Below are 250789 nucleotides of genomic sequence, written 5' to 3'. Positions count from 1 at the left end.
CTACTGCAAACACGGCCAAGGGAACAGAATTCCCTGTGTGGCAGATGTATGTTGAGGACTTGCGGCCTCCAGTGAAGAACATAGTGAAGGACACTCAGCTCCCTGGTGTGACAGGGTGAGATGGAGGTAGTGCACCCAGGGAATTAGCTCACTAGCCTTTGCAGTTCTCACTTCTGGGGTGCAAGGTAATCATTTTATAAGATAATGGTTAACAGTGTGAGAGACTCCTATTGAAGACCTTTGCACCAGGGAAAACACACCTGTATGACTGAACCATGTATCTCGCCAGGGGGAGAGAAGCTAATTCTGCCTACTGACTTAGAGAAGGTGCTAATTCTGCCTACTGACTTACCCACCCCATTCGGTTTCTTTGAGGACTGAAACAATCACAGCATGAGTGTGCTTTTATCCACAGTAAATCCCTCGAATTCACCCTTCTAATCCCTCCGGCCAGTGCTTTCAATCCTAAGGCCAGGATCCTGCAATTCCTTGCTAAGATTATCAGCAGAGGTTGCACCATGGATCCTTGTAACCACCCGCCATGAGTACCTTTTAGAAGCTGCAACCACTAGTTAAGAAAAGCCATTCCAATGTGCTCTTGCACACTGAAGCATGCAATTACAGTAGCATTACAGAGAGAAAGAAAATAAGGATGCACAGCCCACAGTTCTGCACTGTGATGGACACAATTTTACTCAAAATTTATGCAACCCCTTTTTGTCCCAGGCAGTGAATTATCTGTGGGATCAGTGCCCTTCCTGCTTCTTTCCAAACACTTGGTAGTGTGAGGCAGTTGTATTAATGTGTTTTCATTCCTAGATTAGATGCACATTTATTCCCTGAACAGAAAAGGGAACTCACAAAAAAAGAGAGAGAGAGTTTCAATCAAATTCAGGAGGCTAATCCACTTGGAAACACAACTTTTCAATTAATTTGGTGAATTAGAAGGGACATTGTGTTTGCTTAACTACTAAAGCATGATTTCTCTTCCAGCAGGCAGCCATGTAATAATGAGAGAGGGGTAGTGGTTCTGTGTTCGGTCCAGGTAAATTACCAGAGAGTTCAAAAAGCCCCCTAAGCATCCTTTCACATAACAGGTGAAGTGTGATTGCATGCAAACAAGCAGTCCAGAGAAACAAGGCTTGAGGGTCTCTCATGTATCCCCATTGGTCACCCAGTTCCATTAACTTTCAGTTCTCCTAATTTCATGTCATTACACGGTAGCTGGAGTCTGTCAGAATGCATTAAAATACAGAGAATGCCTGAGTCAGGCCAACAATGCATTTTTTTCCCTGTGTTAAAAAAATGCCCTCGCTTGAGTGTGCTAAAACATAAAACCTTACTCCCAGACTACAGCAGCTAAAATACATTTTGGTTTGTATCCATTGAAATTAGGTATGCCATGGGTGAACTTGACCTGGAGCCCCTAAGATACACATCTTACACATGATCTCCTTGTCTTAGGGCTCCTTTTCTCAGCCATTTCTTCCAGGTGGAAACTTAGCTTCACAAGATAAAAAAAGTGTAACTACTGATTTTGATAGTATGTTCTGCCTGCAAATAGGATAAATCCCCCACCTCCCAGGGAACATGTTCTCCCAGAGCTTGGTTTATTACAAGTTCCCCCATCAGTAATGTGCATTAAGACCAATATATTTGAAGGTGCCTTTGACTATCTTCATATATACACCAAATCCTTTCTGATCCAACAGTGATAAGGTAAGAGAATCAATAATTTCTACTACAAAATACCAGAAAACCAGTTCATTAGGATATAACACAAATATAGCTTATTAATCTAGCCTGATTATCTGAATAACTTGCAGCTGTGATCCAAACACCCCAAATATCATATATAAACTGAATGGCTTTTACAGTGTCAGTGCTGGGCATGAATCCAACAGCTCCTGGGGTAGTCAGCCTAAGGAAAGCATGCCTTTTATTCAGTCTTTCTTTCTAAAAGACATTACTTGTCCTGAAGTATGGAAGTGTCAGTTTCTAATGATGTACTTAAATGTATCTGTAGTGAGATGCCTGTATAATTACAGGCAATTACTAGAATATCCTTCCATCATAATGGAGATTTTCCTTAACACTTTAGCCATGTAAAAGTGGCATGCAGAATTAATAAACACAAGCATTTTTAACCTTCATTAATTTATTCAAATGAGCTCCTCTGTGACTTAAGAAAGAAGCAGAAATAATTCCTAGTATCTGCGTGTAGTAAAGAAAAAAAGTGAAATATTTAATATAATGAGCAGTATCATCCCAGGGCACACATAGTGTCATTGCTAAATGACATCTCAGTTCTCCCCAAATACGTGTTGGTAGAGCTGCCTTCAGTGACTCACAGTGATTATAGCACTGGCTCCTCTCTAATGCAATTAAACACCGCTGGAGTGACGGACTCTAATAACGAAACAGGCTCCAAGGAAAAAGTTTCACGTCATGGTGGTGACTTCAGCCAGCCCCATGATTACAGCAGGATTGCTCTGAGGCTCCAATTCCACCCTAAAACCAAGTCTCTTTTGATGGCTAAATTTGCCATTTATTTCAATAGAAAGTTATAAAAATTTTAATGTCTGTCTTGAATGTCTAGTACAGAAAAACTGCAGAAATCATTGTCTTCTTGATGACTCCCTTCCAAGGAGTTTCTGCATAAAATAACTGACAGGGAAAACTTGAAATTATTCTTCCCCTGCCTCTACATCTGACACTGTTGCATATCTGCTAGTGTAATGGGTTAGCATCAATTTACACAAATAGAAACCAAACCTAATCCCTTCTTTCCTCTCAAATATAAGCTCCCTCCTTCACATTTGTGTTTTTTCCCCCAAAGCTGTACAAACTGGAAACTCATAAGAATGAAAAGATTTAAATCATGACGTCCCATCCTCCATGCTGCAATGCTCCGTTTTGAAAGTGCAATTAAAGCCAGTATTTTTCAAAAAATCTGAAATTTCATTCTTTCAGTCTGGTTTCAGTGTGCTTCCAGGTGCAGACAAACATAAAAATTTAAGATGGGATCCTCTCAGCTCGGAAAGAGCCTTGTTTGGCAGCTGAAGACTCATCCCTTCCCATCGTTGAGTGGATAAGGAACAGAATCCTGTGCTGTGAGGATTAAATTAGATTATTAGCCAGCGCGTGTGCGTGTGTGCATGCGAACGTGCACAATGCTGGTGGGGGCAGGATGAAACTAAAGGGGAGGATACTAAAGGCTTATCCTTGTGCATCTGCAAAGCAAATCCTTCACGCAGTGAGTTATCCCAGCTAGCTTGTCCTGAACAATCCACTGCATGAAAGCGCTTTCCAGAGCCCCTGCAAACACAGCTGGATTGCTAATGGCTGCCAGCAAAGACACTGCGCAGGCAGCGGTGTGGTAACTGCTGCGAAACAAAGGGCACGTGGAGAACAAGATGGATGAGATTCTCCTTCTGCAGTAACGCCATCTGAAACAGCAGCAATCACTTGGTACTTACCACTTCTTCTTAAAACACTGGCTTTAACTTTTTTCCAAACGCTACTTGATACTCTTTTGCTGGGCTGTTTCTTTCCCCAAAGCAAATATACCTGACGTGATCTCTCTGGTCTTCTCCAGGAACCCAGGTGCGCTGGAGTTCAGTTGAGCCCAACTATTTCTATTTGTTTGAAAGAAAATCAGACCCTACACGGCAGATCGTCCTATAAAATGTAATAAACAAAAAATTTGTTGTAACAGATTTAACAACTAATCCAGAAAACTCTGCCAGAGTTGTTTCCAGTGCAGAAATTTGTCTGGGGCTTTTCAGTTACTTAGCAGTGGGAAATATTTCGCCTCTCGTGATACCAGGCTGAGCGGCCCTTGCATCACTGCCTGCAGAAATCCTTTGGCTAATCCACGGATTTAGAACTCGTGAAGCAATCCCAGACAAAAACACAGATTTTAGATGTAGGGAAAAAAAATTTAAATCTACCTCCCCAAAAAGTAAAATGTAAGAGCACATGTTTTTTGGTGCTGTTATTGCCTGTTTTCTGCCAGAGCCACGCGCAGAAATTCCTCTGCAGTTCGGCAGTGCTTGCCGGGTGACGCTCCCTACTCCTGCGGGCTGCAGCTGCCTCTGCCTGGTGACTGGGATCACGTTGCCCTCCAGTGGCTGAACTGAAAAACGGGAATAAAAGGCCACTGCGGTATTTTTTTCTTTTCTGCTTTAAAAATGCATCCAGAGAGGTCTACACACCATGAAATTGCAATGGAAATGCTAAGAAGTTATGTCATGCTAATTTTTAATATATGAATAAGTTATGTCATGCTAATTTTTAATATATGAATATAAAATTAATTCTTCCTTCTCTCCCTGTTCCTTGTAGGTATGCAATCTGGAACAATCCTCATCCACAGGAGTTCATGCTACTCTTTTTCTGGCTTGCCAGGCTTATATAGTGGGGCATTGGAGAATATTTAATGAGAAGCAAATACAGCATTTAGCTTGTCCTTATATTTGAAAGTGTAGTCAAACCCCATTTGCACAGGTTTTGCAAAGCAATCTCTCAAAAATACATGCCACTGTAACACGTAAGTTCTTCTCAAAAATACCTCTGGGGTTTTTTTTTTCCAATAGCATGTGACATAAATGCTGATAAACTAATCTGTGGCAACAAAGGCACAATATTTTAAAAGATACAAAAGCCTAAGAAAGCTCAGTGCCCTTCTGAGATGCCTTACAGCTGATTTCTTTTTGAACATTTAGCATAATGAGGCATTTTCTGTTTTGAAAGTGAAGCTCCATTCAAAAACAGCTGTGAGTGCTCAACACTTACACACATCTGAAGATCTGACTTATCTCAAACTGAGCACTAAGAAAATGTGATTCACACAACCAGTGCTTACTGGTGAGAGACTTGGTTCAAGTGATATGTAAATCAGATTACAAGCAACCTGTTGAACAAAACCACAGTTTAATTCTTAAAACACCATTTAGTTACCCTAATCATAAGAATTTGCTCTTTCACTCTCTTTCTCCCAATTTTTGTAACAAATGAGGCAAGAGTCTCATTACTCCTTTAGTGCACAGCCCTAACCTTATCCCAATATGTATTGAAATAGACTATGATACTGCAGGACAAAAAGTACCGGGTCCTGTTGTTGAACCTGTATCACAGCATAGAGAAATACTCAGTTAAGGTTGCAAAAGAAACTTTAATGTCAGAAATTCCTGTTATTTTGGAGCTGAACTTCTGTAACTTTAAGGTTCTCTTTCCTTCTTACAGGAGAACATATTAAATAAATAAAGAAAAATGAAATTACATTATATAGACTCCTCCTGACAGTTACATGAGATTCAGCTGGGATGAAACCTTTGGACCCACAGCATAAGCTTCTGCCTTTTGAGCTAATTAAATAATTGACAGCTGTGGAAGACTTATCAATTTACAAAGGTCATCTGCAATCAGGCAGCAGCACAATTAACATCAGCAGCAAGACCTGATTAGAGATAAAACAGGAAATGTCAGAGCGTGCTTAAACAGTGGAGATGTTTTTAAACCAGCTGAGCCAGGTGAATTCCATCCAAAGCAAATATAAAACTGTCCAAAGCAAGCTTTAATGATTTTCCTTGAAAATCATGTGTGTGATTACAAATATAGCCTCTACTTTGAAAAGGGATGAGAGAGGGCAAAGATGTCAGGGAGTTATAGACTCTGTGTTCCATATAGTAGAAAGCAGTATAGCAAATAATTAAACCTTTAATAAGAGCTCAGGAGATCGAGTAAGGAGAGTATATTGACTTGGGGTGTGTCCTGCCAGGCACGTTCCAGCTCAGGGGCTCCTGAATAGTGGCAAATGGGCAGATCACATCTGATAAACTACTTCAAAGCAGAACACTCAGAACTCTTATCCCATACCACTGCAGAGGAGAAATAGCTCCTCAAATCTTTCTGCATGGAGATGAGAGACAGAGGATCCATGTTTGCAGTTCCTCTTCTACAAGAGTGTCACTGTTGGTTTTCTTCCTCACTGTCCCCCACCCCAGCTGCTGAATTTACAGCTTCCTCTTTCCCGTCCCTTTCCCTTCTCCAGATTATGCAGTGATTACACATTTCTCAGGCAGAAAAAACTCCCCTTTCACTGGCTATCATACACCAGCAGAGGCCTTATCAAGTGCCACAGAAAGGGAAAGCATGAAATCACAGGCCAACTATGTTTACAGCCCCTTTCCTCCATGTGTTTTTCACCTTTTCCACACAATCATGGAGTCACATTTGAGAATCACACTCTTCTATAGCCTGCATGTACTGTCCTGAAGAATTGCTGCCCATCCAGTTGTTCTTCCACCTGCTGTTCGCTATTCCCAATTAACTGAATGGCACATTTGTCTAACAAGTTGAATCCTGGTTTCTTTCCTCCTTCCATCCATTTATGAAATTGCAAAGATAATTTTTTTTTAGCTCTAATCTTTTCAGCCATGGTGCTTGCCATCCCCCTCATTTTGGTGACATTTCCAGATTTCATAAGCACCATTTTGTCTTCAGTCAGGTAATGAAAGGCCCAAGGTGGCCAGTCCTGGGAATAATCACTAGACACAGCTCTAGATATATCACTCTACCTGCTTTTGCAGCTATTTTGTTATACACCAAAATACACAACACTTCCCAGCCTGCACAGAAGAATGTCATTTAAAACAGCATCAAAGCCTTACTAAAGAATAAAAAGAAAGTAAAGAAGGTGGGAAGATGATTTAACAACATTTGTCCTTAAACCCCCACCCTGGTTTTCCTTTTACTCTCGTTACCTCTCCTTCCTGTGTTTTTTCTTTTGTGTTTTCAGGCAAGGTTGGATGGTGTGGTATAATCATTCCTATTTTACTTTCTAATTTTCCTACTGCAGTAATTTCTTTGTTTCCTAAGAAGTTCATTTCTTTGCATTGCATGAACTAAACTGAATATGGACAGAGCAGATAGACCAACAGATGAAAACCGTTAAATCCCCCAAAGGATTTTTTAAAAGTTATTTTTCAGTTTATTAAAGGCACAGTTTTGTAATGTGCCAAGTATTTATGAATCACAGACAGAGAACAAGCCCTGTGGACTTAGAGCTGCACCTCAAAGCTAAAGACCATTTTTGCTTTAGAGAGTGGATCTTTAAGATCTTTTTCCTGCAGGTGTATTCCACAGAAGCAACTAAAAAAAAAGACTGTGAGTTAAGCTTGCATCCCTTGGGAGGGGCCATCAGAAATCACTAAACAGACATAATAAATACTAGTGTTAGTCTGCACCACAGTTTTGGCATGTGCTTCCAAGCAGGTGTTTGGAAAGACCTCTTGGGAGAAGACAACTGTGCACCTCACAAAGCCCAGCGTGGGAGGATGCTAACAGATGTGCTTCCAAGCTCTGCTTTGTTTTGGGTGCCAATTTCCCATCTACTTTGTCTTCCAGCTTGCTGCCAAGCTTGTAATGGTGGAAATACAAAGCTGATTGGTGTCACAGTGTGTTTGCCCTGCTTTGTTCATCTTTAGAAAATTCAGTTCATAATTCCTCAGTTCGCAGTTAGCTCCCACTTTTATGTATCAACCCAGGTAAAGAATAGGTAATGATTGCAAAGTTAATTCTGTTTTTCTGTAGGAAGTTCTGCTTCATGTATCCATTTCAATAAAACGATTGGGCTAGATCTCAGATGGCTACGGTATCCATCTTTCCACCAGGCATTTATCCAAAGTTTTACCCTGTGGGTGAAGAGGGAGAAAGGCCAAGTCATCTTGCTACTTTTATATTGAAGCCATTTACATTTTCTCAGAGATGCCATAAGCAGCTGGGTCTCAGCTGTAACTCTCTGGGTAATACATTCCTTCCTGTAAAAAAACAGGGAAGCCATTTTCCTTGCTGCCTTGTAAAAGCATTGAATGAAGTTAAGCACAAGGCAGACCATTCATTTCTACTTCCCAAGAGTGTGCTTATTTAATCCAGGCTTGGCTTTTGGGGGGAATTAACCAAAAAAGGAATGAGCAGAGCAATGAGTGAGAACCTCACTGACACTGAGGTGGGACTCACTTTGGTGTGAATGAGATTACAGTTGATCACCCTGGATCCTGAGTCCTCTGAGATGTCGCATATTTATTATTTATACCCAGAGACCGACATTCTGTAAAATAGAAATGGACAATTAATCACAGGCAGTTTTTTCCAAGCTTTTACAAGCGAAGATCATCAAATCTTCATCCAGGCTAACAAGGCCCCAGTGCCCCCAGATGGAGTTGATTAGCTAGATCTGATGATTGCCTATAAAGGAGCTCTGTTCAGACTTGCAAAGGAAAAAGGAAATGTGGATTAAGGAACGTGTTCCAGGAATGATAAGCCAGTTGTCCTTTGAAAGGTGGAAACACCTCTGAGGAAATCTAGCAGCATGAAGGTGCAAAGTGGAAATGTTTGGGTTTATTGTTTGTGTATTTTGCCAGAGAGCTAAAAGCCCCCATTTATGTCAGACTGAGAGCTGAAGGATAGGAATATCACAGATGGAGTTTCATGGTTATAGGTGTCTTTAGTTTTACTCAGACTTTGTAAGGAAATAGGGTGGGTAGTGCCTGGGCTGGGCATACAAACCTCCTGTAATCAGAGGTTCCCAGTCCCGGCCCAAATTTGGTTTTCCTGAGTAGTGTTTGCAATTACAGCTCTAGCTGCAAGAGCTTGGACCAAAGCCTGGGATTCAGCTTTCATGTAAAATCTAGGATTTAGAGAGAAGGGGTTTATGTCAATAAAACTGCTCTGTTCCAGCAGTCAGGGCTGGGGTTTTACTTTCCAACCCCAGCATAAAAATAAAATGTTCATTGATCATGATGCCTTGCAAAATGCTTTTCTGCTGGTGAGTGAAAAGCTATTGCTGATGAAATTGATGAGTTCTTGTCTCTCTGTTCTCTCATGTGTGTGCACATCTCCTGTCTTGTGCCTAGAACTCAAGCTATGTTGGAAATCAGCTGGAGTGGAGTTTGCCTGGCCATGAGCCCAAGGGGGGGCTTTTGGACTAAGAAAACATCAGGAATAATAATAATAGTAGTAAGCAGCCTGATTTCCTTGGCTGATTAATCTGAAATCTCCTTAGAGACATTCAGGAAGACAATGCAAGATTTTCTCTGGCAGTAGCTGACTGGGGTTTTTTGTCTACCGGTTTCCCCTAAAATGTTTGTCACATTGCCAAGCTGCTCTGTTCCTTTGATATGCAAAGTGCTGTGAAGAGAGAATCCCTCAATTATCAGTATTCCCAAAGCATGGCAATGTAGTAAGGAGGGAAAGGGGATTTTTGTCTTCAGACATCACTCAGTATAAAAAGGAAACACTTGTGTTTTTAGGGTCGTCTTCTGGTACGTGATTTTTCAAGTGTTTGTGTGAGATTTACTCTTTTGTAGCTATACTAGTATCGTCCCTTCGAGCTCTGTTTAGAGAATAATTATACATAATATGTGGGTTTTGAGATATAGCTAGAAGTGAAAGAACACTGGTAATGATATTTTCAAAGGATACAGGGAAGGAAGTGCAGAACAAGAAGTACTCAGTACATGTGATAAAATACCATTCTCAAAAATCTCTGGTTATTTAATATCCAATGGGCACTAAGATATACCTGATATAGCATCTATTTAACCTGGACTTTTTAAAATCAGCGGGTTCCAGTTTTATCAAACAGCCTAGATGTAGTGTGGTTCAGAAATTCTCTCTGTTGTTAATGGTGGGAGAAAGCTAGTGTTGTGCCAGTGTTTAATAAAACAATCCTGATCCACTGGCGATTCATGGGCAGAATGCAACTTACCAGATGCCTCAGACAGCCCAAATCCCTGTCCTAGTGGTGAAGGGGAATGGCTGCTCCCCAGCAAGCTGTATCCTGTGGGATTCTGGGGTGCCAGGAAAAGGAGGCTGGAGAGCCCTAGGGACAGGCCCTCTGGGGTGGTGCAGTGGGTTTGGGTGGGATAATTTTCTTCACAGCAGTTGGTATGGGGCTGTGTTTTGGGTTTGTGCTGAACACACAGCTGATAATATAGAGGTATTTTTGTTATTGGCTGAGCAGGGCTTACAGAGCAAGGCCTTTTCTGCTTTTGGTATGGCCATGTTGGCAAGAGAGTTGGGGGTGACACAGTCAGGACAGGTGACCCCAGCTGACCAAAGGGATATTCCAGACCATACAACATCACAGTATATAAAGTGGAGAGAAGGAGGAAGGGGGGGTATTTGGAGTGGTGGAGTTTGTCTTCCCAAGTCACCATTACACGTGATGGGGCTCTGCTCGCCAGGAGATGCAGAACACCTGCCTGCCCTGGGGAAGCAGCGAATGAATGCCTTGGTTTGCTTTGCTTGTGTGCATGGCTCTTGCTTTTCTTATTAACTGTCTTTATCTCAACCCACGAGTTTTCCAGTTTTTCCCCTTCTGATTGTCTCTGCAATCCCGCTGGTGGGGGATAAGTTGAGCAGCTGTGTGGGGCCTGGGCTGATGGCCGGGGTTACATCATGAGTGGGTGAGGGATGGGGGAACCAGGAGGTGCTCTAGGACAGGGCAGAAGAGCCTCTGACACTTGCCCTGCCACCGCCTCTCCTCAGGGACCCCAGTCCACTCACCCCAGGCTTGTCCTTGGCTACTCTCTGCTCGCACTATGGCCAAAATGACAGCCACGCCTGCGAGATGCGGCACTTTGACGTGGGGGGGAGACCTGAGGAAAAAGATGCGGGGGCCACCCGACATCTCCCTTGCCTCTCCATAGCCCGGCCGTAGCCAGCGCGGCTTTCCCCCCGCCGCCCGTCCCCGAAGCGGCCCCGGCCCAAGCGCGGGGCCCGGCCCCGGGGCAGAGCCGGCAGCGGCCCCGCCCGCGCCCCGCCCGCCGCTAGGGCGGCGCTGCCCCCGCCGCGGAACGCGAGGCGCCGCCGCCGTGTTCCCGGAGGGACGCGGGGCGGGAGGGGCGCGGTTGCCGGACGGAGCGCTGAGCGCGTGCGCACCGCGTCCCGGCACGAGCGCGATGGCGCCCAGCGGCAAGGTGAGGGCGGGGGGTGCGGGGGTCCCGCCGCCTCCGGGCACCCACATGCATCCATCCCTGACACCGGTAACTCCTCCCCGTGCTGGCCGGCGGGCCGCTGGTGGTACAAAGCTGCCTAGCTCAAAGGGAATCAGTGTTCCTGCTTTGGAGCACAGTGCAGCTCCCGCAGCAGTAATTGCCATTGCTCTTGCTAAAATAATGGTAGAACTGTTTTTGCTCTGTTGAAAATGCAGTTTGTATGTGTGGTGCGTTTAAGGAATCTTGTTGGTGAAAGCTGTGTTAGGTCTCTTGTGGTACAGGGTAGTTTGGGATCTGTTAGACACAGCTTTATCTGTGCTGCTGTAGCCATCTCTCCCTTTGCTTTATTACAGCTACTTCAGCACCGAGAGGTCAGCGATAAAGGCAGGCTTGTTCCATATCGCCCTTATCAGTACTTGAGCAGAGCAGGTTGGTTTAGCTCAGTGTGACAGTGCTGTCCTGCAGTCACACGTGCGGAGCATCGGGGAAGTGTCCCTTGGGACCCTGCACCTGCCAGCAGCAGCACTGGGTGAGATGCCCAGAGGTTAGGAACAGATGGAGAGATACAGAGAGGAAGGTTACCAAAAGAGGGACCTGCCCTCTTCCTGAAGGAGGATTCCACGTACCTGAACGGGCACCGAGCTTGGGTTTGCTGCCTTCCAGAGGAGCGTGTTGGCACCTGACACTCGATCGTGTGTTTTGTAAGGAAAACAGCAGCTCTTTGCTCCTGCACTTCTTCGGCTTCTCTAGTGTCATTCTCTAGTGTCACCTGTGAAGAGAGCTTTACTTCTTTTGGACAACAGGATGGATTTGGCTGCCAGCCATTGTGTGGTTTGAGGCAGGACAGCACCAAGCTGAGGAGGGTCTGCAGTTGCTGATGCTGGTAGAGTAATTCCTCAGGCTGGAGGTGGGCGCTGACAAGGCTCTTGAGAGAGCACTGTAACTGCCTCTGTTCTTCTCTAAGCTTCTGCAGACCTAGCTCACTGAGGCATTCATTCCCAGCTCCCAGGCAAGCTACTGGTGAAGGCAGAGTGAGGAATAGAGTGCTGAGACTGAGTATAACCTGCCAGACAACTTGTGAAGCTCTGCTGCTAAGCCTTTTTTCTTTTCTTCTCTCTTCCTCTCCTTGGAGGATGCAGGGGATTAAACCAGTGCTTGTTAAAATGACAGGGGAGGTGCACAATGTATTCTGGGAAAAGAAGGAGGATAAAAAAATAGCTTGAGAGCTGCTAATGCAGAGCGTTAGACTGCTAACTTGGGCAAGTTTTCCTTAACTTGGGTTTTAAGACTTGTGTATTTGGGTGACAAAAAGTGGTCAGGTTCTTTCAGCAGGTCTTTGGAAAGGTACTTGGAGTTGCTTGAAAGGCCTTATGCAGAGCTTAGACCAACACCTTTTCTCTCTGTTCATCCATTTTGCTTTGCAAAAGCAGACTCTGCATCTTGTGTCACTTGACAGATTTATGATTTATTGCCCACATCCTTTTGGCAGCTTCATTTCTTCTGGAATTGGATATATTTTTTATTTTAGAACAAGTCAGCTGGCTCCAACCTTCCTGTGTTCGGGCAAACAATAATTTTTTCAGCCTAGTGTAATTTAATCTACTGGCAGCCCATCAAGCAAGGTTTTTGTTGTATATTTAGGGAAACTTCGGTTTAATCCATGAGAATAAATTTGAGCTGGGCCTTGGACCATGCAGGGTATCATTTTGCTGAATTGCTCTTGCAACTACATTCATCTGTATGATGAATCAGGATAAGGGGGAGTCTGTGAAAAACTTTAGAGGAACTTAGAATCAAATGAGAAATTGCAAGAAACAATTTTATTTAATTCTAGCTTATAAATGGATTTATGGGCAGACTTGGGCATTGTTTCATATAGATCAGTTAAAGAGGTGATCAGAAATGCAAAAACATGGACTAACTTGAGGGATTTAAGCCCCTAAATTGAAACTGGAATTCATCCTTGCAACTGTCAACTAAAATATCTGTTTAATTTCCTAGTGCAGAAAAGCCCTTAGATCCCTAATACATTCAGGGGGTTGTGTAGAAATTGCATGCCCTTTACAGATTATTGTGTAACAGAGGATTTTTTTTGTATTTTCCGCTGAAATGTCTGCAACATGGTACAGGATTAAATTATTTTCTTTTCAGTGCAATTCTACCAGTTCTGTCTCCCACCATTATCTCTTATTAACAGTACTGTAAAAGAAACCAGTTGTAATGTAGTTTGATTTTTTGGTTTTGTGTGTACCCTTTTAACCTTTTAAGTAATTATACTTATATTTTATTTTTTATTCTTACTTATCTTTCCAGGTGGCGATAGTGCTGTGCCTGGATGTGGCTTTACAATGAGCAGCTCTTCTGGTGAAGAGTCCTTCACTTGACCAAGCCAAGAAGATCATGACAAAGTTTGTGCAGCGACAGTGTGTGGTGACTTCACAGGTGTTAAAAAGGGAGAGGAAACAATAACATCTGTGAAATATTTTCCTCATTTACTAATAATTGAAATAAACTGAGGAATGAGTGAGAATTGGTCTCTGTTTATGTGGGAGTGACAGTGTTCCTTGTTTCAGCTGTATTTTTTGTGCATGAGATGTGATAGTTGGGTTGGTCACCCTTTTTTCTGTCAGGGCAGTAGAAACTTTTAGGGAAAAGTTTCTTTCTCTAAAATATTTTCAACACTTAATAATTGCCACACAGAAGACTCATTTCGAGGACTGAATCAGCCAATTTATTTGTTTTGTCCCAGACAGCCTCTTGTCAATTTGTGAGTTTAATTATATCTAACTTTGTGAACATGCTGTAAGATTACATTTTGAGAGGATAGCACTGAATAAGTAAAAAACCAGTAAATCCATTGTAATTAATGTTTCAAAATGAGTTCAGCTTGCTGTAATCTGCCTAACATAGTTATGTATGAATCTACCTGTGTTTTTATACCTGTTTTGTGTTCTCTGTATCTGCAGGTTTTTGCTGAGAGTAAAGATGAAGTTGCTGTAGTTTTGTTTGGCACTAATGGCACTAGAAATGACCTTGCCAGTGAGGATCAATACCAAAACATTACTGTACATAGGTCACTAAAGCTGCCAGATTTTGATCTGCTGGAAGACATTCAAGATGTGATTAAAGCAGGCTCTGAACAGGCAGACTGTATCCTTTTGCTGCAGAGCACTTCTTGAACTGATTCAGCTATGTAGGAGACAGGAAGTCAGTGTTGTGAAATTGGGCTCAGCCTCCCAAGTTTTAACTGCTATTAGAGTTGAGCTAATTTGTGGTTGTAAGTTTGTCTGAAAGCTAATTTAGCTGCTTTTTGACATTCTTTTAGGCTAACAGAAATAGCCTTGGCCTTAAGGAATCATTGCTTTTATGAAGTGTTCTGTTAATGAAAGAGAACAAAGATAATAATATAATTTTAGGCCTCAAATAAGGCATGTATTTTTAAAAATAGCACTACAGAACTTGGTTTATGCTTTTTAACAAAATGAAAATATTGTTTATTAAATAAGTCAGCAGAAGTACCAGAAACCAGACTGTCGTGTTTAAGCCCAGCTGGCAACAGCCTCACAACAGCTACCTTGCTCACTCCCCAGCAGCTGGATGGGGAGAGACCTGAAAGGGCAAAAGGGAGAAAAACTCGTGGGTTGAGATAAAGACAGATTAATAGGGAAGTTAAAAGGCTGTGCACACAAGCAATGCAAAACAAGGAATTATTCACTGCTTCCCATGGACAGACAGGTGTTCAGCCATCCCAGGAAAGCAGGGGCTCCATCAGACTTAACAGTTACCTGGGAAGACAAACACCAGGACTCTGAATATCCCCCCTTCCTCCTTCTTTCTCCCAGCTCTACATGTTGAGTGTGATGCCAGGTGGTGTGGAATATCCCATTAGTCAGTTGAGGTCAGCTGTCCCTGCTGTGTCTCCTCCCAGCTTCTTGTGCCCCGCCAGCCTCCTCACTGGCAGGGTGGTACAAGAACCAGAAAAGGCCTTGGCTCTGTGCAAGCACTGTTCACCAACAACTACAACATCCCTATATCATCGTCACTGTTTCCAGCACAAATTCAAGACACAGCCCCATGCCAGCTACTTTGAAGAAAACTAGCTCCACCCCAGAGAGAGCAGAATAGAGGTTTATCAGATTTATTTATTTATAAAGTATTTCTAACATTGCCAAATATCTCTTCCTGGTTGAATGCCTGTTCATGTTTGAATGTATTCTGCTCTTAGTTACATATAAGGGGAAGAGTTTTAAAGGGTGATCCATATAGTGTTCCTTCATGTGTTTCATTTACATACAGTTCAATTTCCTGTGTTGTCTCTCTCTGGCCATAAAATGATTGCTGTGAGCTCTATCCAGGCAGTCAGAGCTGTTTCAGAGAAGTGTGCAGCCAGCCAGCTGGCTCACACATTCCAATGGAAACTGTGATGAGGAAGAAGTGATGAGATTGTCAGATGCAGGTGGTTAGAAGAAAAACTTGCATCAGAAAATGGTATCATATATTGAAATTTTATTGGTGGATTCAGAGTAACATTCTAAAGGTTAGATTGTCCTTTCATTGGACTTGAGTCTCTCATTGACAGTTAAGAGGCTGGGATCTGAAGCAGTCTTTTTAGTGTTCCATTGGGTAAGTGAGGCAGAGACATGATCACAATACAAACAAGTTATAGAGGAACCGCTTGCACATGAGTTATTTGCAAAGTATTTATCTCAAAAGAGTATTTCTTAACTAAAATGCGTGTTTGTCAGTCTTTGAGAGGGAGTGAAAACATAAAATTGTTTCCTAAGAAAAACACTTTTTGTTACTTGATTCATTGTTCTGAGGTTTTTCTTAATTTTGCTTAGTTTTGGATGCTATTATTGTGTGTATGGACTTGCTTCAGAAGGAAACAATGTGAGTATGTAACCCAAAGCCTTTTACAGAATTTTGACTTTGCACTGATCTGATTTCTTGTCAGTCTTCTATTTCTAGTATGTATAAACATGGGAAGTGCTTTCTTAAAAAAAAAAACCAAAAATAAAAAAATTAAATAAACGTTAAAGATAAACAGCACACTACAGAAGTTTGTCTCTGAAGAATCCTGAGACGTTTGACTTCTCCAAACAATCAGAGAGCTTTCTGAGGGAACTGGCAGCTTTGTAGTAGAGCCATGAGAGTATTAATGCCATTATAGAAGGCACAAAGGCTTCACTTTCTATCACATTGCTTGTGATCTGTTTTCAAAAAGTGTTAATCTGGATGTTAAAATGCTTAGAAAAGGGCTACTAAGTTTAAATGTGATGGTACATTTTAGGGGAAGAAAAAAAAGGCAAAACTAGAAAAGTGAACTTGTTCAGCCTAAAGATTTAAAGACTGTTGGAGATGAAGTGGCTGTTTGTAAAATTTGCAGGCTGTAGGAAACAAAGGTGCAGTAGGAAAAAACACTGTTTAAAGCTGAGAAAAAATGTTGACATCAGGTGTTACAAAGTTGCCAGTGAATGTATTTAGGCTGGCAAGGTGTTTCTAACACTCTCTGAACTAATGGTGCAGGGAAAGGAAAGTAACTGCACTTCCTCTCAAACCACAGCTTGAACATGTTTCTAAAAAGGTTATATGATCTAACTGTGAGTGCAGAAGACTAGACTTGGTGATGCAACTTGTGTTTTTATGAATAAGGTCTAATCAATGTGGAAAGCTGTATCCATTTAATGGTTAAAACTGAGTTGTGAATGAAAATTACTGTGTTTATGGCATTGTAGTCTTGAATAGCTATGGAGCAACTGGTTTTGTTGTTGCCTATATACACCAGCCGCTGTGATATGGAGTTTACCTTCATTTGAGAAAATACTGCTGAGTAAAAATTTAAGAAAATCACTTTTATGCTTGATTATCCAGATCAAAACTGTACCAATTCAACTGAATTTTGTTCTGTCATTGGCCAGCCTTCCTGATCTGTGTTGTTACTACTTCTTAGTGTATTAAGTTGTCTTGACAGTCCATCTTCTCCAATGAATCTACTGAATTAGGTTACTAAAATGGAACCCCCACCAGCAGCAGTAATTTAAAATACATTTCCACAAGAACAGACTTACAGCTGCAAAGGAAATAACCAGTGTAATCCACAAACAGCCTAACATATTTTATTAGCATTTTATCCACATTGGTGAAAATTGGCAGAATTCCATTCATTTAGATGTAGTTAGTGATTTATACAGTCACAGGGCTAGAGTCCTCAATTTTAGGGTAGGAGGGAGAATCATATAAACATGTAGGATAAATAAAATAACCTATGATAGAGCAACTTCTACCAAGTAGGTTTTTGTGCTTCTTTTCTTTTTGCGAGTATATTTCTTTGGTAAAAGTAATTACAACTATGTTACTTTTGTTGTTATTTTGTAAGGAAATAATTAAAAAATGGCCTTATAATATTTTCAATAAATGTAAATGTTTTTTCTATTTTAAGAGGAAAGAAATATGAGAAGAGACACATTGAACTGTTTACAGACCTTAGTAGTCCTGTCAGTGAGGATCAGCTGGGAATTATCATTGCTAACTTGAAGAAAACAGGAATTTCACTTCAGTTTTTGTAAGTATGTAAATGGCTGTTTTATACTATGCCATTTTTTAAAGTGAAATTATTCTTTCTTAATAATTATCTTGAAATAGCTGGTGATCTGCTGGTGTATGGTTTCTTTAGAGGTGTACCAGTAAGTAGTATGATTATTGTAAGTACTTCTATCAGTTATACATACCATGAATTCCAGTTATGAACCAGGTCCCCTTGGTTAAGTGATGTGCAAATAAATGTTAAGATGATGACTTCTTCTCCACTTAAGCTTATAGCTTAGAGCCAAAGTCTAAAATGGGAGACAAAAGAACAATATAAGCAGAGAATTGGGAAACAGCCAAAAATAGTCTCAGAAACAGTGGTTTTGTCACAGCAACAGCCTAGATCCTTTTAGGTAAGGAAGTTACTGGGAAGAAATAATGAGGTAGTATTGCAGATATGAATAGCTTGATTCTGGTGTCAGTAGAAGAGCAGGTCTGAAGAGAAGGGTTATATTCACAATGACAGGCTTGGAAAATGGAAACAGTGTCTTAAGTGTTACAACAGGAATCCCTTGACTGTCACGCTGTAGATATAGGTACTGATCTGAAGAACCAATGCTGGTGTTAAGGTCTGTATTAGCTGTTGCATGTGATGGCAACTGGAAGCTGTGAGCCTTCTAGAAGAGTTTATTTAAAAGTAAAACTTTGTGTGTTGCTGTTTATAATAAATACTTACACAGGAGAAAGTTAAAGCCCTAGTTTTACTGCTGACCATGTACTTTTACCTAGATCCAGCATTCTGTAATGAACAATGTTGTGAACTTAATAATAAATTCATCTAAACTATTTGCCAACCCATCTGGAAGATAAAAGAGGGGTTAGGTAGGAAAATGTGACTGAAAATCATGGACTGATCCTCCACAAAAAAATCTTTGCTTTGCTTTTGCTTAGGGGAGGCTGAATGCAAGAATGTCAGTTTCTGTCTACACAGCAAAAGCAGTTATGCTTCCAATGTGACATGCCCCTCCTGGCTTATTTGAGCTGTTGTTGGCATTGGAGGTGTGACACCATGAATCTGAGTACCTCTGCCAGTCAGAGTACATCCTTGGAGCTCTGGTATTTAGCTGCTGGTCCCTTGTCTATGAAGCACAAAGGAAACGTTGCTGTTGCAGCGTTGGCTGCAGATTTGCACCCTGTCTCCCAGCCACACGAGCAAAGGATTATTTGATTTTTACATGTACAAATGTAAAACGCTCATTTAAAAATAATTTCTTGCTATAACTTGTCCTTTTGTTGTAACCCATGCTTCCATCTCTTATGCCCTGTTTATAGATTAGGTTGTAACTTGCAGCAGATGGTTGGTTTTCCTCCCTGTTTTCAGGTGCCAAGCACATGCTGTAGTGTTGGGTATTATGTACTTCTAATCACAGCAGTCTCTGAGCATTGTAGAGTGAACGTAGCCTAACTTTTACCTATCAGAGGTTTGAAGCTTTTTGATGTTGCCATATCAACTTAAAAATACAGTTTCTGTATTTTATCAGTGGAATCTGCTTCCTAAAAAGGTACCAAACACTTTGCTGAAGCTTGATCTTTAATTTTGCTATATGTGACACTGTTGTGCATAGTGTTAACTCTGCTTATTATGTGTTGCTTCATGGATAAGTTTAGTGAGGACTAATGAGGTGAAAGTATGGCAGAGATCTGTAGGCTGCTTCTGAAAAACATAATACAATGCTAAACTTATTTCACTTTGTGGAAATGTGCTAAGAGGTATCATGTGGTTCTTTCAAAATTGGAAAAGATGAAAGACCTGAAAAATCTGCAGGTGTTTCCAGGGGCACAGGGTAGAGGATCTTACACATCTTTCTCTACTGTGTTTGTTATACTTAGTTAACTCTCTCTCCTATATTTTGAAGAGCAGCAAAATCATTTTATCTATAACCCCCGGCTAAACTTTAAAATCTGATTCATGAAGTGCAGGAAAAATGTGTCATCTTCAGTCAGAAATTCACCTAGTGTTCTAAGCTATTAAAATCTCAAAGAGTAACATTTGTTCCGGAAATACCTAATAGCTCCACAGCAGAGAATGTCCTGCTTGCTGGCATTTGGAGCCAATACAGAGTCACAGGCATGGATGGCCTTTAACAAGTCATCTAGAGCAATCCTCTACCTCAGACTGGGTCAGGTGTATGCCTGCCATTGCTGAGCAGTGTTTGTCTAATCTTCTGATAAAGATTTGCAGTGATGGAGATTCTTCTTTCTCCTCAGGCAGTTGGTTTTAGAGATTATAGTTGGAAATACCTTTATCAGGTTTTTGACTATCTGACCTGACTCCGTGATGTGATTGGAGTGCAGGCAGAATACAAAGAACTGATTTTTTCCTTCCTCCCTGCAACAGCTTTGTATATTTATGGCTGTCTTGCCCTCTAATTTCCTTCTCTACAGGCTTTATTTTTATTCAGTCTCTTTTAATGGATCTTACTTTCTAATCAGCATTGACTTTACTGTCTACTCTATTCCTGTACGTGGACGTCTTTATTGATGCACGTTACTCAGAACTGGTGCATCACTCTGGTCAAGACATTACCAATGCCAAGTAGACTTGAAATACTACTGAATTTGTTTTGCAAGTCCTGTGGCTCTTTATACATCTGACTGCAGCTAGATAGAAATCGTTGATCCTGAGAACATTTTTGTTTTGATTGGTTATTTTAATAAGGAAGAAAGTCAAACTTACTGCTTCTTCTTGTGTTCTTAGTCTGCCATTTTCAGTGGGTGTTGATGATGGAAGTGGAGATACAAGTGCCAGTGTACATGCCCATATGCACAGAAACTCTTTTCCAAGAAAGGATTTAACTGAACAACAGAAGCAAGGTATTGATGTGGTGAGGAAACTGATGTATACTTTGGATGAAGAAGGAGGGCTGGAAGAAATTTATACTTTCAGGTAAATTTGGCTAATCCTTTTTATTGTACTATAGATTTACTTTCTGATTTCTTCTCCAAAAGATGAAGTTAAATAATCAGTCGTATCATAGTGTCATTGAAGTCAGTGAATTTTATGACTTAATGTACACTCAGTCCATTTCATACAGCTTCTTCAGTGGCTTTAGAATAAGTAGAAGAGCTTACAGATTTCAGGGGAAAATGAATTTTCTGTATCTCCATTTAAAGAAAAAAATCAATTTTCTTCCATTTTTAGTGTTGGAGGATTTTGGAGGGAACATTTTTATAAATCTAATTTCAAAAACATGTTTTAGAAGGAGATGGAATTTGTGACATAGTGCAGCTTGAACATCTACATTTAATGGTAGCCTTTGTTCCTTGGTCACGGACTTCTTCTAGCTCACTAGTTTGATAAACTCCCACAAATGCTTTGAGTAAATGTTGTTTGTTGAATCCTGCTCTTTAATCACAGTTTGCTGTGCCACTGTGACAAACTATATATTTTTTCAGCAGCATTCTTAATACAAGAATTGAAAGATGATTTTTCACTTCTTGTGACTAATATATCCAAGACTTTTCCACATAGGTGTTGTCTCAGTTGGGAAACAGACAAAATGCATCTATGTGCCTTATCATGGTCTGATGTTACTGTCTCAGTAGTTCTGTTCTACAGTTATGAAAAGTGATCTTTTAGACAGTGTGGTTTTCAGGAAGCTTAGCAGACCATGGCTGTAACATGGTTATTAAAGGTAATTTTTAGATGAGGGTCGTCCCTGTAGGTTTGTATGCTGTAATTCATCAATTTCTTTGTGGGATTTTTTTCCCTCCCCCTGCTCAGGTGGTCAGCTTTGCACCTCAGCAGCCAGTGAAGCTGCTCCTTGAGCATTAGTGAAGAGACGTGTCACTGTCTCTGTAATAGTCAACAGAGCAGTCTGAGTCTCTAGAAAAAAGCAGGCTTTGTCACTGCTTAGAAGACTGCACAGAAAAGCAGAATCTTTCCTGGCCCGTTTATCCTTTAGGATAATCCATATGCATGAACCTACCATGTGGCTTGGCCTCTTTATACTTTTTTTATCACAGACTCTTTCTACTCTACAAGCTGTCTTTGTGCCATACTTTCAGGGGAAATCCAAAATCTCTGGATAAATAGGCATTTGGCTAGTAGATTAAAGCTTTAGTTGCAAAAGTTGTTTAAAAATATGTGAGGTTTTAGATGCAATTAAGTTGCTTATCAAGCTTTAAGAAGTCAGTTTTGCCAGTCTGTCATGATAATTGGCCAACTCAGATATACTCTCCATTTTCCCAGATTCATTATTCCTGCTGGTAAAAATATTTCAACTCTTGTAAAAATAAATTAGCCATGCCAGGAAAGTGAGTGAGGAGATTTTGTTGTGTTGTTTTAAGTCATGATACTCGGTCTGTTAGACAGGAGGTACTTCTGCTGCCTCTGGGTTTTGGGGGAAGGGTTGCAGAGTGGAGGAGAAAGGTTGTGTTTATAAAATACAAGTGGAAATGTACATTTGCAAGGGTTTTATTGACTGTGTCATCTTTGGTAACAGGCAACATTTTTCTTCTATACATATAAGAAATTAAAGAATAGAGATAATAAATTGAGCTTAAATTACATTTTTAGGCATTTGGCACTTATGTATTTGATCTTCGTACTCATCCTTGAATGTATGTGTTGCAGTATGATGTAGTAGAAGGTTCTTTTTAAAAATCCTGTATTGATGTCTTTATTGCTAGGAAAAAAATCCTTCTTTCCTTTCCCTAAGGAAAAAAAAATTAAAAATCCAATGTTTATCTCATTTAAAAATCCCAGTGCATTTTTGTCTTTCACTGTGCTTTTAGAATTTTGAAAAATCAACCCTGTTCATACTAGGAAACCTGAAAAGCAGAATGCCAAGTAGAAGTTTCTGCTGATGTTTTTAGGAGTTGATCTTGATTTCTGCCAGACAAGTGCTTTCATCAAGAGAGTGGTAGATTCCAGGTTTTATCACAATGTGAAAAAGATGAGTTCAGTATTGTTTTATCTTTGTTTTATCATGCAATGAAAGAAAAAAAATTGAGAGCTTTCTCTGTGTTGGGATTTTACAGCCAAATAGCCAAAATAGTTTGCATTAGCTGAAAGCTGTTCTGGGGGGCAAGCCTATTTGAATTCACAATGATATATTATAAATTACTGTGAATTTTAAATTTTGGACTCCATTGCTAAAAGTTGTGCAATTAAGTTTACACTTTTTAGTATAAACTCATTGCAGTTCCTTTTTTTGTGTTTTTTTGAACTTGTATATCTGCTGTTAGGCTAGAAATAGTTGAAGTAACTTCCTTCACTCTGACAGAATGCTCTTAAATTAATGAGTTCATTAGTACTGTATAAAATGAAGTGTCAAAAGTTAATTTCTACGTAAACAAAATCCTGTTAATTGCAACTGGATTCTTTATTTCTTCAGCTGCACTGCAGAAAGCATTTTACCACTTAGAGAGCCTTTTCTAATTTGTGTTGTTCAGATCACTACATGCCCTAATTGGGTGAGCACAGATAAATGTAAAATGCTTAAGAAGCAATTGTGTAGTTTTATCACTAGACCTAACACAGTGCCTTTAAGCCTTAATGTCACACCATCATAAAGGCTCAAGATGGGGATAATCTACTGTACCACCTCTTTTTTTCGTTATCTTTTCCGACAATGGTTAATGATAAGATTATTGATACAGTTTATTTTCTAATGCTTTATGCAATCTAATCGGAAACAGTTTGGACTCCTGCATTTCCTTAAGGAGAGTGTTTTGTCAATAATACTTTATTACAGTTTGCCAGAGTTCATTTCTGTTTTCCTGATTCCTTCATTTAGAGAGAGCCTGGAACGTCTTTCAATGTTTAAGAAAATAGAAAGGAAGTCTATCCCTTGGCCCTGCCAGCTCACTATTGGTCCTAATTTGTCTATAAGGATTGTGGCCTACAAATCAGTAAGTACGTAAAGTGATATGTTTTAGTGTCATTTGGCAGCAAGTTAGGTGCAGCTGCATGTTTTTTTTTCCTTGAAGCTAAGAAAATAAAAGATAAAACAACATCCAAATAATTAGGATAGAGATTTTTATTTGCTTAGAAGCCAGTGCATCTAAAATTGTGGTTTAGTACATCTAAAGCTGTGGTTCCCACAGCAACTTTAACTTAACTATACACTCGTTGAATAACTGAAATTCATAAGGTACAGAAGTAGGAGTAACTGCTGTCTAGTCTGGCACTTAATGGTATTGAAGTTGTTGACCCTGATTAAGGAATGCTGTGATTGAAGATTTACATTCAGCATCAGTGATATGTGAGACTTTATATGTATTTCTTAAGCCCTAGACACAAGAGGAATTTTGGACGTGTGTGTAAAATGGTGGATGTAAATGTTTTACCGGCCATTGTTTCAAATCACATCTGTTGTTATTTCAGACTTGGAATAAAAGGTCTGTTTTTTCAGCTTGTTTGTACTGTTTGGCAGAGCTTGGGGCCATTCTCTTTCTTAGGGTTTAGTTTAGCACTTTAATCAGTGCTAGGAAAAAGTAAGTGTATTTAAAGACATAAAATGTGCAAATTTCTAGTTAGAGAATAGTTAATAGGTAACTGTGTAGTGTGGCAGTATTGAGGGATCTGGTGAGATGGGGATTAATTATTTTGTTATTTTAACATGAAACTGAGTCTGATATTATGAAGGTGAAATGTATCTGAATTCTGAGAGATGGGTGTACTATCCTTGAAAGACATCAACTTTCGATATATAGTTATTAATAATTTTTATTAGGCTATTGTGCCAGACCTGTGCAAATAGACAGAAAGAGTCCCCTCCCAAAGACGTTTACACACAAAATAAAGTAAGTTTGGGAGAAGAAGCAACATGAACTGAGTGACTGGCCTGAGGTCATACAGCAGTCATACTGTCATAATATATTCTGTCTTTACTGTTTTCTGCTCAGCTCTACATTTTTCTTCTCATGTACTAACTATACAATCAATTTCACTTAAGCAGAGAGAAAAGAAAGCAATTTTATTTCCCTGTAGTTGGGAAACATTCACTCATTGTAAATACTTACTCCTCCTTTCCCTTCCCAGTCCCATAATGCAGCTGGGATTTTTTTTGCCTTTTGGGGAAGTTGCAGTAATATAAGGTATTTTTATCCTGTAGTGTAGTAAGCCTGATGGAAAACTTGGCCAAACAAGCTAAATGAACATTGAATCTTAGTGTATCTTTAATATATTTCTTAATGCTTTGTCAAAAGTATTTATACAGTTGGAAGTAGTAAATTGCATAGCAAGCAAGTTACACAGTATCCTGTGACCGAAAGACTTCCACAAATGGCTTAACCTACAGGTTTAATGAATAACCAGGACAAGTATGCTGTCAATATGCTACAGTTCACATTTTAGGTCTCATACAGATGAAGCAGTACTGAAAGCACTGTGGTGGCAGCCAGAGATGCGTCATTTGACACTGTCTTTATTAGGTCTTTATTAGCAAAACAATGCAGCACTCAGGCTAAGGATTTTTTTTGTGTGTTTTGGTAAGTACTCTGGATCCCACTGAAATGTTAAACATTCCTTTTCTTTGAATTCTGATATCAAGGTCACAGAAGAGAGGGTGAAAAAACTTTGGACAATTGTGGATGCTAAAACCCTCAGAAAAGAGGATGTGCAAAAAGAAACTGTTTACTGCTTGAATGATGATGATGAGACAGAGGTTCAGAAAGATGATACTATTCAAGGTATGACATCTTTATGTGCACCCTGAAGACAAGGGGAAGATAATGGCTGGACTCTTAGGTCACCCAAGGGCCCTTTAGTTCTATACCTTGAAGCCTAGCTGTGATCCTAGAATGTAAGCTCTGTAGGCTGATGGAACACAGAGACTGTTACATGAGAGTCTTTGTCTTCACATATTTTTAAAAGTCTGACTTTTCCAGTAGTAAGAATAACAATAATAGGAATAATAATAATGGGCTAATAACAACAAAAACAAAACAACAACAACAATAATAATAACAGCAGATGGAGCTTGGAAGGCACTACAGCTTCCTGAACTGTGCTCTGTGGAGAGCCGTAGCTCACTTCTGTAGTGAGTAGTTCTGCTACCACTATTCTGTTTTTAGATCTTCAGTTGTACTGATAACATGACTGCTTTCATAGTGCTGCTTTTTTTGTAGATGAGCAACTGCTCTAGTTATTCTGCAGCTGGAAAGATGAAGCCATCAAAGGAAGATTTAGTGTTCAAGAGTACTAGCTTTGCTGTACTGCAACAGGATCAATCTGAAGTAGTGGTATGCAGAATACTTTTTCTGACCTGCAGCTTCTTTCTGAGCAGATTAGTTTCCTTAGAAGACTACAGGCCCCAGAAAGAGCAGGAAATAGTGTACTTACTTGTAAAAATGGTGTTAAGCAAATCTGTTTCATTTTTTGTGATGGTATAGATATATTTTGTTACTAGTTTTTTTCCTTTCCTTTGCTGTTTCAATCCCACAGAAGTAGGGCAAGTATATTAACTATAAAGAGCAGAACTATTCAGTAACAGTATTCAGAGAGTGCTGTCAATTGAATAACATAAATTGAAAATTAGAAGAAGCTGTATTTTTTTATTTAATCTATTTCAATTCTAGCATTCATAGATTTTTCATAGGAGTATCAGATAAAGTCCCAACGACAATGGGACCTTTTCTTTAAGCAGAAATGATGGTTAAAAGATGGTCTAGTTATGTTTTACAACTTCAGAACTATGTGTAAAAAAAATCCACTTCTTACAGAGAATGCATTTTGAAGGATTTGTGACTATTGTCAGCTAATCTTCTGACTGGTTCAGTTAGTAAGTAGTTGTGGGATACTAGTAAAAAGAAGTGGTGAGCAGTTCAATGTGAACAAAAGAGATAAAAGATTTCCCTGACAATGATGTGATATTTCTTAAGCTAAAAGAGCTACTGATGCATCCTGGACTTAGATGAATCTTTTGAGAAATGTCACGATTAGGCAATATTTTGTATTTGCGGCACCAATACTGAAATTTCTTTCATTCTGCCTGTATGTTTGCTTTTCAGTTTGCAGGAAAATATATCTGCTTATAGATTTTTCATCCAGGGATTTATTTCTGTTCCTTCTACTTTCTTCACACCTGAGGATATCATCCTTAGTCTGTGGCAATATAATAAAGTGATGATGTTACAGGGAGGATATTGGAGGCTGAGATAGGAAATAAGCAGCTGGAACAGATGATACCTCTGAGAAATTACAGCTTCCTATTTTGTGGAGATATACCTGTAATGTATGGCATGGGAAGTAAAACACAGAAATATATAGAAAGACCAGTTCTGCATACAAGAGTGTTTTGGTTTTCCATTGTGTACCTTGCTTCCATTGTTAGCACATTTTATTCTCTGAGTCTCTTCTGGTGTCATCTCTTGTGCTATGATTTGTGGTATGTTTGAGGTTGCTTGTATTATGTTTGCAGAGGGTGTTGCAATCTGTTTGCTGAAATCTATTCTGATTTGCTTAAATCTATTCTGTGAGCATAACTTTGTTAGGCAAGATGTTCCCTTATTTTCTTTCCTGCTCTCTGAGGGTACTTGCGTTACATAAAATGATGTACAAGGAGTGCAACTGCTGTTCTTGAAGTACAAAATGTGTCCATGGGTGTGTGGTTTTTTTTTTGCTAACAGGGAAAGTAATTTGATGAGCATGTGTGGATCGTAGCTGTGGGGCACGAGTGCATTGTTAAAATATTCAGAGAGCTAATTTCGGTGTTAAAATTGTAGGCCCATATGCTTACCAGATGCTCTTCTCTTGTTCTCCAGGTTTTCGGTATGGGAGTGATATAGTTCCTTTTTCAAAGGAAGATGAAGAGCAAATGAAATACAAAACAGAAGGAAAGTGTTTTTCTGTTTTGGGATTCACTAGATCCTCTCAGGTGTGATACTAAATGTCTTCCTATTCAACTTCCTGGGTTATTCAAGACACTTGATCTTGGTTTGAATTCACTAGAGTGTTGTATTGGGTTTCAATACTGGGAATGGGGCATCTCCACTCAGGTATGCAGGGGTGACTTATTTGCTGATTCTAGTACATGTAAGCAATGTGTGGTCTTGCAAAGGAGAGAAGCTCATAAATGTGGCCATTGGACCCTCAAGTGAAGCCAGAGCCACTGAACTCAGATCTCTGCAAAGTGAAGACAGAGGTATTGTGGTCTCATTTAATCTCACAAACTTTAATAGTAGTGCCAGATCTGCAACAGAAGATGGTATGTCTTTTGTTCAGCTCAGGCAGCAGCCTTTCTGGGCTTTGTCCAGCCAAGAGTATGGCTGCTTCTTAACAGAAGCTTCTTCCTCAACATTACTTTAATGTTAAAGCAAGCCTGAAAACTGACTCCATTCATTCTCAATTCCGTAAGGATTAGTTTGTGAACCATGACTTGCTGCTTCTTTCTGTTGTGACAAAACATAAATTTAGAAATTTATGTTTTTATGAAATTTTAATGAAATTTATGAAAGCTTAGAACTTAGACAAATCATTCAAAAACTCTCCATATTTCTGTGAGGTGCTTGGTGTTTGTAATGCATTTATTTCTACTTGTGGTATTGACTTTGCTATTTGTTGTCCTTGATAGTTGTAAGAAACTTACTTTACGCAAGTACCTTAGTAAAAGTTATCCAGCACAAGGTGATTTCCTTCAGAAAATCCAAGACTTTAAGCATTAGCAAAGCCTTAGGCAAAGGCTTAACAAAACTGTTCTTGAAGCAGGACACACGAGGAGAGAGTACAGAGATGCAAGTGCCAATAATTGCTGTGTGTGTTAAGCTGCTCCCCATCTTTTTCTCCAGGATATTGCACAGGGTGGCTGAAACTTTACTCATCTTGGAGTTGTCCACATGCAGTCCTCTCTTCACCAGTCAAAACTGAAATGAAATCATAGGGCAGTTCTACACCTTCTGTTCTGACAGCTCCCAGCCCTCCTGCTCTTTGAAATCTCTCACTGCCTGAACAAAGTATATCCCTTGATAAAGGCTAAGGCATCGTCACCTTTACTGTGAAGGAAAGATGCTAATGAAATAGGAAGCGTCTGTGGGAGCTTGCTCCCAAATGGATGTAACTAAACATCTTTTTACTTTACAATACAGGTGTCACAGAGACCTTGTGCATGTTGCTAGATACATCATTAGATGCAATGCAGTGTTCCAAAACATAGTGACCGAGGAGCCGGGAAGTTATGTTGATTTACTGAAATGGGGAGCTAGCCTAACTGGAAACTGTAACCTGGTTGCTCCTCGAGGACTTTCAAAACTTAGTTGTTGAGTAATGTGGGAGCTTGTGCGCTGCAAGTGACTGATCAAGGAAACATGTCATGCTTGGGCTTATGTGCCCTAAATTGGCCAGGGCCAGAGAGGTGTTAGGGAGTGCTACCTCCTGTACCAGAAACTGGATCTAATAAGTGAAATGTGTCTGAAACCAGTGTTCCAATGAGACAATTTCTTGCATCTCTTCATGCATTATGAGCCTCCAGCTGAGTCTTACTATTGTAATTTAGCTCTGCAAGATGTATTTCACTGTGTGCAGAGTTTTCTCATGCTGGAGGTTGGCCTCCTGTTTTGACTTAGTCTGACTTTATTTGAAAATGGAAACTAAGAGGAAAACAGATGAGGAATATAGTGTTCTGTGAGCAAGCTGTTATTTCACATGGATTTTTATTTTCCCATCATTGGTCAGATAGTGTGGTAATACCTTCAAATACATAGTTAATAATTGTAGGGTTGGACTTAATTTTAGGAATATTTTTCGAGTCACAAGTATGCATAAAAGAATTAACAAGTTGTTTTTAAGCATTTTCAGTGTACTAAATACTGATTGCTTTTGACTAATTTTTATTATGTACTTCTCTTGTCTTTGGATTTCATAATAAAAAGAAATTACATCTTAAAGTGTGCTCTGGTCCTGTAGCCTCCTGGCTACAGGAGTAGTTATGCTGCGTAGTAGCTGCACATCCCCTCAGTGGAATAAATTACTCAGGCATGCTTGCAGGATTAAAATTAAAGTGTATAGTAATGATATCAGGAAGTTTTTAAACTGCAGCCGGAATTTTCAAGACCCATGCATTATCTTAAGTTTTTCCTCTTAAATTTTGTTATTTGGAATAATAAAACTGACACTATTAAAATGTATGTTTTATATTAAATTGTTTCTTTAAAAAACTTTGGTGGAAAGATAATTCAATATTGATTAGAAAAACTGGAACAGCTCCAAATACATAATTAAATAAGGACTAGAACCACCTTATATTATTTTCCTGAGTTGTTCACATCCCTCAGGAAAGAAGATCAGAGGCCGCTTAAACTTTGATTTTTAATTTATAAGCCATGCCATGTAAATCAAGAAATAGTACCTGAAAATATTACAAAGGGACAATTTCTTTTGCAAACAAAAAAAGGTGTAGTGATACACACATCTAGTTATTTATACTACACTGAAAGTAAAATTTCCTGAGCATTTAGAGACAGAACAGGAAAGAAGGATTGCAGGCATAATAATCTGATCTGAAGAATCGTGCTGTAGTACAGTAAACAGATGTGCTCTGGTGCAGGTTGTCATTGACTTCAGTGGCCTTATGGTAATTTGCTAAATAAAGAAGATAGAATAAAAAGATGAAATGAATGAAAGAAAAATTGAAGATACAATGAAGTTAGTTCTGAGACTGTAATTCAAAGAGGTTTTTTTTTTTAACAAAGGTTATTTTAACCAGTGTCTGTAGCAGTGTGTGATCTTTGTGACAGGTCTTCTACGATTGCAGGGTTTGTCTGTGTGTGTGTGCGTGTGTGTGTGTCAGCTGCTGTAGCTCCAACTATTCCAGTGATGCCCCTTGCTGAAACTATTTTTTCTGTTTGTTTTTGATTCAGCCATGTTTATGAACAGAATAAACCCTGCTGACAGAAGTGCTTCTTTGCCAGCACAACTGTATATACTCCGGGTTGCTGTTGAAGTAGCTTTATTAATTAAGGATGAGACCTTTTTCAGCTCCTTTTTGATGTATCGTCGCTAGAAAAATTTAATTGCATAGATGTGGTGTCAGGTTTAGGTCTTGTATTAACTACTGTAGTTTTCCACGCTGACTTTTGAATTACTGAAGTATTACTCAGACTGGTAACAGCTGCAAGTAGCACTGTCTTTCATTCCTGCCCATCAGTAGGAAGCTATGGGAATATCCTACCCAATATGACTGAATACCCATATTAAGTGATAAATGGAGAGGCACATATAGGGCTTCAACCTCTACGCACTGTAATTAAATTTGGTGGCTTCTGACTTGACTAATGTTAGTTGTTTTGTAATTTAATTGGTCCAGTTGCATTAGTGACCTTTTCTTTAGGTCAGGCTAACTCTTGGCCATTTGAATCTGTAGATCCAGAGGCATTACTACATGGGCAACCAGGCTCTGAAGGTCTTTGCTGCAAAAGATGATAAGGTAAGGTGAACTGAAGTTTAATGCTGAAGGTATTTTGCTGTGGAACAAAGAAGAATAGTAGTGACACTTGAAATTGTCCTGTCTTTCTGTGTTTATAATAAATACTTTTAATGCAGCTTGCAGAACTGTCCTATTTCGTTGCCCAGTAGGTTAAAAGAAGTTGGATTAAACTGCAAATGATACAGTATCTCATGAATAATGAAAACCTGGTAGGTACTATGTTTGAGCAGGTTATGAGGAACCTGAAATTTGTGCTTAAGTCCATTCTCATGCAGAGCAACAGTGTGCCCTGGTCACTGTGTTATTTAGAACAGACCTCCAAAGTATTGGAGGTAAAAAGCTCACTGTTGTGCTCTGATATGTTCCTTTAAGGGTCTGGCTTCCCTTCTTTTCTCTGTCTCTTGCAAAACCTCTGAGAGTTCTTCACACCTGGTGAAAAAGTTGGAACGTGCTGAATCTAAAGTTGGCTCAGCTTTGAATGGATCCACTATCGTGATGAGATTTGACTTTTCTGCTTCTTTGATTTACGAGCATGAAAAACTGCTTGTGTTAAAGTTATAGCTGAAATGGAAACTAGTCTTGACTAAATCAATGCTATTGAATTCCCTATGAAAGATGTATTTCATGATTAAGAACTTGCATGATTCTGTAGACTTCTTTTTTCCCTCCAGAATGCAGCAGTTGCTTTTTCTGCGCTTGTTCGTGCACTGGATGAGTTGAAAGTTGTGGCTATAGTGCGTTATGCTTATGATAGAAGATGCTACCCACAAGGTTGGAGTAGCTTTCCATATATAAGGATGCATATGAGGTAATTTTTCACTCTTACCCTTCTGCAGAGAGACCCAGAAGCAATACAGTATGTCAGAACTTTTGCAGCATATGTTTCCCCTGATCTTTCTTACGAGAGACTATTGAAAGAGCTAAATATGTATAGCATAGCTGAGCAGTGATGGAGGTGGGGGCGGACACAACAATCTTCAGACTTTTGAAGGGTATAAACATAGAGGATGGAAAGGAATTATTTGGGGTGGTATGAACTGGAGGAGGTATTTGAATAAAGAAAAAATGAGGCAGAGAAACGTTAAAAAAACCAAACCCAACTTTGACTTTGAAATACAGTAAGCTGTGATAAAATCTCCCAAAGTGCCAATATATTGGATATTTAAAGCTTGGATAATTGGAACTCTGCACAGGAAAAAGGAATCAGATGGCTGGGGAGGTCTTTATTCCACAAGCAGAAAAATGAGTGTAGCCATTACTATGTTATAAAATATAATGCTGTGTTTTATTCTGATTAAAATTGTGTTGCTCTGTGAATATTTTAAGTGTTTTGATGCACACAGACATTAGGCCTTCAGATTTTTCGTATGTTTTATGTAGCCCTGATACGGCACTCTGGGGATACAGATTTTTTTTTTCCTTCAGGCTCAGTTATTCTTTCTTTCCTCTTGCACAGTGTCTCATCTATGTGCAACTACCGTACATGGAAGACCTAAGACAATATGTATTTTCATCCTTGAAAAATAGTAAAAAATGCATTCCTACAGGTAAGATATGTGCTGGTCAGCTGGAAAAGTAACCTGCTTGTTGTATTCTAAGATGCTCTAAGAGAGTTAGAATATTTGGCTCTCCAATGAAGACTTGAGTTTTGTTGTTATTTTGGCTTAGGAGAAAACCCAGGTATTTGGGCATCCATTATGGTGATGTCATCTTGAAGTGTAAATGTGTATCAAAGCTTTGCCACTTCAGTTGCAGGCTGAGCAGACCTAAGTTTGAAGGCAGTATTTCAACTGTCCTGTTAAATGACTTCTGGCTCAGGTTACAGCATCATTAGTCTCACAGGATCCTGTGACAGAGAACTGAGATTAGTCCTCTGTATCCTTTGATCTTTGAACTCATCGTGGGAATTAAATGGCCAGAACCTGTGGGATCTACAGTGTGTGATTAGCTAGCTAGAATTAGAACAGACGCAGCTGCTCTGTTGGTGCAAAGCTGGTTCTGTAGCCGTTTGCAGCATGGCCTGTTAGTATAATGTACAAAGGCAAAGACAGTATTTTCTGTGGAGTGTTATTAAACTGTGCACTTATTGGTATCCAGATTGAGATGGATGGCATCTGCAGAGAACATGCAGCCGTACAAAGCTTGACTTGCTCTTCTGAGAGTTTTGCATAGCAATGAGTCTTAAGTGGATGTAGTTTAGAATCCACTCCCGCTTCTTTCATCTGTTATGAGATGCATTGAATGGGCACCTGCACGTCAGGGTATATATAGCGTGCTGGTTTTTCTAAAACAGTTTCTATTTTCTTGCCTGTAAGCAGTAGTTTGATAACCAATCTAAAACCTGTCTTGCCAAAGCAGTAGCTGGCTATTGTGAACTGTGTTAATTTGCAATCATAACTTTAAAAATTTATATTGTGCCATTTAGTTTTGCAAACCAACTGTTCTCCTTATTTACAAAGTGGCCTATAAACCTTCTGTTGCAAATGAAAACATCTTGAAAAAGAATAAAAGTGAAAGCAGTAAGGCAACAATAATTGAGGTCTTGGGGAAAAAGAAAAAGGCTTTATGACTTAGCTCTGTAGTCCTTAAATAAAGCAGGGGTTTATTATTGTGTCCATTATCCATATTTTTATTGGCCCATCTATAGCTGCAGTGTATTCTGTGGCATGCAATGACTTGGTGAAAATCTCACATTGTGAAGCAAATCTTCATTTATAAATTGTTTCAAGAAATGCATCCATCTACAAGGGTATTTAATCTTCCTTTGTATGTAATTGCTGCCTTAGCGGATCAGTTATCTGCTGTTGACTCACTGATTGATTCTATGAATTTGGTTCATGAAGATGGAGAAACTTTTGAGGACCTGTTTAAGCCCAGCAAAATCCCAAACCCTCATTTTCAGAGGTTTTATCAGGTGAGATGAATGATACGGTATTTTTTGAAAACTTTTTTTTTAAAGACTTTTCACTTTTCTGTCTTTCTCTGATTTACACTGGAAAGATCTGCATTGTGAAAATGCTGATATAAATCTCTGGCATTAAAGCATGGGGTAAACCAGTAATTTCTGTGTTGTCCCTGACATAGATTTATTTTTAAAATTTCCAGTTTCCAGGAAGCAAAGGAAATTATACCTGTGCTGAGGTGTCTGCAACAGCATCACTGATAGTTACAGGCACATAGATTAGGCAAGTAAAAACTTGCATCTCAACGCTCTATTGTGGACATAGATTCAGTCTTCGGCTTTTGGACAAAGAGAAAAAGTGTCTGAAAATCAGGGGTATCTTCAGCTTCTCATTCTGCATCCCATCACTTTTCTGTGCATTGTTGCATCTAGCAGTGTTCCAAACCAGGTCAGTCTGTGGTGAACTGGACCAGTAATAAATGGTTAACATTGTTGACGTTTAAAATGTTCTGCTGGGGTGTCTAAGCTGATGCACTTTACAAGCAAGCAGAACAGTTCACACTTCCTGCAGTTATTCTGTCAAGCTGTCTCCATTTTGATTTACATTCCTTTCGTATCACAAAGACTTCCATTGCAACTATGAGGATGAGAGACTTAATTATACATTGGAATTCAAGTGTTAAAAAAATGACACAGCAAATTCAAAAATAAGGAAAATTATGTTGCAGTTTAAGCAACTGCAGAATTGTACTGTATACAGAACCATGGAGACATATTGAATGTGTGACTCTGCTCTGAAAATTGACCAAAAATGGTATTATAGCAATCATGTTCATCATATCTCAGCAATTCCACATGATTTATTTCAGTTTACAAGTAGGAAGAGGATACTTTTTTAAATTAAGAAAACTTACCCTAGCTTCTCAAAGCCTTCCTCAGTGTTGTCAAAATAACCAAAGGATCTGAAGGTCAATGTGTGTTTCAGGATCACATGTAAACCCACTGTCTTCAAATCCTACTCTGATTGACACCCGAAGAATTCGGCGTTCTCTTCAAGTTCTGCCAGTCATATTGACAAGACAGTGTGTAACTGAATGCAAGATTTGATAAGTTGGAGGTTATTACAGGGCAAGAACTTAAAATAAACTGACCTCTGCACAACTCTTATTTTAGGAAGGATTGTTAAGCTTGGATATTACAAATATGGCTTTGCTTGTGAACAAAACACTTAGGGCATAGAATTTCCTCTGTTATATTGCTAGATGGAGTTTTACATTCTTTTGGTTTAGTGGATTTCACCTATCAGTGAAAGATGGTTTTTTAGGTGTGCTATTTGTCTTCTGAAACAATGCGATGGTGATGTTCTGGCACTTGACTCAATTGCTGCTGGAAGAGAGTAACTGAGCAACTTGCCAATTTCCTTAGAGGATAGTAGGATTTTGTAAGGGTGAATGCTACTGATAGAAAAAGTATTTGTTGACTGTTTGAATATGTGGGATAGGATACAGTTTCTGTCCTTGCTGTTTAGAAAACCCTAAACTGTGTCTTAGTGCTTTCTTTTGGCCACACACAGCCCCATTTGTTTACTGCAAAATTGCTATTAATCTGTGTAAGTTGTTCTCTGTTTTGCTGCAAAAATGTTCCAGATTCTTAGTATTTTGCTCTTAGGCCAAGTGGCACTGCTGGTTCCTTAAGAACTATGTAGAAAAATTCTGCATCATCTTTTGACTGTAGCCAGTAAGTGGATTGGGCTGAACAGAACCTATAAATGGTTTTGAAAATAACTCAGAAGAAAAGGATGAACTCCTACTTCATTTCCTTGCTTTGTTGACTCATGAAGATATTTGGAATGGTAAGTGACAAGAGCCAGAATTTAAACAAAAACATCAAGCTAAATTATATCTCTGGAAGTAGTGGTAGACATCAGGAAGTGACAGAGTGGGTGAAAAGTAGTAGTTAATGCTTGCTGGAGTGGAAGATGAGGAATATCCTATATCCAGACTTCCAACTTTTATTCCTTGCTTCCAGAAAAACCTAAGTGATCTTCTGTAGCTTTTGTAGTGGCAGACTTCCAACATTATTGTTTAAATTGTCCCTCTTAAATACAGGGATTTGAAGCACCTAAGACATTTGGGGAATGCAGTGCATTTTATTTGCTAGCCAAATAGACAAATTGCTCAACAGAGATGGACCTGTTGGTCTCTTGGTGTATATTTGTCATTGCTTCTCACAGAATTAGTGATATGAAGCCCACTTCATTTCATCCATTGACCAGTATCTTGGTGTGACCCCTGGTCCTGAAAGCTGGCTATGTCCCTGAAAGTGGAAATGTAAGGAAATCAGGAAGAGCAATCAGGAGCTAGTGCCTTGCTGACAATGTGCGTGAATAGAACAGTGAGTCTGGAAGGCAGTGACAGTGTGGGTTGCCTTTTAGCTGTGAAGGTAGGAGTGGTTCTTGCTGGATGCAGAAGGAAGGGGAAGCAAGGTTAAGAGGGACTGTTGGTTTAGAAACTCCAGGTTGTCTGTTTAACTTAGTCTCCATTTAGCACCTGAGTTTTGACAGTACCTGCCATCTCAGGTTTTGGAGGTTGTCATCAACTTTAAAAGCAAAAGTGGATGCTGTGGCCACTCAGTCTGCTCAGCTCCTTGGCTGCACACATGAAGAGTTCAGTTACAAAAGCCTGAAACATAGGCATAACAGGGGACTTCGGTTTTTTGCTTCGTCAGTTTTAATTCAATTACCTAATGTTGTTTTATATTGGGGGGTTTTTTTTGTATCAAAAGAGCCATTACTGCAGCTTCCAGCAATGCTTTTACTCTCTTTCAAAATAATTGTGCCTTAAATCATTACAAGTGTTTCCAAATCAGTAGCCTTGTACAACTGCCTCCTTTTGACAGTGTGTTCTAATATGGACTGGAATCTTAATGGCAGCCTGAAAACACATCAGTATTATGTGTCACATATTGTCTGGATTTTCTTTATTGGCAGCTTTCCAGTGTGAATAGGGGCTTTTATTTGCTTTGGTTTTGTTTTTTAAATTAATGTTATGTCTGACAGCCAACAGAGGAGCAAGTCTCTGCTGTATTCCTAGTTTACTGAGTAGTTACATTCACAGTGGTGTCTAATGCACCCAGTACAATGGACATGGAAAAAAATTTGTCTCCTGTGGACATCACATGTTTTGATGTGTTTGTGTGCATGCATTGGTATCTGTGTGTATATTTGTAAATGCGTATACCTCTCTACTGCCATCCTACACTTCACAAAATTGTAAAGATACTTACTTTGTTTTCAAAACCCTCCATGGAATTTCTATAGCCTGCCTCATTAACCTTGTCTCTCCCCCTCTGCTTGGCTCCCTGACTGTGTGCACTGACTCTACACTTGGGTGAAAAATCCTTCTCTGTAGCTCTCACCATCTGTTCCAGCTTTGTGCATCTGTCAGGCCCCTTCATTCCCTACTCCTTTCAAAGCTAAGTTCCAAACATACCTATATTCTGTGCCTCACCTGTGCACGTTTAGTATTCTCTTTCCATTTGCTCTTAAACTGGTGAACATTCCTCCTGTATGCATACTGAGTTTAATTGACCAGGAAGAAATATTTTCTTGGAGGCACATTAAACTGTTACAATAACTGGAATGTCTGGTTGGGATAGATCTCATTACTTAATTTTGAAATGTTTAGAAATCTCTCCTGTGTGACTGTTTTATAATAGAACTGCTTTTTAAAGGTAGAGTGAAGCTAAAAATATGAACAGTTGCAGATGACTGTTTCATTCCTGGGATTTTTCTGATAATTTTTATAGAACTCATTCCAGTGAGTGTGGGAAGACTCATCTGCATCAGTATTCTTGTTTGATATCATTAATAATCTCCTTAAACAGTTGATCATAGACTCTCAATCCACTGAGAGACAGAATATTTTTCAGCAATACAAAGATAGTATGTTTAATATGGAAGATATTTTGCACATACCATATGGTGTCAGGCGTACAGGCATTACATTAAAAGTTTTTAATATAATTGAAAGTTTTACTTTGGTCAGACTGTTTTGTTTCTTGCAGTGTTTGCAGCACAAGGCTTTTCACCCCAATAAGCCACTGCCGCCAATTGAACAGCACCTTTTAGAAATGCTGGAGATGCCTTGTGTGGTAAGAGAAAGGTGTCAGGCTCCTCTTGAAAGAGTAAAAGCACTTTTCCCCCTAAAGGAAGTTGGCAAGAAAAAAGAAGAGAAGACTGTACAAGACATCCTCAAAGACAAGTAAGTTGGAGAAGTATTACAGATGTTTTGGAAACTTTTTGGCTTTTTACACTTCAAGTTGTTTTTGCTGGATGAAGCAGGCTTAGAGTCGTTGAATGGAAAATCAGTGAATTCCACACTGGAAAAAATGCTGATGGATAGAGAATGTTGTGGTGTCACAGAATGTCTGGAGTATTTTGTGAATAGTGGTGGTAATTTCTTGCAGTGTAGGACACCCTAGGAACCAGTATGTAAGTTCCTCATGTCTGTATTTGCTGTCACAGAATCACAAAATCCATCAGGTTGGAGTGGACCACAGGAGGCTGCTTGGTCAACCTGCTGCTCAAAGCAGGACCATCAGTGAGATCTAAGTAGGGCTTCATCCAGTCTGGCCTTGAAAAACTTCAGGGTTTGAGCATCCTTTCTGGACAACCTGTTGCATTGCTGTTTCCTGGTCAGACAGTTTGTCCTAGAGCTGGTTGTAAAACAGTTCAAATATCAGTAAGAGAGTGTCTAATTTAGTTTAGAATAAATGCCATGGAACTTTCAATTAACCATGAAGTTGAGCCTTTCTTCTCAGCATGCTTGATTTAGGTAATTCTCTAGCTTTCATTTTGAATATCAGAAGAAAAGCAGTTTCATTATAATCTGCTGTGCAATTAATGTGGTTGTCTCAAAAAAATCAAGCTGTTATGGACTCTTCCTGGAACAGTTATTGTTTGAACAGTTTTAAGACAGGGTATTTTTGTTGTTATTGAATATGCTGTGCTTAGTTTATTTTTGCTGCAAATGGGAAGAATAAATGCTAAATTGCTACTGCAGTGGTACTGTCACCCTTGCCAAATCAATTTGCTCAAACAAAATCTGGTTCTTAGAAATTAATTTATTGAAATCTATAATATAACTAGTAGGTCCCTGAAATGTTGGAGTGTTCTCAGTTAGCTCCTTCTCCCTTTGTTCTGTCATTTTCGGTTCAGTCCTTTCAGCACTAGGAACGACATCTTTGAGGTGTTTTGAGCTCTTGCTTAGCTGAGCTGTTATACATCCTTTACTTTGGGTCAGGTAGAGCCTCCTCAGCATATTTGCTTTGGGAAGACATGACACAGGACTCCTCGTTTTGCTGCTTAAGACTAATGACTACATTTCTCTCTACAGACTGGGAAACACCTGGCTTTTTTTTGTTGTTGCTGCTGATTTCAGTGTGTTCCTGTTGCCTTGGTGTGTCTGTGAATTCCTACTGATTGAATTCTCTTTTCCTTACTCCGTGCCTCAGTTTCTCTGGGTTTATGTACATCTGTACATTTATATGTATATTTTAAAAAGTGATAGAGGCAGTTTAGAAATACAAGGTAAAAAATTTGGGCTCAAACAAGCTAGAGAGAGAATTTAAACAAAAAGCAGTGACCCATTACTGGTAGTTGTTTTAAAATATATCTTCCCAAAAGCATCTGGCAAGCAAGAAGGAAATCTATTTTGTTTAAAAACTGGTTTCCTTTACAGCTGCTTTTATCACCTCTCTAAAAGTAATTTAGATAGAAATCGATGTAGGGCATTAAAATGATTTTTAAAAAAAATATCTGTAAAGGAAGTGAAAGGATACAGACTCAACTATGCAAAGAAGAATGAATGATAGTAAGATTTTCAAAAAAATGCAGAAAAAATGGTATTGCTGTATCAATGAATGGAACTGGTAGTATTTTATCATTGCTACAACAGCAGTCTTAACTGTATGGTTTTGTTCTGTGTTTGGGGAAAAGCTGAGATGATTTAATTTATTCACTAGATAAAGAAAAGTACATCATTCTGCAACAGTGACTAAGGAAAATATTAAACAGCAGAGGCAGTGGCACAGGTTGCCCAGAGAAGCTGTGGATGCCCCCTTCCTGGCAGTGTTCAAGGCCAGGCTGGATGGGGCTTTAGGCAGCCTGGTTTAGTGGGAGGCGTCTCTGCCCATGGCAGGGGCGTTGGAAGTAGGTGATCTTAAGGGTTCCTTCCAACCTAAACCATTCTGTGATTATAAATGCTATGGTTCTGTGAGATTCAACTTATTAAAACTCAGGTATAGGTTGCACTGAAGTATTTGGGAAAAGTTGTCTAGAAGATGTGTTGACCATTATTTTTGTGTTCTAAAACTGATTTGTATCTCCTGTCATCATGTTGACCAGATTCTTCTGTTAATTTTTAAGGTCTGATGGGACTAAAGCAGCATAATTATAGGCATGATATCTTAATAGAGATTTTAAGTATTCATTTGTGTCGCTTTTGCTTAAGATCTGCTTAAAATAATTTAGTTTAAAAAAATTCCTGCAAAATAGAAGACATTTTACTTTTTCCTTCTTATGTTGGCTGTGGAGAGGCTGTTACCTTATCCATCTTTGTAGGATGTGAGAGGCTTCTATATTAATGTAGAAGTGGGTGTTTTAAATTAATCTTGTATTTTATTAATTTTTCCCAAATAGTAATTGCACGTTTTGCAGTTTAAAAATACTGCTAATCAGTGCATATTCTAAATGTCAGATCCTTGGCTGGTATAAATGGCTATGGATTCATTAGTTTCTGCTGTGCTGCACTGATTAATGACAACTGTAGATTTGGTCCTAGGATGTTAAATGCAGTATCATCATTTATTTTCTCCTTCCTCCAATCCCAAAGCATTTTGAATCAGTAAAAATAATGCAGGAAGAAAAAGAAGAAATTTGATTGCCATATACTTCTGGAGGAAAATAATCTAAAAGAGAATTTTTGTTGTTTTTTACAACCTTTCATCAAACCATGTCAATATACAAGATTTTTGGTTCCAGTAGAGGTTCTAAACTCTCTGGTGTTGATAAGTATCAGTTTCTCCTTTTACAGAGAGACACACTGGCTGTTCAAAACAATCAAGCAACTTGTTCAAGGTTAGCCAGAAAGTCAGCAGAGCTGAGAATGAAGCAAAAGTATCCTATCCTTGTCCTTAGGCATAACTAAAGTCATCATTTCTCCTAGAGTGATAAGTAAGGTTATGCTGAATGGCAGGAGTTGCTGAGGAGAAGGGATTTCATTTCGATAGTGACAGAATTAAGTAAAGGACAGAGAAGACTGCTGAAACAAAGTGAGATAGACAGTGATTGTAAAATAGGGGAGGAGTGTGCTACAGAAAGCAAAAAGGAAGACTCCACAAGTTCTTTCTAATAGCTGATTGCTTCTGTAACATGCAATGCCGTTTTTGCAATCAGTTCTAATCTTGTAGAATGAAAAATGGCTCCTGGTCCAGGATCTCTGGCTTTGCCCTTCATCATCAAGCAGTTTCTTCTTTTCACAACAGTAGAATTTTTCAGAAAAACTTGTTACTTTGTTTTGGGATTCCTTGAACGCAATCCTGCCCTTTGGGTTGCTGAGTAGCTTTCAGTTGTTCTTAAACCGAAATCAATTTGTCTGTGTCAGTAGCCTGACAGCATCTGATTTTCTTCCCCTTCTGTGATTGTCTGGATTTTCTTGTGTTGCTGAGATGTGCTCTAAAGTGTAGCATGTTAGATGTTAGAATTAAGTTCCTAGTTTGAATGTATACCTTGCTGTATGTTACCTCTAAGGACAAAGCAAGAAAGTAGTCCAAAATCACAATTAGCTTTTTAAAATAATAGATAGTCTTTTGAAAGATGTAGCTTAAATAATAAATAATAAATAGCTTAAATAAAATAATAAATAGTCTTTTGAGATGTAGCTTAAAATGTCCTAAGAGTTCTGATCTGCTTAGCTGGAATTTGTCTAGCAGGTTTTAACAAATATAAGTGGAAGTTTACAGAGCTCTCATGTACTGGTGGAGAATAGGGGTCATTAGACTCAAAAGCCACTGTGTAAACAGGTTTGTATTAGCTATAAATTCCAAGACAGGAGCTAGCAGTTAGTGATTGAACAGTAAATTAATGTCTTACTAAAATGGTAAATTTTCACTGACATTTCATTTTAGAAGAAAATCTAGTGAGAATACCAAATGCCACATTATATACTGGAAATTACCAAGGTTAACTCAACATAGAGGTTCCAAATAAAGTGAATGGAAATATTCTGTATTTAGAAAGGTGAAGAAGGTCTGTATAAGGAAATTCACACCTGAAATAAGCATGAATAATCTCATAGCTTCAACAGTGATACCTTTGCTTTATGCTAAGATAAAGTTTAATCTCTGTTTCTACTGTATGGTTTGTGCAGCCTGGGGGAAAAATGAGGCATGGTTAAGTGTTGATTTTGGAACAGTTATGTAATGAAGTTTAGTTCAGCGCATATTTCATTAGTTTACTGACTCCCTAGTTAGTAGGCAGGACAATTTACATTCATTTTTGTCCTTCTCATTTGCAGCGAAGATGAACCCAGCCTTAAGAAACCAAAAATTGAAGATGAGGAAGGGAGCTTTAGCATCATGAAACTTGCTGAAGGCAATATCACCTCTGTAAGCATGTTTTTACAAATCTGATTATTAAAGGGGAAGATTAATTCTCTAAGTCTATTATAGTGAATGTACAGAATTCCTGATAAAAGGAAGGTTTCTAGCTGAAACGTGACTGAAATACTGTCTACTTGCACATTTGAGACTCGCTGCTAGAGATTGTAAAGACAACTTTCTCTGCCCTTAGGCATGTGTTAGCACAAGTTTCTATCAGTTGTGGATATTTTAGGACAAAATTCTCTCCTGGTGTTTAGAACTCTAAAAGGAAAGCCTGAAGATCTGCAGAAAACAGAATTGGAGCTCAGTGGTTGTAAATTTTGTTCTTGCTGTCTTTCATATCTTCTGCAACATAGATGTTGCCTTTGTGTATTTAATCAAAGGTATTGCTGTGATTTTAGACATTGTTCTCTGCATTAATTGGGGGTCTAAATCAGAAATTTGGCTTAATCTTGCCACTAGATTAATGCCATGATGATTTTTTGCCTTTTCTTTTATACCCCTTTTATACCTTTTTATAACTTCCGTATTCTTGGTGGTTTTTAGCCTACGTTCTTGGACTTGTTTATTCAGCTAGGAGACTAAACATTTTAGAAGCTTTGTAGCTATGGATCAGTGTGCCCCAGACCCCAAAGTCCTCTCCAGAACACATTCTGTAAACTAAGATAGAGCCATCCAGGGGAAGGTTCCTTGGGGAGGGGGGCTCACTTGAGCCTCTCATTGGGGAATCTGTGATAGATATGCTAATTAGTAAAACCTTTAATGTTACACCCGATCTATTGGGGGTGTGCATTGTGGTGGGCATTAAGGTGCATTCAACCTGGACGTGATGCACCTAAAGATCCTTAAAATAAATACCAAGGTAAAATCCCTTTTTTCCTTCTAACTGTGTTTGATTCTTGATTTTAAGACCAGGAAAAGGCATCAACTTCTAACTTAATTCTGTGGGTAGATGAAACCTGTGTCATAACTGTGCACCTTCCTTTATTTGATGTTTTCTTATTATTAAAAAAATAATTAATATTGAGCTAACTTCATTTGTTTTCCAATGTGCTATTCTTTAAGGTTCATTTTGAAAAATGCATTATTGATACTTAGAAAAATATTTAAAATCTAAAAAGATTTCAATGTTCTGCACTCCTAATATAAATTTCTGATATTTCCTGAAAAGTGACGTTGCCAGATTTAAAAGAAACACGACAAGATCAAGCAAACTTAATGAAAGGTCCATGAGTTATTTTGACAACAAAGCATAAAAATTTTTCAAAAATTAGGAGAATTCCAATTGCTGATAGGAAATTTTAAGCAATGTAGGGTTGTTAGTTTTCTTCCCCTCAAGTTAATGCATCTATTTTTCAGTGTTTATTTATATTTGACCTGGTTTTAGTTCCTTTGAAAGGTTTCTACACTTTGCCCATTTAGAGCTTTGGCTTTAAGATGTCAGACTGTGCCAGAAAGCCTAGATGATTTAAGTGCAAGCTTTTAATTTTCAGGCTCCTATTGGGGTAGCAAACCACTGATTCTGTACCCATGTGCCTGGGAGCTCCTACTCCACACTAAGCATCTGGTGAGATTAGGGAGGTCTAAGAGGTCTGTGCTACAGAAGATCTCAAAACTGAGCTAGCAGATAACCTGAATTGTGCTTTTGTCCTCTCAGCACCAGAGAAGTGGTCAACTTGTAACAGTGCAGCGGAGTGAGTTCATCTTGCTCATGTCATAACCAACCATTTCCAGGTGTACTGTGCAGTACTTGCATTTGTGAATCTGAATGCAGAGAAGTGCAGAGCTTCTGTTTTCATATTAAAGATTCTAGTTGCCTGACAAGAAGAAAGAGATGAATATTGGCAGACAGTTGAATTGGTTTTTGTACTTTTTTTAGGTAGGCAGCGTTAACCCAGCAGAAGACTTCCGAGTTCTGGTGAGGAAGAAAAATGCTGACTTCAAAGATGGTAAATGACTTTTGTCTATCTTAATTATATTAGTAGCACCTTCAGGGTTCAGTAAATGCAATCCATTTATCTGAACATAAGTTTCTAGTGCAGTGTGAGTTGCTGTGGAATTTACAGGTTAGCTTGTAGTGCCACTCAGCCAAGGAAGGTGTCATTTGTAATTCCCTTGTCAATACTTTCTTTCCCCAATTAAAAGTCTTAGGTAGCTGTGTTTGGGTAAGAAGGCACTAGACAGCTACATTGAGGCACCAGAGCAACCCCTCAGGTGTTTGTGACAGAAGATCCCTTGGTATTCACTGGCTGCCTCATTCAGAATGAGCCCCAGCTTCTCATTGCTAGGATCTTTCTGGCCTGAAGTGGAGGGCTCTTGGCTGTGCACAGTTCCATGAACAAAAGAGAGACTCTCATGCCTGGGACTTAAATCTTTACATGGAAAGATCATTTCTTACTGCTTGTGAGTGAAAGAAAGCACAGGTGAATTCAGAGTGGAATAAGCAGTTAGTATGTGTAATCTGAAAGTTGAGAGGAGACTCTGTGTACGCTGACTCTTCTCAGAGATGAAGAAGAACACAAAGCACAGGTCAAGCAGTCTTGCATGGCCTAAGTCTGAAAATGCAATGGAATTATCATTTGTTTGTATGGTATTTCCCTCCTGGAGTAGCTATACAAAGATATATATAATCCAAAGGTGTCTTAAAAAGAATGCACAAGATGGATGGGCAATTTGAAGGTTGTGGCAGGGTAAACCTGATCTACCAAATAGCCACTAATGTCTCATTCCTTTTCAAAGAAAGATTTGCAGAGGTACTTAAGTGAGATGCTGGGTATTTCAACAAGGCCTTTGGTCCTTTTGGATGTAGTTTGAGGAGTGTGTTGAGCAGCATATTGAGTTGTGGTACCATCTGTTAAAACCTACGTAGCTATTTATCTCCAGAATTTCCAGACCTCTATGCCAGCTAGCTAGCTTTTTTTGCATGTATTTTTCATTCGATCCAGAAGAAATTAGTTATTTAAAAAATATTTAGAGTTGTGTTCTTAAATCTCAGATATATTAAGATGCAGTAAAAAAGCATTGTACAATACATTAGAATACAGAAACTGTGAAACAGTTGACTACTTTGTTATGGTGATAAATACTATCATGTAGGAAAGTTTTAAGGCAGAAATAAGTATAGTGATTACTCTTGAAGGTGGTTTAACTAGGAAGAGTGCTTAAATATGTCCACTTGGTAGTTGTGCTGGAGATAGCTGCAGTACATGTTTGGAAGGTTATGAAATTTTGAGCAATTTGCTTTTATTCTATGTAATCTGCTCTGTAATGATAAGGTGTAGTTAAACAGAATGTAGTGCAGTCACCCATTTAAGGGAGAGATAGAAGCCACTATAAATAAAAACATGGTTTGCATATTATCTCTTTCTTCTGGATAATCCTTTTTGTGCCTTAGAGCCTTTTAGGTAGCTTAACACATTCAACATTGCAGGCATGTTTTTAATGGCTTGCTGTATTGCACTTTGGTTGTGTAAATAGTAAACTCTGCCTTAAAACTATTCAGTGGTTCAAAAGAGTTTTTTTAGTATAATTTTATGTCATGTAATGATGAAACTTTTTTCCCCCTGCTAGAATGTAAGAAATATAAAATTTCTTTGCAGAAAAGATTAATCCGTGGCATTCAAATACTTCATTGTAAAAAAGGTAGCATTTTATGTGTCAGGATGCAGACAGGAGAACTACTAAGTTGCATTCTGTTTTTCTTTCTTGTATTAAAAAAACATCTACTATATCTTCCTAACTGAATAGAGCTTACATTCACCTTTTAAAGTAACAGCAGTCCTTCCACAGGGAGGAGAAGGACCTTTCAAATGTTTGATTGGAAGTGGGTTGTTTTTTAGTAGATAGAGAAGTTGTAGCAGTAGGAATAGCTGTACTTTAAACACTGACACTACACTAACTTTTTAATTAAGCTTCAGGTTAATGGCACACCCACACCAATATTATAAAGGTAGCAGTACCAGAGGATGGCAAGGGGATTATTTTTCTTTTTCTTCTGAACAAGCTTGTAGGAAGTCCTGATGGTATATTTATCATTGAAAATAGGTACCACTACATTTCCTGCAGTGCCTTCACTGGGATTTGTATCAGGGTTTATACTTTTCATAGCAGAAGTCTTAAGTGTAAGTTAGTCCATGTCTGATGCTGTGTGAGAACTGGGCCACTAATGCCTGAATATATGTCTCTAGAAAATCAAAGATTTTCAGATTGGTAAGGGTCTTAGAGATAGATTTTCTGGACTGGCAGCTCAATTCCTGAAACAATAACGAACTTTGGTTTTACCTGACGACTTTGTAATTTATTACAGTAGGGAGCTGCTTAAGGGTTACATGGTGAGTTATGTTTGATGGTATCAGCTTGCTGATTAACGTTGATGCTCATGAAACTAGAATTGTGTTCCCCTCTAGACATCCTTACTTTCTTATTTGCATTCCTGGCCAGAGAGATGTCATTTTATGCAGAATCTTATTTTGAGCAAGTCACAAGTGTACAGTCATCACAAAGAGATGTCTTCTCATAACAGCTTCTGACGTTTTTGTCAATGACTGCACATAAAATAGATTAGCTTACCTGAATAGAATCTAATCATTGCTCCCAATGAGTTTCTTCACTGTTGTAGCTTTAGAGAAGACTCTCAAATGCAGTCAGTGCTTGCCATCTTTGTAATGCCAAAGGAGTAGCTACGTGACTACCAGTTCATTCTTGTATTTGAAGGTTTGCATGTATTGCAAACCTTGCATTCTTGTATTTGAAGGAGATGCATGTCTGCATCTCTGGAGAGCACAACATGTCTGATGTGTTGGGTTGTATTTTCATAGGCTTCTGTAGAAGATAGAATCAGGGGAGTAGAAAAAGATATTGACACATGCATAGTATTTTCTTTGATTTGTAAATTTTCTATGTGAGTTTATAGGCCACATTTCATTGCATCTTACAGGACTCCTGTCTGAGAACATGATGTCTGAAATCCTGTGGCTGAAAAAGCTTTTTTATTTTACCGATTATCATCTGCTAGAGAAATCTGCAATGGCAGCTCAGCAGTTCATGGACTAAGAAAAAATGTCCAGAGACAAATTGCATTAAGTTCTCAGTTTTATATTTATAGTAAGTTTGTTAATATTTTTATTCCTAGGCATTTCTAGAAAAATGTAGTTAATGGAGTCAGTAACTGCATGTGAACAAGGATGATATTTTATTGCAAGATTTTCTGTTGAAATAAGTATAGTTAATTACCTTTCTGGACCTAAGATAGTTTTTAAAAAAGCTAATACTTAATTTCATTTTTTGTTGGCATGTTTTTGCGGTTTGTCTGCATTTTTATGTTACCGGATGTTTTTGTGTGTTTCAGAGACTATTCATACTCTACTGCTAGGCAGGCCAAATGCAATGACTGGTTTGATGAAAATGATTCAGTCATTAAAAGAGTTTTTGCAAACCAAATACTTGAGTATATAGAATCACTTTGAAGTTTTCTGTAGATCTTCACAGAGACGATGAAGCCAGGTTTGTCTTTGAAGAGCACAGTGATTGGTTGAGACTCAAAGCTCTGAGTTGCAACAAACAGAATTTGAATTAGAAGTTGTGGGGAAAAAGATAATAAAGATCACAATGATGGGATTCAAACACAGAAAAGGGGACTCCATCTTAGGAGCTACATGGAACTCAAGTCTGGAGCACTGAGCCACCTGTTTCACAGTGAACCCTGTATTTAGCAGGGATTTGGGTCATACGTCCTTCAGACATCCAGCCTAAATAATTCTGATCCATACCCACAGGACATTTAGAGACACCATTTCAAAACTGAACAGCGCCTCATAGGGTATTGGAGTAGTTTAACAGAACTTGATCTTAAAATTCTTATTTCTTGGCTTAAAGATGAAGGAGGTCCTTAAAAATTAGTACCATTTTCAGTTCAGAATTTCTTTCTTCTTTTCAGTTCTAGAAAGATGATACAGAGCAGTATTTTAAAATTAATTATCAGGTGTTTTAACTGATTTGTCAGTGAATCGTACTTTAAGCACTGTCCATGAATACAAATCATTGCCACGAGCAGCACGTAAATCAGAAGATTAACAACGGGAGTCTTTTGTCTAAAGGAAGAATTATTGTCTTAACCTGATTCATTTTTTTAAGGGGAAAAAAATCCCCAAGGAATTGAACTTGGACTGTAATAATAGACAGTTTTGGCTATTTTTATTGTGTCATCTGATTGGTATAGTAATCAAGACCAAGAGCTGAACTGAACAAACATGAAAATATAACTGCACTTTTGTACTGTAGCTTTTCAGAGATAACAAGTGAATATAATTGTTCGTGGCGTATTTCACAAAAAATGACAGCACTGGTGAATGTATTTTGGAGTAGCAAATGTATCTGAATGCCAGAGGGGAAGGGATTAAATTCTGCTAGAACTGGAAGATCTTAAATTCCATGGGTTTTTCTCCCCTGCAGTTCTCCAACCCCTAATAACTATATTTGTTATCTAACCAGTCAGGTACAGTAGAAGGAGGAAAGAGGAGATTAAAATTTCTTGGGATGTTCTGCAGAATGTGGTGGTTATTAGGAGTTCTAGAAATTCCAGTTAATGCAAAATGTAGAAGTCTGTTAGTTCACTTCCTTAAATGTGTGTGGAATGAGGAAGTTGGGAGAGAAGAAAAAAGTTATAATTACACAGAAGTGGCCTGAATATGTTGTCAGTTTGTGACTCAAGGGCCTGCTCTTCAAAACCTCAATGCCTGAGATTTGTCTGGGACACATCAGAGTTAATGCTTATCACAGCTTAGTTAAAAAGACATCTTTATGCAGAACATGCCTTGCTCCAAAAACAGGGACATATATTTTTTGCAGCATCCAGACCCAAAGATTCAGACTAATGAAAAGGCAGCAGGAAATCAGCGAAGTTCTCGGATTAGAAGTGTAAAGGAACAGCAACCACTTCAAGAATTTCCTTATCTACTGTCTTTAGTATAGCTTTTGGCCCCCTGAAGTAATTTGGTAGTCTAATCAGAACATAGGAATTTTTATCTATTTTAGATTCATCAGTCATTGGCCTATCATTTAAGGGAAACCCAATGGACAGAACAACTCTTTAGCCAAGCTATTTCAGGATGTTAGAGGAATCTGACTTTAAATACTGTTACCATGTAAGCTGTTTGCTGCGTGTGTTATGGACTCTCAGTGCCTGGTAAAACATTGCAGGTTTCCTTTGGTTCCTTACAACAGGTTTCAAAAGGAGGCACGTCACAGTCAGTAGCAAGAAAGTGGGTTTTTTTCTGATGGCTGCCAGGGCAATCAAATGGAAAGGGATTTAAAAAAATTAAATGCAAAAGAAGTAGTAGAGTATCTGATAATTTCAAACAGTATGCTGGAATCATTTTGACAATAAAGACTTTTATTGCACCCTCATAGTGCCTGGGGTTTTAATTTAACACATCAATGAGAAGGCAGTGTTTAAAAAAAACACCACCACCACTGAAAACACCAGCAGGACTTGCTTTTATTAGTGCAATTCATAAGAAATTAGAACATTTAATGAGAAAATCATTAACCATGAATAAAATGGACTAACTTTACTTGGGAAGCTTAAGTGGTGAGACTTCAATTTAGTTTGTCAGCTACTGATGAAATAAATACAGTGAGCTGATTACCTCTGGCACTGTAGTCACTTTAGCACTTTCTTGTGCAGCAGCTGCTGTTGGGCAGAACCATTATCTGCCTCCTTTTCTAGAAACCATTAAAAGCTCGTGGGAGAATATCAAACATGCCTTGTTTCACTCTATTCAGAGATGTTGTCCTTCAGATTCAGTTCAATTAGGCATTTAATAGAAAATAATATAACAGCCAGTGCTGTGCATGCTCACAGTGAGCAGAGTGGAACACAGTACTTAAACAATGTCTCCTTCTTGATGTTTTTACCTCTTGTTTCTTCCACCACTCTGGCAGGTGATTTTCTTTTTTGATGCTTCCATAGCTGGGATACTTGAAGTGACATCTATGCCCATAACATCTGGAGCTGGGAAGGGCTATAGGTCAGGGGAGAGGTTCTGCTAATCCACTAACTGGTCTTTAACAGTACAAGAACAGGACAGGCAGATGCTGTGACTTGTTCAGAAAGCTTTCCTGAATTTTTTCCTCAATGGCAACAATGCTGTTAATCTCCCTTGATAGACATCCTCACTGATTACCTCTACTTCTTTCTGTCAGGCACGCACAGTTTATAATCTCTGTAATCGTAACATCTTTGCCCTGATGAAAAATTATCAAACTGCCTGTACAAGAGACAAGACATACTGTGAGGTCAATAACAGCAACATCTTTTAACTGCAATCACCCTACACGTGCTGGTTTGACATTATTTTACCTTTTTCATAAATTTAATGCTTTTATTGAAATATGCATCTATTGCAAAGGATGTTTAGGGAATATGCTTGTGTTGTAGAACATTAACCTCCCTAAGCTTTAGAATCCCAAATTTTTATGAAACAAATCAGGCCACTGCATTTTTTCTAGGCTTTCAGGGAAAAGTATACCTTGGGCATGCTTGAGGTTCTTCCTAGTATATCTGGCTTTTCCAGAGAGGCTGAAATAATTGTCACTAGCTTAGATAACAATTATCAACTTGTGTAGCTTGAGGCAGTGTGGGTATGATTAACTATTTAGATGCCTGTGGAGTAGAAAAAGAGAGATGTAAAAGAAAAGGGTTTTTTTTTCCTTGAGAGTGTGCATTCTGTGATTGATTGATTGATTTCTCCTTGTCTTCCAGTGAGTCAGCAGTTGATAAACCGCATTGATCAGTTCCTGGAAAATAAAGGTTCACAGTACTACATGAAAGGGATTGACTGTATCAGAGTCTTTAGAGAGGAGGCCGTGAAGGTAATGTTATTGTGTGAATACTCTTGCCTCTTTCAAATTAAAGGCACAATGGGCCTGTTTTCTGTATTAGAAACTTGAAAATGTATTGCTGCAGCAAAAAGAATTTAACTTTAAATATGTTTCAAATTTTAGAAATAGAGTTGCATTTTATGGGGGTTTTTATTCTTACTGGAATGGGGACTAGCATCTCTGGTATTATTTGCTGTTGTTTGTTTTCTTTGAAACATAAAACAGAAGGCTTATGACCTGATGCTTGTGCAAGGAAAAGATGTAATCCTACAATTTTCTTCTTCAACAAAGCTAATTACAAGAAAGTCTTACTAGCTTTCTGAAAGGCAGTTTTTGTGGCTCACCTTTCCTTAGAACTCATGGTTTTAATAGAAATAAAAACCAAATTCTATAGACTTTTGTGTTCACTGTGTTAAATGACTTCATGAAGAGTTAAATTTGCAGTGCTCTTTAGTAGTTTTAGTATTTCTTGTTTACAGTTGCTGTTCTATTTTTTCAGCTGTCCAAGGTGCAGTGCTTTAATGACTTTCTGCAGGCCCTGAAATCAAAGTTGGAAGATAAAGCGTTAGCTGATTTCTGGGATATCATGATACAAGGTAGGATGGCATTTCAAAAAAATTAGACAATTTCTCGTTGTATTATGCATTTACCCATTAAGTAAGAAAACTTTGTTAGCAGTGGGGCACTTAGACTAACCCCACTGCAGCATTTTGATATGCTTCTTTCCTGCAGCCTATTTAAAAAAAAAAAACCCTAACAACTTCCATGTTGCAGCTTCCTTTTCTGCAGTAATAGTTTCATATCAGCATTATTCATAATGCACTGCCAAGTCTTGTTGAAATGGTAAATTAATTGTGGAAGAAGAAACACAAATTAAATGTTATGGGGTACGGAGAAGAAGACGCAATTTCAGCTGAATTTTCAGAATAAATGGGAAAAACTCATGCAGTAGAGCTATAAAAAGATTCTTGCAGTTTAAGCTTCCAAAACGTCATAGATAGCGTTGAAATGTGTCACTGATCATTTTGTATTTAAGTAACCTGAAGGGCAGAATATGTGGTGATATGGCACCTACCTATGATTAAACTGGGTGATACAAGGCAGTGCCATTCTAAAAGACATTCAGAGACTATGCAAGAGATAAAGGAACATTTTCACAAATACAAAACATAGTGGCCTAAAAAAAATTCTTTTACATCATGCTCTTGTTTTTATATGGAACCAATGCTAAGAAAATGTTAAATGCCCACCTGTATCTCTTAAGGGTGCATGCTATAAAATGCAGTGATGTGCTTTTGTATAGTACCATTCAAAGTGGTGAACTCCAGACGTGCTGTAATGTCTTCTTCATCCAACTCCTTTGAAATACAGGAGGGGAATTTGTTTAACAGTGTGAAAAAACTGGCACAGGACAACACTGACAAGAATATTATATTCAGTAGTGCTGTAGGGGACCTCCTCCATATAAATTTGGAAAAAGAAACCAATAAACTTTGAAAACAGCAAACTTGGGTCTTTTAAAAGCCATGAATAATTTTTAGTTAGTATAAATCAGACTTCTTGACAAACTGGAGTACATTTTTGAGGGAAAAATCAAACAAACACAAAGAGAGATGATATTTTCATACAGCATAGATTATCTTCCTTTAAGAACATGGTGAAATGAAATCTCGATGCTTTATGCATAATCTGGCTGCTCCAGTAGGCAGCTGAAATTGCTTTTTACTTGCTGCTACCAAGAGCAGAAGTCCTGTTTTCTCTCCTTCTTGCCACATCGCCCGTCACGTCTTTTCTACCAAATGTGGTGTGCGTTGGGCCTTGTCGTGAGTGACTGCAGTCACCAAAAGAGGATGGATGTAAGTTAATGAGTTAGTGGCTCAGAAGAAAGGGAGATCTGTCTGACAAGTTCCTTTGTTTCATGAAACCCCTGCCATGTGGCTCTCTGGGCACATGAAGGTGATAATATGCTTATGCTGCTGCTGAAATTTTTATGCGTCTCCTATTCTTTGCTCTCACACCCACAGCTGCTTTTTCAGGCACAAGCATTTGTGTGGCCAAGTGATGAGCTAGACTGGAAAAACCGTTGGGGTCAAAAGAAATAGAGATTTCTTCAATGTTTTTTTTGGGGGGGGGGGGGTGGGACATCACTGCACAGGGTGGTGCTGCTGGCACAAGCAAGGAGCAAAGTGGGGCAGGACCAGTACTTTGGTAGTCAGACTAGGTAATTACAGCACAAGTGTCTGAATGCTAGGAGTTAATATTTTCTGAGGACCTAAGAGCATGCTGTGAAAGACTAAAAGTGTAATTTCGAATAGATTGTCAGCATTTCATCTGTGATCTATGATTTTAGTGTCTCATTAGTTTGATTGTCACAATATTAGCAGTTTCCTAAATGGATACTTCCACAAGCTTATGAATATGCTCATTAATTTATTTTTATATCATATTTTATATCATAGTTGACTCATTTATGCAAGTCACATTTTCCTTTGAGCAATACTCTTTTTTTTGCTGGTGATGATGACACATTCAGAAGTTGGAACGTGAAACACTTTTTTCACTTCTAACATTAGGTGAGTTTTTGGGAAGCCTTCTAATGATATTTTTATATGTCTTTTTTTTTCAGACAGAATTTCTTTGATCACTAAAGATGAAGCAGAGGAAAGTTCGGTGACTGGTGAAGAGGCTGAAAAGGTACCTTTTTTTTAATGAGCATCTGTTTGTGTAGAGCCCTTGCTGTGGAACTGAAGAATTTCTTACGTGGATAAATCTTCAGCTGAATGAAATAAGATCCATATGAAGAAATAAGAATGTTCTTTTGCCACACAATTGAAACTTCCACATTTCAGAGCAAAAATACCTTAGCATGTACTACAATGTTTTACTTTAATTGGTCTTTAAAAAGTAGCATGTAGTGAAATTATCTGAAAATATCCTCTAGAAAGAATAGGAACTTCAGCAACGCAGTGTAGTGGAACAGCAGAGTACTGTTTACCTGTGTAAGATCACTATTTGAACTTCACAGAAAGAAATGTATTCTCACTGGTAGAATGAGTTCAAAAATCCAATACCTTTTTTTTGAAAGGTTTTGTGAACTCCAGCAATTCAAGTTGTTGTGTCTAGTTTTCACCATACATACAGTGATACCAGTATTTTCCACTTTATGCAGCTCTTGTGGATTGGTGGACATCATACATGATGCTGGGGGTATTATTGGTGACCATAATACTTTTGGAAATGGGGGTTTTGGACTATTTACAGGTATAATTTCTACACATACATAGCATTTCAGTAACTGCAGTGATGAATGAAAGATGTCCAGGTTACAAAGGACTGAATTCTAACAGGCAGAATGGTGCCTTGTCTTTGGAAGGAAGCAGAATTCAGATCTGCTGTCAAAAAATGTATTTGTGTTGAGAGGATAAGAGGGATGTTTTTGTATCAGGCTGCTAGTTTAGGTGAAAGGTCCTTGTATCACAGACCCCCAAAGGTAAACCTGTGGCTAAATCACTATTTTGCAGAGAAGTAGCTTTTATAAAAGATGCCCCATTGATTTTTGCAACTTCCAGGCCTTCCATTAGCAATAGCCAGAAGTGGGTAGAAGTAGGTTCTCTATGAGTTAGTTAATGAGCAGAAAAAGGTTGTATTTTAGAAACTGCTTTTTTCATCTGTAACAATTTACCTCAAGGTGAAGAAGGCAGAGAAATGTCATGAAAATGAAAAGCTAACAAACTAAGAGTCCAGAAAGCTGAGCACATGTGCAGGATACAAATGACTGAGTATGATGATTTTTCTAGACATGAAGGACCTACTGGTATTTCTCATTACACATGAATGTATAGAGCAACTTTTCCCTCAGTGGTGGTTTTAAAGAGTATCAGTCTTTATCTACTTCAAGTGCTATGAATTTACTTGAAAACTTCCTCAGACAATATTGTTCTTGAGAACTTTACTTTCTTGTCTGAAACTACCACTGATGCTCAAAAAATGTGCTAATGCTGTGTGAAATAGCCAGTGTTCCTTAAGGAAATCTCTACTAATCACAAAGACCTTGCAGCATACGATTGTCTTCACTGTGAGCTTGTGGTGGCTAAAAAATACTGTGCCTGCATAGGAATGCAGCACAAATTATAGTGTACCACGGACTAGATTCACAGCTGCCAGGCTAAGCTGGAGCAAAGCAGCTGTAGACTGACTGCAAATTTACATTTCTGTTTACCATCATCCTACAATCACCATATATTGTAATACAGGAAACTATTTTGTGATTGATTGAAGGTCATTTTGTGATTGATTGATTGAAGGTCATGCAATAACTGTATCTTCCCATTAAATTGGGAGAATAAGAGATATTGCATGAAATCAGGTCTGCTGCAGAGTTCTCTAACATGGCAGTTACCTTGACTTCCAGAGTAATTGGGTTGCATCCTTTGCTGACTAAGCAGTTGGCAATTCCAGGTATTCACTAGACGACCACTTCCCCACACACTGTCCAAATCCAAACCCAGAACCTGATTTCCCATGTCTGTTAAGGGCTCATGACTTTTTCATTAAGAAACTGGGAGACTGCATATTCTTGGAGTAAGATCTGCAGGGATAGAATATTTTATCTTGATGTTGTGGGGCTGGTATAAAATCTAGTCCTCTTTGGTCCAATTAAACCCTGCCACAGGTTTCGTGTGTGATACAAAGCCAGCATTCCTAGGTCTACAGCAGATTGCAAAAGTGGTTGATTTGTGTTCTGTACCGAAGGCAATACCTTTCACTAAAGGGTTATATTGGATTTTTTTCAAGTATCTCCCAACAGAGTAAGGTCCATGTTTTCTTCACCTCTGTAGAGGTTATGTTGAATCCTGTAGGTCATGGGCTTGTCTATCAGTGTAGTCCTGTGTGACACAAGAGCCCTTTCTCTTACGTGCTGTTTACTAGCTGCTAGTAGTTTCAGGACTGTTTTGTCTGTAAGATTACAGGTTTTATAGGGTTGCTGTCTGCAGGAAAAAGAAAGACTTACCAAGCTGCTTATTAGACAGGTCAAAGTTTCCTTTTTCTTTTTGCTTGATGTAGGTTATCCACGCGTATTTTCCTCTCACTGAGAAAAATGGGGGTTTTTTCCCCTGTAACAGTGGAGATACTCTTTTTAGAGCACAAGGATGGTAGGTTAAAAGAGCAGGAATGTCAAGTGCTTTTTCTGGTTGCTTTGGGGAAGATAATGGATTTCAGCACAGCTATTATATGTAATTTGTGTTTGCATAAATGTAAAACAGGTTTTCAGAAAAAAAACCCAACTTTGGATGTTCAGCATTTGATGGAAACTTCAGGTTTCAATTTACTGAAAATCTTCATTGTACATATCTCTAGCTTCTGGCTTCCTTTGTGTAATTCAGTGTGAGAAAGCTGACGGTAAAAATTTCGCAAAATATGCTACTTTCAGAAAAAACATTTGACTCTTAAATATGAAAAAAGGAAATATGAAAAAAGAGCTGACAAATGGCATTAGGTTTTAGTTTCAAGTATGTGCTTTATATTACTACTAGATTAAGATCTCTTCCAACAAAAAAGATACACAGACATAACGGCATCCTGAAATTCTAATTCCTTCTGGCCCTGTCACATTCCCTGCCTCTTTTTTTTTCAGCTACAGAATCTCTATGATAAGTTAAACTCAGCATGTTAAAACATGAATGTTGTCTGTGGAGTGAGATTTCTACATTCCTCTTGGATGTTGCTGTTTAGGATGTAGGAAAGGTCTGACCTTTGGTCGCTGAGACTACGGGGCAGAGGTTGCCTGTATCCTCTGTCTTTGGTGTTATCCAAACATGATGTATTTGCTTTTCATCCTAGAGGATGCAAAAGGAAAGTCACAGAGTTTTACCCCATGTCTAAAGCTGTTACTAGGGTTCTAGAGAAGGATCAGAATATTTTATTTATTTAAAATAATGTTTAAGCTTTTCACATTACAAGTGTATTGTCTCAGAGATTGGTGATGTTGATAGGGATCCCAGGGCCTCTTCCACAACCTCTCTGGCTGATGCAGTTGAAGTCCCCAGCTGAACAGCAGCTCCATTTTAGCACAAAAGAGTTATCTAAGCAGGTATTTATAGTCTGTTTAATGTGGCTGTTTTCTACTTAGCTGTTCTCTTTCATCATCTGGAGTTATACTGAAGTTGTTTCTGACTTAAGGGTGACAGAACTCAGTCTTGGAATGTGGCTTTTCCTCCTCAGCTTCACATCTATGTTTTATTGGGGGGCAGGATTGTTTCTGGCTCTGTATATTCGTTCTGGTGCATTTTAATAAGAAAAGAAAAAGATTTTATATTAAGGATATTGGTAAAAATGTAGTAACTAAGACTTGTAGACAACTGGATGCTTTTTAAAATAAGAGTTAAGTATTGCTATTTTTTTTCCTACGATTTTAGTTGGGGTATTTTTAGGCTAAGAGGAAAGTCTGTGAAATAATTTGGAGGTGGTTGTACTCCAGATATTGCCTGTATGTTTGATTTCAGTTTTTATAGTATCTGAGTAACTTACCTTTCTCTTCTGTTTATGAATGTCATGCTTTAAGTGAAGGGCATATGGTGAGTTGTATCAGCAGCTACGGCAATGCAATTTTACATAATGAATTTTCTGTTTTTAAGACTGGCATTCTAACAGTCTAGCATGTTAGAGGTTTGGGTTTTTTTAAAAATTCATGTCTTTGTTCATTTGGTAAGTGTTAATTGAATTAAATGGGGAAGCTTGTAAGTTCAACACAGAACTAGAATGCTGTGTGTAGGAAATGTCTTAAAGAAGCCATTGGTTAGCTCATGTGTGTATTCATATCGGGGGGGGGGCAGTTTGTTATCCTTGATCATTCTGTAGCTGCACACAATATTTTTAAGAACATAAAGCTGGTCAAATTGTAACAGATAAAATTTCCATCTAACCCAGAATCCCATGTCTGATGGTGGACAAAAAGGGATGGGCAGAGAAAAATGCATAGTTCCAGGCTCCAGCCATTGATGTCTCAAAAACTTTTTGTGCCTGAGGTTGTTTCTGTGGACTTAGTAGACTTCAAATGATTTCTCTTCTATGCACCTTGCTTATCTCCCCCTGAGACTGGGAATAATATTTGCAGCATCCTTATCACCGGGTGTTCTACAACCTTAACCATGTGTTGTCTCAAGAACCATATCCTTTTGTCTGGTTTTTGACACACTTCACCAAAAAACCCTTTAAAAGCAAGTCTTATGAAGTTTTGTTGTAGTTTAAGATGGTTTTGGAGGGGGGAAACCATAAAAATTTTCTTCCTGATTTTTAAGTACAGGCGGGTTTGTTTTGATATACAGAGGAGACATTCTGTTAATCTAACATTAAAGGTTTTCAGTTTTGTCAGTATCATATAAATACATTTGTATTTTTAGTTCTTGGCTCCAAAAGAACTGAAAAATGAAATTCTGCCTCCTACAGATGAAGGTGGTGATGTCGATGATCTGGTGAGTACCATAAAGATATGCTGTGGCTTTAGAATTAAGCTCTAAGTGAAAGGTACAATGAGAGAGCCAAATGCTTCTTAAAACAGTAGATATTAGAGTGCATGGCTTAAAAACACCTAAGGAATTGAATCAGAAGAGCCATGTGAAATTACTTACTTGCTATTGTAAGACTTAGCCAGGTGTGTAATTTCATGATGGCAAATACTACGTTATGTAGTAACATAGGTGTTTACATGGGTGAAATGTGTCCTCTAGATTGTTTCAAAAGGCCATGCATTTGATAGTGGATTGGTATAATTTACTATAATAGCATTTTTTAAAGTTTGTAGATCTTGAACAGTTGAAATGGGTTGAAAACTGAAATTCAAGGATATCAGGTATTTTAATAAATATTTTAGCCATCTTTTACGGGCTGACTCATTACAAATCTGTCTCCAAGGCTTAAGCTGATGATGTAGATGGTTTTAAAGAACCTTTGATAACAGACAGATTTCTACTTTTGGACTGTACTTTAAAAATCTATAAATTGCAGATATGATGATGTGAAGATGAGATTTTTAGGTTTGATTTTGTACTTTATAGCAGATTAGTATTAAATTCTGTGCAATCCATTTATGTTCCATGATAAGGATCTCCAAATTTGCTTTGTTTTCTCAGCACTAAACACATGTACGAAATAATTTCAATTCAATGCTGCTTCTTTCAAATCTGTTTCTTCTGTTTGCAGCTGGACATGATGTGACTGGTGATATATGGTGACAGTACAAGCAAAATTTTGGAAGGGCTCTCTCTTTGAGATGGGGCACAAAAGAAGATGCTAATGAGAAGACAGTACATTCATCTTTATTTTCTCAAATGAGAACAGAAATCCCAGAGACATTTCCAGCTGGTATAAATGTCATCTGACTTTTCAAAACCAGAACAGAAGATTGGAATTGTCTGAAATATTTGGGAAGTAATGATATCTTTAAGGCTTTTTTTTTTTTCTTTAGAACACTGAATTTAGCTTGTCCTTTGTATTGCTTTCAGCTAAACACTACTAGATTTGATGAGAACTGCTCTGGTGCCTGAAATTCTTGTTACATTTCCTGGGAAGGAAGGCAGAAATGTCACAGCAAGGTTATCAGGTAATACTGAGTATTTAGTGGAGGTAACCTTGTAGCTTTATTGTTACAGAAAGGAAAGCATCTCTATTTTCATGCTTTAAGAAAACCAACCAACTCAAAACAAATAAAAAAACAAGATAGTGGAAAAAAAACCAAGCCCAACAAAGCACCATAGAAATCACCACAGAGGCTTGTGGGAAAAAATTCTAGGCCGGGGACTCACAAGTTAATAGTTTGAAATACACAACAGAATCTAAAGCACACAGCAGAGCCAAGTGTGCTGATTTTGCCACACTGTCTGCAGATCAGTAATTATGGTCATGTCTGTACTGCAGGTGCTCTATCCAGTCAGCTCAGCAGCCACTCAAGGTCTCTGTCCCTTTCTGTTACACATTTTCCTGTTTTGTGAGCTGGGATTTTTGATTTTTTAGACTTTTAACTAGTACAGTTACTGTAGACTCCTGGTGCTGAAAGGAAGAGTGACTCAGTTCTATCTCCATTTCATACACTGCTGAGAACTGCTAACCCAGAGTGGAAGAAGCCATGACAGCTGTACACTGATAGCTGTGATAGATAAGTGATAATAGTTAATACTGGTAACCAGGATGGAGTAATGTCTACACAGAGCAATCCGAACTAGTCAAACACTGCTTAGAAAGAGACATTCAAATCTGATTACAGAGCTGAAGAGACAGTAATGACACCTTCACACATACTTGTCTGTTACAACCAGATTAATTCCTTTATAAGCTGTTCTTTCATTATTGTTAATGTATAAATATACTGTGCAAAATGGTATTAAGATCACATAGAAAGGAAAAAACATGATCTGTAGTTGCAAAATGTTGTGGAATATCTGCACTTTATACTGGCCAACAGCTCCTGTGTGGGAAACAGCAATTGCTTTTTGCCCCTCCTTCCTTACAAAGCACCCTATTCTGTCCTCTCTTGCATCCTATCCTGACTGAGTTGAAAGCATTTCTCAAGTGCAGATGGCAGGGAACAAGTGATCTTTGTAGATCTTTATAGCTTTTGTGTCACCAGAAGATATTTTTCTCAACTGTAAATAAGAATTATTTGATCAGTGTTTTGAATGTCTTTTAAGGTCAATATATGGTGTATACTGGCTGGGGGTTTCTTTTACACTTTTTTTTTTTGTTTGTTTGTTTAATAAAAGTATTTTAAAGGTTGGGTTTTGCCTTCAGAGCCATGTTTGCTAAAATCAGGTGACTACTTATGCAGTACCTAAAGGAAACTATCAGAAGCCCCTTTTCTGGGCCTACAACACAAACACTGAATATCAAAATCCCTTTACAGAAGCAGAGTATACTTATTCTGTTCTTTACAAACTCTAAACTTTGCAACACCCCAGTAAAGTAGTTTTTACTGTATTGCAGAGATGATGAGAAAATCTTGGTCAAGACCACATAGAATATGGAACCTGGGGACCAGAATATGGAATTACTTTGTTTCTTTTGATTTAGTTGACCACATTTCTAGAGTGTATTGCTTCTGTCAAGGAATAGACATGTAGTTTGTGGAGAATTGCTGCATAGATCTTGTTGCTACCTGTACAGCACAGTATGTACAGGTAGGCTCAGTGTGGTGATTGAGTTGCTAGTACTGAAAATAGGAATGAGAATTTATGACTCAAAAGTGAATTCTTGGAAGGCAAGAAAAGCATCTTTCATTGTACCCAGCCTTCTGAGTATCAGTCTTCAGAAGCTTCTGATCTTAGTGAGGGTCTGTCACATCAGCAGCCTGATTTTACATTTGTTCTTTGGCAAAGGGACAGCTTTCAGGTTCTTTTTCAATGACTGGAAGAGATCTTGCATTTAGTTCAAGCTCACGTTTTCAGTTACAAAGTCTGACATACTGTTTAGTAGGCTCACTGTTTACATTGAGAATTCTCATTTTCAGTTGCCACACTGACCAGTCCTCAGAAGCACTGGCGCAGTTAGCTGTCCACTTCAAAAGCAGCTATAAAGGAAACACAGTGTGCATTTGTTTTCTTGCAAGCAGCAGAACATCCCTTGTCAGGTACTTTATAGCCAGCGAAATTATCAGTGTCTACAAAAAAGAAGACTGATTTTTGTTATATATTACTGGTTTATTTTCTCTTTTCCCCTGGAAATAATGCCTCTCTGGAAAGCTCTTTGAATGCTAATGATATGGGGCAGTAACCTTACTTAGCTTTGTTTGCCAAGAGATCAAAGCTTATGATTGTTGTCTGTGTCTTTCAGTTAATCTGCTGCTCATTGGGCAGAATCAGCTTTGATGGAGTGGCAGTGATTTCAGCATTATGTTTTTAAAGTTTTTTGTAAAAGTTGATGCTGGGAAGAGGTGAAAGGAAAAGGAATGATGAGTTCAGCCTCAGGAGAGTTTCTCCCCTCTTCGTCTGGCCCAGCAGCTGAGAGTTCCAGCCAACAGCCTAATAACTGTGTCACATCAGCCTAGTCTGCAGGTCCTCTTCTTTCTTCTCTTCCTTAATTAGAAGAGGTGTGTGGACTAAAAGAATATATTTTGCAGTGTGGACTTTGGGAGGTGGAGAGTATACAAAGGTATTATACCAGGAAGTGTAAGTAATATGTGAGGGAGCTGGGATCGTAGCATGGAACTGAGAATACTCCACAGAAAAGGACGAAATACTGGGTTTGGGAGTCATAGAGGAAGACTAAGACTCTTCTGGTGACACTATATAGTGAATCTGTAAGTATCTAGGCTATATCAGTTCTGCAGGCAAAGCTTGTTGCTCTGTCACTGGGTAGTGGCGGTCTGCTAACTGGGTTATGCAGTTCTCAAGTTTGATCTCATTCCTTTTTGTACTCAGAAACCAAACTTGTCCTCTTGGACAGTTGTCAATATGCCACAGTAATAAAAAGTAACTTCTAGAGTGTTACGTAGTTGAAGACTTGTGATTTGGGTGATACTAACCAGGTTGAAATGAATGTCAGGTCACCAGTATGGTGTCAACATGTTTGGAGCATTCTGAAAGCAAGGCTTTGTCTCTGTCCTTAGAAAGTGGCACAGAAGTGTTACACGTACCATCAAAGCACTTCTAATGTGAAGAGACCTGTTCTGCTGCACTCTGGTCTCTTAATGCCTGGGTGGATTTGCATCTTGCTAACTTTCCTGGTATTTGGGTTTTGACAGAATTGTCTATTTGATGTTGGAGCAGGGTCTTTGGAATTAGAAAACGAGGAAGGAAAATCAGTTATCTCAGTTGTGAATTCTACAGACATAGGCCATTTTTATATTTTGCATTTGCACATGATGAAAGGCAAGGGAGGAATTCCCTTGTGATCTCAGTGGGGTTGGGGATAATCTGGAAAGAAGAGTTTTGTCTTGCATGTTGGTAAGCTGGCAAATACACTGGTGGATGTTGCTGCTGTGCTTGTAAGCAATAGGGTGGGTTTGGGTTTGTTCAGCCTCACCGCCATCAGTGTGAAATAAGCAGTTAACTTCTGCTGTTGGTTTGTGACAGTGGAAAACACATTTCCACTAAACTTTCAGCTTTGCTTCCTTTCCACTTCCATCTTCATTCTGCTCTTGGTACCTTTACGGTAATGGAGCCCAGTGCTAGGAGCACTTGTGAATGTCACATGTAGGAAACCTCCAAGTTTTCTTGTGTCTCTTTTGAGATGCAGGTTACAAAGATTTTTTTAAAAACCCAAAATGTTCTAGCAGGGGACTGGAGGTCCACCCAGGCTTGTGTTTCTAAAGGCTCTGAAGAACTATCACATAGAAAAAACAGTTCTTTCAGCAAGCCCTCACTGCTTAAAGGTGCTGGTAAAGGAAGGCAGCATTGACTTCTGCAAGAGATGATTTGCTTTTCTGGGGGGTGGAGTTCATGTATAGCATTTCTCTGCACTGTTTTGAAGGCAGCTCTAGGAGAAGTTCTGCACCAGTTTGGACTCTTCTCTTGTGATTACTGAACCTGAAAAGTTTAGAGGAATAGATTACCACATATTAAAGAAAATAAAGGAAACCAGAATAGATGAAGTTTTCTTTTGTAATACGGTCATAATCTGATATGAAGAACTAAAATAGATATATTTAAAAAGGAAAGTCTGTGTTTTAGTCTCTCTTACCTTTCCCAAAGGATCAAAAACCACACTGAACTCTGCATAAAAATTTGGCGTAGAGGCAGAGATACTCTTTACAAGAAAATTACTTGGAAAACATTTGAACAAATCTTAGCTTGATTGTATTTTTCCATGCAGCAAGTTTTGGTAAGTGGAAAGATTAGTGTCCTGTCTTCCCCCTTTTACTGTTTTGGAATAGCGTTTGCACTTATGAAAATAAAAGAACTAAACAGGAACTAGAAAACCTCTCTGTTTTGTTTTTACAAATCAGACATAACTTTAGTGCATCTGTGAGATGAGTGCCTTAAAATAGAGTCTTTGCTCATCTGACTCTGCGCATACTGCACTTTTATGACTTAAGCTGGATAGAAGTTAATCTGCTTCCTCCCAATAAACTTTGTGAAGACAGCATGACTAAGACATAGTAAAATTAATTCTGTTCCTTCTGATGCCTTGCCAGCACAAGTCTCAACAGTTGACCATCAAAAGCACCTCTTTTGCCAGCACACTGAAATACTTACAGTACTTTTTGCTGTTACGAAATAATGAATTATTCCACAGCACTAAAAAGTACTCAGATTTGGTCACATATATATATTTACTGGTACATTAATTCTTAGGACCCCTCTATATGCACCAAGTCAGCTATATGGACTGCTATGAAAGTTTGGGGAGCCTATAATGGAATTAGTAGGTTGACCATGGAAATATATTCATTGTTGCTTTAAATATATCAAACCAAAGGATTGTTTTTCTTCATGGTCTTACTGGGTTCCAACTCTGTCTCATCCTTTCTTCCTATTTTAACATGCAGTAATAGGCAGTAATAACTGTCATTTTCTTTTCCTCCAGAAGGGAGTGAATCTTGCAGCTTTCAAGATATTAACAAAAAGCAGAAATGCCTCCAGTGTAGCGTATAACTAGAAACATTTTCTATCTGTTGTCTGAGACAATGCATAAAGGGAGCACAAGCCCCTGAGGAGACCAACTGTGGTGCAGGTATTTTTGCCTGAAGCATGTGAATCAGACATAATGCTAGGTAAAGAAAGGTAAAATAGCTGTTAATACCTGATTGTTTGGGTTTTATCTGACTTGGATGTATGAGAATGCCTTCTCCAGCCTGCTAATGCAAGTAGTCAAATGGCAAAGGTTCTCTCCCCATGGAGTGAGTACACCTACAATGTGAAGAAACGCCCCCCTGTACTATGCTGACTTTTCACAAGAGTTCCAGGAGCTATATCAGAATGCTTAGGGACCCTTTGCTTACTCAGAAAGGAGAGAGTGGGGTGGAGAGAATTTTTCTGTGGTCCCAAGCAGGCAAGTACTGAAGGGCCTGATCTGAATGAGAGCCAGCCAAGAGCATTTCCCTGTGATGCCTTAGCACTGTGCATGTAAGTCCTGTGTGAATTTGATCTCCTAGTCCACAGCTGTCCTGAATGTTGAGAAGGTGTCACTTCTCTGCCTGCAAAGGATAATAAATGGATCAGCAAAGGTGCACTGAGAAATCATATGATTTTTGTCTAGTGATTGTGATGTAGATTCCTCCCTATTACTCCTTGAGATCTTTCAGTAGTTACCACCTGTAGGATCTCTACATTTCAGTTTAACACCAAGGTTTAGAAGGCCGAATCCTCTCCAAGAAGAGCACAGCATAAGTGATAGTAATCCACCTTTCACAGAACTGTGCTGGGCACTGTACAAATTTGTGTATCATCTGAATCCCACCTTTAACTAACATCTGATCTTCTAGCGGCTCAACTTGCTGATTCACTTCGTTTTCTTGGGCAGGCTGGGGGGAATTTATCAAAGCTAACATCAGCCAGCAAGTATATCCTTTTTGTCCCTGAGTAAGAGGAATAAAGATTTTGGGAAGGAAAATAGGTTTGGTGATAGGAAAATTGCATATATTTAATGAACTTGCTTTTGTTTTATGTGCTATCACTTAAAGTACCAGGACTATCAGTGTGTTTTGTAGCTATTAAGCCATTGCTTATCTGGTATGGGTTGTGCTTTGCAGACAGTAACATTATCTTTGGATAAATGCACTTACTGCAGAAATGCCTTGAAGAGACAGAGATAGGGAAGGTTTCTGTCTTTAGTACTTTTGCTGGCTAACAAACAAGGAAAACTTGGAGAGCACCTGCACTTACAGGGACCATAAGAATAGCTAAGGTTGGGTTTGGTGCACGTTGTTTGTAAGGGGTCTGTGGCTTTGTCACAAGGGGTGGTTCAAAACTCTGTGAGATCTGGTGTTCAGGCTTCTTGGGAGATAAAGGAGGTATTCTAGATGAAGTGTGTTCTATCAGAGGTGAATCCTCAATGATTCCATCTAAATCAGCCTGTAAATTAAACAGAGAAACAGGCTGTCCTCTGTAGCTGCATAAAATTTTTTCATTGTCTTATTTCCTAAGAATGTAAGAGAGCTAATATGGTTCACTAGAAGAGGATAGCAACAATAGGGTTTTATTCCTAGTTGTGTTGAAGGCTTATTAGGGGCCATTTATTCATAGTTCCACAGAATATCCTGAGTTGGAAGGGACCCACAAGAATGATTGAGTCCAACTTTTAAGTGAATGGCCCATACAGGGATTGAACCCACAGCCTTGGTGTTACTAGCACCATGCTCTGACCAAAAATTTCTCTGCCTCTTGATTATTCTCCCTCTGCAATTGTGTAAATTTGTTTAGTTATGATGTCTCCTAGGGAAGGCAATTTAAAGTTTTTTGGTGGACTTTGGTTGGATGAGACTTCATACCCAGAGGGTATGTCAGTGCAAAAGTTTTATGACAGAAGATTTGGCGGATGGGAAAAAATGAAGAAAAAAAAGTGAATTATTGTGATGTTCCCTGGGCATGAGAACATCATCATTAGTCTTGAGGAGAAATGGAACAGTAGGAGTTCCATTAAGTGTCCCACAGGCACCAGGAATATGTGAGAGGCAGACATTAAACAGACAAAGACTCAGGTATTCTGGAGAAATGGAGAAGTTGTTATTCCATTTAATGATTTTGAAAGGCAAGGAGAGGAAACAGATGAGGTTTCAAAGCTTATTATTGAAAAGAACAGCCTTTCTATATCTCTTTTCACATTCCAGAAAGAATGATCTGTTTTACATAATGATCATTTACTTACAGTTCTCCCAGACACACACATACTGACCTATTTAAAAATGCAAATGGTCGCAAAGTTCCCTTCAGGCAGCAGTGACAAAATCAATGTAGGAGGAAAAGGGTTAGTCCAGCAAGACAATCTGTAATTGGGTTGTAGCTTGTATGCAAGAGATTTCTCCACAGTCCTCAGGAAATGGGAGCAATATAGGCTTTAGCATTCGAATGACTCACAGCTCAAGGTTTACACATGAGATTGTGTATAACCCCTGTAAACCTAAAGCTGCTGATGATTCAGAAGTAAGAACTGTGATGAGACAGTGGACATGTGAAAAAGAACAAACAAACATGATGAGAGAAAAACACGCAGGAATGACTTTTTGCTACTAACAGGTCACTGTAACTTAAAATACAAGAATGACCCATACCCAAGGGGACCACTGGAAACCAAGGGAACCAGATTACAGGTGTATGTTACAGACTGTGTGCTGGAAGGCAGGACCAGCTTCACCTTCTAGACAGCTGTATACTCCTCAAGGAAAGATTATTCTGTAGAATCTAGTTCTTCACAGAAGAGCTGTGGGCAGTTTCAGAGATTTACTGAGCGGTAAAAAGAATTGAAATGCCAAGTTGCAACTACATAGAGAAACATAGAGAAACCTATGTTAGGTATCCAAAGCAAAGTATTTCCTTAAGTTTATCTGCTGGAGTTTTGTGCAGGAATTTCCTTGTGGTGGAATCTGGTCTTTAGGTTGCCAGTATCTGGTCTTGAAAAATTGCTCTAGGCCAGGCTGCAAATGATTTGTGACTGGTACAAAAACATCCTATGGGATGAGCACAACTGAAGAAAATGCAGTTCTATCACTCACTCAGTAGCTGCAGAATGGCAAGAATTGTTGGGATGTAATTCTATATTTTGTTAGGCTTTAAGTCATAGAATAGTTTGGGTTGGAAGGGGCCTTGAAAAATCTTCTAGTCCAGCCCCTCTGCAATGTTTCTTTAAAGAAACAATCAACCCCACTTTACAATTCCTAGTAGAGCAAATGCATCTGAAGATAATGTACCCTTGGCTGTAGTCTTTGTTGTACAAAAATTTCCTAAAGTCTCTGAGGATTTCCTGTGCTCTCAGAGACAGCACAAAACCAGGCAATGGGGCAGAAGTTGATGTCTTCATTGCACTACAGTTTTCCTCTGGATAGCAGTGACTGCACAGATGATACTGAGGTAAAATCCCCAGGTACGCCTAGAACTGGCAGCCTGGTTGCTCAGGTTCTACATGCTCTGGTGGCAGGGTGCAGGGAAGCTTGCATGACTTGGTGAATGCTCTTCCTCTACACTTCTGGGATTTGTTTGGTACCCAACAAACCAGGCATGTCTGTGGAGCACAAATTGTTCCCTGCATGAATTAAAGGCATCAAGGGAGCTGAGAGAGGAAGAGAAGGGAAAGGCAACTCAAAAAGCATATACAGTTTGAGATCAGATATTAGCTGAAAAAACAGTTCTGCTATGTTGCAGCTCCAGCCATGTAATTCCCCCTCCAGCCTGTTTTGCAGCTGTGCTTCATTCCCAGCTCTTACCTTCAGATAAAATCACCAATGTGTGCTACACTTCCAGGTTTGGGAGTCAAAACCCAAAATTCACCTCTCCAGAAAGGTACCAATGGGGTTCCAAGGCACCATTCTTTGGGGTCATAGCTATTTCTCCAATGCTGCATGGTAGACCTCCTGCCAATCTGTTGTGCTAGGCTGCTCCATTATAGTTTTTCTTGTTCTTGCTGTACAGCTAATCTCTGCTTTCTGAGGCCAGTGTCAACCTGATGACCTACAATTATCTCTCCTAGAGTTTTCTTGTGATGACTAGTTCCTGAAAGTCACTTTGGATGATAAGGGGAGAAAACTTGCATTATGGTTCTGCTATATGAGCAATTATGGTGTTAAGCATATGTATTCAATTCATGTCCAGAAACTTCTATGAGTAATGAACCAAGGATTCAGGTTTCCCTGCTGCTGAATTTCTAGCATGTACAGGTGGTAGGGCTTTTTCAGTGAGAATCTGCTAAAAAGATTTCAGGACGTTGTGTGTTTATTAATAACTTAGTGGCACAGAGAGTGCTGTAACAGCTTACTTTCATCCTGAGGTTTTCAAAAGAACATTAAGTGTTGCTCCTATTTTTCAGCTGAGTGGTTTATAATGTAGAGAGGCAGTATGCACATAGGTCAGTATTGGTAGAAATGCAGATGTAGGCAGGGCAAGATTGTTCCTGTGGAGGATTTTGAAGATGCCCATTTTGGGCTGGGGCACAGTCAGTGGCAAAGGCTGTGCTCTGCCTGCATATTCTTTGTGCATGTTACAGTGTCCCAAGGCTGCATTGATTTCCATGCAAAATTAACAAAGAAACTGTTCTTTACCCACAGGCCTCAAGGGTAGGTGTCCTCAGATGATGTCTGCAAAAATAGGTTAGATCTGAAAAAAATCTAGTGGAGGCAGGCTGGTTGTGCTGTTCCCTTACCATTTTCTGCCCTACTCAAGAGGCTAAAGCATTTTCTAGCAATAACAGAGCTTCAGATTGAAATCCTTCCTCTACCTGATTCCTCTTGGATGTTTATCTCTAATCTGTGTCTTTATCTCTAAAGATGTGCTCTTGTATAAGGGTGTATTGACAGGGTGATCAGCTGGAAGCTGCATCTATGAGGTGACTATGAAGTACCAACCTAGAGCTGCATTTTCTGGGACACTCTCAGCCTCCTTTGCAGGCCCCATCCCCTCTGTGCCACCAGCTGCTTAGAAAAGAGCCCCTTTGCTCTGAGGACAGTGTTTATTTGACCACACTATAAATAAACAAACGCTTTGTTTTGCATTGCAGGAGGGATGTGTAATAGGCAGGTGGAGGGAGGTGGACTAAATAAAACGGGACATCATTTTACAGTAAAGGAGAGCCAGACTCTGCTCTGGGTTCTGCCACAGATACTCTGCACCTTACATTCAATGTACTCCTCATTTTCTCCCTGTACCTGACTGCAGAGTGCCCATTTATCTGTGCAGTGGATAGATCCTCCATCTGAATCATGGTGGAAGTGCTGTGTTTACTTAGTGACAGCTCCTCTTGCAGTTGCTCTTTGGAGCTGAACTGTGCTCCCTGGGTTACAGCGAGTCATCCAGCTTGACAATTTTCATCATACAGTTTGTATGACAAAGGAGTGATTTTTTTAGCTCAGATAAGATCAAGCATAGATGATCTTTTAATGAAGTGATCTTTGTGCCTGATTGTATTAACATCACAGGGAGACAAATGAACCTGAGCTGCAAAGACCCCCCCTGCAGCTATAATTAGATGAATAAAGAGGTTCATATTGATCTATACATCGGCATGAGGAAGGAAAGAGCATCACCCATATATGCTTTCAAGACCAAAAGCTGGTGCAGGCTGCAGAGATGTCAACTTAAAATCGTGATCCTAAAGCAAAAGCTTCAGCCTGCTTGTATGACACTGCTCCACCTATTCTGCAAAAGAAACGGCCTGGAGCAGAGTCCATGCCACTGGAGCTTTTGGGGTCACTGTTGCCTGGGGGGAGCTGGGTCTGAGTTTGTGTAGTGTGACTAAGAGAGCAGCTGCACTTGGTTCATCTAGCAGAGTGCGGTGGGGGTCTGGTATCCTAAGAAAACTCATTGTAGGACTTTCCTGCTTTGTTGGCACTGAGTTGGCTTGTGCACTACTCAGTGCCCAGTAGTTCCTGACCACTGATCAGCGCCTTCTGGCCAATTCCCCCAGTTTATATACTGAGCATGAGGTTCTGTGGTATGGAATATCCCTTCTGTCAGTTTGGGTCAGCTGTTCTGGCCATGCTTTCTCCTGGCTTCTTGTGCACCTGCTCACTGGCAGAGCATCAGAAACTTAGAAGTCCTTGATTTAGGGTAAGCGCTACTTAGCAACAACTAAGACATCAGTGTGCTGTAAACATTATTCTTATAGTAAATCCAAAACACAGCCATGTGCCAGCTACTAAGAAAAAAGTTAACTCTCTCCCAGCCAAAACCAGGACACTGCTGTAGCCCAGTGTGTAGGCGTTTGCTGTCTCATGCAGCTGCCTGAGATCCTTGCTCCAAAGGGAACATAATCCCTTTAAACTAGGCCTTCACTCCCTTGATTGCTTTTCAAAATGTCTCAAAAAACATTTTCAAAGCTATCAAAGGAAGCTAATCATCTGTTTATGCTTAATTCCGTAAGAGTTTGCAAGAGGGCTCCAGACACAATTGCTTCAATTCAAGGGGTTGTTCATGCGCTCTTTGCTGTCAGCTGCAGCTTGGCTGATGGAGGAGACAATGCAAGAATGTGTCATTGGAGTTGGTGTTGCTCTCTGCTTGGCAAAACAAAGCATATAAAGGCATTTCAAAGATCTTACGTGCTAGCAAACATCTTTATGTGCTGGTGGCTAATTGGTGATACTTGTGATTAGGGCTTATGGGATTTACTTGTAATTTTGCTGATTTTAACCCTCAGGGGAGGTGGTTTAGGTCAATTCTCTGAGCAGAGCTTTGAGCAGGACTTTAACCTCAGTTTTCAGTGCTGCTTATCACATAAACTCGTCTTTCAGTGCTGGTACACCCTTGGCTGTGCTCAGTTTTCATGCTGGAGGGACAGTGCCCTTTCAGTGCAGCTTTGTTTGAGATCAACTTACTGGGCAGGTTTTGAACCCTTTGGTAGATTCAAAGCATCTTTTACAGTTTCTTGGACAGCCATCCTTTCCCTTTCTGTACCTCAGAAGGAATACCTGGCTCAGAGGCCACCTGTGAAGGAACTGTGAAAATGCAGTGTTAAGTACATGAGATGGAAAGGCCTGAGAAAAGTATGATAATTTTATTGGAGAGGAACATATTAAAAAATATTTCCCCTCACATGAATGAAGGGAAAATCAGGTCAAGTTAGAGTTGAGCTTGAATAAAAAATTATCTCTAATTCCTTCAAACCTAAATGGTATTTTTGTCTCTTGAACCAATTTTTTATCAGCTGAACCAGACCAAACTGCTCAACTCCAGCCATATGTGAATGGTCTGAGACATCAGTTGTAACTGCAGATCTCAGATCAAGATAAAAATGCTAGAAGCAGTGTGTTGCGTTTTGATTTTATTTCTGCTGGTTTGCATACCAATACAGTTTCACTGACTTCATAAGAGAGATGCTTATTTTGTATATTCTTGTGGATAAAATAAGTTCCTGTGCATATCCAGATGCATACATGGGTCTATGACAAAAATAAGGCAGCTACACTGCAGTAACGAGTTAGTCAAGAACTATACTTCATCAGAGGAGTTGGTTTTGCTTTCCCCTCTTCCTTCTCACACAGTTTCTAAAGGTACAAATGAGGCATTCTCCTGACACTGAGAACTGAGAATGTAATTAACAAGTGTCTATTGTGCCAGTCTAATTAGCGCTTCTCTTGACTGTCCATGACAATAATGCTATGTAACTGAAGGTATTAGCTGATTTATAAAATAGGAGTTAGAATGAGATTTTTTTTTTTATTACACTTCTACTACATGCCTGCTTGTGGAAGAACAGGACAGAAGTGTAGTAGAGAATCACTAATTCAATATGACACCTGTTTTGCAGTGTTACACCAAGTTCTTCTGTAGCACCTGATCTATACAGTGGATAAAAATAACATTGGGGCTTACCTTGAACTGACAGTGGTAAGAAAGAAATTTGAAGCTAATGTTATACCCACATTCCCATCTTACCTTGTAATGGCCAAATGCTGCAGGGAGCCTGGAACGATGGTTCTGTTTTCAGTGTGCAGTAAGGTTTTAATGTTGTTATGAGAAGTGTTTCTTCTAACTTGATTTTTTGGAGGGAGCTAAGACTTTTAATGTTAAAGTCAATATGTGAAATGGGCTTAAACCTAAAACTGGGACAAAGGAAAAAGAATCCCTGCCCTTGGAGCATGGAGCATGGAGCATTTGCAGTCTTTAGGGGCTGGACAACAAGGGAAGGGCTCTTGGAGAGTTCGATGAGTTAAATATGTGATACTTGGAAGGGGTAGAAAGCAAAAAGATGTGAAAAACCCAAATCCCCACCCCTTCCTTGCTCTCTGGTTTTTTGAGTGGTCTTTAGTTGAGTTGCAGGTGGAGTCAGAAAATCTGACCCAAATCTTAGGCTGAGTAATGGATTCAGTCCACAGTGGATGCACATGTCTGTACCTATCTGTCACGTCAGCTGATCTGCAGAGACATGCCACATTATCTGCTTCCTGAAGATGGCTTAAAATGCACCGGTGGAAGATTAACCTCCTCTTGCCCTTTGGGCTCAGGGGAGCACAGTGTTCTGAGGAGATACTTACATGGCTCTGACCTAGCTGGCTTTTCTGAGATGCCTAGGGCACTTCTGCATGCTTCTGTTCTGCATGATACAGACATACCTTGAGGCAGCTGGGGCTCACCTGAGCAATAACAGCTCCTTGTGTGTTTCAGTTACTCTTCAAAATTTTTAATCCTTGAACATCTGGTCTGTCCTAATTTCTCTTCCATTCTTCTCCTGAGAAATACAGGTATGCATGTGGCATCTGTTGCTCACCCTCCTTTGTTTAGATGGAGATAGAGTGTTATTACTATTTGCAAATGGCCATGGCATCTGTTGGAAAGTGCATTCCCCCTTTCAGATCTATTTCTTTCCTTGACTATTTTCCTCTTTTTCTGTAACTGGAAAAGGGGCCTGTTGTTACTTTACTTGTATGTTAGAAGTTCCTTTCTGTAGCGAAACCTTTTGAAACACTATAAGAACCAGGTACTGTAATTTGAAACAAGAGCCCTGTGAGTAAACCTGCTTTGTTCTCCTCTGCTAACTGGATCATGTCTTACCCCTTGATATGTGGTTCCTTTTCAATTACTGAGCTAAAGACCCAGCAATAAGCAAGAGCCATGCACCCTGGATATAACCACCCTCTCTCTAATGTGGGGGTGGCAAGTCACTGGAACAAGTTGCCTGTTGTGGATGCCCCATCCCCAAAAATGTTCAAAGCCAGGTTGGATGGGGCCTGGAAGGCAAAGAGGTTGAAATGAGATGATCTTTAAAGTCCCTTCCAACTCAAACTGTTCTATGATCATAAAGCAGTGGTCTCTGTGTTTACTTCAGCATGTCTAAACTCACTGTTTCCTGTCCCATCCAGCCTGGGAAGCTATGGAAAGTTGCAGCTGCATCATGCTGAGCTGAGCTGGGGTGCTGCAGAGGACTGTTCTCTTGTCCCTCAGAGACTGCAGAGGACTGTTCTCTTGTGTGCCTCAGGAGTGAGGCAGTGTTTAATGAGAGCAGCTGTCATGATCCAATGCACTGATGCCTCCAATTGACTGACAGGCAGTGGGATTGTTGTATTTTTATGGCCATATTAACTAATCACTGCTGATAATTGTTATTCATCATTGTCTTAGATCTGTAGTATGAAGAAGCTTTAGTTCCTCAATTATTACTGTTTGAGGTGAAATGCAAGAACTGCTTAACAATGTGTAAGTAGGATAAAAATGAAAGGAAAGGCTCTTTGTCCCCATCTCTCTGAAAAAGCAGCACCTTTTGCAAGGTCTCCAAACCACATGTGTGAACTGCACTGGCTTTGGAGATTATCTGGTATCCTCTAGCTCTGTTTGTTGCACAAGAAAGTGGTCTTTTGTGGGGTTCCCTCAAAATCCCATTGTGTGTAGTTGTGCTTAGTCTGTAAAACTTCTGTGCAGACAGAAGACAAAAAGTGAAAAGCACTAATTCCTCCCCTCTGGCTGTGGGCATTTTCTCTGCAGTACAGTGACAACATTTTTTGTGTTTAAATGATTGTGCACTAGGACTCTCCTCTTTTCCCTTCTTCAGAAAGTGGTTCTGGAGTCTAGGATTTCTCACAGTAGAGAGTGCCTTGATCAGCTTCATCTTGTTGGACTTGATGATCTTTGTGGGTCCCTTCCAGCACAGAATATTCTATGGTTCTGTCATGCCATCTTTGCTCTGATGGAATCACGACACATGGTTTGTGTCTGGTTTCTCAGAGTCTTTCCATGATCTGCCCACAGGTGCTCAATTTGCCACCACTTTCTGAGCAACTGCTGCTGATTGTTGTCATTCTTTGATTGGCCAACACAGGAAGCATTGGAAGAGTTTGGCTTCTCACTGCATTTCCAAAATCCCTCTTTGTCAGGACTGGTTACAACAAGTCCAAGGAGAACAGACACTCAAGAGCAAAAATGTAACCCATTCATTACAGCTTGGAGAATCTGGACAAAGGACAAAAAGAGCCAAAACCTCCTTAATTTCCTCAGCAATTCATCTCCTTTACTTAGACTACCCCTTCTGATGTTGAGAAGAAAGAAATGGGGAGAGAGGTGATTAAACAATAAGTTAAAATTACTAGGTCCCAACTCCCAGTGACACAAAAAGATTAATGCATCATGTTGGGGATGCTTCAAACTCCATGCTATGCTCTGCTGCCTCTGTTCTGGGGCTGTTCAAAGTGGAATCTTCTGCCAGTTCAGTCAGTGATGCTGTTAGATTTATTGAGGACTTTGGCAACTAAGTGCTTTCAGACCTGAGAAAGGCTTCATTGTTGTCCATCAGAATTTTAATTAATCAAAGTGGCAGATGGGTAGTATCAGCCTCAAATGCTGGTGTAATTAACTCATTCATTATCATGTCCTCTTGCTCTGTGACGGTTTACAAAGGACATCTTTAATCTAGCTGTCATGATGCTGTCCCCATAGTAGGAGTTAAATGATTTTCATCAGTCTTTACTGTAATTACTCTGTGTCCAGCGTGCCATTAGGCAAAAAAGCTGATTTTTGCCAATAAATATGGAGGCCCTCCTTGGCTTTAGACAGGTGAGTAGAGTTTGGCCTGCAAAAATGAGCAGGGCTGGTGAAATTAGAGATCCCTTTGAAAGTCTCTAGAACACACCTTTTTAGGCCCTCAAAACTGGATGTGCAAATTGCTTCGGGACGGTTTTGCTTGCAGCTGACCACTCCTTGCTGGGGTATAGTGCCAGCTTGGGAGGAATTTCTTGGATCTTTCTGAATATGCCCTGCCAAGGTCATTTGAGATGTCCTCATCTCGAATGGATGCCCAGGAAACGCTCCCAGGCTCATCTTGGTAAGTTGTTAACACAGCTTTTGACATGCTTTTGGCCCAGGCTGTCTGCATGAGGGTACCCAGCAAGGTTCAGGAGTTAACACAGGTCAGGAGCAATAGACGGTTTGGATGTGGCCACCCTTTGGCCTTTTTTGCCCTGAGGAGTAGGAGTTTGGGCTTCGCTGAGTCTGTACCAATTGACATCGACACCAGGAGAAGGTCCTGAGCACACTGGAGTAAGTGTTGCTATAGATATACTTATCATGCATGACATTAAGAGTTTGAAGTAGAACCAGAAGTAAAAGAACAAAGAACTTAAATTCTGTGTATCTGAAATATAACCAGTACTCCTCCTCAATCATCACGTGATGCCTGGGAGGATTTCTGACTGCCTTGTGATGGCATCTGCTTCAGGAACTTTGGAGTGACCTGTACAAATGCCTACTTGCAGCCTGGTATGGCTGAAATGGTATTTCCCAGATTGCCTGAAAGGGATGTGAAAAAGCAGAGACTTTGGCCTACTGAGGAAACCTTTTGTCCGGGATGCTCTTCCTAAGAAGTGGGGGGAAGGTCACAGCTTTATCTTAACTGTGGCCCCTTACATGAGGATGGAGGCAACCTCTCCATGGCACTGTCCATCCCAGCTGTGAAGCCAGTGCTTCTCCCCAGCACTGAGGCATCCTAAATAATGAGATCATTCACCTCTAATGTGGTGTCAAGAAGGCAAAGTAAAGAGTTTGTATCTCTGACTGTTGTGTGAAGACTTTACTGCTGCCTGCATGGTTGCTTTCAAAACATTTGTTAGGAACAAAAAACCCATTACAATTTAGACCAAAAACCTCAGCCAAACCAATACTGTGACTTTATTAAGCAAAAGGTTTGGGCAAAGAACAGCTTGGCTGTTCTTAATTAAGATTGTCTTTCCCTGGCAGATTAATTACCCAGAATTCATTGCAGATTCCTGGCACCATGGATGTTATTGATCCAGTCAGGCTGCTAGTTTGTGCTTGCAGGGATCTGCCTGTGATCCTCCTTCCATGGGAATTTGGAGAGGGAGGGATGGAGGGAGCTGGCTGGTAGTTATTAATAGAATTTGGAGCAGGTTTTTTTCCCGTAGCTGATTAAATCAAAATGCTAGACAGTTGCATAATCTTGTGCATCTCAGTAACAGCAGCAAATACCACCACCACCACAAGGCAGAGAAAAGTGTGGAGACAGATGCCAAAAGCAACAGTGGATTTTTTTTCTGGGGAGGTAAAGTAATGGGATTTTTTACACATGTTCAGAAACAGAGTGCTGAGAGCATACTGTGGGTGTTTCAAATGCCTCCTGGGCTGTAGTTTCAGTGTAACATGATGTGTTCAAATCAAGTCTATGGCAAGGAACAGGGTTGCTGGTACCCTTTGATGTGCACATGCAGGTCAGGGCTGATCCCACCAGTGCCAGTGCTTGTGAGCTCAGCCCATGGCCCACTTGCTGGGGGGGGATGGGAAGTCAGTGACATTTGCTCCTGCCCTGCAGGAGAACAGCATGTCTTGGCTTTCCAGAATGGGAGGCTGAGACAGGCTGCAGGTCAAGTGATGGGAGAGGAGCATTGCTGTTTGGGTAGCTGAGAAAGGCAGTCCAAGGAATGTCTCCTGGGTAGACATCAGTTCCTTGTTGTGTGAGATCATGAGTGATTCCCTTTCGCAGATTTGTTACTTTGGAAAATTTAATGGGCACCAGCAGCTTTGGCTTGTTGAGCCTCTGATCTCCTTCAACCTTGCAAATAGTATTTTAAAGCCTCAACACACCTTCATGTGCCTCTTCTTGTTTGCTTTGGTTGTCAGGCAAATGCCTTAGTTAAACATTTTCAGGCATGATTTCTAATCCAGGGGCTATCCTTTAGCATGAGGCTGTGCTTTCCATCAGGCCAGCTTGTTGGCTGTGGTGGCTTTACTTGCTCCATTTTGCCTGGGTACTCAGCCTCTTTATACCTTTCCTTTTCTGTTTTCTCAAGATTTTTTGCAGGCTTTAAACAAGAAAACATCTGAAAGATGCTTCTGTTGCAAGATGTGCTGTAATGATGAGAGTCACAAATGGTGACAGGCATAGGACTAGCTGCCTTGCTGTTTAGAGAACAACTTTTTGCCAGGCTTCATCTACAGCCTTGAAGAATTTGCTGTTTAAAAATGCTGGGTTTCCCCTGAGAGTTTAGAAATTCAGGCCTGAATTTTCAGGAGATAACAGTAATTTGAGGCCCTAAATTGGCCTAAAAAGCTTTTTTTTTTTTACTTTTAGGAAATGTTGAACAGTATTTTACTTAATGCTTTTCGCAAATTCAGAACATAAGTTGAGAACAGGAGGCAGATTGCAAGCAACAGATGTAATGAGCTGTGGACCCTAAGCACAATTAACTGCAGGGCTGAGAGGTTTGCTAGCTCAGGTCTCACACTGACTGTGGATGGCAGGAGAACCTCACAGCTGCCATAGGTTCCTTCTCCCTTTTTCAGTAAGATAAGTGAAGAAACAACTGCTTTGGGGACCACAGCTTGGGCAGCCTAACTTGTTCCCTCTGATTAATAAAGTCAGGGGAAAGATGACTGATGCAACTGCTGGATACCTGGTACATGCAGAAGAGGGGTGGGTGCTTTTTTCCCAACTTTAGAGATAAGTGTCAATTTAAAATTGAGACAGTGGAGGCCAGTCAAGCATCTCAAATCATACTAGACAACTGTGTAGGCAGTTTGGTGCTGAATACAATTGGGATGAATAATCCCTAGGAGGCACCTATTTTTCTCTGATAATTACTGAGGAAGCTTAGAATTTGACAAGTGGCCTTTAGATGTATAAATTTGGGTGAGCTGTAGCTGTAGATGACTACATTAAATATGTACAAAGGCAGGTGGAAATAGATGGCCTTAAGCATTGCTCAGCTTGCAGAGGTGGTTACTGGAGATTGAGGACAGAGAGAGCTTTGAGGGTCACTCCATGCGCTGTTAACAGAGACAGCTCCAGATCTGGCATCTTTCACCACCAAGAAACCTTATCTGAATGGAAAAGATAAACACATGGATTGTATGTGAAAGTGGCACTCCAGTGAAATGATTTTGCTTCCCTGTACACCAGCTGTAGCTTTGAAAATGATCCATTATGCTCTGACCTGAGACTGCTCTAAGGTTTGATAAGGCTTTAGTGATGCAATAAGGTTCACAGCATTCACAAATTAGAGAAGGCTTGGGCATTAAAAAAAAGTATATAAAATAAGTGAGTTTATGGATGCCTGTTGTTATTTAATATAACATTATTTATTATTAAATAACCAGGGCACTGTTTACATTGAGTAATCAGTGCTTGTTGCCCCAACTAAACCTGAAATGAGAATGAGCGGAATATTTTAATTATTCTCTCTAAGGTGTGCAACTCTGTGACTGCCTCTTGCCTGGATGCATGGGGCTACTTTTGGCTATTTTTGAGGATGTGAGGTCTTGTTTACAAATGTAACTGACCTTGGTAAGAACTCACAACATTTCAGCTGATCTACTGTAACTGCCTGTCAACAGGGCCTTTTCCCCTGCAGATGCAGGTACCTAACTATGTTTCCACTTTGGCTGATGCCAGTTCATGGGGCAGTAAGACAACGCATGCTAGGAGTCATCTCAGGTGGCCTTGCACTGACTGTGTCTGCCTGAGCAGTGCCACCCCCCACAGGCACATCTTTACACACACAGGCATGACTGGACATAAGTATGCCAATTCACACAAGTTGTTTTTGCAAACATGATGCTTTAAAATTAAAGGCTATTAATTAAATGGGAGGCATGATGGGGTTTTGGAGGTTGTATGGTAAAAATAGTAATTTTTACAAATCCTGCAGCAAGACAGGCTCAGTTGACCTCACAGAGCTGATCCACTAACTGCTCTCCTGTGCTTTTGCTTAAGGATTGCAAAACCAGAAAAGTACTGAGTACTGAGGAACTGGGAGTACAAAATGCCCCAAGGGCACAGCCCTGATCTTATGTGCCCACTCAAGCCTGAGGAAAAATCCTGCTGATTTCAGTCAGGTTTATGTCAGCCCCTTAGGTGATCTCATTTAAAATTAATAAACTTGTTGTCTGATAGACTTACATTACAACGGGAATTTTATGACTTAATTGCAGACAGTTGTTTGCCATCTTCTTTAGAGATTGGCATTCTCTGGCCATTGAGTGGACAGCTGTTGTACTGCCTCTAGGAGTGGCCAGTAGCTTCAGGATAGGAGGCACTGACTTGCTGCTTGAAATTCTCAAACCAGATTATTTTTTCTTTAAGATTCAGGTAAATATATTCCCACTGAGATTATACCTAAATTCATTGTAGTATAGGTTCTGAAATCTCCCCCCACTTCTAAACCATAATACTTTCATATTTCCAGGGGTTAAAACATCTTCCTGCCATCACCTTGCCTCAAAGGCTTTTTACTCTCGAGCCTGTGATTTTTGCAATTTTGCTGTGAATTTTGCAGCTTGAGCTCAGATCCCAATGTTTTGGCAACACTCCTGCCTGTGTGTGAGGGAATCCAGGCTGCAATATCACTCGAACCTCCTAGTTTTACAGACTACCTTACATCCCTGTAGTGCAACCCAGTGTTTCAGTATCCCTCTTCTCTTGAAATCCACTGAGCTGGCAAAGACCACAGTGTGTTACAGCTGCGACAATTCAGCAGAGCCGTGGTTGGCTGGTATTGGAAATTACTTTTGGTCTGAGCAGGTGCAGGGCACATGATGGCTTTTAGCAATGTAGCTGTGTGCACTGAATAAAACTAGCCCTTGGAGGCCACCTTGAATTAGGAATAATACATTTTATAAAGAATCATTGGGTTAGAGGTAAGATGATGGGTACAGTAATTTGTGTTTGTCTAGCCTGGGTGATGCAGGTTTTTGTTAATCAGGGGATATGATCGAGTAAGAAGGTTGTTTGTCAGGCTGCAGTCTGTGAAAGAACCAGTTTTGGTACTGGACTCAGAGAAAGGCTGGTTGGAGAGGGCTCCTTGAAGTCCAGTCTGCCTGTGTTTCATGGCTTCTTCCTCATTTCCCTGAGGATCCTCTAGGGCCTGTCTTGTTCTCTTTATTCCAAACCATCAGTGTTACTGCTGCAGTAATTGATGGCTGCCACCAACCTCTTCACTCCACGTATCTTCCTTCCCTCTACCAGTCCTACCCTTCTCCCACTGTCATATTCTTTCTTCTGTTTAGTCCCCCATTTCTGATTAGCACAGCTGTTTCTTTACAGGCACCTCCTTGTCCTGCCTATTTCCTTTTCTCCATTTGTTCCTTTCTCCCTCTCTGTCTCTCTCTGCATTTCAATAGACTTACTGGAATAGACCTGTATTAAAAAAAAAACCCAACAAAAAAAAGTGAGAGAAGAAAAGGACTTATCTGGTTCCAGGGGAAGGATGAGGAACAGACTGCCTAACTCTCCAGAGCAGAATCCTCACATGTGCAAGCATGGGAAAGTTCTGTGATCTTTTGGCACAAGTAGAGTTTTCAGAGCTTCTTGTGACCATCTTCTGGTGAAACACTGTCCCTGCTTTCCTCCTGAGATAGGAGGGCTGTGTGGCTGATGGCACTGGGCTTCTGGGCACATCACCTTGACAAGTGATGCTCTAGGCATTCACCTGGCATCTCAGAAACAAGGGGCAGCCTCAGAAGATGTCCTGGGGTACAGCTTGGCTGCCACGTGCACTCAGGAGCGGAGCTGTGGATCTAGCCTAGCTCCTTACCATCCCCTTCCAACCATGTCATTGGTGATTGCTTCCACTGTCCTCCCTTTCCCTGTGCACACTTGCTCTGAGCATTCCCTGTGTCCTGGTGTTCCCATAGCAATCTGTAGAAGATACAGCCCTGGAGCAGAAGTTGACTCCAGCACCGCTTGGACAGCAGATGTTCTCTGTTGAGGGCAGTTCTGTGCAGTCCCTGGGAAGGACACAGCACATCAGGGTGGGTACTCTGAAAATAGCTGCATGTACTTACCATGCTTGCCTCAAGCTTCTCTCTTGAACATTGAACATAGGGAAGACACTACACAGGAACCTTACAGTGATGTTTGGTACATGATTTTTGCTGTTTAATGCCATAAACAAATGATAAGTCAAAGTGCTAACACATTGTGCAATGCATGCTGAGCCCTGAAATTTTGTTCAAATCTCCTTATGTGAAGTCTTGGCCTCTGATGTGTAAAGAGAAGATGAAAGTTTACTGTGTAAGACCCTGTGTGGATTGTGACCAGAAAGAAAGAGCTTTTATTTGTAGCAAACAAACAAGAAAGAAGGTGAATTTCACAATGTGTTACAATGGAAGAGAGGAAAGGAAAAGATTACCAAGAGTCATGAATTTTATTTTTTTATTATGTATATTTTCATTAGAAAACAATCTTGAACACCCAGGAATAGTTTTCTAATAAACGTAAGCTCATGAAGAGCACTTGGAAGTTTCCGTTCTGGGTTCAGGAGAATGACGGGACAGTAACACAGTCGACATGGTCATTCCTCTTAGTCAACCCCTCCCTTGTGGCTGATTTTTTCTTACATTGCAGCCTTCCCTTCTCCGTGCTTCCTGCCCTGGAGAAAACCACCCCCTCCCTCCCAACCCCACAGACATCTCTGTAGCAGTCTCAAAGAGAGTATTTCTGCATGGACACATCACTGACTCATCTCAACCTTCAGTGAACATAGTGATTCTTGCAGGCCTGAATGAGGACCTCAGCAACAGACCTGGGGGATCCATGCAGAGACACTGCTTCCTCTCCTGGGCAGACCCTGTAGTAGTGAAGGAGGCCTTAGGAGTGATTTCAAAGGGGACTCACATGTAGAAATGCAAAATTTGCCCACTGGGGATGAAGATCCAGGGACGTGTTCTTGCCATCCCTGCTAGCTACCTCCATTCTTGCGCTCAGCCTCTCACGGGCAAAAAGTCCTGAAGGGGTTGATGCATAGCTATGGGCTGGTTGTGCTTCTGGAAAGAGGAAGATTTCCTCCCCAGGCCTGGCCTACATTGCCTACAAAAGGGTTTGTTTATAATGGAGAGCTGATGTATATGAGCTAAAAACACAAGGGAACAAGGCCATTTTTATTTGCTACTGTATAAAGCTGACAAAGATTCTTGCTCTCCTGTCATCAGAGCAAGCTTCATCCAGGTTTACCACCGTCTAAAACACAAGTACTTTGTCCTCACCGTGTTTTTGGCTCAGGTACATCATCCACTGTAGTTACCCTGAGGCTAAGAAACAAAGGATTCCCCATGCCATTATCCCACAGCTTGACAGCAGTGAAGGAGATGCTTGAAAGCAGTTGCTCTTCTGGATCAAGAAGCGAAACTCCATGAAAAAGGCTTCTGCTGGCCACATCAGTCTAGAGGGATGGGAGGAAGGTTTGTGTGCCTATTAGCAAGGAGTAGAAGGGCTGTCCCATCTCAGAGAGATGTTCTACCATTTGGTAGCAATGAATCACCCCTTTCCAAAGGAAAGAGAAGGTTATGGAGCAGTGAGTGAAAGGGGAGGGGAAATATAATCTTTTAAGAGCACAGGTACTAAGATCAGCTGGTCAGAGAACATTGATTTTTGTCTCTCTAGCTGGAAAATAAGATCAGGTGGGTTAGTTAGAAGTCTGTTCATCCTTATAGGAAAAAGAACCTCTGTAAAGTGTAGTAGAAAAACTCCCAGAGAAGTGTGACAGGCTGGATTTTAAAGAAAAGCTGTCCTGTGATGAAGGCCAAAGAGCAGAGTAGCTCTCTGACCAACTTGAGCTGTGAAAGGGTGAGACAGGTCACTTGCAGGGCCATGATGGGCATGTGCCATTTTTGTGATTATTAATATCATAACCTATATCAGCTGATCAAAGTTGCCCAACAGTGACTTGCTAACAACAGGTGGTGATCCTGCCACAGAGGAGTGCAGCTGGAGGCAAACAGCCTGATGCCAGCTATCCCATCCAGAAGGGAGTTCTGGTGCTCTGGAGAAGGCTACACTCTAGGAAGTCTCCTTGAGCAGACTCAGTCACTGAGACTTTCTTTGAGCAATCAGGGAACTGAATGTGATGTCCTAATTCTGTTTGGCAAAGCACATCTTGATGCATAACATAACATATAAAGGAGCATCTTCCCTTAGTACCTCTTCTCTACTGTTACTTACTTCTTTAAGACTTGGGTATCAGAACCCTCCTTTTTTTCTTTTTTTTCTTCCTTTTCAAAATAAGAAATATGGGAAAAATACTGACAATGTGGCTTGGAAAAGAATTTCTGTCTGGGTTCTTGTCCCATTCAGAAATCCATCTCTTTTCAAACAGTTGTGATGGCAGGTGTTTGTGCTTTTGCATCATTGTGCTTGTTTGAGTATGGCTCAGGTAAGTTTGAGGGGTCTTTAGTCTGTTTCCTGCTGCTGGAGCTGAGTGTCTGCTTTCCACATACTTCTGTCTTAATTAAATGCTACACAATAATGAGTGTGAACCAAAGATAGCCCGAAAGTAGCATAAAAGCATTTCCCTCTTCTGTCTTCTCTTTGCATGAAGTAAAACCCTAAGTCGCATTTTCCACACAGCAACTCCCTAGCTCCTGTCAAGACTTATTAAAAAATCAAGTATTCTTTCAGGTTTATTTAGGTTTTTTTCTCTTCTTTATGTTTTCAGGATAACATTTGTAAATATATATGTATATGTTTACATATATTTTATCTTGCAATTCCATTTCCGGAAGAAAAAACATCATTCTTTCATCAAAGGAGAAATTCACCCACTGACCTGCAGGTAATTTGAATAATGAACTAAGATAGTGTTAGATGTTTGTGTGAACAGCACAGAACCATCACATTCTGCTCTCCTTGCATCCAACATGATAGATGTGAGATCAAAGACTACCTGCAGTAACTGCTGCATGTCAGACTTGCAATATTGAGGGAAATATTCCTAGAGCCACTGGTCCATTGCTGCCAAATGGAGGAAACCAATTGGTGTTTTCACCATATTTCCTTCAATATGTAAGAAATGGTGAAGGTCAATGCAACAGGCTCCTACACTTGCTTGTCCCCTCAGGATTCGAATGTCATTGTTTATCAGTGGAATGAATTTGCCTGTCTGGAAACATGAAGGATGTAGAAGACTTAAAAACTAGTCTGGGAGGAATTCTCTGTCTGCTCAGGAGATCTTCAGGGCCAGAGTCGAGGGATGGCAGAGGGGATGAGGCATCTGTTGCCTCAAGAATGAGAAGGAGCAGTCACAGGGGAGGTGACAGTGGAGGCGAGATCAGGATACTCAGCCAGTAGTCACTAAGGCAATTGCACTGCTGACCGTTCTCCTCCAAGTGCTTGACCAACATAAAAGAGTTAAAAGGAAGGAATAGGTCTTCTGACCATGCATTCTCACAAGGAGATGCACAGGAATCCTGGTGGATGAACCACAGGTTGGAGGTACTAATGGTGCAGCCTCATCCTACACTGAAGAGCAGTAGTGGTTTGCTAAGTCAAAACAATCTTTTTCTCTCAAGGAAAGCAAAGAGAGGATGCTTGAATGACTGACCACCACTTGTGGACAGAGGATGGTCTTCAAAACTGGAAAGCCTTCAGAACTGTCCTCCAGCTACAGCCATTGGCTCTGGTGTTTTACTGCTGCCAGATCAAGGGCTTTGAGAAGGGCCAGGGACCTGGCAGGCATGAGTAGTATTTTCCTGTCTCCCTGAGTGAAAACAGGACAGCCGACACTTCTCTTGACTCAAATCTAAGGCTGCTGAGTTCCTCTTTCCTTGGGTTGACCATTTCATCATAGTAAGGTAAAACAAGGACCTCTTCATCATCTTGCTTGGGAAACCACAACAGGGAACACACCCAATTTGGTTGAAAAACAGCCCATAATTTCTTACATTTTAAATTGGAAATCAAGTGTTATCTGGGTTTATGGGTTTTGCCAGCATTAGTGGTTTGTTTGTAGCAACCAATTAACAGCAGGCACTGAGATTGGCAAAGTAAATATATATCAAAGACTGAGAGTTATAGAGTTTGGCTTATTGATAAAGACTCTTAATAGTCCCTGTGTTCTCTGATGACCCTTGGGTTAGAGCATGTGCTTGACCCCTTGCAGGCACAGAGGAAGAGGGTTTGAACTTGGCAGTGAGTATTTACCAAGAAACGGGATGGCAAGAATGGAAGAGCTGTGGAAGCTGGAGGCCAGCACTGATGTTTTGGTAGGCAAGAATAGCATTGGCAACTGACACAGAGCAAAACACCTCTGAAGAGCATAACCAGAAAAGCATTACCAGAAAGACCTGTCAAAGCTGACAGAAAATCAGGGAACTGGCAGAAATCACAAGATTGAGCAGGACCATACACACACGATTTCTGATGATGGCTGAACACAGTCCTCCACACTGACCACCCCCAAACAATGCTGGAGGACCACAAAGCCCAAGAACTGAGGGGTCTCCACAGTGATAGGACCCAGAATTTTCTCCACTGGGAGAAACAGCTGCCAAACTCTGCAAGCTTTGTTTGTCAGTGGAAGGTGATCTGACAGCTTTGTAACACAGTACAGAGAACGTCTCTTCAGGGACCTAGCAGACATGACCAGAAGAAAGACATGGGGAAGAAGAGATGCCTCTGTAGCATGGCTCTGCCCCATCTCTTCTATCTGCTAGAATCACCAATACAGAACTTATTTTTCATGTCTCGGGAGCGTACTGTCTCCATTTGCACCTTTGAAAGTCCTGCATAGTAGCACAAAGGGGACGGCACAAGGAGATTGTGGGAGATGAGAGAACTGTGCTATGGAAGGAAGAGATCCTCGTCAGTATTTCTGCCATCAAAACGTTGGGGAGGAAAGAAAAAGGGAATTCAAAACCCCAACCCCCACACTAAATTTGCACTTGTTCTCTCAGGCTGGCAGCCTAGAAGTTCGTAAACTCAGAAGTACCTTGTTCTGGAATAAACTGCTCTGAAAACAGTTTCCAATGGCTTCCCCGAGTTTGCTTTGCTGGTGGCAGCCCTTTGGCTCCATGCTGGCACATGTATGAAGCTCTTTGAACAAGTTTTGACCTTCCTTTAGCCCCTCTGCCCATCAAGCCAGCTAATGACATGCTTCGTATTGCACAGAACACATACAATTGACAAGTTCATAGTGTTGTTTAAATATTAAACAGTCTAGACAGGCTTTTGAGTCTTACGCCGCTGTGAAAAGGCTCAGACCATGCCCATCTCTGAAACTGGGCTGCGGGATCATTTGCACAGTAAGACAGACAATAAGACTTGTATACATTGCCATGCAACAGAATAGACCCCAAACCGCCAGCCCTAAGTGGAAAGTTTATTTCTAAGCACAATATATGGAAAAAACAAACCAACAAACCCCACAGATATAGAAAACGTTGTAGCAAATCCCTGGTCAAGTAGGACTTCATGTCTGTCACTACCCTGCACCTCACAGCCGCTTAAAATGTCATGCAATGGAGGAGAGGGCACTCGGACGACAGCCTCCGCTTCAGATCAAGGAGGGTCTCCAAGCAGGAGAAGGCCGATGGAACTCCCGCTGTGATTCAGACTGTAACCAGCAAAAGGGCAGCGCTGCTCACCCCCACCACACACTTCGTGGCTACCGGTGGTAGACTTAGCACTTCAACAGGCTTTACCAACGTGGATTCTCACAACACCCCTGTGAGGTAGGTACGTATTGTTATTCCCCCTTTGCGTGGAGGCGGGACTGAGCCAAACAGCCCAAGGCTACAGAGTCAGTGGCAGAGCTGGAGTGAGAGTATGCAGAGTCCTGTGTGCTCAGAGTACACCACTCTTCCACAGCAAGTTGTGCTTCTGACCTCATAAAATTTTATCTGTTAGCCAAATTAAAGGAATTTGACTTCTCCATTTTAAATGAGTGGAGGGCAGGGAGGGAAACGACATCATGGGTGACAGCTGTCCCTTCATCTGTGTATGCTTCCCCCTCCCCAAAAACACTATTATTACTCATCTCTTGGAATGAGGACAGCTTCCAGAACAGGCATAGGGGTGAGAGGCTGCTGTGATTGCTCGCTTTGGCCAGGTTTCTCTCCACTGAAGCAGTTCTTCCAGAGATCACTCATTGTAACACCTTCCTTCTGGGGGTAGCTACTTTCAGAGATGACTGGAACTGCCCCTTCCCTCTCCCTCTGCCCACCACCATCTCTTTTCTCCCCTCTGCCAAAAGCACTCTTTGGTAGATAGTAAATCTGGTCAGATAAAGGTACAGTGGCCTCAGAAACCATGCTGTTTCACACTGGTCCTCAGCAAGTTGACTTTCTTGGACGGTGTTTCACCTCCCACATTCTCTGCCAGAGAAGTACCTGTTCTGTTGCATTCTGATATTTAAAGGGACACTGTCAAGTAATCGAGGTGAAAAACATGACCTTGCCTTAAGCTGCTAACCTGCATCTTAAACGTTGCAGAATGGCTGCCATGTTCAAACACAGAGGCTGAAGTCTGACACCTTCTCCGGTCCAGAAACACCTGACCTGTGACAGCCTGGCTGCCATAGCAGCTGGTAGCCCACATTTTCCCTGTCTCCACAGAAGCTGTGAGAAGTGCTGGTATGATGATGGAGGGCAGCTGCATTCAGCCATTGTGCAACGTTGCTTGGCACTGCTGCTAAATGGATGCAGTTTGGCTGAAGTCCTTATCTTGATTTTGGGGGGAGCTGGGTTCAGGCTTGATCACTATGGGGTCATTGTTTTGGGATAGCTGAGCTTTTGCTCCTCAATTAGCTAACCTCCATATTTTTAGGGTTCCTGCTCTTATGCTTCCTTTGTGGCAGCTGCAAAATAACTCAACCCCGCAGAGTTGGGACATACCCTCCATAGAATGAGGACAGTCAGCAGGAAATCAGAAATATGGATTTCCTTCTGTCGCAGAAGAAAGGTGGGGAGGAGAAGGACAGGGATGGTGAAAGGAATGGGGTGAGTGGAGAGAACCATACGTGCCCAAATGGAAAAGGACAAAATCGGTAGGGAAAGAAATTTTATTTTCAAGCTTGTAAGAGAATATTACAAACAATGGAGAGTAAAAAAAGCCCAAACCCTAAAAACTATTTAAAAAGTACTTGACAGTGTCCCTTTAATATCCACAAATGATTCAGCCATTGTGCATTGAAAGAGAATGTTCCTGAAGAGCAACCGATACCTTCGAGGATATATCCCAGAGAAGGAGGCTTATTAGAAGTGCTACACAGTCAGTCAGCAACTGTGCTCCCTCTTCAGACTAACTCTCTTTTGGATGATTGAATGGAATAGACTCTGTAATAAACTAACAGACTGGATGTGAAAGGATCAGCCTACAAGACTGAGTGAGACTGTTGCAAATTGAGCAGCAGGGATACAGACACCAAAACAAAAAAGTACATCTCTAAATGCATGAGTGTCTGAATCAGCAAGGGAGCAGAAACCCACCAAAGATGGGTCAGCTTCTTGTGATTGGAGTAGAATGGAAGGAAATTAACCTGGAATGTCTGCATGGAAAATGATGTGTGTGGGTGGCAAGGTTTAGATGCTGGATTTGGGGTTACGAAGGCATGAATCACACCAGTACTTGTGCTTGAAACACCTGCGGAACGTTTGTACAAAATTTGCCAAAAATGCCTATACGTCGAATAAAGGTCATGGAGCGCCCTCCCCCCTCCCAGTTCTACCCTCACAAACCCCTTGTCAGGAACATTATGAAAAAAACAGGCTTTTTGGTGAAATTTGGGTATGCCTGGATTTTGTTAAGATTTTCTTAGTGAGATGATTCAATCTCTCTTCTGTAAATCAATACTGAAAAATCCCCAGCCATTTCACTTCAGATACCCCATGGTAAATTAAACAAGGCTCCAGTGACTCATGAAACAAAACAACTCATAGCCCTGGTTAATCGGAGTCTGGAAAATAAAACCACTCCAAATATTTCGTTCCCTTCCACGTTTTCATAAATCTCACACTACGTGTGTGTTTGTGTGCGCGTGCGTGTGTGTACGGGGGGTGTGCACAGAGCGTTACCTATTCCAGGTAATAGGATTTGTAAGACATGCTAAACTGTCTGTTCCTCTGCTTCCCCAGAACTCTGCCTACTCAGTTTGTAGTCTGTATTGCACTTGTTTTGTTGGTTTTTTTGTGATTTGTGTTGTTATTTTTTTTCTTTTTTTTTTTTCTTTTTTTTTTTAAACAGGCTGGAAAACATTAACCTCTTTAGCATGAGTGTGCAGCTCTCCCTCCACCTGCTTTTTTTCCTCAGCTGGCCAGGTGCCGCCTCTTATATCTTGTGCAGTTACTGAAAAAAGAAAAGGAGAGAAGAAAAAAAAAAGAAAAAAGAAAAGGAAAGAGAAAGAAAAAGGCACACCATGCTCCTCTGCTTTATGAGTTCTTTGTCTCCTCCGCTTCGTGTTAAGGCCTCCTGAATTCCTCGGCTCAGACCGTCGTGACTCTCATGACGAGCTCTCTGTTACTACTAGACTGACTCCTCTGTTCGTGAGGCCTCAGGTGGCTGAGTATATGCAGGATGGTATAAGCACAGTGGTGGTCAGAGAGGGTGCCTGTGGCATGGCCGGCAGCCCGTGCCCCGCTGTCGGCTGGAGCGGAGTTAGTGGCTGTACCACCAGCAGAGGACGAGTGGGTGGTTTGGGAGGAGGGGCGCTGATTTGTCCTGGTCCCTGTTTTTTGCTCCTCCATGTCCTTTGTTTTGTCATAGTTCAGCACTTTCCACTGCTGATTGACCGCCTGCCACCGTTTAAAAATCCGGTAAACCGAGGGCCCTTCGTGTATTATTAGACCTGGAGGGAAGGGGGGAAGAAATAAACATAAAACACAAACAAAACTTTAGAAAGAACCATAAACCTACCCCAGCATCTTCCCCCAGTTAACTGGTTAAGCTCAGCTCTCCTTCAGCCAGTGCTTTTTCAATGATAAATCCTGTATTTTAATTACTTACAGGCAGAGCACTGGTGCTCCTCCTTTGCTGGATCCCCTTTTCCCTGAATTAAAGGGATTACAGTTTTATCTCAGCCATCGATAAATGGATCGTAAATGGAGCACAGTGAATTATGCTCTTACAGCAAAAGAGTATCTGTTTACCAACAAATGCCCAAGGTTTATCTCTCACTGGGCTAATTTTGCATGCTGCATAGGCATGATTCACTGAGCCCAGACGTGTGTTTGGAGGGGGTGTAACTGGAGCTGACGTGGCAGTGACGGCTGCTGCACCAGTGCCGAGTGTGTGCACAGCCCATATCTCTCCCCACACATACAGCAGCAGAGCAGACACACACGTGGAGGCCAGAGGCAGCAACTGAGTGGAAAAAAAGTCTGTCTATACCCTGAAGTAGTTTGTTACCCAAGGCAAAGTTTTGCTCACCTGCAGAGCAGGTACCTCATCAAACGTCATTGCCTCCTTTCAAGGGGGAGCTCAGCACGCTTGACAGAAAGGGCAGAGGAGTTCCCAGTGTGTGCAGAGTGTGCAGGCAGTGCCTGTGTCCTGCTGCCCACCCAAATGCACAGAGCTGATGTCTGGGGATGGCTCTGGGCTGTAGGACACCGCACTGCTAATGGTCTCTGTGTTCATAAGAGAAGGAGCAGCTCAGGCCCTTCAGTAACCCAGCAGTTACCTTGTCTCCCAGCTATCTCCATCATCCTCCCCACCCTTGCAAGAGAACTAAGGAATTGAATAATTTTAGTTGCTTGGATGATGACAGTACTTGAGTATTAAGCTCTGCTATTATTATTGGAGTTGCCAGACTGTGGCTAGACTCTTCGGAAGCACTAGTGGCTGCAACACAGGTCTTCTTCTCCACTGGCTGGAGGAAGCTGCAACATCTGTAGACTGGCTTAGCTGGCACACTGTAATATAACTCACAAGCTTTGCTAGAGAATGGGATTTATGTGCAATGAGGGGGCTCTGAGTGTCCTTGCTTTGCAGCCATCTGTCTCTTACGAAAGTGCCTTTGTGTCCCACAGAACTGAAGCCAGACCAGAAGGTAGGACTGGGTGAGCTAGTGCAGGGATGGCTTCATTGTCCTTCATGATGATGGTTTCACCATTCTGGGTCTGGATCATTATCAAAAACATTTCTAAGAAGAGTAGCTCTCTTGCCTTCCTGTTGCAAACATAAAAATACAAGAACAAAAGACTCACAAGAATCAAAACTGTGCCTAAACAAAGGGGCTGACTTGACCAACGACGTGTAGAGAGATGATGGGCACCACAGAATAAAGTGGTTTACAGCTATTTCTGATTAATCAAATGCTACAGCTTCACCCATCACCTACCTTTTCCAGATAGTTCTAGTTTCTGATGGCAGATGATTACTGGAATAAACCTGTGCTTCATCAGACCCCACAATATCTGAAGGTTATCTTACCCTTAGGGCTGATCTCCCCATCATTCACTGATGGGATGCAGCCACTTGGTTTCTTAGGGTCAGCATCTGATGCTAAAGTGTTTAAATCACTGCTTCACTACAGACTGAGTTTCCAGCCTCCCTGGTTTAAGGCATAACTAGGAGCCCTGCTGACCTGATCACAGATGAGCTTCGGGGGGACTCTCACATTCACTGAAATGGGGTGCTGAGCCTGCTCACTGGCTGTAGAAGTAACTCCACTGGATAGCTTGTATGCAGATCTGACTATTTTGGGATAGGGAATGATGTAGGGCACTACAGTATGAGAGAGCTCTACTCTGTATCCTACAGGCCACTGAGATTGCACAGCTGTAACCCTGCAGTGCTGCTGGCTTTTCATAACCAAACCCTGCGATGTCATAACAGAAAAATATGGGGTTTCCTCCCTGCTTTGAAACACGGTTGAGAATTCTGACGTGGTCTGATCAAAGCATCAACCATAAAAAGCAGGACTTAGAGAAAGCCTGTATGCAGATCCAGCCACAGAGACAGAGCTTTGAAGCAGGCCTGAAGTGGATCAGCCCATGACAAGGGACATTAGACATATATTTAAATGAGCTGTCTGATCTGTAATGAATGAAATTCCACTCTGATAATGACAGAGCCAGTGTTTCTCAGAGACCACTTTAAGCCTGGGATAAAAGAGCTGAAATCAAATGTTTTCTCTTTGGCTGTAGAACATTCTCCATAGAATCAAATCCATTCTACAAAGTATTAAACACCGAGCCAGGATTGTAAATCTATTCTTAATTACCTTATCACAAATATTTAACACGCAGCCTGATTCAAGAGGGCTGTTTATAAAATTCTTGTTTGTTTGCCTTCTAATTATAAATGTTTATGATCTTATGCAATTAACTGTGTGATGCTGATGGATGGGTTGCTGAGTCAACTGAGCAGCTGTTTTCTTAGATAGTTTTGGTTTCCAAATATTTATAAAAGTACAAAATAACTTGTTTTCATCTGTATTTACTGGGCTCTAAATTACTTATCGATTTCCCAGTGTCAAGTTCAGGAAGCTGTAAAATTAAGAAGGAACCAAGTGGAGGGGTGGGCATGGAAGCGGAAGTAACAGTGATTCATTTACAAGAGGAAGTGCCAAGAGCAAGCAAGAGTCTATCAGTTAATATCAAGCTTCAGGATGCTTAATGCTCTCATCAAAACAAATTTAGTCTGCCTCAGATAAATTAGATTTGAATTCCTACACTCAGCTCCGTGCATCCCCTAACAAAAACACCCCTCCCTCAAGAATCATTCTTGTCGACAGAGGTGAAGTTTTCAATTTAAAGGCCAGAATTCGGTGGGAAATCCTTCAGGAAGGACTGTATTCAACTCAAGGTGTCCATTTAGAAGCTATTATTCCATAAGCCAAATCCTCTGAGTGTGTAAGATTGCATGTTGGTGTGAACTTCTCTCTTTGTACAGTTCTAAACAGAGAAATGTCTGTATCACAGCTTCAGATGAATACTGGGAGTGTCCTGGTCCTTTTCCAATCCTCTCCATTTTATCTCGCCCTCTTCTGCTTCAAAAAATCTGTTCTCAGTGGATCCTCTGTGAAAACCATCCTCTTCAGAAGGAAAATTTCTGTGAGTTGTACACAAAACTTGCTAGTCCAGATTGTTGCCTTGTTCATGAAATCCCTAGTTTGTGGTGTTGGTGAAATGAAACTCCCATGGAATGTGGGCACTGATGATGTGCTGCTCTCATTCCCATTTTCTCATGTAGAGATCTGGCTGGACCAGCACTGGATGAAATTCCTTGATTTGAAAATCTCTAAAAGCTGCAATCTCTTGGGATTAGACGAGACAGAGGTGAATTGGGTCAGTGGGGTTGTAAGAAAACTGATCAAGAGAAAGGTCCTCAGCTCAAGGGCCAGAAGGGCTGTTGGAAGAACACTGGCAGATGTAACAAGGGAATTGGGTTCATGTCTCTGGATGGGGAAGCAGGGATCAGCTGCTGTACCACCATCCCGTGAGATTAACCCAGGGGGTTGTGAGCCTCCAATTTAAAGTAACTTTGGAGCAGCAGTTTCCCAGAAATGACATGCAGTGAACTCCTGAACATGGTCAGCCTATGCTGCCAAGTGATATTTCCCCCAGAACTTTCAGCCTCAAATTAACCTTCCTCTTATTCCAACACTTGCCATGCACTCTCTTGAAAGAAACGGGTAAATTCTTGGGGCAGGATCTGTTTCACCTGTTTGCCAGTAAAGAAAACCACCAAAACAGGGCTTCTGCTGACAGTGGCTGGCACCTCACCCCTGCACAGACACTCATCTACAGGAGGAAAAATGACAGTCCATTCCAGCCAGTTACCTTCTCAAAAAGCCCCTGTCCTGTCACCTCTTGTTTCCACCTTCAGCAGAACATCACTTTGCCTTTTTGTTTTCCTTTTCAAATGCAATTTCATCTCAGCCAGACAGCTGCCATGCTTCAGCCTGTTTCTGTTGCTTTCATTATTGGGTGTCAGGGGAAGATTATGGCAGCTGTGATCAAAGCTTAATGTTTGCTTCCGCAGCAGTGGTGACTCAGGCCAAGGTAAACCAAGCTTTCTGGGAGATAATACTTTCATTGCCAGGCTTTCTCTCCATTGGCATCATTGCATACACAAACCCTTCCCTCCCTTTCTGTGAATTCCTTTATCTTTTGTGACAATCTCAAATTTCTCCACTTTTGTTTCTGAAGCTCCACCAGCTCAGCCCTCATTTATCTTTCTGCCTTAATCTTATCCTATTTGCTCCATCCTTGCTCACCTTTTATCTTGACCTAAGAGCAGGAAAGTGGCTGATGATAAACCAGGAAAAGAGAGCCAGAAGGATCTGTTCCAGGAAATACAGGAACAGGGGTACCTAGTATCTGGCACCCCTCACCATTGTGCCCAGGTCAGTTCCAGCTGAGTATGACAAGTTCTTTGAACACCCTGGCATACTTAGATGTTCCTGTGGCTGACACTCAAGGCTGCAGAGCTGTGCTCTTCAGGAAGGGAGGAAGAGGGTGAACTGAGGAGCAGGGAGAGGTAGTTTTGTAATCGAAAACAACATCATGGCATCAATGGGACTCTGCACTAGGGCTGATTTGCAGGAGAGTTGTGAGCCCCGGAGCTGACCAGGCTAGGAATGAGGTAATGTCCTTCTTCTCCTCAATCCTGTTCATCATCTCCAGAACCTCTTCATTTCATCCCCCTTTTTCTGCAAGTGAGCTCCCCAGCAGGGTGCAGTCCCCAGACCAGAGAGGCGCAGAATCAGCACTGTAACATCTCACCTGCCTTTTGATTCCCTGATGAAATAAACTGATATGTCACAGAATTGCTGTCTTCAGCAGTGTGACTGCCTGGTCTAGCTTGTGTTTGGGATTCTGATTTCTCATCCTAAGGGTAATACTTTGCACTTCTCTTATTCAATTACATCTTGTTGATTCCTCCAATTTGCCAAGATAATTTCAAATTTGAAATGCTGATCTGATCCTCCTAAGTGCTTGCAGCCTTTCCAAGCTTAGTGTCATCTGTGAATTTTGTAACAGCACATCCTATTTAATTATCTAAGTCATTAATAAAAATATTGAAGAGAGCAGAGTCCAAAAGACTCTCTGCTTGAAATGTGTTTCCAGTTTACAGCACACCACTCACAACTACTGAGAAAGCAGTTTCTCCATTGGCTGTACACCTGCATTAGAGTTATTTAATCTAGAGCATGCTTCTCTGGTAGGAGAATCCAAAGGCAAAGCACCAAGAGCATTGTCCAAGTCACAGCACAACAAACTAACAGCTTCCTTCTTAGCCACTAGTACAGTTACCCTTCCAAATTACACCTGGTTATACTCCTGTGCTCACCAATTGGTTAGCTAAAAAATATTCAATATCCTTCTATGAATCAGTTAAATTGATTTGCCCTTGATCCTAGTGCCTACCTTCATTATCTGTGAGAGACTATATCTAAAGCTAAGTACTCTGCTTGCATTTCCCCAGCTTCCTGGCACCTCCTGCATCCTCCTCAAGTTCCTGATGACGAAATGCTCATGGGTCAGCCACTGTTTCTGCAGCTTCCTCTGAAGTTCATTAGGACATGCTGACAAGGACAGAGCTAACTCATTTGAATATTTTTGAGGCTGTTCTTTCCAGATTCTGCCCTGGGCTCCTTTCTCCTCATTAAAATTATTTTAGTTAAGTTTTGAGGACTGAAACAAAAGCAACATTTAACTATTTGGCCCTTTGTGTATCAAATACTATTTGAGCTCTTAGACTTGCCTTGTTCTTTTTCACATATGCTTATGCACCCATTTCTTTCTGCCTTTTGAATCTCTGGATGGTCATCTTGGGCTTCAACTCTGACAGGTCCCCATGCATGTGGGATTTCTAGAGGCTTTTCATTAGTTGAAGGTTATTCTTTTTTCCTTTTGTGTGATTGCAGCTTCTGATTTTGGGTGCTCAAAGAGTTCCTGATGCAGCCTCAGTGCTCTCTTCCCACGCTTCTGAGCTTTCCCCTGCACAGGCACAGTTCGCTGTTGTGCCTTTAGTATCATCCCTTTTGGCAGCTGTGAGCTGTTCACAGCTCTTTTATCCTTCAGATTCTCTTCCCAAGAGACACTCGCTGCTCTGCTCCCCTGGGGCTGTTGCTGCTGCTTTTCTGCAGTCCATTATCCTCATATCTTACTTTTCTTCAGCTCAGGAATGCTTTCAATAAACAGTCACTTCCCATAAAAACTACTGATACATTCAGACTTTCAGGGAGTCTTTGCTTTCTGGGGAAATCGAATAGGAAGTATAGATTCCTTCACAATTGTCATCTCCACCCTCCAAAATATAATTTTTGTCCCCAGAATGTTTCAAGAGCTGAATAGTCTATTCTGCATACAAGAGTAGTTCATAATGGTTAACCTGGAACATCTGGTGCTGTCTTTTAGACATTTCTGGAAGCTGCAAGACACCAGACAAGCGATATTTGTCTAGTCCACAAGACATCTAGCAAAGGTCTGCTATGAATAATGCTGGAACTGTACTAGGAGGGTGTGCAAACTTAGCAATTGCCAGCATTGAATGAGATAAAGTATAAATTGAAAATGTATTCATAATGATTAGAGCTCGAGTGAATGCTTAACATACGGAAAAATAATTAGCTGATTATAATCAGGCATTTTCTTATCAATCATTCTGAATGCACATTTTTTTTAATGTCTAAATAACTGATTGTGTATGAATCTGAACTGTGTTTTGGCTCAGCAGAACTGGGATGTCTGGATGGACATCTGCATGGCTGGACTCTGCTGAGTGCAGTTGATCACTGGATGACATGGCCATCATGGAACCCATGGATCTGGGGAAGACAGAACAGTCCTTCTGCTAAGTGCATTCACTGTAGCGAGGCTTCACTGCCACACAGCTTTCCCAGCAGTGGGATGCCATGCTTGGATCTCCTAGGCCACAGGGCCACGACTGCAGCAAAACTGAAACTGAGCCCCTCAGAGATTGAGACCTCCATGGCCAGGGAAGAGCTCCCACCAGTGTGCACAGAGAAGCTGTTCCCAGACTTGAGGAAGTATTTTATGGAGGTTTGGACCCTTCCATTTTGGATCATTACAGCACAAACAGGCTGGCCCATAACCTTCAACTGCTGACTAACCAGAAAACCTTGTGTTTATTACAGCTCGTCTCCCCTCGCTGAAAGGCAGCTGTGCCTCAAAGCTTCCTCAGCCCCTGGTGAGCCAGGACCCCCCGCAAGTGCAGCGAGAGCCCTTCTCCTTCCCTGCTTCCTCCACTCCATCTGGCAGAGCCACGGCAGCAGCAGGTCCTGCCTGGGTAGGTGATTACGCTGTGTCCCAAGCTCTCTGCAGCCATTAACACCCACCCCCAGAGGCAGCAAGAGCTCTGCCAGGTGGGAGATGGATCCAGCGTGCTGGCACCTCAGAGAGTCCCCACAGCTGCTGCTCCACCAGGTGAGTGATCCTGGCGCAGAGTGTGGGGGCCAGGGAGAATAGGCAGCACTTTTATTATTGCTGGGAGTGCCTGGTGTGGAGCTGGCAGCATCCCTCCCCCAGGCAGCAGTGTGATTTTGCAGGATGCAGCCAAGCTACAGGGCAAGAAATAATTTCCAGGTTGTGACACTGCAGCATCTCACAAGTTCATGTAACACAAGTATGCAGCAGTGATTCCTGTGTGCACAGGATGCCATGGGCTCCTCGTGGAAGTGGGAGCAGTCCACCCCACAGACATGGCATTTGTAGCTGTGGGAGGAGGAAGGCTTTATCCAGCAGGATGAATTGAGTTGACTCATGGGAGCTGGGGGCAGGGTGTTGTAGGAGCATTTGGGGAGCTTTTATGTCTGCAAAGTAATGCATCTTCTCTCTGAGGTGCTGCCCCCATCCCAGGGCAGCCCTGCTCAGCCAAGTCCCCCACAACAGACAGGCTGGACCCTGTAGGGCTGAGCTGGTAAGACCCAAAATGAGGAAATGCTGGCAAAATTAAAGAGCTGACAAGAGGTGTCCAATGGAAATGAAGTTTCATTTCATTCAGTATTCCCACGTGGTTTGTTTGCAAGGGGAAAATAACATCAGGTGTCCTGTGGAAATGTGACAGAGGAGCTGGACTCACCCCTGAAGTTGCACACAGCAACACCATGGCCCTGGAGATGCCACAGTACTTCCAGCTGTAAACATACAAGCTACCAACCACCACAACTTCCTCCTCCTGCACTGCCCAGACCAGTACTTTTTTACCCCTTGCCTCAAAACAGTGATAAAAACCACCCTAAACCAAAATAAGTAATAACAGTGAAAACAAGTAAAATGAAACCCAAAGAAATCCTTGCTCAGGCAATAGAGAAAATATAAACTGAAGTACTCCTATAAACTCAGCTGGCTGTGGACAGCTACAGCAAAATGGATGTTGTGCCCTAAAGGACTCTTGTACTCCTGTGGTATTTAATTCACAGTGCACGATAAAGCAGAGGATTAAAGGGCAGTCTGTAGTTATGCAGGCAGCAATAAATTAGTCTCTTCTTGAAAAAAGCAACTAAATAAATAGAGATGGGAGCTCTACCAATAGAACAACCCCTTGCTTCTGAATCATGCCGCTCCAGCACTATTTCCCACTTGTGAGTCTACCCATAACTGTGCCAGGACAGGAGGGATAGAGCTTGGAGGCAGTACTCACACACCCTCTTGCTCTCTTAAATTTTCCCCTCCTTGCTTTGTAGCTAGGACTGGGTAGATCCTCTTGGAACCATTTTTCTCCTAATTTAAGATGGATATAACAGCAACACCCCACATCATGAAAAGGCTTTGTTCAAGACGTGAAAGACACTCATTGTGTGCATGACAGATACTGCAAGGTCTTTAAAAGAAGGGAGTAAATTATTATTTCAAGCTAGGTTGAACAGAGCACTGGCCAAATTCACTGGTCTCACCAGTGAATCACTAGGTGATAAAATCACTAGGTGATTTTATGGGTCTTTTCTACCTTCAGATTTCCAGACATTTCCTGCAGAAGTCCATGGATTTGAACACTCATGGTGAGAAGAGAAAAAGCATGTGGCTTCCACTTCATTATGTTTGCACAATGGAAATCATTCCTCCAGGTCTGGGTCCTGAACCTTCCTATGCCATAGCTAATGTTACCAAAGCACTGCCTGTGCAATCATGATAATCCTCAGCCAATCCAGGGACACTCCTTTAGGAGAGCTGGACAACACCACTGTGCTGTGCAGGGCTTGGGACTCTGCCTTCACACTTGCTTGGAGTGAGACCTGAAAAAGTCGCACTGTTCTCCAGAATGGAGGAACACACGTTTATTTGCAGACAGGTGAAAATGTTTCATTTGGAACGGAATTTTTTTAAATGTTGTATTCCAAATTCTGACACTGAATTTGAAATACTCAGCATGAGCAGTCATCTCTAAATGTTAAATCAGAATGCTTTGTTCAAGAATGATCAAAACATGACATTTGCTTTTTGAAGGTAGAACTAGTGCCTCCCTCTCTGCTTTTATTAGCAAATGAAATTCTGTAAGGAAAAATGAGAATAGTTTCACAATTTTTTCATTTTCTAGGAGATGCAGGTCCTGTCTGAGCCGAATTCCTCCAGACTACTCCAGTCACCTAAGTGCTGTTCCACTAAGAGGAATAGGAACCAATTAGAAGAGACACAGAGGTGAGTACAGATCACCCTTGCCATCCCCCAGGGTAATGTAGGGTACATGGGCTAAATTAATGGACCTGAGAGTGCCTCTGATGTCACACATTGGCCTGTGCATTGTGATTCCTTCTACTGCCTCACTGGAGTGAGATGTGGGCATCTTTCCCCTCCAACGTGCAGGAAGGCATCCCAAGGATGTGAGGCAGAAGGTGTTCATGGTGCAATTTGGCCAGCCTTTTGTTGGGATAATGTCATCCTGGGATACAGCATGGTGCAGCCTGTCCTGTGCTGCTTTGTCCTCCACAGCCATGACAAAAAAAAATCTTTCACTGCAAACCCAGGATTTCTGTGAGATTTCCAGAAGCCTTTCAGCTTGGGTGCTGCAGCCTCTCTCTGCTCCTTGACAGTGTCCCCACAGGTCTCACCCCACTGTCTCCCCTGCAAAGGCGTTCACCTCTCCCACAGAGGCACTATTGAAAATTAACGAAGGTGGCGGGAGCCAAGAGGACAAGGGTGTGTTATTTCTGGTCTATTACTAGCTAGGATCTCGAGGAAGGTAAAACTTGATCCTTGCTTCTCTGAATATACAAGGGTCTTTGACCAGAGCTGAAGACCGTTATGGCTGCAATATCCAGATGAGTGAATTCTGATGGAGGCTGAGGGGCAGGTAAGGGTTTTCCTGCACCTATGGGATCTGCCAACGCTGAGCTCACAAGTATGACAGCAGTAAAAGGAGCTGAGAGTGGCTAAGCCTGCAGCAAAGATCTGGAGAAGAGCCTTGGAGAACAGAGAAAAGTCCTTGATGTGGCTGTGGCTGAGCAGAATGAATTGTCCCACCTGGCACAGTGCGGATATTGTGGACCCCGCTCTGCCATGGGGCAGACGGACTCAGGCTGTGGATGTCATTGGTGGGTCTTGGTGCAGGAAGAAAAGCACTGCTTCAGGAAGTAACTTTCAGGAAGAATTAAGTTTAGCAACTTAGCCCATGGGCCTGTTTGCAGTATTCTTCATTACAGCCTGTTGTATCTGGGCTGAAAGATGGCTCTGCTGGTAGGTAGCCATCATCAATCAGTCTCTAAGAGGTGATCCCAGAGCTTGATTAATGTGGCTTCATATTAATCTCTTCTTACCTCTGCTTCTGGCTTCCCACTGAGCTGGGGACACACCAAAAGCAGCCTCATTCACTATTCATGGGGGTTAGCCTCCTGTGGTCTCATCTTTGTCCATGGAGTTGAATTCTCTTGCTACAGCCACAACAGCCTGCCATGGACCACAGCTTCCCACCTCCAGGAGTAATGTGTCTGTGAAGATGCAGGCTGTAGTAGGAGGAGCGATGGGACAGAAGGCTGTGGGAAAAACAGCCTGGCACAGAGCTGAGGACTTTTTTCATCCTTTACTAGATAGCACAATTTGTGCAGCTGGCATGGGAGATCCTACCAGATGCCTACAAGGGAATTTCCTGCCATAGTGTAGAGGTTGTGACAGGCAGGTGAGGGTTCGTGCCTCTGCCCACATATGGAAACTTAACCCAGAGACACCAGGCACTTGATTTCGGCAAGGCATTTAGTGACAGGGAAGCACCATTCTGATTGTAATGCATCACACTTGAAAGCATAAGATGCAGTTCACAAGGCAAAAGAATTTCTTTTTTCCCTCAAAAAAATGTTAATTATGTTGCCCTCATTAAATGCTAAACACACTGATCCACTGGAGCAGACAGCACCATATGGTTATTCACGACAAAATACATCTCTGGAGCCCTGTTGCAACAGTGGGACCCTACTGGAGATGGATGTGGAGGAGTGTGGAGCTGAACGCACACGTGTGAAAGCCCAGGTGCTGCTCTGATTGTGCTGGAAGCCAAGTTCCTTCCCTGCAAAGAGGGAGAGGGTTCAGAGCCACAGGGTCCAAAGCTGTGTCTCTTTGCTCAGCAGCGACACGCTGGCTCTGCGGAGAGCAGCCGGAGCTGCGCTGGGGCCCTGTGGGCACACGGAGCCCCTGCAGCCCTGCCTGCTGCTGGGAGCACGCAATGCACACACACTGGCTGCCCCTCTGCTCTCTTATGGAACAATCAATGCAACAGTAGATAAAAATAGGTCCCATCTTTCAGGGGCAGAGGGGTGGCTTGTCTCAATTTTGCCGAGCATCCGCTGTTCCTGGATAGCAGCCAAAGAGTCGGTGGTCAGATCAGCTTTGCAGCGCTGCTCCTTCTGCTGCTGGCCCAGCTACAGGGCCCACAGTGATTGCTCCTCAGGAGGGACCCTGCCCAGCTGGATCGAGAGTCCCGTAACATGCCCTGTGGGGACCGTTCCTGTCTATACAGCCTCTGGACAGCTGATAGATCAGTTATTTGCTCAGTGGTTTTTCAAGCGTGCACATTGTGGCTGAATGTCTGCAAACTGGGGTTTCATGGTGAAGAAAAAGTGACTTTGCTGCCTAGCTTTATCCCATTTGCCTGCTCTGAAGATAGGACCTGGATCTAGCCACTCCAATTAGCTCCTGATGGGTCCAGTTTACACGCAAATTGGGTAAGAAGTGCATGGAGAGCATGGCAAGCAGTGCATCAAGCTGAAAGGCACAGAAGACTTCTGTATATTCTCACAGATCTCTTCCAGGTATGTCAAAGCCACACACATTTGCTGTGTGGGCTGCTGTCAAGTCTCTCCTCCAAAGACGTTTGCTGAACTTCTCTGCCTTGTGCTCTGCCTTTACGGTGCCATCAAGCCAACATGCAGGTTTGGTGCTTCCTCAAAACTGATTCCCTAATGCGGTAGTGATTCTTCCTGCTTTGTACTTTGGGGGACTGTGTAGACCTGAATGAAAACATCTGCTTTCCTTTTGAGGATTGGATCAATACAGATGAAGACCAAGACCCCGAAGACACCTCATTTCTCAGTTTCTCTTTATTTCACTGTGACTTTTGACTCCTAAATCCTTTAAATGCCGAGGGCCCAAGTGACCTGGCTAGATAACACCCCAAGGCTACTTCAGCCTGGCATTTCCTCTAGGAAGCAAAGCTCATTTCAAACAAAACCCCATTAGTCTTGGCAGGAAGCTTGAATTGTCACTGTTTCAAGGAAGCTCCATTAATTACTATTCCCACTGCACTATGAAAGATCAAATGCTGTGGATCAGTTTTAATTGGCTATTGATTTCTTATGTTATTACCTATGGTTGTGCTGAGATGCTGTCAGACGTGCTGGATGCTTCTGATTATTCTTTCTGGCAGCTAGGATTAAAAACAGCAGGCAGACATTTCCTGATCTGTAATGGATTGCCATGGTGTGCCAACAAGAACTGTCGGCTGAATGAATGGTCCTGCTCTGCCTGCCTTGTGCTGCTGAGCTGCAGTGCAGTCATGAAGGCAAATACCATCAGGGACCAGCCAGGGAAAGAGCAGGAAAAGCTTCAAAGAGCACGAGGATTTAGTGCTTGCAGAAGTGCACTGCTGTCAGCACCGAGGCAGGGTGAGCCAGGGAGCAGGGACCTGACCACGGACAAAGCAGGAGAGCCCATCAGTCAGTGATCCAAGGAGAGGCAGATCAGATTACTTTTGCATTGCTGGGGATAACCCCCCAGCATGCCAGCCTCACAGCCTGCCTGTGTGATCCCAAGCAGGCCAGCACACACAAACCCTATGGGCACAGCCCTGCGCACACAGCCTGCTAACGGCCCTCCTGGGACACGTTTCTCCCTCGGAGCCCATCTGGGGATGCCTGAGCCTACTCTGTGACATGCTCTCATTAACTGGCAGAGTTCCTCCTTGTTTAACAGGAGATGCTTTCCTGTCCTCCTGACCCCAAACGACACCTTATTCTACAAATGTCGACTTCCCCTAATTGCACCTTGACAGAGAGAGAGGCAAATCCCTCCTTTCCCCTCCAAGGACCGTCATTTAATTAACAGGCAGGTATCTCTCAGGATTTACAGCCCAGCTCTAAGCTGCTACTCTCTCCATGCAGTAACTGAGTCCTCATTCCATTTATCTGTGCATTTCAGTAACTGCATTTCTGCTAATCTCTCGCTATGCCAGCTTCGTGGATTTACCTCTCATGGACCATGGAGAGAGCAGTTAATCAAATGAACAGTCCCCATCTCACTTCTCATTCCCTTCATGGTTCCTGATCTCAGATGTCTGTGTTGTAGATGACTTCATAGCAGAGCAATACCTATGCTGGCACCATCACCAGTTTCTAGTTTAATCCAACTCTCATATCTGTCCTACAGACATGACGAGAGATAGCACAGATGAAAGAGAGATCAGAATCAAAGACATCGAGGCTGGCTGGATATCAAGAAGCATTTAATCTGTTCCTCCTTCTCAAACTGGGATCATCTCTCTGCAACCTGTTCTTGACATATGTTTTCTAACAGGTTCTTAAAAAAAATCCAGTACTGGAGGTTCCCACAAATCTCAAGCAATCTTTTCCAGTGCTTCCTGCCCTCCTATTAGATGTCTGAGAGCAAGGGGGAGAACAATGTTGAAAGGCCATCTTACACATCTTGCCCAGATGGACGTAGCTTCTGGTGCTTGGGGCCATACCATCTGTCCCGCTGGTCATGAGGAGCAGACTGGTTTTACTTTGGTTGTGGTTTTTGTTTTCATCATGGGTGAAGAGGTAGCAAATGGTGTCTGTCCCTTCCAACTGTTTTTGTGGAGCATGCTAGGATCTAGAAAAGTCCAAAGAAAACTAGTATACTGAAGGTTAGTGACTGAGGGTGAAATCTAGACCCCTGGATTTTGTTGCATGGATCGATAGTCTCTGAGTTAACAGACATATTTGGAGAGTTCAGCTTGGAGATGATCTGACCATTTCAGAACAAATGAGGACAACAACAACCAAATGATCTGTGCTAGGGAAAAATATGTGTGAGGAAGCAATCATGTCCCCACCTTTGACTCCGCACTGGTAAGATCAATGCTGCCATGGGATTGCCCATGTAAATTGCCACGGATATCTCTATCTTGGCAAATTGCTACCTAAATCCCTTACTGACTTGGTAGAGAGGACATCACACAAAACAGCTGGGCAATTGCTGACTAGGTGTGTATTTCCTGTCTGATGTCAGTCACACCTCTGCAGAGTTGGTGACTCTCCAGCTTTGAGACTCCCCAGTGCCAGAGGAAGGGTCCTGCTGAGCACCTCCAGTGACAGGGTGTATAAACCAGCCTCCTGAACAAGAGTCACTGGCTACCCAATGGATGTGAGACATCCAAGTACAACTGAAGTGCAAACTGGCAGGAACTACAAAGAAGCCCTCTTTCAGCATATCTGCTCTTTAGTAAGTATCTTGTCTTTCAAACCTCTACTCCTCTGCTAGTGAAAGAAAAGCTTGGGGGTCAAACTGGAGGAAGAAACAATTGAAATTCATACAGTTACTGTAGGACCTATGGTATAACATTCTGCTAGCTAAGGCCGCCCATCCTGTTACCAAAAAATGTATGGACAGTGTCTTACATTAAAAAAACCAAGTGTGGTAGAACTGAGTGCACCTAATGTCCTGCTCTTTCCCCAAAACTGAGCATTTATTAGTTCCTAAATCTTTCCTACCCACCCACAGGCTAGGTAACAAAAGAGGAAAAGGTCTCTACCACAGAGGAGGAGACACTGAATTGCACAGACAGCACTCCAGTATTTCAAGATCTATTGCCACTATCCATGAGAGGTTTTATCCTGAACTTGCAGGAGTGGAACTAAAACCCACGGAGGAATAACAAGAGGCTTTGGGCCATGTTGGCAATCAGGAGCAGAACTTTCAATCTCCAGAGCTGCCTTTCACCATCTGTGATCAAAAGACCCCGCATGAGGCAGCAAGGTTTGGAAGAAGATTAAGAGAGGGAGAAAAGCTGTTCCACAGTGAGGAACTCACTGCAAGCCTTCTAGGGAGACACTGCTGCATCCCTCACAGTTGCACAGTTAAAATGAATGAGGAATTCACCTCAGTTGTGGTGTTCATAGAATGGGTTGGGTTGGAAGGGACCTTAAAGATCATCTCATTCCAACCTGCCTGCCTGCCTCGGGCAGGGACACCTCCCACTACTCCAGGTTGCTCAGAGCCCCATCCAGTGCGGCCTCAAACACTTCTAGCGATGGGGCACCCACAACTCCTCTGGGCAACCTGCTCCAGTGCCTCACCACACTCACAGCAAAGAATTTCTTGTTAATATCTAACCCTACTCTCTTTCAAATTAAAGCCATGACCTGTGTCCCATCACTACATGCCCTTGCCCTAAGTTCCTCCCCAGCTCTCTTGTAGGCCCCTTTACTCACTGGAAAGCTGTATCCCCAGACCCTTCTCCTCTCCAGGCTGAAAAACCCCAACAACCTCAGCCTGTCTTCATAGGAAAGAAATCCCTTTGATCACTCCTTTCCCCTGGCCCAACCTGGCCTTGCCTCTCAGTGGAACAGACCAGCCTTTCGGCTACTGCTTATGCAGCCCCCTAAAATCTGCAGGGCTGAGGGGAAGTCCCTCAGAAAAGAGAGCTGACCCCATCAACAGCCAGGGAGTTGGTCACTGAGTTCGAACTGGGCAGAGGAGGAGGACAAGGTGGGGAGGAAAGTGAACTCACACTGTCAGCGTGTCAGTACTGCTCAGAGCTCATTTCCTCTCCACTCACTGCTGGGCCGGGAGCAGCAGCAGCAGCAACAGCAGCTGGGATTGCAAAGAGCAAGAATTGCACTATACAAGCAAGTTTTACACTGCAGGGTGGCAGGGGCAGACGGCTGGCAGCATGTGCATATGAGCCTTTCTACAGGAATGGAGACAGAGCTCATGTGCTCGAGAATATCCCCTCTCCTGGACGAGCATGGGTGGGCTGCCTGGCAGCGCAGGCAGACGTGCTGCACACAGCCCAAGTGGAGCCAGCTCTGGGTAGTTGCTGAGTGCTGGGCAAGAGAACCCACGTACAGACATGTTAACTCACTGCATCTGTAATGCTTCCCACTGGCTTTTGAGTTTGTGGGAAAGCCAGCATGTCTGGCACCCCAGCTGTGCGGGAAGGAACATGAGACAAGGGGATGCCCCAAGTCACGACTCTTGAAACGTTCCTGGGAATGGGATGTCTGCATGTTCTTTGGCTGGAAAAAAAAATCAAAGCTCCCAGCTGAGGGCATTACACTTAATGGTGACATCAGTGGAAATGCAAATAAACTTCTTTTTCCATCAGAGAAGGTGGAAAAGAGAAATAGAGGCAAGGTCCTTAGACAAATTAACAAAAAATTTTGAAAAATGAACCTCAAATCTGAATCTGTCTGCCCAGTTCCCCTTCAGTTCAAGGCTGGCATGGTTTGTTCTCTGCTGTGTGGGAGGATTTAGTTCCTATTGACAGATGAGCTAATCAGTTCCCCTCAGCCCTTGAAGCTTTATCAAAGCCAGTTAATCATGTTACTGATGTCTGCCCAGGCCAGAGCTCTCCACTTCTGTCCCCTGCCAACAAGGTGACACATGTGCACACCACACATGCATAGGGATAATTTTTTTCCACTTTCAATTCCACCAGCAAGAGGACATCGCCTATTGTGCCAACACGTGGGTGCTTCTCACCTCTCTTTCACTCCCTTTGCCACCCTTTGATCCTGCGGAGATGTGGCAGCTCCACCAGCATCTCATGAAGGAGCAGGATGATCTCTACAGGCCAAGCTCACATCTCATTGCTAGCACAGTGATGGCAACAGTGGGAGGAATTGTCCTTAGTCTTGGCAGGCCCAAGTTCTGTGCTGGAAGGCTGCTGAGGCCAAGAGCCATATGAACCTGGATACCAGGGTGTGCAGTCCAGAATTCTGTCCCTGCCACTGGGTCTGTTTTACTTCTGTACCCAAATTTCACCAGTTGCTGCTCTGTCTTGCTTCTCCTGAGGGTGAAATGGGGGCTGTTCTTCTTCCCTCTGGAATGGCTCTATCCACACATACACATACCCACATCGTCAAGAGGACTGCCTTTTCCCACTGAGTTTTGGGGGGCTTCTTCTAACTTCATACCAGTGATGGGAGGACCCAGCTTTCTGTTCCCTCTTTGCTTCCTGTCAGGGTCACTTGAACCAACAAGTTACCTCATGGCCTGTGCTCAGGTGCACACTGCTCAGGGGCACGTTTGGAGGTGGCTGGTGTTCACCAGTGTTTCAGGAGCTGCTGCAGGTATTGGCAGCTATGTCCCTCCATCCTGCAGGCCTGCACTGGTCCCACAGCGTGAGCTCCCAGGGACACTCTGCTGGGGTCAGGCAGCTGCTGTGCTCTCTGGGCTTGTGCAGTGTGAGTGAGGCAGCTGCATCCTCAGACCTGCTCTGTACCAGCAACCTGACAAGGACCCCAGGCTGGCCCGTGACCTGGTTGGGACTTGAGCTCCAAGCTGGGCCAAAATAGGGGAAGCCACTCCTGCCTGGCAGAGAGACTGGGCTGGAGAGCCAAGGAGCTGTGTGTGGAGAGACCCTGCCATGCCCACTGTGGGGCAGTCCCTAAATTAGCGACTCCAGGAGGAAAGGAGTTTCTCTAAAGCTTTACATTCCCCAGCCTCCCCACCCACTAAATACTCCCACCCACTTCTTGCTCTGAGGAGACATCTGTTTCTCTCTGGCATTTCTGCAGGTCCCTCTGCCAGCCCAGCCGAAGAAACACTCTGGGGCTGCCCAGATGAGCTGAGATAACAGTGAAAAATGGGCCACAAAAGCAAAGAGGAGGAAAAGCTGTGGACACTCAATCCAAGCCAAACTGTATGGGCTGGCTCTCGATGCCACCTCCCACTCCTCTCCAGAGGTGAGTGAGCCGGCGGCCGTGGCCGCGCTGTGAGATGCGATCACCCACCTATACAGACAATGTCCATGAAGCCGTACATTCCATAGCAGATCTGGAAGAGCAGGTCCTGGCGCTGCCACTTGGCTGAAGGACTGAAGGTCGACCAGATGAGCCACGAGATACTGGCGATGAGGAAGAGGGAACCCAGGATGGCCGCTGCTATCTGAACCTTCTCAATGACTGTCAGAGAGATGGCCTGCCACTGCATGGGGAGGGGACAAGAGGGAAGGAGGAAGGACAAAAGAGTAGAGATTAGTTACTTGGAGCACATCGCTGTTTTACACCATTGTGGTGGCTTTGGATATCTCAAAGAGCACCTATGGGCATAGGACCTTTTACCCTGTCCACATCTGGGATGGAGCATGGCAGTTGTTCAATAGTGCATGGCCTTGGGTTTCTTGACAGCACTGCTGAAGAGGCAATGGAAAGAAATCCTGCATCTCACCAGGAAAGCACAACGACCTGAAGTGAGGCTGGATGAATGAGGGCAAGACACCAAAAATAACATCCCCATGACAGTAGATCTGTGATGGCCATCACAAACCAGAAAGTGCAGTTGCTCCCTCAAATAGAGGCCAGGCAGAATCCTCAACCAGGGTATCCTAGTACCATAAGTATCTCAAAGAGCCAAGCTTTCTTTTGAAGGCCTCACATGAGCTGGCTCTGAGCCACTTTGTGAGATCTGACATGATCACAGCCCTAGGTGGGATCTCACAGTGGCAATGCACATCCCACAGAACTCACTACAAACAACACAAGTTGCTGTGGTCAGGACACCCTGCATTTAGATGATGACATATTCAGGCTGTGTTCCAAGGTAAACGTCAATGCTTCTTCCTCAGAAAAATTAAAAAATAGAAATAACTCCCCCAAATCCATTCACTTTGTCAAATAGCTTTCTATAAGCTATGTTATAAATATTCTAAGCCCGGACTCCTCTCTGTCATCCAGAATAAAACCTCCCCACTCAGATTTACACTGCTGAGAAAACTGCCCTATAAAACCAAGAGCAGAAATTGGTGTCTTTAACAAGACTTGGGGATGTGGTCCATAGCATCTCCTGCAAATCAAAAAATCAAGCGCATAAACAGGCTGAGGAGAGAGAGTCTCTCCTGGCATTGAAGTATATAGGGCACCTCTAGCTGTGAGATACATGCCCTTGAAATCACAGTGGGACTGGCAGGAGGATAAACAAAGATGGACTTCAGCCTCCTGCAGATACAGAGGATTCAGAAGAATTGAAAATCTTCAGCCTAGATTCAGTCCAAATTCAGTGTTCCCATGAGTGACATTCTTGTGAGACCTCAGCGCCCTGCATGTTTGTCAGACACATCCTAGGAAGGCAGGATCACCCAGCAAGCCTTGTCCCATCCTTCTGCAGTGCAAGAAGGGAGTTCAAGTACTGGGTACCTCTTTAATGCCCAAGCCAGCCAGGAGTTAGCAATGTTTTTTGCAAGGACTTTCAAACCCTGACTGAAGGGCGAGAAGGAAAGAGGTGACTTGTGCTGGTACAGGCATTCATGACACTGATACCAGTCCAGTGACCAAACCCCTGAACCAAATGCACTCCCCTGAAAAAGGCTGCATTTGGAGAGGAGCAGACAACAGCTTCAGCTTGAGGCTGAGTTCTGCAGGTTGCAACTGGAAGGAGATTGCTCTGCCTCTGCCAGCCTTGCTCCTTGGCTTAAATCCTGCAAGGGCAGACAGCCCTCAAATTGTCTATCATGGATGTGCAGCATGAGTGAGGTGGGTGGTACCAGCTTATTTGGTAGTTGGCCACAGAAATGGCCACAGAGCTGCTAAGCAGAGAGAGAGCTTGCTCCCCCACTGAAGCAGGACTGGGCTCAGCTAAACCCAGTCTCCTCCCTGGGTGCAGCTACTCCAGTCCCCTTCCTGCCACCTGCCCCAGCAGCTGGCCCAGCCAAAGGCAAACACTGAGCACTGGGGACACTCAGTAATCTTTTCAACAGCCCATTCCCACTCTGCCACAGTCTGACCTGCTCCACGCCTCCACCAAATAAAACCACACATCTGGCCCTTTGTGCCACTGAGAAGGTTACACAGTGAACAGCTTGGAGGTCCCAATGCTGCAGGGGTGCTGGAGTCCACAGGAGAGGCACAATGGTGCAACTCCTCTCCCGACATAAAGCAGAGCAAAGGCCACCTAGCACCCATCACCCCCAAATCTGGCTTAGGAAGGTGGGATCACCAGCTCTGCCATCCTCCCATCAACTCTTCAGCTTTGTTCTCAACAGCACCATAAGCCAATGCAGGATGAATCTGCAAGCAGTGCCATTAGCCCAGAGCTCCAGGACTAAATTCATGTGGTGTGGAGGGAGCTTGGCTATTTGTGTGGGGCTGCACTTTTGTCCCTGCAGCTTTCCCCAGACCTCATCTCACCTTCCACTGCATGTGGGTGACTCTGAGGGAATGGGAGTGCCGGGAGCTCGGTGCACAGCCTGGTGCTGCGTGCGAAGGCTTTACTGCAGGCCTCTCACACTGACCCGTGTGCGCCTGTGCCAGCCAAATCATTCTGCATCATTTCTCTCTCTTGAGGAGGTAATGGACTGGCTCCTCACCATCTGTCTGGCACACTGCAAGGCCTCTGGTAGCAACAGGTCCTTCCAAGGTAGCAATTAGAGACAGGAAGAGAAAAAGGAGCTGTTTTCTACAACCAGAAGCCATGTACAACCAACACTACTGCTTTGCAGAGAAAGGGAGGCTTAGGTGTAACACTAAATACACTGTCAAAGGGGATGGGGCTCAGAGAACAGAGGAGTTATACCTGAGAGCAAACATGCAAACCTCAAACCCCGCTCCCCTTGGCTGGGAACAGAGCAGCTGAAACACTGGCAGGGACAGTGCCTGACACTTCTCAGCTGGCAGCCGCTGCCGGGAGGTTCACTGTGGTGATAATGAAGAGCCTGGAGCCTGTCAGCTGTGCCAGGGGGTAGGAGGCTCTCCCCCTGCATCTGGCACTAAGTGACAATGACACACGCAGCAGCAGTCCTGACTCTGTTCAGAAGGTGGCACTGGGGTGTGATTACCCTCTGGCAAGGAGGTAAATGGGTCAAAGCTGAACATTGGGGAAAACAGCCAGCTTGCAGAAGAATTTAATATTTTCCAGGAAAAAAAAAGTAAGAAATAAATGTTGTATTTTCTCTCTGGCAACCCTGAGAACTGCAATTTAGCATCCTACATCAAGCTTGAGCCACTAATTACTAGTTATTATTTTTCATCTTTTAATTTCATTTTGCTACACATCTTAGCGTATGAGGTTTGCACAGAGAAGAGAAAAGTGGGGAGACAGAAGATAGAGCCTGTTACCCCCGTGAGTGCTCAGACAGAAGGGTTCAAGAGCTGTTCAGAGCTGGAATGTGCTGATGAATTTCAGCTGCAGGAGCTGGGCTTGATGTGTCCCTGCACTGGTAGCCTTAGGATCTCACCTCAATCACAGCACAGTGTCGTTCAGATTTCATAACAGCCCTTAGAAAATCACCCCTTTTCCTAACCCCTCTCCACCTTCATTATGGCCAGCAGACCAGGGATTTGGCAGGTGACCCTGTCTGTCATCCTTGGGTCACCACTAGAGCTGTAAAGAGAGGTCTCAGCAACTCTGCAGTCCCTTTACTGGCACACTTGAAACTCTCGAAGCTCTTTGTCTGAATGCCTGGCAGCAGACACAGCCCCCTCCCTCCAAATCTCCAGTTCAAATGTTCAAGCTCTAGCAAGATCATAACGTCAAGCAATCCCACCTTGTGGGGAGAGACCTAAAGCTGAGCCCTTCTCCCCACAGCTGATAATGACTCAAGCTCCTGGTAGCCACTTGAGCTGCACTGAAGTGCACCTTTAACAACTCAGCTCACCCAGGTTGTCAGTCAGGGATGTGACCTTTAGGCAGGTAGAAAGCTCTACAGATGCTCTGCCAGTGCTGAACAGAGCAGAACTAAGGACTTGGTGGTACCCAGCTTTAAAAGCTCCCGCAGGGTAACAGGAGCAGCTTTGTGAGCTCCAGACTCACAACGGCTTCAGGGCATGCCCAAGCAGCTCTTTGTGATGTTCTGCCACCCGTGCTGGAAAAGGGCTCCAATCCTCCAAACCATTCTGGAGAAGCTGTCTGGAGCTGTCTGTCTGTCCTCTGCTACCACCCACTTTGGCAAGTGCTTTGGCACACAACCCAGGTCTGCAGGTGCAAAACACCACTCTCAGACTGATTTCTCCAAGTTTCCCCATTTTGCTCAAATTGCAAAGCTCTGCAACCCAGATGCCTCAGAAAGGGCTTCTTAGGAGCCCAGGTCTGACATTTGTGATGATTTTAATCAGGGTCCAAGCTGGGACCAGCGCCTTCAAGTCATGTCACTCATTCTCTTGCACTGTTTCATAACCTGCAAGTCGTACTTGAAACAAACCTGTTTCCCTGTTTGCTTCAGTGTTTCTGCTTGGAGGCATTTGAGTGAAAACCTGCTAATGTAACACAGATGAATAATGGCATTACTATAGTATTTAAGGCCTGATCTGTATTTCTCTTTCTTTGGCACCTGCAGTCTATAAAGGTTCCCAAGCAGCAGCATGAGCATATCCAAGGCAGATATTGCTTGTGGAAGATGTTTATGTCTTACTGCAGCAGCTTGCAAAGAAGTCTGTTTGCTGGAAAAGCCTTCCTACTCTCCCCTGAGAGCTCCTCCATGCCTGCCTCAGGCAGTTCAGTTTATTTTTATTGCTGTATCTGACACGTCCCCTTAATACGCATCATTAACATCCTGAGGTGTGCTAGTCAGCAATTTAATTCTCAGACCCAGGGTCACAAGCAAGAGGAGGCTTTTCCTAGAAGGTTGGAGAGGATCATTTCCAGCACTGCTTAGGTGTGGCTTTCCCCTTGCTGCTGTCCCGAGACCCTGGCCATCCTCCTCAGTTATCTTCTGGACGATGGCTTTTTTTTTTAATAAATTCGCCAAGCAAAATTAAGCCACTGCTGTGGCATAGCTTCCCTGCTGTACATTTACAGATGCTGTGGCTTATTCAGATACTAGAAAAGCAGCAAGGAGGAGGGAGGGCCCATTAGGGCCATGCAACAGAAACGTGCAGTGATGAAAACCCCCCTCCTCCATGTGCCAGAGCATCTGGTGAGATTCAGGCTACAGCACTGGTATCCTGGAAAATTCCCGTTATAACGCACAGGCCCTGAAGTCCCTCTTGCAGTGACTGCACCCATTGCTTGCAGGCTGCAGCTGAAGTTCAGCAGGGACCAGCAAAGCTCATACTCAACACAACTAATCCAGCAGGCTGGGACAGCCAGGAGACATCAGTAAACTTGCCTGAAGCTTTATAGCTCAGGATCTCAAGCTGAAGTTCAAACACCCTGTGAGCTCAGCCATTCTTGCTGATGTGATTGTCCTGATGAAGAGGCCATATAAGAGCACTCATCAGCTCCTAACAGAGCATCACCATGAACAAAACAGAGCCAGAGGAGAACAGAGACCAGATCCCAACCCCAGCACTGGATAACTGGGGATCTTTGGAGCTGAAACAGCCCACAGTGCAGGAAGAGTCAGAGAGAACAACTGTAAATCAGAGTTGAACTCCTCAAGACTGCAGACAGTTGTTCGGAAGGTTGTTTCAAACAGATTTTCTATTTGCTAAAATCAGAGCATGAGAGTGGATGTGGCTCAGGAGTGACTACAAAGGAGCTGTAGAAATTACATACACTGCAGAGTCCCATCAAGGCAGATACCTACTCCACTATGTATCACCACCAGAGTGCAGGCAGTACTATCATGTGCTTCTAAACCCCTGTGCCTTCAGGGTCTTATTAAAATGGGTTTTACACAAATATTACAATGGAGGGAGGCATTTAAAGTCTCCAAGCCCATGACTCCCATCTTGGTGACTGGCAAACTGGAGAGCAGGAGAATGGGTTGGTGGATGGATGGATGGATGGATGGATGAACAGAAAGACAAAAGCTCTGGATTTCCTGGTTGCTCACAGCTGATGGAATATTTTTGCTCATTTGCTGCCTGGCTGCTGCTTGGCAGGACACCTGCTGTGTTGTCCAACAACTTTAATCCCCCAGTCTCAGCAGGTTAGCAGTGTTGCTGCTTTAAGACCTTTGCTCTTAAATGCCTGCAATCCAGGGAGCAGGGAGTGGGGAGGGTTAATTTACAGAGATTAATTCTGCCAAAATAGCAGACTAAAGGTCTCTCTCTGGTATGAACCATCATAATAGCCAGGAGGCTGGAAGGAGCCTGTGTTAATTATGCATGAACCCGGCTGTAACTTCTCTGCCCACACCATGAGTCTCCAGACACATCTGGCCCATGCTGTGCTTCTAAGCACTCCAAAAAAATGTGCAGCAGATGTCAAAACAGGCAGAGAAACATGCAGGCCCCATGTGGGTGTTGGATGTGCTGCTCTGCTCGGACCAACTGGACATGCTTCAGGGAGCCCAGGGTCTGCCAGCTGCCTGGATTTGGCTTCCCAGAAGCCTATCAGATGAGAGGACACAGGGGAGAGGTAGGCCATGTTGCTGGTTAGAATCTAGCCAGGCTCAGAGAATCACCCAAACAGGTTTCATTTGACAGGGACATGAGGTTTGTGTGGTCCTTGCCTGTATTATGGTTGGTCTGGAAAAAACAGATGATGTTGACTTCCTACAGCATTTGCCCTCCAAAAACTGTGCTTGAGAAATCCAGAGACTTCTTGTAAGAATAAAGCTGGGCCCAAGTTCCACATGTGGGGTGAAGACCAAGCAGAAATGACGCTCTTCCCACCTGCACATGCTGTGACTTTTTATGGGATACAGTGTTGGGGCATCGTAACTCCTGTGTCCTCTCTGCCTCCTTTTCCCAGCACCTCACCAGATGGTGAGAGCCACTGAGGCATGAGGCATTTGTAGTGATGGGTTATGGGGAGCTCAAGCCCTTAGTCCTGGTGGGAAGACCTGGCCAGGTGCATCAGCCAGTTCCCACAGGATTTTGCAAATTAATGCCAGTGTAGCATCTGCTTCCAAGCAGTGCCTTTGTGCTGGCACCAGACAGGGCACCCAGGCATGCAGCTGTAACTCTACACACTGCATTTATTCCGGACCAAGTGGCTTTTCACTCCAGTTGCTTCTTCCCATCCTCCAAATCTCCCAGTGCTTCTGTGAGAAGTGCTGTGAAGTCTAAGCCAGCAACGTGAAGGCTCCAAGCCCCAGATCTGCACAGTCCTCTGGGACCCTTCCTCCTGGAGCTGAGCTCTCTAACTCAGCTGTTTCTGCCACTCAGTTTTTGTGTTCATGACAAAGGCCAGCAGATCAGGCCACTTTCTGACAGGGAGCCCAGAGAGAGGGAAGCTTTGCACAAGCTCTGAAATGTGTGTGGGTGAGGTGGGAGCTTGTCCATGAACAGCTCCAACAAATTTTAGCTGAGTGAGGAACAGGAAGAAAGCCATTGACCCATTGCCCTGAGCCACCTGAAAGTGCAGAGCATTTGGAAGTCATTCATTAAAGGCAGCTCTGGAGACACAAGTGCTCACAAATTTGTACTCATAAACCTTCAGTGCTGCCTTGCATTGCACCCCCAACCTGAGACACAGGAAGCATTAGGGCGCTCATGGAGCAGCTTTCCAGAAATAAACAAAAGCTGCTTTGTCCACATCTCCCCTCCTGTGTTTCAATCTGCTCTGAGTTACTAGAGCCAAGAAATTAAAACATTCTGGGTCTGAGGCTTGGGATGGAACTACTGATCTCTCCAGCCCATGGCTCATGAAAAATTGAATCAGAAGCTGTAGGGACTCTCAGAGAGCAGTCATGTTTTTCCCTCCCCTCAGCAAAGTTTCCCCATGATGTCCCCCTAATTTCACTACTTCATTTAAGTCTGGAGTCCTAATGGGTTGTCCCTTTTCTCTCAATGTGGTTAGTGACCTCAGGCCTAGAAAAAACCACACAGAGACCGCAGTTTGAAAGAGAGAGCAGGAGTTTGCACTCCCCCACACCCCTGTACAACTGGGTACCATCACCAGCACTGTCCCTGCCTCCTGGTAGAGAGTGACCCGCAGAGGGCCAGGTGCTGGACAGACTGACATGACCGTGGGCTCTAAACCACTGTAATGCCTCTCCCGTCCAGATGATGCTGATTAAGCAGTAGTGCCTGGATGTAATGTGCTTTCTTATGGCCAAGGCACTAATGGTGCTCAGCAAAGGCATGCAGCAATTAATGCATCTTCAGGCATTGCCCCCGCAATAAATCAATAGCTATTAAGGATAATTTATCCCATTTTTAATAGTCACACAGGTTTCTCCATTATGAATCCTGATTTTAAATCACCAGTCTGTACTGGGAGTTATTCAACTACAATGCTTTTGAACTCAGATAAGAAAGAAGGTGTGTCCTTGGATGACTTTCACAGCCACTTACATCAAGATGTGCTTTACCTGTCCACCAAGAATCAGGCTTGGAGAGACCAGAGTATCAGAGTCAACACCTCTTGTGCCATGCCATGATTACGGAAGAGCAGTAAAGTAAGAAAGGTGGCGAGATCAGAGAGGAGAGCTCTAAAAAGCTTCCATCTGCCTCCTCCATCCCTCATGCCAACACGGGAGTCTCAGCAGGAGGAGATAAGGATTAATGGTGCAACTATAAACACACGGAGTCTCAACATACTGCTCAGTCACAGACTGCATGCTCTGTTGCAGCAAATCCCACAGTGGCTCTGTCCCTGCCTGCCCCTGGAGACAGAGGCATACCTGTGGTCTCCAGTGGATGAACACATTTGAATGGCTGTGAGGTGTTATAGCACTGTTGTGGAATTTTCAACAGGAGGCAATATAGGCAGTGAATACAGAAATTTCCAAGGACAGAAAGAGCAGACTCCCAAGGGATGCGCCCAGAACCACTGAGTAGAACATGGGGCCTCTTTGGACTTGCCCCCTGCAACCCTTTCTAAGTGTCTGAGACATGATTCCCTGTGCACAGGGAGGGAAAACCACATAGGTAAAATCCACTTGCTCCCAGAAACAAAAATTGAAACAAGAATAAATAGACTTTGAAATGTCTCTAGTACCTTTACCTGCAGAGGGTTCTTTGTGCTTATGGCAATGACGTGATACTTGTAGTAACACAGCTCACAGCTCCAGCAGCCTCTCTCGCTAATCCATTTGATCAGACATGGCTGGTGTGTGCACTTCACAGATCCATCACATCGACACGGGCTCAGCAACTCCCCCTGAAAGAGACAGACAGCATCAGTAAGGCTTCCCTCCTCCCACAGGCACGGCACAGCACGGCACACGTGGCGCAGCATGGCACAAGATCCCTCACCCACCCGTGTGAACTTTCTTCCTTTTTACCTGGTCTGGCTCAGGCAATCATGCTGCCTCCATCCCTTTTCCCTCTAATAATGCTTGGCAGATGTGAGCTGAGACTGGTAGGGATGTAGTGGTCTCAGACACTGGGGTCTTACATGCCTTGTCGCCACTGAAGGAAAAGCTAGATGAGCACAGCTCTTACCAGACTCCAGAGAACCCACACTGACCCCAACCAGTGGACACGCCACTGGTTCACTGCTCAGGTTTCTATCTCTCTGCTACCAATTTTAGAAAGTGAAGTTGGTGGTGGGGATAGTTGTGAGACCACCTGCTGCAGACTGATGTCCTGCTCAGACCAGGGCATCTTCCTCAAGCCCAGTCAGGAAAAAGGTCCTCAAATTTCTTCCCACTTTCCCCACGGTCCACTTTCCCCAGACAGCCACACTGGTGAATAGCTACAGGGCTGGCTATCTGCACCCTACAAGCAAGCAAGATGGAGAACAAATCGTGTCCTGGCTTGTGACACAGATGGTTATGAGTGGTGGCTGAAACACTGAACCTCCTGGCTTGCTCCCTTGTTTCTGGTGTAGCTTTTAACAGGGTATCCAGGAAAACCCCGTATTATTCTGATCCATCTGCTATCATCCTGTTCACCATGGGACTAAATTCCTCTCTGCACACAAGCTCAGAAGCTCTTTACAGTTGTTTGCCATTGTCTATTTAGGTTAGAAGACAGCCATTACGTTTTAGTCCTCACTGTTTAGTGTTTAAAAGCCACAGTATAGACTCTAATAGTATATTTAGCTGTGCTCCAAGATTAAAAAGCTTTTAAAGGAAGAATAAGAATATATATGGGACAGAGGAGGCTGGATCATACTTTCAGCATTGGGGAGAAGATATTTGCTCTTATAGCCCCAGATCAGCTTCATCACTACCATGACAGAGCACCAGGATAACAGACACTGGCATTGGACACTGCTGGATATGGTAAAAGACATCCATGCCTTGGGTTATGAACCAGTTCCTGCTCTCGCTAACCCTGGGGGAAACTGTCTCAGCTTCTAGGTCACTACATCAGGTCTCAGGACCTGAGGAACTGAGGACCACACTGGGCAAGAGTGGTACTTCTTTTTACGAAACCTAATGCGAACATGTTAATCGTTTCATTTGTTTCAGCTAGGTGACCTAAAAATGTCATCTTTCATGAAATTTTAGCAAAACTGTAAATAACTGTTTATGTTACAAACCCAGCCTTGGCTCTACTTGTTACTTGTTTTCATTACATATTGGAGGGGATACAAAGGGAGAGGGGGAGAAAGGAGGGTTGTAGGCTCCGTGAACCTTTTCCACCTGGAAAGGGGTGACATGACAAACCAGAAGAAGGGAAGCAGGGAAGGATTAGATGGGAGAAAGGTGCATGTGGGAATGAGCACTGACATTTGGCATTCAAACTCTCCATGTGAGCTCTAGCTTGAGGGGCTCTGGTTTGGCTGTGTATTTTTGTGCCCTTTGCTGAGACTGGGGTGGGGCATCACCAGTGTGATAAGGAGCCCAGAAGAGCAGGTACTGCCAGACAGGATGCAAAAGGGGAGGGATCAGAGCTTGGCACAGCTCCTCTGCTTCCCTGCTCACCAAACCTCTGCCACACCAAGAGCCAGCCTGGTACAATGACCGCTGCTCTGTGCCTCTGCTCTGCCCTTCTCATCTCAGTCCCTGGTGCCTTATTTTTCAACAGCTTCACTCCTCAGCACACAAGTGTGGCCCCAGCACCAAGGAGGTTATGCAGAAACCTCCCAGCTCTGCAGCATCCCTGCCTTTCCACCTCACTGCACACCAGGGTCTCTTGGAGGGCTCAAAATGGTGAGTGCAGGACCTGGGCTTTGTCTAATGAGCAGCTGGAGGCATTGATGATGAGGGATCAGGAATGGAGCAGAATGGAGCAGGAACTCAGAGCAACAACCTCCAGGCAGAGGCAGAGGGAAAACGCTGTAGCTACAGCCTGGACTCATGTTGGCTTCTGGGGCTCTGTAATAAATGAATCTGAGCTTCTCTCTTCAGAGCCAGGAGATGTTCATAGATGTCCTACAGCACCATGGGGACCCAGTCTCCCTCCCTAACCCAGATGCTCAGACAGTCCTGCCAGCTCCTACAACCTCAGGATTCAACTGTGGAGATGAATCCCCCAGTAACTTGATTTTAGCAAATCTAGCAAAAACTCAATTTATCACATTTTCTCCAGCCGTCTGAAATATTACATCCTTGTATGTGGCACACAGCTATTTTTGCATACTGTGAAGCCCAATTCCGTCCACAGCAGGCATTTGTAAAACACTGCCACATGCACACACGCGCACATGCACTCCTGTACCAGCAGAAAAACAAACACCAGGGGCATATTAAAGGAATAAATCCTTTGTACAGCAAAGGAGAAGGAGTCTCATTGCCGGCTGTACAGAGAGATCAGGACAGACCATCAGCTGTGATACACAGGAAGGTTTTACTGCAGAGTCCTCTGCCACTAAAAGCTACAGGAACACAAAAGCAAACCTGAAGTGAGACACAGATCACAACAATTAAGAGATGGAAATTAAATCCCCATGCCCATTTCTGCAGGTTTGTAGAAGACGGCTCTGCACAACATATTCTCCAGTGCTCAAACAGCAGCATTCCCACCAATTCCCTTTGGGGACTGCTCTCCAAAAACCCTTTGAAGGAGCTATTTCCCTACTTCACAACACTTATTTTTGCAACTTCCCTTTGTAGAGTTATCATCACTGGGATGAGCCTAAGCAGCATTTTTCCTTTGTCAGCAACTAGTGAAGAAATGCTCCCCAACTGCAAGCTTCCTCCTCAGCTTGCTCAGTACCATCTTGTTCTTCTGAAATACTCAAGTGTGCTTTGGATTCAGGGCACCTGCCTTTTATTTTTTTTGCTATTATTCAAAACTAAATTAGAAAAAAACAGAGTTAACAAAAAGGGAAGGGTGCTCTAACTCAGCCACTACCATTTCAACATAAGCATGTAAAACTCTTCCCTACTTCCGGAAAGAGTAATATATTAAGAAATTATATTTAATATTCTTCCCTGTTTCTGGCTGTGATGGGAGCTTGTCTCGAGGAGCAGCAAGGGCAAGGCCAGGTTGAACTGGCTTTACCCTGAGGAGGGCAATACTGCTGGAGATGCACCGGTAATGCAGCTCTGCTCCAGCTCTGTCCTCTCCATCTGGATTCCCAATCTGTACCCGTTGCAATACATCCAAGTGGTTAATGATTATCTGGCCCCTGCTATTTAAAGCCTACTGGGAGGAGTGCTGAGAAAGGATGGAAAAAAAAATATTGCTGGTACGTGCTTGTGGTGCCTGGTATATCCAGGGAGAAAATAACCACGTCAGGAGCAGCGTCACCCCTGTTGAGTGCTGGTGGCAGTGTTTCACCTGGCTTTTATCTGTCATTTATCAGTGCTGGGAGCCCATCCACACATTGCTACCACAGCTGCAGCTGCTCACCCACCAGCACGAAGACATGGGGTGTGTTTCCCAGGCCTGTTCTTTTAACTGCAAATCAAGTACAGCAAATTTCCGCCCAGTCTACTTTAAACAGGGCAGGGCTGGGGATGAGGGTGTCATTGGGACTGGATGTGGTTGGTCTTCTGGGTTGGCCCAGCTGTGCTGACCTACATCTGGTGCCTGGGCTGCTCCTGAGCACCAGTTCAGCTGGAAAGAGCCATGTTACCAGCATCCTGCTACCACAACCATTAAAGCAAACATTTTAAATGCCAGTGCAAGCTGTACGGAAAACCAAGATAGCTGATGGTGATCTTAAGACCTGCAGTTTTTCTTCACCTGTGCATTTTCCCTGCTCAGGTATGCAAAGTAGCACGAGCATCAGTCACAGGAGCAGTGCCCTGGGCCAGAGCAGGTCAATGAGAGGATGCTGAAAGAGTTGTCCCATCACAAGGGCTGCCATCTGTGTGTGTGTGTGTGTACATGCAGCTGCTGCTGCTCACAGATCTGCATGCACACATCTGACTGCTAGCATTTATCTGAGTTTGTCTTGTTTGCAAAAGGAAGCCAGGGTCATTTAATTTCATATCTTCAGCTGTGTCTCCTAAATATACTTAAATCTTCACACTGAGTTTAAATGCAATGGGAAGTTTTATTATGGCAAATAAATGCCAAATGATTTCTATATTAGGAACATAATTACGGACAAATTAAGTCCAATGGCAAAGAGAAGCCCATTGTTACAGAGCTGGTAAACTCCAATAAATATGTACTAATGACCACTCTCTTCACACACTGACAAGAGCTGCCCTTCAATCCTTTTGAACTAAACACGTTATTACCAGCATCTCAAATGCTTCCTCATGCATGTGCCAGCCACTGTGCCAGCCAGCAACAGGCAACAAGGGACATGGAACATCAGTGTGTATGTGTGTGTATATATACGTATTACATTGCATGAAATTCTCCAGCACTGGAGGAAATTGACACAGAGTGTGGACCCAGAGAGGACAGGACTTAGGTCTCCTGTGGTGTCAGGATAGCACAGGACATGGTTATGTATGGGGCTCTGGTGAGATGGCATTTCCCCAGGCACTTCAGCAGAGCTGGGTGCTGATCCCAATCTCCATCTTGGCAGCAACCAGCTGAGAGACTTTTCTTGACCCAGCTGGGGGAATACCCCAACTAGGCACTCCCTAGTATCTGGAGAACCTATAGGAAAATCTATGCAAGTGATTATAAAAAGAAATCACCCAGACTGCCATCTCTGTGACCAGGACTGGCTCATCTCACAGCTCCCCTGCAAGACCTGGTATCCCTGTGGCATGCAGAGGCAGCACTGCCCATAGCAGGCAAGATCTGTGTGCCCTGGGGTGCTATGAGTACCCCCATCCCAACAGCAAGAGGAAATGCAGCCCCATAAAGGACCGGAGAAAAATCTAGCTCTGGACAATTGTTTCTGTTGCTCAGCTGTGATTTTAAGCCTGTGGCTGCCTGGCTGAAGTCTTTGGTGTGTGACCCTGGCAGCTCCCTGGGTCAAGATCATGTCTCTGCAGGGCTCAGGTGTGGTAGAGGTGTGGGTCCCTCTGTAGGTCCCTCTGTCCCTTGGCACTACGAGGAAGCAGCCACAGCTGGGCATGTCAGGCTGGGGGCTCTGAGACGGGTGTGGTGGGGGCACAGCTCTGCTTTTTCATGGTTTTCTGCAATTTTTGATGGGTATTAGCTGTTCTGGCAGCCCAGTGAATGGAGCACTTACCTCTCACAGGACAATGAGAAATCCAGCAACAAGCCTCAGGCATCTCTGCCTACGGGCTGGGAGTGAGCAGGCAGGGATCTCAGCTTTAGTGCACCCAGCAAAACCATTACACACCCCTCCAGGACCACCAGGGGTATTTTGGTGATGTCTGGGAGTGTGGGCGCTGGTCGGGAGAGGGATGTGTCTCACAAGGTCCTGAGCTGAAACACAATGTTTGTTCCACAGTGAGTCTTGTCTGAAAAGCCATCACGTCTGCAGAGCTCCTGATGCTCCAAAAACAACACAAATTGCCTTTCTGCCCACGGAGGCTGCTGCTGCTGCAGCACCTGCAAGGAGCACCGGGGCTGCCACCCCGTTCAGGCTTTTTCTGCACCTCTCCGAAGAAAACATGAAAGGCTGCAGCCACAGCTGCGAGGAGGGCAAGGTGGGACCTGCTTCGCATTCTCCTTCTGCTGGAAAACTCATCCCACCACTGCCACAAGAGACATGACTTCCCAGCTGAGTAGCTGATGCCCACAGCCTCTGGCTTTACCACAGACAAGGGAAATTTTAAGTTTTCTCTGCTCTTTCCCGTCTGCAGTGTTTTGTGCCTGTCACCACTGCTGAGACAGACAATGACAGAGGTGTCAGCTCAGAATTTGGGAGTGGGATGGAGAAGTGGGAAGGGAGACTTTCCATTTTCTGAGCATTACCATTCCCCTTGGGGACTCTTTTGTCACTGCAGAGCTGAGGGACCATCACCTCATCTGGCTGCTCATCAGGGTAGGAATGAAGCTTGCCCATGTTTTAAGTCAAAACATGTTTTTTTTTGCTTGAAGCAGATGACTCAAGAGTCTCAGCTGTGCTGGAGGCAGACAGCGGGTCAAATCCCTGCACCCTCACGCCCAGCAACAGTGCAGGGGTGTGGGGGAGAGGCATCTGACTGGTCCCATCTCAAGGCTGTGCCCTGGTCAGCAGAGAACAGCAAAGTCCCAAGAGGGCCCTGAGCTGCACCACTGCACCAGCCTTGCTCCTATTCTTGCCACCTCTGAGTGGGATGTTCCAAAGCAAGACCCCTCACTGCACTGTCCATGTGGCCCCAGGGGATCCCCATTGCTTATTAACAGGGATGGGTGCCACGTCGGAAAAGCCTGAGGGCAACCTCCACACTCCACCTTTCCCAACAGGGTAAGCAACGGTGCCACAGACTCAGCCAGGCAGGAGCAGTGATGGGTTTCCTCTGCACACAGATCACCTCTCAGCTCTGCCAGGGAGCAGGAAACAGGATGGCTTCTTTTCCTCCCATAATTGCTAAAACCTTAAAGGAGTTCTGCAGGGCAGGAGGGTGGGAGAGAGAAATGAAGACGAGGAATAAAATCTCATGAAGAAAAGAAAGAAGGAGGAAGAGGCTTGAGAAGTCCTGGGCGCAGAAAGCCCAGCGCATTAGAGGCAGCTCTGGCTCCCTCAGACAGGAGCCTTTGCTGCGGTGACTCATCCTGGGAGCAGTCTGGAGTGGTGGCTCTGCCCTCGCTCCTTCACTGATTTCCAGGGGAAGGTGATTGAAAACAGCTCTGCTGAGCTTAATGTGAACTGTCAGGGAGCTGGGGCGCATTTGACTTGGTAACAGAAGAGAAAACAGGAAAGTTGTTGAGTTTAATAAAAAATATTTGGACATGACCCAATCCCATTTCACTATAAAAAAAAAAAAAAAAAGGACTTAATCTAGGCTGGGGCTGTTTCAGTATTTATATGACAGTAACTTAGTCATGTGTTTGCCCACAGCCTGGTACCGTCCAACAGCTCTGAGTGTTTCTTTGCCACCACTGGCAAAGGCCAAAGGCAGCTGGTTCAGGAAGGGCTGGGTGTCTCATGGCTTAACACCAATTCCCTTCAAAAGGGCGGAAAAATGCATTTTTGTGAGAAACAGAGAATCACAGGGCATTTTATGTGCAATGAGCTATGGAGTCCTTTAACACCTGGTTTCAGGCCAGTGGAAGGTGAAGGGCAAAGAGCCATTCGATTTAAGTCCTGCTTGGCCAGCAAAGGGAGACAGCACAGAAAGGGATGCTGGGGATTGGTTCTCACCTGAGCCAACCACTGCAGCGCAAGTGAGAGGGAAGGACTGTCCCTAAGGGTCCCCCATAACTGAGAGGAAAGATGCTGAACTCCATCTCTGTGTGTGGGTCTTGCCAACAGACAGGCCCTTCTCAGAGGAGATTCCGCTGAACAGGAATCCAGACCCAGCAGTTTTCCTCAGAGCAAATGAGAGCAAATCAGAACCAGACAGTCCTCAGAGCAAACCAGTTCCTCAGCACAGGGACCTGCAAGCACTCCTGCCATGTTGTTGTTGCCACCAGCGAATCCATGATGAAAAAGCTGAGACTGATCCTGAAAAATTGTTCCACTAGAACAAAGTCAAACCTTACCTGAAATATGGAATAAGAAATCAGGAATTAACTATCAACAGCACAAGGAGCAGAGAGGTTGCAATATAAGGTATTTATTTGCTTTTCTCTCTACAGAAAGATTTTCACAAGAAAAATTACTTGACTTGTGTGTTCTACAGCCCACTTCATCCTAATGTCATTGAACACGTTTTTGATTAGCTGATTTAAGTAATTCTTACTAAATGTTGCTCAGTTGCAAGGAATCAAAAGGCAAGTGTCTCAAATATCACCTGCTGTGCCTCATCAGGTGTGATAATAGCACCGATTAAGTGAAGAGCCTTCAGTGCACAGAAATCACAGTGCTGCACATGTGAAATCAGGATACCTGAATACCCCATAGCACTCCGGTGTTGCAGCGAGTTCAGCTCCAGACTTGTCCTGAATACAGAGTGGAGCTGTTTCAGCATCCCAGAGAAGAAATGTCCTAGTCTGTAGCTCCTGGGCTTTCACCCAAAGTACTGAGGGCTTTAAGCTTCTGGAGATTTACCATAGACCACAACCCTTTCGTGAGCTAGAGCACTCTAGTTACTTCTGAAAAAGAAATTCACTGTTGTTCCACTCTGGCTCTTCTTAATTAAATTTGAAGTATTTCAGACAATACTTAGATTTATTCTGTGTGTGATACAAGAATGAATTCAATTTTTCTCCCTAGGATGCGATGCTGGGATAAATCTGATGCGATACCATGAAGTCAAACAACTCTTCAGCTCAAATCAAGTACCCATAAGTTATAGCTTCTTGTAATAAATTTTCAACCAATTAAAGAGGGTTTTTTGGTTGGGTTTTTTTTTGGTACAAATGACTTTTTCACTAGAGAAAGCCTCAGCTAAATAAAATTTTTCTAAATATACTTCTTTTTTTCATGGAAAAAAAAGATAGCAATTATTCCTTATTATCTCTAAGTTCAAAGTATAAAGTTAATGCTTTCAGAATGCGAGTACCATACAATGCAATTCTTATCAGAGATGTGCTCATAATTCAGCAAATTGAACTTTGCAGCTACTTCCCTGGGAAGCTGTTCATAAAGATATTCAGCTAATGGCCATTTCAGGAAACATTATGCCATCAGCAGCTGAGGAGCAGCCATGGAAAATCCACAGAAATGGATGCTGGCTTGACTCTCCACACGATAGACCCCACTTGTAAAGACAGTGAAACAAACAGAGCAAGAGCCTTTTTGTCTTTTTACCTTTTTTTTTTCTCAGAGAAAGCTGAAAAAACCCTTCAACATTAGAGCTGAGAAAATCTTCACTCTGTAATATTTGCCTGATTTTCCTGCTTTCTTCACGAATGAGAAAATGGCCAGGTGCTATTGGCAGCCTTACAGCAGTGAGATGCTCCTTCCAAAAGTGCAGCAACTGCTAAGGAGCTGCTTCGCCCTAGTACCAGCAGCTCATCAGTGGAGGGGAGCAGAAAATGATGGCAGCCAGGATTTGAGGGCTGTCATTTGCCATAATACCCTCAAGTGACCCCAGTCAGGACTGAGGGAAGCATGGTGGGGAACTGGGGGGGCCACGTGCACGTTCAGTAAGTGAAAGCCAGTAATAAGGTGCAAACAGAAGCACAGAGCACATCTCCACTACTCAAAGGCAGTGTTTCCCAGCTGGGAGTGGAGATGAGGACATGACAGGAGGGACTGTCCCAACAGGTCTGGATGGGAATGGTTATGCAGGAGCTTTTTCTGCTCCTTTTGGGATGGTCAAGACTGGCAGCTCAGAGATGGAAACCCTGCAAAGCCACATCTGTCTCCAAAGCTGTTTGTGTCTCCTGTGGCATGAGGTCGAACTTGAATGTGGGCTGCTGGCCTTGGCTGACCTGGGGTGAAGGCTGAGGACAGCCTGGCAGGGGGCTGAAAGCAGAAACGAGGTGGGAGACGACAGAACACACACAGGGCTGCTGCAGTGGCTGGGGAGCTGTGATGTAAAATAATGAGCATGGTTTGTTTACTTTTGGCTTTACTAGTGGTGCGGGACTGAGCTGTTTCATTAAGACGTGGCCTGATCCGCTTTTCCTTTCTGCCTCCCAGACTCAAGGAGAAGAATATGCAATTACAAAGTTCACTCATGTAGAGCCCTTCAATTACTGGGTAACTCTGTTATGGCTTTTCCAAATGTTACAAGACTCATGCAGTAGGACATGACATCTAAAGTAATTCATTCTTCATCTCTTGATTAGCAGAAATTAAAATGGTTCTGAGAACATCCCAATTTATGTGAGACCAAGTTCCTTATCGTCTTAGTGGTGAAGGCATTTCTTTTTATTGTCTCGGGCAACCCTGCAAGCAGAGATGTTGAACAAAAGTACATGAAGGAGGCAGCAGACGGGGCAGCAGAGGGGAGAGTAGAAGCCCACAGGGTCCGCAGGGTGGTGGAGCTTCAGAGCCTTGCCTTCCAATCCTGCCATAAGGTCACTTAAGTGTTTGGCAGAAAGTCAAAATGCTTGCTGGAACAAACGTGCACTGGAGGCAGAAGCACTTCCTTTGGAAACAATGCTGCTACGGAGTGAAGCTGAACTGCCTTTACCGTCAGTGAGCTAAAAACCAGCCGTAAATACAAAGGGTTTCTTCTGCAGGTGTCTGCCAGCAGCAGCAAAGCAGCTGACTGCAGGATGCACTTGTGCCGTGATGATGGATACCACTCAGGAGCCCAACAGGCAGAACTACCAGCAGCACCTCTTCTGTGGGCTCTGGTGGGGGTGTTTGCAGGGCTGGCAGCTCAGGGTCACCCTGCAGGACTCAGGGGGCTGTGAGACAGATGGAAGAGCAAGAGGCAGCACAGAGCAGCCTGAGTAAGTGATGGGATAAGGGAGAGGATAAAAGCAGCAGGTCTCGCACCATTTGGTCACGGCAAGAGTGGTCACATTACCCTTTCATTTGCTTTCTATTTTCAAGGCATCCTGAGAAAGTAGGTGAAGTCCCCTGGGGAAAGGCTGGGATTAGGAGGCGGGTGAGCACACTCTTGCTGACTCTCAGAACCATCCTCCCTGCCACCACAGGAGCCTGGTCCAGAGCTCATAAACCCACAGGCTCACTTAGCTGAAGTGCAGCAAAAATACACCGTGGGAAAAAAGAACAGGCAGCTCAATCCCCAAATCCCTTTGCCTAGTGTGACAACTTTCCAGTCAAGAGCAGCTCAATCGGATAGAGCCAGAGGTACCAGTGGCACTGGCTGCACTGTTCCCAGGGAAGCTGCACAACCTTAATTATGATTTTTTCAGGGCTACCCTGGCAAAAGGCTTCCTGTATATGAAGTTGCATAAATCCATGCATTTCAGTCTTTGCCTGCATACGCCTCCTGGAAAGCTATCCTGTGTTCTCCTACTTCAGCTGGGTAATCCAGCTTTCCCTTTCACAGGCAGAGTACGAAACAGAAAGGAGAGAAAGTAGAAATAAATGTAAGAATAGCTGCAACATTAGTCAAGTGGGCTATAAAGGCCATTTTTTTAATCAGTCTTTTGCACAAGTTGAAGACCATGTTTATTGTGTGTGTAGAAGTAAAATACACACACAGAGATGTGCATTAATACAGTGCCACGGCTTTGAGATTTCAGTGCACAGATATTAAGCATTACATAGGGCTGACTTATCTTCAAAAGGTTATTGCTGAGTCAGATGATACACTGATTGGCAATTTACATACTAACAAATACATCAACACTGAGGCAATGTCAGATGCTATGCACAGCTATGCTCACTCCAGAGGTGGCTGAATTTCAAACAGTGGCTGAACCATTTGTATCCCTCAGCATGAAAGATGCCCTATTGAAATATGAATTATTGCCTCTCTGTTATTGGTCTTCATTGTGCTTTGTCAAATTGGTTCTCCTGCTCTTTCCCCATGGGATTTGCTGCATCAGATACAGAACCTGTTTGTGCCAAGCAAGATCCCTCCTACCACACCTGGATTAGCTTAGCTCGGTGAACTATGTCCAGTCAGACGGGGCTGTGGCCTCCCAGCATCGTCCTTTGCCCTCCTCCGAAACAACACATCTCCTCTGTAACAACTCACAGTTCTCTCAGCTAGTTGTGTGTCCACACAGGAAGGGTCAAATACCTGTTCCTGAGTTCCAGTGGTGGAGATTTTATTGTCTTTCTAACCTGCACTCAGCTTTTAGAATGAGATTGTCCTTTACATCTGCCCAGCTGCTCTACTCTGCTTTCTGGTGCACCAAGCCAGGAACAACAAGAAAATGCCGAGCCCACTTCCCTGATAGTGACCTGCTGTATTCTGGCAAGAGTAGTTACTCCTTCCCTATTGTTCATTCTGCAAGCAGCTGGGATGGAAGAAGGTCACTGGAGAGAGAAGAGGAAAGAGGGATGCTGTTCTCATCGCTTTGCTCTGGGTGCCATGGGTACAAAGGGGACAGGGGCTGCAAGTCCCAAGAGCTGAGTTCTTTTAGTGCAACATTCCTGGGCTTTGTTATGCCAGAAAGATTTTAAGAGGTTTTTGAAAGCTCCTAGGGTTTTTTTCTTGCCTTTGCAGAACTGGGGTTGGTAGAGAGATGAGCACAGAAATGATCACTATCCACACGTGTGTATTACCTGGAAAAAGTCCCACTAATGATTGATTATTTGTGTTCAGGGCAGGGTAGTGTGTAATCACCTACTCATCTGCTCTTTGGCGTCAAACACTGAGAAGTTGTGTCTGCAGAGCTGAGAGCATTCAAGCAAGACTAAAGAAACTCATTACCCAGCTATCACCCTCCACAGCAATGCACCAGGAATGGGAAATACCTGCAGCAGCCACAGATGCTCCTCATGGGCTGCAGTGTGATGGGAGCACAGCCATCTGCAGCTGGCATGGGCAGAGAGGGCTCTGGGCCCAGCTCTCCCTCCTACAGCTCTGCTGATGTCCTGCTGCAGGGTTTGGGGAAGTCTCCATGTTGGGACCCTTGCTCTGTGCATCAGGGTAATGACTCTTAACCACCACCCAGGGACAACTGCAGACTTCATTTATCTGCATGTGTCCAGGGGGCGTAAACATCTTGAAAAAACAAGGCCGCTGAAGAGAAAATTATTGAGCATGGCTGCCCACCTGTCTGCATGGACATCGATCTTCACCGGTGTGTCTTTGTTGCTCTGGCAGCCAGAGCATGTCCGAGCCTAAAGGACTGGGGCAGCCAGTTCTGCTCTGGAGGCAGGTCCCATCCCTGCAGCAGCCCTGTTCACCTGCAGAGGTGCTTAAGTGGAACCTATTTTTCAGAGGCCCTGCCAATGTTCTGTGACAGCAAACTGAACCTTTAAGGAAAAAGCAGTCTTTTACTACTGCACAGCCTCCTAGTAGGGGGGCTTCTCTTCTTCAGTATGTTTATACACAAATTCTCAGTCTGACTTCTGCATCCTAGGGGAAAACAATGGGCAGTGGCAGAGGATTTTTTGTTTCCAAAACGAGTACCTCCAGCTACCATGCAAACCTGTGAAGGGCCAGGGCTCAGTGGTCCCTCGCTGCAGGGGTAGCAGAGCAGGGTCGAGGGGCCCTACCAGAGATACAACACCTGCATCCACAGATCTTGCCCAAGCCATGTCTGCCTTCATCTCTTGTATCCACACATTTCCACAGGCAGTAAATACACTTCAAGGTTTTCTTTTTGAAGGGCAGTGAGTATGAAATGAAAGCAGTGGTGCCTCTGGCAAGGGTATGGCAATCATCCCAAGAAGCTGGAGAACTTCTGACAGCCCCAGGGCCTGGAGGGTGAAAACACTCCATGTCCTCCAGACCCTTTCCTTGTGCTTGGCCACATTCCTGGGCTGTGGTAGCCGCCAGGGAAGCTGAACAAGATCTCTGGGTGGGACCTGCATCCTGGGCTTCACTGTTCAGGATCTCCAGCTATTTTGCCCTCCTGCTGCTGGGAGGAGAGCAGTGGGTTTTGAATTTTTAATTTAATTCCTTCTCTTTATTTCTTTGGAGATATCGGAGATGAAAGTCTGCCTGGTAACAGTGCTGAGGAACACAAGCACACAGGTGGAAGGTCTTAAAATGTGCTCTGCTGCACTGCCACGTGTTTTAGGGCTGGCTGTATTACAAATTGAAAGCAAGGTGTCCAGGTCCCTCCTGACCAGTTCATTTTTTGGTTAAATTCATTGCTTAATAGGAAAAAAGTAATAATCCAAGCCTGCAGCTATTAGAATTGCCCATCATTACAGAGGGGAGCTTGCCTCCCTCCTTACCTGATTAGGTTTCAAGGAAACAGGGACATAAGCTGAATGACAGTTTCCCCAAGGTGAGCCAAAAATACGGGCATGTTTGTCACCACGGGAATGGTTTTATTTGCACAGCCTGCAGGTAACTTGGGCACGTGAAGGCAAGGCTCAGCGTTTGGGCTGGAGCACAGGAGAGGGAAGGCGGAGGGGAAGCGGTCACCTCGGCGTAATGTGATGTGATGGAAGGGAGCGAGGTGTGAAACTGCAAAGCAAACTGAGCCGCGGGAGCTGTGCTGCGAGCAGTAAACGCGGGCTGGCAGCAGCGCAGAGCCCGGCCCGGGCTGCCGGCAGTCGATAGCGGCCGGCTGGGCACCGAGAGCCAGGCGGGACCCTGCGGAGATTTGTTATTTGCTTTTCCCTACGAGGCAGGGACAAACCACTGCTAGGACTGAACGTGTTAAAGGCACACCACCTCGAGACTGCCGGCAGACCCAGCCCTGCCTTAACCTGGGTGAGGCTTGGCTTCTCTGCTTCGAGCCTTGGGATTTTGGGTGGAGTGATCTCAGGGCTGATCATCTGCTCATCGTCCCAGGGCACGAGCCCTTCCGAGCAGGGCTGTCCCGGGCTTTGCACTGTCCCCAGCTTTGCACGGATCCTTGCACACTGTCTTCCAGACGCAAACCCAGAGCATTCCCTGCATTAACTATGAAGCAAACTCAGATATGCGCAGGCAGTCACTCATACCTGCCTCACTGTGCCATAAGCTTCCCTTTCCTCCCTGTCTGCTCTTTACATCACCTCTCTACACGCATGAATTTCTCTTTCTTCATTCCAGACTGTCAGGAGGAGATGGCAACAGACAGCTGCTAATCCTATGTCATGTCCACCAGCACTGTTGTCTCAGGAGGAACATTATATATTACAGCTGTGAAAGATGATGGGACAATACCTTGGGACAGACACAGGGAGTGAGGGCCAACAAGGGAAATGCCATTATTCATCATTGGTGTGGGTTTACTCAGGCTTTTTACACACTGGTAGTCAGTTACGGAGACTGTCACACATAGAAAAGCTTCCCAGTTCCCACCAGGCAGCAGAAGTGCCCTAGAACATGAAACAGTCCTACTAACAGTCTTTAATTATTAATATAACCCTAAAAACATCCTATCTAAAGTAAAAAATATTTCCAGGTGCCTAACTTCCAAAAATACAGTTTGGGGAGACCCTGGGGCTCCCCCAGCTCAGACCTCTCCCTGCAAGGACCACAGAGCATCTTTACAGCCTACCTGCAGCTGCTGCAGCATTCCACTTCTCCAAAGACTGACCCAGGAGAACTTCTGCCCAAACCTTCTGTTCACATTGGTTATTGAAGACCTCTGTGGAAAGCCATTGGGCTCATTTCCACAGTGCTGGGGGCATTATCAAACACACCTGAGTATCCTGAGCACATCTTTTAAGGGTGGAAAGTGAGGCTGGTATAGGGTTTGGAAAAGGCAGTCTCTTCTTGGGCTAGTGGCCAAGAGCAATCCCAGGGTCCCCAGGAGGCAAATGTCCATAGCCGAACTGCTTCAGAGCAGCTGTGAGGAGGTACTTTTCAAGCTTCTATTAAAGCAGTCTATTAAAGCTGTCTGGGTATGGGTTCACTATGGGTCACATAGGAAGCTTGGGAAGGTTTTGCTGGGTCTGTGGTGCTGCTGCTGCTGCTGCTGCTATTTGGGTGGCTGTGTCCATGACCAGCTCTGATGAAAACCAGCCTGAAATCTTGACTGGGGCCAGGGAAGACAGAGATACATAGAATGGAGCCTGTCCCTAGAAGCAGGATGGAAGGAGGCTGAACTCCCTTTCAGTCAGCAATGCTGTGGCCTTTGTTTGGCATTAGTGCATTGTGGTATGTTTCTCTGAGCCATGCAGGATTCATTTCCCTGGGACAGTGAAAATGTTAGGCTGCACCTCCTTCCCAGGAGGATTTAGCTCACTGGTCTTGCTGCCTCATGGGGAGCAGGTACCACTGATTTTTCTCAGCCTCCCCTTTCCTGTCTCCTCTCCTTGTCTCCGTGGACATGCAGTGCCCGCATGTGCTCTGTGAGCTCACTCCCAGGCATGGATTGGAAGTGTTTGATAATGAAATGCAATCTAGTTTTATTACTAAAACACAGCTATTGTCATGTAGAAGGAAAAAAAGAAGAAAAAAAATCCTCTGGCAGCCTGTGGTGACCAGAAAACACATAAAACCACTTTTCATGAAGGAATTTGCCCCTGCCCCAGGCTGGGCAGCCCCTACAGGACTGATTTGTCCTCAGTGCAGCCAGGTACAAATGGAAACGTGAGCTCTGAACTGAGCTGACAGGGATTCCTCCTGCATCCACCTTTATTTACTCTGGACGCTTCTCAGGTACAGAATTTCTCAATAGCAGGTTAATGGCTGAAGGCGAGTAGGGAGCTGGCACGAGATTTTTAACCTGATGCTAAACACACTTCATCTTTAAGCATCTGTGCTTCAGAAGCCCCTCACAGAAGCCCCTCATAGTACTCCAGTCCCTAGAGGAGACTTTCAGCTCTGCACAGTGCAGGACTAGAAAATGAGACTGCTGTAGATGTCAAGATTGTAGGTTATGTCTCACATACCTCACCCTTGCTGTGTTTTACACTCCAGACTTGTTTCCTCTATCAATCATGAACCTGAATACAGACCCTCAGCCAATGGGAAGGAATGTTTTTCACCAGAGAACTGATAGAGTTCTGATACATTTTTTTTCCTTTCTTGAACTTCAAGAGTTTGATATGGTCTTGGGTCTAAAAATAAGTTTTCTGTCCATGAACCACCATTTTTCTCATGTTTAAGGACTGGAATAATGGGTCTGCTCACATACTTTTTTTGTTGTTTTGGTTTTATTTTTCCTGTGGGTCAGGCCAATTTTTCACCTGTATCAGGTCAGCTGATGAAAGCTCTCTGCAAACCTTGCTGTGGACTATGGGACTGCACCTACACCTCCTTCCTGCCCTATCCCTAGGCTCACAGAAACACGCCGTTGCAACCCAGCAGCCTTTCAGGCAGGCATTTACTTATCTCTGTGATTTTGCTGTAATTCTGTGGGTTTGTGAGTTGTGCAGTGGTTGTTGGGAGTGCTGCTACTGTTCCCTGTGTTGCTGTAAACCTGTGATCAGGCATCACTCACCTCTAACCTGTTCTCGGGCTCCCTGCAAATGCAGGGAGCAAGAATCCATCCACCATAATAGGTCTTTAACAATCATTTTTGCAAGTGTGACAGGATAAGGTATGGTGAAATTGAAGACTGAGACTCTGGGGAACAATTATGAAACCAGTATTCTAAAGATGCTGATTTCCTTCTTGCAATTCTCTTTTCATTTATACTTTAGGAAAATTATTGTAGCTTCTGTTTTCTGAGAAACAAGCACTGCCAGCAGCAGGCTGGAGATGCTGTTGAGTTCTTTGGGATGCTTTTCCTCAGGCCAAAGACTTTTTTTTCCCCTCTATTCTACTGAATGGCTCATTAGATCCTATTTAGGTGGAAACAGTACTTATTTCACTTGGGAGATACTCAGAGCTGTGTGCCAGGCAAGCTCTCTCCACCTGGAATTATTTTGAAGGATGCTCCTCTGCAATACTCCAGTAATTGTAAGAAGATCACCCAGGTGTATTAGCAAGCTGGGAGCTTTGAGTGATAATGTTAAATGAGTGATAAGCTGTTTACTAATTTGAAGTTTATTTGTTCCCTCATGTGTGTGTGAGTTTGGAGCTGCTTGCTTTCAATGATCGTGGCTGGTTTCAGAATTGCTTGTCCTGATTTAGATTTGTAACACCCAGAGGAGCTTTAGCACAGGGGAATACCCATGCTAGAAACAGCAAAAGAGGTTGGAGAGGCACAAGTAGGCCTGCTGTGTGTGTGGCCTGATGGAAGCCGCAAGGTCAAGGAGGGAGAGTGATTATTTAGCAAAGTTCAAAGAGAAGCAGTGGGAGAAAATGAACAAAAATTCCCTGTGTGGCAAGGGTCCGCCTTAGCCTGGATGATGCTGTTCTGGGCTGGGAAGGGTTTTCCCCTCACACTGACTCTGGCCCAGCCTCCATGTGTCATGAACCACGATGCTTCTACTGTTTTTGTGGGTATTAGGAATAACACACCTTTACCCTTGCAGTCAGAGAAAAAAAATCTTCAATGTATTCAACGGAGGCTCTTCCAGAAAGAGAGCCCATTTGGGTTTGACTTCAGAGGAAGGAGTTTCAGTGCTGCAATTTTGTTGCCTTGCACAGTAGCTTGACAGTATCTCCTTAGGGAGAGCAGACCATGGCAAGCAGCTCTGGGATGTGGGGAGAGGCTCTGAGGCTGGTGGCCAGCCACACATCTGCCCTTGCTAACTGAAGTGAATGCCTTTGGGTTCGGAAATTGGAGCCTGCTTTGAGCAGAAAGGTGTAAGATGGAAGAGATCACTTCAGCCACCAGCTCCAGCCTCCTGTTATTGCACGTCATAAATTTGCTCTCAAATGTGCTCTGCCTCATTATAAAATCAGTTCAGTTTAATGACCCAGCTCCTTCTGGAATGCTCCTCCAATAGCTCCCTACTTGGTCAGTTGGAAACTTGTGAGTTTCACCCTAAATTCATTCAAGCTCTATGTATATTAAATATTCCTGTTCCAGAATAATTTGGGGGACTTAAACAGCTCTTTTCCCTACCCACAGTACTTCTCTCCTGTGTATTTACAGGGACAAATCAGGTCCCCTGTCAGCAGTTTATTTTTTCCCTGGGCTCCCAAGCTCCTGCTCAGGAGGCCACCCTTGGGTTTGTGTGTAGCCTGTTTCTGCCCTGTTGCTGGATTGAAACAGCCCTCCAAGCACGGGTGGTGTGCTCGCTGTGCTATCTTGGCCCAGCCTTGCCTGCAGCTAGATACAGGTATCAATACTGCAGAGAACGGTAGGGAGACCCTGCTTTCCACTGTGTTGCAGGATCACATTTGTCTTTTTCAGCCCAGAAGCACTCTGGTCACGCAAAATCACTGTAGATGCAGCAGAAACACTAAGTCTGTGTTACAGACACACAGATCCCAGACTTCCTCAAGCAGCTCAGTTACCTTCTCCCTTTTCCAGGGGTAGAGATATCAGACACAAGGAACCATCATCTTTCTGCTTTTGATGTGTGCAGGACTTAACAGCAGCAAGTGCAGGAATATTATTTGTACCAGAAGGCATATACTGGAGCCTTGTGAGACCAGCCTGTTTGAGGTGGAAGCCTCACAAGTTACTCCTAAAGCCAAAGGGTCTTTAAAGGATGGGAACCCCTAGCTACAAAAAGCCAAAAATATGAAAGAAAAACATGAAGGAGCACAGCAGCAAAAGCCCAGATGAGCTGAAGATTTCCTTCAGCAAAGCAGAGCCCTCAGTGTCCCTCCTGCCTGTGTTTCCCTCCAAGGCTCAAGGCACACAGTGATGTTCTAACCCACAGAGCTGGGAGGGGGGAGTGCTGGAGAGAGTTCCACTTCTCTCTAATGGCAGAATTCCTATGCTTCCTGCTCATCAGGTTCAAAAGTTGCATTGTCCAAACAAATCATTACAAAAGGGCATTAAACAAACATCTCCTTTCATTTTCCACAATAATAGTTTTATTCCCGGAAAACCTTGTTTGCTGCAAAAGAATTTAATGGGTGTAAGACAAATATACTGATTAACTTTCTAAATTTACTCACTTGGTGCAACAAAAGGGAGCTTAATCTTGCAATGATGTGATTTGAATGATGGGTACCTTTGAGAGGCAGGTCAGGATATGAGGTCAAATAAGGAGCTGTCCTGGGGAAATCTGCTGCTCTGTTTCTCTATGCCTCCAGCTGTTCCTGCACATAGGGCAGAGCACTGAACTGGAGGCTCAGACCTTTAAAATACACTCGGTGCCCTTCAGTACAAGGCAGTCCTTCTCCCAGGTGTGCTCAGGCTGGCTGTGGCAACGGCAGAGTCACACCATGACCTCAGGGTCACAGGATGCACAAGAGGGAAGTCTGGAGTGGGTTAATTTCTGCTCGACATCTTTTGAAGTCTATGGCTATTTTCAGACCTCATCCTGTGAAGCCAGTGGGAGGTTGCAGGCAGAGATCTTGAAGAGCTTTCTGGACCCCTTTGGTGTATCACCCCTCTGAGCACATGAGCAAGAGTACTCAAATAATAGTGCTAGAAAAGCGATGAGGTTGTGAATGCATTTCCTAGCACCTTTCTTCTGATGTTTTTGCAGAGGAAAGGCACAATCCCCCATCTGATTTTTGAAATCCCCCATGGCTTGGTGAATTTGGCCTTTGGGTTTCAGTGTAGCCCATGAATGTGGCTGGTGGCCAGCTTGGTGGCTTATTCTGCAGTGAGACATCTTCGATGCCCCAGCAAGGGAAAACCCTGAGTCATGGTGACGCCTCGTTCAGCTCTGATGTCTGGATTGGATTAATAACCTGGTCAGCTTCACACAATTGTACAGAGGGAGGGCAAAATCCAAGGGGCTGCCACTAAAACTAGTTCATTCAGGCCTGCAGCCAACATTTCAGATGTTCTGAATCTTCTGGGACGTGTGGCAGAAAGGATAAAAACAAAACAAAAAAACCAACCCAGCTCTTTAACACTTAATTCACATAAATTTTTATGCTTTTTCTCATCCATGTTGCCATGGCTTGTGAGAGTATGAAAGCACTCTAGGGATGCAGGCAAAGATTTAAGACATAATCCCTTCAATTTCAGACATTTAAAAAATATGAATGCACCACAAGAATAACTGCTTCTCCCAGGTCTAAGAGATGTTAGTAGTATGTGAAAGGGAAGGTCAGAAAGGATAAAAGAAGACTCAATCTTGCTCTGCAGCAAATTCAACAGGAAACCTCTTTTTGACTCTGCTGAAATTGGGACCTTGAAGAAAGTGTCTCCTGCTGAAACATGCTGGGGATATTTTAAAACCAGATTAATAAATAATTGGACCATCTGCATCAGAGTCTGTAAGTGGAGTGACACATGGAGGGTGTCTGTAAATGGAACAGCTTCAAATATGCAGAGTAAAATACACAGTGGAATGGATTATTTTTTTTCCAGAATAGACATAATTATTGCCCATTTGCGTCTCCATTGCAAGCACAATGAGAGGCACTGCCTTAGAGATGGGCTGATTTCACCCAAGAATGGAACAGACAGACAGTAAAAGATTGTGCCTGCCCTGCAGAGGTGACAATCATATTACTGAGACAGAGCAGAGTCAGGAGCAATACCAAGGAAATGGTTTTCCTGAGGCTGTGGAGCAGATCAGCTTCCCATTTCCTAGAGTCCAGCTGGGCCCCTTTGCTGACAGAAGATGATATTGCCTCTAAGGCCACCAATATCTGTTGAATCTCCTCCCATCACTCCTGGGCACAGTTTGTGCTGCACTGGACAAGTGTTTTAATTAGCGTTCCTCTTGGGGCTGCAGCAGTGGTTGGGGTTAATGTTTCACAGCCACAGCCTTCGTAAGAACAGGGTCAGACCACAGCTCACTGAAAGAAACTGCTTCTGGACCACTGAGTTTAGTAACTCCTAATCCCTCTTTCAGGTGTTTTATTGGGTTTTTTCCTCCTGCAACATCCCAAGGAAGTGAGCTGCCCAGCTGATGCATTGTGCTTCCTTGTGCTGCTTTTCTATCTGGTAACTGGGCACCCTCTGGCTCTTGTAGTGGAAGCAGTGATGAGTAATTAACTGTTCCTTGTTCTTGATGCTGGATTTTATAGCTTTCTACCCTAAAGTCCCCACTACCATTCACTTGCTGAGCCAAGGTGAACTAGCTATTTAGCTTCTTGCTTTCTAGAAACACACCAAAGGAAGGTGGTGTGTTTTTTTGGGAAAAATGTCTCATTTGCATAACCTATAGATAGTAGCAACATCAGCCTTTTTTAAAACCTGAAATGGAGAGGAACATTGAGAAAGGCAGTGACAGCAAGAGAAACAGTTTGACTGAGAGACAGAGTGTGGGATTTATCACATCTAGTGTGCAATGCTCCCGTGCAGACTCTCCATCTGAGCTTGGCTCCCTGAGCTCCTGGTTTAGGGACAAGTCAACACAGGTAAGAGAGGACCATTAACCACCCACAGCAAATGAGTTCGTCTTGCCACTTCCTCTCTGGGCTGTATCTGTTATTGATCCATGTGGACAGTGCTTGGGTTCTCAATGTTTCTGAAGGTATTTGGGGTGCAGTGTGCTCACCTTCCCTTGAACACCTGAAAATTTCTGATCTCAATGGCAGAAATTATGCCTCAAAAAATCTGAGATGTGGTATTTTTAGTCTTTTTGCTGCACAATCATGCTGACTAGAATTTAAATTTTTTATAACTGCAAAAATATTTTTGATCAGTTGATGTCTCATTTATGCTAATAGAATTAGCTTTAATAGGGATAACTCCTTATTTTTAAATTGTAGTTGAAATTGCATTATATGTATGTAGAGGGGAGACGGTCTTCTCTTTTGGTTGATTTAAACATATCTTTACTGTGGATAATGCACTTCATATTTTTTACAGAACAAAAAAGAAAAATCTATATGCCACTTCAGCTCTTCTTTTAGTGTCCTCATGAGCAAAGAGCACAGCAGCATTAGCATGAAGCAGATGCTAAATATATAAATGCATGCCAAAGACCTAGAAAAGGGTCCTTACTCATGGTAGCAATGGAATCTATCTCTAAAAAATATATATAAAGGAGTAGAGATAATTATACAGATATAAAGATATAAATAAAACTATACAGGAGTAGAGCATCCCCTTGAAAAATGAGGAAGTTCCACTTGGGTGGTAGAACAGATAAGGCTTCCAGGAACAGTCAGGCCCTAACTTTAGGCAGTGTGTGACCTAAAGAATGGGACAGTACCAGGACTGTTCCCATGAGTGCACAACTGCAGGGGTACCAGGAGAAACAAACCCTGCAGCACTTCTCTCCAGGCACTGCCCTGCAACCAAGGTAAGGCCATGACTGAGGACCTCACCTGAGCAGGCGGTTAAGAGATGATGGGACCTAAAAATGTGGGACAGGATGGAGGACTGAAAATTGGTGTTGCCATGTGTATCCCATCCTCTCCCTTGCCTCTGTTTTCCCTAATGTGAATGTCTAAGAAAAATTCATGAACAGAGATGAATCAAAAGAGCTGTTTTGGCCAGGATGGACATGACACATCCATGCTGCACCATCAGGATAACCCATGTTCCCTGCTTCCACATGAGGCAATCTAAGGCCAGTTCCTGCTGGCATCAGTGTGTGCTTGAGCACAGCTCTACACTCAGTCCCACCAGCCCTCACCATGGAAGATCCTCTGGTGGAGTCTCCAGTCATAACCTGTATCCAGACCCTTCAGCTGATGGGATGGATGGCAAGGCAACATTTGTGAAACCTTGGCTGCCTGTTATGGTCCGTGGTCTTATAGTCTTAACCTTCAAGGGTAGGAAGTTGGTTTTCATGAGCAACTTTCAACCCAAACCACCTGACCATCCCCTGCTGAAATTCATGACTGTGGGCTGGGGCAAGGTGGCTGTCATTCTCTGTAGGAGATTTGGGACAGGAGACACAGAGGCAGCTCCAGTTTGCCACTGCTGGCAGGTTTGATAATGGTTTAATCCTCATGCAATGTCTCCTCTCTGCATCCAGGTATTCAATAAATGTAAAGCAGAAATAAAAGAATTGCCTCATTAAAATCTGGTCACAGAGCTGGAGATAACACCCCTGTTTTTGTCAGATATGAAGTCACGCAAGCCCCAGCAAGGAAGGGAAATGATGGATGGAGTAAAATGTACCTCCTGTCCCTCAGACACCCCCCGCTCCTTCACAGCCCCATCAGCGGCTGCAGTGAGCACGTAACAATAATGAATGACTGGCAGCGCTGCACGGATCCCTGCTGGAGAGCTGTCAGCCAGGGCCTCCCGGGAGGAAAGAGTGAGGAAATGGGAGGATCCTGATTGAAAAAATAACCCCTGATGCAGATCTCCAGTGACTAACTCCCCATCCTCATCAGAGGATCCAGATGCAACCCCTGGGGGCTGATGTCTGAGTTGTGTCAATGTGGCTCCTTCTTCCCTTCTCAGCACTGACACCTCTATCCTTTTGGCTTTATCACTCCAAACTCCGGGTTGAAGGCTAGTTCCCTTGCTCCTGGCCTTTCCTTGAGCATGGCCCATGCTGGAGAGTCACCTACTCTCACCTACTCACCTACCCTCTAACAAAAACTCCCTGACTCCAACCCAGCCCTACTAACCCATAGCTGTGAGGACATCTCGACATCTTGCTCCTGCAAAACCACGTCATTTGGGGCTATGGCCCAGAAACAAAGTTCAGCTCTTCTCCTGACAGAACCACCCTACATGGGCATTCACTGACCAGGATTTAGAACAGTGATGTAGAAAGCAAAGAGCACTATTTTTTTCCTGATTCCAGTCCCCTGAGCACTTGGATACTGTGAATGCTCTGTTTTTTCTAAAAAGGAAGCAATACCTGACCACACTGGGAATAAACTCCCAGAGAAGTCAGGCAGCACTGAAGCTTCAGATCTGAAGAAAGGGAAGGGACACAACATTAATCTAGATCTTAGAAAAACCTTTTCAAAGAGCCCCTGAAAAGGCCCTCTCCCCCTACATTTAGTTAGCACTTTCAAATGCATCGAACTCTAGAGATGTGCCCTGGGCAGTGCCATTAGAAAAAGCAGAAGATTGGAGCTGATCTGAACCAAAGTGACCCAAAAGCTGAATTCAGGTTTAAAACCTCCCCTGGAGGGTTGCCCTCATTAGATCAGTCTGACTCTCAGACTTCAGTCTCTAAGAGAGATGCAGACAGGTGCAAGCAGATAAGATTCCACCTGGAGTACTGCATCCAGCTCTGGGGTCCTTAGCACAGGAAGGACATGGATGTCCTGGAACAAGTCCAAAATAGTTCCCTGAGGATGATCAGAGGGCTGGAGCACCAGTCCTGTGAAGACAGGCTGAGAGCTGGGATTGCTCAGCCTGGAGAAGAGAAGGCTCCAGAAAGACCAGACTGCAGCCTGTCAGTACTCGAAGGAAGCCTTTAAGAAAAATTGGGACTTTTTAGCAGGGCCTATTGTGACAGGACAAAGGGTAATGGTTTTAAAGTAAAGAAGGATCAATTTATATTAGACATAAGGAAGACGTTTTTATGGTGAGGGTGGTAAAACAGTGGGACAAGTTGCCCAGAGAGGTGGTGGATGCTCCATCCCTGGAAAAGTTCAAGGTCAGGTTAGATGAAGCTGAACAACCTGATGTAGGTGAAGATGTCCTTGCTCATTGCACAGGTGTTGGACTAGCTAACCTTTACATCCAATCCAAACTATTCTGTGACTCTATGACATCTCCCGGCCTGGTCCCAGCTGCCTATGGAGGCTGATCCAACGCTGCCCTTGGGATGTCCCCTCCTGCACCACTGTGTGTGTGAAGTGTGAGGACACCTTCTCCCTGTCATGGCTGGGGACAAGGATGAAGCGGTGATGCCGCACTGCTGGATGGGGCTGTCTTTGGGGGTACAACCTGGTGGTCCACAAAGCTGTTCCAGAAACACCATCTCATGTTTCTGCAAAGAGCAGTTGCTTTCAACCCCCCCTGCAGCACTGTTGACTCAACACTGTGAAGCCCTGAGCACCTAGTATGTGAGTACTGAAGGTGCTCACCTCAGCACTGCTCCCCACAGAAACAGGCGGGGGGCTCAGCAAAGCAGGCAATCAACATTTTTCCTTTTCCCCCCCAAATGTGCACACCGTAGTGACAGTTCAGGTTGGTTCTGAGTAATTCACCAAAATCTCTCAGGAGGTCTGTGGCAAAATTTGGGTTCTATCCCCATCTCCTCTGAAAAAGAAAACACTGAATGACGTTTTATTTTCCCTGTGCAACACATATATTTTGGTACGGGCCAGTCAATAGATTTTCAGACAATTCTAGAGAAGAATTAATGTTAACATAGGACAGTCACCTCCAAAACTGACCACTGCAGAGCTAGGAGCAAGAGAAATAATACAAAATCAATGCACTTGTGTGCCATAAACTGGATTCAGTCTGTGATAACAGGACCAGGATGCAGATCATGCAAATGAGGTCACTGCATGGATCTGGAGCTGAAATGTTGCAGATCTCTGGACAGGGGTTGGCTTTCCATCTTGGCAGGTTTTCACAGACCCCAGTGTCAGCTGGACTTGACAATTCACTCACAGCAGCATCCCCCTGTCACCAAACAGTTCACAGAAGTGCCCAGACACAGTGTCTTAGATTGCAGCATCCCTTTGGTCGATTGGCGAAAAGAGAACATGCACTTGGTGGAAAATATAGTGTACTGTGACTGTAAATACTACGTGAATTATTAATTTGCTGTTTACTAACGTCAATATTTTTCTATTCAATTATTCTCTACAGATAGAGCAAAGGACTGCTCTGATTTTTAAATAATACGCAAATTATTTTTTGCACATATTTGCAGGAAGAATTTTTGCACATCTTTTTCTTTGAATAGATTTTGAATTATTTGTTGCATGTTTTATTAAAGCAGCTGTTCAATAATTAAGGAGGGTATATAATTATATGTAAGGCTACCGAATGATGCATCTTGCAGTATTTATTAGCAACACATTGAGAGTATAACCCCTCTCATATGAGTTGTTTTTCAGGATTCATAGGTAGGGAGACCACTGTCTCCAATTTACTGCTAAGGTAACTGAGGCATGGGAAGGACAGATGGTTCAGGGGACTAAATGTGAACATAGGAGCTAAAGCCAGCACTCAGGACCCACTATGGAGCTCCAGCCATCACGCACTGCATCTTCCTGTCATACTTTGCATTCCCCTGTACGACCCCCAACCATACTCCTGTGAACAAATAATCTCCCTACAAAAGGAGGGAGTGTGAGTAACTAAAATCCCTACTGCTTTGTGGGCAGTCTGTAGACATTGATTGACCTCAGCATTCAAAAGAGTGTCCCAGGTCCTCTGTGCAGAAGATATTTAAACATTAATGGCCTTAAAAGTTAGTTGGGAGAACTCACTGACTCAGGAAAAGGAGGGCTCATGTTTCAGCCGGAGCCAATTGCACACACTGTGATGTAATTTATTCTTCACAGTACACAACTCATTTAAGGCCCTGCAAGCTGTGAACCATTTAAAGCAGTAATAAGGTGACTTTGAATGCTGTTGCTGAAACATGGTGAAAAACCCTTCAGCTTAAAGGTCAGGGAGTTTGGAGATGTCCTGTTCCTTTCCAGCCATGAGAAAATTAGTCCAAAAGGAAGTGTATTTCTGCTTAAATGCAGGGATCCCAGCCCAGGTTTGTGCTTATTTATTAATAATTTGCAGCAGTAACCCCCAGACACAGAATAGGACTGGACAGGGGTATAAATCTAGCAGAAAAATCCCACATAAAACTGTAACAACTGATCTCAGAATCACAGAATATTCTGAGTTGGAAGGAACCCACAAGGATTATCGATCGAGTCCAACTCTTAAGTGAATGGCCCATACAGGGATTGAACCCACAACTTTGGTGTTATTAACATCACATTCTGACCAACTCATCCAAGGCAACATTTGCTCCTAACTCCTGCTTTTCATTAGGTGCAGTCCCAGCCTCTCAGCTGAGAGCTGTGAATCAGGCTTCCACCAGCACCTCGTAAACATGACATAAGAGGTCCAGGTTGGAATGGTGTAGGAGCAAGAACTGCACAGACCAGTGTTGGCGGTGGGCAGAGATTTTACAGTGCAGCCTGGCAGGAAGGTGGGCACATCAGGAGCTGGAGGAGGTTTGCTTTCCAACTTTCCTTGACAATAGGGAATAAACCCCCTATGATGAACTGCTCACCTGTGCTGGTTTTGTTTTTCCTGTTAGGCCTTTGTGTTGGCTGTTCTTGCTATGAGTTTCAGAGTCAACAAAGAAAAAATTCTCTCCTAAACTGGATTTGACACATGGACCATGGAGTCACCACGCCTTGTGGACAGGGCAGTGGCAGAGGTGGGCAGATGCCAGGGGCACTGCCCCAGCCCTGTACATGGAGCCCCTTTCAATTCACCACACTGCTGCCCTCACTCCGCAGAGCTTCTTGCATGTCATGCAACCTTATTCCACCAGATGCACAAACTGGCAGAGCACGTGGCTCCACTGAGTTTCTCACCTCCCCTCTGATCTCCTTCTCCTCTGTCCTCAGCAAGAAGCTCAGCAAAGCCACAGTTACCACAGTTTGGGGGTAAATACTGCGGCAGTTACCGGCACATAACTTCAAGCCCTGTGACCTTGGCAGTGACAGTGATGTCCACGTTGGATGTGGATTCCAATCCCCACCTGGAACTACTCAGGTTTCCTCTAGGAGACTATGTAACAACTGTTCCTTAAAATAATGCCATTCCCAAGCTCTGCAGCTCATTTCTTCTTCATCCTGAAGAGATGCTGTGGGGTGGGCTGGATAAGGCACTCCAACTCTCAAAGCTGTGCCTTCCCCGTCAGCTGGGAGAACTTATAATTACAATTCCCATTATTGTAAGTTGTGCACACAGTCTTGTAAAACATGACACTTTAAGCCTATTAATTGCCGTGTTTTGAATTCTTGCCAGCAATTTACTCTCCCCCACCCCCAAAGACCCAACCCCCAAAAAAGAAATTATTCAATCAAATCTGTAGCACAACACCACAGCTACAAGAGAACCCAGACTGCTGCGGCTGGGTTTGGGGCTCCCAAAGAGCTGTCCTGAGGTATGGTTCACATATGGCTGTAAGGTCTCTCTCCCAGTTGCTGGCAAGGTCTGCTTTTCCCATGGGATTAGTACCTCCAAGACCCTGGCATAACCCAGGCTCATGGATGCCAGCTGCTTCTCCCCCTTCCCAAGATGATGTTTGAGCTTAATTAGTTCAACCCCTTGATCTTAGACCCTTTTCTGGTCCCAAATGCTCAGCTCTACATCCTGGTAGACTCTCAATCCAGACCCTGCAGGCTGCCAGCAAAGACTAAGCTAGCTTGCCAGGAAAACTGGGGCTCAGCACCCACAAAATAACATCCAAAATAGCCTAAAACCTCTCTGTGTAAACTTTACATAGGTGTAGGTGGGTTAGTTCCTGTTTCTGCCCAAATTTCAGCCTTCTTCCTTGGAAGAAGCCCCTGTCCTTCAGCTCACCCTTTCCCAGAGCATTTTGAATGTCTGGCCCCATGTAAGCTGTTGCACCTTTGGTGGCAATGACTTTCTTCCCTTCCCACCATGAGTTCCAGCAGCAGGATCCCAAGCCTTGCCTTTGCAAGGACCCCTTTAAGTGAAAATAATGGACCCCTTTAAGTGAAAATAATGTCACAGAAGCAAAAGATCTGTCTGCAGCAAAGACTGTGTGGATTAAAAATACTAATACTTTTTCTGTCTGGAGCATATGTGAGGACCCAAAAACGTTTTGGAAGCAGTGGTGAGACTCTGATTGTGTTGTGCCGTGGGAAGGCAAAGAAACCATGTACAGTCAGAAATGAAAGCAAATGGAGATGGTGAAGAGCCAAAAAGGAGACAGGGGTCCGGTCCTGTTTGCCTTTGGCTTCTCCTATACATGGGACATCTCACTGGGTTCAGAGGGGAGGAAAGGGAGCACCAGGGCCCCAGCTCCCCTTTAAGGGAGCTGTTCTCCAACCAGGCAAGAAAGACCAGAGTGGAGCACAACACAGGGATCTTCCTCAGAGCCAGGCTCTAGCACAAGAGCCCCAAGAGCTGCATCTGGCTCTTTTCTAATCCCTCACCAAGCGGACTTTCATCATTTGTATAATTAGGGATAATAATTTAAAGAGATAGTTGAATAACCAAATCTTCTAATCCTTTAGTGGAGTCTCTACCCTTTAATCTCTCTCTGGTTCACTAATGCATAAAAATGTAGCCAGGCACCCACTGCCCTCATTAGAGGGAAACTTTACCGTCCTCCTCCCAGCCTCGGAGGCCTGCCAGCAATGAACGGAGGGCACAAAGGCAGCTCTCTGACTGCTTGAGACATGCAGGAACTTTGAAAACATCAGCCTGAGCTTGTTTCAAGACCGATGTCACAACAGAGGCTGGTTGTCATGGAAACACGTTATCAGCTATCAAAAACCATCCATGAGAGAAATGTCACAAGGAGAAATGGCAACTGGGGCTGTGAGGCCCTGTATACAGGCAACTCTGACTTCTCCAAGCCTCTTGCTCCATCTGACCAGACAAACATTCTCCCTTTTGCTATAATTTCTGCCGTCACAAGCCACCCTGCTCTCTCTGTGACAAAGCTTCATTTGCCACCAGTGGGGTGCTTTTGTGCATCCCCTCCAGCCCTCCTGTTTGTACCCTGGCCTCATCACTGTCGGGATGAGCAATACCAGTGCCAGCATCTGCTGGGTAAGAGCTGACGCAGTTCTGGGCGAGAAGCAGTCGCAAGTGGGAAGCCATTGTTAATTAATCAGATACACCATGTAATGGCATTAATCACAATCAATATATTAGATAGGGATGATGAAGATGCTGTGCAATCTCTGTCAGATAGCAAATACACCCACACATTCCAGCACAGCCACACACAGTTCTTGGGATGTCCATGCTCTTCCCCTGATCCTCCTGGCTTGATGACAGTATCAAACCCTCTTTTTGCCTCTGCTTCTAAGATCCTACCATTCTCCTCTCCCCTGCCTGCCTCTGGGCTCACCCTTCCAGTTTGCCTGCCTCCCCCTTGCCTCCATCCTGCCTGTATTCCTTGTTTTTCTCCCATGACGTAATTTGGAGAGCTGCTCTGAGAGGCACCGTCTCATCCACACACGCCTCCATCTCCAGAGCTGGCGAAGACTTTGGGAAAGGATGGGATTGGGACCTTGATGTGCTGTTGTGTAGGTGGGCAGTGCGGGCTGTGCTGCTCCCCTCGGAGGCCCTCTGCTCCACCAGAAAAGCATGTTAGCCTTTGCTGGAGCTGAGTGACAGCAGAGTCTGCCTAAAAATGCAATGTGCTCACACCATTCATCTCAATAGCTCTTCCCCATGTTTTCCTGAGTAACAAACTCCATCTTCTCTTCTCCTGGTGTCCCTCATCCCAGGAGCAGAAATTCTTTGATGGAAAGGCATCTGCACTTGGATAAAGGGTTCTTCCAGAAAAAACACTCCTCCCTTCCCACACACAGAGCCACAACCTCACTGCACAAGCTGGAAGAGTAATGCATTTTCTCTGGCAGCTGCCACCACAGACGTAAGAGGCATGTTTGAGATAACAAGACTTCATTTCAAACAGGAATGGTTTTCATGGCAAGCACAGTGAATAATTGTAAGACATCTATTCTTGCTTCACGTCCTGCTCTCCCTAACACATATGGAAAAGAAACCCCAGACACACCAAATACTTTGACAAAGCTACTGACCAGCCCAGGTTTAAAAACAGAAAATAATGCCTTAATCTTGGGTTAAAAAAAAAGAAAAAAGAAAACTAAATGCAATCCATTAAAAGCAGATGAGAGGATGTGAAAAATGCTTTTGGAAGCTAAATAATAGTAAAAACATTTTAAAACCCCCAACAAACTGGCAGAAAAGCCCAGTGAGTCATTTAATGGTCTCTGTGCAGGTGGCATTACTGGCTAGGTAATCTATGCATCTTCACAGCACGGTCTCAGGGCAGGTTGCTCAGGGAGGGTGTGTTCAAACCCACTGTGGTTTTGGCTCTGAAGAACTAAAGGCCTTCTCCTGGGCTCACTCGGACTGGAGGGAGGCTTTCTACCTCCACTGTGGCCATGACAAAGCAGGTTGGGAATCGGGTTTTGACGGGGAACCACGCAGCTTGTGCATGAGGTCTGCTGTTCCCCAGGAAGGCAGTGCCAGCAGGGCAGGAGCAGGCTGGAGAGCCCCAGCAGGAGCTTAAGCACAGTCTCTTATGACCAGGAGAAAGGATGTCACACAAGAATAGTGAGTGAGGAGCATTTGAAGAGCCCTATTACATGTGAAGGCTGAAGGAGTAATTGTATACAAAATTTGCTTTGGGGCTGATGAAGGCCAGCAGCCTCTTCTGAGTGAAGGAGAAATGCGAAGCAGTCACTCTGCGATGGACCGGCAAGCCTTGCCAGACTCCTCCTTGCTCAGCTGCCCTGCTGCTACCTTTTCCAGATCCTAATTTGTGGGGCTGTGGATATTTCTAGGTGGAGAGGTCTGACAAATAGTGTGGGGCAACAGGGGACTGTTTTTCATAGAGACTACGCACCCCAACGACAGTCTTACCTTTTACTTGCCATGTTTTCAAGAGATTTCAGGAAAGCTGAAGATATCCATTCAAAGTGGACCTTGCAATTTCTCAGTGGAAAAACACAGTTGCTCTAAGTCCTTTGAATACCAGCTGGAAAGCCTGCTGTCCCTCGGTCAGGCTCAGGAGGAGAGCCTGATTCCCAGCTGCACTTCCTGGGAAGAGCCTTTTCCTAGCAGAGAGCATTAAGTGCACTGGTAACTTCGGGTGCTGGAGAGGTTGCAGTGCCTGGTACAGATGGCTCAGGTATGATGTGACTGTCAGTGCCTCTGAGAAGCCTGCACTGGCTACAGGTGATGAGCTACAGCCAGTGCCAACCCCAGTTGCCTGCTGATCAGCTGATTTGTCCTCACATAGCCATGTTGGACAGCCACCAGTTGGACAGTGAGTGGAAGTTTAAATACTGACCTGAATGACTGGTATCTTCTCTCTCATCTCACCACAAGGCCATGAGAGATGAGACAAAACCAAGGTCAGCATGTCTGTTCTTGCATCTTAAGAGAGCAGGAGCTGGACCAGAGCAAATCTCCTCTCTCTGCCTTCTGACAGCTGACCTGGCTACTTAGGTGGGATGAAGAATGTGTGTGGAGATCTAGACCTTGCCCAGATTCGATATTTTGAGTTCAAAGGAGGCCTTACTCTGATTAAGATCCGTTTCATCAACTAGATGTAGATAAAAGATGAACTGTCTAATTTATAGATCTAGTTTTTGAGCAGGGAGAAGAAACCAGAGATGATGAAATAGTCATAAGTTCAAAGTTATTTTTAGTTTGCTAGTGAATGAGTCTCAAATGACTAAAACAAACAAATCCAGCTGGGATTAACAAACTGTACATATAGAATTGTATACCTACTGGTGGAATCTCAAGTTTTCTTGCAGCTGAAGTTTCATGCCACCTTCTTTTTACTTGTAGCCAGCTAATTTATTATTTTTGGAAAGTAAGTTTTGAGTGTGTGAAGAATAGTAGGGTTACAGATTCTGGGATATAAAATGGTGGCTGATTTACACAAAACTTTTCTGAACAGACTGTTTTTATAGGGACGACTTTGAACTTGGATAAAGCTGCATGACTCCAAGGCAAGTGTCAATCCCAAGTAAAGGACCCAGGCTTTTTAAAGTAGTTTTTCTCTTCACGTCTTTCCTATTGAGAGGCTGTTTCTGAATTTTTCTCGTTGAGAACCATGCTGACTGCTAGTGGACATTGCTCCTTCATGCCGTGGTCTCCCACCTCCCATCCAGAAGAGCTGGAATAGCCCAGCATCTCTCCTTCAGACTTTACCTTTTTAAGCTAAACACATGGCTGGTGTCTTCCTCTCATCCAGTGGGTCTCCAAGCTTGTGACCATCCCAGAAATCCTCCTCTGCCCAGGCCTCCCCAGAAGAGCTTGCCAATGCCATGATCATAATTTTCCTGTCTCTGCATGAAACACCCAGCCTGCTAGGTCCAGCACTGCCCTTTCCAGCTGCCACACTGAAAGTCCAAGTTGTTATTCCCTGTACCTCTAAATACGTTTCATGTAATTTCTTTTATGCAGAGCAACCCAAAGCTGAGATTCTCATTTTCCTCTCCACAGATGATGCCTCTGAACCTCATGGCATCAGCAGATTTCAGTACTGCATTCCAGTAATAGCCCACCAAGCCACTCTGTCCTTCCATCAGGCTTTTCCTGCCCCCAGTAAGCCAAAACCACTATGCAGCAGCCGTGGCTTGGGCTCTGCAAGCAGTGTGGGGACTGCACTTCTGGAGCTTATTCTGGAAGTGTTCAGAAATGAAGAAAGCTGAAGAGAATGCAGGTCTTCCTCAGTTACACATAATTCTGGGATTTCCCCCCTTTTTTCTTATCCTTTAGTTTTATAGACTGTGTTTTCCCAACCTTCTCATGTTCTTTGTTTTTTAAGGTACAAAAAGAAATGTGAACCTGTACATATATATTTTGCCCAGAGAAGTTGTGAATGCCCCATCTTTGGCAGTGTTTAAGGCCAGGTTGGATGGGGCATTGAGCAACCTTGTCTCTGGTAGGTTTCCCTGGCCATGGCAGTAAGGCTGGAAACCTGATATCTTTAAGGCCCCTTCCAACCCAAACCATTCTATGATTCTACACAGCGAACACCCATGATTGCTGCATAGAAAAGAATCTTTGCATGGGAAATTTCCTCAGTGTTTCACAGTTCCTTTGGTAGTCTTGGATGGGATTAGCATTCTTGAGGCTTGAAGTTATCACCCATGACTTTAAGTACAAACAGTTTAACATCCTGTCCATGTGTGTTTTGTGGAAGCTCAGGGGAATATTCAGGGGACATTTTAACAACCACAGGGGCACTGATTTCAAAAGGTCAGCACTCTGATCCACTCTCCCTGCCCAGCCAGCTAATAATCTCCTTGCTTGCTAAGAAATGCAGTCAGTGTTGTGTGTTTGATTGACTGGTGAATGCATTTAGCTAGGATTTATAACCAAAAAGACAGGAGTCTCCTTAAACTCTTTCTCAGCATTCTTAAGGATTTATTATTTTTACTCTGAACATTGTAACTGAGTGTATCTGCTACCTAAGGCCTTTCACAGGACAGAAACTACTTGCACAATTTCACAATTAGTACGTACCCTTATCTGCTAAGCTTCATCATCAACCACCCCTGTATCACCTTCCCGGGAAAGCAGATTCTTCCTCTGGACAAGTCCTGTTGCTCTGCAAAGTCTGATGCCACATAAAGGCATCAAATGTACCGCTCAATGCACAACTCACCTACTTGACACATGGAGAGGAGGTGTCCGTATAGGTAACTGGAAATGTGGAAGATTAGAGCCCAAAGCAGGGAGGCATTAGACTGCCACTGAAAGTAGTAAATTACCATCAATACCACTGGTGCTGGCAAACCTACCACAATTTCGTAATTCTGGGGAGAGACCTAGGCAGATGACAGAAGCAGTGATTTCCCCAGCCTGGCGAGTGGCCCAGACACTTGTTTGGTTGCCCTTTCCAGAAGCATCATGAGAACTTTCATTCCCACCAGTGGGAACAGTCGCTGCCATTCTGACTGAAAGCAAGCTTCTGGAGATAAACACAAGCTTTTCCATCACTCTGGGGACCAGAGATCCTTAACTCAGCAACACTGCTCCAGGCAGTCTGTTGGGTCTGGACTGGAAGGGTCCCCAAGCAGCAGACAGACTGTGGTGACACTGGGGTCATTTCCAATAATTACTTTTCTTTCTACTCCCCCTAAAGCTTGGAGGTGTTTTCTCCTCAGTCTTGTCCCACACTAAATCTTTCTGTGTCCCATTGAGGGTTTCCGAGTCTTAAGGACTCTTCAGTCCTCGGCAAAGCTGGACATCCCTTTCCTTATTCCACACACCAGAGAAAAGAGGACAGGAAAGGCTTCGAGAACCTGACACAAAACAATCTGAGCACATTAAACCAAATCAGCTACTAAGGAATTCACGTTTCACAGACAACATGACAAAGCATCATGCAAAGACACAGGATTGAACATCCTTCAGTCCCCAACTTAGAGGCCTATCCCACCCACTGCTCCTGGGTGACAGCAATGACAGAATGTCCTCAGACTGCCAAGATGAGAAACTGTGCATTTACACTGACGGAGGAACCAGTGATTGAGGACTGTGGCTTGGCCAGAAATCCAGAGGCAGAGATCCTCTTCAAGACTTGGCAAGTCTGGTCAGGCATGGCTTTAGAGCAGTTCTGTTATGTGGAAATCAGGTCCCAGGGTTAGCAAGGTAAGAGATCATGAAAGCAGCAATAGGAACAGTTACGTGAAGCTGCTCAAACTTACGAACTTCCAGTAAGTTACAGGCTGAGCTTTGGATCAATTCTTATTCCTTCCAGATTGCTTCACTCCTCCCTCCCGGGTACTCCTGATCAAATCACAAAAATGCTGAGCAGATTCTTACAGCGTACTTTCTAATAAACCATTTAGGAAAGCGGAGTTGACAGCATCTTACAGTTTTTTCTCCTTTCTTCTTTTTTAAGCTAGCTCCCCAGCCTCTGCCAAATTCAAGGATGCCAAATATGATCAGGCTGTGGATGGCACCATTCGTTTGTGTCAATCCTCTTCATACTAGATAAGCAGACAGGACATATGGGCCTATCCTTAACGAAGTGCACACGAGAAGTAAATGGGAAATTTCTGCAAATCAGTAAACTTCTAAGTGCAAGATTAACCCAAGGACTGCCAGATGCAGAGAGGAGCTGCTCTAAGTTGAGGAAGTTGAGAAATGTTCTTCCACCTTCAATTCCTGTAAATACATCCTGGAAGAAGATACAGCAAAGAGGAGAGGTCTCCAAGACTATACTGTACTGTGCTTCATCTCCATGGACCAGAGTCTGGCAAATCAGCACCTGAGAAGTGAGTTCAGCCTCTCAAACACAGCCTACACCTTATCCTCATGTCTTGAGGTTAGTCTGGTCATCTGAACCATCTGGAGAGCAGCCTGACTGCACAAACCTCCTACAATTTCAGAGGTGAAAAGCAGAACTGTGAGTCTGTGTTTGGGAAAACTTGTCTCTCTAGTGAGTAGAGAGAGAAGTTTAATCTTCTTAGCTTAATGAAGAGAAGGTGAAGACGTGACGTGACTGTAATCTGTTAAGTACTACCACTGGGAGAAGGCTTTTAACAGTGGAGGGCTTTTTAATCCAGTAGACAGGCAGAATGAGATCCAGTAGATGGAAGATGAAGGTGAGCAGATACAGTCTAGAAATAAAGTGCATTTTTTGAAGCAGTGAAAGCAATTAGCTATTAAAGAACTTACAGAGAGATTCACTAGGTCCCCCAACTCCTGAAGTCTTAAGCAAAACCTAGTTATGTTTCAAATTATAGGTGTCACTGGGTCTGAAATGAGGAAAACCTGACAGAATTTCACACCACAGAGAAACCGGGAGCATTGTTTTATAAAAGAACTGCTTAAAGAAATCCATGAATTTACCTTTGTTTCCCTAAAGGCTTCTGCCTGTCTGTTTAATAGCTGTCACATTCCAGCCACCAGCTGTGCATCGTGCAGTTACACACATTCTCCAGGGGGAAACGTTAATCAGGCTCTTGATCACCTGCACACACTCCTCCTCTCCCACTTCAATTTCCAAGTGTTCTGAGGTACTCATGACCTCAGCTCCATGACTATATGTGACCAGAATAACCTCCCTCCTCTTGCAGCCGACTCCCCTGCTCTCTTCTTCTACTGTGTTCTTCCTGAATCTCTGGGGCACAGGAATTCCCTGTCTCTCCCTTGGATGCTCTCAGAGGCTGCAAATGCATCTCAACCCAGCCAGAACATCTGGCTCACACTTTAGAATGTGTTTCTCCCCGTTTTCATGCTTGCTGGGACATGAGGAGGATCTCTGTGCTGCTCAGGCTCACGCTGAGTCCCAGATGCCTTTCCATCCCCCACCTGGATGCAGTTTTTCTGCCCAAGCTGCTACACTCTGAATAACAGAAAAAGTTCCACATGCTAAAAGGTCTCACTGGCATCCATCTGGTGGCTAAAGGGCCACATGGGCACTGTCAAGAAAATCAAGGACTTTCCTAGTTACTGCAGTGATGGGGATGACCTGTCCCATGGGCTTTTTCCATTCTCATTGGCACACCGAGCACTTGCCAGAGACCTTCTTGTCCAAACCCTTTGAGACACTTTGGCAGTCCAGCCCTGAAGCCCTTCCCTGGGGCACAACAAGCTTGTGCTCTAATGCTGGTAGAAACGCACACACCAGTTTGTACCTGCCCCAGTTTTCCCAGGCACCCCCAACAGTCTGTGCAGTTCTCCAGCTCAAACTCTGTGAAATACACAAGCATGGAGGCATTCAAAACAATGCTCAGCCACACCTGAAGTATCAACATTTGTTCAGAACCGCAGTTTTTTGGATCACCCCAGCACGTGAAATATATCCAACTGCTTTAGCAGCACTGCTGAGTGTAATTCTTTCCTCTCTCCTGCAGTCAGAGCTACCTCCCCTCTGCCATCACTGCCATCACTGCCATCTCTATAGTGTTGCATCTTCCCCCACCATGACTAGCTGCACCAGGTTTTGCTCTTCCCCTTTTTAGCCTGGTTTGTAATGGGAATGATGCTTGCAAGACTGCATAGCTGGTAATACATGGGCCTGTGTAAAACCCCCAATAAATAATTTTTTAGTCACTAGCCACTTTCAGCCAAACTTGGCAAGGACAAGAGAGTTCTAAGATAAAATTGCTTATGTGTCTTGAAAAAAAGTGAATGCATAGAAGACAGAAACCTTATTAAAAACTGTCAGAGTAGGAAAATCAATGCACTGACCTGAATTCTTTATTAGACTCTGGAGTACCCACACAAAATGGAGAGGACACAAAAACAGGGTCAGAAATGCCTTGGTATCCTGGAAATTGCTTTAGTTCACATGGTTAGGCAACAGAGAATTTGACTGCAAGACACAGAGGACAGCCGTCTTCATCAGCCTTGATCCATCTTTTCTTCAAGACCTCCCTGTAGACCCCCAGAAACCACTCCTGGAAACCACAGAGCTAGGTGGAGCAGCCAGCATGGGAGACAGTGTTTGCCAAGGCTGTTGGTGGAGGATCCTCCCATCCTGAAGACATGTAACGAGCAGGAAGACCACATTTTCCAGGCTTCCCTGTAGCTCCCTCTCTGCCTGCAAAGCAGCTATGTCACTGTGTGTGACTGGGTGACAGTGCTGAGGAGCAGAGAAGGCAGAGGCTTCACCAAAAGATGGCCTGGGAATTTTCCCTCCACAGGGAACCTGTAAGTGTTTGAGGTTTCTACTACATGAGGAAAGCCCATCTGCCAAGAGCAGAGGGAAATCCAGGACTGAGGATTCCTGCCTTGTGCAAAGCAACTCCAACAGGACAGCACTCTCAGGGCAGAGCTGGAGAGCTGAGCAGTGGGTCCAGCAACAGCTAATACAGCTACTGGGACTTAGAAGTCATGCCAAGAGGGTCACTGCTCTGGCACTAGATCAGATGTGACCATCCTATGCCCTGAGTATGAGTGGGATGCCAAGAGCACAGAGTGCTCCAAGACACACAGCTCCTACTGCGTGCAAATATGCTCTGCACAGCTTGGGCAGCCTCGGGGGTCCTGCTCCTTCCTAATGACCTGGTGTTATGTGTGGCTCTGACATGGCTTCTGGCCACATACTGTCCCTGCTGAGGCCAATCCCTGGACTCCCCCTTGGATTTATCCAGATGCCCAGTAATTTGCTTGTCTTGGCTGCTCCTGGGATGGTGTGCTCTGTGCTGTCATGCTTTCCCAGTGCTACTCCAGGCGCTGTCAGCCACACTTGCATTTAATCTGTGCAAAGCCGGGCCATGCCAAAGAGAAAAGCAGTGCCAAAGACTCTGCAGGTGACACCCATAGAGGAGGAGAGGAAAATAAACAGGTGTGAAAGCAAGAAAACTTAAGCACTGGGCATTGCTGCATAAAGCCCATTTCTGCTGCCTCCTTCCCTCAGTGTGACAGCCCATCCACAGACTCCCTCGCCAATATTCCCATCCTGTGCTGGAGCAGCCCCAGCCTGGACGCTTCAATGTCCCTATCCTTCAGAGCTCTGCCTGGGGACCATCAAATCTGCTGGTGCTGATGCTGACACCTATTAACAGCAACAGCGCAGCCGGGGCACTGCTGGCATATAAATCCAGTGATGGGAATGCATCGGCAGCCAACACTGCTGCGTGGGAGGGGTCGGTGTGTGAGGCTGCATCAACGTGCATTTTGCTGGCACAGGCAAACTCCCTGTCTGTGCAGAGGGTAGCTAAGCTCTGGGCCTAGTGTGTGAACCAGAAATCACCCAGCTGCTTTTAGCTCTGCTGAAAACCTATGTTCCCTTCTGTTAAAGACTGCCACTGACTCCAGATACAGCCAGAGCCTTTGTCTCAATCTGCAGAGACCGTAGCAGTGTCTGGGAGAGGCACTGGTGTACAACCCTGTGCGTGGAACCACCAGACAGAGACTCGGAGTCACTGCGGCAGCGAGAAAGCGTCACTGCTTGATCCCCAGGGCCTTTGAACTCCATTGTCAATCTGTGCTCTGCATCCTCCTGCTCACAGAAAGAGCATCAGAGGGTGTAGATGGCTACGTAGGCAGAGGAGGAGGAAGGGCTGGGAAGCAGAGAGTGCTGAGGCTCCCAGCACAGCGGGAGGAACAGAGAGGGGGATGCTGGGGACATAAACAGCAATGACTCTCAAAGGGAAACTGGCAGAGTATTGTGCATGTTCTTCCAGTTTTTCCTACCTCTCCCTGTTCACTCAGTGACACTTAGAGCTCTCTCCTGGAAAGACATTTTTGCACAGAGTGCTGCTGCCTTTCATGTTTTCCAGGGCCGTGGCAGCTGCAGTGGGAACAAGAGGGGAGGAGAGCCACAACCAGGTCAGTGCTGGGCCCTGCTCAGTGCCCCAGGCATAAGCAGTGGGGAGAAGAGAGAGGTTTCTTTTGGTTCTCCTGATGAAAGTCCAGCTGGCTTTTTTTGCCATTACATTGTTCCTCTGAAATGCCAGGCTGCACACATGAATTTGCTACTGTGGGGCTACTCTTCTGGAAGAGGTGGCTACATAAATGCATTTATTTTAATGAGAAACCAAGTGCTATGGAAGGATTTGTTGTGAAACGCAGGGAGATATAGGAGCTTGTCAAAGAGGCATCCCATGAACGAGTGCTATCCATCCCTAGTTGCCAGTGGGTTTGTGACCCAAGTGCTGGGCTCTGCCTGCTTTTACAGACCAGGAGCTGGGTCTTCAGCTTCAGGTTCCACCTGGTTCTCAGCTCTGGTTCTATAACATACCTTACTGTAACCAGGTGCCATCAAAAAACAGGCATGAATGAACTTGTGGGCATCCATGCTTATTTGAAGATAATAGTTTGAATAAAGCTCCAGGACACAATGAAAAGTCAATGTCAAGAAGATTATGATCTATTGGACAGTGAGGCTCATTAAACGGAAGGGCTGGCAAGCTAGAAAGAGTGAAAAACTGAATTTCCTGAAGCTAAACTTCCTAAAAAGACCTATATCTGAAGGCAGCACATTTTCCTTTGACAGCCCTTATAGGCTAGGTTGTAAAGCAGAGGATAGGGGTGAGTCATTATGACCTTTTTCTCCCCTTAGCAGATAAGGAAACTGAGGCACAGGCAGCCAATTAAATGGAGATAATCAGTGCATTTCTAAGAGCTAATGTGGAGACACCCAAACTTCTCTTCCAGGCCATAAACATCTGTAGTTAATGACAAAATGTTAATTACTGGCAATCAGCTAATGAGGGTAAAAGCTGAACTAATTTTCTGCTGCCTGTAATGCTGCTCTAGACTGTGTTTTGCCCATCAGCTGAACTGCTATTTAAAAAGAGGATGAAAAGGAAAAGGAAAAAAAAACATTTTGGCACCTCACTCTGCCTCCTCTGCCAGACCAGATTAGTGCAGGGGGGAAATTCTCTGGTGCAGTCAAGCCCCAGTTCATTTTCCTGTGTCAGGCAGGGAATCAGCTATAAGCTGAACACAAGGCCCTGCTACCCAGCCCTGCTTCCTACTGAGATCAGCTCAAATGACTCTATGCAAGGGTGGGAATTCTGGCTCTTCCTAATGCTCAGAAAAGACTGCACAACTGTGTTTCCCATAGCCAGACAGGGACCATTTGCTGCCCCTCTTTTTGCCCATCTAGGCTATCAGCCCCACTCAGCCACGGCATGGGGCAAATCTCCTTGCATTTTGAAGAGGCAGCTGGAGATGACCCTCCTGGAACAGTAAGCCAGCACGTATTCCTGCTGTGCATGAGTAACCAGCAGCCATTCCGGAGGAGGCTGTGCACTACCGCTGGGCAGAATGATTCATGTCTATGTCATGGACATGGTAGCAATAGCCCTGTAACTAAAGGCAGAGCCATGGGGTAATTTGTCATTATGGTGACTATCAGCCTTGGACTGATCAGCCTGGGTGCTCGCATCTCTGACGCCTGCAATAAAACCTCTCCATGGCACCAAGGAGGGAAAGACACCACGCTGCAGTGACTGAGAATCTGGCCCTAGTGGAGACTCTGAATTGTCCAGAGTGGGTTTGGGGTTACGGAGATGAGCTGTGGAGTTGGAGATTAACTGTCAGTGTTGCCTACGACACAGTAAAACCAACTTTAACTGGCACTGGGCTTTACCCTGCCCTGGCACAGCAGGTTCATGGTAGCTCCATGCTTGGGGAGTAGAAATGCCAGGCTGAATCTCACGCAGGATGAGCAGCTAAATGTCCCTTATCCTCTTAGTTGCCAGGGACAGCTACCTCTGAAAATTGCTAGCTCCAAAATTCACTTTTAAATTTGGTATTTCAAATCAGTCCCAAGCCCTCACTTAGAGCCCACATCCCAGGGATTTGTCTGTGGCTGCTTTCCTGTGATCACATCAAACCAGCTTTCTCATGCAGCACATCCCAACTGCTGTCCTGTGAGCCCTTCTCTGCACCCCTGGGGAGCCTGGGCTGACACACAAGTGACTGCCATGGTCTTCCACACCGCTCCTCCAACACAGTGGATGCCTTCAGGCACTAATGCCAACAGATGTGTTTTCTGTCCAGCTACCAGCTGAAGAAAACTCCTCCTGATTAAGCTGATTCCCAGCTTTTTGATAAAGCTCCCCCTTTGCAGACTCACCTCCCCGCTGCCGCGATGCTGACTGCCAATCAACTGCTACTGCTGGTGCAATTAATTCCATCTCCCTTTGCAGCCCGAGTTCACTGCGTGCAGGGACAGCTATCACATTTCATGCTCTAAAGGGCTTAACACCCCACTACACACACATACATCCACACACTAGCAGGGTGGCCAGGAGGGTGAACAGACTAAAGGAATCGGAGGCTGCAGAGACAAGGCCACCATAAATCAGATTTAGGGGGTGAGAGGACAAAGCAAATGTGAGCTGTTCTTGTGCAGAGTGGCACATGCCCTCCATAACACAAGCCTCTTACCTGAGTCAGGGTTGTATCCACCCCACAGCACCGTGGATTAGGGTCACCTGAGCTCAGCATCTTCTCACTTGGGATGCAGCAGCAGCAGCACCCTGGTGATTCTTTCCCCAGTTAAAAGCTACCTGCCTTGCAAAGGGGCCAAGTGGAGAGGTAACTGGAGGGCAGCAAATATGTTTAGCGTTTGGCTCCATGCAGAGCATCCCCTGCCTTGACACCAAGGGTGAACTGAGCCGGGCTGGGATGGATACATCCCATCATGCAGCATTTCCACAGATGGCTGTGCCAGCCCTGAGCTCAGGGAGCTACAGCGAGTCCAGGGATAGCTTAAAGGGGGAGACCATTTTGCTCCAGAGCCTGGGACTGGGCACCAGCACTACCATAAATCCAAACACCAACTCCTCTCCATCTCCTGCAATATACTTCCAAGCAGCTCCAGAGCTTCCCAAATTCAGCACATTTCCCAGCAATGCCACCACCTCTGGGCTGATGCCATGGAAAAATACTTCTGGATTACTGCTGCCAACAGCTCCCCAGCTGACAGTACTGTAAAAACCCTACAGGTCACTTTAGCTTATGATATTCAGGCTACATTTTACAAACGTGCTCTCTCTGGCTCTGCTGGGCGAGAGCAAATGAGCTGTGTGACTGGCGTGCAGGGGTTCGGCACCTCTCCCTTCTCCTGCATTAGCACAACATGGCTGGTGTGCCCGATGCTGCAAGATCGAGTCGATAACTACTATTGTTATTATCTGTATTAATCAATAATAATATCCTTATTTCCTCTTGTAGGGCTTCCCAGCACATCCTTTCTTATTTACCCTCTTATTTCCGTCCCGAGCTTACAGTCAGATCTGGGCAAGCAGCTGCCAGCCCTCACCCAGCTGCTGAAACCAAGCCGCACTCTTGCAAAGTCCCTTTCAGAGCAGGGACAATTCAACTGACTTCAACCAGCCTCCCGGCAAGGAGGGAGCCTCGTGGAGCTGGGGCCAAAGCCGTCAGCTCCTGTAGGCAGCTCTGTCTGAGCTGAAAGGGCTGTAAGTACCTAACATCCCTCCAGGGAGACACCGAGACATCTGCAGCAGCTGTAAAAATATATAAAATGAGGCTAAGTGAATAGCGGCTATCTTGGGCATGTATGCCTGTGTCTCCTTCTTTCATACTGTCTGAGGGGGTATAATTGTCAATGCCTTCACCCTGATGGTCTCCCTGGGGAGAAGGGACAGCACAGTGTCCCCCATGCCCAGGCAGGAGCTGGTGTGTGGGCAGAGGCTTGCTGGAGGACACACTGGCAGAGCAGAGATCTCTGCCACAGGCTTCCAAATGCCAAGTGAGAGGTTTCGTATTGGCACCATCCTTCCTTCCTTTAACCAGCGTGTATGCCCCTCTCGGGCTTCGCATTCAGCCCCTTTCTAATGAAACCAGCTGGTCCTACCCCGCCTGGCAACACCCCTTCAAAAGCCATGGCAAATTCCTGAGCTGAGCCACATTTTAGCAGCGAGAAGCGACTGCTCCATGAGAGAGCTCTTGCTCTTTGGGAGAACAAAACTCGTTCTCCTTAATTGCTCCTGGCAGTACACTGTGCCATAATGAAGGTGGGAGCAGGGTGGCAGGGAAAGGCAGCGCTGCTTCTTTGCACTGAGCCTCAAAATCCATCCTTTTGTGCTAAAAGCACAATACGAGGCTGGGCTCACTCCTTCAAGTCACTCGTGCTGGGGAAAGCAGTGTCTGCATTGAGCCCAAAATCCTCCCTGCACACATCCCCAGCTCCGAGCGCTGGGAGGAGGCTTGTCTTGCTTTATTTTTAATCCCATGAAAAACCCAAAGTACGTCACAAGTGAGAATTTGCATTGTGGAAAGGCTTTTTCATAGACCCTTTGGACTCTATTTCATGCACCCAGAGGGCTTTCCAATAGTTAATTTTGCCTCCCAGCTCCTGGGAGGGAGGGAGGGATGGAGGGAGGTGTTACTATTTGCGGTTTGCTAAGAGGACTGTGAGGTGGATGGCTGAGAAATAAAGTCTATGGCCTGATGGTGCTTCTCAAAAGCATTAACACACTTTCTTCCTTCTCACCCACAGGCACAGCGATGTTTCACACTTCTGCTTGGGTCTGGCTCTCTGGAGACCTGATAGCTGTTCCCTAATGCCTCTCCTTTCACAGCAGCTTAAATAAGAGTGAGAGCCAGTGCCACAATCAGGAAAATGGCTCCTCTGCAAACCAGCAATGTGATACCAAGCCCCATGAGGAGGCTGGGAAAGCCTACCCTGTCCAGCTATGGCACCTAACCCTAACTCATTGTAGGAGAACAGGAGAGAAATTTTAAAAGAGGAAATTAGTAACTATTTAAAGGAATATGAATCAATTATTTCACATTTTTGGAGGCCTGATTTTGGTTAAATAAAGGACTTTGTGGACACAAAACCAAACAAGTCTCAAGTAGCCTGGACTTGAGGGCAGGCTAGTAATTGGTCAAGATTTCCTGGCCATCCCCAGTGCAGGGGTTCTCTAGCTCTGTCCCCAGCAAAAGGAGGTGGGGAAGAAAGGTCCTTCCTGCAGTTACTGGGTGTGCTCAGGGGACACAGGGCAGCCAGACCTGACCAGCTGAGTCCATCTGCCTGTCCAGAGCTCCCTCTTCACCTGGCTCCTCCACTGGGGCAGGCTGCATTTCATCATCACTTTCTCCCATGGCAGAACAGCACCAGATTTAAACCTTTCATCTACTTTCTTGAGAGAGAAAATGAGCAGCATTTTAATGCATGAGTCAGGTGACCACACTCATGCCTCTTGATAGCTGAACCCCACAGACAGAAACAAGCATCCAGAGGCAAACAGGGAAGGTATTTTCCCTTGGAAGAAGGTGCTGTAGTGAGGCAGGGATATTTCTCTTTTTTTTTTTTCATTTTTTGAACGTCATAAATGAAATCCATTAAGCAGTGATGAGCAGACGGCACGGAAAACAAACACCAAATTAAGCACACCCACTCTAAGGGAGAGGTTTTGCCTGCCTTCTCCTCCCACACTCCTGCCAGTGAGGAAGGTGAAGATGAAGGGAAGCCACCTGCAAGGACCATTTCTAGAGGCTGGCCTGGGAGAGCTACTGGAAAAGGGGAGTGGGGATGTGCCATAGGAGAAAAAGCCCTGTGTGATGGTGGTCACGAGTTTGATGCAGTACTGAGCTTGGGAAGGCTCTGGGAAGTGGGGGTGTAAGAAAGGTGCTGCTAAGTGGGGATCTGAGGTGATAGTCACTGGAGACAGGTTGCTGGGGTGCCTCAGCAAGATGGGGTGGAGAACAATATTGAAAGTAAAGAGGTTGATATCTGGGGAGCAGGGGTCTGATGTCACACTGGAGGCACCTGGCATAACCTACAGTAGACCAGGTTGGTCAAAAAGGGGCTTTTTCATTCCTGGCTGATTTCCCCTCTTTGCTCCCTGATGAAAAACAGGCAGCAAGCAGTGCTGGGACAGGCATGGACACACAGTTTGTCCAGGCACTCCAGGGTCCCACGAATGACACAAGATTGGAGGACACTGTTTCCATCTCTGCTGTGTGTGAGGGGATCAGGAAAACGAGGCACCGAATGTGTCCTCATGCTCACAAGAGGGGGGTCTCACTACGGGATCTAAGTGGATGCCAAAGTGAGGCTCTGCTGCTGTTTCCAAGGAGGACAGAAGGGATCTTCTGTCCATGTCAGAGCACCAGGTCTGAGGGAGAGAGGATGAAAAATGAGTAATGCCTGTAAACAAGTAGAAAAGTGAGAGATGGGGAACCAGCTAGGGGCCATGGGGTGGAGAGAAGCAGGATGATATGGGAGGTTGGGGGTTATCCAGGGAATAGAGCAGGAGCCATGTCAGAGGTACAGGTAAGGCAGATGGTGGGCATAGACAACACATCTGTCCAGCCTTTTCCAGCCCAAATTTTCACTAGTTAGACATTAATTTGATCTCAAAGTGCATCAAGTAAAGGATGGCAGTACCAGCCCCTGCAACATGAGTGGGGAGCACAGGCACTCCTGGGCATCAGTCATGCACTGACTGCTGCCACCAGTTCAAGGGGCCGTGGCTTTGCTGTGCTCATTAGGGCAGGCTCTCATGCTGGGCCAGCTCAGTTGTTCAAAGGTCAATCAGACAGAAGTTGGGACACACTGAGATGGCTGCAGGCACAGTCATGTCTGAAGGCAGGCAAGTGGGTGGACTCACATCTCTGTGTGTAAGGATCTTCTCCCTGTAACACCGTTCCTCAGAACAAGGAGGCTAAAACCCATGAGCAGTGACATTGCAACCACTTCTCAGTCCCCTCACCCACTGGTTTTTGTAAGGTCACAGAATTTAGGTTGGGAGGTCCCTGGATTTCTTTAGTTCAACCTTCTGCTCAAACCCGGACTAGCTTCAAGGTTGCTCAAGGATTCATTCTGCCCAACCCTCAAGGTGTCAGAGGACTGAGATTCTACCATATGTCTGGGTCCCTGTCTCAGGGCTGCTCTGATCTCACTGTGAAAGTTCATTTCTGTATATCCAATGAGTGCCTCCCTTGCTGCAACTTGTGCCATTGCCTCTAGCTCTTTGCTGTGCCCTCTGGCTCTGTGGTGTTTATACTCGGACTTTAAGTAGAAGAAGTCAGCAGATTTCCCCTTTCATCTTCTTGTTGCCAGACTGAACAAGTCCAGACCTCTCCACCTCTCCTCACACATAATGTGCTTCTGTCCCTTTAGCACTTTAGCATCCTGCACTGGACTAGCCCAGATTGTCAATCTCTCTTTTGTGCTGTGGGAGTCTTTGGCCACCAGGGAAGAAATTTCTGAAACCGCAGCCTGCAACCACCTCATACAGCCCTAGTACAGCCCTTCTTCCCAGGATGACCAGAAGACATTGCATCCCTGAGCTGGGAACAACTTCAGTGTCACTTGGGAAAAACTGCAAAGTGTGTAAGAACAAAAATGGCATGGCTCCATGCCTAAAAGTGTCACTGGCTTTTTCCTTTTACAGAGATAAAAGGAACTCCTTCCTGGGACAGATATTCAGATGTCAGACCAGGCAAGGAGCTTGTTTTCTTCAAGAGCTGAGCTTGAAGTTTGCTTTATCTCTGGGCTGAATATAGAATAATCCCCTTGAAATTGCTGCAGAGTATCTTCAAATGCCTTATACTTCATTGTTGCTAGAAGGGAGTTGCCCAGTTCTTGGTACTGGGATGCACAGTTTATGCCTAAGTCTGTGCTGCCATCTCCCCCTTCCCACTGCCCTCCCAGGTGTGCTGCCCTGCCCCTTTACCAGTGCTTTACTGGTGCTAGAGCTTAGAGAGGGCGGAAATGCAGAGCTGAGGTTGCTGCTCATTATAGCTGCAAGGTCTTGAACTGGCTCAGCTTGCTCACAAACACACATCACTAAGACACTGGACAGTCACCCTTACCATGAGGAAAGGTCTGTAGATAAAACTTTACCTTCTTTCAATGACACTGACTTCTCTTTCAACCTCAGTGACGCCCCTTTCTTTCCCTTGGGAATGTCCCTGCTGCTCCTGTCTGAATTGCTGTGCAGGGAGACACCACGTTGGGAAGACATGTTTTCTGAACTGGCTTTAGCCTGACTATGCTCGCCATGGACTTTCTGACTTCCAGCATTGCATGTCTGGTTTGATGCAGCCTTTACCCAGTGCAACTCATTTGCGCCAACCATTCCCCCTCCTCATCCAGCCCCCAGCAAGGTGTCAGTCTTCATTGGCAGAGGAGTGTGGGGCTTTGCTGATACAATTTCCCAAGTAGTCTGGCTGAATACACAGCTGTAGTGGAAAAAAGGCACTCCGGGCCTTTGCTCAGTGTTGTGGGCTGGGGCACTTGTGCTGGCACTGCCAATCTCAGCTGGGGTAGGGGTTCCCTGAGGTCTGAGCTCCTGAGGATTTTCTCTCAGGACAAATGCACAGAAATACTTTTCTCCATACTATGATCTGTTTCAGCTCCTGCTCCAGAGGGGAATCACTGATTTAGAAGCTTCAAGGACATTAACTCTTCTTTATTATAAATATCCAGACATATCCACATCAGAGGGAGATGCATCCCTCTTAATCATTCCCTCTTAATCATTAATAATTAATTATTAACTAGACAAATAATGAAGAAATTAATTAAGCAAAAGAAAAAACAAACTGAATACCTGGGAAAGTGTCTTGACACTGAGTTGCCTTATGATATTCTCCTAGGGATTTGGGGGAGGCTCTGGTACTCCTGGCATATGGAAACAGGTGTAGAAAAGCAACAAGAGAAAGCAGTGGGAGGAATGTGTAGATGCTGCAAGGTATGAACCAGGAAGGAAACAACAAGCCTTTGATATCTATGACACAGCTGGAAGCCTGATAGATTCAGCCAGCTCAGATTTAAAAAAATCTCAATAATGTAAATTCCTTAAGTACAAGCCAAGCCTATGAATAAGATAAATCTCTTAGTCACTTTGCCACTGATATCCTTCTAATCTCATCCTTCCTCAGAATGCTGCTCAGAGAGTGGAACACTTTGCATAAATGGGTTTGCTGCTCAGAGCAATCACTCATGCTTCCCGCTCCAACCCCAGGATTTGAGAAGTCCCCTGGATTAAGGCTGTTACTATTTAGAGTCAAGGGTGAGCCAGCTAAGCAAGGGTTCAAGGGAGCTTTCAAGTGATTGCAAGAGAAAGAGGAAAAGAGAAGGAGAAGTGAACAGGAGGCCACCACTGTCTTAGGGAATTGCATGTCCTGGTGTTGAACTGTACTCAAAATGCTTTACACAGAGAAATGATCCAATAACAAGGAATTAATAACATGCACATGGGAAAATGATGAACAGTAACTCAAGCGCCAACCAAGCCAACTTTTTCTTTAAAGAAATAAAAATTACATTGAACTGATGGTGCTGTTTCCAGAGACGCTGACTGCCTTGCTCCCCAGCAGACATCTCTGTCTGCTGAGTAGGCCCAGCAGCTTGAAATTCAGAGCCAAGGTCTGCTGAACTGTCCCTCCCCAAACAGAGATTGGAAATGACCTGCTGAAGGACAAAAAGTGATCTGAGAACCAGAGACACATCCCCTGTGCTTCCATGCCCGAGAAGCGTGGTGGAGGTACTTACACCCAAATGATGAGAGCTTCAGCACCACCAGATTTCAGACTGACTTCAGGCCACTTTATGAAGGTGAAAAGATCATTCTGAATTCCAAAAATAGGAAAATCATGCGGCTTCATCCAAATTACACCTAAGACCACCATCAACCATTTGCCTTTTGCTTACTGTTCCCCTGTAGCACAGACACATGTGAGAACTGTTCCCAGTATTACTTAGGTAGCATATACTGTAATAAAGTATGTAATCCCTTAAAATACAAGAGCTTTCCTTATAATCCATGCTTATGTAAACCCAGACAAATATTTAATACATTCTTATCACACCAACAGGAAATAGTTTCATCAATTCTGACAGGAATGTGAATTTTCAGAAGTGCCTGTCACATACGTATTCCATCATTCCCAAAAACTGCTCCCTTTCACTATTTCTCTTCGGAGACCCCTTCTGCTGGTGCTCTCCCCTCCCCACAGGAGAGTTTCTGGCAGCAATTACAGTTGGATACTGTAAAATGGAAAACAATGACTTTTCAGAAGCCACGGGATTTTTGCTGTTATCAACATCAGACTGGATTTTCAGTGTTTTGCCAAGAGAAAGGTGTCCTCATGCAGTTTCTGCCTAGGTTTGCACAGCAGCTTTTCTGGGCCTTGGTTAATTAAAATACAGCACGTCTTGCACAACTTTTGAACTCTATTTCTGTAAAAGATATGTGAGGCTGCAGGCTGTCTGCCACATTATGCATGTCCCCCATGCCAAGACTGTAGCTTTCTGTTTGACTGTAAGTCATCCATTAGATGTAAGACAATTATTGTTTTTTAGTGAGTCATTTTTCTCTCAGTAATTAGTAGTTGTCAGTTCAAGTCAGCCAAGTGCTGGTGTCACTCAGTGACTTCAAGGCTGTATTTAAAATGTCTTTTCTCCCACACAACAGCTCACCACAAACAGTATCACTTTTCCTGCCTTGTCCACCGGAGCCATTTTGCACCATGATTATCCTGATTAGACAGGCCAACAATGAGGAGCACTTGCTGCCTGAGCACAGAAGGGACTGCCCAACACGAGAAGAGCTTGGCCAAGAAAAGGCAGCTCACCTCCTTGATCTCATTTCATTGCTATATGCTTCAAATCCTGGCTGCGTCTGTCTTGCTATAAAAATGTCAGACTGTCTCTAACACTTATTTTTGCTCATCGCTTCAGCGTGGCCTTACTTGGCAACTTCTCCCATCTGTTTACTTCTCTTCAGTGTTGTGCACGCATTTCCAAACTGCTGTTTACTTATAATAATGTGAACACTCAGCATTTGCATAGCACCTAGCTTTGAAGTGGTTTCAGTGTTTTGTAGATGAGCAAGGATCCCTTACAGCATTCCTAGAAGTGAAGGGTTTCCAGTCTGCTTTATGGAGGCATGAAAGGGTCCTACGTACTGTATGTAGATGTAGCAGCTCTGTGTGCACTGGATGCCCTTGTTCCTGCAGAATCGATGAAGGTCTAGTCAACGATGACAGCTGAGTCCTGGGAGTGAGTCAGCTGAGCAAATGTAGGTGTCTGGCTCTCCAGCTCCACTGCCTGCATTCACTAGGGGCACAATTACCTACCTCAAGATGTTTTCCACTAAGAAACCATTGCGTGGGCATGACTCAAGCTCTTGATTTTTCACTGCCTAGACACCCAGTCCACATGCAGACACCTACATTGTGACACTCACATTGAGGTGTCTGCAATTCAGAGCTGTGTCCCACCTTGGTGATGTGCCCAGAATCATAGCTTGTTTACAAAGCTCAGAGGAGAGGCTGAGATCCTTGGTTGCTGCTCATCCACTTTCATTCACTTGAACTGGAAGAGGAACCTCCTCTAGTCAAGCCATCACAGTGGGAGAAATACTCTAAATGTGTCCTCTCAGAGCCAGAGACCAACCCTCTAGCTGGGTTCGGACCTGTTGTCCAGTGACCCAGCTGCCACACTGACTCTAAAATCCGGGGTTTGCTAATTCTGATCTCCTAGGGTAACTCTCATCTGAGAGGACTGTGTTAGCTGCTCAGTTCCCCACACTTTTAGTCTACTTCTTTTCCTTTAGCAGAAAGGCAAACCCTGGCTCTGCAGAAAGCAGAGGTGCCCTCTCCACACACTCATGGAGGCAGGCCATGTGGTTTTCCTCCATATCACAGTGTGCCGTTTGCTTAGAGATCTTCTGACATGGGCTAAATACTGCCATGCCTGTGGAAGTTTTCTTTACTACTTGTATTTTCCAGCAAGGGCTCACTACTCTTTCACAGTCACAGCCCTGACACCCCAGTGTCAGAAAAGTACTCCAGCCTAAATCAAGTTCTGAGCCATCTTCATATCCTGAATCTTTCCAGGTCAGCCTGCTTCCACGACCCGGTGAACTTACGGCTGACCAGTCAGACGGAAAGATCTTTTTCAGTGGATGGACACAGAACACTGGTAAGTGGATTGAAAAAACATGAGACATGGAGGCCTGATCTGTGAGCCATTGTGATTCAGCACAGTTGTGATACACTGTGTATCACCACACTGCACTGGCCATGCCATGCACACACTACTGGAGAAACAGGTGAAGTGCGGATCTCTCACTACAAATGTACCAATAACAGCAGAGAGCAACCACCTTCCAAAGGCTCACTTTCTGCACAGGGACGTCCCCGGCTGGGAGGGCTCTTGGCTGGTGTGTTGTGTTCCCAACTGTGTAGTGAGCGCTGCAGAGTCTCCAGGAAAGTGCCTCACAGCAGCTGAAACTGCTGCATCTGCTCCACAGCCCAGATGTGCATCATGGCATCAATCTGCCCTCTGCAGGAAAACGTGACCCACAAATGACCACTTAATCTCCTTCTCAATCCAATTTGGCTCAGCCACGTGGCATCTGCCTTCTCCCACACTGCCACAAACACACGTACAGCCAGTCCCTGCTCAGTGGTGAGCGCTGGGATCAGCACACGCTGCCGCAGTGCTTGCGGGCTGGCTGCTGCCTGGGAATCACACAGAACCTCGGAAAACAGAGAGGTCATGGAGTGTGTTAATGGGAGCCCGCGTCCCTGAGTCCCATGGCCCTCTGACCATCTCATGAGAGCCCCGAAGGCTGTGCAGTCCAGAAGCAGAGCAGTGCACTGGAGATACCGGCCGCCGATGCTGCTGTGCACATTTCAGGAGGGAAGAAAAACAGCTCAAGGCAATGTAGACACAGTGATTTAAAAGGAAACAGATTAAAGACAGTCACATGAGTGCAGCTGTGTCCCAGCAGCTATGCCGTATGCATGTATAGGTAGATGGATATCTGGCAAAACCCTCTCTCTCTCTCTAGGATATAAATCACAGGAAGGGCTGTTATTCATGCTGCAACCCACCCCTGACATGTGAAGCTGTGTCAGAGGGTACCAAACAGTGTTGACCACGAGGACAGGGCAGTCTGAGAAAGGGGACTTGGGGTGAATATTTGTTCTAAGGCAGACCAAATGGGGGGGATCTGGATGGTTTTCCCTATCTCCATGCATTTGTACAGCCTCTTTTTGACTCGTCAATATCTCTGGGATACAAATAGCTAAGGGCCTTAGGAGCATTTACATAGGGGTAAAGACCTTGGCCTGTACTGATGGTTGTATGAAAATGCAAAGCAGTTGTCAGTCGAAGTGAGTTTTGAACTCAAAGTGGTTTCATTTCCAGCTGAGCAAATTTTCTCTTATTTTACAGGATACAGAGAGAACATACTCTCTTGTGCCTAAGCACCACTCCTCGTCTCTGCAATACAACAGAACAAACAGCCTAATCAGGCCAAAATGCAGAGCATGCTGAAAAACTGGGAACATTCAGGATGTAGTTAGAGAAGGTGAAAATCTCCCCTGTAGGCTAGGAGGGCTGGTATTGCTGCTCCAGTCACAGTGCTTAGGGGCAAAGGATTATCTGGTAAGAAAAGACAGTTACCCTGCCCTGTTGGATAGACACCAAGTGGAGAGGGATGAAGTTATAAATCCTGTGGAAGGAAACACACAAATGGGGCAATGCAGAATCGGGATGCAAAGAAGCAAGGAGCTGATGAATGCCATAAGGCTTTTTTGGTGACAATGGGATTGCAGGAATGAATGAATGAGGCTCCATAAGGTGCAAGAGAATCTTGTGCTGATCAGAGAAGCAAAGCACGTGTTTTGCAGCTTTCATCCATCCCAAGATCATCCCTCTCCATCTTCTGTTTCATCACAGAAACCCAATCTCAGAGGCCTTCTCCCATCCATTACAGGGAAAAATAACTGGATCCAATACAAACACGAAGCAGAGCCATGCTATAGTAGAAAACCTCCTGCCACCTTCAGAGATCTCAACATTTGCTCCGTATGTTTCTGATCCTCCTAAACACAGGCAGAGCAACTCAGTTACACAGATATACACATTTGTATGCCTTGCGTTTGCAAATAATCTCTGATGTGGAGCTTCTTGGAGTGCTCCGTGGAAATCCATAAGCCTGTAGCAGCCTCTTCATCCCCTTTGGCTTACTACAGCAGTAAGAACTTCTGAAGAGTCCCTGCAGCTTAGTTTGCTTTCCTACTGACAGACGCACTTCAGATGCTTCTGATCAAAGTTCCTCCTCTTGTTAAGTTGTGCAGAATTATTTCTGATATTCTCCCTGCCATTCATGATCACTTAACTACAGTCCTCCCCCTGATCACCTGGCTCTCCACTCCAGCTGAGTTTTCTACAGTCATGGAGTGACACATAGGGTTCTGCAGGCTTGAGGAAGAGCTGCTGCCATCAGCCAACTACCAAAGGTGCTCGTTCAGGTTTTCAAGCAGTCCTAGGTAGTGCTGCATCAACATCCTCCCTGCTCGTGCTGCCTGAAAGGCAAGTCCCCCCACTTGGCTGTGTGTGACCACCCTGTTGTGAAGTGCCCTTGAAAGAGGCCAACTGAAATAACAGATCCTGGACTAGGGTTAATGGAGAAGCCTCTTGATCCTTTACTATACAGTTCCCTGGGTTTCCTAAATGTACAGTTTTCTGAAATATTCCAGTACTGACTTCAAACTTGCTAGTTCCGCTTCTGCTGGCAGGTGGATCTTTTTCTTGCCTTTTTGTAAAGAGAATTAAAAGCAAAGACAACAGCAAAACCAGAAGTTCTCAGAGCAATGAAGCCAAACAGTGTGTAGGCTCCCCCTGAATTGTACCTGGTAGTAAGGTGGCTTTTTTGATGTCTAGTAGGGGTGGGCCTCTTATGACAGCTCCCCTCTGTGACATCACAAACCCAGTGTGGGGAGTACGCCCCACCTGGCCACACATTTTCAGGCAACTCGTAAGAGCTTAGGAGTTCTGCAGCCTTTATTTATCAAAGGTGGCTGGGTTTGGCAGAGAAGTTTAAATGTCACTGAGTGTATCCTGTGAACTTATAAGCAGAACTGACATGGATAAGTACTGATGCTTAGGGAAGAAGAGAGAAGAGGAAGAGGAAGGGGAAGGGGAAGGGGAAGAGAAAGAGGAAGAGGAAGAGGAAGAGGAAGAGGAAGAGGAAGAGGAAGAGGAAGAGTTTTTCATTTGTATTAAAACACATCTTGGGACAGGTTTTGAAGAGCTTTCCAGGCAAATAAATTGAAGGCAGAAAACAAAAATGGCCTGTAGAAGGGAGAATTACTGTAAGATTCCAGAAAGCAGCAATTGTAACAGAACACTTTTTGTTTGTTATAAAGACACAAATGGCTGTTTTGGTAGTAATAAGACAATGTATAATAAATTTCTGCTGTATTGCGTATTTTTAAAATTCCAAATCTTTCAAAATCTGCCTCTGTAAAGTTGAAAACCTTAGTTACAGAGCTCTTTTTGCTCATCCTTCTGTTCAATTTAAACAAAAGTGGTTCTTGCTCCATCAAGCTTTTCTACAACTAGTATTTCTATAAGACTCAGATTTGACATAGTATCACCTCCTTGAGGTTTAGTGATTATTGGACCAAGAAACGTCCTGGCTTTGACAAAGAGAAATAACTGAGCCTTTGCTATTATTAGCAATGTTTGTTCTCATTCTTCAAGCTATAGATGGGCAGCTATTTTCCCTTGGTGTTTATCTGACTACCATTACAAAACTCTCAGCCCTTGTCCAAATCCACTCCAGGGAGTCAGAGCAGACATTTAATCCTTTCTTTTACACAGCTCCTCCTAAAATCACTGTAAAAGCTAAGGGGAGATCTTACTGCTATATTCAGCCACCTCATGGAAAGGCACACCAAAAAAGTCAGACTCTTCTCGAAGGTGTACGGTTACAAGAGGAAACATAAAATTTGAAACACAAGAAATTATGATTAAAAATCAAAAATAACCCCCTCACACTTTCACTGCAAGGGAGGTAAAATATTAAACCTGGTGTCCAGAGACCTGAGTGGAATAACTGTCCTTGGAGTTATCCAGCTCTGGGTATCTGGAGATCTGATTTGGTCAGATCTGCTTGAGTAGAAGTTGAACAAGATGATCTCCTGAGGCTCCCTAAAATCCTAAAATATTCTGAGGTTGTGTGATTTTGTTTGACCTGAGTTATTACTCTCAGAATTGCCACCATCACCTGACATTTGCACCACATGCCTGAGCACACCTTTAAAGAGATGAAACTCTTGTCTGGCATCACCAAGAAGAAGATGAGAGAAGAAATCTCATGAATGCTGCAGGATGGGAAGGCCAAGAACTCTCCCGCAGGTTTCACATGTCTGTGATAAGGGCAAGAAATAAATCATAAGGAGTGGGAAGTGGAATAACGACGGCAGCTGGGCCAGGTCGTGACAGTTTAGCAAGCTGGACTTCATGAGGGAGTCCTTACTTCAGGCTATGGGGGCTCTAAAAATGTTTTTCTTAGAAATGATGTAGCCATCCAGTCTATGAAGAAAAATTTTCCAAATGTGGGTTAAATGTAGGTGACAGCACTTCTGCTCACATATGTCAGAGGAGGCTATGAACTGCTTTTTTCCTAACTAGCTGAATCCCGTGAGTATTTTTCCAAGCTGAAAGTTTCTTGCTTTTAATCTGATGTGGAATAAAACTGTCTTCAAACACAGAACTTCTTCCATGCAGGAAATCTTTTCTGCCAGCTAGCCCAAGGGTTTTTGAAGCTGGTTTCTAGGGATGCACACAGTACACAGTTCTTTCTGTGACAGAAAAGACAAAAGGTGATATGCAAAGACAGTTTCAGTTTTCTGTTTCCCCAGATTTTCTCCTTGGGCACTGCAACGATTTCCCATTATTGGAGGTCTGAAAATCAAGAAGGAATATTTCTTCTCCAGTCCTTGCACAGCTATTAAGCTTCAAGCAGGAATTTCATTGAGGAAACTTATTTCACTGCTATTACAGAGAGGTTCAGAGTAGACTACCCCAGTAACTCCCTCTGGCCCTAAATCTTGTAAGAATGCCCGTCTCTGCAATGTTAAGGAAATGTTGGGGTTTTATGTCCTAAAATGTGAACTCTGTAGGGCAAGAAAAGCCTTCTCGGTGCAACGCTTGACATATTGACATCCTGTAAAGGTTACCATAGTATTAAAATAAAGAATGATCAGGAGGCCAGAAGCACCCATAACTCTCCTCCTGCCTCTTGTGGAAACCCTCTCTTTAATTACTTAACTGCTATTTCTCTCTGATACAGTATTTTATTATTACCTATTTTTCTTCAATGCTCATCTAATCCATCTTAATGTTCTTCTAATATCACTTGGAATGGGATAATAATATTCTTGTACTTCTGCAGCACTTTAAGCCCTGACAGGTCCTAGTATGCTTATAAAGGAGAAAAAGAAAAGGGAAGTGCTTAATTCATCAGACAGTGCAAGGTCATGCAAGACATCAGACAGAGAAGAAGACCTGATAAAGCTAAAAGCACTGGGGTGTTTGGAGGGGCAAGTTTAGCCCATGGCCCTGTACTTGCAGGAAGGAAGTGCAAACCATCCATTGAGCTTTTGTTCAGCACCTGCAGGAAATTGCCAGGGTAGGTGCTGATGTGATGTGGGTGAAGTGCCAGCAGGATTCCTGCACACCGCTGCTGTGTGTTATGTCTTCAACAGATCCTTCCATGTGGCTTTTTTTAGCTCTCCCAAACACTGAGAATTGGAGTAAAAAAACTACACAGGACCTATCTGGGTAAGGACAGGGAACACTGAAGGGGATGGAGATGCACATGGAAGTTCTTAGAAAACCCCTTCTTTCATCAAGATACCAGTCAAAGAAGTGAGCTTCTTGGTTTTGACTCCACTGAAGCAGGACAATGCCTGTGCTGGGAAATTGGAGAGGAAGGGATCACAGTAATGAAAGCAAGAAATGAGGATCTGAGCAAGTGTCTGTGCTACCCTAAAGAAAGCAAATGAGTACACATTTGCTGGGATATGACAGAAAATAAGGCACAACATGACTACGCAGCTGGGATATGAAAGAAAATAAGCTCAAGCTGGGCATAGGGTTAATGCCCCAAGTGACAGTGCTAGCACAAGAAGGCGGAGGAAACGTGAGCCACCCCATCCAAAAAGTGACTGTAGAAGCAGGAGAGAAGTGGGTGCTGTGGGCAACATTTCAAGCAGGACTGGCTAGAGGCCTGAATCTGTCAGGAAAGTCATATTCAGCCTTGCTGAGAGTGGCTTTAATTGGGACAGAGAGCAGATACCTGAACTGAAGTAATGAGGATCCATTTGCTCCTCCCCCACATGGTTGTAAGTGGGCAGTGACAGGACCAGCCCCAGCCATAAGTCTTATCTATGGCAGTCAAGGGATCCTTAAAGAAAAGCACAACTGCTCCTCCAGCCTTTTCCTCCCAGCTCTCCTCAGGAGGCAAGGCAGAAGAGCTCAAGTCATTAATGACCTGAAGATTCAACAGAGTTAATGATTACTGCATCTGCAGGCCCTGCTGGAAGGGGCTGCTACTGGGGAAAAATGGATGCAATTCAGTAAGGCCAAATGCAGCTCCTCCATCAGTGCAGCAATGCCAACTGCACAGAGCCAGGACGGAGGACTGGCCAAGAAGCAGCTCTGAAGGACGTGGAGATCATGAGTTGAGTAATAATCAATAATCATCTGGTGCTCCCTAAATAAATGAATAAATAAAGAGGGCAAACATTAGCCTGGAATGGATGACTTCTGCTACTCGTTAAACAGGATTGAAAACCTTTCTGCCTGCTCAGAACTGACAAGGATTCAGTTTCCAGTGCATTCATAGCAAAATATGGACCATTTGGTAAGAGTCCAGAGGGTAACACCAAGGATGATTAGCAGCCTAGAAAACACGTCATAAAAGCAAAGGCAGAATTGGGATTGTTTGGCCTAGAGAAGAACAAGGAGTGTTATGGCTTCAGTTGTCACTTAAACTTGTGAAGTCCTGAAAGGATGAATTTTCACTATATTTACATGTAACTACTGGAAAACATTTTCAGTAACTTACTTCTTGGGAAAAAAAGGAAAGGGCAAGAAGAAATGAGCTGCAGCAGGAAAGATGGGTTCTCCAACTATGGCCATCCTTAAGAACTGGTTAGATCAGCCTCTGTCACTATTTTGGATGGGTAGATCTCTTGAGGCCTCGGCATTACCCTATGCTTGGGCACGATCAGTGCATGCATTAATAAACAGAGACTAAACCTACACAGTACCAGAGGTTACAATGGCAGTCCCAGGGAATGACCTGACAGAGACTGCAGCCACAGGACTGTCTGCAAATGGTGAGGGCAAACACCTCCAAATGCTTAGTGCACTATAAACCTTAGAGGTACCTCTAGCACTGCCCTCTTGGCTAATGGCACATACTTTTTGCATGGGAAAGGAGACCTCATGGCCTCACCTTATATGTGAACACAGGGTCAGTCAAGCAGTCCTTGGTAAACTTCTGCGAAGAGCAATGTGGCAAAGACACCACAAAGTCCATAGCAGTCCTTGATCTCCAAACTGGTGAAATATCAAGTTTATTTTCTCTGTCCTGTTCTGCAAAGTTGTTTTGTATGTGTCTGTGACTCCATGGAAAAAAGTATGTCTGACAGCCCAGTTGTCCAACCAAAATGGAAGTTCCCTATAAAGTTCTTCTACAGAGGAGACAAAACCTTCTCAGGGATCCTTTCAAGATAGAACTACCCCATCCTCCATGGGGTTTACACAGTTTTCCCCAAGCACAGGCTGGTTTCTCTGATAAACATGAAGCACTAGATGTAGGAAATAATAAAACAATAATAAAACAGTATGTAACCCCTTTTTCTGGTTATCATTCTCCCATTCTGTACCATCCCACCCCTCACTCATCACCCAGGCAAGCAAGTTAAACTTGTGTGACTGTTGTGAGTGATGTCACCACTGTTCCAGCTGCACAGAGAGGAGGCTGGGATTTGATGGTACTTAGGCCATAGGAGAACCTGTGCAGATAGAGCCAGATAGGATGGGTGGAACCAAGCTCTGATGTGTCAGTTGACTTTGGCCAAGAAGAAGAGAAGGAAGAGGAGGTGAGATAAAACCACCCAAGACTGTAAAGAACAAGAAATGACATGACATAAGATGTGTGAGAATTTCAGTATAGGGGCCTTGTCACTGGAACCAGTCTGCTCACCTTGATTTTGCCTTATCTCATCACTTTTCACAGAGGGGCATGGGGACAATCCATTTATTATCTACATAAGTTTCCAGGTCCTGCTGTTATTTTCTTCACCAGAAGAAAGTCATCACTCATCACTCTCCACTGCCAACAATGTAATCTGTTCTACTGTAACCAGTGATAAATCAGAAAAAGATAAAAGGTAGGTTGTGAAAAGATGGGGGAAGATAAGAACGTCTTCAGCATCAAGCAATTCATTTTAGGTAAGCAATCCTGATTAACAAAGGAAAAGGAGAAAGATAAAAAGTTAACAAGCTATTCTGTAAGTCTGGTTTCCCATGGAAACCATATCATGATGGGGTTATTCTTTTTTTGTCTAATGGGATACACGTTCCTATTACAGCTGCTGTTCCATCTGAAGCTCTGTCCTCCATGGTCTCTGCAGTGTCTAGCACAGACAATGCTATAATCTTTCCCTCAGCAGGACATTTCTAGCTTTCCTCTTCTTCATCCAGCTAGTTTTCATGAAACATACAGGAATTTAATGCCTTTCAGATCTCCACTCTCTGCCAGCTGTGGCTGACATTAGCCAGTAGGTTTAGAGGAGGGCTGATGAGCATAACCTGTAACAGCTAACACCATCACACGGCTTTATTCCTTTGGCAACCAGATAATAAAACGATGGGACGGCCACAAATATGGACCACTAACAATTACAGTACATCTTATTGTCTTACTACAGGCCTAGGAGGAATGGAGACGTGCAGCAGACATATAGGACGTGCAGTATCATGGATTTTTGGCACAGCCATTTCTGACTTCTGGACTGGGCCAGCCTTGAATGGAAAAACACCAATGTGAGCAAAAGGCTGCCACAGAGGAGGTCCTTGCTGGGAATGAATTTTTGCTTGAAAGACAACCTGAATGCAATTCAGTTTTGTATGAACAGAGCCCTTCGAGAAGCAAGTGTTGCCTTTGTAGAAATAACAGTGACTCTACAGAGGCAAACAATGGAGCTACATGCTTTTGCATCGCTTGTTCTGTCACTAACTGACATCAACCACTGTTAATCATGGCCTGAAATGTATATTTAAGAAACAGTGACACAAACATAGACAAGTTCCTTCACGAAGCCTTTTATATGGGGAAAAGTGAAAGAAAAGAAAAACTGCTGCTCTGGCTGGCTAGTGGCACTGAAATAAATGGGTCAGGCATCAGAGTTTCAGCAGGCACAAAAGGTGAAAACCTTGTCTTCCAGAGCAATTAAAAGTCAATGGGATTAGTGGCTTTCACTATTATTTATAGGAGCCCTGCTGTGTGCACAACATTACTGAAATACAGGGGTCAGGTCCCTGCTACTGGATGCCTACACTTCTGCTGTTGAAGTTAATGGGAGCTTTGCCAATCCACTCTGTGGCAAGAGCGACTAAATCTAGAATAGATGACATCCTGGGCTCCATTCAGTTGATGGCTCAAACAAAGCTTTTGCCAAAGCCAAGAATGTTCTGCCTGCACAGTACGGATTTGATCCTGGCACAGGTGAAACAGGAGAGGTAGCTATAGAGGTGTTAAGATTCAAAGATTGGGAGGCAGAGAGGTGGACTGAATGTCACAGGAAGCATCCTCTCTTCCTTTCTATCATAAATTACAACATACTGATTGAAATCTGAACAGCTGCAGCCCAGTATCTCCTATTCTTTGGTTTTAGCAGGACTGGCTGTTTTCCAACATCAAGTAAATGAATACTGAGGGAACACACCTATGAAAATGACTGCACTGTCATTATATGATTCAATATGTTTGAAAACAGTGTCCTGATGTTCTAGCTGGTTTGGACAGACCCCATGAAATACCAGCATCTCTACTCCCAAGTTCTGGGCTTTGGATGTGCTTGTGATGCTGGTTGCACAGTTGTTTCTTCTTTCACTCATCATTATCATACTTGTGCCATGAATTCTGACACAGACTGCCTCTTTCCCTCTTTGTCTCACTCTAGTACCTCATTTTCCTCAATTTTGCAGAAATCAGACATCCCAGACACCACCTCCACTCCTCTGTGCTGCTGAGAGACCAGTCTGTAAAGTAGCAGTATTTCCTGACCTTAGCTCATGCCATCTCTGCAGACCCTACCATGCAGGGAGCTGATGATGCTTTTTGCCCGTGTCCATACCAGGCAGGGGTTGAGATTCTCACTAGTTATGTCAAGACACACATGCTAATGGCCAGCCTTTCAATGGTACTGACCATTCCCTGATCCTACACATGGCTCCCAAAAATGTGTGTTATTACAGACTGAGTAATTTGGGGTAAACTTAATTCTAGAGAAGTCCTGAACATGGCAGGTGCCTACACACTGAAGACATTACCTTACATGAGCATGAAATCCAGACATGCACCTGCAGGGGTGGATCTCACTGGTCAGGCACAGGAGGCTGGTGAGCTGTGGGGCAAGACACCAGTCCCAGGGCCCTGCTCCTAGCCAGTCTTACCTGGATCTCTGGATTGGCTTCAGATGTGAAGCATGAATTTCACTTTCAGAAGTGTTATAATTAATTGTGATGACTCTAAATATCCATAATAATCACATGGCTTTATAATCCTTCATTAAACTTTAGCTCTTTGTTTGTCCTGCAGCAAGGAGCTCCACAGCCCAACCACACATCACATAGAAATGAATGTCTTAATATCCATTGTAAGTTGTCTTCCCTTCCAATTTTCTTGAAAGTCTTCATGTTCCCATATTAAGGAGCTGGTGCCCCAAAAGTCTAGAGGGGACTTTGGTGGGAAGAATAGTCTATGTTCAAGCATTTCTATTGAATACTAAATCCAAGCTATCAGCCTGCACATTGGAGTCCACAATCTGTTCTCTCTGATCCTCCATAGCCAACCAAACTATCCCTACTGATTTTTCAAATCTCATCTTTACAGTATCTTTCCCCAAAACGAGAAATAGAGAAACGCAGACTGAAAATGATAGGTAAGGAGAGATGTGCACATATTCTAACTGACAATATAACAAGCAAACCTTGAAACATATGGCTTTCCAAATTATCTCAGTTTCATTTAAGAATGTTTTTCTATTTATTTCCAGCACAGCTAGCACCACTTCTGAGATCCTAAACTCCACAGTACTGCTAACTCCTTGTGACGTGGGGAGACAGTTTATCCCCTGATGCAAAGGGACTTTCCACCCATGTCTTCTCCTGCTAATCCCCATGACTTGCTTTCAGCTTGGAATCATACCAAATACTGTAAAACATTTGTGAGAGAGGAGCTCATCTTAGTTTCTTTCTCTTGCAGAACATTGTCAGAGATCCAGGAAAGCAGACAAAATTCTGCAAACACTAAGCATTAAGCAAAACAGAAGAAAATACTCCAGCATTTCTCTTTCTCACTTTCTCCCCAGAGCTTTGCTGCTCAATCCAGGGTCTCAGAATTTGCTGACACAATGGTGCAGGACGTTCAGTCATTGAAACCTTTGAAAATGCCGAGCAAGTCCCCGAAAGGAAATGCTATTGCCAAGTGCTGAGTTCAGTCCCTCAGCTTTCACGATGTTTAGCTCTCATTTTCAATGAAAGCAGCTGCCTTTTTCAAGTGTCAGACCTGAGCAGAGTTTGCTCTTCATGCCCTCAAAACAGGAGCCCAGATGCTGCAATCCCCTGGTCATCAGATCCACTCTTTTCTTGCCTGCATCCATGGTTTCTCTTGACTAACATGCAAGGATAAGAACAGTCTCACAATAATGAGCTTTCCTCCTTCCTAGGGTCTTCAGTACATTTTTAAATGAAAGAGTCAGCTTACCCGTAAGAGCCACAAACCAACACGAGGAACTTAAGATATAAGCAATTCAGTAGCCTGAAGTATCATGCATGTTGGGTGATCATAAATTTAAGGCAAAAATCCCTACCAATTTTATTTTGCATTAGATATTAAATAAAACCTACTTGCAAAGCCAGACTACTAAGAAACCTTTTTGGCTGTTGTTTTGGTTGGGATTTTTTTTTTTACATCAAAACAGGATTAAAACATCTTTTGGAGACTCACTGTCATTTTATCTGAGTAAATAAGCTTAGAGCGCCTAACAGTCAATTTATAATGAAGGCTTTTGTTCTTGTTACTGTGATGCAGCCCTGCAAATTTGCCCACAGCTGCAGCAAATTCAGATGGTTTTGACAGGTAAATAAAATACTGTTTAGATCTGTCATTGTTATTAATCTGCAGAGTAAAGAACTAGCAATTATATTTTGTTTCCAAGCAGATAAATTTTCATTATGGTCTTGGCAGGGGTGGTATAGAAGAATGTGCATCTACGACTTTTACAGTTGTGAGGGTCCAAAACATGGAAAGTCTTTGGTCAGCTGTTGAGTTGTAAAACAAATGGGAAATAAAAGGCTAAATCAGTAATAAACACCATAACAAAAAGGAACAAGGAATGTGGGATTTAGCCCTGTTGGAGTTTTATTGACATAAGGGCCAAATAAACCAAACTGTGGGTCTTGACATCAGCTGCACCAATTCAGTGCTCAGTTATTCTGAACTGTACTTCCAGGAAGCTGTGTCAGGATCTGGCTGTGCTTTAAACCCCACAATGTGGGCTTCCATAATGACCTGTGCTTCCCAGCTGCTGCAGGGCAAAAGGTTTCAAATACTTCTCAAGCCATGCTGATGAAGAAAAAATTATTTGTGGAATAAGCTACTGCTCAAGGACAAGTAGCAGAACCCAGCTGCAAGTATCTTATTGTATTGGTCAGGAACTGTGAGAATCAAAAAAGAGAAATCCTGGTAAAAGTCTTATGAGATGCCAGTCACGTCTGCCCAGCTCCTCACTCAGGTACACTGGCAGATGGTCAGCAAATAGTCTCAGTTTTACAATGCAACCTACACTGGTTTTCAGTGTGAAAATTAGCATCCAATTATTTTCAAGCATTAATGTTCTCCAAGGAAGCAAGCTACCTCTATTTTAATTCTGCTTAGGCTTTATTTGCTCTGACACGTAAGCCAATCTCGCAGGTGCTACGTCTTGTGTACACAGGCAGAATGGCAAGCCAGGGAAGGGTACTAGAAATGTGAAATAATGCAAATTCCCAGGAAGTGAATTGCATGGCTTCCAACTTTTAGAAGAGACAAGGACAAGACAAGCAAGAGAGGAAGGTATACAGTATCTCCAAAAAAGAATTATTTCCTCCACTCCCATCTGAAAGCCTATGGTGAAAACTGTGTTTCACAGCTATCTGCCAGCTGCATAAACCATTAGAGAAGGCTACAGTCCATTTAATACTGAGCTGTGACCTATGGAACCCTTGGTATGACACATCCAGCAGGGCTGTGGATATTGGGATCGGTTGGTGGCAGGCCCGGCTTCTCCCAAGGAAGAATGGAAGCCCATTCCCCACTTATCGCCACTATCCTCAAACTAACATAAGGGAAGGCACAATCATTGCATTACAGGTGTAGGCAACTTTGGGAAAGGCAGGATGTGTACCTGAGCACAGCCACTTTCAAATGAGAACTGCCTTTCTCCTTAGCAGAGCACACAAGTCCATGAAGGGGAAAGAAGACCTGAGGTAAAATCCATTCAGCATAAGATTTCAATGTACCACCTTACATGCCAGAATCTGTGCCCAAAATAGAAATAGTCAAGTTGAACTTTCCAACCCTTTCTTATGCAAGGATCCCCTATTATGACAGGTAATGGAATTATCCTGAGTAATAATGGTTATCTGCGCATATGGGCTTGATCCCACAAGCAGAGGTCTGCAGCCTTCCTTGCACCTGCAAGCTGTGTCATGTCAGGTACAAATGTTGCTGCGTACCTCACTGTAAGGAAGTTGCCAGCCTGAAAATACACAAGATGCTTTTAATTGTCATTAAATATGGAGAATAATGCTCTAGGGCAGCATCTTATGTTCTATTATGGTTGCATTTGTTTCATTCTCCTGTGTGGTGAAGGGAAACTTCACTGGCCTAACCTCAATCTGTACCACGGTGCATCTCAAGGCTGCAGCTTCAGCAGGTACAATTGTAGCCAGCCGTGTTTCTCCTGCAGATAGTGCAACTGGGAGCATGGGAGCAGTGGAGCACCTGCACAGCTCCTACTAGCCATCCCCCGGGAACCACTGAAGTGGGGTTGTCTCCTGCCACGTGTTTTGTACAGACTGAAGTTGTATTTTTAAAAGCAAAGAGCACATTAAACTCCTCCTTTGCATCACTTTTGGAATCATCGCAACCGGGTACCCACAAAGCACCAAACAGCCTCCCTTGCTGAGATGTGCTCTGCTCCATGAAGGTGTCAGCGTGTCCCTCCTCCCATGCCACAGCTGTACGGCTCTGACGCTGGGCATGAGTGCCCGGGGCAAGGCTGGCAGCAGAAAGAATGGAGCACGCCTCCACCCCACACCTATTGGAAAATACTATCGAGGTGCAAAATCCTGGAGCCCGGGGCCCGGGCAGAAGGCAGAGCCCCCTCTGAGTTTGGGGTCCCGTTCCGGGCAACAGGGACACACCCCCGCAAGCACCAGGCCCCGGTTCCCTCAGGCTGGAGCATCGCTGCCACCGGGCCCGTCGCGGCCCCCACCCCAGCGCCCACCGCCCGCGGTCGCTCACCTGCTCGGGCCCCTGGAAGCAGATCCTGCAGAGCGGGGTGCGGATGCCGCTGTCGACGCTGCTGCCCAGCGAGTAGCGGTCCTCGGCCTTGCCCTTGCCGAAGTCATCCGAGGAGGTGCTGCTGGGCAGGGAGGCGGGCGGCTCCCCGGCGGGGCTGCCCCACTCCTCGGCAGCCGGGCTGCCCGCGCCGCCGCCGCCGCCGCCCGCCGCCCGCCAGCCGGGCCCGCGCCCCCCGGGCGGTGCGGCCCCCGCCGCCGCCTCTGCGCCGCCGGGCATGGGGAGCGGCGGCGGCGGGGAGGGCGGCGGCGGCGCGGGGGGTCTCCGCAGCAGGAAGACCTTCAGGTCATTGAAGAGCATGCGGCAGCGGCACTTGAGGAGGCCTTGGTTTCGCAACATCTGTCTCGGACGGAGGAGCCCGCAGCAGCAGTAGCAGAAAATGCCCGCGCCGGGTGGTATTAACATGTGCCTTTCCTTGGCAGGCGGGCACGGGGGGAAAGAAAAGGGCAGGAGCCGGGCGCCCCGCGGCCGGGGGGGCTCCGCGGCGGCCGCAGTGCCGGGAGGGCTGCGCTGGCCGCCGGGGAACGCACAAAAGCAGAGCCGGAGGGCGAGGGGGCCAAGTCCCCGGCAGCCCGCTGCAACCCGGCGGGGACGGCAATTGAAAAAAAATCCACACCAGAAAAAAAAACCCGACTCTGTGCTGCCGGGGGATCCTTTCCCCCCCTCCACAAGTTTGCTTAGAAATCAGCGGGAGGAGGAAATAAATCTCCCACGCCCGAGGGTCCAGGGGCGCAGGCGGCGGGCTCGGGAGAAAGCCCCCGATCAGCTCTCGCAACTCCTAAGCCTGTAAAAACGAAGGGTCCACGTCTCCGGTGGGTGTGGAGAGGAGGGAGAATATGGTTCTCTCGACAGTATTTGGCATCTCAAGTAATTTTCCTTTTTCTTCTATTTTATAATAATTTTTTTTTCAATTAAAAAGTAAAACCCGATCACAAGAATCCCAGTGTGCATCCAGACAAAATAGCAGCTGGTCTGGCTATCAAAATGCAAAACTGGTAGCTGTTGTTATTATCAAAATTGCCTCTTTGACAAAAAAGACCTTCACATTGTTTGTGGGAAAACACCCTACGTTTTCAACACTGTACTCCCAGGTGGCTTCAGATTTTACCGTTGCCTGTAAAAGATTTCATTGTAAATATTAAAAGTCCGGAAAGAAATGATTAGCATTCAACGAGCTTAATCCCAGATGTACTGAGACAAATATATTTCTATATATATAATATATATATCATATATATTTTATATATATTTATATATTCTGACCTTCTCTATTCCAGCAGCTGTCTGGACCACAAAAAAAAAAAAAAAAAAAAAGAAAAAAAGAGCGAAATTGATGAGGGAAGGCGGCTGTATTATTCCCTAAGCTGTTACCATCCTGGACCAAAAACCCACGTCGAAATCGGATCTATTCTTCGCATGTAATTGACCGGGGAAACGTGGATCTTACATGGTCACGTTTCCTTTCCTCCTTTCACAAAACAGGAACGTCATCAAACGCACTGGCAGCTTGTACAGACCATTGTGGATGGCGAGGCGGTCAGGGCTCTATCAGCAATTGCAGGGACCTCCTTTTGATGCATTGGACGAGGCTCCTTCTTTCTCTCCACCACCGTCCCCACCTTCATTTTCCTCCCCTTCTGTCCTCCTCCTGCTCTGACTGTTGCTCTCTCTCACAGGCATTGACATTCAACCATCGCAAGTCTGTCGCACTCTCGCTGGCAGGGAAAAAAATCCGAGCAGATAATTCTCTTCTTCCTCCTAAAAGGCTCGGATCGAGCACAATGCGCCAGACACATGGGGCAGCATGGCTTATTTTTCGTGCGGTTCCTACCGCTTTGGCAACATCGAGCTGGTGTGTGCGTGTGTGCCTTCCTCCCTCAGCAGCAGCCTCCTCTCCGCTCTCCCATCCGGCTTTCCGTGATGATGTTGCTGTTGCTATCTCCCTTGGATGCAATGGGGAAGGCAGATTGTTTGCAGTGCGAGCGGGGATTTGCAGGAAGGGAGGGGTGGGACGTGGCCGCGCTCTTCTCCCTCCCCCGGCTTAAAAAAAAAAAAAAAAAAAAAAAAAAAAAAAAAAAGGAAAAAAAGGAGAGAGAGAAAGAAGAAGCAAAAAGGCGGGGTGAGAGGGGGAGAATCAAAGCGAGGAATGGAGCCCTTCCCAACCTTTGATGCCCCGGGCTGCCGGCTGCCTGCGAGAGCCCACGCCACGGAGGAAGGGAGGAGGGGCGGGGAAGGGGCTGGGCGGGCGCTGCGGCTTCAGCACCACGGGGCGCGGACAGCTCCGCGGGGCGGGGCGGGGCGGGGCGCGGAGGCTCCGCCGGCGCTGCGCCCGGGCCCGCCCGCCGCCCCCTCCCTGCCCCGCACCGGCCCTGCCGAGCCCCGCACCGGCCCTGCGGAACGCGGCCCCGCCGCCGAGGGGCAGCCGGAAGGCGGCGATGCCTCTGCGCCCCGGCGTGTTCCGGGCGGGTTTCCACCTCCCACCGGCCGCTGCGGGGACCTGTGACACACGGGAACTTCCAGGGGCAGGAGGCAGAGGCCGCGAGTGCGGCGATGTCTCGGGGAGTGGTGCGGGTTTTACAGGTTCCCAGCAGGAAGCCGAAATCCCACCAACAAACTTTTCCCTAGCAGATTAATTTGTTGCAGGGGATTTCACGGTCTAATAGCTATGATACTATTATTACATTTTACTCCAGCAGCATTTTTTGCTGATAGATTTGTTTTGTTTCAGTAGCATGTATTTCAGTAGAAATATGGGTTCCTTGTAGCCCAATGGAGGGTAAATATGACTGAACACTATTGCTTAATTAGAGTTTTGCTGCAAGTAATGAATGGATGCCAAGGCCAATAGTTTTTACTCTCTCAGCCTGTTAGAAAATTTTAAGTAGCAGCTGCTGGAGGCCATTAGTTTTTCTCTGCAATCATCAGCAGAAGTGGCTTTCCCCACACCATCCAACTATATGTGTCCATGCAGACCCATGCAGCCTCTGAATGCAAGGGGATACTTAGGTCTCCACTGGGGCTTGCTATTTACCATTCCAGCTGGAACAGCTGACAAAGGTGCTGAGTTTGATGTGGACCACAAGTATTATTGATACAGATTATCGATACAGTCAGTCTTTGCAATATGGCTAATGTCAGTGCAATGTCTCAGCTCAGGAACCAGTGAATACCTGTGAGATGGGACACACCTCTTGGTGCCTGGGTTTGACATCATGTCAATGCCATTGAAATTTCAGTCTCCTTAATTTGGTTTCTTCCTTAAACTTCTCCCTCAGGAGGCCATTGCACGCACCAGTTTGGGTTCTCTAGCTGGTCTTGTACACAAGGTCTTCATTGGCAGTGACCCAGGCAATACCACTGATAAATAACCTCATGTCTCTTAAAAGCTGTGCTGGACCCTGGACAAGGATTTGAAATTGTTTCCCGTAGAAAAAGACACGACGTGCATAAACCACCGTGTCATGATTAGAAGAGGAATCTATGTTGTTACCTAATTAAAAAGGAGCAGACTGATTATTTGCTACAGGAAAATGAAACCAGCATATACAATTGATTTCCAGGAAATAAATTACACATTGGGATGCTTTAAAACATTCATCAAGGCAGCCTGCCATTCCTCAGAAAAGCTGGGCAGATTTGCCAGTGTGGCTGTCTACAATATATTTAAGGCTTCTCAGAATTTCATATGTGTCTAATGGGGTCATTAGAGAAATAATAATGGAAAGAGCATTTTAGAGACTTCCTGTGTGTGAGACAGGCTGGCTAGAGGCCGAGCCTCTGTGTCCATGCTACATGGCTGGTGGATGGCTTTCCACCACCACCCCCCATGCTTTTTATTGCTCTCATCTTCTTGTCTTGGTGTCACCAACATTTTCAGAATGGTTCCATCAATAACAGAATTGGAGAAAAAAATATTGTTGTCATCCTTTGCTTGTGTAAAGCATCTTTCATCCTTTTCTCCTGCCCATGCCTGATTTTACAGAAAGGATATTCTCAGGGTAGAGGAGATCTCTGGGTTTTAATGTATGGGCTGTGTGCCCAGAGAGTTGAATGGCTGATAAATGTGACAAAATAAATAAAACAAATAATAAATTGGAGGTGCTCCTTATGCTTCCCAGAGGTGAGTGGGTACTATTATTACTGTTTTGGTAAATGGGACAGCTGCCAATGTTTTCACACTTGGATGCTGCATTTAGGCCCCTTGGTATGGATCAAGGCGCCTTGCTTAAAACACTTGCACTGGAAAGAGCTGGCCCAAGACACTTTGGTGAGATCCCAGTGAGAGTCAGGAGCTGTTAGGAAGCCAGTTCAGCCTTCCTCATTTTGCTCCACAAGAAGCAATGTGCAGCAAATGATGGGCAGCACCTTCTTTTGCAGAAGGGCCTATTTCTGGGAGTTTTGATCCATTGTCTCTTGAGCCCACTAACAGGCAAGAGGTTAACATTGGGAGGATAAGTATGGGAGGCATCAGCTCTGGCAGATACTACCTCTGCCCTCCTCAGGTACAGAAAGAGGAAGAAAAAACACAACTCAGTCAGCTAAGAGTGGAGAGCTCGTTCCTCTTGGTTGCTTACATCGAAGCTACTGACTGGGAAATTAGGTGGGGAGACATCCAGGCATCTTGGTGCAGACCTGCAGGCCTGTTCGTTATAAAAGGATTCAGGTGTCAGGCTGCAGGTCGGTCTCACAGCAGACACTCTAACACTGGTTATCTAAAGCACAGTGTGGGCCCATTTGCCCTTAGCTACTCCCTCAACAAGGACGAAAAAAGTATTGCTATTCATGTGCCTCCTCTTCACCTCTCTGTACAAGCCATCGCTCGGTGCAGAGGGGGTGGAGGAAGGAAGAAAAAGAGTGGCTAGAGCTGCATCAATACTTGATCTGCCTGTGTGGCAGCCTGATATAAAATCATACCAGCAAATTTTTTTTCCATGCTGTTGGGTCAGGGATTTTAAAAAAATGGCAGAGATAGTGAGAGGGCAAATGCAAGCAGGAAAGCATTATGTGGACTGCAGCTGAACAGCTCGATCTCAGCACACCAGTCATTGTGCACAAACACGTGAGAGACAGACAATATAAATGCTGATGTGGACAGAGAGGATCAGGGAGCCAGAAAGCTGCCAGAGAAACATTCCTTTGTGTTTTCCATCTCTCAGGAAGTAAACAGTTACCTAAACCCATTTTCATGCCCACCTACTCGGTCAATAGCTGCACTGCGCCTCCTGCTCCACTTACAGCTCCTTAATGGTGTGGAGGAGCTTTGATTGCCGTGGTGTGGGCCCCATCCCTCTGGCAAACCATTACTTAAATCCAATACATCAAAGGTTCCTACTGCTCTCTCAGTGATGGGGAGCTGCTCATCAGCTGAGTACCCTCTGATTGCTTGTCACAGCCAGACTTTTCTAGTTCTTTTTCCCGGATGGAGATATTAAAGAAATCTCAAGTGATGTAATTACCATAACTCAGTTGAGGAAGCTTGTGGGCAGATGCAGCCAGGGGCTGGAGGGAGCTTTGTCACTTTTTTTTGGGTCTTTCTTTCTTTCTGGGCAGTTGCAAAGTGCTGATGCAAAGGATGTTGCTGCTGGAAAGCTGGGCTGAGCAGGTGGGGGTTATGCATCTTCTAAACATTCAGAAATAATCCACATATTGATTGGAATGATCTTCTCAGAGGAGATCACAAATAATTTCTACTGTGTTGTGCCTTGGTATATGTGCTGTCTTGGACTGGAGCAAAAGTCATCACACTCTGCACACAGGGAGTTCCTGTGCTATTGCTTTTTCCACAAACAGGGACTGAACTTCCACTTGCTCTCTTCCTGGAAAAATCATGGTCTGTCTCTGAGTTGATACAGAGAAATTTTTTCTACTTCCATGGCAGCTTGCTCTCAACAAAGGGAAGAAAAGGATTGGTTCTGTTTTGAAAAATCAGTCATGTCCAGCAACAGGACCCCAAGCAAAGCAAAGTACAACTGCACATCTTTTTCCCTGGGTTCAGGAAGAAATCCAGGTCTTTGTTTTATTGAGCCTTCCCTACAAGCAGGCTTGAGGCCAGTCAATGTGCAGGAGAATGTGGGTAAGAAGATACTATTGCTGATGAGGACAGCCCCCACCTTTCCTCCTTTAGGCTCTGGATTTAAAATTCAAACTTGCAATGCCACAGCACTTCTCTTCAGGACTAGACAACCTCAAATATGGAGCTTTCCTGGTAACAAGTCCTACACTACCTCCTACAAAAGGAATTCCTTGTCCCCTTGGATGACTAGTCAGAACTGTGACTGGAATAGAGCAGCTGCAATAGATGGTGTGTTTCAGGATATCTTCAGAAGGCATTCAGCCAAATGCTGAGTGGTTTTAACTATCCAGGAATGTTGTAATTGTCATGAAATCGCAAGCCTAAAAGGACCTGGAAATTAGACATTAAAAAAAAGAAAAAAAAGTATGTAATCAAAAGTCCCCTGGATATTTCCAGTATTCTCCTAAGTCAAGTCAAATTTGTTTCAAGTCTCTAATTGCATTCTCACATGTGTGTTATTTTAGCAACACACAACAGTCCTAGAACTAGCTTACACTTGTCTGACAGGGGATTTAGAGAAAAAACAATGCTGTTAAACAAGCCCATTAGGGGCCGATCCTGAGACATATTCCTGGCTCTCCAAATCCAGGTGAATGGAAAGGATCTAGCATGTCATCTGGCATTTGCTTAGTTACTGGGATTCATCATCAGACACAGTGACACTTGAGGATGTTCCCCCTAGGACCATCATCTGGCACAACACTGCCATACTCAGAAAAAAGCAACAGTTTTGTATGGGAAGATTGAATGTCTGTCTGCAGGAGGACCCATACCTGGCATAAAGGGGTCATGCATGGATACACCACACCAGGATGTCCAGGAGGCTGATCCTATGAATACTGTGAATCCTGTGCTGAGCTGAGATCCTTCTTGAGCAACAGTTCTCCTTCAGTATAATAAACATTTTGGACATTTGAGACTGTTTCTCCAAATTCTTACCAGTATGTATCTTAGGATTTAATATCTTAGGCTGCCCAGCTAACCTCCCCATCTACAGCAGCTTGCTTCTGGATCAGCAGGCAGATACACACATACTGCATAAGTACAGTGCAGGTAGTGAAGTTGCTTACAGCCAGTTAACCTTCTTTGTTTCATCAGTAGTAGGTGAGCTTCCACGTTGGCAGAGGCCAAGACACAGACATGAGAAGAAGACCTTTTTAGGTGCCTCCTAAGCGATCTCCATTGCATATAATGGGTCTTGAGAAGAGCAGAGACACTGGAGATCAGAGAAAGGCACACTGAAATACATTGCAGGAGGACATCCTAGTGTCTCCCTGTGCTGAAGAATTACCCACCATGTGCACCGGCTCCACATCACTTTCACAGAAGAAGGCAGTAGGCTTCCACATTTGCCTGGAAATGTCAGGTACAAAACACTGGGCTGACCCACAGTCTGTTAAGATCCTGTGTTGTCTTTCTCTCTTGCCTTGAGTATGCTCCAACGCACATCAGAAACACAAGAAAGCTCCCAACTGTTGCTAATAAGTGCACAAAGATTCCACTGGCAGGTGTCGCTCTCCTTGGTGACCTCTCCCTGCACCTTTGCACAAGGCACAAGTGTAGTGTCTGTCAGTGAATGAACTGAAGATTCTATCAGAAAGAGAGGAGTGTGGATTTAAAGGCAGGGCTGTTGGAGGTGGCATGGTGCAGACAATGAAAGAATAGGGAAATAGAAGAGTGGTGAGTGAGAAAAGTTAGTGGATTTACACCCATGGAAACAGGAATTGATTTTTGACCCTTGCATTTCTAAGGAGCATCCTCCGATAGTACATCAGAATGGAAACTGTCCTGAAAAGGAGGTCTTGGCCTTGCACGTAGCCCAGACACAGTATTTGAAAGGGAGCTTAAACATCACATTGATACTCTCCCAGGGCCTCAGGAGCACAAGGAGTGAGAGACTGCTACATCCAAGTGATGGCCCAGATCTACTGCTTCCTAATGCACTTTATGTTAATTAAAGGGAGTTTTCAAAACCATACACATTTTCTTGCCAAGATAATTAACTGATTTAGAAGCTTATGTAGTTAAAGAGTTTTGTAATTACATTTTATTGTGGGGGAGCATTTTAGGGATGGATGCTGCCACAAGCTGAACACCTCCATAAAGGTAGTGAGTGCCTGGGTTTCCCTGTGGGAAGAATCCTCAGTGCTGATGAGCTGGAAATCTCCTCTGGTCTTTGGGCTCATGAAGTTCTTAATGACTTGGTCCCAGTAGACTGAAATACTCAGTCTCACAGACCCTAAAAGGAAACCCTCAAAAGCACTGGCTTCTGAGCCAGTGTCTGCATGTAGGCAGCACTTCCATTCTGCTAAAGGGGCTTTTCCTTCCTGACAGGCTTGGGCTCTCTCTGGTGATGTTTTTTAACCTTCAGGCCATAATGCAGATGACTGTGGTGATGGGCTGACTAATACCAGCCCTATCCACCTTAAGACTAGTGTGGTCTCTCTGGATCTTCCTCCCAGACAAATGTTTGCTCTCATTCAAGAAGAGGGGGAAAACACAAGCTGTCAACCCCAGGAAACACTTCTTTCCCTGTATCATCCCCAAACTCACAACCCTGCCTTCCTGACCTGTCCTGTAAGGATGTGAATAAATTCCTGGTCCTGAAAGCACCTAAGCTAGATGGGAAGAGCTACAACCCCTTTGATTTGTGTTGGGAAACTGAGGCACAGGCAGGTGAATTCCCCCTTCGAGTCAGCAGCAAAGTGCTGCGTAGGTAACTCTTTTACCTCATAGCACAGTTCTCTTTGAGAGCAATTTGCACATCCTTGTGTGATGTGCAAATAAGAATGCATGCAATATATCTCTATTTTTCTTCCCTCTTTTTATGACTGAATAATCGCACAATCTTTCTTCCATGCAAGTTTGACTGCTCCTGTTTATTGCCCCCTGGAAACGGGATGACAACAGCCCATGGCTCCTCCACAGCAAATCACAAAGGTCTCCTAAGCAGAGAATTATGCCCGTTGGAGGCAATAAACAGCAGAAACAGTAGAGTGACTAAGCACCAAAGATCCTGCATTTGTGTAGAAACTAGCAATGAAAAGGAGGCAAGGATGCCCGAGAGGATAGTGCCTTAGGAAAAAAGTTTCCAGCATTTTCTAAAAATGAAGGTTTCCGTGCATAAAACACAGGACAAATTTGAACCTCATTCCACTGTTAAACCTGTGTGATCCTGGGTATGGCTTCACGCTAAGCATCAAGACTTAATGAAAAACTGGAAAATCACAGGAGAACTGGCCCAGAGTACACTGAGATATATTCTCCTGCTCTCCCTGAAGTTGTTTGGGTGTGTGGTATTCAGGAGAACTTGCAGACAGAGATGGAGTCTTTTCTATCTTAAGCCATCATGTGTTGGGACACTGTTGCTGAGCACACCCCTGACTGGCTCTGATGTCCTTTGGGAAACCCTCATTTAGGCAGAAAAGGATTGAGGGATCTCAGCACAGGATACTGCCTACATGGTCTCTTTCCTCTGAAGCAGAGCTGCACCTGCAGTAGCACTGGCACCATGTGATCCCGTAAAATCACTGTCCCAATGAAATCCTGATGTAAAAAAAAATTAATCTCCTTTTGTTCTCTTCCCTGGCCACCTCCTTCCTACATTTTTCTTCTTGATTCATTTTTATGTTCAGTGGTATAAATTTTCCAGGTCAGTGCTAAGTCCCTTGCTTGTGTGATCTTTACATACCAGCAGACATATGCAGAGAGATGAGAGGAGACCAAGTGCAAATCAATCCATCCTGCTGACACTTTTATTTATCTATTTTCTTTCCCCATCTGCCACTGCTCAGCTGCCTCTGTGTGTGTGTGAAAGAGGGATGGGGAAAGGGGTTGGAATACTGGTAGAGCCACCAAAGAGCTCTCTACTTGCAACTGTAGCTGTACCCATTCCTTCCTACTACCCTGCTATCCATTGCTCATGTTCTGCTTTGTGGCAATTAAAAAAAAAAAAAAAAAAGACATCAAATAAAAATAACACAGGGCTTTTTAGTGCTTATACAAGATGCCAGGGTGACAGTCAGGAAGCCAAGCCCTGACTCAACACTGGTGTCAAAGCTGCCTTGCTGCTGGTTGCATTGAGGGCTCCCAAGAGAAAAGCACCTGTGTCTGCAGCCTGAGCTGAGCTCCGTGGCTGAAACCAAAGACAGATGTACATTACCTGTGGACCAGGCAGAGAGGAGGACTCTTAACACACCCTGAGTATTGTATTTCATGGTTGTGACATCCAGCAGCCACACTGAGAGAAGAGATGGGAGTTTGTACTTTTAGGTTTGCATTTAACCATGCCTTCCCACTGAAATGTGCAAGCCAAGGTTAATCATGGTGCACAGTGGAATTCTTTGCTCACTAGGCTTGGGCCAAGACCTGGATTTTTTCATTTAGTCTGTATCACCTGTAATAATTTCTACTTTACTCTGATCCAAGATGGCTCTGAATCATCAACTAGAGCAGGGTCCAGTGGCTGTGTTAATTTTCCCACATATTAAATCATTTAGACAATCTCCATCTAGAGTATTTACCTTTTTCGGCAATCCTGTTTTCTCTTCTAGGAACTGAGCCTCAAGAACTCATGACCCACCAGGTATTTGCAGGGTGGCATGCATTCAAAATGCACTTCTTTTATAGCAGTGGTGTTATCATATAGGGAGCTTGTTCTTGGAATGAGCATTACTTAGGAATTGTCAATACTTTAATCTGATTTATACAAGCTGTATTCTCCCTCTCTCTCCCTCTTTCCTCAAATAAATGCTAATAAGTTCTCAACCTGGACAAATCCCAGGTAGTGGGATTAGTACCTGGAAATATATCAGCTTTGTTGCTGAAATAGGGGATGAAGCAAGGACAACTGAAAATGTTTTTCCCAGTTGTTTTTAATTCACCTTGCACATAGCTTGGTGCCTGTCTGAAGTATGACTGCCCTACAGGAATACACTTCAATTCTTATACTACTGTGTGCCAATTAACTAATTAATGAAAGTGTGGAAAATCTATAAAAAAAAGTTTGTTGCATCCACACGGAACAATAATACTGCAAGGTGTCATGCCCATGAATAAAACCTGACAGCATCTGCAAATTCAGAGGGAACTACCTGTTCTGATGTTAAGAGATCAAGTTCAGGCGCTGATCACAAGATTTTCAAGACCTGGTCTTTAACTTGCCTGTGGACTGGAAAGTATTTGCAGGGCACACGGGGGTTAGTCTTTGTCCTCCAGGACTCAGTTGTCACTTTACAACCATATGATGCATTAGATGTTGCAGGACATGAATGTTACTGCTTTCAGCCTCAAATTCTGTAAGCATGATATTGTGCCGTGATGCAATCTCAGTCAGCATCTTGATTTGATTTGTGCATTGCCTCACAATTCGCTCCAGGAGGGATTAGGGTCCAATTCTGCAAACAGCTCTGCAAATGAGAAAAGTCATCCCCACCATTGGAACAGACCTGGACTTCCAGCAGCGTTCTCTGAGCATGGAGCAGCATCCCCCATCCTGGCAAAATTACATGGAAATGGTGGCCATTTCCAAACTTCACTTGACCTCAGAGGCAGTGCTTGATTTCTCTGTGTTACAGTGAATCCAGATGGATGACAGGGAAAGAATCAAGGGACTTGCTGTAAACCCAGCTGCTGCTTCTGAGCTTGGATTTTCCAGGTCAATACATTTCAATTTTTTTTCCACCGAAAGAGAGAAGAGAAAACATCACTCGTCCACACTCAGTCTTAAATCAGGCTCCTGTAAGATAATCTTAAAAGGAATTTCTTGCCTGTTAAAAGAGGAGACCCACTCCCAACCCACACTTCTGCACTGTCTTTGATTCAATAAACTCAGTATTTGTACTGTCGCTCTATGTGTGCACCCTTGCATGACAAAGAGATCCAATAAGACAACTCTTGCACTTTTCTCCTTTCTATGGAGCAACTTCTGAATACGAAAAATGGAAAATGTCAAATAGACCATCAGAAATAACTGTTGTTAAAACATATGATCAGCAAGGGAAATGTATTGCCTCAATATATCATCTAGGATCAAAATGTGCATTTTATAGTAGACAGCTATGTGATAATCACATGATCTGTCACTTAAAACATGAGTTTGATCCCTGGAACAGACAAAAGAAAGGATTCAGTGGACAGCCATGCTGAATGGGACAAGTAGTTCCTTTATTCTTGTATAATTAAGCTAATTCTCCTCATCTGTTAGTGTTGTCATTCTTATGCTTTGTAATCCTTTTACTGGACGTAAATATCCCAAACAACTGTAGTTTCTTGGGTCCCAGAAGTTGAGCTTAGACTTTTGCAATTCTCAAACCAGGTCATGAGCAAACTTTCTGTGGATCCTTCATATACCTTTCTCAGAGTTAGGCAAGAAGCAGGGTGTTACACAAAACATCAAATGAGAGCTTGTAGTTGAATTTAGACATATTTGACTACATGACAAACACTAAATTTGTTAGTTATTGTACAATGTGTAACATCTATGTTTATTTATAGCCCCACTGAGGAAAGTACAACTTTGTTCTACTCACCTGTGAAGAACCCTGCATACTTGTGCCACCACAGGAATAAAAAAATATTAATTGCACTACCAGTCCATTGAGCTATTCATGCCACTCCTTCTCCCCCACCACCCTGTATTAAGCCTTTTAAAGCCAAAAGTGGTGTAAATCTTTCTAAACACCAGAGGACCATTTTGCTAAAACACTATCCATCTTAACAGCATGTCAGATTTCTGAATGGGAATGACTTCTTTGGTGGGAACAGGCCTATAACTTATACTGCTTCTCATTTCCTGAAGCACTGGAATTGTGCTGCTCCCTAATGTTATTTTATTAAGATGCAATTTGTCATCATATTGCTGAAAACAAGATAAAATGCTGGCTAATTAAATTCCTTATTTAACTTGATGAGCATCTGCTTTCTGTAGTCACATTTTTTTTTAAACAGAACCTTTATGGCTGCTTCTGAGGATCTGGCTATTACAATTTTTACTATGATCAAAAAGGGGAAATGCCCTCCCTAAACAAAGCACATGTGCTCCCATTGCCTGTGACCCTTGTTGTTTATAATAGGAAACGTATGGGCAGATTGCAGCAGTACCTCACAAGTACACTGCCCTGACACTTCAAGAGCACTCCCTGTTGTGGAATAATTGCTATCCCATGGAGCCCAGTGGAAGTCACTGAGACAAGCTGGTAGCAAAATACTGCAGCTGATAGCAAGTGTTTTCTAGATCAGGCTGCTATACAAAATATAATAAACAAATCACCTTGTGACTTCCCCTTTCTGTAGCAGATGAGACTCCCAACACAAAGGAAAAATCTTCTCTGTTCAAGGAGCAGGCTTAACAATCTTAAGCACACACTTCAAGTTGAGCATGTGCTTAAGAGTGCTGTTTGTCAAGGCCAGATTCTGGCTCACTTTCCAAGAACTGCATTCACAGAGGTTTCTAAGATCAGAGCAACATTCCTGCATCATTGGTTGAGTGAAGACTGGGGTAGAAGAGTTCTCTGCTGAGTCCACATTCCTGACTTAAGCAGTGGTCTTACGTTGCTCCCATCTAAGTCACAGCAGATGATGGCAAACAATTTTATCAGAACCCACTGTAAGCTCAGGGCTTTTAGGAAAGTCTTGAGCATGCCACAGGTCTGGGTTTGTCTCTTGGAAGACCCTTTGGTATCAGACCTTGCACCCCACAGAACTCCAGAGGTACTTTGCCAACTCCTTTTGGTCTGGAGTATGCTTTGAGATCCTTCAAGGAAAGATGCTGCTCCTGTGAAAGGGCAAAGGACCATTAATATTACATTGGTGTAATACCACACCACTGACCTCTGATTCTACTGCTTAAAGGGTATCTCCATATCTCTGGGTCCCTCATGCTCCAGGAGGAGAAATGGCAGAGAACTGTGGCTAGCTTTAACAAATAGGATCTCAAAACTTGGCTTCATATAAATACTAAGGCCATAGGATTAGCTGCTTATTCTGAGCTTGAAAACCAGGCCAATAATTTAAGCTCCAGAATAGAACTAGGAATGCAACTTTGGTTTGTTTAACCTCATTTCCTAAAGAAATAAAGCTTATGCAGTTGAATTGTCTCTGTGTGCACACAAGCCTTTCCTTCTAACTTTGGACCCTTCTACCAGTTCAACTGTGTTTCACAAAGTTCTGTTGAGCATCTGAACAAAAAATCCCAACCAGTTGTGTAGAGCAGAGGGGTGTGCTCTGCCCTGATCTTAAGCAAAAGATCCTGGAGAGTCCACATTGCCAGTGCCCTCACCCCAGCTGGATCACAGCTCACATTGTGTTAAATGCTGGCAACACAGGAGCTTTGGAAACACTGTTTGAATCTCAATGTAGGATGTGGGGGTTTTTCTCTTATAAATCTTTGTTCTGGGTGACAGTGAGCTGCCCCCCACACCTGGGCTGCATCACACAAAATATCACGAGTACACTGAGCTTTGCAGCAGCTCTGTGAGTGAGGCAGTGGCCTGGCAGCGAAGCGGGGGCCATGTGCTGTGCAGACCATTGCTCTGGACTGGAACTGTGGAGAGGAATCCAGCCAAGAAGGACAGAAGGCAGAAAAGAGACCCTGCAATCTGTTGGAGGGGTTGTACTATAAACAAGAGCAAGAAGGCTTCAGCATGCCAGGGAAGAACAAGCTGTGTAGATAAAAGAGGCTGCTTCAAAAGAATGGAGGGTGACTAATTTTTCTTGCACTGGGTGTCCAAAAAGCCAAAAAGAAGTGGTCTTCACTGAGCTGGCAGTCAGAGGAGGGGAGCGACCTTCTCATGCTAGAAAAACTCATAGAAAAGCCTCTGCAGATGCTCTTTTATCAGAGTTTCAAGGACAGCAGGACTCAGCAAATTCTAAATTTTGTCTTTGGTCCTACAAAGATGCTCAGGGAAAGGGCCTGAGCTGTCAAACGGGCCAGCAGGCCATGGTTCTTGATGTGCCTCAATGGCAGAGAGAAAGTAGAGGGGATTAACTGTTGACTAAGAAAAGAAATCCAGGGAATGGTAGGGGATGCAGGATCAGCATCTCCCCAAACCCAAGCACATCCTGGTCCTCCAAGCCCAGGGCTTGAGTTCCCCATTAGGCAGCTTAGACCTCCTTGAGGATCCCAAACCAGAGCAGAGGAAGCACAACCCCATAGCCTACACAGGATAGGTCCTGTAATATGTATTCAGGTCAGACCCCAGCAGCCCAAAAGAAAGGTTTCTCCAACTAGAAGAAGCTCTGACAGTCCAGAAGCCTTTCTCTGACTCTCCTGCACCACAACCTTCTCTTAAAAGCTGACCTGTATATCCCTAGTCCAACCACTGGACTGGTCTTAGCTGGATAGGAACTGATAAGGCTCATGAACATGGGATTAATTTATTTTAGAAGGTGCAACTAGAAGTTCTCCACAGTCAAAGACTGGTGCATTTGGGCACTGGTTATGGTGTGTCTGAGCTTGGTGTGGGCTACCAAAACGCTCCCAGAAGCTGGGGCATCTCAGGACCCTTAGCCTGGGCTGATTTCCTCTGTTGGATACACACAGCAGCCCTGCATGCAATTCAGCCCCAGCAGAGAGTGCAGGCTGGCCACACATCCAGGAGGAAGGACGCCAGCTCTGTTCATGTGGACAACCACCAAGGTGTGTTGGCAAGGTGGTGAAATGGGACAAATATAGTCAATATGACAGTAGTAGGACCTCTAAAGAGCAGTTCAAGACCCCTCAAAGGATAATCCATGAGATTCCAGAATGGCTCTGGAGTTTTGGGTGACTCATAATTCAATATTAGCTGCTGCTCATATAAGATGTACAACACAGGCAGTTCTGCCTTATTTGGAGCGAGCAGTCATCCAGCCCAGTCCATGAGAGGCTATTTAGAGCATGATCCAAATGATGGAAAGATCCTGGTAAGAACAGCTTTGAGAATCCCATTTTCTTAATTTTTTTCACTGATGGGAGCATTTCTTCGGAAGGGGTGAACCATTTCCTCTGCAGCAGAGCTGGGGTGTGCTGTCCCTCCCACTCCTCCCAGGATATTCACTCTGCATCTCTGCCCCCTGACCCAGTATGTGGAGGGTGAGTCCAAGCCACTGCTGGAAGCATGTTGTGACTGAAAGGACACCTGGAGTGCACCAGCAAACTGCTTGCAAGCAGCCTCTCATTTTGTAGGTCTGTTCTCTGCATGGCCAGGCTGTTCCTTGTGTCTTGCTGAACATGTGCCATATGGAGCAAATGCTTCAATGTCTGTCTATGTCTGTCTGACTGTGCAACTCAAGATCTCCCTGCAAACAATGCTCTGCTCTCAACATTTTCATCAGCTGGGGACAGTCCCTGGATGAGGTTTTTCTCTGCTCTTCCCAAGTTGTTTTATTTTTTCCCCCACAAGATCTCCCAAAGCATAAGGAGCCATTGCCAGACACCTGGAACTGGATAGCTGCTGGCAGGGAGAAGGTGTCTGGAAACACTTGGGGGGCTATGCTCTGCATGTTCCCTTTCTCTCTTGTCCGTATGTGACACTGGGATCTGGTTTAGCTCTGGGCAGTAAAAAGTGCAACAAGAAAGAGAGAAAAAAGGTCTCTCATCTGCTCCTTTCTCTCTGCTGTGTAGCCACCTGGAGACTGCTGGCATGCAAGGGAAGAAAGGGCAAAGGCAGAAGATCTGGACAGAGACCATGGGGCTGTGCATCCTTTCCTAGCAAACCCACTCTGCAGCAAGAGGACCTGGAACATGCAAAAAGGTTTGATTTTTTTGCTTGAGAGAAGCTGGGACAAAACCCCGGACCCAGACGTCTCCTTAGCTTGTGGTTTCCTTTAAAAGTGGTGTGTCTGCAAGTGCCTGTGTGCATGTGTGTGTGTGATTTCCAGGTGAGGAACAGCACTCCCAGGGTTGTGGTGTGTGTTGAGTTGCACCTCGCTCTTCCTGCCTGCCTTGTCTTTCTTGAGCTGACAAGCTGCTGACTAATGGCAGTCACTGCGACTTAATCAGGAAGCAATTTAATGATAACCTTTTCTAATTAACCAGCAGAGGGAAGAATGAATAAACTGTGAAACAGCCAGCTGACTTCAGTGTCCCGAGCAAAAGGGCCAGTCAGGTGGGAGAAAATTGTATCTGGGGACAGGGATGGCAGCTCTGGGCCTGCCACTGGGCAGGGTAGTAAAATTCTGAGATGGGAGGGGGTTATGGTGCTCCCCAGGGCAGTTACTCCTCAATTACTGCTCTAGTCACACACATGGTAAACATGACTGTTCAGGAAGGGCATCTCGATGTGTATAACGAAGCCCCATGTAAAACTAAAACCCTGGGAGGCCCTTTTATTTTAACTGATGCAAATATGAGTAATCACCTTATTTTGAAGATGTTCACAAAATCATAAACCAGCCCAGACTGGAAAGCACCTCGAAAGACCATCCTACCCTTTGTGGGAAACGGAGCCTAGATGAGGTTTTATCTATCACCCTGTCCAATTGGATCTTAAAAACCTTCAGTGATGGAGACCCCACTATGTCCCTGGGGAGGTTATTTCAGTGATTGATTGTTATCAATGTAAAAAATTTCTTTCTCATATAAAGATGAAACCTCTTCCAGTGTAATTTGTTGAACAGCGTGGGACCCAGTGTTGTTCCCTGAAGGACAGCACTTGTGACAGGCTGCCAGCCTGCATAAAACCCATTGATTGCTGCCTTCTGCTGTGGCCTGGGAGCCAATTTCCTACCCATCTCACAGATCCCCCCTCCAGTCTATCTGGTCAACTCCTCCAGGAGGAGGCTATGGGAAACATGGTCAAATATTTTGCTGAAGTCGAGGTTAACAACCTCCACTACTCTCCCCATGTAGATAAAAAAATGTCATTTTGCTGCAGAAGGTGATCAGGTTAATCTGCCATGATTTGCCTCTAGTAAATCTGTGCTGGCTTTCCCAATCACCTGCTTCATTTGCTTTGTGATAGTTTCTTGGAAGACTGTATGACTTTCCAAGGGCCTGGAGTAATACTAATGGGCCCATAGTTTCCTGTGTCCTCTTTTGTAGTCTGCTTGTAGAAAGCCCCGACATCTGTCCTCTTCCAGCCTCCAGGCACACCCCCTCATCTGTCTGGTCACTAGTAGTGTCCCCAGGGATCAGTGCTGGGCCCAGTCCTGTTTACTGGCAATCTGGATGAGAGGATCAAGTCTACCATTAGCAAATTTGTGGACAACACCAAGTTGGGTTGGATTGTCGCTCTGCAGAGGAACTTGGACAGGCTGGATGAATGGGCTGAGACCAGGGTATGAGATTCAACATGACCAAGTGCCAGGCCCTGCACTTCAGCCACAACAACCCCAGGCAGCACTACAGGATGGGGGCAGAGTGGCTGGGAAGCGGCCCAGTGGAAAAGGACCTGGAGGTGCTGGCTGGCAGCAGCTGAATGTGAGCCAGTGTGTGCCCATGTGGCCAAGAAGGCCAGTGGCATCCTGGCCTGGATCACCAACAGTGTGTCCAGCAGGACCAGGACAGTGATTGTCCCCCTGTACTCAGCACTGGTGAGGGCACATCTTGAGTGCTGTGTCCATTTCTGGGCCCCTCAACTCAGGAAAGTCATTGAGGTGTTGGAGTGAGTCCAGAGAAGGGCAACGGAGCTGGTGAAGGGTCTGGAGCACAAGTCCTGTGAGGAGCAGCTGAGGGAGCAGGGGATGTTCAGCCTGGAGAAAAGGAGGCTCAGGGGAGACCTTATCACTCTCTACAACTATATGAAGGGAGATTGTAGCTAGTGGAGGTAGGGCTCTTCTTCCAGGCAACCAAGAACAAGACGAGAGGACACAGCCTCAAGCTGCACCAGGGGAAGTTTAGGTGGGACATCAGGAGGAAATTCTTCACAGAAAGGGTGATTAGACATTGGAATGGGCTGTCCAGGGAGGTGGTGGAGTCACCGTCCCTGGAGGCACTTAAGGAAAGACTGGACGTGGCGCTCAGTGCCATGGTGTGGTTGACAGGGTGGTGTTTGGTCATAGGTTGGATTTGATGCTCTCAGAGGTCTTTTCCAGCCAAATAGATTCTGTGGTTCTGTAATCTCCACCGATATTCAAAAATGACAGAGAACAGCCTTGCACCAATGCCAGCTTCTGCTCTTAACCCCCGGGGGCAGACTCCTTCCTCACATCTGACAAGCACTGTCACCCTTTCTCAAACATCAGCTCCACTGCTTACTCCCTGCTCAGTCACCATTGAGGAACCACACACATTGGCGTGCCAGGCCCACACACCAGGAGCAGCCAGCGAGGGTGTCCGCCCCGGCCGTACAGCGCTGGGTGCTGGCTAGGGCCAGGCTTGAGCCTGGAGCCGACAGCAGAATCCTGGCACCGCGTACGGAGCCCGAGCGGGTGGCGGGGGCGTCCCCCGTATCGCGGCTCCCTCCACAGGACGCCGCGGCCCCAGCGCCCCCGAGATGGCGCCGCGACCGGAAGACTACATTTCCCAACGCCCCGCGCGCCCCGCTCTTATCTCCCGGCGTGCTACGGCCTCCCGGCCGCTCCGTGCCGCCAGGCGGTGGCGCAGGGCGTGCTGGGAGCTGTAGTTCCTCGACGGCATTCCGGGCCGTGCCTGCCGGCGGTGAGCGGGCGGCGGAGCCCCCGGGGCGGGCGGGGAACAGGGTCTGATCTCCGGGACCCCGGGGTGGCAGGTGGTCACTGGCGGCGGCGGTAGGGGGGCCCGAGGGACAAGGGTGGGCCGAGACCTCCGTGGAGTTTGGGACAGGAGTTTGTCCGGCACATGGGAGAGGAGGGGGCAGGGGGTGAGGCTCACCGCTCGCAGGGAGGTGAGGAACGGAGGGCGGGCAGCCCCCAGGACGTGGGGCAGCGAGCGGATGGAGCGAGGCGGGATCCTGGGAGATGTGATGGGAGCCAGGTCCTCGCTTCTACCTGAAGATGTGTGACCTGCGAGTGGAGCTTTCTCAGGAGGAGCTGACTGTGCCCTGTGCGGTTCAGCGTGTATCTACCACGCTCTGTGAGATACCCAGGAGCCGAAGGTGAACAGGGAAGAGGGCATCGTCCAGTCTTTGATAATAGGTACCCGAAGTAGGTAGGATACACTTCCACCAAAGACTGTGCAGAGATGTATTGCTGTGCCTTTGCAGGGCTGGCTCTGCAGTGCAGGGTGTCCCCGTGCTTTACTGTTTAATTAGTTCTGCTCGGATTTGCAGAGAAGAGTACTCAGAACTGCAGTGGAATAGGAGCTTTCTCCTTTTTCCATATGTTTTATCTATGCAGGACTGGCATGCGAGGCCTCATCAACATCTGTCACTATCTACTGATAATGGCTCAGCATTGGTGTGACAGCTTTGCTGTACTACTAAATTTGTGTAGGATCAGTTACAGTAATACTCAATCACTTAAAATGCTAACTTATCAATACAATAATAATTTTTTTTTTTGTAGACTGGGCTCCCTTCCTCTAAAGAAGCAGGTGCCTCTGTGATTAATTCCCAATGTAGTTCTGGTACAGTTTTATTGTTGAAATTGTTGAAGATGTCATCAGGCCTTACAGAGGAGCAAAAGAGAAGGATTGAAGAGAATCGCCGGCTAGCTTTGGCTAGGAGAGCAGAGAGGCTGGCAGCCCAGAGAGCTGGGCATGTGGGCATCGCTGCACCTCCGCAGAAAGAACAGAGCCTGGGCAATCCGGGAAACTCGAGGGAAGAAAATAATCATGTCAGGGTCACCAGCCAGCACCGACAGAATGCAAACACTCCTGTGGAGCAGAAGAGCTGTCTCCAGAAAGGCTGTAACCATTACGCAGCAAACCAACAGATGGCTGGCTCACACAGAGAGCAGCAAAAGAGTTGTTCAGAGGACTCAGAACAAGCAAGTGGCCTTAAGCAGTTCCCTGCAACGATCTCAAATTCTCTGAATTATTCCCATAAACATTACTTGGAAGCTGGTAGTCAGGAACATGGACAACACACTTCAATTAATCTTGGAACATTCCAGCAGCCCAAATGCTACCCAGCTTTCAAAAACCCCACAGGACCACCTCACCCAAGATTAATTGATAGCAGGCACCCTGATGGTAGTAAAGATTTACAAACTCAGAACAAATCTGCCATCAAATATGTTTCACCACCAAGCAGCGCTGCCTTGAGTGATTCAGAAATGCTGGTAAACACAAACAGACTGACAGAAAGTGCAGGGGGAGGTTTTGTCTCTCAGGCTGCTGGTAGGATGCAGAAGCTGACCAGCTCTGCTGGTTTGGGCTCTTCCTTTGAAGCTGCCTCTCACAAGAAAGCAAATAACGTTACAAAAGGAAAATGTGTGAAACACGGGGAAGACCGATTCCAGGTCGAAATAGGGTATAATGCTGAACTTATTGCTGTGTTTAAGAAGGTACCAAGCAAAGCCTATGGTAAGAATTGTTTGTTTGCTGTTATCTCTCTTTTACATTGGATTCAAGTTCCGGTATCTGCTGCTATTGTAGTTGCTGCTTGCTCTTACCAGTGTTCTGTTGCTGGGGTGGAATATGTGGTATTAATGGAGGATTAAAGAAGTAAATACAGATTAAATTGGATAGAAATTCTGGACATAAATAGCTTGAGCTTGGATTTAGAAGAGAAGTCAGAAGCCTTGCTTTATGAATGGTGCTCTGAGAAGTTTAGTGGCAGCAGCTGGTCAGAGTCTTTTGGAAGTGAAGGAAGCAAAGTTATTCATAAATTGGGATGTGAAAATGGGTTACTTCAGCTATAGTTCAGAGTTATGAGCTGATTCTGTTTACTGGGTTACAGAGAACAGTGGAATCTCCCCCTTTTGTCTTGCTTCTGATCTTTTACCCCTACCTTTATTTGTTGTATTTTATTTTTGTTTTCCCCCATGTGTTGCTGGTCCCTGTGAATGGCTGTTGCATTCTTCTTGTCTATATTCCCCACGGCTTTTTTTTAGTGTCATGTTGCTGTAAACTTGGTCATAACTGTTTTTCAGATGTGTGGCAAAAAGTTTGCATGAGTAGATTGAATACTTTTACCTCGCATGAACATTTAACACCAGCACTTTTTTTCTGCCCCAAATGATTCATATTCTGCCCTATTACTCTTGCCCTACTTTAGATCCTGCTATGAAAAAATGGAATTTCAGCATGGAAGATTACAGCAGTCTCTGTAAGTAAATGTTGAATGACAAAAAACAAGTGGAATCTTGACACCTCCTCCTTCCCCTGCTTTCCACAGTTATTGTTTAGTTTTATTAGTGTCTTGAGTAAGCAGTGCTACTCAAAGATAATGCCCATCTTTTAGGCATCTAGCTCATAACATTTCTCTGATACTTTTAGTTGATTAGAAATAATTTAATTTTTTATGTAATCTAAATACGAAACACAGGTTACACTTTCTCTGCCATTGAATTTTTCAGCAACCAACAAGATCATAGGAAAATTATCTGCTGTTCTGGTACTTGTTTTGAAAACTAAGTGTGTTGCTGTGGCTAATGCTTAATTTCTGGGTCCATTCATGTATTTTATTTTTAAGTAGCTCTTACTTAAACACTTTTATTGTTAATCTTGTCTGTCAGAAAAGGATGAAGGGTAATTCTCCAGGGTTTTGAGTGAGACTGAAAATTGATTTGCCTTTTTTTTGGTATAACAAGGGTGGGTTTATCTTTTTTCTTTTTTCCTCTCCTGTCATTTTGTTCTGGAAAGATTGAGAAATGATAGCGGCAAACACTTCAGGTAAGCTTTTCAAAAGCACACTGTATTGAAGTGAGTGATAAATCACTATTGATTTCAGTGGGAATAGAATTAGGCCTGTGTTGAGCACTTTAAAAAACCACAGTTTGAGTGCTGGTATTTTAGCTTCCCATGTGGGTTGCCACACATTTATAATTTAAATGCTGTTGGCTTGCTTGAAGTGTATCAAGTACAGATGAGAGCAGAGTTTCTGTACCAAGGAGCTTGCAAATGAAGAGAATGGTTTTTAGAAATCAGGCATTTTTCTTTAAAGCTATCAAATACATGAGTACTCTGTGGAAAGTTCCTGTTTACAAGTGAAGACAATATGTGACCAACATTAGCCAATGAAATTGGGGCAAAATAGCCTAAGAAAAGGGAACTGACTTAAAAGGGCCTTGAAAGTATAAAAGTGAAAGTGTAAAACGATTATTTTAAAAGTTCCCACTTGTAATTTAGTTCTTCTGAATAATGTGTTCCTGTATCACCATTTTTTTCTTTGTACTATTAATTAAACATGCAGTCAAACTTAAAATTAAATGTTGAAATGAAGGAGTAAAATATGCTTTTTTCCCCCCTAATTTCTTTCAGTATTAGTCATAGAGGTGAGACCTAACTACACAGTGCTAAACCAGTAACATCTAAAATCTTTTGCTTGGTTCATGGGGAGGAGAAAGTCTAAACTGGTGGTTGCCTATTCCTCTAATGTAAAAATTATTTTCAGTGGGTGCTCTTAAACTTTTATTTGGAGTAGAAATCTCAAATGGTTGTGTTTGTTCAGGAAGTCACTTATTTTAAAATAATGTTGGATAAAATCCAAATGGTTTATTTATTAATTGATTAGGAAGAAATTGTCTGAATTTCTTTCTCCATTTTCACATCTTGACCACTGAACTTAAAGCTTGTACTTTTTTGTTGCGGATCAGTTTTCTGGACTACTTAAAAAGAAGCAGAGTGGATCATGATGTGCAGCTCATGCTCAAAGGACTAGATTCACCTGGATTTATTCTAAACAGCTCCTGGAGAGGGAAAGTTGCCTCTCCACAAGTACTTGGAGAAAGAGTGTGCTTAATGGTCTCCTGCTTTTGAGTCTAATGGACTCTGGAGATGTTCATGAATCTTTGTGTTACTGTAGTATCTGTGAGGTGGAGGCTTGGGGGCAAACTTCACTACTTTGGTGCTGTAAAAAATATAAGAAATAGTACTTCAGTTGTAGTAGTAAAGACAACACATGGGTATAGACTGGCAGAGAAACACAGGGATAAGTGGCATGTTTATTACTGTGGATAGCTGTATTCTCAGGCTGACATCTGTAAAATACTGTGTCCCTCCTCTCTCCCTGCCCTGGCATTGTGACTGAGGTGATTGCTGGTGATGGGTAAGACAGGAGTGCAGATGGCTGGGCGGAAGCGCAAGTCTGTGAGACATGGAATAAAGGGTAATGAACTTAGATTGTAACAAAAGAGATTTAGGAATTTGGACTAGATTCCTTCCTACAGCATTGTGAGTACACAGCATTCCTCCTAGATGGTCATCCATCAGACACTGACACGAGGCAGGAGGCAGATATTTTTAAATCTTTCTCCTTTGCTGTTTACAGAAGCACCCTCCCATCTTTTCAGACACATGCTATTGATCACCATGCTCCGTCCCTGTGATTTTCTGTGATTTTCTGAGTGAAAGCACTGTATGGCTGTGTGCAATTTACTGCTAAATGTACTTCTGCAGATTGCTTGCCCTGGCCTAGGGAGCCACATTTTAGGATTGCTGACAGAGAAGGAGCTTAGTGCAATCACAGTGCTGGACAGGTCCTTGTTCACTTACTGTCACGTGTTCCCTTTGCCGCTGCTGTATTCTCTGTGGAAAATCCCACCAACCTGCTCCTCCAGGCCATTGCTCTCTCTATTCTTTGTCCCTGTGAATGAAAGCAGGGAATCATCATTCCTTTTAAACTTGTGTGTGTTCTTTGTTATTAATTCTTTTCCATATCTCTATGCTTTTCTCTGTAGTAAAAGCAGCAAATCAACTTTCATCAGTAATTCTGGCACCACTGGAAGGAGAAAATGCAGTTGGCTTGGCATCAGGCTCTCATTCTGTTGGCAGTGGGGTTGATGTGAAATCCCTCTTGAAGATGTGTAAGAACTGGAAGAAGCCCTCAGCCCTTGTCAAAGGGAAGTGTGTTCTTATCTCTCGCTTGCGATTTGAGGTTGATATTGGGTATTCTGCAGAAGTGATTGGAGTGTTCAAACAGATGGATTCCAGAAATTATGGTGAGTCTCCTGCTGTGTCTGCTTTCTAATAATGACCTTGTTGGGACTGCTCTTGCTTCAGAGAAGAGAGGTGGTGAGAGTACATCCCTCTGAAAGAGCAGAAGAGAATGTGCTTTGGTGAAGATTTTAAAAGACCTTGTAGTTCTAGTTTAGTGTTGTATCTGTGTCCAGCACTTTATCCCATGGCAGAACATGCCCTCTTCTGGGCCTGTTAGCCAAGGTGATATTTCAGATCTCAGCACGATCACACTTACTATTGAGGTGGGATGTGCTGATAATTTGCCAGCAGTATGGAGACCATGCAAAGTTCTTGTCTTTATTGTCAAATGCAGCTGGACATTCTCTTACTTCTGCTTTACTGTGGTGTATAGTGGCTGCAACTGTCTGAGCAGATTTAATTTACCAGGAGTTTTACCAATTTTTTCAAGGCAAGTGTAATTGTAGAGCACTTTTTATGTTGGCATTGAGGTTTCAATGGTAAATATAATTTCTTTTCCACTTGTCATTTGGGAAATGAGACCCACAGTGATGAGATGACATGCACGGTGTCACAGAAGGTCAGTGACAGCATAAGGAAGAAATTCTGGAGCTCTAGTTCTTTGGGCAGGGCCCCACCTGGCTCACTGTGTCTTCACCTGACTGAATTCAGTCTTCTTTCCCTGGATGTAGCACACAGGTGCTACCCAAGGATAAACCTGCCAGATAGGTCCGGCATGGCTGTTACATTTTGGATATTGATGAATTGGTGAATTTCCTCCTGTACTCTCTGGAGTTTTGACTCTGGGGTACAGAGGCACAACTGAAAGTGATTGTTTTACTGACTGAAGTCGAGAGTTAGTTGGTTCACAAACAGAAACCTTTGCAACAGTTTCTTCATGCTTTCTAGCAGTGAAGAGAAAGTGGTTGCCAAAATCCTTGAGCAGGTGGGTTCATTAAAAGGGCTGATCTTGGCTTGCTCTGGTGATACCACCATTTCTAGATGCGTGGTCATACTTTTAAATCTTCTCCAAACTGCTTAATGTGACAGCAAACAGAGGAGAATTGATTTTAATCAAGGTAACAATTCTTTTAAAGTGGTTCTCAAATGCAGAGGATATAGGTGGATAGACATGTTCTATGCAGAGAATAGGACAGAGAATTCAGTCTTTTTTTAGAAGAGACTTTTGACAGTGTTTGTTGTAACTGTTGCAGATATGAATACCAGAAAGTGGAATTTCCTGCTGGAGGATTACCCCAAACTAAGTGAGTAGCTGTGTTTCTCCAGTGAGGGAGATTTTGGGGGGGGGGGGGGGGGGGGGGGAATGAATTCTATGTTCATTTCTTCTTTATTTTCACTCTGGAAAGACAAGCTGCTAACAAACCGTCAGGCCAGTGTATTCCTGTTTCGTCGAACATTTACACTGTTTGCCAAGACTCAAAACTTTATTAATGTGTTACTTATGACAGTGCTTTAGGGCCCCATTGGGAGGGCAACTTTAGATTTTGACAGATTCTGCGCTGAATTTCTGTACCATTTCTTAGAGCATGGGTGTATTTACTATCACAAAGCTATTTTTATTGCATATAATCTAAAGCATTGTTACTTGAACTATGGAGTTGCAGAAGAATGGATTCCTATCTTCGCATTTACAGATTTGAAGAGGTGGGCATGGTGGCTGCCAAGCCTACCTGTCCTTACAGAAATTTGTTTTGGATGTGTTCCCCTCAGTGCCAGCCCACTTTTCCCCCTTTTGTGTGAATATAAATTCATAAACTGTCACAGCAAGCTTAGAAAACAAATATATATCAGGTAGTTTTGCTTCTAATTTCTTAAGCAGTGTGCATGACGTTGTGCTAATTCATTTCACACATTTCAGCAAGTTTTGGTTTTCAGGTCAGAGCACTAGGTTTTCAAGTCAGATGATGACCTCTGTGACAACCAGATCACCCACAGTTACAGTTGGGTTCTGTCTAGCTGCTTTTGTTCAGCCTTATATGTTACTGCTGGTAATAATGGCTTTGCAGGCAGAACAGAACTATTACGTTTTTAAGTGGGTATGCGGCAGGTTAGAATTGGGGTTGCTTCCACAGATGAGTTGATTCTGAGGCAAACAAGAAGAGCTGGTTTCTCTTATGGAAGTATATAGATCTTCTTGAAGCAGAGGCATTTTTGAAGCTGAATTTCTTACTGTGCTGAAATGTTTTGGTGCTGTTTGGGGGCTTAAAAGAAAGATTAACAGGAAAAATCTTTTTAGGAGAGCATGATGTTTTTCCTGGCAGGTGGAATCTAAGCACGTAGTGTTGGTACAGTTTTCATTTCTTGGTAGAAGTTGGTCAGCAGACTCAGAATCACAGAATGGGTAAGGCTGAAAGGGAGCACAGTGGATCATCTGGTCCAACCTCCCTGCTCAAGCAGGATTATCCCAGAGCACAAGGCCGAGGAGTACACCCAGACGGTTCTAGAATATCTCCAGGGAGGCAACCCGTTCCAGTGCTCAGTCACTGCACAGTAAAGAAGTTCTTCCCCATGTTCAGGTGGAACTTCCTGTGCATCAGTTTCTGTCTGTTGCTTTTTGCCTTTATGCACCTGTGTAATGCTACTGAAACTGTGACTTGCTGAACTGAAATGTAGAACTGTGTTTTGGTGTTTTGTTTTTTTTTTTAATAGATTCAACTTTGCAGTATAATCCAGTCTCTGCAGCATGCTTGTAGCACATCTGCTTCTTAGGTTTTTATGTTTATTAAAGTTTAGAGTACTTTGAGATGAACAGCATTACACAGGTCCTAAGTACTACAACTATTATTTATCATCCCAGTTGGCATGCTGTGTTTGGCTTGGTGCTCATGTGAGGGTTTGTGGCTGTGGAATTTGGTTGGGCTAAGTTTCAGAAGGATAATAAGACAGGTGCTCTACGCACATCCTTAGGTAGTGTGAGTGTTTCAGAGCTGAAATGCTGCTTCTCAGGGTAGTTTTTCTTCAGCATGGGCTCCTACTTCCATGGGATACCAGAATGTTTAATAATTGAGTAAGGGCATGCTTCTATGATGCATGTCTTAATAACATTAGTAATGGTTGTAGGATGGAAAGCCATGTGGTGGGGCGGTGTAGGAATGCCAGGTCTTGAAAACGAGTGTGTCATGGAGGAGACTGCTGTGAAACTGCAGGGTTGGAATGTTGACAGGCCCTGATTTTGGTGAGAGCTGATGATCGCTTACAGTTTGGTCAAAAGCCTTTTATACATGCAAAGGGCCTGACCCTGTAGCACGTGCCAGGCAGTCTGAGCAGATACATCACCTCCCAGTCTGTCATAGGCTCGGTCATGCTGGCTGGCAGTTGTACACATTACATGAGGTATTCAGAATACCACAGATTTGAGGAAAGGAAAAAAAAAATCCATGAATCTTGCAGAGTGTAATTTGTGAGGGCATTTGAGGATTCTAGCACATGCCTTTTAGAAGAACAGCATTTGCTTTGTTGCCTGTTCATTTGCCTACATCAAAATAAAAAGAAGATAATTTAGAAAGGCTGGTTGCCATTTCCAGCAGAGAGATCTGTTAGCTGGGAACTGTTTGTAGAGGTTAATGTCTCTTTGCCTAGTTGCTCAGTCATCTTTATATAAAGGTCACTTCACTAAAAACTGTCTGTTGGATGAATCATGCTGGTGGCAGATATATCTTAATCACTCTCCCAGCTCATGTACAGAACAATAGCAACAGAATTATCAGTGAGCAAATTGTAGCAATTATGCGAACACATAGCTCGGTCTGTGAGTGTAATAACAAGCTTGTGCTGTTCTTTGGGTGGAGAGAGTCCCTGCTGTTGAAGAAGTATAAATTAAACTGGAGAGTTAATAAAGTTTGGTCATTGCCCAACCACAAGTGGAAATCTTTTCATATGTATATTTGTTGGAATTGCTTTCCGCCTTTATTGGCAGGGGTCCATCCTGCTGTTTTCCTCTTAGAGATAACTGAAACAAAAATACCTAACTGAATTCTGGTGCATTTACTGCTGGTATAGTGAGTTCTTATTTTAGCTGTTTTTCCAAGCAGGTTTTATTGTCTTCTGGGCTTCATATACGAACCGACTACTAAATAAAAAAAGGAAGTTGCTTCTTGCAATGAAAATCTGTGCACCTGCATTTGTGTTCCTAGTGTAGAGATGTCTTTCATTTCATAGTCACTGGGCAAAAATTATTAAATACGTTTTCCTGGTCACAGCTCACTGTGTGTTTTAAACCGGTGTTTATTTTCATAGAAATTAACTGTTGGATTAAAAAGAAACACTTTTATTTTTGGAGGGATGGGATGGAGAGGCTGCTGGAGGGGACTAAGATAAGGTTGTCCAGGAGGAGAATTGGCTAGATGCTGTGATTGCTACGATGCATGGGTTGAAAAGATGATGGCTTTGAGGTCTTGGCATAATGGATGCTGGGGATCCCTTTAGTCCAATTGGGAAGGTAAAGTTGTGAGGCTCTGTGGGTGAAAGAACAGTAGTATTGAGGAACTGAAGTGACTGCCTGTGAGCTGGTTCTGGCCTGTAAGCTGCTTCTGTCCAGGAGAACAGCAGTGGCCACCAGCTGAGCAGGGAGGTGCTGTTGGTCCTGAAGGATGGCTGGCTGAGTGCTGCTGCTGGTGGTACGAGAACTGTTTCTCTGAGTCTTGAGGTCCTTCCTGTTTTCTTACCCAAATGTGGTAAACAAGGGTGGTAAAGTGGAGGCAGACCCCAACTGTGTGAATTTGGGGAACAGGAGGAGAAGAGAGTTTTCAAAATTGAAGATGAATTATATTCTTTCAGTAATTGTCTTGGGTCACTCCTGATGATTTCGGCACGGTGGAAACCTCAGAGTTACAGAATCCCAAGGTCAAGATAAAGATGCCCCTGCCTTCTAGGGTTCAGTAGTTCTTCTGTTCAAATCTGTACTTTCATCTCTGAGTAGAGTGTGCCCTAAACTGCCCTCAGCATGAATAATCCAGCTCCAGTTGGATTAGTAGTAATCACCTCTGAATGATGGCATCAGAATTTCAGTTTTTTTATAACCAAGTCTAAGTACGAGGAGAAGAGATGTGATTCATTGTGTGGTTCTGAAATAGGCTTTAGGGAAGAGGCCAGGTTAACACCTGTGCATGATGCCATGATTTCTGTGAGCTGTTTCAAGATAGGAAATGATATGATATTGTTGATGAGGTTGTGTCCTGACATCCATAATGGAAGCTGTGTGTATGTTGTCCCTTCAGATAATAAACTGCTCTGTTCTTTGCAGTGGAAGTGTTACTGAGCCTCGTGTCCGTAGAAGTGGAGCCACTGCCCGAAGCAGTAATTAGGACCTTTGCAACTCATCTACAGAGGTCTCCATCACAGACAGACATTCCTGATGCTGACCTTTCAGTAGTGGACTCCAAAATTGTGACGAGCCTCATGCCCTTTCAGCGGGAAGGTGTGAAGTATGTCATTTTTGCATGCTGTTAAGAGCTAGTCCTTGTCTAGAATTGTGTAGTTTATATTGGTGCCCAGGTTGCCTTCTCCTCCATGAAGGGCTCTGCATTTCTCTAGAGTCTGGGTCTGTTATACTCTGGCACTGTGGGCTTTTGATTGTTTAGCATAGTATGCTTTGTTTGGGATTTTTTTTTTTAAATTTTTTTTTGGGGTGGATTTTTTTGAGTGACACATCTGTTTTATTTCTAGATAGAATTCATCATGAGTCAGGTGGAAAGTAGTATTTTTCTAGTTTAAAAAATTGTTCAAATGATACATCTCTGATCTGCCTCTTGTGATTCAGTATGTACATAACTGTCATATGATTTTTTATTTTGTAAGGTAATTGGTTTTTTTTCGAAGAACATATCTTCTGTTGTTGTTGTTTTTTGAATATTAAATACGCATGGAAACAGATGAGGAAATGGGACCCAGGCCCCAAAAGATTTAAAATTAGTAATTATATGTACAGATAAAAATTTAAATGTCCCTGTCCCCATCATATATGATCATTAGTTGTTGATTTCAATATGAAGTCCAGGACAGTCTGTACTTAATGGTCTTAAATTGCTATTGTTTTTAGTAATCATTTCTTAGCTCAGCCAGAATGAACTCTGGAACACAATGTGAGTAATATCATGGAAAGAATGTGCTTTAAATAACTGTAAGGTCTTGAGACTACTTCTCATAAGAAATCAAAGTCTCTAAGGACTGGGCTGAACCACTCTGTTCAGGAGCTTCCAAGCTTTGAGAGATTAGTGAGAGTTGCTCACTTGTATGAAGACTAAGGGAGACTGAAGAACCCAGATCACTTCCAGGTGATCCACATCAGAGGCTTGGTCATGACTTGTGTTCATCTTGGTTGCCAGATAGTAACCCATTTCCTGACTCTGCTTTCCCTCTCTATTTTCCCCAGTTTTGCAATTTCCAGAAACGGACGTTTGCTTCTTGCGGATGACATGGGCCTGGGCAAGACCATCCAGGCCATCTGCATTGCTGCCTATTACCAGCAGGAATGGCCCTTGCTGGTGGTCACTCCTTCTTCTGTGAGGTTTACATGGGCAGAGGTACCGTGAGCTTGGGCAAGTGCGCGTGGTCAGTAAAGAGCCTGTGTGATGGTTAGACTGTATTGTGCTTTGCAAAAATTAAACTTCTAAATGTATTAAGTCAAAGAAACAGAAGATTGTGCTGATTTAGAAACTTGATGGTGGGAAATTGCTTGGCGTTGACTGTATGGTATATGTTTTTGGTTTTTTTATTGGCTGATTTTGTAGTCCAGCTGGTCTGTTGGGAAGAGGGAGAACTAGAGAAAGTATCTCCTCTGACCCTCTGTTAACTTTGTTCCTGCAAGTCACTTGGCTCCAAGGGGACATTTTACTCATCAGTGTCAAAGATAATAGTTATATTCAAGCAATTGTCTTGTATTTGAGCCCATTGTAGCAGTATTTGCCAGTTCCTTGGCTGGAACAGGGGCCCAGGTGCTGGGATTCTCCACTCTGTTCAAAAGGCCCCATTATCATCATCATTAAGTGTCTGTCATAATACATTTTTTGGCCTGTCTAGTGTATGCTGCTGACTCCTCTGAGTCCTTCATTAGTGTTAATCAAAGCCCAAGAAAGCTCATATGGTTGAGAAATGTATCTTGAAATAAATCACTGCCATAGTTTGTACACTGAGGCTGTTGTGTTGCCATAGGCTAGTGAAATGTTCACTGTGGGAGAAAAAGGTGAGCCAAAGGTTTTAGGTCAGTAAATTCTTTCCAGAGAAAGAGGAGGTGGGAGTTTAGCTTTTCCTGGAATACTGCGTTGATGAGAAAAGCATTGATTGAGATTTGCTGGTTTTGTGCTGTAATCAGGTTGTTAGAGCATCTTGGTGTGTGTTTTAATATCCAGTAGTGCAACAAAAAGCAGGATGAAAAGAAAATAAAGTTGTTTACTGAAAAAGGGAGTGATGCTCATCATACTTGAAATCTCAAGGTCTGTAGACCTCTGGGACAACACCTAACCTGAATCCATTGCTTCTGTGGGATATCCACTGGGAACAGTTTGGTTTCCTGAAGTATTGGGCAACTGCAAATACACTTCTACATTCTGCTTCAAAAAATTTAAAAAATACAAGGCATTTTTGTTTGGTTTTTGGTTGTTTTTTTTTTTTTAATTTGAGTGCTTGATTTCTTCCTTCCCCTACTCCCAACTGCCTAGGAGGCTCTTGTGGGAGATGTTTGTCAGGACACTTGCTTTAGAGATCTGGTTGGTTTTTTGAGTATGTGATGGATGCAGATGTAAGAAAAATGTGTCACAGAAATTCAGAAGGTGAAATTTATTATAGTCTGTAATCTACTCAGTTCATTCTTGCACAGATGTGTTTTACTGAAATGGTAGAAGCTTTTGTGGTGTCTTTGAAACCAAATTGGCATAAATTTTCTTCACCTTAGAGTTATCACTGTTTTATTTTGGCTTTCTGTGCTCAGGCCACTGAGTGACTTTATAGTCAAGATGCCATAGGAAGCTGGTGGGAAGGGGCGAGGTACTCTTGGGTCAGAAGTGTTGCACCCATGTGCATTTGGAGTTCAGCATTGAAACTTAAATAATTAACAGGGCGGTTTTGTAGCACTTCTTGTGGACTAAGGTCAGCATCCTGTGAGAAATTCAGGATCAATTTTATGGTGTAAATTAGTCACATATCCTTTATAAAGGGAGAGGGCAGTACAGTAGGAGCTTCCAGATACTTTCCTTTTGCTGCCACCTTTGTCTTAAATTTTGACGTGGTGTCCGGCACATACTTTTATGATTGGTATCTAACCTTGCCTGCATGGTGGCTCATTTTGGTTATGGTGCTTTCTGGAGGTGGAGAAGGATAGTTAATTGTTAGTTTCTCACATACTGAGAAATGTGAGAAGTTCACATTTAACTCCTCCTGCTGCTGCATGAGGTTGCTGAACAGTGGAGAGGAATGATTAGGGTTGGGGGATTTCAACAGGCAAAGCTCCTAGAGACAGAGCTGCCATTTCTCATCACCATTTGGTTACATTTTTGTAGGGGCCAGATCCTGAGGGGCCCAGCCAGTTTTCTGCAGAGTAGCATCAGCAGAACTCAAATGTTGCAGAGAGCTTGGTGTCACTGGGGACAAAATTGCAAGGGAAATGGTGGGTGGTCTGGCTAACAGATGGGTTTGGGGGTGGATATCTTGCTCTGGTGTATGGAGCATTTCAAGAGGTTGATTGAATGACTATTACCACATGTATTTCAGCTGCTGTCATAGAGCAGCTGGTGTGTTGTCAGCTTGATCTTTTCATTTTGTGTTTTTTTTTTTTTTTTGTTTTGGTTTTTTTTTTTTTTTTGTTTTGGGGGTTTTTTTTGGTGGACTTTTTAAGAAAAGGAGGTAGTGGAAAAGTTTTGTTGATCTGGGTGAGTTGTACTTCACCCTCACCATGGAGTAAACATTGCTATAATGATAGATGTTTACTGCTCAGAAGTCTGTGTTTCCCAACCTTAGGTTTCCTGTTGAGTGGGAAAACTAAATTTCCCTGTAAGCTGTGGTCACAGCATTCTGTGGCTCTGAGCATAGCAGGTAACTTTGTCAGGAGGTTATGCACATTTCTATTACAGATCAGATTTTTTTTGTTTGTTTTATTGTTGTTTTACGGGGGTTGGTTTGTTTGTGTTTCTTTTGTTTGTCTTTTATTTTTATATTTTTTCAGTAAGAAGAAAGAATAGGGTTTGAGCTCTCCTTGCTATGTAAAGTGGATGTTGCTTTTTAGCCCGAATTCTGTTCTTGGTGTTCCCATTACCAGGGAGGTTGCCATGGGAAGGCTGCTTCCCAGGTGATGTCTAATGGTGGGTGGGGTGGCTCCATGTTCTAAGCATTCCTGAGGATGTTCTGTGTAGCGCTTTGGGATCTTGACAAAGAGCATAAGCACCAGAATGCAATTAATTTCTTTCCTCTTCCTCCAGGCATTTCACAGATGGCTTCCATCCTTGAGTTCAGGAAGCACCAATGTCATAGTGAGTGGCAAAGACAACCTAACAGGAAGCTTGATCAACATCATCAGTTTTGATCTCCTCAGCAGGATGGACAAGCTACTTAAGAGCACATTCCAAGTAGTTATCATTGTAAGTTAATTGTATGCTGCAAATGGGGTAGCCTTTGTACAGCAAAGAAGTGTGAAGTGGGCCTTATTTAGGACTGAAAGTATCTTGTAATTGTGGCTGTGATCACAGCTGTCCTCATGAGTACAAGCATGAGGTTTCTCTGAAACCTTTTGAAATAACTGGTAGGGTTTAATTCCCTTCTGATTCTTAAGGCAGTGTTTTCACTTTTACTGGTTACAGTGCCTCTCTGATTTCATCGTGCTTGGTCATGTCCTCTGCTGCAGAGAAAAGTGTTTAATGTGGTGTGTCAATAAAATAGTCTTGGAGTTCTGTCTTCTTAAGTCTTGGACTTCAGGATGGTGTTAGTGTTTTTTTCCAGTAAACCAGATAACCTTTCAACATCAAGTATGTGGGTAAAGCATCAAAAAAATCTCCCTTAGCTTGTGTTCCACTGACAAGCTGCATTAAGCCTTCTTTGATCACTTGTATAATTTCTTTTGTAAATTACTTCAAATTCCAGTTTTTATCTTTTTACAGAGCCACAGTAAATGGCATTTTTCTGGATTTCAGTTACTAAAAATTCAAAACATCTAGTGTTTCAAATCCAGCTTGGATCAATAGAGAGCAAAAGTGTATATGTAGCTTACTATGAGTGTTTGATGTTCTCAGTCTAGTGTTCAGCACACATATACACCTGTCCAAAGATCATGACAGTTGGGACATAATTATCTTTTTGTTTCTCAGCATCACATGGGAATGTGGTAATAGATGGAGTTCTTTGGAGACCAAACTACTCATGGAGGAGCTGATGTTTTTCATTTTTATATTTCTTTCTCCTACACATTCTTTAACAAAACATACTGTCAAGGTGGAAATGCAGGTTATTATTTTGTAGGCTTGAGGCTACTGCCTTGGAGCTTTTAACCAGCCCTGAACTGGCAGATGGTCTTTCTGTGTTCAAATTTGGATCCTGTGTAGGTTTTTCCAGGTGAGAGTAGTCCTACTGAGTGCTGAGCTTTTCTGCCTTTTCTTCCAGTCTGCTTTTGGTGGCTGGGAAAATTAATGTAGCTTATTTGTTATTTAGGAGGGAGAAAGGTGTGCCTGAGAGGCTGAGCGGTTGCATTGTCTTTGCAGGCTTGTTTCTACACATGTGAAAACATGAGAATATACCCTTGGAGGGTGCCAATTACGTTTTGTGTCCTAAGTTCTGCCTTACTGTAGCAGTAGAAATGAAGCCCATTTAAGGGTGATGTCTGAAGTAGGAGACTATTACCCACCTGGTGAGCCCTATCAGCAGAACAGTTGGATCTTAATTAGATTTCTTTTTTCCTTATCATTTGCATTAACCCCTTATTAAGAGAACTGGCACTGTGTAGGCCTCCTGTGTTTGCTGCATTTAAAAGATATATAGGGGCAAATGAGCATCAGTTATGGAAATAATGTTCCTCTTCCTCCTTCCCTCTCCAGCCCCCTCTGCTCACTTTTTTTTGGTGTTCATTTATAATTCATGCCTGCAAGGTTTGATTTTTGTTCCATTTGCTTGCAGCTGCAGGTTTGAATGCAAGAAGCCTGCTACTCTGCATCCTGTCTTTTTGTTTAGAATTTGATGGGACTATCCCAATGCCTGAAATATCCTCTGAATGAAAGGCTTGTAATACTAGATAGCTGAGGATACCAGGAGTTTGTTCTGTCACCTGCATTGGGACTGTGGATCTGAACTGACTTTGCTTTCATGCTTGTTCTGTTTCAGGATGAATCTCATTTCCTGAAGAACACAAAAACTGCACGCTGCCAAGCTGCCATGCCTCTACTCAAGGTGTGTATGCTGGTGCCAAACCTCTAACTGCTCATGTCAGGCTCCCGGGGCAGTGTTGCTCCACTTACCAGGTTTAGGAGCCAGCAGCTGAATTCCTTTCGTGTGTAAGGGGAAATCCGGGTGACAGTGTAGATCCAAGAGTGAAATTTTGGTTTTACCACTTGTTTCCATACAAATATTAGATGGCAAAACCTAACAAAACAACTTCAAAAGCTCCCTCGATGTAATTGTGGTAGTGCCCCTGATGAGTTCTGTGGTGGCAGGGAAAAGGGAATATCAGAACTTACTGAATGTATTCAGGGAGAGTAGAAAGAATATAGTGGTGTCAAAATAGCTTGTTAAATGAAAATAATAATTATCAGTTACTTTGTGGCACACAGATCACTACTGTATGTCAGAATGACATTGCCTAGGGCCTTCCCTGGCTTTGGTTTAGGGCTCTAGACTGTTACTGCAGGCTTCCAATGTATTTGTGTGGCTGGGGCTTAGGAGCATTCCTGCTGGTCACAGTACAGAACTACTGGGAAATGGCAGAATGGGAGGTTAGCGGGACAAGTGGCCCACAGAAGGGAGGCAGTAGTCAGTTATGAGATACCAGGAGAAATGTAAATTCTAACGTTTGTCTGCTGTCCTGGGATCAAAGAATCAAACTCTCCCTGGTAGCCTCTAACATACAGATTTAAGTTATGGGTAGTTTCTAGACACTGCAGGGTCTGTACATTAGAAGAAGGTAAATGCAGTTCCTCTTCAGCAGTTAATCAGCAAGTATGTATAAAGAGAAAATTTGATCCTGTGATGGCTTTATAGCAACCAACTTTTATATGCAAGATTCTTAATGGCAAGCTGAAGGTGGTTGTCCTTGAATAACTTGGTTGTTCTCCTTAAAGGCCTGGCTCATGTCTTCTCTTGGTTTTCAAATCACTTCAGGCTTTTAATGTTTGGAAACTAAGTAGGAGGTCCAATTCTCTGAGCAGTTTGAAATACAATAACTAGGGTGTATGTCTGAAAATCGTGGAAAATAACAAATTCGCCTCGTTGCAAAATGCTCAAAAAGCAGCCTGATCCTTTGCTACTTGAAGCTTTGTAAGGATCAGCTTGTCAAAATTATTTGCAGGCTGCAAGATATGAGAGTGAAAGATGGTAGCTGTTAGGCAGAGGTTAATTGCCTGTATGTACTTCCTGAGAATTTCGTTTTATGCTATCACATCACTGGTCTTTAAAGAATTGAGAGCTGATGCTTCTGACACTGAATTTCAGTCTTCTGAAATCATTAAGAGTTTCATGTTCATATCATGCATTATCTCACCTGTAATGAGCATGCAGTACTAGATGTTTCATGTTAGATGTTCAGGGAAGTTCTGTTTGCCTGCTTGCTGACTAAAATTTCTGAGGTATTTGCTGTAATAGCCATTTTCTTTTCTCCTTGCTTTCCAACATAGGCATTTTGCTCCAAAACTATCCCCTTTGGCATCTGTGTCTTCAGTTCCTATTGAGTGATGCTGTGACCATTACTGGCACAGCACATCACACCAATGTTTTCGTATTTGAAAGAACTGCCAAAATATCAGGAACTTTCATCACTTGAATACTGACTTTAACAACTATATTATGTCATATTTATAGTAAGTAGCCAATGGGGTAGAAACAGGAGTATTTTCATTATTTTAACATGATACCTTGAAATTACTGGATCAGAGGTGTGGCTAAACATGCTGCTGAGGATAATATTCTTGTTCTTGCCTTCTCTGAAAGGATTTGAGCAGTAGTAGGGCTCTTAGAAGAGACCAAAAAAATGTGTAAATGTAGGCAAGTCCTTGATAGGTAAACTGCTTCTAGTACTTCAGTCCCTACCTTAAGATCACAGTGTGCAGCTGTGCCAATGCTGTAACCAGAGCCCTTGGTGCTAACTCGTGCCTTGTTTGCCTACCTTCTAAGCAGTTCCACTTCTAACTGTTAGCATTATTCTACTTTAACTATCTGAAATTGCCATAGTTGCTTATATTTCCTGTGAAGATCTCGATGTCCTAAAGCATAAAAGCTTGTACTGACCTTTAGGGACAGAAAAAAAAAAATCTACTTAAGAAATGTGATCCTTGGTCCTTACATACTACAAAGATTTATGAGTCTATAATGACACTGGACAGATCTAAGTTAAAATGTTTTGGAGACAGAGATGTTTCTGTCAGTTCCATCCATACTTAATTAATTCTTCTTATCTCAGTAAAAACTTCTCTTTTGACTTCTCCATTTGAATAATAAATAAAATACATAAGTTGTTGCACGTGTTTATACAGAACTGCACAATAATTGGGTTAAATCAGTACATTGATAATAAAGATGACTTACCTTGGATATTAATTTATAATTTGTCTTGTTAGACAGCCAAACTGAATTTCCACCTCTGAAATCTTTAGCTCATGGTTACAGCATTTAAAGCCTTATTTTAGTTTTAATTTCTGACATTGACTGGTTTTCAAAATGAAGTGGTGTTTTTAGCCACTCAGTAATAATTCATCTTTTCCTGCTCTCTTGTATGTATTGCAGGCAAGTGTGGTATGGAATTGTCAAGCCATGTATTAAACATGTCACCTGTCAGTTGGGAATTTCTAGACATTTTTTTAATATTAACAAAAGCCACAAATTTTGTGTGTGCAGCGCTCAGTATCTTTTCTGACATACGTAGCTGCTACCCTGACAGGGATACAGAAAAGTTTTACTTGAGACAGAGAAAGAAATTTTATAATGGCTGGATGTGTGCAGTGGCTGTGCTCGCTGCCTCGTGGCTTGCCCCAGGTTGTCATTAGTTCAGAGTAAATATACAGATGCATTATGCTGAATTTACTGTTAGTGGATAGGACTTTGAGAGGAACTTAGAACTGCATGAACAGTAAGATAGGGCAAAATAGCAGCAGCAAGATGTTTAGGCCATATTTCTTATTCCCTTCATGTTCCAGTGGATGTGCAAACTTGTGGGTGTGCAGACTTGTACATGGGGGAGAATGCTCTGTCTGCCTACATGGAAGCAGGTGACAGAGTATGCACACAGTCTGTGTGCCTCCGTGCAGAATTACGGAGGAGGATTGATTGAAAACTATAGTAGAAAACAGTTCTTTGATGTTTGGTCATGTGGCAAAAATCCTGCTTTCAAAGTCAGCCAGCTTTCACACTGACAGGTCTGTGCTGGCAGCTGCCTGAGATTCGTCCCCAGCTGCAGCACCTCTCACAGTACTCAAGAGCTAGAGGTTGCTGTGTTCAAAGTGGTCTTTGTGTCTTGTTTCCATGCGCATCAAAGTGAGAATAGCTTCATAGTGTTGGGCCTTTTGGCCGAGTCACCAAAAGGCCTGGTTAGGCCTGGCATGTCCTTGCCCCTAATTCAAAGCTGTGGCAGTTGGTAATAGGACCTACTTGTCATCTTGCTGTTTTCTGTAGTCTCATGTTTGGGACTAAGTTCTCCTGGGTGTACTGACAGTACTGGTTGTTCCCTTCACCTCTGCCCTGCATCTGCTTCCCTCACAGGCAGAAAGTGTCAATAGTATTACACTTCTTGTAAGCATTTTGTTTTTTCCTTCTAAGATTAGACTGGCTCAGAGACGTAAACATAGGAGAGGGAGTACAGATACTACCCATATCCTTAAAACAGCAAAGCCTCAGGGATGTAGATGGAGAAGAAACAAACAAACCAGAACTTTTTCACTGAACTGTAGTGAGATCTCTTGGGGACAAGAGTGGAAAAGAGTCTACCTATTTTTACCAGCCAAGGTGCTGCATGGTCTTTATTCTTCTGGAATTGCGTGGAGTACTGCAAGGCATGGAAACTAGGGAAGGTCCCAATGAAAAATGGATGAGTTTTTTGGAAGCATGACAATAAGTAGTGGAGAATTGCATTGGAAACTGAGAACTAAAAGGTACTATCTAATAAATTCCAGCGGCATTAAATGTTCTTATACTCTTTGTGCTCTCTATGAGCATTGCTTTCCAACGTGTGGGTAATATTACTAATTTGATTGTTCCGTTGAGCTGCTGTTTCAGTTAATAGTCTGATGCACATCCTGAAGTTTGCAGGGTTAAAGGTCTTTGGTTTTGTTATGAGAGTCCAAATACACCATGTGGCTGGAATCTAAACCTTTTGTGCTTGTTGCCATAGAGCAACTAAAAATAGTGGAGGGAAACAGGTCCATGCTGAAGGTAGAAGGTGAGGAGGGAACACAAAAATTTTTATTTCTGTCAGGAAATAAACAGGAGCTGTCTTTAGGTGTTACAGATCTGTATGGATTAGATAAATAAACCTTTCCTTATTGTCACCTGCTGAGAGAAGGAACTTCATCTTGAAACTGAAGAAGCTGTGGGCCCTCAGGTCTTCATCTTCAGATCTGCTCTTACCTTCCAATTTCTTTTCCTTCTTGGAACAGGAAGGCAGTTTAATTTGCTTCAGTCATAGCTTATCACTGCTGGTTGACACACATTATCTGTCTAGATGTCACTTAACAATAGGGAAAAGTATTTATATTTTTTTGAATAATTACTGTAGGATCATCTTCTGAAATGCAGAGCTCTATCTCTTGCCCAAGTACAGAAACAGACTTCTGAAAGCAGCTGCTACTCTTCCCCTTTATCCTGTCTTCTATTTCATCAGGTGATTATTTTATTACGGTCCTTCTCAGATTTTTCATTTTGCAGGATAAGCTATTCTTAAGCTAAGCAGTTCAAAATGACACCGTAAGCAAAAACTGGGGACACGAGTAATTGTACAGCCAGAACCAGCCACACTTATTTAAGAAAGTATGTCAGTCTGTTAGCATATGGCAGAGCTCATGCTGTGAAATTCATTTAACACTGAGACAGTCATTGTATGTTAATGAGGCTGTTTGCATGTTCAGTTATTTGTTTGTCACATAACCCCTTCGCCTTGCCTACTCCCCTCTGAATTGTTGGCTGCTGGGTCTTGACCTCTAAAGTAAGTGCCATCATTTCTTAAATTATTCTTTGACTTTCAAAAGTGACTTTTATAAATGTTCTCACAGCTGTGGAATTAATTCTTGCTGGTGTGTTGTGTAATGCTACAAAGCCACATTTGTCTTAGGCTACTTAGTAAATGAGAACTGCAGACCAGGTCTCCACCAGCTCCATGAACTTCATGCCTAAATGCAGCTGAGCAGCTAGTATTAGTTCTTCTATGTGAAAATATTATCAATTGATAACAGATCTGATTTTGTTAGAAAGTCCTTTCTGGCCCCTGCAATCTTATTTTCTGTGGTGGTGTTCCATATTATTGTTACAGACCTTTGAAGGAAGAGGCTACATGCTTACTCTTGGCAGCACAGAGGGTTCAGCAGGAAACAAGAATTAAGCAGTGATCAGCAGAGACTTCTCTGCAGGAGCAAATCTTTATTGGCATCTATTCAAAATGAGTTGCCACTAGAAAAAGAAGTGGGAATCGGAGCCATTTCTTTCGTCCAGAATTTAAGTCAGCCTTCAACACTTGGAAATTTGTTGTCCTAGGTTTTTTATTTTTTTTCTTCTATTCTTTCTTGAGCTCCATCTGTCACAGGTTTTAAAACTGAAAGGGACCTTTGGGATAATGAGTTAGACCACCTATGTTCCATGAAATTTTCTGGAATTAATTTCTGAAGTTCTCCACAGCTCTTGTAGAGTTAGTGTATTTTGGGGGTTGGTTGGTTGGTTGGTTTTGTTGTTGTTTTTATTGGAGTTTTTTTTTACTTTTCAGTTTGCTTAAAATGGTTAATTAGAAGATATGTCACAGCCCTTGGTTAAGAGCTTGTAGTGGTTGAATACCCTGTCTGTTCAGAAATAAGTTACACACAGCAAAGCAGCAGCTGAACAAGTTTAGAGTTCAAATAACCTGTAACTTCATCATTCTCTCTTTTGACACCTATTTAGGGGCTGGGTAAGGAGCCTGACTAATTGTTGTGACTACTGGGAGTTAGTGTTTCAACCTCATCTTGTGCAGCTCCTGGGGAACACCCCCTGAAAGAGCCTTGAGAACAGCATAAACCCTTTCAACACAGTTGGGTTTATGTTGCATTTGTTATGTCCCTGATCTGTTTTGAGTGTGTTCTTGCTTTAGCTTGATTCTTACATGAGATGTCTGTAATCCTGTGACCTTCATGTTTTCCTTTTTCTGGCACTTGCCTTCTGTTGGTCCATGAGGAACAAGTTTAATTTGGAGGTTTCTTGCACTTGTGAGACTTGCTTGTCTTGCGTTTCAGCAGATTTCTTAGGGTAGTGCCAGTTTCCTCCTCAAAGGTTTCTGCAAGGTGTCAGATATTGTCTAGGTTCTGTTCAGTCGTCCTCTAGTGTTACCTTAATTTAAAAAAATTACCTAATTGCTGCTTGATCACTGTTTCCTCATGGGATTTGGTATGTCTGGTCTCTGTGACTCCTTCCTCTTTTGAGTAGCATAGGCACCTCTGTCTTGTGCAAACTAATTCTTACTTTGGACACGTTCAAAGGTTCGACCTCTCCTCTTAGTTCAGTAAATATCCTGCATTTTTAAATGTTTGTGGGAATTGTCTGATCCTGGTGGTGATCACATTTCCCTCTGATCTGTTTAATAGGGATTATTGGAGAAGGCAAGTCCCATCTTGATCACAACCTATATATAAATAGCTGATAGAGTCTTGAAATAATTTCCAGAACTCTTTTTCCACCAGATTTGGTTGGTAAGTGGATGAAACAGTTGAATAGATTTGGGTGACTTGTTGATCTCAGTGAAATGATAAAAGAATTTAATTTTCTTTTTCATTTAAATGTGAATGAGTGGTGGGTACAGATGTCACTCAATAATCTCTTTGTTATTTTAATGAACCTGCATTAAACTATGCAGGAAATTGCAAAGCACATGTAATTTAACTACAGTATGTGAATTTACAGCAGTAGAAATTCATATTTTATCTAATAATAGAATTAGGTAATAGTGGCGGTATGAAGGTAGAAGTACATCTTGGAGACTTACAGTGTAATTTTTTTCCTCCACTTCTTGGAAGCACCTCCTTTAGATGCAGGTTTTCCGCCCTCTTCCTGTCTCCCCTACAACACATTTTACAATCTTCTTACATGATTTGTATTTATTCTCTCATGTTCTAGCATCCAGCCAGCTGTGCCTACACTCAGCATTGGCTATCAGATCTTCTGGCCCTGCTTCAGAGAGCTTCATTTTTTTCTCTCTGCTAGTATAATTTTTTTTAAAAATGAACGAAGAAGTAAGAAAAAAATCCTTCTTCTTTGTATCTCTTCTGCTTTCGTGAGAAAGACAGTGTGCTTCTGGCTTGCTGTGGCAGGTTGATTATGAGAGAATTTATTTTGGAGATGGGGAGGTACCTGAGAGGGCGTGTCATTTTCCTTTGATAGCTGATTCCAAATGAAAAGTTGAGCCAGGCATAAGATATTAATGTGTCTAGTGGGTAAATGCTGATTCAGAAAGTAGTGTAGTAAAAATGGACATCCCTGAGAGCATGTGGATGGTTATTAAGCAACTGTGTGGTTTGTCCTACTCCCTAGAAGTTTGAAGCATTGTCCTTTAGTGTTTTCAGGCAGTGACGGTGGAAAGTACCTGCGAAGGTGAAGCACTCTTCCATTTAGGGTACTTGAACAGGGAGGTCTGGGATTTTCTTTCAGGACTGGGGTGACTTCTTAAGTTCTGCTCTGTTGAAAGCTGTTACGATTATGATGCCCTGCTTGGCTTTCCCAGGCTGCCAAGAGAGTGATCCTGCTTTCGGGAACGCCGGCCATGTCCCGGCCTGCAGAGCTCTACACGCAGATCGCCGCTGTCCAGCCAACGTTCTTCCCACAGTTCCACTCCTTCGCACTGCGCTACTGTGATGCCAGGAAGGTACTTCAGTGGGAAAGTGGCAGACTGGGACTCTGCAAAGTGGGGAGGCTTTTTCTTTCCTTCCTTCTTCTTTCTGCCTGATATTACATCTGTTTTTGAGAAAGTCTCTGTGCAGGGTAACATTTTGAAAGCTCTTAAGTTGAGGAGATTGAGGTGCTGCAGTGGTGGACCTGAGACATGAAAGCAGTAGTGGAGCGTATTTTTATCAGATCTTGCCCCCCTGAGTTTTTTAAACAGGCAGAGAGTAACTGTGGAGCCTTTAAGCAGCTGCAGGTTTGGGCTAGTTGATTTAAAAAAAATCCCAAAAAAACCCAACCAACGAACCAAAAAAAAACCCCAAACAAAAAACAACAAACCAAAAAAACCACTTTCTAGTCTTAGTCACTGTTTGATAAAGGCCTTTTTTGCTTGGGATTTTGGATTTTATACCTCCAGGTAAGTAAAAAAATCAAGACTTACAGACTATATCTTTGTATTCCACCCTCTTCTAATTTAGGAAATGGATGCAATCCTCTGCATATTTTGAAAATAACCCCTCTGCCAGCTGCTCAGCAGTTGTTTCCACAGTTACTGAGTCCAACCATTGCAAGAAGCCAGCTTTGCAGGAAGCCAGCATTTGCAGCCATGATAGCAAATGTCTGCCTTGCTGCCAAGGTATGGGCAAGTCACCTGCACTTGGATTTGCCATCCTTAGAGCTGCTGTGTGTGTTGGAACACACACTGCTAAGAGAAGAGCTTTTGCTGCTGCTTCTTGTACACGGAGGCTCTAGGATCTTCTGTGCTGGTTGCATAGACACAAAAGAAGGACTCAAATCTCCCTACAGCTCTAATTCAGAGTGCTTAGCAAAGTGGTTGGAAACACCAAATGACCACTTCAGTGTTCAAAAATATTCACTGAAGAATTGACCATCATCAGTGTATGCCATAAAAATAGTTACAGCTATTTGTAGGGCTTTTGTGTTTGTTTTCTTTTCTGTTTGGGGTAGCTAACATATACCAAGTTTCCACCAAGAAGATTCTTACTTCAGTCTCATAAAATTCTTGAATCCCCTTTTTCCTAGATCTGAATGCCCACTTTTGCTTTCATAGCCAGTGTAGTGCTTTTCTATGTAAGTCCAAATGTGCAAGTCAGAGGAGCACTTAATTGGCTTTGGCAGTCATGTGCTCATGCCATTGATTAGAGTAAGGCCATTAGGCTGCAGAATCACAGAGCATCAGTCCTGGGTCTCCATCCATAATAGGAATTGGACAGAGGGAGAGACCACATCTTCTGCTAAGCTTCATTATCTTTAAAATGGAAAGATTCCTTTCTGAGCATTCCTTTCAGAATGCTTCCTAGAGGGAAATAAAGAGATACGGTTTAATCTTCTTGGTTTTCTGCAGTAAAAAGGAAAGTTGCAGCATGTGAGTCTAAGTAGGTTTGGCGTTTGATAAGCCCTGTTAAGGATAAAGTTCTGCACAAGTAGCTGTCATTTCAATTACGCGGCACATGAACCTTGGATAAAAGAAATAAAATAGTTTTACAGGATCCAGGTTGTAATAGCGTGTTCAGTGTAAATGACTTTTCAACCTGCAGTGAAACTCAGCATGGAGGTCACAATGTGTATCAGCTTCCCTTCAAAACCTCAGCAGGGTTTCTAGTACAGTTCTGTTTCTGCGTTTGACCTGCCTCTCCTAGACAGTTGAACATTGTTGGTCTTCTCCATGCTCACCTGGGACATTTTGTTACAGTTCATGTCAGTAAATTATAATGTGAACCTAGGAAGAATTTGGTTATTTGGAGAAGTGGGGCTGCTATAAATAGAGATGTAGATAGTGTTAGAGAAAAAAACGGGTCTGCTGAATACTGGGTTGCCACTCGGCAATGAATAAATTTAAAAGGTGTTTGGATGATTGTAGTTGGTTTCCTCATGACTGTAGAGTGTCCCTCACATTCGTTGCTGCAGCTCTCACCTGAGACTGTGTTAGGAGTTGTATCCTTTCTGAAGAACTGTTGTGGTACTTCTGCTGTCAATACTCAAGTAAGTTCTTCTCTCTGTCCTGAAATTGGGAGCATTATGAGTGGGGGTAGAATTGCACAGAACCAGAGAGGCTTTGCAAGGCTTTTGAAGATCTGTAAGGAGGAAAGGTGTTATGTAAAAATGTTTTGGTATTAATAATAAATCCGATTGCATTAGAGGATTAAAGAAAAATTGGCAAACCTGATCCATTCAGTTTAAAACTAAAGTCTGACTAGTTTCTGTTTCAAGATTTTACGACAGAAAACTGCAAATATCTGGCAGATCTGATTAGAAAAGTTACCAAAGTTTATAATTTTTTATTAATTCAACCTTCCAGCATCTGTACTTCTAAAAATGCAGCAAGTGAAATGTCACCTGTTATTTACAAGCTATCCCAAGACTGTTTCCCAAAATACATGCTGTGAATTCATTTTTCAAACTGGCTGATGTTGGCAAATATTAAGTAATTTCTATCTGAGCACATGCTCTGAATTTGTAAGAGTTTGGCAGCTTCTGCTAACACTGTAATAAGTTTACTGACTCATGTAAGATGCTGTAACACTTTGGTAAGAAAATCACAGTTGGAAGCATGTGTTCTGGAATGTTATGGATCAAAGCCAGATGTGTATTTTGGCAAAATAAATGTCCCTCTTTTTTTCTCTCTTTTCTTCTCTGCATTAGGGTATACTAAGCTAAATTTTCATAATTCCAAAAGTAATTATCTCTATAACTAGCTAGGTGCAGCAGAGAGCTAGGATGTGTCCTTGTTTGCAAATTGTTCCAGCACCATAAGAAATACATAACCTAAACATACTGTGGGGAGTCTGCCTGTATGTACTTTTTAATATGACAGTAGATGGTATCTTGGCTCTGTGTGTGCCTTTTTCTTTCCCTTATGAGGATGCTGCTCTTCTGAAGTCAGTTTGGCTACGTGGACACAAAGCATATGTATGATTTGCTTGTTATGGAAGTGGAAGGTGGGAAAACATGGGCTTGTAAGTGGAATGAGATAGCCCAAGGAGCTGCCTTGCTGAGCAGCCTCATCATGTTGATCCCTCCAACTCAGCTACTGGTGCACTGAGCAGTGTGGGCAGTGGGCTTTGGAGGCTGGGCACAGCACCAGGGCAGTCCTTCTTGGTTCTGTACATCTGCTCTGCTGGGCCCACAGAACCTGAGAAATGCAGAAAGGGAGCATAAAGACTGTGGCTCAGCAATGTCAGCTTTCATGCAGAGTGCCTAAAGCTAATAAACCCAGCTAGACTTGAGCTAGCTTTTCGTGGACCTGAGGGATGCATCTGTGTTGCACTCTTGGTTTCAGGGAAGCAGAGCAGTGTTGGTTTTTTGTTGGTTTTTTTGAGGGGTTGGCTAAGATCCAGGTGGGCTTATTAGCTCCAGCCCTATACCACTGGGCTGTCGTTAGAGCCAAAGTTTTAATTCTACAGGATTCAAATTGGCTTTGTGTTTAGGGTTTGAATTGTTTCCTGCTTTAATGAACCAACTGTAGCTAATCAGATGGTGCCATAATTATGTAGGAATATATTAAGTCAAATGAGTTTAATGATGGCCATAAGTACCAGAATCTGAGTCAGTTAATGGTTCACATCAGTACAATATGGCAATAGAATTGCAGATTGTTTTATCTCAACCTGAAGTAGGAACATTCACTTTCAGATATCAGAGAGGTCTTACTTGCTTGTAAGCTCTTTGATTCCTCCTCTTCCTGTCCCACAGCATGTTCTCACCCCTGTTCCATCAAAGCACCACCCCTTAATACAGTCAGTAGCCTGACTAACCTTATGGCTAGTGTGATTTATTTTTTGTCTTGTGCATTCTAGGAGAGGGTGGAGGATGCAGTGAATACTTCGGAGCTTCTTTCTCTTTTACTTCCATTTATGTGTTGTAGCAGTTTTCTCTTGGGGAAGACAAAAGCAATATAGATCTTTAAGGTTAAATCTATTTTATTAATTAATGTAGCACACTAAGTGCGGAGCAGCCGATCAAAGGTGTTGGTGCTGAGGCTCCTCACATCTCCATTATGTGCATTTCAGGAGGGAATATGTAGTGGTTTACTTTGGATTGTTATTCCAAGACCAGAAGTTGTATTTTTGGACACTGCCAGTATTACTTAGAATTAGAGCTATGAGGAAGATTTCACCTCCCTCCCCACCTTGGTTTTCAGTATTCCTGTAGCTTTATTCCCTATACTTATTTGTGAAATTCAAGCAGAAGGGTTTCTTTTTTTTCCCTTGCTTCAGCATTAAAACTGTATTGGTCTCTTCTCCATAAGAGAGTTGTTTGAAAGATGCTTCTTTTGGGGAATGTACCAATTTGGATGCCACTGTTGTTCTTTCTCAGAGAACAAATGATAGGCTATGGGGTTACTGGTAGCAGAAGTGATGAGCTGAGATTAACTGAACAGATGTATATTGCCTGCACACAGGATCTTGGAGGATAGGCCAGGTTCAGAGGGGAGTGCTTCAAGGAGGAGTAAATGAATGGCTTGTTCAGAGGAGCTTTGAAGTGATGATGCTTTGAAGAGACAATGTTTGGAGTGATGTTTTTTGAGCCACAGTTTATTTATGGTTTGCTTGAGTCTGAGCCAAACACGGTAATGGCAGAAATAGAGTATGTCAGGAAGCAGAGCAGGAGTCAGGTCACAGTGGAGAACAGGCAGTTCTGACCTAGCATGTCAGACAAGTGTAACAACTCTGTGAAGGCATCTGGGTTAAGGATGTTTGTCCTCGTGCTGTTAGAGAATATTTTTGTGTGTCTCTCTGCTTAAAGCTGAGGTATATGTGCATGCACAGAACTGCAGTGAGTCCTTTTGGCCTGCTCAATGCTGCAGGTGGAGAGCAGCAACACCTTGCTGTGTGAGAGTGAATACCAGGGCACAGGGCTGCAGCAGGAATCCTTGCCACCTTTCTGCATAGTCTTCTTCCCTGCACCTCCCTGAGCTCTTGCAGATAGGAAAAAGGGAAACTTGTAAGTAATCTTTTCATGTTGGGTGGATTAGTTTGTATGTTTCTACCTTATTGCCATTTTTGTCAAATCTCCTGTGAACTGTCAAGTTCTTGCCTTGTCCAGTTTCCCTGGAAATTTATTCTGCTTTTGGATTACCTGCAGAGCAGTTCTCTTATAGGTTTGACACTGATAACTGCTTTGATCTTTCCCAGATGCCATGGGGTTGGGACTACTCTGGATCATCCAACTTAACTGAACTGAAGATTTTGCTGGAGGAGTCCATCATGATCCGACGTTTGAAATCAGATGTGCTTTCCCAGCTTCCAGCAAAGCAACGCAAAATGGTTGTGGTAGCTCCTGAAGGCATTAGTGCAAAGACCAAAGCTGTCTTGGCAGCTGAAGCAAAGAAGATGGCCAAAGGATATGAAAGTGTAAGTCAGAAACTATTTTCATGATGAGCCATTGCTATTTCAGGTACTTTTATTTAAAAACATCAGTGAACAAACAGTACCCTGAGTTCCAAGAAGGTCAGAGCCATACCTTATGTGAAGGCACAGTTTTAAATGAGTGTACAGCACAATCAAAACTAGCTCAGCTTGATTTGATCTAAGTGGTCTACATTGTCCCTTTGTGTGAAATACCATTTTCCCCTCTTTTTTTCTCTCTTGTTAGTAACTTCTAATTGTCTTCCATATCTCTTGCCTCTCTACTTACTCTCCTGTCTAGCCACTCATTCAGCCTACAAAAACAGCCTTGATTGGAGCTGTGTAGTGAACAGAGCAGTAGCCAAAAATGTGAAGGGTTTATTTTTGCTTTCCTTGTTTGTTTTCCTTGTATGGGTGGAAAATGCATGTTCTAGGCTCCTAGGTTGCTAATACAGTTCTTACAGAACATAGGGGTTTTTCCTTGCCATTTTAGTTGGGACACGCTTTCTCAACTAAAACTGCATTTGTGATACACTTGTCATCCAACTTGTAGGAGTTGAGTGGGAGGTAGGCAGGGAGGTGTCAGGACTGTGTGAGTATCTGCCGTACCCAATGGCGAGTAGGAGACTTTCCCCACCAGGCCTCTATTGCTGTGCTTTTTTAGACTGATTTTTTTCCTAGCAAAGTGTTTATTGGCAGCAGCAGACATCCCAGATCTGTAAGCAAGAAGGAGAAAAGGCATTTTTGAGACTGAAATTTGTTTATCTTTTCCTTCTACAGAAACAACAGGAGAAGGAAGCTCTTCTTGTCTTCTTCAGCAGAACAGCAGAAGCTAAAATCCGCTCAGTCGTGTAAGTGCTGTGTCATTGCCTCATTCTTGCCTGCTAAAATGTGGTTTTTTCTGCTGAGAACAGGGAGACAGTGCCCTAGAGATAACAGTGCAGGCACATGAAGCATAGCCTCAAGTCAGCCTAGAAAAACTTGATTGTAATTACAATGCACTAAACATTTTCTTCTCTTGGAGTTCTTTCGCTGAATAAGTCTTCTGATTTCATTCCAGATACAGATCTAAACTGTCATTTGAACCATTTAAAATGACTTTGTGTTTTGGACTTGGATCAAATTCCCTGGTCTGGACCCTATTTCAGTTTAAGGAGCAGGGGAATAATGAAACTAAAAGCATCAACAGAATTTGAGAAAACAAATGCTGCAGTTCTGCTGCAGCAGGAGTCCTGAACCAAAAAGCTTATGAGATGGGCTAAGCTTTAATTGTAGTGTACTTTAGGAATCTCAAAGCTCCTACTGAAGTTCTTGCCTCTTCCGCAGGGCTCACATGGGACCTCAGTAGCAAAAGTTTTGTACCACAGGTGTGCTTTTAACTCTCTCTTCCCTAGAAATAATTTCTTTCTGTGCCCTTTCATCCTTAGCCTTTTTGCTGGGACTGCAAAAGAATTGCTTTAGGTCATAGCATAACTTTCTCATAAGTAGTATGCTAATAATATAAAAATGGTTTACTTTCCACAGCTCTCCAAATGTAAGGACCAACTGATGTGCACTGTGTGATTTCAGTCGCAGACCTTGCCACAAAATTTGCCTGTTTGGCACAGAACTGCACTTCATAGTCCCAGCATTCACTTCTGTAGGAGAGTTTCTTCCTTTTATGTTAGTGAACAGTTAGAAGAGTTTCTTCTTTTTATTTCAGTTGCAAGTATGAACTGAATATAAAACCATGAAGTGCTGTTTACTTGACTCTCTGGTAGGAAGTAGTCCATTTTTTTCTGGGGTTTAGTAGCATTTAAAATATCAGTTAGTACCAACTGCTAAGGTACAGTACTGTCTGTACTAATGGTACTGTCCTGTGATCACTTTCCATGTCTTAACCCTTGATGACACATCTTCCATTGCTTCCATTGAAATTACATGCCATTTCTTAAATAGAATGGGGGAATGAGATATAAAATAATTGTGATGTGTTGGTTGGCATCTGCTCACTACTCTGAATGTTCACTTTGATATTTGTTTTAAAATCCAGCAGTCCCACTTCTCTCCCAGATTTCTTTGTTAAATGATACTGTCATGTAATGGGGATCTGAACATTATGAACCCTGCAGAGTTGTCTGCCATCTTAATACAGTGCTGGAAATCCTTCTTGGTCTTTTTCAGTGACAGTTGCTGCTGACCTAAGATGTGTTGTATTTAGCAAAGGTCTTGGTATTTCTGATCTTCACAACAACTTTGCTGTTCCAAAGAAAAGATGACATTTGTATCATCTGTATGGGCTTATAGGTGTTCCTCAGGCTCTAGCTGACCTGATTGTAACACAAGCTACTACATAGAAATGGGTTCTGTAGCTGTGCTCCTAGTCCATGGGAAAAGCTAGATGTTTTCATTTAAGTGCATTTAAAAGGAGTCTTGTTGCCTTTCATTGGCCATTAGCCTATATGCATGTGGATAACTCCTAGAAATAGGATGAGGAATTTAGATTCTTAAGCTGGAGTAAATTGTCAATGGGAGCCATTGCAAGAAAAGGTGGTTTTTTTCTGATCAATGTGTTTAGAGATCTTTTCTTCTGTTATAAAAACAATTCCAAGTAAACCCAGGAAGTTTTAACTGCATACAGATTATTTTAGTGTATTTAGAAATACAGATGAGTGAGTGAGATTGTAATTAAGTATAGATGGGCTTCAGTTGATTGGCCTGGGATGTCATGTTCCAAGTATGATACAATAAACTGATTCTCTTTGGTACCCAAGTATAATGTAGGCAGCTATCTCCTGTGATGAAGAAAAAATTAGGGAATTTGCCTTTCCATATTTTAATCTATAGAAGACTTGACTTGCTACTTGCACTTTACTGCAGCTTTTTGTGCTAGCCTGTTTCCTGGTGTCTGTGTATAGATGGGCACTATCTTCAAAATTTGTTGTGAGCAAAGTCTGTATTCTCTCAGCACATAATCTTATAGTGTTTGGTGTTTTTCCTTTTTCATGTAGAGAATACATCCTGGAGTTACTGGAAAGTGGGAATAATAAATTTCTGGTGTTTGCTCATCACAAGATAATGCTGGATGCAGTAGTTGTAGAGCTGAAGAAGAAAGTAAGTGACTGACTGATTTGTCTTAACTTTATCACTGTTCTAGCTTCAGAGCTGTTGAAGAGCCTCCTGGATTTATGGCTGGTCAGATAGTTTATTATGTCTGTCACAGTTAGTGACAGAGGTAATTTCTACTTGCTGTGCTTCTGAGTGTGCCCTTCACCAAGGGAGCTGAGCTGTCGGGGTGAATGCCTCACAGGATGCACTTTGTATTAGCTGAATGGCTTTTATTGTATTTAATGTTCTTTAATTCCACTGTCTGCCCTGCAGCTTGTGAATTCTTAGAGGAGTGTTACTCTGTGTGGCCATTGTTCTCCAGGCTTTCCTCAGAGGGAGAATGTGACTACCTAAGCCCACCATCCCTGCCTGCCTTTACCTCTGTGGTACTCTTACATTTTTGAACTAAGATACTGCAGGGAGACTTGATAGAGCTGCCAATCATTACTCTTGACTTCAAAATTGTTTGTCTAACTTTTCATGTGAGATTTCCATGGGTGCTCCTAAAGCATTCTGGGTCATGCTGGGGCAGCATGAAGAATGGTTTAAGATAACATTCCAGACTATAACCCACAGTGACACTGGTGACTTTGCTCAGTGGCAGCATTGGGTATGGAATCCACTAAAACATGGAAGGAGTATACAAGAAAGGGGACACCAGGTCTCTAAACAGTATCTTCTGCCTTTTCACAGCACGTTGAGCACATTCGCATTGATGGCTCCACATCTTCAGCTGAGCGGCAGTCTCTGTGCCAGAAGTTCCAGTTCTCAGAGAAGCAGGCTGTGGCTGTCCTTTCCCTCACTGCTGCAAACATGGGCCTGACATTGTCTGCTGCAGATCTGGTGGTGTTTGCAGAGCTCTTCTGGAACCCAGGGGTAAGTGTCCTGGAGGGGACAGGGGTTGGATGTTCCCCAGAGAGCAGAAATGTTGGTAATTAGGAAATGTGGCAGGTGACTTTCTCTAGGGTTTTTCTCTTTCTTTCTGTCATGTCTGCTGGCTCTGCAACCACAGGTGCCTGGGCTTGAACCTGTGAGGCTGGTTTACACAGCTTGCTGGCAGGGGAAGGTGACACAAAAGGGAAACACGCTTCTGTCTTAATTTGACAGAGCTCTTAAGTGTTTGCCCAGCCAAGACCTGAAAGGGTCCATCATCAGTGCTGACCTCTACTTTGGAAAATTGCTCAGTGCGTTTTGGGAACCTCGTGTACCAGATTGCTTCTTGGCTTAGTCTGTTTGAGAATACAGGTCTGGACAGGATCCAGATAAGAAAGAGTTGCTAAGCAGAAGAAATGAGATCTTCCTGTTCTCTGGTGCTTACACTATTTCTTAGATGTTGCAGTTCTCCCTTTTTATTTGTCATGTTTTTGCGTTAAGATTTTGATCCAAGCAGAAGATCGGGCACATCGAATTGGACAGACCAGCTCCGTTAATGTTCACTACCTGGTGGCTAAAGGCACAGCAGATGACTACTTATGGTAAGAAGGGAGGCAGACACTTTGGTTCTCCTGCCACCTGTTTCCACTGCTTGTCACATATGTGGTGTGAGGGGTTAATGCTAGTGCTGATTTCCACAGCCTGTGAGGGGAGGATCAATATGTGCCAGTCAGGGCTGCTTCGAGCTGGTGATGTGGCCTGGCTGCAGTGGACATGACTAAGTGGCTGACAAGCAGGAGGAATAAAAGTAGTCACCTGACAAAGAAAGGGCTCTTAAGAGAAATTTCTGGGAGAGCTAAGGCATCTAAAACCTTCCCAGTCTCCTTGTAAGGAGGAGGAATTGTCTTAGATAACAGCCCAGAACATTCCTGTGTTGGGGTACTGTAAAGTGCTGAGACTTCCAAACAAAGTCAGCAGACGCTGGAGATGGTTCAATGTATTGCAGATCAGGTCTGAGGAGCAAGCTGGCTGCTGAGTGCTTGGATAGGGAGCTGTGGAGGAGGACTGCACTGTTGCCTTCCTCTTGCTCTTCAGTGAGCCCTTCAGATGGATTAAAAAGGTGCTATTGACCCACCTCTGGATAGTTGTGGTATGAGCCTTTTTGGCTGCAGTGGGAGTTACCAGTGAACATTAGTCCTTAGGGCTGGGGAATCTGACATCTGGGGGCAGGGAGGATCTGAGGAATCTTTAGTGCTGCAAGGGAACTGACCTGCAAATGATGGAAAGAAATTATCCACCAGCTGGTTCATTTAAAGTCCAAAATTACATCTTTATTACCTTGTTTAAAGGAATGAATGAACTAAGTGAACTTGTGCAGTTCCCAGAATATAATGATGGCAAGTAATTATAACCCATACAATGCAAAGATCTGGAAACTGATGCATCACCCAAATTTCATGGAAAGTTAATGACAGTAATTCTGCCTTTATTTGTGAAATGCTGTCTGTGCAGTCATTAGTGCTTAATGGGGAAGAAATACAGCTCTCAAAAGGACAGTGGCATCTTTTTCAAGACAGGACAAAGAACAAGAGGACGAGGCTATTTGGTAAATGCATTAATTGTGCCGTGGCCTTGGATCTTTCAGTGCCCAGTTTGCAGGTGTGGCTGGGACCTCTTGGCCTTTTGGGCCAGTGATGGATTCTTTCTCCTGCTGTACATTGGGAGTTATCCTTGAAATGCTGATACATTTGTTGTTGGGGCTTACCATTGCTTGCATTGGAGACTGAGCACACAGGCTACTCGGAACCCCTTTTAGCTGCATCTTCTTGTTCTGACTTCATACCACTGGTGTTGCCTCAGTCAACTAGTTTCTCTATTGGATGTGTGTGTTCTCCAAATGTTTATAGCCCCAAATCCTCTGATTGTTACCAATTTAATTGATTGATATCCCAAGACAGCATGCAAGTGATGATAAACAAGAGCAGGACAGGTTAAGGAACAAACAAACTTTGGTAGAAAAGCTGTCTTTATACCCAGCTGTATCCTTTTTTAATCTACCCATAGTAAATGAAGCAGTGCCCTTGATGATACATTTCTCCTTTCAGTAATATCTGTTTATCACTCCTAGGCCAATGATTCAGGAGAAAATCAAAGTGCTGGGCGAAGCTGGTCTTTCAGAAACCAATTTCTCCGAAACAGCTGAGTCAACTAATTACTATGCTAAGGTAATTGACCTGAAAGAATATTGGTGGTCCCTGGGAGAGGCTGAATGGGCTTTGGCTTGTGTACATCTAGATTGGCACAGGTGACCTTACACCTGTTCTGCCTTTAATGCCGCAGACCGGATTGTTCAACTCCTCCCAGGATCCACACCTTGACTTGGACTCTCCACAGAGGTTCCAAGCCTGTTACTTGCAAGGAGGCCTCTTAGCCTCCATGTCATATGTCTTTGAGTATGTATGTATGAGATACATATGTGTGTGTATCGTATATGGTATGATCTATACACACTGTGTAAGGGGAGTGTCCTCTGATTTTGCTTACCGTGTTTTACACGACAGTGTGGATGCAGATCCCGTTCTGTTCTGTTTCCTCAGCCAGATCCAAAGCAGAAGACGATCTATGACCTTTTCCAGAAGACCTTCTCTGAGAGCAGAGATGACACTGATGATGTTTGGTTTTTGGAGGCAGCTGATGCTGGCTGTGAGTTTGACTCTGGGAGTGCTTTGCAAGACAGAGAAGCAGAGACATGTTCAGTGAGTCCCAAAAAAAAGCGGCGTATTGAGGAGTTTTTCAAAGAGTAAATGGTGACAGCAAAAGAGATGGCAGCTACGAGATTTTTTTTTAATTAAAAAAGAAAAACCAAAAGCAATCACGTATTATTTTTTGAGTTTTTGAAAATAAAAGACTTGAAGTTTTCTGTATCTCTGGCATGTTTCATCTCAAAGGATGAGAAGGCAGTCTGACAGTGTGACAGATGTGCAGTGCACACCTGGCAGCCTGCAGGGTTTGCAGTCAGTCCTGGTTTTGCCAGTGACTGAATGGACATGGGAAAGTGTCATTCTGCTGTGTTTCAGCATGTCAGCTTCCACAGTTGTTCTGTTTAAAAAGCAGATAATGGTCCCCAAAGCAGAACTGGTAAGAAAACCAACTCCTCAGCAGCTGCAGAGTGCTTTTAACAATCAGTTTTCCATCTCCAAAAGTCTGTATTTCTAGGAGTTTGTTCCCTGGCAAATTTGGCCCTTACTTGGATCACTCACAGATTGGCTCTTGGGTATTCAGTTTGGCCATGAGGAAAAAAGATCCAGACAGATCTTGATGTTTTGTGGAAGTGGGGAAGAGGAGGGAAAAGAGCAAGTTACCACCTTGAAGCTAGGTAATGTAGCTGCGTACCAGTAAGTGTGTATTGACTGTTTTAGGCAGATACCTGCCTCAGGACACTCATCTCTGGCCTCGTGCTGAATATTAGGACCTGCTCCATGGCATGTGCTGCTTCTGTCAGTGGAGGGTGAAGCTTGTGCTGACTGCCAGGGATTAACCCTGACGTCTCAGGGAGGGGAGGTGTGTGTGTGTTTTCTTCAAGACTAGACTGATTTCTACAGATGAATGAGGAGGGGGACACAGGCAGCCTTTTGCTCGTTTTGTAAGAAAGTGATTCTGGACTGAACTGTTTAAATAAAAAGTTGTTCTAAGTTGTGATTCCCCAGCTTTTGGTACTTCTTCTATTTTATCATCTCCCAGTTAGCTGTGTTTTACAGCTGTAATTGTAGAAAAGGTGGCAAACTGAAGGCTTACATTGAGCTCCTGGAGGCCAGCAGCTAATGTGCTGTGGAGGTGATGTGCTTGGCTCTGTGCAAATACCAGACACTGACAAAAAATACCTCTCTTGCGAGGCAGAGGAGAAAAATGTTTGTGCTGTAAGATTAACCTGATGATATTAGGTATTTTTTCCTGCATTGAAGGGTTTGATTGTTCCATTTTCAGCTGGTGTCGTCATGGAAATGCCCCACAGGCTGGATGTACAATTGTGCTGGGTGGAGAACTGCTTTCCATTCATGACTGCAGATGGTGCTTTGGGGTGTGAGCAGTAGCAAGGGGTGTTGTGACTGGGCAACTGCAGGAAATGGTTTATCTCTGGGTCTGAGGATGAGAGTTAATGAGCACTGCTCTTGCTTCAGCAGCTGGCCAGGTGATGACACGCTTTTTGACATTTTTAAATGTCTGTCATCTTGAACACAGAGTATTAAATCTGTAGGACGAGTGATCTTTCTACTTGCAAAGTGGGTTGTTCTGAGTAAGGGGTGAGAAATGTTGCTGTCTGCTGACTGAGAAAAAATGCAAAAGACATTATTTGTATACCCATATTGTTGTCTCCTATAGAAGTAGTTATCTTCTTTGTAAAGCTACAGCTATTTCAAAACTACTTTCTTAAGATACATTGAAAGTACCCTTGGAGAATTCTGCTTCTTACAAACTCATTCATCTTTGATTCATCTCATTGTCCATATGTTGGTAAATCCCAGCCTTGGTAGAAGAATGCTAGGTGTACCTTCCCTTTGTTAGGACCCATAAAATCTCGGTTTGCTGCACAGATACAGAGGTTTTTCAAATACACTTGAAATTCACTTTATCCTTACTAGATGAAAAGGGGGAGAAGAACCTTGCAGGAAAGTGCTGTTAGTGATTACTTCAAGGGAGTGGAGAGACTACAGGCCTTATCCTGATGGCACCATTAGTCCATCATTAATATGGTGAGGAGGTGGCTGGGCAGCTGGCAGCAGGCTCAGACAGGATCTCCAAGGCTTGCTGACGAGAATCTGTACAAGGCAGTGTGCAGGTTGCCAGTGAGACCCACAGGCAGGCTCAGGAACATGCAGCACTCCTGGGGACTCTCGCACCTGCCCACTGAAGATGATAGAGCTGTATCTTTTTTGGCATTATCTAAAGCCAGTAGAGGAAAGGGAAGGACCCATCTTACTGGATCTTGGAGCATCTTACTGTGGCTGGATACCTGCTCCCACCCATGTTCGAGAAAGGTGTGTTTTCAAGAAGGATGGCAAAACAGCAACAACAGGTTAAAATACCTGAACAATAAGCTGGAGCAGTTCCAACTAAGTGTTCTGCATGCCCCAGGCTGGCCAGCTTCATGTGCTGAAGAGTTCAAGGGGCTGGACTGTCAAGGCAGGGCTGTGCTGGCCTGTCTGTGTCCTTCATCTTCTCAGTCACTTGGAAATGCGTGTTTACCTTGGCAGTGCTGGGAACGGCTGTCACCCTGGGTGGCTGGGTTTGGTTGTTGCCAGAGCTGTCTGTGACACTGGTAGATGATGGATATGACCATGTGCTGTACTGTCACAGCAAACCTGAACTCTGTAGATACCAGGGAATAGCAGTAGGTTCTCTGGATGTGTTGGCTGACAATTTATATGTTTGTTTAACCATATCATCACTAAGCAGCCAGAGGAACTTACTTTTTCTTTTCAGTTTTCTAATATGTTGGTATCAAAGCTGTATCCTGTGAGTCATCATTATGACGAGGATCTGAAAAGGGCAAATATATTCCTAGGATATATCAAATGAGATTTTGATTCAACTGAGGGAGATATAAATACCATTGCCTAAAGCCTTGCTGAGCCCTCATCTCAAACACTGCTCTGGCACCAGCTCCCAGAAGAGCTTGCAGGGATGAAGCTTGGCATGACAGAGGGAATTAAAAATGTCAGTGTTCAAACCCTCAAAGCAAGAGCCAAGAGGGGAGGTGACATCTGTCCCTGAGCAGCCCCTGAAGTACAGACCCCAGCCAGGGAAAGTAACACAGTGGTAGGGTACACTTGATTCCTTGATTCCCTCTTAACTAAATAGACTGCAAGCGAAGAGGGCTGTCATGGGTTGAGGCAGCCAGGGTGGGTATGGAGGAAAATTACCTGCAACAAGTACCTGGGGACAGTTTCTCTAGGTGGACTGGGAAGCTCCAGCCCGCTCCTGGCAGGAGGGGGATGAACCGTAGCTGGCTCTGCATATCAAAAAGCTCTCAGGCTAACTGGATTACATTTCTTAATAGAGGTTAATGGGTTGCTAATCCCCTTAACAAGCATTGCAGCTCGGTGGCATTGGTGTATTTTTCTCGCTGTGTTTTGATGCTGGGAATCACCCCTGCAGCGACACACAAGGGCTTTTGGGGCTGGTTGTGTCAGCACTGGGCAAACTCAAGGAAATTAGGAAGTTGCCTTGACCTGACCTGATGCCAAAATTATTGAGATCTCATGGTTTAGGGCTGGTATGTTTTACGGTAAGAATTCATCCTCATTGATTTTTATATTTATTCATTATTATTTACTTGTTCTGCAGTTCTGGTCATGTTTTCTGTCCCCGTTTTGACATCTACCTGCTGTTTACTATCTTTAAAAACGAGGTGAGTGAATGGAACTGCCCCTTCTCCTGTTCTGCTGTGACCTCCCTCGGTGGAACCCCAGGACTGTGAGCTGCGGCGGTGCTGGCGCTCATGCACCGCCCGGGTCTCACACTGCGTTCCGCAGGATGGCTCAGGCTGGAAGGGACCACGGTGCTCATCTGGTCCAACCCCCCTGCTCAAGCAGGGCCGTCCCAGAGCACACGGCACAGGGCTGCAACCGGACGGTTCAGAAGAATCTCCAGTGAGGGAGCCTCCACAACCTCTGTGCCAACACTAAGGCCGCCCTTGCTCCCGTTCCGGCTGACCCGGGCCTCGGTGCGCCCCCGCCCCGCGGCCAGCCCCGAGCCCCCGGGGCCGCCTCCCGCCCGGCCTGCGCCGTCACTTCCGGCCGCGCCGGCCCGCCCGCGCCTGCGCACTGCGGCTCCCTCTTCGCGTCGGCGCCGGGGGAAGATGGTGAGTGGGGCCGGGCTCGTCCGCCGCCATCCGCCGCCATCCGCGCTGGGGCCGCCGCGCTGAGCCCGCGGGGCGCGCCCGGAGCAGCCCGGGGCAGCCCGGGGCCGGGGCTGGGGCCGGGGGTGCGCCGCGTCCCCCAGCAGGCCCCGGCTCCGCGCTTCGCTGCGACAGCGGCGCGCTTCGCCCGGGGGAGGCGGCCTGGGTGAGGGGAATGGCAGCCGGGGCGCGGGGGAGAGAGGGGCGGCGGCGCTCCATGCCACCGCCGGCTGGCCTCGGGAGGGACGGGGCTCTGCTCGGGCTTGGCGGCCGCACCGCTGCCCGAAGTGCCCCGGCAGGAGCTGGGAGGCTGCAGCAGCGCCAGTCCGGCGGCATTTCATCACTAATGCTCCAGGGGAGGGCAACGAGGAGGATTGGAGGACTGGAACAGCTCTCTGATGAGCACAGACTGAGGGAGTTGGGCCTGTTCAGCCTCTTAAGAGGCGATTAGGAGGGGATTTTATTATATAAATATATTATTATTAAATAACTAAAATAGTGTACGAATATCTAAAGGGGGCCGTCAAGAGGCTGGAGCCAGGCTCTTCTCGGTGGTGCCAAGCAGTAGGACAAACGAGCAGAAACTGATGTGCAGGAAGGTCCCCGTGAACACGAGGAAGAACTTCTTTACTGTGCAGTGACCGTGCACTGGAATAGGCTGCCCAGAGAGGGTGTGGAGTATCCCTCACTGGATATACTCAGGAACCGTCTGGATGCAGTCCTGTGCCGTGTGCTCTGGGACCGTCTTACTTGAGCAGGGAGGTTGGACCAGGTGACCACTGAGGTCCCTTCCAACCTGACCCATTCCATGACTCTGAATACTCAGTTTTCCCAGCGGCAGGGGGAGGCTGCAGCCCGGCTTTAGGATGCTCAGCACTCAGGTGACAGGAGAGGAGGGGGGAGCAGCGAGGAGAAGCCTGTCCTTGTGGGGTTGAAGCTTACCCTGGTTTGCCTCCCAACAGGCCAAGCGCACCAAGAAGGTCGGGATCGTGGGTAAATATGGGACCCGTTACGGTGCGTCCCTTAGGAAAATGGTGAAGAAGATTGAAATCAGCCAGCATGCCAAGTATACCTGCTCTTTCTGTGGCAAGGTGAGAGATCTCCCTGCCCCCCAAAAGTCTTTAAAAATCACATTGTTATTGATGCTAGAAAGGTGATTTGATGCTTTCAGTAACTTGTACTAAAGAGAAACATGCTGAGTTCTGAGACAGGGACTAGTGTGTGGTGAGCTTTGGGCTACTGTCAGAGTCCTTGAAAAAGAGAGAGTAGACATTTCACATGCATTTTAGTGGTAGTTACATGAAAACAAACATAAATTAAATTAAAACAAACATAGATTACATTTCGTTATACAAAAGAGTGGCCAATGTTGCCATATGGTATGTTTTATGTAATTAATAAAATAGACCTGACAGAACTAAAGCATCACACTTGTTGTTTTGGTAATTAAGGCTTGACTTGAGCTTTTTTTTTTCCCCTTCAGTAACTTTTTACAGCATACCTGGAGGAGGAAGAGAGCTTGCTTTTCTCACTTTTAACTTTTCATGGCAGTTGCTTAGTTCTGTGTGCTGTATAACTCTGTATGGGGAGGAATTTCTGATAGGAAGTAATCTTACCTGCATGTGTACATAATTAAAATTCACTGTTAAATCTGGTGTTTGACAGTTTGAAAGGCCCATCAGCTTATGCTTTGCACAGATATTTTTTATTGATAGCTGTAGAGTAGGAATCTTTAAAGTGGCTGGAAACTTAAAAACATTTTCATCATGGGGTTTTCTTGCTTTGATTTGGTGTTGGTTTTTTGTTTGTTTTTAACTTACTGCCTTTCACTTATGAAGTGAGAAGGTTCATAATCTTGTCTGTAGAGCTGCCTAAATCAGGCATAGGTGTGGGCAAACCTCTTGTCACCTCTGCAAAGTGATGGGTACTTGCATGGGGGAGGGAGTTCAGTATGCACCGCTCACTCTTTTGATGCTGTTTGAAGTGGGTCTGGGTTAGAGCAATCTGGGATTGCCCAGGGAGTCCTGGGAACAGTGGTGTTCCCTGAGTCACCAAACCAGGTGAGAATATCGGTTGTTATGACCAAGTTAACTCCTTACTATTTTTCTCCTTCAAAATAAGGTGAATTTTTGATGATGCCTTTAGAAATGTCCGAGTGTATATCTGAATAGAAGGTGTTTCAGAAGGACTTTCCCTGTTCTGCAGAATTTGAGTAAAAGGTTTCCCTGACTCTTTCTTGCCTTAACTTGCCTTATAGGAGTGCTGTGTTGTGATGCTGAAGTCCTTGCTTGAAGTTTGTTGTTTGGCTTTTTCAGCTGATGGAGAGGGATTTTTTTTTTCCTTCTATTCCAGACCAAAATGAAGAGGAAGGCTGTGGGTATCTGGCACTGTGGGTCATGCATGAAGACAGTTGCTGGTGGTGCCTGGACTTACAAGTAAGGAAATGAAGAAGCTCCTGTCAGCATTTATTCTCATATAGCTGAGGCATAATACAGTTTTTGACTTTTTATTTATTTTTTAAAATTTTGACCTTCTAACCATTAAGTATATCTGTCTTGAGTTAGTGATGGGGGGAGTTGCTTGTTCTGTTAAAATTTGATTGCTGTGGATCAAAGGCAATTTGATTGCTATTGTTTGCAATAGGCAAAACCAGATTTACTCCAAGAAAAATTATTTTCATGTTTTCCTTTTGTTGTAGAAGCAAAAAAATTGAATCATAATAACCTTTATTGTGAGGGTGCTGTTGCTTACTCCCTTTCTTTGCTCTCTTTCCCCCACAATTCTGTAGAAGACACTCTTGCCCCACATGTAGCAGTTGTGAGGGATCTGAGCCCACACATTTGTGCACGTGGTGGGTGCATGACTGGGAAATTTGGGTTGGGATGTAGCCTGTGAAGTTGCATGTGCTTTGTGGATTGAGGCCTACGCTTTGTTGTCAGGAAAATAAGTGGAGTTAGACCCTGTTTGACAATGCAAGCAGATGATAACAATTTGAAATGATTAGTGCTTTCTCAAAAAAAAACCCCAACACCAGCACAGTTGTTGTGCCACATGCAAATGACTCTGCTTCTTCCTCCAGTACCACCTCTGCAGTGACAGTCAAATCTGCTATCAGAAGACTGAAGGAATTGAAAGACCAGTAGAAGCTACTTCCTGTTCTCCTTGTGAAACATCCTTTTTTCTCCACTGTCAAGATCTGTCCTTTTACCAATAAAAGGGTGATAATGGAGTGGAATCATGTTTGTCTTTTCTGCAAAAAGTCCTGTCTGTTGTGTTATGTGTGATGGGTGCCAGGTGCCCACCAAAGCTGCCCCATCACTGCCTTCCTCTTCTGGACAGGGAAGAGAAAATACAATGAAAGGTTTGTGGGTTGAGATGAGGGTAGGGAGAGATCCCTCACCAGTTACTGTCGTGGGCAAAACAGACCTGACTTGGGGAAACCAGTTTAATTTATTACCAATTGTATCAGAGTAGGATAATGAGAAATAAAATCAAATGTTAATTCCAGTCACCCTTCCCTTCTTCCCAGGCTCAACTTTACTGATGATTTTCTCTCCCTCCCCAGCAGCTGCACAGGGGGATGAGGAATGGGGGCTGAGTCCATCACATGCTGACTCTGCTGCTCCATCTTCCTTGGGGAGGGCTCCTCTCACTTCCTCTGCTCCAGCATGGGTCCCCCATGGCATCACAAGTCCTGCCAGCAAACCTCTTCCAGCATGGGCTCCTCTCCACAGGGCAGAAGTCCTGCCAGGGGCCTGCTCCACTGTAGGCTTCCTACAGTGTCACAGCCTCCTTTGGACATAGCCCTGCTTCAGCATGGAGTCCTCCACGGGCTGCTGGACTGGAATGGCAGGTTTATTTTAGAACTGTTTGGTTGCTGTGGAATGAAGGTATGTAGCTGTTTTGGTTAGGCATAGAAATAACAACGTAAAAGTATAAGAATACTTAATACATATATAAGAAAAGAATGAGAAAAAGGTATAGAAAAAACGGGGAAAAGAGAGGAAAAAAGGAAAAATACCACTACTCATGGATCCAGTGATAAGACTTGGTTGTGGGTGATTTCAGTGTCCTTTGGTGCAGGTGATGGTCACAGTCTTGATCTGTGGGAGGTGGGGGAGCCCCTGAAACACCAAGTTCAGTGGGTTAATACCATTAGGTGTGGTGGGAATGCCCACGTACCTCCCCTGAAGGGAGTGGGGTTTCCACTGTGTGATGCAAGACTGTGGTTCA

General features: G+C 43.7%; 4 protein-coding genes across 12 annotated transcripts; 3 read left to right on the top strand and 1 right to left on the bottom strand.

Moving 5' to 3' along the window:
- Nucleotides 1-10884: 10884 nt before the first annotated feature.
- XRCC5 (X-ray repair cross complementing 5) lies at nt 10885-61167 on the top strand. Its single transcript, XM_032114760.1, is given in 22 exon segments — nt 10885-10985; nt 13317-13427; nt 13970-14153; nt 15845-15893; nt 17443-17565; nt 20287-20475; nt 23330-23444; nt 25088-25226; nt 27300-27412; nt 30893-30955; nt 31627-31744; nt 31747-31763; nt 32412-32502; nt 33742-33869; nt 37923-38119; nt 42434-42524; nt 44398-44467; nt 51280-51389; nt 51898-51994; nt 54025-54092; nt 58799-58870; nt 59598-61167. Coding segments are annotated over 21 exon segments (2073 nt in total). The 5' UTR covers nt 10885-10985; nt 13317-13403; the 3' UTR covers nt 59613-61167.
- Nucleotides 61168-82605: 21438 nt separating this feature from the next.
- Nucleotides 82606-188306, bottom strand: MARCHF4 (membrane associated ring-CH-type finger 4). Of its 2 annotated transcripts, none has more exons than XM_032114758.1 (4): nt 186033-188306; nt 118595-118756; nt 109564-109756; nt 82606-91020 (listed from the first exon to the last, which is right to left on the bottom strand). In XM_032114758.1, exons 1-4 carry the CDS (start codon nt 186492-186494, stop codon nt 90659-90661), a joined length of 1179 nt encoding a protein of 392 aa, XP_031970649.1. In that variant the 5' UTR covers nt 186495-188306; the 3' UTR covers nt 82606-90658. The 2 variants fall into 2 exon arrangements, with proteins under 2 accessions (XP_031970649.1, XP_031970650.1); XM_032114759.1 differs by having other exon boundaries at nt 118601-118756.
- Nucleotides 188307-205664: 17358 nt separating this feature from the next.
- SMARCAL1 (SWI/SNF related, matrix associated, actin dependent regulator of chromatin, subfamily a like 1) lies at nt 205665-244273 on the top strand. 7 transcript variants are annotated; one of them, XM_032114737.1, is made up of 17 exons: nt 205665-205741; nt 206566-207526; nt 208221-208271; nt 210844-211104; nt 212296-212346; nt 216345-216525; nt 217473-217623; nt 220510-220668; nt 222398-222463; nt 230172-230312; nt 235486-235704; nt 236479-236549; nt 238689-238791; nt 239479-239661; nt 240160-240260; nt 241787-241883; nt 242260-244273. In XM_032114737.1, exons 2-17 carry the CDS (start codon nt 206656-206658, stop codon nt 242416-242418), a joined length of 2865 nt encoding a protein of 954 aa, XP_031970628.1. In that variant the 5' UTR covers nt 205665-205741; nt 206566-206655; the 3' UTR covers nt 242419-244273. The 7 variants fall into 7 exon arrangements, with proteins under 7 accessions (XP_031970628.1, XP_031970622.1, XP_031970629.1 ...); XM_032114731.1 differs by having other exon boundaries at nt 242256-244267; XM_032114734.1 differs by having other exon boundaries at nt 205732-205811; nt 242256-244268.
- Nucleotides 244274-246428: 2155 nt separating this feature from the next.
- RPL37A (ribosomal protein L37a) lies at nt 246429-249791 on the top strand. Of its 2 annotated transcripts, none has more exons than XM_032114739.1 (4): nt 246429-246520; nt 247519-247647; nt 248909-248991; nt 249636-249791. In XM_032114739.1, the coding sequence occupies exons 1-4, from the start codon at nt 246518-246520 to the stop codon at nt 249697-249699; spliced, it is 279 nt and encodes a 92-aa protein (XP_031970630.1). In that variant the 5' UTR covers nt 246429-246517; the 3' UTR covers nt 249700-249791. The 2 variants fall into 2 exon arrangements, with proteins under 2 accessions (XP_031970630.1, XP_031970631.1); XM_032114740.1 differs by lacking the exon at nt 246429-246520 and adding an exon at nt 247408-247437.
- The last annotated feature ends 998 nt before the right edge of the window (nt 249792-250789 follow it).

This window comes from Corvus moneduloides, chromosome 7 (genome assembly GCF_009650955.1).
Source record: "Corvus moneduloides isolate bCorMon1 chromosome 7, bCorMon1.pri, whole genome shotgun sequence".
Taxonomy (NCBI): Eukaryota; Metazoa; Chordata; class Aves; order Passeriformes; family Corvidae; genus Corvus; species Corvus moneduloides.
The sequence above is the reverse complement of the archived record's forward strand: the minus strand, read 5'-3'. Positions and strand labels throughout refer to the sequence as shown.

What these genes read in the sequence shown, in the direction of transcription:
- MARCHF4 (XM_032114758.1), bottom strand. Translation starts at nt 186,494, where the DNA reads ATGTTAATACCACCCGGCGCGGGCATTTTCTGCTACTGCTGCTGCGGG. An exon ending in GCTTCCAGGGGCCCGAGCAG is followed by an intron (nt 118,757 to 186,032) that starts GTGAGCGACCGC and finishes TGTCTCTTTCAG; the next exon opens with GGGGAGTTGCTGAGCCCGTG. An exon ending in AGAACCCTCTGCAGGTAAAG is followed by an intron (nt 109,757 to 118,594) that starts GTACTAGAGACA and finishes CTCCCCATGCAG; the next exon opens with TGGCAGGCCATCTCTCTGAC.
- SMARCAL1 (XM_032114734.1), top strand. Translation starts at nt 206,656, where the DNA reads ATGTCATCAGGCCTTACAGAGGAGCAAAAGAGAAGGATTGAAGAGAAT. An exon ending in GGAGGATTACCCCAAACTAA is followed by an intron (nt 212,347 to 216,344) that starts GTGAGTAGCTGT and finishes TGTTCTTTGCAG; the next exon opens with TGGAAGTGTTACTGAGCCTC. An exon ending in TGGCCAAAGGATATGAAAGT is followed by an intron (nt 235,705 to 236,478) that starts GTAAGTCAGAAA and finishes TTCCTTCTACAG; the next exon opens with AAACAACAGGAGAAGGAAGC.
- RPL37A (XM_032114740.1), top strand. An exon ending in CCTGCTCTTTCTGTGGCAAG is followed by an intron (nt 247,648 to 248,908) that starts GTGAGAGATCTC and finishes CTTCTATTCCAG; the next exon opens with ACCAAAATGAAGAGGAAGGC. An exon ending in GGTGGTGCCTGGACTTACAA is followed by an intron (nt 248,992 to 249,635) that starts GTAAGGAAATGA and finishes TTCTTCCTCCAG; the next exon opens with TACCACCTCTGCAGTGACAG.